Source organism: Indicator indicator, chromosome 24 (assembly GCF_027791375.1).
Source record: "Indicator indicator isolate 239-I01 chromosome 24, UM_Iind_1.1, whole genome shotgun sequence".
In the NCBI taxonomy this organism is placed as follows: domain Eukaryota; kingdom Metazoa; phylum Chordata; class Aves; order Piciformes; family Indicatoridae; genus Indicator; species Indicator indicator.
Window position 1 is genome coordinate 11,985,395 of NC_072033.1, and position 284,295 is coordinate 12,269,689.

Genomic DNA, 284,295 nt, shown 5'->3' on the forward strand with positions numbered 1-284,295 from the left:
AATAACAGTGTAGTGCTAGTCCTGTAACACTGCCTTTTTTTTTTTCCTGGTGCTTTGTACAATCACAACTTCCAGACAATCACGTCTGTCTTATTTGCACTTGTGGCTTCAAAGTGCTTCACCAGATGTGTGCAGACAAGCACAGAAACACACAGCTAACTTGCTGAAGAGATGCCCAGTTCAGTGTGTTGCATCCACCCTCCCCAGAATCCCCCAGTAGCCATCTTACCCCCTTTGTGGTGCTGCAGCCTGGCTCAGCATCCAGGAGCCAACTCACTCCTCTCCTAATTTTCTGAAGGCACTTAGGAGTTGGTTGTTTTTTTCCCCACAGTAAATAAAACTTGATTTGTAGATGTGTAACAAATTGCCATGTGAAACATGTACAGTTTATTAACTGGTGCTGCTAATTAAGGTAAACTATCACTAATTATGTGTGCTAAAGATAGTGGGTTTATTTTTTTTATGCTTATTAAAGTAGCTTATGAAACTGATCAGCACAGAACGGCCCTAGAGTTGTGTATTAAGACTAAATTAAGTTAGTGCTGCAGAAATTAATGTCCTAATGTATTTAGTCTGGAACAAACCAAATAATGCATTTAATTAACCAGGTCTCTGGACGAGTGAGTGCCCAGCTGAAAAGTTGCTTTTAGTGAATATTCAAGCTGAAAAATAGCTGTAGTCCCATTGGCAGGCTAGGAAAGCCTGAGTGCTTATATATTGATGGAGGAAATAATTACAAATGGTCACAAATGTAACTGAATAAAGAAGGAACTTTTTCAGATTTTCTCAGAAAATCTTTTATGCTTATTCCTGGCGTTAACAGTTAGTGCATCTTTTTCTGAGGCACTTTGGTAGATCCTGTCAGCACACAAATAACTTTTCAGAGGTCACTGTACAAGTGGCATTTAGGCTAAAATCTGTGGTTTGTTTCGCTTTGCTTTGTGGAGGAGGCGATTCTTCTGCTGTATTACCTGCTGATTGGATAACTTGTTGTGCCTGCTTGTGAGGGATTGATATTGATTAGAAATTGTTCTATCCAAACAGTGATTGAAGGGCACTCTGCTGAAGTGGTGCATAGTGGTGGGACTCAGTGAATTAATTGCTGAGGTGAAAACATAGCTATTGAGACGAGTTTCTCAGGAATTTCAGCTCTATCTTTCTGAAATAGATGAACTGTTCTCCATGCTTCAGTCTGCACAAATTCTTCCCAGTGAGAAATTCAGAAGAGACTTTTTGGGCATTTTGGTGCTCTGCTGAGGTTCTAATTGAACTTATAGCTGTATACTTGCAGTGACAGTCACCCATGCATGATGGACTTCAGTCTTCCCCTTACTTCAGAATTAGCCATATGTCAGCATTCTTCTGTCTACAGAGTTCTGTAAAGTATTTTGTGGCCTTCGGTTCCACTAGAATTATTAGCAGCAGCAACAACAAAAGATCTGGCTTCTTGCTTTCATGAAAGCTCTTGAATCGAGCAACAGCTTAATTCCTAGCTCTCAGTGCTTAACATAGACTTCATGCAAGTTTTGTACTATTTTACCCCTCTATGTTTTGAATACAAGCTGTAACAGAGATATTAAACAGTGCTTTAGCTGTAACTGTCTATTACATTTGTGCTTCTTAGAGTATAAATTATTTTCCTAATGGAGGGTAATTGCTTTGCTTTGTCGATCCATCATCAGTTCATGAACACTGCAGGGTGTACATGCAACCTCCTGTTCAAGGAATTATATATGCGGCTCCCATTATTGTTTGTTGTTCAATAAACAGCTTCTAATGACTAAAGCTGTGTGTCAGCTGTTACTTAACAGCTAAAAACTTTGCCAGAACTGTCATTGCCCTTCTAGCAGTGAGCTTGTTGTTTGTGAATGCACAGAGAGATCTTGAATGAGATTATTAACTACTGTACGATCAGCTTTTCTTCAGTGTTAGTTGTGCTGCTGAATCCTGGGATATTGTGTGAAAAAAACATTCAAAAGCCAGTGCCACATCACAGATGTGTTTTTGTGCTTGTAAGAAGAGTTGCCTGAGTTGTGGGCTGTCTGCCTATAAAAACCGTTTGCTGTGAAATGTGCATTTACATGCCCAGGAGGGATATTTGTGATGTTTGCACACACCCCCACCACACCTACCTACCTTCATACTCTTTCTTTGCCATCTCTACTATATAATCAGTGTATGTTGTGACAGGGGGTCCAAGGAATTATTAATAGGTATTTGATGTAAAAGAAAAGCCCTTACAGCATAACAAAGAGTCCTGCTTGGTGCAGCTGAGTCATTTGAAAATGTTTCAGGTTATAGAAGTTTGCAAATGGAAGATTGATAGCTTCATACTTCCTCCACAAATGTGCATGCCTAGCTCTACCTGTAGTGTCTGGAAATGGGATTAAATTCTAGTTCTCTTTTGTCCCCAGACTGTGCAAGCAGCTCAAAAATTATGGAGTAAAACCATGGGGTTTGTAAATACCTAGTAATAAGTAACGCTTATGCATCTGGGACTATAGCAGTAAAACCAGTGTTGATTTACTGAATCATCATTAAAAGAAGAGATTTAGGAACAGAGGTGGATTTTCTTGCCTTTGAGGTATGTGTACACGAGGCTTTCTCTCCCAGGTAGTGATGGGTTTAAGTGAATGCTAATGGTAGTTTTGTACCTCAATAGAATGATGATAAAGGTTAGAGATAACACCTTTTGCCCTGCAGAATTCCCAACTGCTCTTCTAAACCCTAGAATTCTTTATCCCTGCAAATACAATACTAGCAGAAGAGCATGTTGTGCAGTGATAAGGAAGGAGGAAAGGAGATTTCAGTCAAGCTTAAGGGAATACAGAAATGCTGTGTGTTTCCTGCTGCCCACAAGCACATCTCTGAAGTCTTGCCTGAAAGGATGGCTTTGTGGTGTTGGAACTCAAGAGAGCTTTTCCCTTTTGTGGCACTCATCCTGGACAGCTAGCAAAGTGGTTTTATTCTTGTCTGCAATTTCCACATCAGAAGTAAAGACACTGCTTGTTGTCTCCCATCTATTTGCAGAAGGAGTTATGTGGAGTGGAGAAGGTCTCTCTCTCAAGACCAGCTTTATACTGCAAAGTTGTGCTGGTGCCACTGCATGGGAACTGGGGTTATGAAAAATTAATCCTCCCTGACAGAAATTGTTAAACTTCTTTCATGCAAGGATACAAATCTTCTGTCTGTCCATCCTAGTTCTCCTGTGTGAATGAGTGTTCACTTACAAACATGGGAGGAAAACCACGAGCGTTCTTTCAGGTCAAAATAGAATCACATCTTCCTGATTCCAAAGCCTGACTCTCGCAGCCAGTCTCATTAATTATCCCAGACAGGTGTTTTTCAACAAAAGCTCCTTCTTGATTCTCTCTTCTCTAGCCTCCTACTCGAGCTAATGAAGCTTCAGTGATGTCTCTGGAACAATGGAGCAATTAGTATAACTACAGGTTGGAGAGAACAAATAAGGAATCGTAATTGAGGAAGGGCACTGAAGAGAGGCTGTGGGAGCAAAGTTTCCTTCTCTGTTTAAAGAGATCTTTCATTACAGATGATTAGGGAGGAAGCATTACAGAGCCCAAAAGAAAGAAGCTGTGCTGAAAAATGTTCTTTGACAGCTTATTAATATGCAGAAGCTGCTCTGTGGAAGGACCACAGTCCTCGTTACAGTGGCCTTCACATCCTTGAGTTAATGGAGTGTAGGCTTGTACTAGGAAGGGAACTGGCATGGCCCCCTCACAGGTCTTGTGGGAAGACACTTGCTCTGTTTCTTTACCAAGTTTCTGGGTACAATATACAGCTGCATGAACCTTGTTTACCAACACTGTGCAGAAACTGGAAGTAGCTGGGTTTCTTTTTGCTGTGGAAGCCTGTCTGCTTCCACAGATATCTGATTGCATATTCAGAATTCCAGCAACTCTTCTCTCACAAGTTTTGAAACAGGTCCTGCCTGCTTGCTTTATTTCTAGACAATAGGAATGAGGCTTTTCTTGTAGCAATATGGTAACAAAAAATACATGTAAGTCTGCCTGTCTTGTCTAATGGTAATGCCTTTCATCAGTTCGTGTTTTATATCCAGAAGCTCCCTAGCCCCTGCTTCTTCCAAATGCATAAAGATTTTTATATTCTGAACACCAAAACCCAGCAGAACTTAAATACTCTTTTAAGCGTATTTGAATTAGTCATTGGCTACTCTGAAACTTCAGCGCATAAAATTTTCAGTATGAAACCCAGGCTCAGGTGTGACCTCACATCCAGAGTGGTAGTTTTTCTGTTTTATTTGGCAAGGCAAGAGCTCTTTTTTTCCAGGAAGGAATATAAGTGTCTTCCCTGCAAAATCCAACAATGAATAAAATTATTTTCAGCCAAGTGTAGGTAATTCTGTACATATGGAGGTCAGAGACCATAAAAATACTGTGCAAAAGGCTGGTAGTGCAATGTGTCCATTTCTTCCCTCTTCAGGAGAGGATTTTAAGGCCAAAAGCACGTTCTGGAAGCTCAGAAAAGAACCATTAGGACTTTAAATTACACAGAAATATGTTACTGTCATTACTGGGACTATAGGAAAGTGTGGTGTTTGTACAGATGGCATCTGCTCTTCAGTGCAGGTACACCATCACCCAAGCTGCAGCTGACACACAAGAGGAAATGGCCTCAAGTTACATCAGGGGAGGCTTAGGCTGGACATTAGGAAAAGTTTCTTCACCAAAAGGCATGCCAAACCCTGGAACAGGCTGCTCAGGGAAGTGGTGCAGTCCCCATCCCTGGAGGGATTTAAAAGACGTAGATGTGGTGCTGAGGGACTTTGTAGTGGTGCATTAATGGCTGGGCTTGATGATCTTAAAGGTCCTTTTCCTCCTAAATGATTTTATGATCAATGGTTGTTATGGACCACTGAAAGCAAAGCCAGTCTCCAACTCCCTGTAAGTATTCTGAATGTTATGAGTCTCTTAAAACTGGGTATTTCACTTACAGCTTTAGCAGTTTAACTGTGTGAACAGGTGAAAGGAAGGAATTCCCAGCTTGCAAAATCACCTTGAAATTTAACTCCTGAACAAAGTTACTGCCAGTGGATGTTAGGGAAAACAAGCTGCTTGCTTTCAATATGTAAATACTTATAAGCTAAGAATTTGAGATCAGAGGCTCAGACTATCTGGAAAAAAAGTCATGGAGTGAATTTAAACAGTTGGAAACCCCTTTTTAAATGGCTACTTGTTCAGCTCATGTGCAGGAAAAACAGGCTCTGGAGCTAGGAGTGTTAACATGTTGGGTTTGGGGGGTTGTTTTGGTTTAGTTTTTGTTTGATTGATTGTTTTTAAATTTTATTCAGTAAATTCACGCTCTAAGAAGGGGAAATTTATAGAAAGGGGGGAAAGAAGTATCCTGTACATTGGTGAAGTGTACAGGCTTTAGTTGTCTCCTCAGGAACATCCACAGATGTTTGGCTTTCAGATGGATTGTATAATTTCCAGCAACACCCTGTTTATCATAAAACATTTGGCAAGCTTCCTATAAAAATACTTTATTGAGGTTTTCCAAAGGTAACAGACAGAAGAAAGGTACAATCAGGCTCAACAGTACATACGTCAGTTCTTACCACATTTACTTGAAAGGATATATTTTAAGCCATATATAATGGTCTGACTGAACATATCACAAGCCTGATAGATCACAGACACAAACCAAGACATCATTTAAAACCTGGCTTCAGATGACAACACTGATTTACACAACAAATATCACTGAAATAAAGTTGGAGAGCATTTTCTTTTACTGCTAGCAGCAGCCAAAGAACAGTTTGCTTAAAATAATGAAATGTAATTGGCAATCACAACATCATAAGCTTTTGGGTGCTACTTTACAGCATTCGAGTTTCTATTTTAAATGTAGTTTTCAGACTTACAATCTTGAGCTTCTTTGTACAATAGTGTTAAATATGAGCATTTGCCATGGCAACCAATTACGTATTTCTATTACTATATCACAGTGCCAGCAGTGATGGGTGGTTGAAATCTTTTCTTTTATGGTCCTACTACCTCTGTTCCCAAAGGGGTTGGGTTACAGGATGAATCTTCAATGGTGAAGAGCACAAGATGGGAAGCAGAGAGAAAACGACCAAGATTGTATGTTAATACTGAGTCTAGAGCTCTGAATCTGGTGCTCTATCTGTGGAATTAATTGACTGGTTTAAGAAAAAAAATTAAAACATTTTGATGCTTCTGTTGCCTGGATCAGCTCAAGGTAGGTCTCCATTCAAAGATGTGTTTTAAAAGGAAGCATACAACAGTTCTGCAACTTGCTGAAATTAAGAGGTCTCAGTCTAGGGTGGTTGTCTCTCCATCCAGGGAAATGCTTAAAAGAGGCAGAGATGTGATGCATTGGGACATAGTTAAGCCCCAGACATGGTTGAGTTAAATACTGGTTGGATTTTATGATCTTAAAGGTCTTTTCCAAGCAAAACAATTCTGTGATTCTGATTCTATCAGCTTAAGGGGGGGGAAAAAAGAAACACAGGAATCACTTCTTTCAGTGCTTGTCATTCTCTAACACATTGCCAAAAGAGAATTTTTAATGCAGAAGGGATTTTAAAATGTCTTTGGGTCATCATGAGGAAGCCCATGGAGAAGGTGATACACTGCTGGGACCTTTCATGTAGGCGCAGAAGCCTCTTCAGGTCAGCCAGAGCCAGGGCCTGGGCTTGCTCCAGCTGCACAGCTCCGTGCCGGAGGGAAGTGCTCCTGCGTGCTGTACGAGCACTGGTTGGTGTGGGGCCGGGCACAAAGGGAATCAGATGAGGTTTGAAGCAGCGCATGCCAACAGGACTTTGGGATGCTCAGCGCCTCCCAGTCTGGCTGTAAACTCCTTAGGGCAGAGATTTGTCCCTTCTTGGTGAATGGAAGAGACATCTATTGCACCATGTGCAACAGGGATCTAGATTATTACTGCAGCTACTGTAGCAATAACAAGTGAGGTGTTTTCCTTCTGAGGTTTGTTCTTTTCTTTCCATGTCATCACATATATGTGACATCTTAAGGGGAAAGGGAAAAATGCTCCCATTTACAGGAAAAATCAGGCCTGCAAGCAGGTAAATCGTAGTTTAGTCCAGTAGTTTTAAATGAGATATTTGTTTTTGTTAGCTTTAATGTTTGGGTTTTTATTTCAGCAAAATGCTGGTGCTGCTCTGGCTGACTAGGTGGCAGCAGAGCTCTTCTGTGGCACCTGCAAGTGGAGGACTCAGATTTCATTGCCTGTGGTTCATGTCAAACCCCTTTACCCTTCTCTTCTGTGGGATTTTGTAGTTGATGGATTAGAATAAATAGTGGTCTCATTGCTGCCTTCCCCACATGTTCCAGATCAGTGCTCCCAGCTTCTTCCAAGGAAGCAAGGTACAGTACTTTTCCAAAACTTTTCCTTATATCCAGTAGTTTTCCTCATGTTAAAACAAAGCTCTTGTCATCCACACTCTTCACTTCTGGCACTTCTGCAGGGGATCATGGGGTTCAACCTTTAGCTTCTTGGGACAGAGGAGTTTAATAAAAGCTCTTCTGAAGCTGTTGTGGCAGAGAGGATACAGGACAGGATTGACAGCTGAGTTGATCCACAGCAGCCAAAAGGAGGTCTCATACCACAAGTCAGAGATGCAGTGGCCGTGGCAGCCAGCACGGATGATCATCAGGAGAGTGTATGGTGCCCAACAAATCCCAAAAATACCTACAATGACTGCCAGGGATTTAGCCACTTTCTTGTCTCTAGAGAGCCTGAAGCGTTGAGTCATGCTCTGGGATGCTATCTTCACCCTCTTCTCTAAGGACAGAGTGGATGCTGAATTCTTACAGCTCTTTTTGTTGCAACATTTGGATTTCCCAGAGCTCTCAGAGTTTGTTGACAGCAGGTCTTTGGCATCCAGACTGGCCGTGGAGACTGCTGCTTGAGCTTTGCTCTTGGAGGGGTCGAGGGTTTCAGCTGGCTCCTTCTGCTCCCACTTACAGCATTTCAAAGAGAGCTTTGCTTCTGGACTTGTTTCCATCTCTTCAGTGAAGGACTGGTTGTGCACTTCGTGCAAGATATCCAGGCGCATTTTGGTGCGCTTCTGTATGTTCAGGTAAATGCTCAGGTTGAAAAACATCACGCTGATGAAAGGGGTGAAAAACTCCAGTGTGGAGGCTGTCATGAGGAAATACCAGTTGTAGAAAAATTCAACATAGCATTCCCCAGCAGGTATGATGCTCTGGCCTGATATGTACTCCCAGCTGATAATGGCAGGCCCGTAGAGTAGGAACGCCAGGACCCACACCATCACCATCTTCAGCACTGCTCGCCTGGTGTTGCCTTGCTGGGCTCTGTAGGCGACCTGCAATGGGTAAATCGTCTCTTTAAGTACGGTCACACACCCCAGCTGGTGGAGGTTTTGCAGAAACGAACTGTTAGTGTTCCTGGTAAAGTTGCTAGGCAATATCCCGGCAGCCTGACAAATTCATGTGCTATAGGCAACAGGAGCAATCAATCACTAGATAGATCACACTCCTGCAGGGAAGACTTAGAAGCCTCATCTTTCAGCTCCAAAACCAGACATGGCTTCTACTTAGGTGAAATGTACTGATTTGATTGTAGCCCAGTGCTTGCCTGAGTTGTCCCCAACTACCTTCTGTAACTGCCAGCAAGAGGCACACATCTCCTGGGCTAGGTGGGCATCTACCTTTGGTTCTCTATGAGCCTTGTGGCTAATCCATGTTGTATTTGGGGCTGGGGAACAAGCAGACAACAATGGATCTGCCTGGGAATTGCCTCCTGCAAGAGGCTGAGCATTTTCACCCTATGAGACCTCAGAGCTATGCCTGGCTGAAGCTGGCACTGCGGTCTGCTGCCTCAGTAGCCAGGGAGAAGTTGGGAGTCCAAATGCAATCAGCTTCTTTGTTCTGGAGATAATAAAGCCTCTGCAAGTTAGGTACAGGTCTGCTTATCTCATGGACTATCTCGTGCACTACTGTCCTGTCATCTGGGAAGGGAACACCTGCACAGTGGGGTCTGAACCTTCAATCATTTAGTTATGCCAGAAAAACTAATCTGAAGCCACAGCTAACTCATGTTTTTATGGATAATTACTGCTTTCTGTCACCAGCCGGAAAGATTCATAATTTCTGGAGGATTTAAAGAGCTTTTAATTATTGCAGAGAATTTGGAGAATAAGCAGGAGGAGTGTTGTTGTTGTTCCCCTCTCGGCTGTCATGACAGCACTCACCGCTCTTGTCACTGAGAGGAATCTGTCATAGCTAATCAATACAATGTTGAAGACTGAAGAGGTGCAGAGCAGGTAATCAACTACCAGCCAGAGTTTGCAGAGGCTTCTCCCGAAGATCCATCTCCCCGTCAGCACATATGGCACATACAAGGGAATGCAGAAGGCACCTGCAAACAGAGGAGTCTGTTTCCATCGACAAGAGGGAGGTCGCATGCTGGCTGCCCAGGCGGGGAGCCTCGGGCGCCGAGCGGGATCCTTTCCCCGCTCCCCGCATGGAGGGAGCAGCCGCGGGGTGTTGGGAGGGAACCCCGGGTGTGCGGGAGGGCGTCGGGGGACGGGAGCAGGGCACCGCCGGACCCTGGGGGTGCGGGAGGGCGTGAGGAGCAAGAGCGGAACATCCCTGGAGCGGACCCCGAGAGTACCAGTGTGGGGACCACAGGGCAACAAGGCAGACGGCAGCCCGAGAAGTTGTTGCTGGAGCGGGCAGCGGCGGGGCGGGCGCGGAGCCCTGGGGGACGGCACTTTACCTACTAGGAAATCCGAGATGGCCAGGTTGAGGAGGAAGAAGTTGTTCTGGGTGCGCAGGCTGGAGTCCGCTACGAAGGCAAGCATCACCAGCGCGTTACCGGCGACGGTGACGGCGATCAGCAGGGCCATCAGCGCGGCCAGAGCAGCTGTGCCGCCGGCGGCGAAGCGCCCGGTGGTGGTGGTAGCGGCGGAGCCGTTCAGCCCCCCGCCGCTCTCCATGGCCCCGCCGCTCCGCGCCGCAACCGCAGCTGCGGAGCTATCGCCCCTCCCTGGCCCGGCCCCCTCCCCGCCCCGCTGGCACTCCAGCCCTCAGCATCCCCGCGCCCCCCGGAGCACCTCTGCATCCCTCCAGAGCAAAACCAAATCCCCCAGAGCATCCCCGAATCCGCCCTAGAGCATCCCTGCATCCTTCCAGAGCAACCCTGAATCTTTCCTGAACATCCCTACATCCCTCACTGCCCTCTCAAATCAGGAGCATCCCTGCACCCCTCTAGAACTTCCTTACACTTCTCCTTCCCCCTCAACCCAGGAGCATCCTTGAATTTTCCCAGAGTATCCTTGCATTCCCCACAGGAACGTTTCTGCATCTCCCCAAAGAATCCCCCAGAAGTCAGAGGAGAGTGCTTCTGGTTCTTGACTTGGGGTCTCTGCCTCGATGGAGAGGAGCAGAGGTCAAGGCTTAACTTGTCTTTAAATCAGCAGTGCTCTCCAGGCAGTTGGAGTGAGGAGGGTAATACTTTCGCCCACGCTCCTTACTGGCAACAGGAGGAAGAGGTAAAGCTTCCTGGGAGCACCAGATTCTTGACCAAGTCACTTGATCTTAAAACCAGAGTCCCTGCCCACAGTCACAGCTCCTGAGAGGTGATTCATGCTCCCTCTTCCTTCCACCTGTTTAGTTTTTCACAGCTAAAGGAAATAGCTTTTGTTTGAATGCTTTCTGCAGTTGATGATGCTCCAGGATGAAGTTACCACTCCAGTAAAACCCCTGCACCCAGCACCTGCTCCAGACTGCAGGACTGGAAACTTCTTCACCAGTGTCATGTCACAGGCAGGATGGGCTCACTACAATCCCCCCTTTGGAGAATTCCATGAGGATGTGCTGGACAGCAGCATTGGAAACTGGAGAAGGATACTGACTAGAGACCCTGGCCAAGCACCTTTCTTTCTGGGGAAGTCTGATAAGTTGTGTATGTCTTTGAAGAACAGAGATCAAAAAAGCAAAACAAGAAAATTGTGCAAACCCAGAAACATGCATGAAGATAATGCCCAGGGGGTTTGCCACCTTCTGATGACTCCAAAAGCTATTTTCACATCAGGAACTGTTACAGCCTCACAGAATTTCTCTTCAAGCACACCACCACTAGGAGGCTGAAAGGGCTCTTTCAAATCATGGTAAGTCATTTGCAACCAGCAGAGCTGGGAAGCGAGAGCATCTCTCAGTGTAGTCCAGGCAGGCAGCCTGCCAAGAACTCCTGCAAGAGTGACCTGTGGTGGCACCCACCTAAGAGTGGCCTCCAGCAAAAATCAGCCTCATCCTGTCCGTTAACTTGCCCAGCAAGAAACAACTTTCCGACTCCACATTCAGATCCAGGCTTTCTTCTTTCAGGAGCTGTGCAGGGGCAGTGCAGGCAGGCAGACCTGTAGCTGCTGGATATGGTGTGACTACTTCCTCAGGTGGCCAAGTGTCCCCAAGCCACTCTACGAAGCAGAGGACTAAGTCCCTGCTGCTGCCATGTCCTGACGGAGGATGTCACTGTGGGCTTGTGGGAGAGCAGAGGGTGCTGCATGTGCAAGCAAATGCTGGTCAGTGGGATAAGGGCTTGAGGAACTCCTGGTTGCTGAGACAATGGCTGGATGGTGCAGTGTGCCCTTGGGAGGCTCTGAGGAACTTCATGCATGGTTTCCTTGCTGCTTTGAGGAAGATCAGCTTTAACAACACACCCGAGTGAATTGCCAGCAAGGTGGTGAGCAGCCAGGCTGTGCAGCTGCAGCATGGCCACAACAGAGAGGACCTGAATTTTGTGCATCTCATCTCAGATGTGATGGACAAAGGGCTTTTTTTACTTCATGATGTTTAATGAACCTGCAGACCACTTTCATTCTGTGACTGCCATCTGGTGTTATTTGCAATCTTTAGCTATCCAGTTATCAGTATTCACACAGATGTTTTTAAATTCCAAATTATTGTGTGCACGCTGCAGCACTACCCCTAGGAGCTGTTTGCTGTTTGTTAGCTGTCATTCATTAGTCAGAATTTTCAGCATCCAGATAGAAAGTGGAAAGCCTACTTCGTGCCTCAGGTAATTGATGAAGTGATTTGCAAAATGTGAGATGGGCAAATCTCACTTGTTGTTTATCCAGAGTAATTTGCCAGGAGTGTTAGACAGACAAGAGATGACAGAGCTTAGCAGAATATAGTTTTCTTGGCTGTGACGTTTCTCTCTTGCTTCAGCAGAAGAGTAAATTTATTTCTAATAAGTTTCAGGAAATATTCTATCATGGTAATAACACAAAGGAAATCACTCAGCCCGGAAGGGGTGACATACGTGCAAGCAGATGGTATGATAGCTTACACTTTGACCTGGCTTAAGCAGTACATATGTCACATGTAGATACCCCATGTGTGCTTATATATGTTCATACAGGGTGTATTGGTCACCTTACAGTCAGGCCATGGGGTCCTCCTCTGGGCTAGGATGCCTCCAGAGCCTCAGAACCTGAATACTGCTAATCCTTGTGTAGATGGAGGGACCAAAATGGGATCTTTTTGGGTCACCAGAGCTATAGCTCAGCTATAAGCTTTCCTGATTCTGGGTTCTGTTTATTTTGAGGTTGTGACAGAAGGAACCAGAGACAGTGGATGCAGAGATCCCAAACCAGATCTCCCTTGTGAACCTGCTCTTAAGCACTTCTGACCTGCTGCCAGGACATCCCAACTGGCTGCAGTGGGACAATGGGAGAGCCACAGCTCCCAGTCTGGATGCTGAGGTAATTCAGTGTTTCCTGAATGCACACTTATGGCTCAGCTACACAAGCCCTAGAAGATCCCAGGAAGGGTGAAGACCTCTAGCCAGCCCTGCTGCTGCAAAGCAGTTCTTTTCCTGGGAAATTCGTGAGCAAATTGCTGGGAGCTGTCCTCCCTTCTCTGCTTCCTTCCCTACGTTATTTTTGAGATGCATTTAGTTTGAATTCAGGTTCTGCAGAACTTCTATGTCATCCAAAAGAGGCAAGGATAATACATGGATTATTTTTAAGGCAGCCTTGTAGTGGAAGAGAAGTCTGCACTTGAAGGTTGTTTCACATTCAAGCAGACAATGTGTAAGAAATGAAGAACCCTCTTGGTAAGATGGCTGTTCTCTGCAGCATCTCTGTGATGTGAAGCCTTCAGAGTGAGACAAAAAGCTTCTGCAGCCTCCTGGTACTTAGGGAACTTGAGCTTTGGATACAAGTTAGCAGTTAGCCCTGTCCTCGATTTTGGGCACTGAAAAATCTGTGTTGCCACATTGCAGAGCCTGAGGGCCATCAACTGCTGCTGGTTTTGCTAAGCCTTGCTGATCACCATTGCCTTTCTGCTTGGTACTGGTGACTGTGGATAACCACAACATCAGTCTGACTCCTGGAGTGTTTTGCACATGCTTTGTGTGCATGTGGCTCAGTGCCACTGCTTCTGTGACTGCTGTTTATCATTCTAGTTTGGAGATCCTGTGGAGACCAGTTTGGAGTTTCTTTTGCACAGATATATTTCCTCTGTTCAGCATCTCAGTTATGTTTTCTCCTGTGACTTGCAGAATTACACATAGATTTACAAGCTGGACAGAGGAGATATGGACAAGTTCTGCCTTCTCCAAGAACTTGTGTCCCAATAAGTTTGATTATACTGGCCACCAAAGACACAGTGCTGGGCTCTGCTCTTCCTAGTGGGGCACCTTCTTCAACAGGCCAGGTTTAATTTTCTCCTTTCTAAAATTTAGCATCCTTAGTTTTAACAAAATGCCCATCATTCCCAGACTGTAAAAACACTACAGATTTATTAAACACCCAGTCCAAGATGTTTTCACTCAAGGGATTCTTTGAGCTACAAGGTATGTGCTATAGTCCATGTCAAATCAGAGCCTATTACCCATGCAGTTCTTTTGTCTTGGACCACTGTCACTGGTTACCTCAGGCATTTATTTGCAATTCATGAAAATCTCGAGATACATATGCCAAAACACTGGATGTGGAGAACCATGCTCCAAAACCTGTTTTCAGCTTCTGAGTAGTGATGTAGAGACGCTAAGAATTTGTTAGAAGCTTGTTCAAGTTCTTAGCATCTGTTAGACCCTCCTTATCACAGAATCACAGAATATTAGAGGTTGGAAGGGACTTCCAGAGATCATTGAGTCCAACCCCCCTGCCAAAAGCAGAATCACCTGGAGTAGCCCACACAGGAATGCATCCAGGTGGGTTTTGACAAGTTTCCAGAGAAGGTGGCTACATAACCATTCTGGGCAGCCTGCTCCAGGGCTCCAGCACCCTCACTGTAAAGAAGTTCCTCTTCAGCCCAACCTATGAGTCTGACCACACTTTGCCACCTAGATATCTAGATATTACCTTTCTAATGAACCAAAAAATCTACCAGCAAGGAGCTGGATTGCTCCCCACTCTAGGAGGTATGTCCTGACACCAATTTCATAGACATCCTATTCCATAGACATCCTATTCCAAACCAACTGGCACTCAGATTCTGTGTGCAAATAGCCCTGACTCCAGGAGGCAGCAGATGGCTGAAAAGGTCTAAAAACCTACTCCAGTCCCTCTACTCCAGGCACATCTATAATTGTGTGCTTGCACTGATGTGCTTGACTGCAGCTCAAGAATCCTATGTTGCTTTGATATCAGCAGTGCCTCTGTTGTGGGGCACAGATGAGTGGGCAAAGCATCCCATCCATGGATGAGCTCAGCTGTGCTGGCACACATGTGTGTGCCCATCCATTGCTCTCACCTGTTTCTTCATGAGGAGGAGAGATAGAAACTCCTGTTTCTCCTGGAATAAATCAAATAAAGGTAGTAAATGAAGTGCTAATGAAGAGGGGTTATTCATAACCAGTACGGACAGAAGTAAAAGTCCCTGGACGTTGATCAGCCTCCTCCCACCTGACAATGGAGAATTTGCACTTTGGTACAGGTTTTGATACACATCACTGCAATCACACAGTGAGGGCAGCTGTGTCCCAAATCCAGAGTTGTGGACATGAGGGGACACATTAGCATCAGTAACATTAAATAGGGAAACGAGAGCTTTCTTGACACCTTCTCTTTGATCTGTTTGTCTTTGTTTTTCCATGGAGGCAGAGTTTCCACACCAGGAGTTTGCTTATCCGGAACACAACGAGGCTGTGCAAGGCTGGAGGCAATGTGAGCTCCAAATCTCCAGGAGAGATGCTCTTACTGCTGTGCATGAATTGTAGTTTTTCCTTTGCTTATTTATGTCCCAGGAAATTACTTTCTCTGTGAAACAAACTTTAAAGAGAGAGATGATTAAAAAACCTCTTTGTGTTCATGTCTTTATGATGAGCGTTGAAAGTGCTCTGGCATTCACACAAGTATCTGTCACTATGAAACCCATCCCTTTGTTTTATTTCCCTTTCTTCTGCCTTTCATCATGGGAGATGTTTATTCAGTTTGGAAAATTCCCTTTTTTGAGATCTCCTTGCAAGCTGGCAGCACGCATGGGTGAGGGTAAGGGCAGTGTGACAGAGAAAAGAGATCCCAGAGTGGCTGAGGATGAAATCTCTGGAGGAGCTCCTGCTTTGCCAGACCACCAAGCTACCACACAAACAGGGAAGCCAACCCCTGATATAAATTTTTTAAATGTAGCATAAGAGGATAGGACACAGAAAACACCAAAGGAGCATTTCACATTCTACAGATGCCTTTTCAGTGAAATGCTACTCTTTGATATATCTTTCTCTTTTAAGACCAAACCAAACAGCAACTTGTCTGTCAAACTTGGAGAGCTATTAGGACAGTAAAGCAGCATAGCAATCCAAACCTGGATGGGACATCACAAAATCAGTTGCTAGGTGTTCTTCACCTTGCTGCTCAACCAGATGTCAAAACGGCTTCTGCTGGTGAGACCAGGTCTTTTCCTACCATACTACAAAGGACTTAATTAAGTAAGGCTATGTTGGAAAAAGATGATAATGACAGGAATAGTCTTCAGAAATGCTAATGCCCTGTGAATCAGCTTTCAGAAAGTTAGGAAGAGCAGGAACATCTCTATTCTCAAAGCAGGATGTGCTGAGAGCTGTATTGCACAGTACCACCAGCAGTTTCAAGAATCAAGAATCAAGAATCAAGAAGGTTGGAAGAGACCTCAAGGATCATCGAGTCCAACCTGTCACCCTACACCTCACGACTATCTAAACCATGGCACCAAGTGCCACGTCCAATCCCCTCTTGAACACCTCCAGGGATGGTGACTCCACCACCTCCCTGGGCCTGAGAAGGACCACAAATGCTGGAAGGAAACTGCCCTCAGCCTGGACATGGTATGTGTCCATCTCTGTTCAGAATAAGCCCAGCACCTTTTCAGTATTTCCTTTCTTCAAACTTTTCTCTCCTTCCTTCCCTCTCTGTTCCCAGATGTAGCTGTACCACTCAAATCCATGCTCCTAAAGTATCCAAAATGTCCTTTTGTGCAGCAAAACTGTTTGTAGCTGGACTTATCCCAAACTGCTGTGACTGGTTTTGGCTTCTTGGGTACTAACTCCTTGCAGTTACAAATCACATTGTCATCAAAGAAAAATCACATTTCTGGTCTTCTGCAAATCCACCACAATTTGTGAGCATGAAAATGCTGAGTTTAGCTGCTCCGGGGGAGGAAACCCAGCAGAGCAGGCTGAGTAACACCATTAGTAATGAAGTCACTGTCTGATCAGAATGAACACCTGGTTCTTGTCAAGGCCAATTCAATATTGCTTTTTTGAAATGAAAATTTCAGAGCACAAGGGGAATGAAAACAAAAGTCATCCTGCATCTGTCAGCTTGGACCAAGTTGGTGGCAGCTGTTGAGACCACTGGATGTTTTCAGAGAGAGACAGCCATTAGGGTGTGAGTAACACAACATCATATCCATGCACGGCAGCTACCACCCAGGCTGGAAGCATTCTGTCACACGGCGGAGTAAATGTTAAAGCTCTGCTGAAGATCTGTCTGTTAAATTTGGTACTCCATCAGGGGATGGTTTAAGAAGCAGGACTGGGCTTCATTCCTAATACTCTTGATGGCACTAAGTGGTATGGGTTAGGAGTGATGTAAGGACATTTGAGAAGGACTCAATAATTTCTAATTGAAGCCAGAGCTGCTCCCAGGCAGATGGAAAACCAGAGCAGCTGTAGAGAAATGAGCTGGGTTTCTCTGGGCTTTGGCTCAGGCTGCAGCCCTGTGTGGTCCTGAATGTTCATCAAACTTCATACAACTTTGTGACACCAAGCAATTAGAGAGGTAGAGTTCAAGCCCACTTATGGAGTCCATGGTTTGCTTCAGAGCTACCACGAGGTTCTCATGGGAGAAGACCTACAAATGTCAGCTCCCTTGCTTCCCGCTGGCCCACGGGGGCCTGGAGGCAAGGAACCCATTGGTAACCTCATGTAATATTCAACAGACTTCCTGGGCTAATTAAGAATATTACTTTATATAGTAACTAACATATCTCTAATATGTATCAAAATTTAATTCAGTGTAATTCATTACTGCTGCTCAACGTGGGCCCCATTCTCTCTCCCTTACAAAGATGCAGCTGCATTAATTTATGGTGTGCATCAGAGAGGACAATGTAGCCCTCATTCTGCCAGGTCACCTCCAAGCAGAAGCAAAGAGTACTTTGCTGTTGTCTCTGCACAACTTGACTGCAGCAAGAGTTGCTTCAGGACCATGCCAATGTAGCTGACAGAGAACCTGTTCCCAAATATTCCCATCAAGTGCTCATTATCTCACAAGCTGGAGGGTCCTTCTGGCACAGTATTTGAGGGATTTTTCTGTAAGTCAGAAAATTCTGACTTAAAGAACTCTGGATTCACTGTCTGGTACATCTTTCCCAAACATAGGAGGTTGTAAAAGCAGCCCAGCAGAGGGGGAAAGGTATTTCTCTGAAGAGCAGAAGGCAAGCAAGATCTTTGTTGCTGAGATGAGGAAAATCAGCAGTCTAGCTATCTTTAACTTGTTTATTTGACTGTGTGACTTCTGCAAAGCCCCTGATAATGAAGCCTGATATCTCCAGGCTGCTGGACAGTGTCTAGCCAAGAGAGACTGAAGACTGTTGTTATTCTCTCCCTCTGCAGTGGCTCCCATGGAATGATGCAGCAGCAGCATTTCTCCAGGTCCTGTGGACAGAACTCCCATTCACCAAGACACCTGCTTCAGGAGAAGTCCCTCTGCCATGCAGGCAAGGCAATCTCTGCTGTTCCAGGCTGGACTGCACTTCTTCAGAGTAGGGCATGCTTTACCTGAGCCAGCCATGAGAAACAGAAGAGTCTCCTGTTCACATGCAGCCCCTGAGAATGACCTGACCCTGCACTCCTAGAGTCATGGGATGGGTACTTGGCTTCTCAACAGTGACCTCTATGCTGACTGGAGATCTCATCTGAGGTGTGTGGGTTGTTCTAGAGAAGTGAGGACAGGAGAGCTCTGCTCTGCTGCACAAGAGGGCAAGGAGGAGATGCTGGGGAGGTACAAGTGAAGAAAAAGGCAGAGCTGGCTTGGATGGACTAAAGCTGTCTGTCCAAAAAATTGCTGTACAATTATGGGCTGTGACCAGCACCTTCATCAGACAGGCATCCTGAGCTGACCCTTCTCCTGAGGGATCTCAGGGGGGAAGGTCAGGCAGAAATTACTGGAGGTGCTGCTATTGCCTCTCTTAGCAGGAATTTCAAGCGGCTGAGCCTCCAAAGCACTTTCAAGGGCACTCTGGGAAAGGTTGCAAGGTCTAACAGCTTCACAGTAAGATATCAAGTGCTTTTTCTCTGAGGGAAGGTACCCTGGGGAGAGGGGACCAAGTATTCCTGTCCTTCCAGCCCTCAGCAGCTCTGCCAAGTTCCTTGTCCCACTCCCTGAGATCCACCATGACCCTTTTTTCCTGTGTTTGAAGAGGCCAGATTCTGCTCCACCCCCCAGCTACAAGTTTGCTGGCAGAGGGATACTGCTCCCCCCCACACCTCCCCGTTTCTTTCCAAAGCCCCAGCCACCTGCAGTGTCCAGATCAGAATAATTTAGAAAGACCTTCATCTGGACAAGGATTTTCCCCGACTTCTGGATTTTCTTATAACAAGCTCGGTCTCAACCCCGTCTCTGGCTGCCTGTGACAGCACTGAGCCTGCCCTTACATCTAACAAAGGAGACAGAAAACGTATCTCTTGTTGAGCCTCGGCGTGTCTAATGTATTCTCTTCTGTTAGCTATTGCTCTAGGTCCTGATCTCTGATTCCTCATCTCTTCAGGCTTCCTTTTGATATTTGTTAGAAGGCAGCAGAGACTAATAGAGAGTTTGTCAGGCATCTGACTACAAAAGCATGGGAAAGAGGGATTAAAAGGGACACAGTGACAGGAGGAAAACAAAGCATTTAGGAAGCATCAGCTCACTGCAGGAAAAGCTGCAACAATGCTCAGGATGATTTTGCCTGTGCTGTTGTCTGCTGCCCTCCCCTTCCAAGCCCAAATCTACTTTTCTGGAGGTGCTTTGGCCTCCAGACAAGCCAGTTTGGAGTCAGATTTGTTCAGAGAGCAACAGTACAGGGCAAAGGAACCAGAACCCTCCAGGGTCTGGAGAGGAGCTGAACTGCAGCAGGTTTGTTTATTGGGCTGGCTTCCAGCAAACAGTGTTGTAGCAACAAAATCCACCTGACCACCCAGCCCAGTGTTTGCTGAGGTTTCTGAGCTGCTCCTCTGTAAAGAGGGATTTGATGCTTCTGTAAGTAACAGGAGTCTCATCTTCCTGGCTGTGTTTATGATCCTTCTTTTGAAACCCCTCCAATAAGCCAAATGCTGCAGAGCTTCCACTTAACGTAACAGTCACTGTAATCTTAGCAGAGTTCAGAACATCTTGGAACAAATAATGGGAAAGAAAGGGAAACTGAGAGTCCTCCCCTCTGCAGTTAGTGTGTTCTGGCAGCCTCACCTCTGCTTAACCAGGGTGCAGCTGTATGGGAGGTGGGAGAAGCTGAGAACAAGGAAGAGCGTTAGTTGTGTCTGCTGTGAATTGAGGCACTGAATCACACAAGAGCTGTGGAAAAACAAGATGCGCAGGAGCTGCATCTTCCCTCTGAAGGATGTTTTCTGTCTTCCCCCTGGTTGTTGGCTGGTAATGCACAAGGTCACTGATTGGATCCTGCACCTCCAGGAGAAGACAGTCAGTCAGTGGTTTTCCTGTGTTCTGTAGCGCAAGAGCGCACAGGAGCAAGAACTTGGGGGATATCAGGAGCCAGGTCTTCTTTTCGCCTGCTAAAGCTTGCCTGTTTATCCCACAAGCAGTGCCCACTCCTCTTACCCTGCCACTTCCCACACCTGTGTGCTGCTTGGCGGCTGTAAAACATCGCCTGTTGGCAGGGCAGTGAAGCGAGGAAGAATTCCCCACCTGTCTCTTTTGTTCTTCTTTCCTTTCTTTCACACTGCCTACAAGACCCAGGGAAGCTTGAAAATGAATGTCAACCAGACACAAAACTCTGTTGTGCAGTTTTGTGGGTGGCATTAACTGATGAAGGTTGGGTTGGTACTGGGTGGGTGAAGGATTCCTCAATAATTTGCTTGGAAAATGGAATAGTGAGCAGTAAAAACAGGAATGAGATTAAGACCTGCACCTGGGGTGAGGCTGGTGAGGTTTTCTCTGGTTACAGCTCCCACGGTTCCCAGGGAGTATCTCTGTGGTCACAGAGGTGATTTTCTTATTTGCCAATCAGACAGTGAGGGAGAGAAAAAGCAGCAATTCCCTGTGGGCAGAGGGGTGCTCCCTGGAGCTAGGTCAGGGCAAGCTTCATTATCAGTACAGGCTGGGGCATGATGAGGTTGAGAGCAGCCCTGCAGAAAAGGACTTGGGGGTGCTGGTGGATGAGAAGCTGAATGTGATTCAGCAATGGGCACTTGAGTCCAGAAGGCAAATCACATCCTGGCCTGCATCAAAAGAAGTGTGGCCAGCAGGTCAAGAGAGGTGATTCTGCTTTTTCGCTCTGCTCTTCCTCACCTGGAGTACTGTGTCCAGCATCGGAGTCCTCAACACAGGAAGGTCATGGACCTGCTGGAGTGGGTCCAGAAGGGAGGGCCACAAAGATGTTCAGAGGGCTGGAGCACCTCTCCTGTGAAGACAGGCTCAGACCAGCTGAAGTCCACCTCCCCTCCCTACCCTTGCCATGCAGCCCTGCAGAAGTATGCCTTGGAGAGATGATCAGGATTGATGGAGCTTCAAGGGATGTGCTTCAAAGAGCTTTTCTGTTGCTCTGCTCATCATCTTCACAGCTCCAGTTGCTGTATCAGGCTCATGGCAAGTGTGGAGTAGTGGAAAGAGCAGTGTGAGGACAAGGAGGGAGGGCTGTGCCTGTAATTTCTTGCCTGTAATTATCTCCCTTACACATCCTGTTAGCTCTTCCTGCTTCTCTTCAGCAGAGTGAGGAAAATATTTAATTGCAATACAGCTCTCTCTGTGGCATTATCTGTGAGCAGAGCAGATCAAATCAGCCTGCCTTGTGGGGACAAGGGAGCCATTAGCTCCTCCAGGGCAGCAGGGTACAGCTGATGAAGATCAAGAGGCAGAATACAAATTGCAGGCTGATGCACACCAGTTTGCAGTTACACAAGTGCTGCCTTGAGCAGCCTCTTCTCTTCTCTTCTTTCTGCTGATCACTTGGTGGAGGCAGAGTCCCACATCCCAGCCAGGATCCCAGAACATTTAGCAGTGTGAGGGTGATTTTCCAAAGTGTCCAAGTCAGCTTTGACAGCTTCTGCAGGACATGTCTGACAGTGGGGACCAGGATTTGCAGTGTGGTGGTTGCTGCAAAGCTGGGTTTGAGGTGGCACACACTTTGCTATGCCTCAGCACTGTGTCCTGTGCTAAGTCATTGTACACTGGCATAAAAAAATACAGTCCTGGGGTTGCACAACCACAGCAACTGGGTGGACAGGAGAGGAACAGACCTCTCCTCCCAGGAGGCTGTGAGAGTAGAAGTGAGGTTGAGGAATGCACCAGAATAAAATTGCATTTTGCGGAGAGACTCCGTAACAGTGAAATGCAGCTGGCCAGGCTCAAATATTACCAATATGTTTGTGATACAGTGTGAATCTGAGCTGCTGCATGCAGAGCACCCACAAGTGGAGGCAAAACTACCCAGACTTGACCTGTAGTCTGGTTTCCAGTGCAGTGAGAGATACCAAACCTGTGCTTTCCTCAGTCCCTGCTCATTTCACCCAGGTTGGAAGCTCAGCTCAGCCCCACTTCAGCTGGGCATGGACCAGTGGTAGCCCCTGATGTGTGGGTTGCCCCTGAAGTGCTGGGTTTCAAACCAATGCTCTCTGCTCCAGCCACCCTCTTCTTTGCAGGCAAAGGAGTTTTATCATGCCCTGGCTGGATCAGTGCTCACCAGCTGATCTACTCAGTGAGGGTGACAATATTGACACTCTTACTCTGGCATATGAGCCCAAATGCCTAAGCCATCACACAGTTCCTCAGCACCCTATCTACTGCACTGATTCCCACAGCCTGGGTGCTGCCCTGAAGTGCTGCCACCAGCACTAGACATAGTAGCAGACTTAATTAAAGGGTGGCTGCGTGCCAGCATCCAAGAGGCAGAGCTGAGCTGGCTGTGATGCCTTCAAAGGGGTAGTTTTAAAAAAAGCACTAGGAAATAGCAGGGCAAGCCCTGCCCTGCCAGTGTCAGTGTGGGTCAAGCATCTGTTTTGCTTCTAGTCTATCCCCTGGGAAGAAATATTGCGTGGGGTCTCAGCCAGCTCCCGATCCTGTGGCTGACCCTGCTCCAGGGATGCTCATGGGGACTCTTCCTGGGGTGTATGGTGTGATGCTGAGCCTAATCTCCATCCTGCCTGGCTGAAGAGGATGATAGAAAAGTAGAATGCCTCTGTTTCTTCAGGCTGGGGTGGAAATCAGGAGAGCTCTGGACTTTTCCTCTGTGTTGCTCCATGTGTGCCAAGCAGTTGCAAGAACTGGGCCACAGCCTCCACAGCCACATGGATGTTGGTGAAGAGCTGAGCACAGAGACCTGCTTCCCAGACCAGCTCACCTGTGTCAGCCCCAAGGCAGCCTCGCTAATTCCTCACTTTTTGAAGCCTCAAGTTTATTCACTTCTGTGACAAAAGGAGAGGAAGTGACATATTTCCATGGCTATCAGGGATCTGAACATCTCCTCCCCAGAGACCCCAGTAGGAGCAAAGGATGATGATCACCTGACTTAGGTTCCAACCCTGCAATGGAGTTGTCATGGTGTCTGCCTCTGTGGCCATAGGCTGCTTGATAGCATCAGTGCAATCCTGAAGCTGGAAGATCCCCATGGATGGAGACTTGTTGCCCCTTCTTGGAGGACAAAAAGCATTTTTGCAACTAGACAGAGAAGGAACAGCTTCAGAAAAGCAGAACAGGGATGAACCAACTGCAGGAGGAGAAAGGTAAAATCCTAGGGTGCCACACTGAAGCCAGCAGATCTGCATGACACATGTGCTTGGGAGAGAACAGACAATACCCTGATTAGGGAATTCATTTGGCATTGTGCATCAAATCATGTCAGCAGCTTGGTTAAAGACTAGCTATTCTAACAGGGAATATAAGAGGGCCAGAGAAAAAGAAATCAGCCTCTGGTTTCTGAGTCATTGCTTCATATCACACTCAGGATTTGGTCCATTGTGTGTCCAGAATAATTATTACGCAAGTTCTGATAGAAGAATTTTATTTACCCAGCCTCAGAAAAGAATCCTTAATAGTTGATGAGATCAAAAAAGCATAGTTTATTTTTCAGTAAGTGCTTTAGATGTAAGATCAATGGCCTGAGGTTGATTGATAGGAACTGTTTGCAAATACCTCAGATCTAACTGTGCTCAGGCAATCACAAGGACTCTCTCTAGATACCATTCCTCTTCTGCAGCTGGGGAAGGTACCAGAAGATAGCAAATACTTTGCATTGGAGAGTTGCTCAGCAACTGCCCCATATTATTTTGGAGTTGTCCCTGAGTGCAGTCTCTTTCCTCTTTGATCTTCACATAATGTTTGTGCTGCTACTTCTCAAAAGAGACAGCATTTGAAAAGAATTGCATCTCCATTTGCCACAATCTTTTTCTTCTTCATTTTCTTTTATTTTTTTCTTTTTAACCCAAGCACAACCAAAACCTGATGGCATCAGGGAAAGCAGTGCATTTCTTTGCACAGGGGAGGAAATGCAGGTCCCTTTGTGGGCTATTGGGGAACCTGGGCTCCTACAGGTCCATACGATATTTAGAGACAGAATAATGGTGGCTTTTGCTATTGAGCAGCCACACAGCTGGGTTTGGGCAGATGAGCTGGTACTAACATTCCCATTTGGGCAGTGTTTGATTAAGAAATGGTGATGGGGTGATTTGTCTGGAGAAGAGAGTGCTAGGTGTGGGTTTTCTCACCCTGCTGTAATCCTAGACAGAGCTTGGCATGGAAGGTGTTACTCTACAGTCCTGATTTGGAAGGAGCATCACATCTCACCAAGTGGTTATTATCAGCCTTGCTGGTAAATGCCTTCATGTGATTCAAAACCTGATCCACTCCTGAGCTGCTCATCTTGACCCAGTGTTTCCTCTGTGCTCTAGATGACACAGACCTCTCATGGGTCCCAGCAGAAAGCAGCTTCTGGTTATTGTAGTACATCTGATCTTTTTCTCTGTCTCATTTATTTTCTGCTATTGCCACCTACAACTGGATAACAAGAGATTTGCACTGTGGTTTGGTCTCTCCTGGGTACCACACATCGAAGAAGAGCAACAAGCAAAACACTAAGTCCCTGCAATGTGAAAACAAACAAACGAATGAAACCCAAACAGAACGAACCAGAGAAGAAAATAAGCAACAAATTTAAATGGCATTTGCAAATATGAGTCAAGAGCATCCTCTGTGAAATCTCTAGGCAGCAACATTACACAACTGCTGCCAGCTACAGAGACTGAAAATGGAATGATTCAGCCAGGGCTAGCACGGCTCCTGTTTGAGGAAGGGCACACACAACTCCTGAGCCAGGTTACATCTCAGCTGGAGGATGTCCTCAAAACACCAGTTCCTCTGTGGTCCCAGAGTAACCCCATGAATCAATCAATCAACCAATCAATCAATCACCCTGCTGAGCTGCAGAGCCACATAGAGAGGTTCCTTCCAGCACCCTTTCCCCGGCGGTGGGTGGGTGGCAGAAAGTAGCTGTTTTGTTTTGACAGGGTTTGACCAGGCCCCACCCAAGAGTCTGAAAAACAGAACCCTGAAACTTTTAATGCAAATTAACCCCCGAGGCAGCAGAAAGAAGCAAATTCCTACATCTAGTAAAAAATTCAGCCTTGCAAGGTCTAAAAATAGCTTTTTCCCGCTTCGGGAATTCTAGCCTTGCCTGGTAACGTGTGGTGCTGCAGATTATTGCATTCATAATTCAAATGTTGGGTGGGTATAAAATTACTGGCGTGGGAGTTATTCAATTTCTGGTAAGTGCATTTACATTAAATAGCGACTGCACACACAAAAGAGAGGAAAAATCTCTTCCACTTCTGACTGTCTGGAAAGGTGGGGACATGTGCAGTCTCACAAGGCTGCTCTTGTGAGCAGATCACCCTCTTTTTCCTGCTGAAAACCTGATAAAGTTCACCACAGCTGTAAGGCCACTTGTGTCTCCTCTCTGACACTTGGCACAGGGCAGCTCTGGGCTAGAAAAACACCCAGCACTGATCTGAGCCCTGCCAGTGATGGCTGTGTCTGGTTTTCAACCACTACATTTGGTCACCTCAGTGTCTGCTGATCTGGAAATCCCAGTTTCACAATGCTCCTCTCCCAGCAGTGTATCTTTTCCCCTCTGCAACTGGATAGAGCATTGAGCTTGCTGGGCATCATCAGGTGGACCCCCTATAGAATCACAGGAACATTTTGATTGGAAAAGACCTTTCAGATCATCAAGTCCAGCCATTACCTAGCTCTGCCAAATCTAGTGCTAAATCTCAGCACTAGACCTCTGTGTCTGGTGGCACAACCCAAGTTAGGGATGGGTGGCTGCTCCTGTGCTCACATTTGGTGGAGTGAAATTTCTTCCCTGGCTGTCCCCATCACTTGCTTGGCTTTCCAGTTGCCTCTGCATTGGTTTTGTCTGTGCTCATGCAGATGTGTGCTGCCTGGAGAAACAGTGGGATATCCATGGGGTCATGGGGCTTGTTCTGAATAGATAGGAAGAAGAATGAGCTGGGACAGCAATCTGCCTCACAGCAGGCCATGGATGATCAAAGGGTTTTGCCAAGGCAAAGATGATGGTAAGTCACAACAAGCACCACTCCAGCCTTTAATTTGGAGGCAGAAGTTGGTTTCCCTTTGAGGGTCATCCTTGCTCCCTGAGATCCTTCCAGATCTCTGCTCTGTGCTTCTGGAATGGGTGTTCTGTGTTTCTGGCAACTGAGCGTTAGGACTGCTCAGCCTGGAGAAGGCTCTGAGAAGATCTTATTGTGGCCTTTCAGTATTTAATGGGGCTTGGTAAGAAAGATGGGGATAATCTTTTATCAGGGCCTCTTGTGACAGGACAAGGGATGATGGTTTTAAACTAAAAGAAGGGATATTTAGACTAGATATAAGGAAGAAATTTCTTGCACTGAAGGTGGTGAATCACTGGCCCAGGTTGCCCAGAAAGGTAGTAGATGCTCCATCCCTGGAATCATTCAATGTCAGGTTGGACAGGGCTCTGAGCAATCCTTATCTAGTTTCAGATGTCCCTATTCACTGTAATGGAGTTGGACTAGATGACCTTTAAAGGTCCCTTCCAACCTAAACCACTCTATATTCTATGATTAATTAGAGGGAATTTGAGCCTCATTGATGAATGTTCCTTCCTCATTTTACTCCTTCCTGCCTTAGTCTTCATTCCCTTTGCTTCCATGATCTCAGAGAAGGGCTCTTTCTGGTCTGTGCAAACCCGCAGCCAAAACACAAGTGGCAGCATCTGGAGCAAGAAGTTCTGACCATCTCTTACCTGTGTATCAGGGTCACTGGAGCACTTGCTTGCCAGACAGCCTGGGGTTTCAGTGATGTTTTTGGTAATGCTGTTTTAATTCAGAGTGCAAACCTCCTAATGAATCAATCACATCTTGGTCAATTAGAAGTTTCCTGTGAGCTGTGTTATCTTGGACATTATTCACACCAGGATAAATGCCACATTTGGAAACAAAATTGAGTTCCACCAGCCAAGGAAAAACACTCCCTATGTGTAAGTGAGGAGGAAATCTTCTTCCCAATGACAGGGCTTGAAAAATACAAGTGTGCTTCAGATCCAGAGCTGCTGAGCTCAGGTAGAGCAGCTTCTCCTCCTCCCCTCCCAGCCAAGTTCTCAGCCCTGGTGATGAGGAATCAATCAAAATGCGACAGGGGCCCTGGGCAGCAATGCAGGCAGAGTGGTTTCTCACTGCTGGAAAGCCTTAGCAGGCAGCCAGCTGGCATTGCTCCTTCCTGCCTGCCCAGCCGTGGGGCCGGATGGATGGGGTGAGGGTGTTTGTGCTCAGGGCTTGGGAAATGCCAACACCAGCCCAGCTAGGCAGACACCCGGGGATGGTTTCTCTCTTTACAAAGCTCAGTGGCTGTGTTTTCATTCATGGTGAGCTCCTACACCCAGCACAGCACCTTGGGCTGGAGCAGAGTGTGCTTTACGTTCAAGACATCATTTCTTTTGTGTGGAAATGAGGACAAGGAGGAATTCTACCTCTTCTCACCATCAGGGTGAGAGAACTGTTTCTTGCCAGCTGCAATTTGAACCAGCCTGCCTTCATCATTAGAGATGTCTCACTTGGCACTTAGCTTACCTAAGGTAGAAACCTGTTTTCTCTTTACCTCTCCCCCTGCCAGTACCCAAACTGAGTCCACCTCCCTTTTCTGTTACCAGATATACACAGAGCAATCAAAATGATTCATGGCACTTTAACAGACAGAGAAATACAGCCCCTTCCTTCACAACAGGGTCCTTTCTTCACTCCTGATGGCCATTCTTCCACCTAATCACTCGTTTTTTCCCATTTTCTGAAAGAGCTCTCTTGGACAAAAACAATGCTGGCCATGTAAGACATCATTGTGAATATCAATGAAGGTGTTTTTTTTTTCCCCTTCTGCTCCCAGTTCCTCCTCTGGGCAAAAAGTAAATAGAGTCAGCTGTGGCTGACACAGAATCTGATGAGGGAGGCACATTAGTTTGTCTGCCTGTTGGGGACTGCTTGTATAGCAGACCTCAGATCCAGAGCCAACCTTCCCAGCTCTGTCTGGGACAGGATCTGGGTCAGGATCTGATTTTTTTTTTTTTTTATTCTTCTGGTGTTCATGCTGGAATATCCTACCTTTTTTTTTTTTTAAATAGAATTTCATGATGAGACTCTTCTCAAACTTCTTTTTAAAACCAATCTTTAAATTAGTATCATTTTTTTCAGGGAAGCTTAAATACAAGTTTTCAAGCATAGAAGTTACTGAAGCAACCTTACATTAAGATGGATCTTATTTTGATGGATATGTGTGAATTTGTAGCTACTAATTAGTTTGTTCTAAGTGGTTGCCTAGGGACCAGTGAACAGGATTTTGTTGCATGCAGTAGAGGAGACTGTCCCAGCAAGTAATATGTGCATATTGCTGGGTAATAGGTACTAATATTAAAAAGCTAAAGAAAATTACAGTCTGAATTGATTTGGAACAGTCTATAGTGTGTCAGTACAAAAAGCTTACAGTCTGCTATACACAGTGCTTTGGGATTCTTTTTTTTGGTTGGTTGGTTGTTCTTTCTTCTTTTTGCATGCCTTCCTGGCAACCACCAGTGGTAGGGTTAAAATCAAGGGATTTTTCACAAAATTTCAGGGCTGAATTGGCCTGAGCCCATTCTTGGGGTCAGTAGGTGCCTGGGCTCTATGCTACAGCATGAGAAGGGAGTACCTTGAATGTGAGGACAGATGTCCTCTGCCAGACCCAGTAGCTCTTTCCCATGTTGTGGTGCACAGTGTAAATGTGTGGTCCAGAACACTTGGAAGATGTGCTGGCACAAGAAACATTCCTCTGCTGCCTGTTCATCCACAAGGCCAGAAAAATAAGGAAGCTGGAGCCCTGGAGCAGCCTTCCCAGAGAGGTTGTGGAGGCTTCTTCTTTGGAGAGATTCCAAACCCACCTAGATATTGTTATCCTGGGCAACCTGCTTCAGTAGAAGGGTTGGACTAAATGATCCCTAGAGGTCCCTTCCAACCCCCACCATGCTGGGATTCTGTGAAAATGCAGAGGGTGCATGGTGTTGCCCCAGGTGTTGTCCCGGGGCAACACCATGCTACTGAATTAATTGTATCTAGTTAGGTAAATAACATCATGAAATTAATTTCCTTGACATCAGCAAACACTGCCATGTTACCTGGACAGTAGGAATCTGTTTGACTTTCTGACTTGGCATGGGGAGTATGCAAAGAAAAATAGCTCTTATGCTGTGGGCTGTGAGGAGCATCCCTTTGCCCTGCATTGTGCCCACCCATCCTGCTCAGCTGCTTGTGACAGGTGAGATGGAGGAGACAGAGATAAGTTACCAAGGAAGTACTCAGATGGGCTGGATTTTATTCACACATCTCTTCTAATCTTGCATCAATAAGGATAATTAACTTCTATTGATCTGAATTTTCAGGAAGAAAGCATCATGCAAGTTGCTGAATTAATCTCTGAGGGAACTACTGCCATCCATAGACAGAAATTTGGTCCAAAGAGTACAAGGTTAACTTGCCATGCTGCTCTACATGGAGCTAAACCCAGACACTGGAATTAATTCTAAATAAGACACTCCTGTGGCCATGTTTGACAAATGAATGTCTTAGGATATAAAGCATTATTGATTGTAGGCAGTTCTGTTGGAGGCAGCATGATGACACATGGGCACTGGGAAAACAGTGTCTTCAGATATGCTCCTGAAACAGACACAAAGCTTGGAAGTACCCAGTGGGTGTCTGAAAGTCAGGCTCCATGGGCGCTCTGGTATCCCCCAATGGTGCCTCTCAAACCCTGGAGAAGTGTGTGTGGGTTGAAGCTGTGAGTCAGAGCTGATCCATCCCTGCTATGGAGATGCAAGAAAACTATGGACTTTCATCCCAGGAAAGATCAGATGGGATAAGGAAGCGACCTAGTTTTGTCTGACTATTTTTATCCTGAGTACAACCTCCTGCTCATCCCTACTTGACTCCAGCAGTGGGAATTTCCAGTGCCAGAAGTCATATCTGGAATTAGAAGAATTCAGGATGCAGCAGAGGGTAACATCTAGACTTTTGGAGAAAACATGTGTTTTAAGGAGCTTTCTGCCTTACTGTGGAAAGCCCCTTGTCCACTCAGCACTCAGCTTGTAAACTTTCATGACTCTGACCACAGAGATTTTCAAAACTTTATTTAATAGTGAAGAGAAGTGGCTCAGCCCCTGAGCTGCCCTTAGCTGAATGGCTGCAGCTCCCAGGGCAATTATCACTGGAGCGGAGGACACAGGCTGTTGTGTCTTTTCCTTTCCATGCCCTCACAAAGAACATGCTTATTCAGCCTTTTAACAGAATGGCTATTTCTACTTATTCAGCTTTTGCCATGTTCCTCATTATTTATGGATTTTTTTTTTCCCTCTTGAATTGCTTTTCTTTGAGATTCTGGTTAAAATTCATGTGGTTCCAGCATTACCATCTTTTTCACTAAAGCCTTATCTGTTACCAATGTCTGCTTTTTTTAATGTCTTTTTTTTATATATTAGATTTATGTGACACCAGGTCTTTCACAATACCTTCTCCTTTTTAGTGCCAGCAGCTCAAAATACACTATGATTATTATCAAGATAATTCAAATTATCTGTCTTTTGAGATGAGGCAGCCTATAGCAGGAAATCTTTATTCTTCAGACTGTGGAAGATTTGGGTGTTTCCCACTTTGAAAGTGGTATCTGAATGCAGCCTGCTGTCACTTGGGAAGAAGGAGACTCTGCCACTGCAAGCTCTTCAGGGCCAAAAGTGTCTTTCCATTCCATGTTTGCACAGCCTCTGGCGTAGCGCGCCACGGATGTGCCACGGATGTGCCACCTTATAATGGTCAGAATTAATATTTAACAAGAAAGCTGCAGAGAACAGGATGTGAAAAGCACCATCTCCACGTGGGCACAGCGTGGTTGTCCAGGCTGGTACCTGTCCTGGGCTGGTGAGCTTCTGCTCCAACAGCCAGTACCAAACACTGAGCAGTAACCAGGCATGGACTGTGGTCCTGGCTGCAGTCTTAGTTATCCTCTCAGGAGGATTACTTCTTCCCTACGTCCTGCTTCCATTTTTACATCTCCTTGTGGCTGAGGAAAACCCAAACCTGTCCCCAGTGATACCAGGATACTTGACCTTCTTCTTGAGCACTCTTATATCCCTTCTCAACTGATTTTGCAATTAGTGATGACATGTTTAATCAATGGTTTTGATACTTTGGGGTTTATTGGCCCAGAGATACTTTGGGATTGCGCCTGTGTTTTTAATTCACAATCTGCCTTAATCCAAAACAGCTTTCAATGGTGGACAAGCCTTGTGCTCCTCTGAGGTGAAGCTGTTTGTAAACTGGAGCAGGACATAAGGACAACACATTCCAAACACATTCCATACACAAGGACAACACTGCCTTTGAAACTCCCTCTGACAGCACTTGGGAGATGCTGAGACACAGTGTGCCTGTGTCAGCCAGCCTGTTCCTCAGCCTTGTGTCAGATAAGCAGGGCACAAAGAAGAGACCTGTGCAACGTCAGGCAGAAGATGCTTGAGTGCTAACCAAACGAATGAGTTTGGTTTTGAAGCTCCCTGGCACGGAGAGAGACATTGCTGAGCAGAGCTTCCCCTGGAAGAGGCAAGCACTTGCCCACACGTGTTGGGACTGAAGTGGCTGTCCTTGGCGTCCAGCTTATCTGGAGGGGAAGACAAGAGGTATTTATCTCTGCCTACATACAACTGCAGACAATCAGCATTTTCGTTGTGATGTGCCACATTTCTTTGCATTACTTCTGGATCAGCGTGTTTTGTTGTTCTATTGTGCCCTTATTCTGTCGCAATTTACCTTTTGTAAATCTGCTGCAGTACCAAGGCTTGTGTGGATCAGTTTTCCAAGCAGGCTGCATTGCTCCATAGGAGAAGAACAGTTGGGTTTATTATAGGTGGAGCTGATGGTTACACCTATGCCTGAGACAGTTGCTCAATACTTTCCACTGTAAACCCCCATTTTGGTTACTTATAATGCTGCAAAACTTTTCCCAGCACAGGAGGGAGACAAGTATAGAGCTAGATTCTTCTCTCTGTTCAGTTTTGGGGGTTTGTGATTTAAGATTGCTAGAGAGAAGCCCCTGATTTTGTAATTAAAAAATTACCCTAGGTTTTGCTAAGCATGGGCTTTTTGTTCAATTTCCCACCAAATACCTGGGCAAAAGATTTATGTTTCAGGCTCAGAAGGCACATGCAAAAGCCACATACATTCATTATTCTTTGGTCCTCTCATCAGTGAATTTCTCTTCTCATTATCCTCCCAGAGAACTCTCCCAGATCAGCCACTTACTTATGACAATGACCTGTTTAAATAATTGAAACTGATGCTTTCTTTCTGTTTGCGAGCCTTTGCTCTAAATGCTGCAGTAGGAACATTTCTGTGCTTACTGTTGAGCCTGTGACATTGAGCAATCCAGCAATGGGCTGCTGACTCAGGGCTTACTGGTCAAAAAAAAAAAAAAAAAAATCAAACCAGAATTACCTTCCTGGGAAAACCAGAAAAATCTTCCAACCAGATTTGATACACATTACCCTATTCTCCCAAAGATTTGTTTCCTCTAAAGATGAGTCCAACAACAGCTGCCTTGTGACTTCACCTGGGGTGAATGCAGGGGTGAAACAATATGTAGATAGAGCAGGACTGGGTCCAGAGTGACTGACAGACATCCTTGATGATCTTGAAGCCATAGTGATTCCATGTGGGTGTGATCCTCAGAGCCAGCTGTGCCCACCCCAAACCACTCCTCAGTCCCAATGTGTGTGAGAAATTCTCAGTGGAGAATTCATTTAAAATCTCATATTCATGCCAAGAGCAAGGAGCATTATCACTGTTAACTTGTGTCTTGTGTATTGTCAGCATATGGCTGGGGGCCAGGAGCTGTCAGCTCATTTAGGGGTGAGTAATACTCCACAATCAACAGCCAGTGTGCCAGGTGATGTGCTCGAGGAGGGCAGGAGGGAGGTGTGCAGCAAAAGCGTGATTCCTATTTTCACTGCTGCATCTCTGAGGGCATGTTACACAAGGGCAGGTGGAGGAATGAATTCCAGCATGGTGTGGGTCTCTGTTGCCATTCCTACCTTCTTCTACCACCCTTCCTTGCAAGGTGCCTACAGGTGATTATGTCTGTGGCTTGCCTCTGCTCTGCAGCAGGAGCCCTTGCGTGGTGCCCAAATACTGGCTACCTCCTGGAGATGCAGCCACCTCACCAGATAGGTCCACTACTGCCTTGCCGGTCTCCTCTCCCTGTTACCCCTACAGCTGAGGTGTTCTGGTGGCAGAGGTCTGGTGTAGCAACAATTTCCCCCATCAGCCTTGAAGCCATTTGTATCCACCTCTGATGAACAAGTTATAGAATCATAGAATGGTTTAGGTTGCAAAGGACCTCCAAAGGTCATCTAGTCCAATCCCCCTGCAGTGAGTAGGGACATTCTCCACTACATCAGGTTTCTCAGAGCCTTGTTGAGCCTGACTTTGAATATCTCCAGGGATGCGGTCTCAACTCCCTCATTGGGCAATCTGTTTGAGTGTTCTGCCACCCCAGTGGTGCAGAACTTCTTCCTAGCATCGAATCTGAATCTCCTCTTCTGTAATTTCAAACCATTGTCCCTCATCCTATCACTACAAGCCTTTGTAAAGAGTCCCTCTGCAGCCTTTTTGTAGACTCCCTTCAGGTAGTGGAAGGCTGCTATTAGGTCTCCCCAGCTCCTTCTCTTCTCCAGGCTAACAACCCCAGCTCCCTCAGCCTTTGCCGCAGCCCCCTGATCATCTTCATGGCTGTCCTCTGCACCTGCTCCATCAGGTCCATGTCCTTCATGTGTTAAGGGCTCCAAAACTGGACACAGTACTCCAGGTGAGGTCCCACCTCAGGTGAGGGGGTTGCTGTTCTCACCACGTGTAGCCCGGCTTTGGAAAACAAAAGACCCTGTCCACTGATCGCTGCTGCTCTGCCGAACTGCCGAGGGATGGTTTGGCTCCAGAGACTGAGCTCGGAGGCTGGTCTCTGCTATCTGTGCTACAAAATTAATGTGCTAATTCCTGTATTTGGTTTGCACTGAGAAGGGTGTCAGTGGTAGAAGCCCACTTTGAAGATAAGTATTTCTGTGAATCATCTCCTTCCTTCACTCCCTACCATTCATTCCTCAGGCTCCAGCTTGCTCCAGCTTGTCATTCCCAAGTGTTTTTTGCTCACTCTGGTGCCAGATCCTCTTGACATCTGTATGATTTCCTGCTTAGGAGGACAAAAAGGTCTCCTTCAGCAATGTCTTAGTGATATGAGACAATTCAACCAGACTGACATGTTTCTAGCTCTTCAGGATGGATGCTTGTTATCCCTGTGGTTGATCTCCTGAAGCACCTCAGTCCATGCATGTCTGTTTGTTTTGGGATATAACTTTTTAATGTATTTGTTTGGGTTTTGGTGGTGGTGGTGTTTTTCCCCTTCTAAAGTCCTGGTTGATGAGTCCAATGAGATTTCATTTGATTCTTATTTTTCAGGTACAGAAGAAGAGAGGAGACATTTTGGTGGAAAAGAGTTTCAACTCTGATTACAGATGAAGTCCAAGTGTATGTAAAGGAGAACATCCTGCAGACTCCAATATGAGACTAAGGTAAAAAATAAGAGCAGAACAGGTGTTATCCCAGAGAAATGAATCAGTTTAAACTCATGACTCACAGTTTTGATCCTTGCATCAGCCTCTACAAACAGTCCCAATTGCTCTAGCATGCTAGCAATTACTCTGAAGGGAATTGTTATGAACTTGCCTCCAGTTACCCATTGTGCATGAACAAGTGCAAGTTAAGAACATGAGAAACAAAGGCACCTGCAAGCATCTCTTCTGGTAGGGAACAACTCTAATCTGTGAACCACCAGCCCGTTGCTTTGTTGACCATTTCTTTGGGATTTCTAGGTGTCCATTAACCTGCTGAGAGCAGCTGGACAGGCAGATGTGCAGGGATTTAGGCTGCTCAGATGACACAAGCTGGCTGGCAGGGCATGGACCATATTGGAGCTCACTGGGATGAAAGAATACCCTGAAAATCTGGGCATGGAACAGGTTGGAGTACACTGGGATGAAGGAATGCTCTGAAAATCTGGGCATGGGACATGCTGGAGTACACTGCGATGAAACAATGCCCTGAAAACCTAAGTGTCAGCCTGTGGGTAACATGTGCCATGCCTCAGAGACCTAGAATGTTAGGAAAATTACAAAATTGGTTAACGTCTTCTCCATGAAAAGTAAACTATGACATACACAAGCCTTCAGATCGCCCAGGAGAGGTGTAAGAAACTCTGTGAGAACCCACCAGTTGATTTGCACCCCCCGAAAGTGCAAATCAACAAGTTGAAAGCCTCCCACGCCTCAGTCAGGAGGACACTGTTTTACGGAGCTGATGGTGAGCCGAGCTCATGCTCCGCAGCCGGCTGACGGTACACGCATCCTACAAAGCCACGCCGGTGCAGCAGGACCGTACCCGTTCGCGCAGCTTCGGCCGGACCCCGAACCACCCCTCCCGGCTGCGCCAGGTGAGACCGCCCCACAGCAAGCCACAGCGGGGCCGCGCTCATCTGCATAGCCCCGCCCCACCGCATCGCCATTGGCCAGCCACCTCCCCAGCGGTGGTGCGGCCCGGGCCGCTGAGGCTCGGCATCTCATTAACATTCGCCCCGCCTCCGGGAGAGTAGCTGGGGAAGCTGATTCGTCCCTTCGACGACATCGAGGCAAGGTTTTGTTCTACGATTGGTGGACCGACGCGTCACTCCGTCACTGCGAGGGCCGCACTTCCGCCTCGGTGTCAGCCGCGCCGGGTGGGGGGGGTGTTGCCGTGGGGCCGTCGTGGGAGCGTGGTGTCAGGTAATGCTGCCCGGCCGGGTCGGGCCGGCCCTGGGGTGCGCCACCCAGTTCTGCCCTCCCTCTGTTCCCTTCCGCGCTGGACCGTTCTCTTCTTGGGGCTTGGCTCGGCTCCCCCCCACCTGCCGCCGGGGTGCCCCCACTGAGGGGCGGGCGGCAGCGCCTCCCCCAGCCCCGCCCGGGCCTGGCGCGGCCCAGCCCGGTGCGAGGGTCCCCTCCCTGGCGGGCCGCTGTCGGATTTTCTCAGCGCCGCGGGGCGCCCTGTCAGCCTGGTCGAGGGAGGGGATACGGGCGTCTCGGCCGAGCGCTGGCGGTCACCGGGCGGGGGGAGCGCGGTTACCCCTGTGCTGCGCTCCCTTCCCCGGCGGACGCGGGATCCTTGACCCGCTCGCTTGTTTTCTCAGGGTGCAGCAAGCCGTGGGCCTGTGCGGCTGAGTCAGTGGCGTGCTGGTTTGAAATGGTGTTTACCTGCCACGTACCAGCGGACCTCGGTGGTCCTGAGCTACGGGCGGGGAGGCAGAACCACATTCTCAACCGTGGGACTCTGCTCCGCAGGCAGGGAGGTAGCGGGGGGCTGAAGGACATCGCTGTGCAGAGCGCGGGTTGCAGATCGGTGGAGCTCTTGTCAGTCCTAGCGCAGGGATGTTCCTAGTTTTATTTTGTTTCCTGACAGCTTTTGGAGCTGGATAGTTTAGCAAAGGAGTCTACAACACCCAGTTCCCAAGATGAATGCATTGAGCTTGGCTTCAGCATGGAGCCCCAAGGCGCCTTTCAGGCCACAGCTGAAGCAGAATGAGCCGTTTGGATTTATTTGGGGGTTTGGCATAATTTTCTTTTTCTTTTTGTTCTTCAGTTACCTACTCAATGTTTCTCTTACAGAGCTCCTGAAAGGGAGACAAGCAAGATGGGAAAAATAGCAGGAAAAAAGTCTTTTTTTTAAGTAACATATCACCAGAACTTCTGCATGGTAACAAAGGTATAAGTTCTGTTGCCATTTATTTAATTTGGATATTAACTGTTTGTGCTATCTGTGTGTTTGGATTCAGGGCTCCTTTAGGAAGCAGTTTGTTGCTCTGCAACACTTCTACGCTAGAATTTCAGCTGTGGGTTTGAAATTGTCTTGGGTTTTATGTCTGCCTTAACCTTGTGTTTCTCCTAAGAAGTATCTGCCAGAGCATGTTGAATGGAAGCAGATACTGCTTCAGTTTATTGTGAATTTTCTCAATTAAAATACACAACCTTTGTTTAAGGTTTTAAAAGGAAAAGTATAGAGGAGAGGCAGATCTGCAATGTGGATTAGTGTTTCTGTCACACTCCTCTCATAGTGTTTCCTTTTTTAAAGCTTATGCATGCAAGAGAAATTTGTTTCATTCCAACTTAACCTACCAAAGTTCAGTAACTCCATGTTCCACTGGGGGCAGCCACACATGTCACCTTAACAAACTTTTTACCAGTATGCTCTGGGACTTCTAAAGACTCAGGGCAATTTCTGGAAGCAGTGACTTGGGTAACTTCCAAACATAAAGCACTGTGCTGTGGGATGGAAGTAGGAGAACTGGCTAAACTAGCATAGAAGCAAGAAATTCCAAGCAGTGAATTTCCCCTGGGCTTTCAGTTGCTGTAAACATGGCTTTTCTTGGAATAGTTGTCAAGTCATACAGATGTTTGACCACATGACAGAAAGTCAGGATCTAGGATAAGATCAAGAATGATTTTTAATGTTGCTTTCCTGAACCCACAGCACCTCATGATGAACTTGTAACTCCAGGGAGTGGTGCTTGAAAGGAAACATTGAGACACCTGATCTCCAGGAATAAATATGCAATTTTCCTCCAAAGCCAGCTCTCCATCCAGATCAACATAAGCTTAGAAACACAAGAGAGAGGTTCAAGATAGAAAATACTGATTAGACAACAAACTTGATGCTCGAAGACAAGATAGGTTAAAGGTTTTGGGTGATGCAGTACTGAAAAGCAGTGCTTTGCTGTTGTTTCTTTATTGCTAACACCCACACAAATTGATTTGGTAATTGGTGATAGGAGAGTGATTTTCACTCCTGCATGGTTTCTTTAAATCAGTTTTCAAACAGTTCCTGCTTTCTATGATATGTGCTTGCTTAAGCTGACAGGTCTTACGATTGAAACTGGTGTTTCTCTCTGTCTTTCTTGTTGTGAATTGTACTGTGTGAACTTCACACATGCTGACCTAGAACAAAGGTGGACAGCTCAACTTTCTGTTAGTGTTGGCTGGAAAATGTCGGGCTGTTGTGCTTTGATAAGGTTATATTTTTAAATCAATGTTTGTAGTGCCAGTCAGATGAGTTTTGCTGCTGCTTGAAAGCAAGACTCTCATGCAAGTACACTGAATTTTTAAGCAGGTAATTCATTAGCTTTGGTGTTTGAAGTAACTTGTCCTTGAACAAGGCAGTGTTGCATCATGATACTTGATTACTCGAACTCCCCTTTGCAAGGTGGTGTTTTTTCTTGTCTTTCACTCAGCATCAGTTTTGTCTTCTGAGTCACAAAGATAGAATTGTCTGCATTTGACACTAATATGGTATTTTAAAAGTGCTTAGTGTCTCTTCTCTCTGAAATAACAGAAAATTTTTGTTTCTCTTTTTTTTTTTTTTCCAAGAAAGGTGAGCAAAGGAATATGCTTTAAATATGGAGAGCTCAAGATTTGGAATATTTTTGCTGAGTTTGAATATGTGACTGATCACAGGGGTATCTTCACCTTGCTGAATGATTTGGGAAGTGAGAGCAGTGAGCATGTTGGTTACCATGTATCTGCAGCTTTGGAAGATATGGGACTTTTATATGTTTCCTGTTGCAAAAAGATAGAGGTTATGTGCTGTATCAATTCTCCTATGTTTTGTACTATTTTATGGAATAGACCACTATAGAACTGGGAACTAAAGAATACAGTATCTCAGTCCTCGAAATCTGAATAATTACCATGCAGAAGAATGTATGATGATGTCATTATTTACTTTGTCTTCTTGAAGGCTTGTAATAGCAAGATGCATGAGAGCAGTAAGCAATTAGAATGTGTCAAATGTGGCTTACCATTGCTTTCAGTTGTGCTCTTCAAAAGTTTATTGTTGATTCAGTGCACAAAGATAATGTCTTCATTTTCAGGATCAATAAGTTACAAGAATAGACTAAGCTTACTTAAACTTGTTTTTTTTTTTTTTTTTTAAATACCGTTAACAGTTGGTAATTAATTTCCTGGTCTAGACAGATCCTTTAGATTATTTCAGTATATTTTATTATGCACATAATTTAATAAGACAGATATTTAGTAAATTATAGCAGCCTCTGTTCAGAAAATGCAGGAGGATGGTCAGCCTCCTGTGATTATTCATAAATCTGGCAAGAGCGTGCACAAAAGGTGAATTGTGCCTGCAGCTGCTGCAATAACATCTGGACCTTTTAACCTTGGCCCTCATGGTTTTATAGGCCAAAATTTCAACTGTGTATTGCTCTGCTTGGACACATAACGTCTGTGCTTAGCACTAGGTTGAGTGGAAGCCTTAATCTGTGGCATTCTTATCTGAGTTCAGTTCCTTTGCTGAGCTGTTTAGGGCTTTAGATGAGAGAAGAGTTGTGGCTGTTGGGATGCTGTGAACCTCTGAGGTGTTACAAAGAAGTTTGCATGCTTAGGAGCTTTGCCAAGCGCTGTGTTTTTATGAATGGATAATTTCATTACATTTTTACTAGCATTGTTTTACTCTTCTGAGTCAACTTGGTTTAAGGCTCCCAAAAATATCTGTTAATGTGTCTCATTGGGTTTTGATTCCAGTGATAATTCAAGAGTAATGAAGACATGGAAGGCTTGAAGATGTGTTTAAATTCTGAGATGCCTGTCGTTCAAGCCAGTCACTTCAGACCTAACCAGATCTGGCCAGTGAGGTGGCAGAGTTCAGTGCAGACTATTTTCTACAATGTGTCTGTGATCAAATGAGAACAAGAATCCTTTTAATAACACTCAATTATAAAACTTGTGTGTTTTGAGGCTATGAAGAACTGAGCTCACAAGCCTGTTTGTAATGGTCCATTTAGCAGTGTTTTTTGTTCACTGGACAGAGTGAAAACTTCATTAGAAGAGCAGAGCTTCTCCCCCATGTGTGTTCTTGCTGGGTTTTGCACAGTGTCAACCAAACTATCAAATGACTGTCTAATAATGAAACAAAAATGCTGCCTATCTTTGGAGATGCAAATAACTTCATTTACATGGTGTTACTTTGTCTTAGAGGTAGTTCTGAGTACTGTGCAACTGTTTTCTTCATGTTACCAAGCAGGTAGTTAGGTGGATTCTTTATTGAAACAGAGGTACTTTTTGAGAAGTCAAAGTTTATCTTTGTTTTAATCTCTTGACAACACAAATGTAGGAACATCCTCATACTGGTATCTATTAGGGTTCTACTATAAATGTAGCTTTGAAAGAAATTCAACTAGAGCAGTAGCTGCTTAAAACTGTTCAACAAATAGTCTGCTAGCTGTGTGCATGAGCTCCTGCTGCAGAGTTTGTATGTGAGAGGCATTGTTGGTAGGCAGAAAAATGTGGGGGTTTATGCTGTAGGGCTTTGCACACAGTTGGCTGTTGTCTTGCTTTATTTACAATATGATTGCTGTCAGAATTTAGAGTCTCCAGGAAAATAATTTGTAAGATAGCTTGTACAGAATAAATGTATAATTACACCTGCCTGGAGAGAATGGGTACACAGGCACAGCTTAAAAACTGCCTTTGAGTAGGAAGATCTATAAACTTACACCTGTTGTTATTTGTACTGTTCTAGGGGTTTTCTTCATGGTATATGCTGTAGTTGTCTTCACATTCATAAACTTCAGTGATCAGTTTGTAGGTGTGGTTACATTATGATGAGGAATATTCAAACATACTTAATTTTGCCTTCAAAGTAAGCTTTGGTTCAAAGAGAAGCGTTCATAAATGATTAAATACATCTCTGCTGTTGCTTGGAGTTATTGATTATTTCCCACCTTGTGTCTTACAAATAAGATAAAACAAATCCTCAGGAAACTTCTAAGAAATAATAAATTTTACAATACAGTATTGAATTACTGATTTTTTTTTTTTCCCTAACAGCATGGCTGGAAACAAGCTGGTTTATCAGTCATGATGAAACCTGACATTATACATCCCGGGTAGAGAAGGCAGCGAAACAGAATTTTGTGATCTTTTACAGTTGGGGGAAACAAAAGAGTTTCCAAGGGAAGGCTACAAAGTCCAAGGAATGCTGTACCAGATGCTCTCAGGTGGAAAAATGTCTCAGATATTGATGTAGAGTTAAAAAAGAACATTTACAGAATTCTGTGAGCATTTCAGTGAAGTTTCATGTATGAGAAAATAATAATCTGCTGGAATCAAATTTCCTTGGTCATTTTGGTTGTTTGCTAGGTTTGGTAGTTCTGTGAGCCAGAATCCTTGGCTGTAGAATAGAATTTTTGGCTGATATGAAACTGGGGATAACTATTGGTTCTGTAGATATTTTCTATCCAATTTCATCTGATAGTGTTGTGCTGGGGCAATACTTAGTGTGTGGGACAATTATTGTGGTTGGTTTGATGCCCAAATTTTATAGCCTGAACTGAGTTGCAAACCAGATTTGTAGCATTTCAGCTGGCTCAAATTCTTGTGAACTGTCACCAAAAAATCTATATTCCTGAGAGAACAGAATGGGATTCTCTCTGCCTTAAATCTGATTGGCTCATGTTCAAAGCTAAATGTTCAGGTGTTCAATTTGCTACCACTGTTGTTTTAAGTGCTTTAAAAGTAAGTTCAGCTAAACTGCCAGCTTAGGATGCTTTGCTGCCTTGGCTCTGTTGTGGCTGAGCCTAGCAGGCAGCTGATCCCCATACAGCTCCCTTCTCTCTCAGATGTGGGAGAGAATTGGAAAGGCAAAAGTGACCAAACTTGGGGACAGAAGCAGAGACACTTTAATAAGTCAAGGCAGGGGAAAAAGCCAGATAGAAAGAAACCCAAGCAAGACAAAAAAGCCATTGCTCATCATGAGCTAACTATCAGCCAGTCTTCAAGCAATGGCAGCCCCTGCTTAAACTCCCCTCCAGTGTTATTGCCAACAGTGATGATATGGGGCAGGAAATGTTGCTGGGGTCAGCTGTCCCAGCTGTGTTGCCTCCAAGCACCTTGTGCACCCCCAGCCTGTTCAACCGTGGGCAAGAGTGAGAAAGGGAGAAAGCACCATACAGGCTGCTAGAAAGGAAATTAACTCCACTCCTTGGATAATTTTTATGGATGTTTTAGATCCAGTGGTGTCGGTAACCTAATTTCGTGAGTCAATTAAGATTCATCCTTGCTGAAGCTTTCATTCAGAGATGAAACACTGCAGTTTGATGCTTTCAGGAGACGTGTATGAAGCAAAAATACATGAATATTTATCCTCTAGTTGAAGCTATTTATTTCTATCCCTTGAAGTACTACAGCTATGTTTTATTTTGGCTGGCAGCTCCACAGAGAAGGTTTGGGCTGGCTTTGTGGGGCTTTTATTCCACCAGTCATGCTGCAGACGGTTGGGTTTTCTTGTGCTCTTTTTTTTCTATTTATTATTTTTAGTGTTAATATGAAGGGTGTGTATATTTGATCTCTGCTGGCTCTTTTGGAGTCTTTCTGGAAAGAAGGTGCATCCTGAACCCCGGGTATCAACCTAATGAAAATGAAATGTTGCTCTTTATTAATATGTGCGGTTAAGTGGATTAAACAGGGCATGGAATGATTTTTTTGTTGATGCTATTTATGTTAAATCGAGCCCTTCTGACTTATTAAAGTAAAGCAAAGCCCTGAAAATGGAGAGTCTCTTCAGAGTTTGTGGCATTTTCTCCTTCTTTTCCTCCCCCTGCAATATTTGTGCAGTATTTTTATCATGTGAGATTTGACAGAAAGTTTTCTTTCTTTTTTTATTCTTTTTGAGGAAAGCCTCTACTGACTTTCTTTCCTTTTTAATTTTTTTTTCCTTGCTTGCAATTATTCTCCTTTCAAGTTAACAAACTTAATTTGTTTTAAAATGTGCTGTGGAAGTACACATCCCAACAAACCCTTGTTAGGTATGTGAAAAAGCTGATGAATGTGCTAGTTCAGTCATTCTTTGGTGGCACTGTAATTCCAGTGTGTGTGGAATTCCTAATGCTCTACCTGCTCACACTGTGTTTATTTGCATAGAATCATAGAAGCGTTTCAATTGGAAAAAAACTTAATATCATCGAGTCCAAGCATTCTCTAACTCTATCAAGTCAGGTGATAAACCATGTCCCTCAGCACCTCATCTTTGCATCTTTTAAACACCTCCAGGGATGGGGATTCAACCACCTCCCTGGGGAGCCTGTTCCAGGGTTTGAGAACCCTTTCAGTGAAGAATTTTCTTCTAATGTCCAACTTAAACCTCCCCTGGTGCAACTTCAGGCCATTTCCTCTTGTCTATCCCTTGTTACATGGGAGAAGAGACCAACATCCACTTTGCCATAACCTCTTTTCAGGAAGTTGTAGACAGTGAGAAGATCTCCCCTCATCCTTCCTTTTCTCCAGACTGAACAACCCCAGTTCCCTCACCTGCTCCTCAAAACATGCTCTCCAGACCCTTAACCAGCTTCACTGCCCAGCTCTGGAGCCACTCCAGCACCTCAATGGCTTTTTTATACTGAGTGTCCCAAAACTAAACGCAGTACTCAAGGGGTGACTGCTGACTGTTTCCTTGATCTCACAAGCAGATCCAGTGTTTGTGTTATGAACATGGCCAAGCGTTTGATAGAGTCAGTCTCATGGAGCTAGAACATGTGCTTTAGGAGTGAAAACATGAGGATTTGTAGAGGTAGAAGAATGGTGTCAGTCAAGTGGTGGCTTTCCAGAATTGCTGCATGATACAAAATTTTGACTTCAGATCTGAACTAAGACACTGCAGCAGTGTCAGCAAGGCTTCAGAACTGATCTTGCTGAACTGCATTCCAGTCGAATGAGCCAGGCCAGCTGTAAATGCTTTCCTTTAGCTGTAAAGGCTTTCCTTTCTGTAGAAATGTAAATGTTTCTTTAAGGAGGAGCAGCTTTTGGTTAACCAGCTGGGTATTTGTCAGGAATTGACACACAAGTTAGTGTGGAGTGACTAGTTCTGTTGAATTGACTAAGTCGTTGCAATTACATGTTCAAACTCTTGCAGGTTGTTTTGAACAGGTACTAATGTTTGGGGTTCTTTAACTGGTGTGTAAGTTCTGAAGATCCAGGATCTTATGACAGACACAAGCTGTTCTTTTAGGTTTTTTTGTGTGGAGGAAGAGAACTTGAAGAGCAAGCAGATGTTGTGACAGATTTGAGGGGTTACTAACCTGTCCAGATAAATGGCATGGGAAATGTCACCTTTGGTTATTGATAGAGCTGTAAGCAAATCAAATGATATCATGGACAGCCATTACAGGTCATCTACAGCCTCAGCTGGTGTGTAGATGTGGAGAGTGCAGGTGCCAGGGAGCAGCCCAGCAGACAGCAGGTCTCCATGCCTTTGGGTTCAGAAAGAAGCAGTGGAGGCTGAGCCTCTCTTTGCAAGGATTACATGTGTCTCTTCTCATATAGATGCTCACACCTGTCACAGGATGTGTCAAGTAAATTTAGATAGCTTATAAAGTGATTTGTGAAGTCTTGCACTTTTGTTTCTCTGGTGTAAAAATCAGCTGGGAGGAAATGGTTTAAAATTGTTGGGAACTGTGCAAAGTTTGGGCTGGATCTTAATGATCTGAAGGCCTGGAGAACCCCTGCTGTTAAGAAAGGATAAGAGAGTTAGAGTTGTTCAGCCTGGAGAAGAGAAGGTTCCAGGGAGACCTTCTTGTGGCCTTTGAGTATTTGAAGGGGTCTATGAGAAAGATGGGAACAGACTGATGTTTTAGCAGGACCTCTTGTAACAGGACAAGGGGTGATGGGTTTAAATTAAAAGAGGGAGATCTAGACTGGAGAGAAGGAAGAGAATTTTTTTTTTTTTACCCTGTGGATGGTGAAACAATCCAAGTTGGCCAGACATGTGGTAGATGCCCCACCCCTGGAACCATTCCAGGTCAGGTTGTCTGGGGCTCTGAGCAACCTGCTTGTAGTTGGAGATGTCCCTGCTGACTGCAGGGAGGGTTGGACTAGATGACCTTGAAAGGTCCCTTCCAAGCTCTGTTGTACTGAACCCTCTGATCTGCACGGAATTAAGCTTTGGAAAGCAAAGCCTGTTAGAGGAGGCAAGCTCACCTGGTAGATGTCACTATCAAGTTGCAGGTTCAGCACAGGGCTTGACAGAACGCTTTGACGTTGTTCATAACCAGCTGATGCACAGGTACAGTGCGACTTTGCTCTTCCTCTCTCACGGGGCTGTCGCTGTCACTGAGGTGTGGGTGGCATGAACAGTTAGATTGGCTGTGTCAGGGCTGCCAGTGTCACCCAGAGAAGCAGTTTTCTCCTGAGAGTGAGCCTCTGGGGATCTGTCTCAGTACGCATTGTGACCATTGGTGTGCTGTGTGTGGTTAGGAACAGCCCTTTCTGTTCTCTCTGTCTGTGACAGATGCGCTTTTGGAAAGCAGGATGTCACTTCTAGTCATTCCCTCCTCTCTGTAGGATCTATGTCAGGGTGTGCTATGGACATAGTGCAGATATTTCTTTGTTTTTCTGCAAGCTTCAATCCATTCCCTCTTGTCCTATCACTACAAGCCCTTGTAAGAAGTCCCTCCCCAGCTTTCTTGTAGTCCCCTTCAGATACTGGAAGGCCACTCTAAGGTCTTCCTGGAGCCTTTTCTTCTCTAGTCTGCACAGTCCCAAATCTTGCAGCCTGTCCCCATAGGGGAGGTGCTTCAGCCCTCTGGTCATCCTCGTGACTTCCTCTGGACCCACTCCAGCAGTTTGAGCATCTTGTTTAATGGCTTTACAACATCACCATGGTGCAAAGCTTGTTTCAGAGGGACCAAAAAGCCAGTCCTTTGATTAGATGGTGCCAGAAACTCTTACAAGTTTTTGATTTCACATGCTATGCTTAAGTTAACTCTTGCTAGTCTGAGTTTGTATATTGTAGGCATTGGCAGGCAAATAACAACATGAACAAGTTATTTGGGCTGATTCTAGTTTTTCCAGTCAAGACTTGCATCAGTAAAATAAAATGGTATTGTGAGTATTCTAGACAACCTAGTATAGAGAATTTCTTGCAGCAAAATATAAGATAATACAGCTTGCAGTACAGATTTACCAACCAGTTATGAAGTTGGACTGTTGTGATAGGTTTTATCCCTTTTCTGAATTCTTTTGTCTGTTTTCTTTCAGTCTAAGCTTCAAAAATAGCATCTCTCCTGTAGCAAAATGAATTTATTACAAAAAATCAAAAGAAATGTGGCAGTTTTTATTTATGCACACAAATCCCATAATAATTCCAATTACTCAAAACCTGAGGTATGTTGTCATTATTAAATGATGAATTTCCAGTTCTCTTAGGATGTTTCTGTTTTCAGTTTCCCCCTATTATTTATAAAATGATCTATAAACAGTCTTTGGTCACTGATGTGGCAGTGCAGGGGGGCTGCCACCCCAGGCAAAAGCACCTTTCTAAGTGTCTGTGGCTTGGAGTACCCAGGCCCAGCCCATTAGCACTGCCTCTGAAAGTGAAGCCCATCAAGAGAACTTTAACCTGTACACCAGCAAACCCTGGCTGCTGAAGCTGTGTTTTCCACACCAAAAATGAGTGAAGGCCAGTACAGAAACTATTTGGTGGATTCCTAAGGATTACTCTGTATGGAAGAAAAAAAAATCTAAATGTACTTTATTTCTTCCATACTGTAGGACTAAAATATGTGACCATGATATGGTGGTTATGCTTTAGGAAAGATTTTCCAGGATAGCAGGTGGTCTCAAGCTCCTGAAGAACCTGACAAAGGAGTATTGCATCCTTCCTTGAATGACAGGGTTAACTGCAGTTGCTGGTGGGTAAGTGAATTCTTTTGGGCTCTTCATGGACATGGAGGAGGAAATAGAGATATTACAAATACTGAATATGAAGCAAACAGGATGTTTTTGTCTTCTGGTGTTTCAGCCCAGTTGAAATCAACTTTTTGCTGTGGCTTTTAGGAGGACAAAAGGACTTAATCCTTACTGTTTGGCTCATGAAAGCTAAACGCTGTTACCATTCTGTGTTCTGTAGCTGCAAATTCACACTGTTCTCTGCTAAATAAAATAATTGAGTGTGAAAAGTGGTAGTAGCACTGTTAGTATAACTCTGATGCTAAATACAGCACTTCGGCCTTTCAGAAATGCTCCTAGCATCATAGAAAAATTTACCACTTACTTAAAGTGACTTCAGTGAATATTTTGTTCAAGTAATAGTTACAAAGCTTGTATATAACTTATAGGGATCTGATTTTCAGGTAGCAATGAGCTTAAGGTGTGGTGTAAAGTGTGTATCAGCAGAACACAGAGTAACTTGCTTTCAGTTCAGTCTTTAGTTGTAATTACTTAATTAGTACTCGATGTTTTATAGGAGACCTTCATTGCCTTTGTACTGAAGCTGCCTGCAGTGTGATGTAGTTCTACTTCACAGGTCCTTCGGTAATGCAGTTACTGTGTAGGAGAGGGGGAGAGGACAAACAGGCATTCGGTTGTGTGAATTTGTTTAAGGCTCTTAATGGTGAAATAAAGTACTGCTTTTAAAATTGTCAGTTTTGTTTCTTAGTGTCTTCTATACATGACTGTAGCACACTGGATAGCTGTTATGAAACATCATCGCTGGAACTTTCCAGCTGGTGTGGAAGAATGTGGCTGTGTTTGGACCCTGAGGTTTTCTTTCTTTTTCATGTGTTGCAGATCCAAGGCTGTTTCAGAGCAGAATCCCACCACATGAGCTGTGTGCAACAATGGGATAGTTCTGCTGCAGAATCTTAAAGAATAAAATAGAGACCAAATAAACTTAAAAAAGGGAAGATGCAAGAAAACATGGAGAAAATGAGGGAATTGCAGTGCTGATCACAAGAGGGATGCATCTTGTGTAGGGAAAAGGTTCTTTCTGGAAATACTGGTTGCTGTTTTTGCTAGAGAGATGCAATGCTTGGGAACAGAAACTATAAATGTCTTGCCATCTTCAAGGATATAGGAGCTCAGAGAGTTAAAGAGGTCCTCTAATGTAACTTCTTTTTGGCAAACTCGTGGAGTCATTCCAGTGTGGTGATAATAGCTTCTGGGGTGAACAGTTGTGCTGAGATGTGAGTTCCTGTTTTCTGTACCAATAGTTTACTTTGGATTCCCTTCTTTAAAGGTTTACATAGTTGCATCCTCAAGGACAGATTTTCCACAAAGATATGACATAGTTTGAGACCTCGGAAGAGATACTTCCAGATACACTGGAAAGTTTGAAGATGCTCTGACAGCAGCTTTGGTATGAGGAAGGATTGGCTCCTTCTAGGTGAGATAACACAGGGCTAGGTATGCTGACTTGTACTTACAGTGCAGGTTTAGAACAATGTTATCAGTTCTTGTGGTTGCCCAGAGAGGTGTTGAAGTTTCCATCTTTGGAGACATTCAAAACTTGCCTGGACATGTTCCTGTGTGACCTTTTCTAGGTGAACCTCCCTTGGCCAAGGGGGTTGGGCTTGATGATCTCCAGAGGTCCCTTCCAACCCCTACCATTCTGTGATTCTGTGGTTAGTTCACCCAGAAATCCGAACTAGCTGCTGCTCTTGAGCCAGTTGTTAGTTAAGAGGTTGTCTCCCTTTCTTTGATTCTGAGACAGCGTGGTTGTTGGTGTCCCAAACCACCTGTATCTTTTGAAGAGAAACTTCTGCTCCTTTTCCTTGTGCAAGCAAAGCACTTGCTGATGGCTTTGCACTGAAGCCTGCAGAGAAACGTGTATCCAACCTGTTAATGTTTGGAGCTGTTGCATTATTGCTTAGGAGAATGTAGCAGTTGGACAAAAGTAAGTCAGAAACTTGTTGCTGAGGAGCAAGTTGAAGGAGGTTAAAGGTCTATGACCGGAGAACAGCAGAGGAAAAAGGGAAGGAAACGATGTCCAGCTGAGAGCAATTGCCACAGCAGTGTAGCAACGCTCAAGAGAAACAGCTGAATGAAGTTTTAGCTTTTTGGAGGTGAGGACTTGTAAATATGAAATTGCTGAAGGTTATGTGGAAGGTTAGACTCACCAGAATGCAGAGATTGATATAAAATCCTATAGTGGCAAGTAAATGGGGAGATGCTAAAGGAAAAGTGACAAACTGAAATACTTGCCCTGCACAGACAGAACACTTCCAAGGCGAGCTCTACATTCATTAACTCAGATGAGTTCCAAAGAGGCTGTTTTAGCTCCTCCTCCTGAATGGAGAATTGTAGGGACTGACTGTGTGTGAGGCATTCAAATACCTTTCGCTCTGGGCAAGGAGTTAAAAAGACTTGAAACACAGGAATTGTGTAGTTTCATTTGTTGCAGAGAGGAGGAAGAGATTGGCTTCAAACATGGCAAGCTCTTCTAGCAGGAGCAGAATGTGCTCCTGGCTTTGTTTCTCTTAATTGGAATGGAATTGTGCAAGTTATAATTACTCTGGAAAAAGTACTGTCACAAAAGCAGTGGGATCTTCAAGGGTCACAAAAAATTGAGACTGACAGATTGAGGTTGTTTTGGAGGAGATATTGATAGCACTGCCATGCAGTTTGTCACTGTGTACTTGGCTCCTCACTGCTACCTGCTGAACATATGAAAGAGTGGAAGCTACGTTTTCTCATTACTCTCCTTAGAGTAAAATTGGGTGAAGTAAAAAATGTTTGTTACAGTATTGCCAACCATCTGGAAAAAATCTAATTTAGTCTATCCATAAAGCAGAGCTGGAATGCTTCATAAATCTGTAAGTTATTTGCAGTATGCTTGGTTCTATTGAGAAAAAGGTTGTTGTTTCTTTACACTCTCCCTCCAGGGGGGAAAAATGTTCAGTTTTCTCTTTGAGTTCATAGCAGAAGCCTGACAAACCTTCACTAAAGGTCACTAGATGCTGATTGCAGGATGTACAGTGAGGCCTTACATTTTTATGTACAGAGAGATTTTGAGATGCAAGGTTCACTTTCTTGTTCCCAGCTTTCTTGGTTAAGGATGTGGTAAGCCTTATCCTTTTGCTGGAAAGGAGAGTATTTTTTTTGCCAGCTGTCTTTTTCTTCCCTCGGTTCTCTCCTCCTTCCAACTGTACTTGCCTGAAATTTAACTTGCAATAAACAGGATATGTTTTACAGTAATGTATAAGATGGATTTCTATAGAGAGGTGTGTGACATGCAGCAGCACCAGCTGTTCTTGTGGTAGGTGGTATTCGTCTGCATATGACTTTGGTATCAAAGAAAGCTGTTTACTCAGAAATGCAAAAATCCATCTCCTACCATGGGAAGAAATAGGGAAATTAGTATTTGCCAAGTGTGCATATAGGAAATGTGGAAGTTGCTAATTCTGTTTCCCTCTCTTCTCAAACAGATCATTTAAAGCAGTTGGGTATTTGCAAAAGACTTCAGCAGCTCACAGATATTTAATCTCCAAATCAAGTTCAACAATGCATTAGAGGAAGCTGGCCTGGCTGTACAGATTCCACACTGAAGGATGAATAGTGAAGAAGAGTTTTATGATGCCGTTACGGGTGAGTGATGGGCACAGTGCCAAGGGAAAAAAAAAAACCAACACAACAACAAAAAAACCCAAGAAGCTGTAACCTGCACTATGTGTGTGGTGAAGGACTAGTAATATATTGCTGTCAATAAAAAGTAAGCCACTGTTGGTAAAACTGGTAGTGCTGTCTTCTGAAAAGAAGAAAGGAAGAATTACTCATCAGGTTCAGACTTGGAAATGAGGTTTTGCTACAGCTTAATGTTTTCTATCATTTTAGCACTATAAGAGTCCTTCAGTGGCCAAATCTGGCTTCATTTTCTGTAAAAAAAAAGGTAATTGAATAGCAGCTTGAGAAGTAATAGAAGCTTTTAAGACTCTTCGAAAGGTGGAATGTCTTCTGTGGGTCATTTTTACTGTTATTATGTTAACTTACTTATTTTAATGGAAAAACTTATCTTGAAGAATTGAAGTAGCAAATGTTTTTCCTGGGCAGAATCAAATGACTGTAAAAGTATGCTTTCACGGTAGAGAGCCAAAAGTCTTTGCAATCCAATGGTGTGTTTTTTTTTCTGTAAAAACAAGCATGGATCACTTCACACTTGAGCAGTCTGTCAAAGAGTACTTTTCTTTGAACTAATAAGGATGAATGGTTATTTAGAGGAGCCTTACATGGGTTTAGGGTGAAGTAAAATACTTTAAGTATTTTAATAAAAAAAAATCCTTTCAAAGATCTCAAGCAGTTTTAAAGTCTTCCACTTAAATGTTTCCTCAGAAATCCTATAATAGAGGTGAAATGAGAAGTGCTGGCAGTGGTGAGTGTAGAGTGCTTAATGTAGAATCATGGGAAGGAAAAAAAAAAAGAGGAGCATGAAAGCAGAAGGAATGGAAGTAGCATGGTAGATACAATTGGATAAGGTACACATGGTTGGTTGGAAATTCAGATGAGGAGCAAACTGAGGGGGGCAGGATGAAGCAATGTGACTGACAGCAGGCTGTATAGAACTTGCTGCAATTATGTCATGGAGAAAAGAAGGAAATGTGGATTGCATTCATGCTAGCTAGGAGCAGTAGGGGGTAGTACTCCAAATTCATCTGTAAAATCAAACTGTTGTACCATACAAATCTTGAAACCACAATGGATTGTTCCTGTTTGTCATAAGTAACCTTTAATTCCAAGAGCTCAAGACACCGTGGTCATAAATGAACTAGATTTTTTTTTCCATTGAAAAAGGTGAACAGAAATGTGCCTCTGAGGTCTGCACTGTACAGCTTTGTCTCTTGCTGCAGAAATACACAGCCCTCACTGTTTGAACACTCTGGTTTTGTCTGCTTTCTACTTCTTTTTTTCCCTCTCCTGAGTCTCAAAAGGTTTATTCTCCCTGCAAGCACTCAGGGTGGTAATGACTTCTGAGCTATTGTGTGTGAGATACTCTTACACCTTGCAGTCTAGTCTGGCTTTGCTCAGAAGTGGGATGTTGTGCATCAGTTCTGTGAGCACTCTTTGTCCTGTCCTAATGTTATGCTTCCACAGGGAGGATTATGATGGCAGGAGAGAGGTTTCTAAGCAAAAGAAGATTTGGGGTCTTCACAGGCTCTCAGCACAGGACTCTTCTAACGGAGGGTGTTTGGTCTGCAGCTGCCACTCCAGGAATTAAATGAGGTTGAGCTTTTTTCCTTTATATGTGCCCCATAGGTACTTGGTTTAAGAGGAGTGTTAAGTTTGGAGTAGTGTATTTCAGCTTGTTTCTCCCTTGGAACTGTTTTTAATGACAGGTGCTCAGTCTCTTTCTCCAGCTAGCTGCTTTAGAAGATGCTGACAGTTTGATGCATTAGTTGCACAAACCTAGTAAAGTCTAGACCTGTCTCTTACACAAATATGATGCTAAGAACAACTGTAAATAGGTCTCTCTGCATTCATGTTCCTCAGCTGCTGATGGTTGCAGCAAGTCTTTGCTCCTGTTAGCACCATGGGTTCTGTATCTTTCGGGTGGTGCTTTGCTGAAATTTTTAGGTTCTAATGAATCCTGAGCATGCCTTCTTAGTTTTACGATGACTTACAGAGGTTAGGTGCAGATACAGTACTCCCAGGAGATCAAATTCAGGATCAAGGTCCTCTCTGAGCCAAGGAGGTGAGCTTTCAGATTCCACAATGAAAACCTCATGATCTGGTGTTCTAAATTTTGAATAAAAATAAAAATGTCCTTGGCACACCCCTCACTCTGTTCTTTCTGAGGATACTTGTTCCTTTAGATCAGATGAGTAGATGGGCAGAAGCCACCTTTAGACACATGCTTGTTCTGCTCTAAGTCCAGGACTGGGACATGGCTACCAGAAACAAACACATTCTCCAGATGTCTTAACTCCAAGTTGAGATGAAAAGTCCTGGGCACTTGCTTCCCCAGAAGGAGCTGCAGTGTGTTCCCACAACTTCACTAATTTTAGTACTTGGGTACTGTTTTGTGTCCTCTGAGCAGCAAACCAGGCTTAGGGGAGCTTGTGCTTTACAATTTTGTACAGTCTCAGCAGCAGCCCAGGTAGTATGTTGCCTCCTTTAAAATACTATCAGCTGATTCCTTGAGGAAGCCATAACTTTTCTGTAGTTATTAGTTGATGATGTCCACTTCTAGAACATGAATCTATCCTAAGGAGACCTCTGCTTTTTGTTGCAGTGAATTTTCTGCTTCTGACACGGTCCCCATCCTATCCAAAAGGCATGCTACTGTGATGGAATTTGGAATCATCCTCCAAGCAGATGGTTTGACCCTGACTGGATGATGATTTCATGTGTAAGGCTGCAGGATGGAAGGTGTAGTACAGGTGATGAATCAAGCTTGTGACTGGTAAAGAGTTTCTATGGAGAGAAATTTCTTCACATTCAGAGGTTATTAGGATTGCTGATTAGTTGGACACTTGATACTCTTAATTCATGATTGAGTACCCCCCTTGGGAATCTCTTAGGAATGTTGCCTGTGGTCTCAGTTAATTCTTGACAGCACAGCATCTGCTTTTTCTCAGATAGAGGAAGTGGTCTTTCTGAAACTGGATCAGGGGAGGTGGTCAGTCCTTTGAGGAATTTCAGATTCTTTGAAAGGAGGCAAGATAGCTTTGATCCCTTGCCTCAAGCCTGTCACCTTGGGTTTATTAATCTTACCACAGACTTGCTGAAGACTCTGCCATCAAGTTCTGCTCTGTCAGAACTGTATCCTTCATTACTTCTGCCAGGTATCTCTTTGCCAAAGTGTTTTGTGAAAGGCTTTCCATAGAACAGGAAAATGCTTGGTTAGTTACCAGGATAATTTGATTTTGACAACCACGAGTAGTTTAGTTTTGCTTTTTTAAACATTAAGCTGCAGTTTGATGGGAATCTGCTCTGTGCCCATGAGGTGAGTCCATCCAGCCTGGTGTATGTGTCAGGCTGTTGCCCTCCTGTTTCCTGTCACTTGGCTCTTGTTCATGGTAAGCTATTTCTTTCTCTTGGGCAGGAGGAAGCGAGGTGTCTGCTGCCAAATTTATATATTTTCATAATGCCCGGATCAAACCGAAGCAGTAGATTCTGCTTGTAACATTTAAGCATTGCTGGCTGTGTGAAAGGCCAGCCTGGCTGCTGTTGGAGCAGCACTGTGCAGCTCCAGCATGGTTTGAAAAGGGAAGAATTGGAATTGCTGGCAAAGGAAAAACTACCTCTTGCTTCAGTTGCTATCTACACTTCCTGCGTATCTATCCTATTCCTTATGCCCTTTCTAAACTTGAAGGTTCTCAGTATTATGCTCTTTTGGATCCCTTTTCTGTCTCAAGTGACAAGGCTTAATTAGTATTTAAGGAAGTTGCTGACTGTAGGAAGGGGCGGTCTGGTGTCTGGGTACATGACTCACAGAGCAGTGCCTCTGCTCCCTTGTAGGTGGATGTATAGCATAGTCTGAGGGGACGTGTTTCATTTGCAGGATGTGGAAGAAGAAGGCTAAGAAAACTAGAGTTACTGGCAAGTCACTTTTCTTTAAGCTCTTGAAATAGATTTATGGCACTCAAGAATTTGACTTTGAAAATGTAAGACTTTTGAAAAGCTTTTGTTTTGCCTTTAACACACAGAAGTTGGCGCTCTGCTTAAGCTAATTTTTTGACATTTTATTTCTGTGTGGTCTCCTATCTCCCTTTTAAATCCCCACTTTCATCCTCACTCACAGTGACTTTTCCCTATTACAACTGTCCTGTAAGTAAACCCTATCCAGATTTTCAAGTTCAAAGCTTTAGTGGCAGGTAGAGAAGGGCTCTTTGTGTAACTTAGGAAAACTACCAGAAATCATTTTAGTAAACTATTTTTAATTCCAGATCAGTACTTCCTCTGTGAAGAACATTCTCTGGATAGTTCACAGAACTAGAGTACTTAGAACTTCATTGAGAAACAGCTTTTAAAACTTCCTCCCTGAGCTTGTAGCAGATGAACTAGCTGATGCTCTATGTTGAAAGTATAGTTGAAAGTCTATGATTATCTGGCTGTGTACCCTAGTGGGTTGGGTTTTTTCTTGGTTGGTTGTTGTTTCGGGTTTGGGGTTTTATTTGGTGTTTTGTTTTGGTTTTTTTTCAAAGTAATTAGGTGGAGGTACAATCTAACAAACCAGACTTTACACTACCAATATAATTTTTTTCTGGAGCAGGTGTTTAATTTTTGTTTGTATGCAAGCCTCTTGTTTGAATTACCATTTATTTACTTACCAATGACGTAGTGGTGTCCATAAATAATATCTATACCTGAAACTGAATTCCCATTATGCTGTACGGGAACAGGGCAAACCAGTTCTGAATCACGGAGAAACAAAGACTAGTGTGGATAAAAACAAGAACATCTGATAGGATTTGCAAGGTTTCAGGTGCAATGTAATCCTAGTAACATTTTTCATAGCTATTCCTTTATAAGCCAGTTGACTATTCCTGTTCTGAAGCTTTAATTTTACACTTGGGTGTGTTTATCTTGTTGAAGTCTTCATTAAAATGTGAGGCTGTTCCTTAAATTGTGTGCATTTGGTCAGCTTTCTGGGCAGATGTACCAGAAAGCTCATCTGTTTTTTTCCAACTTCATCTGTCAAACTAATGAAAGTTATTTTGTTAAGCCCTACAGAACTTGCCTTTTCCATCTCCTTGTACTGGAACGGGTTCCATAACAAACCAATATGTGGTTGGAAATGTCATTTCAAAATTACAAATGTTTTGGTTTGGGTTGACTAGGTGTTGTTTGTTTGGGTTTTTTCAAGACAAGTGTTTCAGGGTAGTCTTCATTTTAATGACCTAAATATATATATATCTATGGCTATCATACTTTCCAATTAAGTGCTAAGACTGCTAAGGTGTGGTTATTGCTGTATAATTACATGCTTGTGACATCAAAATATAGAAGACAGTTTAATGCATGACATCACCCATTGCACCTGCTGTTTACCAAATAAGATCACATTGCTGGTACTTCCTTGTGCAGTTTTGAATGTCATTGTCATGGTCCTGCCCCCTGAAAAACACTGCAGTTTTTTGTTTCTGAATTTGTGGCATGCAGGAATTGCTTTAATGAAGTAAAAACATCCTGGTGGAGATATTAACAAAGAGAAGAGTTGAGTATTCCTCTGGGATAGTCATTCTCTGATTTTAAAAAGTTAACAAAAGAGGATCTCAACATTTTACTCCATTGAAACCTGAAACAATCTTTGTCAAAACTGCCTTTTTAAAAACTCCCTTGAAGTGTTAACATCCTTTTTAATATTTCAGAATCTTTCTGTACCCACAGCTGGACTTTGAGATCGGCTGGAGCTGAGTGACGGTGACTGTCAGCATATAAACAAGTGGTTGCCCAGGTTGTGTTAGGTGGAGTGGAAGGAATACAAAAATGATATTAGTGTGTTCTTTAAAACTGTGGCAAGAGTTGTATGGCAGCAAAGATGCAAGTTTTTGTGTTGCTTTTGGATTCTGACTCTTGAACTGGAAGCTGGAAACTAAAGTCTTGTGCTTCTTGATGTTGAATGTGGCACTCAGAAAGGACTTGATGCTCTTTGAATTGTTTTCACCAAAAAAATGTTCCTTTATGCCACTGAATGATCAGGCGAGCTGTGACAGTTGTGAAGGGGGATAGTATTAATGCATCTTTTCAGGATGCTCTGTATTGATGCTGCAGCTGATTCCTATTTGTGGCTAACAATTGTGTGGTTTCCGCAATCAATCCGTGCAGCAGCAGTGACCAGAGGTCTGTTGCTGCTGATAGTGACCAAGTGTGTGTGTATCAACATAAAAGGTTTTTTACAGTTTTCTTATTTAAAGGCATATACCAGGATAAACTGTTGTGATTCAGAGTGTGTGTGGAAGTAGCATGGCTTAAGACAATAAAATCATTAGACAAAAATCTGGGGTGGTTGGTTTAGTCCAACATGTACTTAGGGCTGCTTGATTACAGAAGGTTGTGTTCCCGTACATTCTTGATGTAAAAAAAAGGTTTAACCTTTTTTTTTTTTTGTTATGGTTAAAGCTGTTCAAAGCATGTTGTTATTGGTGGTGCTGGTGTTTTCCATGTTTCCACTAGCTGTCTACCCAAGTAGGTGAAATTGGGTCATAGGAAGTGGAGCTACCTGCTGCAAGTTGTGCTTTGGGTCCCTTGTAGAGCTCAAGGAATGATTCATCTTGGTGTCCACAGGTTCATGCTGTAACCACTAGGGCAGTGCTATATGGTTTTCACCCATGGATGGCAAAAAGAAGTTGGATGTCCTACATTTCTGTTGCTCTAGCAACAGCTCTCGAGGTTTGCTGCTAGGTTGTAAATTGCTCCTTACCTGTTAGCAGTGGAAGTTGATTAATCTTTTTAAAGATCTTTCAGGAAAACCCTATGTAACAGAACAAAATTGTTGTAATCATGCTGGGGCTCTGAAGAAAAGACAATGCAGTTAATCTGATTAGGAGCTGCTGAAGAGCTTGTAAGATTCTAAATCACTGTTGTATTCAGCAGTGTGAAAAATCAGTTGAGAATAGTTGATTGGTTCTAAACGCTCTTGGAAATGAGGTCACTTAATAAAGAGCTTTCACTCTGATATTCTCAAAAATAAAATAACAGTATAAGTGCACATGTGCTGTGAGAATTACAAATTGTGAGTGGCACTCTGGTATAATAAAGCTCCTAAGAAAAGTGTTGCCTTGTGGTTTTTATATAGGCTTTGATTCTGACAATTCTTCGGGAGACTTTTCAGAAGCAAACCATAAAGTTGCAGAAATGCTTGATTTAGAGCCACACCAAAGCAACAGGAGTGGAAAGCACAATGGAGAGACAGAGATACAAGAGAATGGAATTAAGAGACACAGGTAAGGACACGGAGCTGCACAGTCAGTGAGGAATGAGTGTGTGCTGGCTCATCACAGCTGTCACTGGAAGAGGTTAACTCTGAAACTGAAAAGACACTTTGTCTGCTTCTTCTGTCAGCTCTAAGTTAATATTTTGCTTCCTTTATAAATGACTTTAATACCCACAAGTGCAAATGTCTTGTTGTTTAAGAAGCTGATAATGACAGTTGTTTTTTGTTTGTTTTTTCCACAATTACAGGACATCATTACCTGCCCCAATGTTTTCCAGAAGTGATTTTAGTGTGTGGAGCATATTAAAAAAATGCATTGGACTGGTAAGTTAACTTGATAAAACATGGTGATGTTAGATCTGCTAACTTCAACTGGTTAATTTTATTGCTTAAACTTTAAGACACAGAATAATGCTTGGTGCATTTTGCATTTTTTTTCCCTGTAAGGAAACTTAAACATATTAAACTTCCTTTCCACTAAGTTTTAAGCATTCACATGATGCTTTACTGTTCAGTCCTGAGTGCAGTTTGTTAATTAAACAGCTGAATTTACCTGGGTATACTAAAAGAGCTGGGAAGTTGGAAATCTCTGCGTGAACTTCATGTCTGTCTTGTATCCACATGCGAAATGAGAAACATTCTGATGCAAATAACAGGCTGCTTAAATAAAGCTACTAAAATTTGTTAGAGCAATTAAAATCCTTGTTCTTTATGTAACTGTTCCTTTCAAAAAATAATTTGTGGTTACAGCAGTAAAATAGTTAGATTTTATGCAAATAGCTATGTGAAGATTTCAAAGGAATGCGTGGTACTTAAATATCAATAATGAGCTGGCTAGCACTTTATTGCTGCTTCTTTGGAAACTGTCACCTCTCTGGTTTATGCAGACCACAGTTTATGCAGACCACAGAATAGAAGGTAATGTTCATCTTGAATTTACTAGGTTAGCTGGGTCAACTTCTGAAGTTGTTTATTCTTTGAGATTGCTAGTAGAGTTCTGTGGTGCTTCTGGCCCCTTTCAGCTGTAGCACCTAGAGATCTGCTATAAGTTTGCCAAATGTCTTGTGAAGAATGCTATGAATAAACAAGCCCATAACTTACGTTAGAAAGGACTCTTCTTGTCAGTTGTTAACTTTGTGTTGTGTCTTAACTTTTTGTTACCCAGGAGCTGTCTAAGATTACAATGCCTATTGTCTTCAATGAGCCATTGAGTTTCCTTCAACGGATAACAGAATATATGGAACATATATACCTCATTAATAAGGCTTGTAGTCAGACAGACCCCTTGGAAAGAATGCAGGTAAGAAACAACTACCACCTTCTGCTTAGTTCAGAACAAGTTTGGGTTTTTTCTCTTGAGTCTTTCATTTTAAGATAATTTCTCACTTGAGTTATTTCTTTCTGGAGTTATCCTAAGAATGCCCATATTTATGTGTCTAGACAAGCTCCGTGTTCCATAGTTGCCGTATCAGGTACTTGTGATACTTTCACACTTCATGCTCTGCACAGAGTTTGAGCCAAAAATCTAGTGCAGGAGAGTGCCACAACTGATGATGCTCAAGGACCTCACCCCTTTTTAGGACTGCTTTAACTGTGACTCTTCTTACAGGTTTAGGTGTTGTGAAGGTGAAATCTTGGTTTTAAGTCGCCCTAAGCTGATTTGTTGAATGGCTCCATTATTTTTAAGTTACTGGATGAAAAGCTGTTATGAAAGAGACAAACTTTGCCATTCTTTTTCTTCTCCAAATCTGGTGGTTGTTGTGAGCAGAATATAGTGCATGGCTGGTCCCTCAACAAGGAGTTGAATATGGTGAAACCAAGCTGGTGTACGTTAGGTTACACTGGTATTACTCAGAGCTCTCAAGTGAAACTAGATTGTCTATCTTGTGTTCTGTGTTTGTGCAGTGCATACCCTTACTTACCAGCCTGCAGGAACTTTGAACTGTCATTTGGTATGATCAAGAAATCTGATCTGTGTTAGGAATGATGCTTGCCTGGCACTAGGAAAAGCAAAACTCTGTTCTCAGTGACCGGAGTGTGGGGATCAGTCAAAGACAGGGGAAAAGCAGATTTAAAAATGCAGGCTGTCCTCTTGGAGATAGAGAAGCATGGTACACAATATAACCTGGCAGAATTTACTACACAAAAGAATTCCTTTTGGGAATGAGATTCTTATTGACTGTTTGTATTTCCTTACTTCTTTGTCGCTTATCCTGTGGCTTACAAATATTTTGGCCTCAAGCAATATAGAGCACTTAAAAAAAATAAATAAAATACTGTGATGTGCATCAAACACTAATGTATTAAACTTAGAGTTTTAATGTTCTGTTCTCATAACAATGTGTCCTTAATTTGCTTATAGGCTGTAGCTGCTTTTGCAGTTTCTGCTGTAGCTTCTCAGTGGGAGAGAACTGGCAAACCGTTTAACCCGCTGTTAGGAGAAACCTATGAATTAACCAGGTGATAATTACTTGAAATTGGGAGCTGGGGTTATTTGTGTTCTTGAGGTAGCAAAAACACTCCTGCTAGTTTGTTTATTCAGGGAAATAAATATCTACTAAAACGTATTCCTGGGTGTAGCTCAAATTCTTTTTCCCCAAACAACCTCAGTATCTTTGTGAAGTTGTTACAAAAGCTGATAATTGTATTTCTAAGTTTAGGCAGAGTATTTTTTTAATTGCTCAGAGAAAAACTGGTCCATGTTTTTCCACCAAAGATATTCCCTAACCAGGGACTGTTAATTAATTTCAGTAGTGTTTTGCTGAGCATGTTGGACAGAGGAATCGGTCTGAAGGTCTTCAGCTTGCTGAAATAAATGGGTGCAGTGGAGAAAAGAATCTTCATTCAGACCTTCTACTGCTGCCTAAAGAGTTTCAATATTTTCAGGAGTGATTGCAGTGAAACTTCTATAAATGCCTTTCTGGGTAGAAAGTAATTTAAGTGTATGAATGTGGGTTGGTTTCTGTTATAAAAAAATAATAGAATTTTGTCGACTGGAAAAGCCCAAGATCCATCATTATCGAGTCCAACTGCTGACCTAACACATGGCCATGAGGCCATTAAACCATGGCTGTTAAACTATGTCCTGAAGTGCCATGTCTGCACGTTTTTACAGCACTTCCAGGGATGGTGAGGAAGTGTTCAGAGTATAAATTACTTAATTTCATTAACTGTAGATAATAGGACTAGAAAAGTCTCATTTATAGTTAAATATGAAGCCTTCATTTTTAAATTTTTTTTTTTAAGTATCAAGTAACCCTTTTGTATTGTAACATTGAAAAAAGATTACTGTTTAATGCTCTTTCTTGTTATTGCTAGGGAGGATTTAGGATTCAGGTTTATATCTGAGCAAGTCAGCCACCACCCACCCATTAGTGCATTTTATTCGGAAGGCCTCAATAAGGACTTTATTTTTCATGGCTCAATCTATCCCAAACTAAAGTTCTGGGGAAAGAGTATAGAAGCAGAGCCTCGGGGGACAATTACCTTGGAGCTTCTGAAGTGAGTATGAGAAGCAAATACCTTTCTTTTTTTTTTTTTTTTTTTTATTCTCTCTCTCCTTTTTAATATTGATCTCCTTAGCATTTACTTGAATAAGAAGATAGGTGATAACCCTTCTATTGGTTCTTCAGATGTGATTTCTAAAAAGCTCTTGCTGAAGAGGTTGTAAGAGTTTATTTAGAAGGTAATTCTCACTGCTTAATTTCAGGACTCCTTTCTTTTAAGTTATGCCATACTTGCCTAGCTGTAGCAAAATGACCCATGTTTTTCACTATGAAAAGAAACATTTCTTAAAACTTCAATGCTGCTGGAAGTTCTGTGAAGGAATGTAAAATGGAGAGATAAAATTCTATTACCAGGGTATTCAAGCTACCAGGGTTTGATTGTTTGTGTGCCTATGCATAAGAAATGCATCTTCAGAATAGCTGATGTTATGAGGGAAGGTGAGAAACTTGTCAGGATTGCTTTGCCAGCTGTTTAACACTTCCTGTGTATGATCACCTTCCTGTTAAAATTAGGATTAGTCCCTCTTCCAGATTACTCCAGGCTTGTCTCTAATTGCATATCTCCCATAAATTGCACAACTTCCTATCAATTGGTTTGTGCCCTGGTGGCACAACGACTTTTCATCTTTCCCAAGCAGGACATAAGGATGCACTAAGTAATAGTTGCAGAAAATGTCTTCTGCACCTGAACCCTTAAAGGTGCTTTTAAAAAAGTTTTCTTCAGACCTAACTCTGAGGTTGCTTGAAATGTCAGCTGATGAAATTTCTAGACATTTTGTTTCAATAGTGTCAGCTTTCCTGTCATAGCAAGCACTGACTTTTCCTGTAGTTTCCTTTGAAAGTATAGTTTATTTATCAAACTGCTGGCATTTAATCTTCCAAAGGTTATAAAAGTATGAGCTGGTCTTATATGTAAATGGTGATGGAAACAGACGAAATGTCTTCTCAATGTAGAAGGAACTATGAATGTCAGTGTAGAATGCAGGTATGACAAGAATAAAGCTTGTGGTTTGTGAGAGAGCCTTTAGAAGACTCTTAAAACTCTTGCTCTGCCTAATCAAATTACATTGTACAAATTTATACTGGAATGTAAACAAAGGATTTATTTGAAGTAATTGCTTCAAGTTAGCAGGAGAAGTTGAACTCAAATCTTGAGCCTCTTGGTGCTGTGATTGATACCATTCTGCTGGATTGAGTAGTCTTGAGAACTGCTCAGGACCTGAGTGGACAAATAACTGTTTAGGAAGCAAAATGTCAAGTCAATGTTAAGTACTGGGTTTGTGTCACCCATGGCTGTGGTTTCAAGATGTGTTAGAAAACACATCTCCAGCACACACAAGTGCTTGAATTTATCAGCACTGCCGTGAGTGTCTTGTTTTGTGTTATGCTTCTGGTGTCAAGTAGTTCATGAATAAAACTGTGTGCTTAGGCTGATGAAATGAATTTGGGAGGTCCTGGTATTTTTTCCCCACTTGAGAAGTAGTTATTGTTCTAAAGTATGCTTGAAGACAATTTCCTGGAGAAAATAGATTTCAGTGATCTGTTTTTTCTCTGTACTGGAAAGTGACAGACAGTTTGGAAACATTACATAGGAGTATTCTCTCCATACTTAGTAGAAGTAGAAGGCATTTGTTAGAAAGAGGAGACACTGTTTCTGTATTAATTTTTTTTACTACAATCAAGTTTGCAAGCTTTCCTAAGATGGATTGATTGCCAGCCAGGTAACTTCAGCATTTCTTTTGCCAGCATTAGAAAGATAAGTGCGAACAGATGGCTTTGACTCTGATGAGCTAATGATAGTAGGATTCCTGTTCTTTAACATTCTGGCCATTTTTAGAATGATGCCTTTTAAGGATTAGAATCTGTTAATTCATCTTTGTAAAGCTCTTCACTAAACATTAAATCCAAAAAGAGAAACTTAAGTGGAAAATTCTTCAGTTCTGGGACAGCCTTCCTTGGGGAAAGGATGGAATTGACTAATAAATTGGGTTTTAAAATGTTATATTTATGAAGCTTGAATAGAGTGCTACTGTCCCACAGGTGTTAACCAACAAAAAAAACCCCAACCCCCAAACAACACCCCAACTCTCCAAAATTTCCTTCAGTGTCACTGGAGCAGCCCTGAAGGAAACGTGTGGCATGTTTGTGGAGGCCACTGACACAGTTTGCTGACTCATATCGCTCTCTTCAGGTTCCAAAGCCTTTACCACTCTACACCTTGGTAAAAAGGAAAAACTGCTGAAGTAGGTTAGTCTGGCCAGCCCCTCCTGCAGTGTCTTCTTATTGGACCTTTGTCAGAGCTGGTGGTGACTAATGCCTCTGCTAGAAAACTCAAATATTTATGTTCAGTGAGACTTTAGTCACAAAAAGATACTCTCTAGATCGAGACAGAGGTGTACAAGAAAGAGCTTTAGGAAGATGTTTACAAGAGCTTTAGGAAGATGTTTGCAGTGCTGCTGCAGTAGTTGAATAGAAGATTCTTAGGTGTTAGCTTGCCAATCCTGTTCTCCTGTGAGTGTTGTTTTGTAACATACAGCTTGAAAAGTGCAAATGGAGGAGATGAATTCCTGCATTGCTGTTTGTGTTGGAATGGACTTTGTAATCAAAAGCACAGCAACTGCAAAACTTACTGTTTCAAAATAAAGGGTATTTCACTTTATTAACTTGCACTACAACACATTGTTGGCTCATAAAGAAGAGTCTGTTTCTCTTCTGTTTGAAGTTAACTGCTAGCTGTTCATAGGAGTGCTAAATATTTTCCCCTGCCATGAACAGAATTGAAACCAGGCTTACATTCCAGCTCAGGTTCCAGAAAATGATTTATTTATCTCTCTCTCTTTACAGACATAATGAAGCTTACACATGGACAAATCCAACCTGTTGTGTACATAATGTAATTATTGGTAAACTGTGGTTAGAGCAATATGGAACAGTAGAAATTGTAAATCACAGGTAATGGTAATCATGATACTGAGGGTTGGCTTTAGGCACTGCTGGGTGGTCACTCTTGTTACAAAGCAGATTTTTTGCCAGATGCATAGGAAGCTTTGTTTTGTGGGTCCCAAGTCTTGGGGTCTTAGTCTCTTTGCCTTTTTATTTTTTTCTCCCTGACAAATGTGAACTATTCATTAGCCTGGGCTTGGTGGTATAACAATATTAATGAAAAGGCAGAGGGCTTGTGGGATACAAAAATTTGACATTTATGAGTTACCCATTCAAATTCAGTCCTATTGACAGAGAACAGAAATTAAATTTTACTCCATAACCATTAAATGGAATAATTGTTGGAGGTCTGCAGTGGACCTCCATCGACTGTGATTTGACATGCTTTTTAGTTTTGATAATAGAGAATGCCTTAAATTAAGGGTACAGCACAGAAAAATGACTGCAGAATAGGATAATGTGAACTTAGGTGCATGTCAGTTGCACCTGCTATAAGTTACATAAAAGCTTTTTGTCTACCCTGAAATAAATTGCCTGCTATAATGCTGAGGGAGAGAATTTTCTGAACACTATTACTTCTGCAAATGTTTTCCTGTCAGTAAACGGGAGCTTTAATCCAGCAGAGCTGCTGTTTTGATACTTCTCACAGCATCAGATCTACAATCCTGTCTTCTCTATTGGCACAAAAAGACTCAGGATGGTCTCTGTATGCTTTGTGCTTGACATAGACCCTTGGCTTGATACCTCACTGGCAGAGATTATTTACATGTGTGTATGTATCTCACAAGGAAGATGCTGAAAAATAATGTTGCTCTGTGTTTGTAGAATGTTTAGTTCTAAATTGCATATCAAAAATTCTGAGGTAAGACTTGAAAGCACTTGCCTAGATTTTGCTGTGTAGGTCCTTTGTAACACTTATTTCAGAAGAGTGGTTGTGTTTTGAGTTGGCTTTCACAAGCTGCTATCTTCCTGTGCATGTTGAGGGTTTTTTTTAGATCTTTTTGTGGAATTTTGAAACTTGTGTTCCTTTTTTAAGGCAGTAAACCATAATTAAAGAAAAATAATGATATAAATAACTACCCCTTAGCTAACTGTAGCTATATTGAAAAAGCTAAATAAGGTTAAAAAGTAAACTGAATTTAAATTTATTTAGGGCTTTGCTGCTTTAAGCATGTATTTCTTTCCTCTACAGTACTGGAGATAAATGTGTTCTTAATTTTAAACCATGTGGACTGTTTGGAAAAGAGCTTCACAGAGTAGAGGGCCACATTCAGGACAAAAAGTAAGTGATAAAAGCCTCTTTGCCTCTCTGTTTCTTAGCACTGTGGCATTGCTTTAGAGCTGGCATAATGACCAAAACTGATGTGACTGCAAAGTTGCTAGCAATACAGACTGCTAGCAACAGAACCCACTGTTCTCTGTGTTAGTATTCCTGGTTCTGGGATAACCATTTTAAGCATTATTAGAAAAAAACCTCTCTCTAGTCTTTGGAAATAAAGGTATCCAGGGAGAATGCAGAATAACCACAACTGATTCCACTGCTGCAATTTTGCAGCTTCAGTTTAAGATAACGAGAGTATAATTATTAGAGCTTTTTAAAATCAAACCTAAACCTGTTTTGTGACTCTGAGCCTCTTTCTTGTGAATAAACTGTTGGCTTTATTGGACCCACACTCATTTCAACAGTGGCCAAAACATGTGACTGAGTCATGAGGATTTGTTCTGCAGGACTGAATGCCAGAAAAGCTGAATCCTTTTCTTTGCATTATTGGTTATCTGACTTTTAAGAAATCTGCAAAGAAACATAAAATACAGCCAAGTAGGAAGCTGGGTGTTTAATATAGATCAGAATCTGCATGATGTGGCTTAGAAAGCATTGCATAGAAGCAACAGCTAAGTCTCTTTTGCTTTTTCTGCAGCAGGAAGAAGCTGTGTGTGATCTATGGCAAATGGACAGAATGTTTGTGGTGCACTGATCCCACCACATATGAGACTTACAAAAAGAATGAAAGGAGAGGTGGTGAGCAAAAGAAATCAAAGCAGGTAAGGTGAATGATTCTTTAGGGAGGAAAGAGACTGAAAAGTGAGAAATAGTGACAACAAAAGGGTCTGGAAGCATGCAGGGTTTTTTCATCACTTGTGAGCAGTGTTGTGTAAGCTGCTGCCAAAGTTTCAGTGTTGTATGCAGAATGCAAAATGTTGTGTGGTGCAGCAGATGGTTGTTGAGTCTCTTGATATCAAAAGAGTCTTGCAGACATGGTTTGCTCAATGAAAATTAAAAGTTACATTAATCATTCTTAACTTTAAGAGGCTCAAACTTTTTTTTAAAGAAGTATTCACATCAGAAAGATCTAGAGCCAGCAGCAGGCCTTGCTTTTGGCTCTGGATTCTGTCATGCTACAGCCTTGTAGTTTGGCTTCTTTTTTTTTAAATAATAAGGTTCTGTTCATCTTAGGAAAATCAACTCTTTCTTTCCTTCCTTCCTGTTGAATCTATATTTAGACGGGGAACTGTCTAACAGTAAACCAGATGTTGACATGGAAAGTAGCCTAAAAGAGTCCTTAAAAAAAAAAAAGAACACTCAAATCAAGTGACTCTTAACCACATGGAGCTGTTTTCTAGTGTATAAAACAGGCCCTGTTCAACTTAACAGGGTATGTTTGAGTACAATCAGTGAGTCATGTCACAGGGGACAGAAAGGAAATAGAAAAGGGATAGTAATGAGGGGAGTGAGGAAAACTGTGTTACTATCACCCTAGGGTGTCATTGCCTCAAACTTCCCTTCTGGTTGTTGTGGTTTTAAATGGTTTCTCGTGGTGAAATCATCTGAAATTCCACCATGTAGATGTCTCGTGTCCTGCAACAGCCAGATTCTGAGAGCAGCCTGTTGAAGAATACTGAGTTTAATTTTATGTGTGTTAGAGCAGTGCATCTGGTAACAAAAGAGCTTGGAAGGAAAGGCTGTGTTTAGAAACTTGAGTACAGAGGCTCTGTAGTGAGAAAATTGGCAGTGATAATAGTTACTAGAATCTAGGTTCAGGAAATCAGACTGAAACAAGGCTGTATCTGTCTTTTAATCTTGCATCCAAATCTTTTGCAGGTGATGAAGCAGTGCCCCAAAGCAGGCATGCTCTGTTAATCTTTCTTAGGCCAGTATGGGAACTGGTTTAAATTGAAATCTTGGCTCATTTCAACTTGAAGAGATAGGAGTCATGTTAGGTGAAATTAAACTACAGGGTGGGATAGAAGGGAAGCTAGAGACAAGAATTCTTGAAAGATGTTAATTTACTACTACGTTTTTTTAAACGGACATTCAAGCTGTACATAGGTGGGGGGGAAACTATTCAGAGATATCAGGAGCAAGACATTCAGGTGACAACTAGAGGAACAGTGTACAAAGTGAGGTAAAAGAAACATGAGGATGAGGTAGGAGTACAGGAGAGTGTGTAGAGTCTCTAATTTGATCAGATTTGTCAACAGTCAGTGTAGAACTCTAGATGAAACTGTCCAGTTCCCCTTTGTTCCCCTTCCAAATGCTATCTCTGTTTCAGAGTGAAGATGTTATTAAATCTGAAAATGAAGAAGCTGATGATATGCCAGAGGTTCAAGACACAGTGCAGTTCATACCAGGCAGTAAATTGCTTTGGAGAATAAATTGTAGGCCACCAAACTCATCACAGGTAACTGTTTCAATCAGTCTGTGTGTTGCTATTGGTGGTGACATCTTCAGGAACAGGAGTAATGCTTGAGGGAAACCCTGCTGAAGTGTCTGTCCTTAGGATGCCTGTTGACAGGTGCTGGCAGTTCTTGCTGCAGCAGTAAAATTAGACTACAGCAAGCTGCCTCCTTTGTTTCTATGCTGAAAGCATCACTGCTGTGTTGGTAGAAAGGTTGAATGCTCTGACATCAGCTGTTTCAGTATGAGTCTGATATCTTAGGTTAAACTGTCTGTAAGACCTTTACACTTATAAATTATGGATACACCTTCCCTTCTGCTGAGCCTGCTGTTAGAGACAGGCTTCCAAAAAATACAGTCACTAGGCAGCTGGATATCGACTTCAATAGTTTCAACAAGAGGTTGTTTTGGTCTTGTAGGTGTGGGTGGTTTTGTTTGGTTGGCTGGTTTTGGGTGGTTTTGTTTTCATAAAAATAATGATGCTAAACATCAGATGTGGGGGAAAAATCTGTCTTGATCCTCTGAAGCAAAGACTGCTTAATAAAGTGAAAGCTGTAATTTTCATTCCCTTCTGCCCTTCTTTACCTCTCCTCTCCAGCAAAAATAACTAGTTTTGTATGAACCTAGCCTTGCTTTCAGAGTAGTCAGTGGGAGAAGGTTTGACTCAGTAATTTCTTTTGGAAGTTCTGTTGTATCCATTCAGTGTAGGGAACCCAAAATAACTCATATGTTATCTTTAACTTGCTTTTAAGATGTACAATTTCACCAGCTTTGCTGTGAGTCTGAACGAGCTAGAAAAGGGCATGGAAGCAATATTAGCTCCCACTGACTGTCGGCTACGTCCAGATATCAGAAATATGGAGAATGGAAACATGGGTATGTGTTTGCTGGTGGAAATACTTTTCCCCATGATTGAGTTTTGAGAGGGATGGCTGAAGGAGGTTGGTTGATACTGACACATTGTCTTTGGTTTCTCATTCCCAGAGCAGCATTCTTTTTCATCCTGTGTTAATGAACATGCTTTTGAACACTGTGCAATGTCTGTTTTCTCCCAGAAAAGTCTGGGAAAGCAGATGTGTCCAAGGTGGATCCCAAGACTCCCCTTGCCCTGTTATGGTATATTTGCATGTTTGTTATCTGGGGGAGCTGGCAGACACACTCTTGCTCTGGAGTTTGTCTGGAAAGAATGTGGGGAACAGACATGCTGTGTTGCTCTGGCATTTGTCAGAAAAAACACATGGCTAGCTAGTGAAAAGAAATCACTCTCTGTGTTATGCCTAATCAAAGTTCTTCCCTACTGTCCTGGTGCAGTGTTTCTGTCAGATAAAACAGCAACATTTCTTTTCTGACTCGGTGTTTGTTAGGACCATCTCTTCTGAAATGATGGGCAACAAAAAAACTAAACCTGAGATTTTCACTCTTCAGTGAGATTGTCTACAGCAAGTGTTTTCTTCTGCTTAAATGAACTGTATTTCATGTCTCTGCAGATCTGTCTGTGTTTTTGGTGTTTCTATTTTGCCAAGTAACCAGTTTCTCTTGAATTGCTTGCTAGATGTGGCTAGCAAAGAAAAGGAGAGACTAGAAGAGAAACAGAGAGCGGCTCGCAAGGAGCGTGCAAGAGACGAAGTGGAGTGGCACACACGGTAAGGAGGAAGGAAGTTGGGTATTTGTTTAATGCTTGGTTTGGTCTATTGCCTGAAAGGTTTTACTTCAAGACAGCCTGTTTGATTTCCTGCATGACAGCACAATCTCTAGTGTCTCTTAAAGCTCTGGCTGGGTCAACACTTAAATAATTTAGCTGGAAGCCAAAATTGCTGATAACTTTTTGTCCTGCAGAAATTATCTTATAATAAACGCTGAAAGCGCTCAGAATTGACTCTGGTGGTAATGCTGGATATTTGGGGATTTGTTTTTTAAAATCTACAGAGATGATAATTGTGTTAATACGAATAACATGTTAAATCTCAACTCTCCTTTAACCAGTTTCTGTCCAGCTTTTGGCAGTTCAGTAGGACATTGTTGCCCTTTAGGGCCCTTTATTTTCATACTGAGGACACCTTGGCTTGGATATCAGAAATGGCTTTTGTGGTTGTATATTGAAGTGACTTACCGGTCACAGATTGCACCATGGAGTAATCTGTGATTTGGCTCCTGCTCCCACTAGTTCCTTTTCACAGATGTCAGTGCTCTGCTGTCAAGTGAGCTCACAGCTAGTTACTGCAGGTGCTTCCTTGAAAGGCAAGAACTTTGGGATGCTCCCATGACTTCAGGAAATCCAGAAGAGAAAGCATTCTCTTCCTAAAGCCTGGAGGAGCAGCTGCAGACTAATTCCAGTTAAAACTTTTGAAAACAATTTCCATGGATCATCAAATTGTTTTCAGTCAACGTGGCTAAAAAGACAGCATCTGTTAATGTTCTGTGCAGAGTTCAGCTTCACAGAACAAAACTGTCCCCTGTTTGGACAGGTTACAGAGAGGATTGTGTAACTGACTTGGCATTCTTTTGAAGTAAAAACGAATATATATAATCTAAAGTAGCAGGGCTATTTTTATTTGGAACAGGACAGCACTTTTAAAATCCTTTACATGCTCCTTGATTTTATGTAAAAAAAAGAATTAAGAAAGCAAAAAGATGCTTGAGAAGGTGGTGATAATTATGGGGGAAGTGCAATGCTTTGTTTTTCATGCTCAGAATATTTCCTGAAGATCCTATTTTCTAACAAAAATATACTGTGCTTTTACAATGTTTTGTGAAAGAAGTTGGTTCCCCCCCATATTAATAACTACTCTATTTTGCTTTTTCTTGTTTCATTCTTTTTTATTTTCTCTTATTTTTCTTTTTTCTTATTTTTCCTCCTTTTATCTTATTTTTTTTTCCTTTTTTTTCCTTTTCAGATGGTTTCATCAAGGCACTAACCCCTACACTGGGACTTCAGATTGGCTGTACTCAGGTGGCTATTTTGATAGAGATTTCTCAGACTGTCCTGACATATACTGAATTTATTCTACCAATTCTCATCTCACCTGGACATCTAGTTACTAGATTTCATTCCAAGCCAGTTACTCTGGTTTTGTTGATAGCAAAAAACAGCTTTTTCTAAGTAAATTTTAACAAAAAAAATGCTATTGGTCAACAATCAAGGATTTAATTATCACTAACGTTGGATTGCCAAATACTTAAATGCTGTTGCATTCTTTCCATCAAATGCACCTGAAATCATCATATTTTCACTAATTTTTCAAAGGGGCCTTTGTTTTTTCAGGTTTTTTTTCCCTAGTTTCTTTGTCAGGAAGATTCGCTGTATCTGGTAGAGCACATAACATCCTTGAAAACTACGTAACTTAAGTAAAATAGAGATAATATCCTTGTTGCTTAGTACAATAGTGAAGAAGCTGAAGTCTTTGGAACTTGGAGCAGGGATGAAAAACTAGTATGGTACCAACAGGATCCAGTCTAGTATTGCTGATACTGCCCATGAAGAGATGCATGTGAACTTCCGTATGGTATGTAGCACTACCTAGGGGCTGCTGCTCCTGTCCCCCCTCTCTGAATATGATTGAATAACTGGGAGACTCAGGGGAACAAAGCCCAACCTGAGCTTCTCAAACTGTAGTTGTCTGTTACAGAGTCTTCACAACTTTTGGACACTGTGAGCATTAAACTATGTACCTGTGATAAAATTACATAAGGCATATGATAGGACAAGGGAAGAGTGCTTTAAAAAGTGCTTTTTTTCTGAAGTCAAATGCTGTTCTTAAAACAGGAGAAGGTTCAGAAGCGTTTGCAGGAATCTAGAGGTGGTTACAATGTAAAATATATTGCTTGCTACCACTCAGAGGCTTAAATCTTCTGCGCTACCTTTGGCAGCTTTGGCACTGTGTATGCTTCTAGACTAACTTTTGATTTGGAAGCACTTTGGTGTGTGTATCCACACAGGTTCATATTTTGGGGAAGTTTTGGTTTGCATGTTTTTCATTATTAGGTCATGTCTGTTTTGTATGTTGTGAAAAAGCAGAATCAATTTAAAGCTTTGGCAGAGTTATACCTATTAGAAGTTTTCTGTGAGCACGTGATGCTAAAAAGTGGGAATTTTAGGATTTTTTTGTTCCTTATCAAACCATCAGAGCCATGTAATCCTGGAAATAACCAGTTAGTGAACTGATGTGTTCATTTGTTTTCAAGTGGAACACTTCAGAGGGGTAAAGGGGGAGAGAGACTTGAAAAACCAGGCTCAGTAGTTTAAACTTAATCCTACTGTTGATTCTTCTTTTATAAAAGTTTTTAATTGCATCACCAGGCAAAAATGGAGAGCAGCTGCACTGCTGTGAAGTTTAGAGTAATTCAGGAATTGCTGGAAATAAGCACCAGCACCTTGAGGAGTTCATGGAAGAACTAATTGATATCCCAAACGATCTCTGGTTTCATCCAGGGAACAGATTTTTATTTTTTAAAAGTGCTTCTCTCCCAGCCACAGGGTTAAAAAGCAAAAGAAAATTAACATACTCATTGAGAAATATTTTTATATCAAATCATGCACCTAATGATTGGATGAACTTTAAATTTTGGGGAAATTCAGTTGTCATCATTGGAAGGCTAAGAGAAGCTGTAAAACTTCAAGGCAGTAAGTAAGGGCCTAATCTAAACGTGCCTGTGGCAACTCCACTCTGTTGTTAGAAATGGTACTTTGTGTTGATTGCAAGTCTTGAGTCCTCACAAGCCAGATGTGGTACCACGGCACAGGCAGTAGGGTTGTGTTTATTCCTAGTAAGTGCCTGGACACTTGGCTTTTAAAAAGACAATGCTGATCCATGTGGGATAGCATAAAGATGGTTTTTATAAAGAACTGGACTTTAATGACCATGCCAGGCACTTTAATCCCCTTTTCAAACTCACTTGCAAGCAGAGTAGAGCCCCCTTTGTTAGGTGAGGATTGACAGGATTCATGTGTTAAACCAGTGTAACATCTCGTGGGAATTTTAAACTCTCCTAGACTAAATTGTCTCTTCAGTGCTGGAGCAGTGTTTTAAAATGATACAAACTCCCTGAACGGAAAGCCTGTAGAGTTGTTGCTAAAGAGATACTCTGCTTCTTAGAAGTGCAGAGGTTAGCATCCCTCTCTCTAAGTTATGATTTACATTCAAAGACCTAAACCTTGTCATTGTATGAAGGCATAAAAACAATGTGACATCTTTAATCCAAACTTCAGTATAGAACATTCATGGAATTTAAAAAGAAACTGGGAAGATTCCTAAAGCAAGAACACTTCATTAGTTGTCCTTACCTGCTTCTCCTCTTCCTTCAGTGTAAAATTTTTAGTAAAGGTTCAGATTAGTTCCAAATTCATCCATCTAATTTATTGTTCTTCATTGACAACACTCACAAAACCCTTACCCCTCACTGCTGCCATGTCTCTGCTTGGCTCGCCGTGGGACTCCTGATGCTCTGAATGCAAAGAAGTTTTTATTTTCCATGCAGATCTTGCCTCGGTAGTTTGTGTCAAAACATTAATAACTTTGCACCTTTTGAAAGAATGTCACTTTTATAACTTGATTAAACACTGTATATAACTGTGTTAGTATATGTTAATAGAGCTATGTAGAAAAACCATCTAGAAAAAATTATAATAAATACTTAAATACCCTGTGGGCCTCTAGATGGTGACAGAGTTTTTTGTGAGACTTGAGTATCAGGGCAGCTGTCAGGTAGGGCAAGAGGAGGGCTGAGGAGGGCTGGAGATGACTGAGTCTATTTTCATGATGATGCTTATTAGATGAAGATGATTTATATCAGAGCTTTGATCACCTCCTGTTCTGCCATCAAAGGTTTTTACCCAGATGTGGGTGGACTTGATTCCTGTTGCTCTCTGGTACATTTGGTCTAAGAAGCCTGGGGTGATAGCAGCCCCCACACCAGGAGCAGTAGTGGTGAGGGATGTGGTGTGGAGGTCGGACTGGGAACCTGTGAGGTGACAGGGAAGAGAAATGGCTGCAGGTGCTGGGAGTGCTCTGGAGGTGGGGGCTTACACTGGCATGATGGTCAGGTGGCAGCTGGAGCAGAGGAGTGAGGGGACTTTTAATAAAAAACAGAGTGAAAGTAAAAGAATTATAGTTGCTGTATAGTGTCTGCATTTGTGTCTTTGAGGCAATGTCATGTAAATTCTGAGCAGCTTGTTCAGACATCCGGCATTTATGTAATTATTAGTACCCTCATTAATGAGGATGGAAAATGTGTGCCCTAAATGACCCAGAAAAAACAGAACTTGATTCCTGTTTAATATTGGAAAAAAAAAATCTCAGTGTTTTTTGTGCTGAAAAATGTTTTAAATCCCAATACCAAGACTCTTCCCCAGCAAAGCAGGGAGGTAGCAGCTCTGCACCCTCCTTTGGGAAGGAAGGTGCTTGAGGGCTGGGCCCCGGGCCGAGCACCCTGGCAGCTGGTGACACGCTGCAGCTCCTGCACTCGAGATTTGGGTTATCTGCACCTCAAAGCAATACTGAAATTCTGTAACGGTAACCTGCCTGCCTGACGCCTGGGTGGGATTTCACACCTGCCCCCTCCATCCTGCTCGGCGAAGCTCCATCTTGCCCTGCACCAGAGAGAGTCGCTTCACTGAAATGGGTTTATTTTTGTAATATTTAATAACTGTCGCTCCGCCTCTGTTGACGACCCTCCTCTGTACAGGTCTGTGGACGCAACTGTTACACTGTAAAGTTGTAAATGAGAATAAAGGTGGTTTTGGAGAAGAGCCGGGCTGCGGCCTCTGCTTGGCGGGCGGGGCGGGGACGCCGCCATCTTACGCCGTGGTGACACAGCAGGGCGCTGCGCCCCACAGGCCCTGATTGACAGCTGCGTCGTCCACCCGTGAGCGGCTGCGGGGGTGCCTGACCCGCCTCTTTGTGGGCGGGCTTCCGGTGCGCGGGGCAGGAAGAGCCGGGCGGCGCAGGGCCTGCGGGCGGCGGTGGCAGCAGGTACCGGCACGGGGGGCGGTGGAGCGGGCCTCATTCGGCCCGGCCAAGTTCCGCCTCAGGCCCCGAGCGGTCCCGTTCGACCCTGTCAATCGATTGCCTCGGCGATTTCGCTGAGGCCCGGCCTGCGGGTTGGCTGCGCCTAGCGCTGGGGACCGGGATCTGCCGCCGGCGAGGGTCTGGGGGGCAGCGGCCCGGCGGCCTCGGGGGTCTGGCTGGAGATCACGGCCTCTTGAATGGCGAGAAGCGTTGGAGGCGGCTGTGGCCGGGCAGACAGCCTGGGCTGTGCTTGGTTGTGCGGCTGGCCTGCACCCAAGGCCCTGTGTGCCGGCAGCACCGCTCCCGGCTTTGCGTGAGGGGCTCGGGCCGCGCTCTGCTGCAGCGGTGCCCTCCGATCGTCAGTGCTGGGAGGGTGGGTTAAGCGGTACTGCGAGCTTAAAAACAGCTGCTAAGTCATGCAGGCCGACCGGTCTCCGGCATTAACTCCTCGACCTGCGAGGTCGATAAATGCATCCCTTGGGAGACACTAAGCAGCTGCAGCTGAGATGACCCGTAGACAGTGGCTCTGTCACAGGCAGCTAGAGGTTCTCTGCCTGGAATGCTGAAGCAGGAGCTTGAAGATCAGTATTCTAGCAGGACTTCTTGCAGTTAAAACGTCCCCGATCATGTGAAGCATCCGGGGCGGTGGTGATTTTCAAGTACTTTAGCAGATAGGCTACGTTTTATCAGTGGAGGTCTGTGGAGTGTCCTGGGTTCCACTTTAGTTCTTCTGGATCATCTTGAAATTCTGCAGGCAATAAGAAAGATTCCTTTTGGCAGAGCTTGTTTGATAAAGGCACTGAGAAAAGAGAATATGGTTCCTCATCGCATCTGCAGCTCTCTCTGTTTCCAGGATGTCTTCAGGTGCATTATTTCCAAGCCTGGTGCCAGGCTCCCGTGGCTCTTCAAGCAAATACCTGGTGGAATTTCGAGCAGGGAAGATGTCCCTGAAAGGTAGCACTGTAACTCCAGACAAGAGAAAAGGTCTTGTGTACATCCAGCAGACTGATGATTCCCTCATTCACTTCTGCTGGAAGGACAGGACTTCGGGCAATGTTGAGGATGTGAGTATGGGTTTGTGTTTCAGTGCTGAGGCATTAAGTTGTGGTCTGTCTTGTTCTATTTGTGCTGAAAAAGGTTCTCTAAGGCAAATTAGGATGAGTGTGCCACTGTGGCTTTGCAGAATGGCACTTCCAAATCCCCTCTTGCTCCTCAGAGTAGAGGAGGGAAGGCTTGGGGAGGAGGGCAGAGGTCTTTGGGAGGCTAAGTAATATTCATGTATTTTCTCAAACATGTTCCCACTGCCACATTTTGCAGGATTTGATTATTTTTCCTGATGACTGTGAATTCAAGAGGGTACCTCAGTGCACTACGGGACGTGTGTATGTATTGAAGTTCAAGGCAGGATCAAAACGACTCTTCTTCTGGATGCAGGTTGGTGGGAACACAGCAATAAAGGTTTTAGAACAAAGTGCTTCCAGTTTGACTCCTACCAAGAGCAACTTTCTTGCAGGAGCCAAAGACAGACAAGGATGAGGAACATTGCCGTAAAGTCAATGAGTATCTCAACAACCCACCAATGCCTGGTGCCTTGGGGGGAAATGCAAGTGGAGGCCACGAGCTCTCAGCATTGGGAGGTACAGTTCATTCTCTGCTCCTTCATGTGACAGCCTTGTTTTTTCTAGGTTTATTTTTAGAATAAGTAACTTGTAGTTCCTTAGGAAGAAATTCCTGATGGCTCTGGAGGGTGAGTTGGGGACAATATAATACTAGAAGTATAAATGTGCTTTTAGCAAAATAAACTGTGCTGTTTTAATAGGTGCAGGCTGAAAGTTAAGACTGCCAGGAGAAATCTCTCTTTGTTTCCAGCAGATTCTCTGGAGTCTTACTTCTTTCTGAAGCCAAGTTACATTTATCTTTTATGAACATCATGAATCAGTAAACACTTGAAACTGTTTTTTCCATACAGAATGTGATGCCAATTAATCTCCTGCTGCTTGAGCCGGAGTGCTGTGAAAAAAAAAAAAACAAACCTCTGTGAATATGTTGTGTTTCAGAATGTTTTTGTTTTTAGGTGAGGGTGGCTTGCAAAGCCTTCTTGGAAACATGAGCCATAACCAGCTCATGCAGCTGATCGGACCAACGGGCTTAGGAGGACTTGGTAAAATGCTTTAATATCTTTATGCCAAAATGGTGTTTTCTCCTGCCAGGTTAAATCTTACCTGACAATATTTCCCAGTAGTGCTGTTGATTTGAATAGCTCTGCTTTCATGGCAGAAAGCAAAGCCCTGCCTCAAAGATAGGCTGAGGGGCAAAAAAAAGAATGCAGGAAGTGAAGGGCTCCAGATTCTGCACAGCACTTGTTTAGGGCTTGATCTGCAAGGAATATCAGTTCTGCTCCTTGCTCTGCTCAATCTTCTGCTTTTTTTCTTTTCCTCCTGTTTTTCTACCCTTTCTCCTCTTCCTAAATATTCACTGGAACAGCAACTGAGAACCTGGGGCTCATCCCTAGTGAATGTCCCAGTTACCAGGCTGAGGAGTTGCTCATCTTGTCTCTCTGATTCAGTGAATATTTGTGTGCAGAGTTCAGAGGAAGGCTGGAGCATGCTCATCCCACAGTACTCTGGTCAGAGGAGTGAGACTCATCTTAGGATTTTCTCTCCTGGGACTCTCTGGGAGAGCTTGAATCACTGCTTTGTTTTTTTTCTGGAGGGGATGAGAGGTGTGTTGGAGTCCCTGCTGTGGTCTGGTATTAGCCCTATCCACACTTCAAGCCCAAAAGCATTTCCTGAGAGACAGACTCTCAACTGGAAGTAGGCAAAGTCAGTGACTAAGGTTCTGTGCTTGAGCTCTAAAGTCCATATTTATAGCTCTAGCACATCTTCTTAGCCTGAGATGCAAATCTCTGTTAGTGCTGGAATATTCTGACTTTTTAGATTGTGTTTGGAAAAGATCTTCCTTCTTGAAACTTCATGTGATTCCTGAGACTGTCTTCCTCTTCTCAACACTTTCTTGGCAGCTCTTCTTTGCCTTTCCATCAGACAGCTTGACATGAAGCTCACTGCAGTAATGCAAGGAAAGCCATCTGCTTGCCTTGGCAAATGGTGGTTGTGGTGAATCTGTCTGGATCTTTTCCCCCAGTAGCATCTTGTCCTTTTGCATCAGGCTTGCATCTTTCTTAGGACTCTGCTTTTATTGCAGAGCTCCTGCCACGAAGCAGCTTTCTTGCTTCTGGGTAAACTTTCCTAGCAAGGACAGACTGAGGAGTGTGTGGTACAGCCTGGGCAGCTGCACTCTACTGTTCCTGAGGCTGTGGAAGCTCTGGGTTGGTGAAAAAAAAGTCCTAGGCACATGGTTCCTTAGAGTGGGTTCTGTACAAAGGAGCTAGTGGCTGGCACTCACTCTGACCTCCAGTCTGTTAATCATGTTTGCTAGTGGAGTGTCATTGTTCTGTCCTCATGCAGGTCTGGTGTAGGGAGGTGTGTCCAGTTCTGTGTGGTACAAGAAAGCACAAGAAAGCAAGTGTATGGACAATGGAGTGTTTGGCTGATGTGGCTCAGAGGAATTGTAGAAGGACAATCAGTCACTGACAGCTCCAGTGGACTGAGAAGCTGTGATAAGTCCTTGGTAGCTGGCATGTGTGGGTGAAGGAGGCTGATACTCGTTTGTTTTGCACATGGCAGTTGGCTCAAGGGCTGAGTGTTGGTTTCCTGCTGTCTCCTGATTGCTGCTCTGCTGGGAGCAGTTTGTGTGGGGGGCTGTCCTCACTTTGTGTATGAGGTGTTTAAGATCTCTGCTGAGTCTGCTGCTGCACCTCTGTTAGGTCTGAAGCTGCAAACCCCAGCTGTATGGGGGGGACAGCAGCAGTGACTCAAAGGCTCTTCCTCTATCTTCTGCTGAGGGCCTTGGCTTAGAATTTAGAGAAAAATTGGATTTTTGGGAATGAGTAGATAGGAGGAAAGGGCTGTGCTACAATGATTCTGTATGTGTGGCACAAACTAAAGTAATCTCATCCTTGTATTTACCTAGAAACGGAGTCATTTCTGAAACGTGCAGCTCTCTCTGGGGCAGTTTTCTGATGGGGAAGTAAGATCAGAATGAGATCTGTTAAGGAAAGAGTGTGGGGGTTGGTCTGGGCTCTTTCACCCCCTCCTCTATTGTAGCAGACAAAACCTTTCAGGTACAAGAGTGACCTCTCCAGAGCAGAGAGGTGCAAAAAACCTGAAGAAATAAATTCCTAAACCTGTTCTTCTTTTATGTTTACGGAAGGTGGGCTGGGTGCGCTGACAGGTCCTGGGCTGGCCAGTCTCCTTGGAAGTGGGGGACCCCCAACCAGCAGCTCATCATCAAGGTAGGGTCCCTGTCTGGTCTGGGTTTGTATTGGCCTTGTAATGTCAAGTTTTCACTGCTGTGGGAGGAACTGTGGCCTCCTGAGCAGGAGATATGATGGGAATTGAATCTGCTTATTACCTCTGAAATGAGGTAGGAGCTCTTCATGTTGTAGAGCTAGGAAAAGAAGCTTTTTAAAATACCAGAGGCAAAGCTCTTTTTTCAGGGGATTCCTGCACTAAGTATCTCTTCCAGCTCTCGCAGCCAGTCAGCTGCTGTGACACCATCTTCCACAACTTCTTCTACACGTGTCACACCTGCCCCGTCCGTTCCTGCGGCTGCCTCCGTGACCAGTCCCAGCCCCGTACCAAGTTCGGGTAATGGAACCAGCTCAGCCACGAGCCCAACCCAGCCCATTCAACTGAGTGACCTTCAGAACATCTTGGCTACTATGAATGTGCCAGCTGGAGCAGGAGGACAGCAAGGTAACAGTGTTCTGACCAGGCAGCTCTTGGATCCATAAGTCCTTTGGAGCTGTTTTACTGTCCTGTTCCGAATTAGTTTGAAAGGTTCCTGATTTGTTTTTAATTTTTTTTCCCAACATGCCGTTCCTGCTGCTGTAAGTCTTCTCCAAATCTGAGGGAGGAAGGATGCTAGCAGCATGCTAGGTCTCAGTACTCCTGGTTTCCATGATATAAAGGTGGGGTTTCGTGCACAGTCTAACAGCCAACCCTTTATTTCCATCCTAGTTGACCTGGCAACTGTTCTGACTCCCGAGATAATGGCTCCCATCCTGGCCAATGCTGAAGTTCAGGAACGGTTGATGCCTTACCTCCCCTCGGGAGAGTCTCTGCCACAGACTGCAGAGGAGATTCAGAATACCCTGACATCACCTCAGTTTCAGCAGGTGGGTGCCTTGATGTCACAGGAGCTGCTGTTCTCCTCCCCCGTGGCTCCTTTGCCCTGCTTTTTCAGGTTCCTCTTGATGTTCAGCGTAGGAAGTTGCTCAGTAGAAGCAAAGAGGAGGAGGGACAGGGTTTAATGGAGCACAAGTTCTTCTGCCTGCACACCCAAGGGCAGCATCAGAATGATTTTTACTTTTTTCTTTTTGGAATTGAGCTTTACCCTTCTCTTTATTTTATTTGTCTCTGGCAAGTGACAGGACTAGTAGCAAATTCATGATTCCTTGTCAAGAGTGACTTGTCAGCAGTCTCCTTAAAGGTCATTTCAAGTGACTGAAGGGAAGAGATGCTCATGGTTACAGCTCTGTCTTGTGCCTCTTGAAACACTGATACTTAATTCCAGTGCTGCCTGTGTGTGACTAAAGCTGATGTGTTACAGGGCAGATTGAACTGGTTACACTGAGTGATTGAAATCTATTAATTTGGAAAATTCCAGTGGCTAAGGCAGCTGGTTTAACTAGAGCAGCTCTTCTGTGGAGACAAGACTGGGAACTGAGGGCTGTTTTAATTGGTGGTTTGATAGAGTGTCTGCATCTAAGTAAGGATTCCAGTTGTCCATCACTTTGAGAGTGATAGAGCACTGGAACAGGCTGTCCAGAGAAGTTGTGGAGCCTTTGTATCTGGAGGCTTTCAAAGCCTGGCTGGATGTGTTCTTGGGTGATTTACTCTGGGTGATCCTGCTGTAGCAGGGGATTGGACTAGATGATCTTCAGAGGTCCCTTCCATCCCCCACCTTGTGATTCTTGTGAACCAAGTGGCAGTCATATTACTGTGGTTTGATGTGCTGCTTAGTTTGTGCTTACTGACATCCAGCTGGTGACAAGCAGACGTTCCAGCTTGCAGACTCCACAGGGCCTGTGGGTGCAGCAGCATTTTGGAGCCTGCCCACAGTGGGGGAGTTGATGGAGTGGCTGCTCCAGATCAGCCAGTCTCCAAGTTGTGACAGGGCTGCTCTCCTCCCCTGGGTGTTGCACAGTAGCTGCCTGGTGCTGGAGTAACACGATGCAAACATTTGGGTTTTTGACACTTTTGACTCTGATTCACAGGCATTGAGCATGTTCAGTGCTGCCTTAGCTTCAGGACAGCTTGGCCCATTAATGAGTCAGTTTGGCTTACCCGCAGAGGCAGTAGATGCAGCAAATAAAGGAGGTAAGTGTTGGTGCTGTCGGGTGATGAGGGGGTTTGGGGTTTGCTGTTTGCCACTGCACACAGCCACTGAATGTGGAATGTAGTCATTAGATGCTGAGTAGCTGCTGGGAGCCAGCCCTTGCATTGTTGTTTTCACAATGCAAAGGAGAGTGGCTCAGTAGTTCTCCAGCAGACACTGTGATGTCAGACCTGCCTTTAGAGAAGTTCTGCAGAGCTGTGCTGAGCAGCCTTGCATTATTTTTTTCTGATAGCGGTGTAAGGCTCACAGTCACTTTGTCACATCTCTTGTGGGAGTCTCAATGATTCCCCTGAAACCTGTGAATACAGGTGGGGCCTGTAGCTCTTGGGGGAGGGGGTGTGTGTCAGCTTTCCCTGATGAGATTTTAGCATCCATTCCATGGCTGCAGCAATTCTGGTCTTGGGCTGCCTGTGCAGTGAAAGGTGCATGGAACACTGGCTGTGTCAGATCCAAACGTCTGTTATGTATCCAGTGCTAAAATTTTCTTCCCTGCTAGTAGATTCTTACTAAAGCAACTGTTTATTTTCCAAGTAGTGAAGTTTAACCACATGTTGGCTATAAATTGCATCCCAGAAAGTGCAAAGTGAAATAACTACTGTGTTTAACTTCTAGATGTAGAAGCATTTGCCAAAGCAATGCAGAACAGTGTCAAGTCAGACCAAAAGGAAGGAGACGCTAAGGACAAGAAAGACGAAGAGGAAGATATGAGTTTAGATTAAGTTATTTGCTCTTCCTTACAGATATTCCTAGATACTAACTTAAGCAACTGCAGTAGGATTACTAACTTCATATTGTGCTTATATAAATCTACAAATAAAGGAATTTTCTTTATCTGCCATGCTGTTCTTGCTCAACTCTATGGAAACTTGCTCTTTGTTTCAGTGGAGTTTCCCCCCTTGTTGGGATGCTCTGATCTTGAGCTTGGAAGAAGTGGTCCTTGAATGTTAACCAAGTGCCTTGGGCCCCTTTACCTTCTCATTCCCTGTCCTATGGGATTTCCCCTGGCAATTGCTTGAAGGCTACACTCAACCTTCACTGCTTCAACCAGACCCTCCTTGTTAGTGAGTATAAGAGTTGGGTTGATGGTTGGACTTGAGGATCTTAAAAGCCTTTTCCAAACAAAATTATTCTGACTGGTCGTCCTCTTACAGTTCTACATTAGCCTCACACTTGTTCTTCACCACCAAAGTGAAAAGAGAGTAACATAAAACTTTATTCAACTCCAAAGTATGTACCAGTGATTTACAAAGACCATCTTTAATACTAAAACTTAAAACCAGGTCATAATTACATTTTTTTTTTTAAAAGATGGACAACTTAAAAACCCATTTTACAATATTTACCCCTCATAAAAAAAAACCACAATATACTGATATAAGTTATAAGTCCATTTCAGAAGCAAGACTTTGTCCCCAGGTGGCTAGAGATATATATATACACACACACACAAATATATATATGACGTGTAAGTGCACGAGTGAGCTAGGTGTTTGGGGAGAAAAAAGGTGGTTTCAAGTGAGAACTGCACTAGAAAAGCTGTGAGTGAGGCTGGGCAGGAGAAGGCAGCTGCTGGCATGGTGGATGAGGGCCAAGTGGCATTTCACCCCCAGCCAGACTCAGAGGTAACCTTTCCTTATTTCTTCCCTTTCAAAGGTTCTTGCTTCAGGCAATGGAACCTTTTGTCAGTGTATCTACCAGTGCTGAATGCAACTGCAGAGTCAGAGAGGGGTATTTGGGTCTGGCTGCTTCCCTCAGCAGCTCTCCCAGCCTAATTTGTTCCTTTTTTTTTTTAAAGATGCTTATAAATTAATCTGTTCCAATGATGCTAATTCTGCAAACAGAATTTTGTCCAAGTTTCCCCTCGCAGGGCTCTATTTAGCAGTGGTAGGTGAATTGAGACTGCCCTTGGGGGAGCTTAAATGTGTCCTTGCTTATAAAAACACAAAAGTGACTGAATTAATCCAGTTTGTCCTAATTGCATTTGTTATAAAACAGAAACTGCCTCCAGCTTTTAGCAGGAGACAGTCTGTGACCGTTATTAATAGCCTCAAGTGTTCTGTGAAGTAAATCTATGTGCGTTGTAAGTGTGGGGTGAAGGGAGCAGGATTTAGGACATGCTGCACAGCTGCTGTGCTCCAGCCCACGCTCTGCAGGACAGGAGCTCTTGCCGTGAGCCACGTGGCAGCATGAGTCCTGCCACACTTGACCACAGCCTGCAGACACGTCACCGCCATGGAAGGACCCAGTCCTGTCTCCACATCCTGCTCCAGCTGTTTGCTTTTTGTGAAAGATGTCCCCAAAGTGCCCCCCTTCTCCCCACCCTCCTACCCTGCTTTCCGTCCCCTTGGATTCAGGGCCCCTCTCTGGTTTTGGCCCCAGACTTGTGCCTGAAGTCACTGGAGATGAAGTGTGGCTGACCACAGTGAGTGCTATGGAGTGGTGAGGTCTGGGGCCCAGGGAGAAGCGCTGTCAGCTGGGCTGTACTCGGAGGTGCAGGCACTTACAACACAGGGCAACCCTTAAGACCAACGGAGCCCCTGACAGTCCTGGCTCGTAGCAAGTCCACATGGCTCCGGTTGATCACCAGGTTCCTTATGCAGCCCACGTAATGAGGCAGGGGAGGTAACGGTGACAGGGTGCTGGTGCTGTCTGTCTCTGCAGAAGGAACAAATGAAACCAAACCTTAGTCTGGCTGGTGAGAGGGCAGGGGGTTAAGCACCTCTAGCTTGTGTGTGGAACAGGATCTCTCTTGGCTTTGGGGTATGTTCTGCAGCCTGTCTTTCCCAACTCACCTGGCAGCCCCCCAACGTGGAAGGTTGCCCTTGTGCTGGGTGCAGGAGGCTGGCTGGGTCCCACTGTGTAGTTGCCTTCTGTGTCCACATCAACCTGGATGACGTTTTTCCATTTGGTAACTTCAGAAGAAAACAACAGTTAGTGCTGCTTGCTGGAGAGCAAGGTCACCTCCAACCTCTGGCCCAGACCAGTGATGCAGCACAGCAAAACTACTGGGAGGGTCAGAGGACCTTGCCCAGCTCTTGGGAAACATCCCAGGCTGGACAGCCTCCTCAAAGACCTGTCCTTTGGCAACAGCAGCCATCCATAAAGCACTGTGTCTTGCTCTGGTGAAGAGCCCTCTCCCAGGGGGGTGGGACAGCACTAATAAGATCAGGGAGGACTCTTGATTAGGAAATTACTCAATTTGGGAGATTGCAGCTGCCATTAAGTGCATACAGGTGGGACCCAGGGCTTAAATACCTGAGGAAGAGGCCCAGGCTCCCTCCAGGAGCTGTGGGCTGAGCAGCAGGAGTGGAGCAGCATCCTGGCGGCCACCTACCTGCAATGGTGTGCCACTGCCCATCACAGAGAGCTGGACTTGTCACTGATGAGGAGAACTCCTCACCCCCAATGTTCACTCTCACTGTGACCTGGAGTGTGAGAGAGGGCAATTGGAGCCCAGTGAGTTGAGTGGGATAGGCAGGAGATGGCAGTTGTCTCTGAAAACCTGTGGGGAAGCCACCCTCCCACTACCTTTGTCTCGTCCATGTACAGCAGCATATGGTGGCTTCTCCTTGTGCTGAGGTGGAAGATGAGGCCAGAGGCACTGCGGGGACGGACTTCCAGCGTCACTTCCAAGTCCTGCTCAGTCACCAGTGCATCAGCTGGAAGAGAAACTCCACTGGTGAGGAGAGGGACAAGGGCCCTCCCAGTTCCAGGGCTGTGGGAGCCAGCCCAGGCTGCTGTGAGGTACCTAGGATGATGGACCCGCCATCCGCAGAGAAGAAGACCCCGCTCTCCAGTGCACCCTCATAGCATGGTGTCACTCCAAAGGTGCGTGAGGGGGGACCCAAGGGCCTCCTATCCAGCTGCAGGTTCCTCAGGCAGCCGTCAAAGCTGGAGACTGAAGCAACCTGCAGAGAGGCCACGGAGGTGAGCACAGAGGGGCCAAAACCTGGCAGGCACAGGGTGATGGCTTGGGATGGGGAACTGGTAAAGACAGGGTGATGCCATGGGACCACCACGCCCTTACCGGTATGTGAGCCTTGGCTTTGCCAGCCGGGATGCCCCCCACATACAAGGGAGTCTGGGCCACAAAGAGCTCTGTCGTGGGCACAGCAGCATCTTGGGCTCGCAGCCCGTTGATGACCAGCTGGACTTGGCTCCGGTCTCTGCTGAAGAAGACCTGCAAAGACCAAATGACAGTGCCAAGACTGGGGGCTTTCTGGGCTGGGAGCAGTCCCAGAGCTGTGGCCTGGGAAGGGAGACCTCAGCTGAGTGCAGCCAGCCCTGGCTGTGATTTTGCTGTCTCCTTTACTCCCATGGGACCATAGATGTTCCATGTACACTTAAGAAGAGATGCCCAGAGCAGGGCTGCACAGAGCTAACCCCTGAAGAGGCACCTGGTGCCAGGAGGTGGCTCGGGGAGGTCCTGCCAAGCCCTGCCCTTGCACTCACCGTGTGCCAGCGCCGGTCCCGGTACTTGTCTTTGCTGCGGATGCGCAGCCGGCGCCTGCCGGTGCCCACCAGGAAGACAAAGTGCCCGTTGGAAACAAAGAGAGCCATGAAGGTGCCCTGCTCGCCCGCCACGTAGAACAGCAGCCCACTGGAAGAGTTCAGCTTCACCTCCAGGGAGAAATGGGACCTGCAGACAGGCAGTGATGGGAGCACCCTGCTCTCCCACAACAGACAGCTGCTCTCCAAGCGATGGTCCCTGGGGCTGGGCATGGGGGAGCCTCACCTCTGCCCAAAGGAGGCTGGGATCTCCTCAAATTCCCACCGGCTGCTGGGGGCACCCCCAAAGCGGAAGGCACCCACGGCTGCGCGGGGCTGTGGGTGCAGCTGGCAGAGTCCATCCCGATCATGGCGGCGGTCCTTTGAGACAGGCCTGCTGGGCACCTACACAAGATGCACCAAGGAATGGAGTGAGGGAAGAGCCTCTGGGGGTGTCACAGGGCAGAGGTGCTCAGTAAGGGGACAGTGGGGGCATCTGAGGAGGATGAGGAGGATGTGGGGAGTTTTGGCAGCAGCTGGTACCTTGGATTTCCTCCTTTCTTTCTTAGGAGTGACTCTGAGCTGCTGTGGCTGCTCACCCCAGGGACAGCTCATGGTGACGTTGATGTTCTCCACATTCTGCTGCAGGTCTACCACCATCTGTGGCTCTGACACTCTACAAGCAGGGAGAAGAGGTTTCTGTCACAGGGGCAGCTGGGAAATGGGAAGAGGCTGAGCAGCCCTGCTCTCTGGCCAGTAGCAAAGAGATGCCCACCGTTTGACGAAGACGTTCGCAATGCAGCCGGTGAGATTGCTGGGGGCAGCTGGATCCGGGGAGCCCCCGAGCTGGAAGAGCTGCTGCCCATCTTGCTGCTGCTGCCGCTGGCCAGGCCCAGCACCTGCCACTGAGTCCTGCAGCTCGTCATCCACGTACAGCCGCAGCCTGTGGGGACGAGCAGTGTGGGCTGAGCAGGTCCCTGTGCCCAATGGCATCTGGTGGCACCCCATCCTCACGTGCTACTGGGACACATACCCACGGGTGTCACTGTAGAAGGCCACATAGTGTGTCCTGCCATCTGCATAGACATTTTGAGTGGTGACTTCGGTTGCCAGCAGCTTCAAGGCCAGTTGGCCTCTCTGGAGGGACACCTGGCACATCCCCTCCTGCAGAAAGCATCACCCCATGAATCCTCAGGAGCTGAACCTCGAGGAAGAGCCCATTTCCCCACCACCCTCCAAGAATTTAGGGTGCAGATCTCGCCACAGATTCACCCTCTGGTCCCATCAAAATCCTCCCGCTTTCCCAGGAGGTCCCAGCACTATCCCCAGAGCAGCAGCAGCCGGCATAGCTGGGGAGAGTGCGGGTGCCCACCTGGGTGGTGTGGTGGTAGAGCAGACCCTCGTGCTGGCTCGTCTGGAAGCTGAAGCCGCTGTAGAAATCCTGCAGCCCTGACACATCCTTCAGGGCCAGGGTCAGGTAGCCGTGGCCATGGACACTGACTGATCGAGCAATCTGTGAGGGACACCATGGAGGAGAGGTGAGAGCCTGGCCATGGGAGGGGTGCTGGGAGGATGATCGAGGTGCTCAGGTGTTCTCTAGGTCTGGCTGGTGCTATTGCCAGTCATGTAGAGCACCTCACCACGAACTCCCTGCTCTGAGGACCTAGGGATATTCTATGCTTGTTTCTGTGCCACCAAGGGGAGACTGGGCCTGTCCTGGGTTCCCTTGCCCTGACAGACCCTTTTCCCAGCATGCTGGCAGGGCTACCAGGGCTTTGGCCTTACCAGGAGGTCTGAGGTGCACCCATAGCTCACGCCAACGGTACTCATGCGCTTCAGGTCGACGTATTTGCCGAGAGCCTTCAAGCCCTTCATGCAGCCCCGGATGGGCCCACCCGTGGGGAAGAGTGCTTTCAAGCTGCAGGGGAAGCAGGTGGTGTTACCAGAGCAGCCCCACGCAGGATCCAGCCCTGAGCAGGATCTGGCCTTGCAGCCCTTCAGAGTGCCTGAGAAGGCCACGATGATAGCTACGGGTATCTCAAGTGCCTCAGGCACAAGGCTGCTCCAAGGCACCCAGCATGACAAAGGATTCAGTGACACCTATCAGCACCCTCATCCCTCACCAGAGATGGAGCCTACAGTGATGGGTAGTAAGAGAAAAATCTCCCCTCACATCTCCAGCAGGGTCCCAAGATCCCTGGATGTGGCTGGGAAAGGGCCAGGGCCACCCCCATGGACTCTGGAGACTGTCCCACCCCATTGCAAGCTCTACCTACCTGGGGGGCAGCACAGCTGGGGGCACACCACCCAGGTAGTAGGAGACAGCATTCTCCAGGGAGTTCTCCTGCTCCACCATGAAGATGGTGAGACGCTCCAGCCGCACCAGGATACGCTTTTTGTTATTCATTTTGAGGAGGAAAATCTGGATCTGGGGACGAGAAGAGAAAAATGATCCATCGGCCAGCCCGGGGCAATCAGGTCCATCACAGAGGGCAGCACAAAGTGTCCAGCTCACGGCTCTAGTCAAAGAACTTCTTGCAGCTCACCCTCCCCAAACCAAGGGTCTGGGTGTTCTGCATCCTCTGGATGAGCAGCCCCCAGACAAGCTGAGGAGGTGGCTGCTGCCCCTTACCGCTTTGTTTGTGGTGCTGCTGATGGTGAGGGAGGAGTTGCTGCTGGGTTTCGCCATCTCCAGGCCAGCACTGAAGTCATAGTAAAGCACCAGCTTCCCATCCCGGATGGCCAGACACAGGAACTGACCCTGAGGGAAGCAGGATGGACACTCAGACCCATGTCCTGGTGTCCAGCACTCAGCTGTGGTGCCAAGTCTGATCTGTAGTGGTGGGAGCAGGTCCTGCAGTGGGTGCTCCAACACAATCATCGGGGATTTATCTGTGAGCAGCAGCCCAGTGCTGGGGGGTGCTACAGGGAGAACACTGCAGCAGGAAATGCTCCTTGCAGTACCACCTGCCCCAGTGAACCCTGGCTTGGCTGATGGGGTCTGTGTGTGGGTGCTCTTGGAGTTCAGAGAGATCCTCCAGCACCAGACAAGCAATTGCTCTGCTGTGAGGTCTGGGTCCAGCCCTCTTGTGGCTCTAAACAACACTGCAGAATCACTGTGATTGGAAAAGACCTTTACAGTCCCTTCCAACCCCTAACATTCTGTGATTTATTATCTAAATCTACCAGGACCTACAGCATATCCTTGAGCACCATACGTGGATGGCTTTTAGACACATCCAGGCATGACGATTCAACCACTTCCCTGGGCAGCCTGTTCCAGTCTTTGATAACCCAAGAGAAAAGCTGCTCCAAGTAGAACTGCCATCTCCCAAGCCCCTCTTCTCCTCAGTGCCCTAAACTGGGAATGCCTGCAAGTGGGGTTGAGATCGTTCTGGCCCACTGAGGGGCGAAGGGTCCCCCAGGGAAGCAAGCACTTACCTGATTCTCCAGGAAGAAGATGATGCCATTGTAGGAGACCACCCGGATCTCCTGCTCGAAACGCTTTGTGGAGCCAAATTGGCTCTCAAACTTGATCTCTGCGTAACCAGTGCCATCAAAGTAGGAGCCATCAGTCAGCCAGGGGTCTCCTGTGGACTTGGACCTGAGCCACACAAGAAGAGACCCAAGGCATCACTCTAAAGCCAGCTGCCATGACCTGGGTTTGCCAAGGGTCAAAATGTATGCCACGGAGCAGAGCTGCCCCCAGGCTGGGCAGGGTGCCCTACCTTGCACAGGGCTTGTCAGCAGTGGTGTCCAGCTGGAAGGTGTGTTGGAAGTTGTAGAGGCTCACCACCTCCTCATTCAGCGTGTCCAGCTCCAGGCACCCACGGTAGTTGGGGTAGCGCAACGTGGGAGGAGGCTGGGAATGAAACCAAACAATTAGGCCGAGTTTGATCCTGGTTTTCCCATGAAATCCAGAGGTTTGCCCTTCAAGAAGCTCCAAAGGTATCGCTGATACCTCTTAGAAAGCTGAGCCTCCCTCCCTGGTGCCTGTCTCACCGTGAAGCTGGAAGGGTAGCCACCCACGTAGAAGACCACGTTGTGTGGGTCAAGGTTGAGCAGCCCCTGCTCCCCCTTGGCCACGCTCTCTCCCTTGGTCTCGTGCACCGTCTGCCTCTCCACGATCACCGACATATGCCCATACTGCAGGATCCTGCAGCAGGGAGGGGTGGTCAAGACGAGGGGAGACCCTCCAAGGAGAAGCAAACCCTGCCCCCCCCGAGCAAAGGGCCTCCCCACACAGGCCTACCGAAAATGGGTGCATCTCCCGCTGGGGAGCCCCACAGCAGCAGTGCATTGAGAGGACTCAGCACTCATGTGGCCAGCACTGCCACAGGGCTGAATGGCTCCTCCATGATGAGCTTCATCTTCCCTCTCCTGTAGGCAACCTCAGACCCACCATGACCTGGTAAGATACCATCTCCCTCCTAGGTTTTTTTTGAGGTATCTCAGCGTTGGTCACATAGGGATGACTGGATCACAGCACCTCTGTGAGCCCAGGGCCTGACTGGGCTTGGGCACAGCACTACTTGCATCCACTGCAGGGACAGTCCCCTGCTGAACTTCCTTGGATTGCATCTCCTCTCCATCTCCTACCTGTTGATACTGACAGTGGCAAACTGCTCTCCAATATCCTCATCAACAGTTAGGGAGGCTGGCTCCTCATCACCCAGCTTGTAGATCCAGTGCACCCTGTGGTCCTTGAGCACAATGCCCAGGTAGTCTCCAGTGGCCTGAAAGCAGGGAGAGACAGGACCACATGCTAGCATTTGGGACAGGCAGGAGTAGCAAGCAATTCTCTCCCTGATGCTCCTAGGGCTGCCCAGGCCAGGCAGCCCCATTGGCACAGCTCTCCCTGTACACCTCCAGCCAGGCTGATGGCTGTACCCAGGGCCTGTTCGCCACTAAGGCACCCAGGGGGTGGGTGAAGGGTGAGGGGCTGATGTCCTTCATTGGTCCTGCCATGATCCCCCACTGATGCTACCATTGATGCATGGCCCTGGCTCACCTCCCGGCTGCCCAGGTACAAGACGAAGCGCCCCTCCTCTGTCCCGTCCTGTCGGCGCTGCCGGCTCCTGGGCTCAGGGTTTTGGATGTAGAACTTGAGGGACGTATAGGCTGCCAAATCCTGCAGGTCACTGGGCATCCGGACCTGCACACCTGAGCTGCCGTTGAACTTCATGGGGACTTTCACCTGGAATGAGAGAAATCCAAACCCACTGCTGCTGCCTCTTGTCACTGCCAGCTCTACCAAATCAAAGCATTCTGGAGCCTTCCCATGAGAAAGTGGCCCTCTTTGGCAGCCCCAGTGCTTTTCTGGATACCCCTCCCCTTTGCATGCTCCCCTCAGGTAAGCCCTCATTGACCCCAAGCCCCTGGCACCCTCTGTGCCCCCTGCCAGGAGCCCACCTTGCTGGCAGCGTTCCTCGCCTGCGTGATGAGCTGCCGGATCCGCACGATGTTCTCTGACACGGTGGCATTCTTGTTCCTCCTGTTCTCCAGGCTGCTCAGTTTCTCCAGCAGCAATGGGATGGTGCTTTCCAGACTGGACACTAGGGTTGGAAAGGAGAAAAGAGGTTTGATGGTTAGTGAAGAAGAAGGGATGCAAAGATCTAGCAGTTTTGAGACAGCCCAGCAGGCTCAGCACTCACCAGATTTCCTGGCATCCTGGACTGCCTGGTTCAGGTCTTCATTTCGAAGGCCTCCATATTGGTCTTTCCACTCATCCAGATTCTTCTTCATGCTGCTCAGGGTATCTTCCACTTTTGCAGCTGTTTCGTTGGCCTCAGCAGCTGCTTCTTTGGCATTCTGGATCATCTCTTTTGTGTCCTCTAGAAAGAAAGGAAAAAAAAGTCTCTAGGATTGCCAGGAACCAGAGCGAAGCATCCTGTGACTTGGGTGTCATAGGGCATGAGGAAGGGAGCAGAGAAAACCAGTCTAGATGTTCCAGGACAAACCTTGGTCTCTGCTCAGCATGTCCTGCACAGACTGGAGCTGGCTCAGAAGCTGCTCCTTCTTCACACGGAGGTCAGCCAGCTTGTCCTTTGCTGTCTGCAGAGTGCCTTTAATAACTTCAATTAAAGAAAGGCATATGTTGGGTGTTGGATGACCTCAGTCCAGACCAGAGGACATCACACCCTGCAAGGAGCCTTGCTTACCTCCGCTGAGTTTTCTCTGCTCTCTCCTCACAGCCTCCTCCAGGTTGCTGCTGTTCCTCTTCAGCTCTTTAGAGATGGCCCCAAGATTTTCTGATATGACACTCTGTAAAACAACCATGCACTGCCTGGGAGTCTGAAGAGGAATCCCAGTGTCCAGCCCGGACTGCACACACAAATGCATGGTGTGAGCTGCTAGGGTGAGATGGGGACAACGGGCAGACCCAGACTCCTAGAGAGCCTGGCCCAAGCTGTAGCAGGACATCTGCCCTCTGGCACAGACCAAAGTGCTCAAGCCTCAGAGAAAAGGGGCAGCAGAGCCCTACATGTGGGTGTGAAAAGCTGGAGATCTGTTGAGAGAGTTTGGCTTTTGCACCTCCCCCCAGCACACACCATCAGAGCCTTGCTGGCTGCCTCATCAGCATCGTGGGCTGCTCGCTCTGCTTTCTTCACAGCTTCAATGATGCTGGCATAGGCGTTGGAGGCATCGATCGCCCGCTGGATAAAACCATCCTGGTTTGTGTCCTGGATAATGCTGCATTGGAAGATGAAGCCATTAAGTCCATGGAGACTGCTCAAGCTGAGCTCTTGCCCATGCCCCTACAGACAAACCCCTTTGGGTTCCTCATCAAAACATGTTCTCCAGGATAAATCTCTGGAGATGGCTGCCCACTGCTTCCCTGCCATGCCATGGGGTTGCACCTCTGCTAGAAGATAGCTTGATAACTGAGAGTCAGGACTCTTGCCTCACCTGGACAGGTTCCTTGCGAGCTCATCCAGGAGCCGGGCATGCTCCTCTGCCTGCTCCACAATGGGGATCTTGCTGCTGGCTGGGGAGAACTTCTTGACCCGTTCAGTGAGGGGCAGCTTTGCCCCATCCAGCAGAGCCGCCAGCTTCTCGTATGCCTAGAAGGACACACGGCACTGCTGAAGGCTGCCACCCCCTCACGCTCTGCCCACGGCAAAGCACCTCCATCACTCACCTCCTTTGCACTCTCCATCTTCTGCAGGAAGTCAGAGATCTGGGCCAGGGAGTCTCTGGCCATCTTCAGGGTCTCCTGCACCAGCGTGTGCTGCTTTTGGAGTTCACGGCTCTTTTGCTAAACACACAGATGCAGGGTTAGGCACCAGCAGGGCTGGGATAAACCCCCCCTGCATCTCTGCATGCCAGAACAGGACCATCTGGTGAAGCTCTACCTGACTCTCCTCCAGGTTGTTGAGGTTCAGGCTGTTCAAGTCCTCTGTCTGCCTGGTTTTGTTCACAGCCTCGTTGAGGGCGTCACGGAGATCCATCAGCTGGGAGCTGTGCTGTGCCAGCCGGTCCCGGATGCTGCCCACCAGGTCCTGGTTGGACTGCCAGCGGGCATGCAGCTCGCTCTTCACCCGGTGCAGCACTGAGGATGGGGAAGATGAGAACTGTTGTGAGAGGGCTCTTCCTGTGCTTGGCTGTGGACAAGCCTGGTTCTGGTCTCTCTTGGCAGGTACCCAAGCCAGACGAGATCATTTTGCCCCCCTCTTTCTGCTTGGACATCATAGAATCTCATCCAAAATTAGCATTAACTCCCAGTACTGGTGAGAGAGGATGACCAGGCATGCTTGAAAGGCTCCAGATGATGGAGAAACCCCACCTGAGACCTGTTCCAGTGCCTGATTACTGCCATTGTGAAAAATTACTTATTTCTACTCAGGGCCAGGGTATAATTGCAGCCTTCAGCTGTTGAACTATGTTCTGCCACTGGCTGTTCAGCAGAAGCACTTGCTCTCCACACTGCCATTATGCCTGGTTATGCATTCAGGCTATGCCCTAGGAGCACAATCCAAGCCCTTGGTTCCTGCAAGGGTTGCCCTCAGGATGGCAGAGCTGCTGAGGGAGGTGGGTTGTTGGTTGTTACTCTGGATCCCTTTTCTGGGACAAAGAACACAAAAAAAAAAAAGGGGTGATTCACTCACATCCACATGTGGTGCATCATGGTACCAGTCACGGTACCTCCTGGTTCTAAGGCTTGTCATTTTTCATCACACAGAACTACCCAGCTAGTAAAATTTGCTCTGAAATTCACTAAAAATGAGGTGACAGAGGGGACCCTAAAACTACTGTAAAACTTGTTGAGGGTCCTGTTCTCTGCACTCCTCAGCAATGACCATGATGTGTAGTGTTCACATGGGCTTCAAGACAGGCTTTGAGGAATGGCTAGACCCAGCAGAATCCATGCAGCCCTGTCCCACACCACTGAGCCAGACTCACATTTCTGAGCCTCCTCACGCTCATGCCTTGCCAGCTCCTCCTGGCTGCCCAGATTCCGCTCCTTCATCTCCCTCAGCATTCTTTCCACCTCAGCCATCTTCTGACGAAACTCCTCAGCGGAGGTGGTGCTGGCATTGGCTGCCCCCAGCCTGGCCATCTGCCGCACCAAGTCTGCAGAGAAATCCAGATCTTGTTAGCACTGACCAACTCAGGTCCTTCACAATGCCCCTAGGGTTCTTCCAGTCTTGCATCACCCTCAACAACAGCCTCCAAGCAGTACTCAGGACCCGACCTGCTTGAGATCACCCAGAGGTATTGCCCCGTTTGTCCCCTTGGCTGTTATGGTATCAGATGCTACATCCTAGATCCAGTCATTTTCTGATTTACTAAATCTTTCCTGAAGCACTAGTCCAGAGTGTCCTGGATTTATGCATTTTAATAACCTTTGTGTAAGTTTAATGTGTTTTTTTTCCAAAGGCCATGCTTAGTCAAACAGCTGGGACCCACAAGCCTGCTCTACCCCAGCAGCCAGAGCTCTGCAGGGATCTCAATTTCATTTGTATGTCCCCTTGTCTTCTCCACAAACTGGTGCTTTTTGAAAGCAAGAGTCTGACATTCCAGCAGGAAAAAATCCTAAAGCACAGACCCTTCTGCACCCACCTGCAATGCCTCTCTGAATGCTCTGGAGATTCAGCAGGAGCTGCTCCCCACTCTGGTGTGTCTCTCTTGTGTGCTGCTCAATCCGGGCTGCTTCTCTTTGAGTCATTGTCATCTACAACAAACAGCACTGGCTTAGCTGAAGCATGAGATTATGGTTTATGTGACCTGTCAGCAGAAAACGTCTTCCCAAAAGGCAAATAAGGTTTGGGAACATGCTGCTTTTGAGGTCCTTGGACCATGTCTCCTCCAACAGCCTGCTGCTGCTCACCTACAATGCATTTAGTGACGATTTATTTAGCACCTTCAGAGAAGGACAAGTAATAAATGCAGCTCCCATGCAGCTGGCTCTGGATCCTGCAACAGTCTTAAGACCAGAGAGGACACCATTGTCCCATGCTCCCAATGAAGGAAAAAAAAAACCCTAGAGCCTGGAGCCAGGCCCACCCGGGTTCTGACCTGGACACAAGCTGAGATGGAGAGCTGCAGTTTGGCTGCCAAGAGCATAGCCACGTGTAGGTGCATGTACACACCATGGCTGTATGTCCATGCAGCTGCCCTGGTACATACAGCAAAGAGAGACTTTTCCCTCCCTCACTGATTAGAAGCAGGCAGATTTTCAATCAAATCAAATCAAATCTTGCTCAGTTTGTAAGTTCTCTGAAGACACAGCTGATGTTTCTTAGACTGTGTCTTGCAAAAGGTGTTGCTGTTTGAGGCCTCCAAGGATTATTACAACAAAAAGGGTTGACTCTTTTGTTGATGGGACCCAGGCTCTCCCTGCCTGTGGTGGGTTTAAAACCATCACACTGCCACAGCATGGACACATCGAGCACAGACGTGGATGTGTGAGTACGTTCCTTCTATGCTGCTTCTAGAAATGACATTTCATTGAATTTATTTTACTGGTTGAAGGTGGAGCTGCCTCATGAGCAAGTAATAAATCAAGAAACAACCATCAAGATCACGAGATGTTTAAGAGCCCTTCAAGTGAGGAATGTAGGTAGTCTAGCTCGAGTGTCTAAGTAAGGGGCTCCAATCCCCAATCCTGGTGCTGGCTGGGCAGGAGATCCATCCTGCCCGAACTAGGCTCCTCACAGCCTTCAAAGCCCTTATTTTAGATAACAGGAGGGACTTGTAGTCTGCTGAAGGAAGATGGAGAAATACTCTACTTTGTGCTGCAGCGCATTCAGGTCCTGTGTGAGGTCCACGTTCTCATCCTCCAGCTCATCAGCCCTTTGCCTGACCTTGTCCATGGCTCTCTTGGACTCACGCAGTTGGTTCTGGAAGAAAAGAGCTGAAATCAGGCCAACAGGCCAGGAAATGCAGGCAGGAAGCGATGCCAAACCTTCCACCTACAGCGATAGTCGCCATGGTGCTGTTGAGACTGTGGAGCCGAGCCCAAGCGATGGAGCTGGCGTTGAGGCTGACCAGCTGGCTGCGGATGGAGGGGAAGGACATCTCGACACCCTGCAGGTCCTCCAGCAGGAGCAGGACACAGCTGTCACACACTGCCAGGGGAACAGAGCGGTCAGCACAGGGCCCTGTGCTGTGACTTCCCTCAGCTCCTTCCCCAGCCTGCAGGACACAGACCTTCACACCTGACGCTGTCTGGGCCGCTGGCCACCGGGATCTCGTTCTGGTGCATGCAGACGTCGCACTGCTTCCCTGTCAGCCCGTTGGAGCAGGTGCACTCCCCAGTGCGGGGGTCACAGGAGCCCCCTCTGCACTCACACTCTGCCGAGTTTAATAACAGGGAAAATGCCTTGTTTTGTGCTGCTGCCACCCCAGGGACAGGGCAAGAGGGCAAGGAGAGGCTTTATTCCAGCTGTGCAACTGCATTTCAGTAACTGAAGGGTGCCTATGAGAAAGCTGGGGAGGGACATTTTACAAGGGCTTGTAGTGATAGGATGAGAGGGAATGGATTGCAGCTTGAGGAGGGTAGATTTAGGCTGGAGACTATAAAGAAATTCTTACAGTGAGGGTGGTGAGACACTGGAACAGGTTGTCCAGGGAGGTTGTGCATGCCCCCTCCCTGGAGGAATTCAAGGCCAGGTTGGACAAGGCCCTGGGCAACCTGGTCTAGTGGAAGATGTCCCTGCCTATAGTGGGGAGGGGTTAGAACTAGATGATCTTTAAGGTCCCTTCCAACCCAAACCATTCTCTGATCCTACGATCTCTTCTTATTTACATTCCACTGCAGGGAGTTTCCCTGTGCAACCCAGCAACAGCACAGGACCAGCGGTTCCCAGCCTTTAATAATTCAGCAAGCAGATGTGCCACCCATGCCCTGTCCCACTGCTCCCCGTGCAGGACCCATCCCCTGGGAAGCAGGACTCACTCCTACAGCCGCTCTGGCTGAAGCCCCAGTAGCCCGGGGCACACTGCTGGCAGCGCGAGCCGCTGACGCCGGGCAGGCAGCTGCACTGCCCTGTCTGTATGTGGCAGCTGCTCCCCACAGCACCGATGTCACAGTCACACCTCCGGCAGCCAGCGCATCCCTCGAAGCCATAGTATCCTTCCTAGAGAAAAGCAGGACAGAAGGTGCCCTGTTCAGTGAGGGGACATGTGTGTCTCGCTCCTGGGGCAGTTTGAGGTGATGTGGGACCCCAGCGTTTTGACCACCACAGAATTCCTATCAACATGGCAAGGAACAAAACTCCTATCAACATGGGGCTGCAACACCTCTCCTATGAGGACAGGCTGAGAGAGTTGGGGTTGTTCAGTCTGGAGAAGAAAAGGTTCTTGGGAGATCTTAGAGCAAGCTTCCAGTACTTAAAGGGGGTCTACAGGAAAGATGGGGAGGGACCCTTATGAGGGAGTGTAGTGATAGGACAAAGGATATTGGTTTTAAACTGAAAGAGGGAAGATTTAGGCTAGATATTAGGGAGAATTTTTCACTGTAAGGATAGTGAAACACTAGCATAGGTTGCTCAGAGATGTTGTGGATGCCCTCTTCTTGGAAGTATTCACAAAAGGCCAGGCTGGATGAGGCTTTGAGCAACCTGGTGCGTGGAGGTGTTCCCACTCATGGCAGGAAGGTTGGAACTAGATAATCTTTAAGGTCCCTTCCAATCTAAACCATTCTATGATTTTACCATGTACGGGCAGATCATGCAAATACAGCCTTAACCACCTGAATGCCAGCACTGCTCTGCTCAAAGGTCTGGGGACAACACACCAAGGCTGACCCTTGTTCCTTCTATCAAGGATGCTGGTGGCCCTCACCTCACAGCGGTCGCAGTGCTGCCCTGTCACTCCAGCCTTGCAGAAGCACTGGCCAGTGCGCGGATGGCACGAGTCAGTCCCACAAGGCGAACAGTTGCACTCTGCCAGGGAAAAATGCACCCAGTTAGAGACTTAAGAGACTCACAAACCTTATTCTCACCAGGGAATCCTATTTCCTCCTATCTATCACAATCAGAGCAAAGACAGAGTCTCTCCCCTCTTGGACTTGCTCCTTATTCTCATGACACCCACCCAGGGCGGACTCTCTTTTGTGAGCAGCTCTTTGGCTGCTGTTCCTCACTGGGAGATGAATGGTGCTGGGAGTGGGCTATGCAAACCCTTGCTCCACGGGGAGCACCAGCACTGCTACTGCAGGAGCTGCTGGGGATGAGACCGTTCCTGCCCAGGTGTGGTTTGGTAGCTCACATTTGGGGGTGAGTTGGAGGCTATGGAGCTGTGATGCTGGAGGGCGTATTTCTGGAGTTGTTTCTTTCCTTGTTACCACCTTCGATGCCTGCAATATGTGTGACTCACTGGGGAAACGCACAGCCTGGCTAAGGCACTAAATCTGTCCCCTGTCAGTCTGTCTATCCTCCTTATGGCCAGGCCTTGCTGCCTGCCCCACTCACGTGTGCAGTTCTTGGCTGTCACCGCGTCCCCGTAGTAGCCAGGGGCGCAGAGCTCGCAGCGGGTGCCGGCCGTGTGATGCATGCAGCCTGTACAGGCGCCTGTCAGGGAGTCACAGCTGCTGAACAGCATGTTGGGATCCGTGTTCCCACTGCAGTCACAGGGCTGGCAGGAGCTGCCAATCACCATGGGGTTGCCATAGTATCCCGGGGCACACCTGGAGAAAGCCAGCAAGTCAAAACAGTCAGTGCATCAGGGGCTCACGTCTGCACTGTGCTTGGGTTGTGCAATTGTAACAGTGAGAGCATCCAGCGCTTGTAACTGCTGCAGCCCTCAGGGATCTCAAAATGCTTTGTGTTTTTGCCTCATGGCACCTCAGAAAGGTGCCTTCAGCACCAATGGCAAGTTAAGGCAGAGCACAGCTAAGGAATCCACCCTCAGTGACACAATTTGTCAGCAGCAGAGACAGCAATGGGCCATCCACAGGCTGAAAAGGACTGAGGGACCTGCCGGAGCTAAGCACACTGGGAGCAAAACCAACCATTTCCTCTGCAGTCTTTACCAGGACAGCTTCTCTTCTGCCACAGCAATGGCTGCATGGGAGTAGTGTGTGTGAGGCCCATGAAGCATGGGTGCCACCAGCCTTACCGCTCACAGTGGGGTCCAGCGTAGCCAGGCTTGCAGAGGCACTGCATGTTGGAGCCCTTGTGGACACAGCCAATGGCAAAACTGAAACGAGAAGGGGTGAACAAGAAGGTGCAGATACTCCTGACATGGTGCCACAGGAGCTCATCTCTTGGTGTGGGCTGTTGGGGCCTTGGGTAAAAGGCCATGGCCGTGGTTTGGGCTGATGGATAACGCTGGAACTGGGACATCTGCCAGGGCCAAGCCAGTGTCCCAGCGTGGCACAGAATGGTTTGCAGTGGTGGCCAAACATGCAATCCCATCCAAGGGTGCTTACTTGTTGGAGGCAACTGAAAGAGGGCAGGGACACCCAACACACTGCAGGGGTTCTTCAGCAGAGGGGTTGCCCACGTAGCCATCCTTGCATCGCTCACAGTGGTCTCCTTCTGTGTTGTGCTGGCAGTTCTGCAAGGAAGAGGCAGGCTGTGGACTCAGCACTGACAGCAAAGTTGTGCTGCACAAGAAATTCCCCACCAGATACATGGATGCTTCAGTTCTTCCTCTTTCCCAGAACTGTCTTGCATTCTAAGCTGACCTGAGTGGGACCACCCCTGGAATGGCACATGCAGCTAATGCTCCAGTTCAGGCATGGTCCTGCCTCAATTAGTGGGTAAGGAGCTTCTGGATCACATGCTGAAGATCCTACAGCTTCAAATTATCCTGCTGCTTCATTGTTCACTTACAAGGCATATCCCAGAGCCTGGCAGGCACTGGTCTGAGTGGCCATTGCAATGACATGGAATGCATTTTCCCAGGAAGAGCCCCTTCGTGTCCCTGTAGTAACCTGGAGCACATTCCTGAGGAGAGAGAATAAGAGAGATCTGAAAACCATCCCAACATTTGGGCAAAGCAAAGAGCCTTATTTAGGTTGCATGACAGAATTCCCACAGGGTTGTACTGATGGAGGAGATTAAAAGCAACAACAAAGATTTTTCAGTGCAGTTTCTTCCTGCTCCTGGTCAATAGGAGGTAACTGGCCAGACCTATTCTTCCAAAGTACCACATGCATTTAATTTAGGTCTGCAACACCTCAGTGATATCCCCATTGTGCCTCTTCCAAGAGAGCAGATGCAGCCAGTGCACATCTCCCAGGTGCACTGTGTTGTAGAGGGAGGGGGAGCTAGGGACAGGCTGGTGTGGGGATTCAGGGAGATGATTTTCCTTCTTCCAGCACAACCTGAGCTTTCATCTGAAGCTCTCAAGGGCCAGCCTAGAAGCTTGTACTCTGACACCACTGCTTTGCATAAACATCTAAACCCCACAGCTACCACCTGCACCAAGCACGGGAGGTGGCCAAGTCCCTAAATGGCAGCTGTTTGACTCCCCTTTTCCTGAAGCAGAACATCCCCTTTCAGCCCTACCTGGCAGGAGTCCCCCTGGTAGTTAGCTGGGCAGAAGCACAGCTCCACGTTGCTGGCACGGATGCCTGTAGCTGTGTTTGTTGCTGTCTCCATGACCACGCGGCGCAGGGACACGGATGAAGAGAGCTGGGAGAAGAGTGCCCGGATCTGCAGCTGTTCCAGGTTTGCCAGCACCATCATGAGCTCCTCTCGAGACACAGGGTTGTGTGTCTCTGTGTGCCTGAAGTTACCCTAGTGAGAGAAGACTGATGTGTTACTGGCAGCAAGCACAGGCACCTGAACATCCAGTCCAGCCATCACTTCCCTGCTATTGGGATGTCTCCCCTTTACACAGGCAGAAGAGCCCCTGCATCTTCACAGCCAGTTCTGCTGCAACAGGCAGCACCTTAAAGACTGAGCTCAAAGCAACAGTCCTTTCTGTCTACAAGCCAGTGTTGTCCCTGGTACACACTTGTGTGTAGAAACTCACCTCCACCAGCTGCAGCTGGCCTTCATGAACCTCCCCTGGGGATGGGTAAGTGCCTTCCAGAAACATGATGCTCATTTGATTTCCCTGGGAAAAGCAAGCAAGGTGTCAGTCTCCACCTCATCCTGATGCTGCATTAGCAGGGGATGACAGGGAATTTCTTGGGATGCACCTTCAGGATCACATCTGGGCGAGACTCCATGGGAATGAAGACATCGCCCCTCCGTGGGTTGGAGTGCAGCTCATAGCGCAGGTGTCCACCATAGGAGGAAACCTAAGGGAGAGACAAACTGCACATGTTGCTGCAGGTCCTCAGCACTGAGATGAGTCAGAACTGTCCATGATCAACTGCAGCATGCATGAGCAATGCCTGCATGTCGGTGGGCATGCTGCTGGCACACATGCTGAGGAGGGGTGGTAAAGGATGGGCAATCATGCGCATCCTGATCCAGCTGCCATGGTGCTCTTACCTGGTCCCCAAGGTAGGAGCTAGGTGCAACCCAGTAGAGCTCCTGGTAGGCATCTGGGAGGTTCTTGAGATCAGCGTGGATGAGCTGCTCCCGCAGGTTCAGGGTTGTTGGCACTTCCTGGCGGTCACTGCTCAACAGGAGCCACCCACTCATGTAACTGAACTGTGAGGGAAGAGGAACCACAGATCTGCTGCTGGAGCTACAGAATGTATTTCGTTGCTGGTGCTCCAGAAGAGCAAGTCCCAGAGCAACAGAAAGGATGACAGGAGGCTCACAACATTACATTGAAAAAAAAAAGCTGAGCACCCCATCTGTCAGGGTGCCCCCACACTCTTGATTTTCCACCCTACAAGACCCAAGAGACCAGGAAAAGGAGCTGAAACTAGGAGATGGGCACAGGAAGATCACATTCCTTACAGCATGTCTTCCAGTGGGGTAGGAGTAATGGAGGACAGGTGGACAGGAACACAACTGAACTGCAGGGTCTGGTGCTCCTTGGCCCCTCTCACCTCAGCTCGGTGCTTCTCAGAACTGCGGCAGCGGTCGGTCGCACCAAAGCAGAAACACTTGGTGCAGCCCTTGGGGTTGCTGGCATCCAGAGAAAATGTCCCCAGGCGGCACTGGTCACACCTCGGGCCCTCCACATTTTCCTGGAAGACAAGCAAAGCTCAGTAGGGTCAGCAAAACTCAACAGGGTCAGCAGCTTCTCAGAAGGCTTTAAGTGGAGCGTGTGAGTGATCAAAGCACAATAATGTGATGCAGGAAGATGATTAAGCAGTCCCTGAACAGGTTTGTCTGCACAGCACCCTTCAAACATTAAATTCACCTGCAGAAAGCACTTTTGGGCCCTGCAATGGGGCTGCAGCAGGCATCTCAGCAGCAGTTTGAGTTACTTTGCTGTCACGCAGGAGTCAACAAGGCTGACAGCTGTACCTGTAACAGGCTCTGATATGGGGCTGGACCCAGACTGCTCTCATCTTCCCAGTGACAGCACAAAGAGTAAGCTTTCACGGCTGGGAAAGATGGGAAGTAGGAATCTTTCAGGTCGTTCTGGACCCACCACCATGTAGGGGAGGCTGGCTGCAGCTCAGGCACAGAATCACACAGAATCCCAGCATGGTGGGATTGGAAGAGACCTCTGGAGATTATCTAATCTAAGCCTGCTGCTAAAGCAGGGTCATCCAGAGCAGGTTGCCCAGGATCACAATGTCTAGGTGAGTCTGGAATCTCTCCAGAGAAGGAGACCCTCTGGGCAGCCTGCTCCAGGGCTCCAGCACCCTCACACCAAAGAAGTCTTCCCTTTAGGCCCTTACACAGGCACTGTCCCTCTCCAGCCCTGCTCCCTCCCCAGCACACCAGCCCCCCACACTCACAGCCAGAGAAGGAGAGTGAAGCCAAGGAGAAAGGCACCACATGAAGACATTGCAGGACTGACCTTGCAGTGACACTGCCCTGTGACAGGGTCACACACGCTCGCCTCAGTGCCAGCCTGGTGGCAGTCACACCGCCGGCAGTTGGGGTAGTGATAGTAGCCAGGGGCACAGAGGTCACACTGTCGCCCAATGATATTGGGCTTGCACCTGGATGGGAGACACCAGAGCCCCAGCATTAGGAACCTTCTGCCTTGTGCTGCTGTGTGAGGAGCAGCTGGGCTGTCAGAGCTTCACCCACGCTGGCACTGACACAATGCTGATGAGGATTTCCCCACCCTGCATCCTTTCCCCCTGCAGCCTGCCCACATGTCCCATCACTCCAGCAGGGAGCAGGATGGTGCCAGGACAGGGCTCACCTGCACTGCCCACTGTCCACGTCACAGCCTGGCTCAGTCAGCTCCTGCACGCCAGGCCGGGAGCAGTTGCAGTCCTCGCAGCCGATGAGGGGGTGGCAGCCGAAGGTCTGGGGCTCACAGATGACACACTCTGGCTTCAGGGTGTGTGGAGGGCAGATGCACTGCCCTGTCACCTCGTCACACAGACGTGTCCCACAGTCACAGGCTGCAAGAGGCAGAAAGGGGCTGTGTTTGGGAGAGTGAGAACCAGGCAGGCCAAGGCAAGCACGAGAGAACAGATGCAGAGCTCAACTTGCATGTGTTCATGTAAGTGGAGCCATTACAGGGCTGGGACATGCAGCCACGTCCCCAGTGAGCTGCAGCCCTGTGAGAGGCAAACCAGCAAGTGCTGGGAAAGCAGAGCAGGAGACAGCACAACTCACGCCTACAGTTGGGGAAGCCCCAGTAGCCGGTGGCACAGCGGGAGCACTCCCGCCCGATGACGTTGGACTTGCAGGGGCACTGCCCACCGAAGGGCTCACACTGGCTGCCCCGTGCCCCTGCCTCGTGGCACCGGCAGGGCTGTGCCCCGTTGTTGTAGAAGAGGGAGAGTGAGATGGCAGAGTCGCGGCAGAACCTCGACGATGTGCTGGGGCTGCAGGAGAAGGCAGGAGGAGTCACTGTGCTGCACACCCCCACTGCTTCCCCACCACCCCAAAACCCAGCAGGATCTCCTGCAGCAAAGAGTACTGACTTAGTGGGAGGGAGAGCCCCAAGACACTGAGATTCCCCAAATATCCACAAGTTTGGACACTAGATAAGGAAAGCCTTAACCAGATCCCTCCCCTACCACACGAGGGGAATGGGGTTTTGCTCTCTGAGGAATGTGCACCCTGCCGACAGCAGAGCAGCCACCCAAAGCTAAGGGCCTCACTTGATGTAGAAGCTGTTGATGCCACAGCTGCTGATGAAATCATAGGACTTATCCAGGGCCTCCTCCTGCAGGTACTGAGAGCTATAGCTGTCCTCAGGCACCACAAGGATGTAATCCTGCAAAGTAAGGACAAGATGGGTGAGCCGTGGTCCTTAGCTGAGCCAGACATGCACAGTCCAAAATGAGCTCACTCAAAAGTCCAAATGCACCCTCAGGTCCTCAACAACTCATCCCTTACAGAACATAGTCCTATCCCAGTACTGCTCAAGTACTGGAAAGACATGGGGCCACCTCTCCACGGGGGTCTGTCCATCAGGGCCCATCTAAATCTAATGCTCCATGTGGGCATTCTTCATATGAGTATTTACTCCGAATTCACTGGAGTAAGAATAGGCAGAATCCCCCAAAAGGGCACCACTACCTGTGCCTCAGCAGAGCAGCAGACAGTCACTGTCATCTTAAACTTCTAGACTTGAAGGTACACAGCTTCCAGTTCTGTCTTTTAGCCATTTATCCAAATTTTGGTTAATCTAGTCCTGTTGCCTGAGGATAACAAGGGCTAACTGCTTCCATGACAAGACCTGCCTGGACAAATAATGCTATGCAGGTGCAAAATATTGCTGGGGTAGGAGCAAGGCTTATTCTGGAATATCACAAGTTATGTGTGCAAAGCAAGAGCTTCAATTTCTGCCTTGTTCTGGTATCAAAACTACATAGTGCGGGGTATCTATCAGACACAGATGCTGTCTTTGAAAAGTCTGTCCTCAATTCTTCACCACGAAGGTTGGAGACTGCAGCTTTCTAGGGTCGTTCAGAAACTGAGTGCTGCCAGGAAACATTCCCGTGGTCACACAGTGAGAAAAATCCAAAGACAAACTCCAGCCCTGCTGGAGCCTGGTCCAGCATGACCTGGGAGCTTCCCAGAGAGAGGCTCACCAGCCACAGCTGCTTGCCCTCTGGCACTCGAACAACCACAGTCAGATCATTATCTGTAACATCCAGGACGATCTGGTCCTCAGAAACCACCAGGCTCCGGCACCCATAGCCATGTGGGCAGAACTTAGCATTGGTCTGACCTGAAAAGACAACAAATGTGTTGGTCCCACACTTCCCCTGCAGTCCCCATCACAGCCTCCCAGTTTGGAAGAGACGAGGCAGTCTCACTTCCATCTTTATGATCCTCGAAGGACCCACACTTATCCTCTAGCACAGAAAACTTCACAGGGCTTCTGCCTAGCAGCAGCTTCCCCAGATTTCCGTTCTCCTCACCTTGCCAGATGCGCCCACCGTTGATTAACACCTCCACGGGGAAGGTGGGGTGCTGGGGCTGGTAGTAGTGTAGGATGAAAGCATAGCGTCCCAGGGTCTGCACCCGGCTGTTAAACACCACAGCAGCCTGACCCAACACAAGAGAACAAAGGCACAAACCCCCATGTCAGATCTCTGCACTCACAGCCAGGATAGTTTCTCATTGCTGCACAAATTTCTGCTCTTGTTGCACAACTGTCAGCTCTTGAGGCTTTCGGTGAATCAAGGCCCTATATCCCCATGCTCCCTCCCCAGATGGTGTCACCTACAAAGCTTTTCCTGAGATCCCAGAGAACCAAGCAGGGTTGGATGGAGCTAAGACAGGGGAGTCCATGGGAAACTACAGGTTCAGGAACAAGTTTAAAGTCCCGATTCAATTCTGAAAACACTAATTGCTAATGTTAGTCAACACAGGAAGAAAAGCCCCTGCCCCAGGAGTCCAGTGTCACAGCACAAGCAAACCAGCCCAACAGACACCTGTGCCACTACCTGTGGTGGTTGCAGGAGGATGAGCTCTGCAGTGGGGTCCATTGCTGTGGGAGGTCGAGGTGCAGGCTCCAATGGGATCCCAGAAGGAGCCACATGAACAGCCTGAGCCAGGGGGACGTCAGGGGTGATGGGTAGGGCCTGCCCCCCCTCCAAAACAATGGACTGAGAAAGCTTCAGGAATCTTGAGGGAACACAGGAGCTGCTGCAGAACAAGGAGAAAACAGGATGTAAAGATCTCTGACGAGGAACAAGAGAGGCCACGAGGTCCTGACAGGAGAAACGTGCCCTGTAACATCTGGCAGGTTATGAAGTTGAAATATGCCTGCTGAGGGAGAGCTTCCTACCAGGACCGCTGGGGCACTGGGACATGGCTCAGCAGGAAGAACAGAAGCCTTGCACAGGCTGATTACTGGGCAAATATTTATTCAAAATAGTGTCAAAAATTTAGATACAGCAAGTGCCTCTTGCTATATGTCAGCAAGCATAGGAAAGCCTGTTCAGGATGACACTTGAGTGTTTGCCATAGGAGACGGCAGGGTGTTCAGATAAAGGACCAGCAGCCCTACTTCCAGTCCTTACTGGTCCCACTGCTGCCTGCTCAGTGGACATGGCCAAGGTGCTCTACCTCAGCCAGGGATTTCTTTCTACTGTCTCAACAACTGAAAAGGCTTCACAGCTGAGGGAAGTGGGGAAAGCAATTGCTTTTGGAAACAGCCACATTCATGCTAAAACCCCAAGGGACCTGAGACTTCTTACCCATTGGATGAGAATGTCCCATGGACACTGATGCAATGCACCTTTGGCTCGATGAACTCCATGGTGAACTGTGCAGCAGGTATGAGGTACACTTTGTGCTGCCAGATGGGAAAGAGACACCTGGTTACATCACAGCATCTGCCACTGGGAGCCTGCCAGTCCTTTTATTGTGCGCACCAGCCATCAGGGTGACACCTCCTTATCAGATGCTTCAGCTAATGCATGGTAGGTTACACCTCTGTTCACTGCCATTTTCCTCCTTGGCACTAGCTCAAAGTCATTTAGGAGCTCCATATATTTTTGTGATTCTTCTGTGTTGGCTAAGTAACTGTGAAAGCCTTCAAGATTAAGTGCCATGCTAGGGAAGGGCTCCCTCTGTAAAGAGCAGCTTCTTCACTCAATCTCCTCCCAAATCCCAGTCCCACAATCAGCTTCAAAACACACCACTGGCCATGTTCTCCTCCTTGGACCACTCACGGCAGACTAAGATCTAGTATCCACTCCAGGGTCTAGAAAACCCTTTTACAGGCTAGGCACCACTCCTGCCTCTCCTTGCAACCCACCAACAGAGCTGCCTTTGCAGGGAGTCTTACCAGGAGGAAGTCAGCCAGATCAGAGGTGAAGCGAATGGTGGCCTCTGAGTTGAGCTCAAAAGTCGCCATGCGGCTCTGGGAATCCACAGCAATCCCTCGACAAAGGAAGCTGTAGGAGAAACACAGATCTTGAAGCCAGCCTTGAGCTGGGTCATGACCCATTTCTTGTCCTGCCAGCTAAATGTCCTGAAGGTATTTATACAAAGTCCCTGAAAATCTTTTGATTCCTTTTCTGGCAAGTCATAAGAGTGAAGCTTCCCAAGGACACCTCAGACATTTGTTTCCTATTGTGAAGGTTGCAGTCTGAAGTCTAGATGTGTCTACAGCAAGGACAGGGTTTGACCTGCACCAACAGCTTCAATCAATCTGCCAATCTGCCCCTAAGCCATTCCCTAAATCAAGGCCCTTACCAATATGCCCTGCTGTAAATGGAAGCAAAGATGATCTCCTGGCAGAGGCGTTAGAGGGCACGTTGGCACAGGTACACATTTCCTACTGAAAGTCCTGTCCAGCTAGAACAAGTTTGGACACACATAGCTTCCATGTACAACACCGAGGCACTTCTTTGTTAATGTGATAAAGAAGAAAGAACTCAGATGGTGAGGCCTGTCTGTGCCATGTTAGAAGACGACCAAACTCCTTCTCCATCTCAGAGATGACCCTACCTGTAGACACATGGGTAGAAGACGAATGTGGCCTGCTGCAGGGCTAAGTGTGGTGAGCTCACAGCAATGCCCACTGTCTGCAAAGCATTGGTGTTGGCATACTCCACCACTAGCATGTATTTTCCAGGCTGGGCAACAGGCAGGGACAGTTGGACTTCCACCTAGAGAACAAAGAGATGACCGAGTAAGGGTTTCCTGTCCCAGTCCCCAAGGTGAGTGTGTGCAGGATGCCTGTGCTATAAGCCAGCCTCCTCCAGAGCTGAGGGGACAACAGGATGAGTCTTATCATGTCCCTGCAAGCCCTTAGCATGTGAGACACTGCTCTGGATGCCTTCAACAACAGGGCACACAAGTACAGAGCTGCAAGACTGATGGGGCAGCAGTGGGGTAGGTGCACATGGGTGCAAAGCCCTCTGGGAACCTGCTTGGCGTATGTAAAGCTCCAGACCCCAGCAGAGGGATGAGTAGTACCACAGTCCCCATGTGAGGGGGTGAAATCCAAGTTCCACTCACATCACTGCCACTGCAAGTCGCCATCCAGGGGTGGGAGGGGGTGAGCTGCTCCGTGGGACACATTCTGGGTAACCGGTTGTCCAGCCTGCACACGGCGTCCACCCCTGATGCAGCAGGGAAGCCATCTACAGACAGGTACTTGTACAAGAGGCAGCTACAAACAGCAAGAAAGAAATGGCAAAGCATGGTTGTTACATGATCATTGTCAAGAGCACCCAATGCAGTCTGATCCCAGCAAGACCTGCAAAAGGCTTTAGTCCAACAAGAAGGCTTCACTGCCCACGGAGCATCTCTGCGTAATACAGAGCAAGAGACTCTGCATTACAGGGCCCACAATGGCACTAACAACAAAAAGCTTCTCCCCTTGCAAAGTGATTTATCCATTGCTAGGCAATGAGGGCTTAAGTAGGTCTCACACAGTGCAAAGACATGGAGATCCTTACTTCTGGGTGGCTTGTTCTGGGGCTGGTTGGTAGGTACATGGCTCTGTGACCTTTAGCTGCAGTATTGGAGCTTCATAGTATGAGCTGGGTAGCAAAACCAGATAGTCCTAGGAGGAGAGATGGGAGAGTTGGTTACATTTGGGATACTTGTCCCCAGGGAGCTGCTGAAGTTCCCTGTGATGGATGGAGCACAAGGGCTGGTCCTTACCAGCAGCACACCCTCTGCTTCAACAACCAGAGACCAGGTGTTGGGGTTGAGTACGAAGGGCTCCCCAAAGCTGTTCTGAGGGACGGTGACAAAGGCTGGCTCCGTGCTGGGAGCAAAGACAATCTGCTTGGTCTGCTCTGTACCTGGAGTGGGAGGGATGAGAGGCTGTGAAGGGACTGAGATAGAAAACCTAGGGCTGCAAACAAGAAGCTATGTGGCACAGCGAGAGTCCCAGGCTCCTGCTTTCGTGGTGTTGCTGTGGCAGGTGCACCACAATTCCACACTGTCTTGTAGCAGAGACGTCCACTCTAAGTCTGCTTAGTAACTTAATGGGAGAAAAAAACACCATAAATCACTGCAATCCTTAATGCTGGTCCACAGCTCTCAGTGTGCTCTGCATCCCCAGGCTGCAAAGCACAGAGTATTCCATGCCAAGGAGCGTTTTTCCAGCTAGAGAAGGAAGGAATTAATCAATGAAGAATTATTCTGAGACAGACAAAAAGAATTGCCAAAATTCATTCTTCCTCAGGGATATTGACCCCAGCTCTACAGGTGAGACACCCGCCTTCTGGCAAACTCTCAGACCCCCAAGCTGTGCTCCTGTCTTTCCTGCCAGCCACAGACTCTGCACCCAAGACTTGGACATTAATTTTAACTGACAGGTCAGGATGGGTTTAAGGCTGCTGTTGAACAGTTCCTTGGCTCAGCTGACAGTCCCATAACCTTTTGAATTCGTTAGCTTTGGCTGCAGTAATGACACAGCACCTAGGAGCAGACTGTCTGCCTGTCCAGCAGTCTCAGGAGCATTGTGAAGAGCACAGGTGACAGGGATTCACTGAGTACAGCTGCACGGCGAGCAGATGAGATGCAGAAGGAAGTGGGGAATGTGGCACACTGACACATCTTGGTGTGGACATTGAGACACAATGCAAAGGGCCAGAAGCTAAAGCAAAGGGCTTTGCTACTGCTGGGATGGGTCAGTCCCTTCCCACGTGTGCAAGCTCTGCGACATGCCTGGCAACAGCTGAGGCCAAGCCCTTGCCTTCTCAGATGAGAAGCAGAGGTGAGGATGCAAGGAATGAAGAGATTTCCCTCAGCAGGCAGCAGAGTAGTTTTCTTGACAAGCTGAAGTTTCGCATCCTTTTGAGACAATGCACAACTCAGATGGCTTCTGGAGGTGGGGTGGGAGAAACTGGTTGGCAAATCATATACTTGGAAAAGGCTTCCCTTTTTGCAAGCCACATCTTCCAACTTATCTTCTTTCCAGGCTGCTGCTTCTGTACCATGTGAAGCCCATTCCACCCAGGCAGAAGGTGACTCAAAATTTCTGGAGCAGATCTGGCCTGCCAAAGAAGCTGCTCTCCCAGATCCCACTGCTGGTGCATCAGTCTGGCAGCTTGTCTGCAGCACTAGAAATATCAAATGTTGTTTCTGTGCCAGGAGGGAAGCACACTGTAAGGCAAATAAGCTCTGCTGCTGGACTGGACAGATTAAATACTTCTGACCTGTTTTTCCATAATATGACAGGCTATAGAAACAACCAGGTATTTTTTCACCTCAGAAAAAGAAAATTAGAAAAACAGTATCTTGGGATTTCAAACCCTGTAGATCACATCAAAGACAAAACACCTTCTATGTCAATTTGAGACAGAGAAGGGAACATTGCACAGTGATTCGGTAGCTGGTGTCAATGGCCTTGTGCTGGAGGAAGAACTTCAACAGGACAATGTGGCTGTAGCATCAGAGGGGGTAAAATCAATCAGCCAACCATGCCCTGGAGCACTTGCAGGCCTGTCTGAATGCAGTCTTGCTCATACTAATCCCCAGAATATTTACTGTTCAGGTCTCCAGGCTTGCTCAGTCATCTTTCAGTGGCTCTTCTTCTTCTCCAGCAGCTCATGACTTGATGAGAAGAAATCACACCAGAGCGCAGTGTCTGTTAACACCTGCAAGTCCACACCACTTCCAAACCCCACACTCCAAGTGAAGGCAGCAGCCTGTTTTAGGAGCAGCACAAGGCAAGGCTAAGACTGCCAAAATCAAACCATGTTCAGCTGCCAAAGTCTGGATCCAATTCCCAGCACATGGCCTGCTCTGGTTTTTACAGAAACAGCTCATTTCTGCCTGGAGCACCGGGGTGATCTTGTTCCATGTTGGAAAGGCTGTATTGGATCATACAGCAGCCTTGTCTCACACCAGCCTGGCTGGTAACAGTCCTCAGTGTGCAGCCCCAGGACAGGCAAACTTGCTGCTGCTTTGTTAAGTACAGGGGCGCTGCAAACTCAAACCAGCCTTTCAATTGGAAGGGCAGGACTAACAGATAATAGCCATATGGAATTGTCTTCTGGAAAGGATGATGCAGAAGGTTGCCTGGGATGGGGAGGAGGTGGCGATGGTGCAGGGGAGCAGAGCAGGCTGGGATCCTTACCTCTCCTTCGTGGCTGATAAGCTGTAATTTTGCCATACACAGTGGCCCCTCCTGAATTAATATACCTCAGGATGACATGGAACAGATAGAGCTCTGCCTCCTTCACGTCTACAGTGACTCTGATTTTATTCTGCAAAAAGCAAAAGAGCACACGGGGCACACGTCACTGGGGCCAGCTCCTGGCCCCTCGCCCGCTCTGCGGGACAGCCTTACCCTCCTGCCTGCCTGCCTGCCTGCCTACCTTCCCCCTCCCTTGCCAGCCCCTGGCATGGCGCTGGTCAGCCACCTGAGATGGACACACTTGGATGGGCACACTGGGATGGGCACACCTGGGGTGTGAGAAGGCCCAGAGGAGCAGTGCTGCAGTGTGGGATGCTCTGAGTTAGTCCAGAAGTGAAAAATGCACTTACAGTTGCCACAAACATTAAACTTTCCTTCCTCAACGACCGAGACCCTCCCTTCCACACTGGCAGGCCCCCGGCTGACGTAGCGGAAGACGAGGCGGAAGAGGTCGGGGGAGGTCACATTGAGAGTCACCACTACCTTGGGCTGGTGGGAGAGAGAAAGGGGAGAGAAGCAGAGCACACCTTCAATTACCTCCACCGCCCACAGCTAGCAGCCCAAGCGCAGCCGCTCGGCTCACTGCTCCCAAAGCAACATGCCGCAGAGCAAGGAGGAGACAAGCACAGCCATGGCACGGGCACCCTGTGACACCGTCCCTTCTGGGGACAGCCACTGAGGGAGCAACCTGCCTGAGGGAAGGGAGTGGAAAGGCTCTGCCCACATCTGGGAGATGCCCTGGCATATCAGGGTGGTTGGGCTATCCCTGGGGTACATGCCATGCAAAGCTATTAGGAAGCTCTCACTTTTGTTACTGGCATGTTGCCTTTGGGCTTTGTGCTGTTACCAGCCAACAGGTACCAAAAGACCTGCTCTTGTGTTTCTGGGGCTCTGCCCAGATGCCTACAGAGGAGCCTGCAAACTGAGCTGGTGCCTCATCCTCGCTAACCTGCAATACTAAGGACTAGTGGTACTAAGGAAGAGTGCCACTGATGGCTGCCTCAGTGCTCTACCTGCCTGGAAGATGGTCAGGAAGACTCCAGTTAAGCAGATGTTTAAGTCCATTTCAAAGAGATCTAAACATCTGCTTAATCACCCTCCTGCCTACAGGGCAAAGCTGGAGTCTAGAGAGACTAGAGAGACTCCTAAAGAGGGCTCTGTGTCCCTCAAAGCTCCAGTGACACACCATCTTCCCACTGGAATACAAACTAGAAGGATCTTGCAAAGAGCAAACCACGGGTGAGACCTGCCAGCAGTAAGCCATGTGCTAAGCTTGTCTAACAAGGACTATTCCTATTTCAAAGCCAACACTGGATGAAACCAAAAGCCATAAGCTTGAGCATGACCTCCACCCTATAGTTTTAAGGCTGGGGTCCTCTCAAGACAGCCCACACAAGTTCTTTGCTTAGCTACTATGTAAAAAGGCCATGGGAAAAGACTGAAACATTAGGCCCCTCTGTTACTTCACCTAAGCATGAAAAAAGTGAAGAAAATTGAAAATACACACACCAGGATAAGGAACATCTTACAGGGGACAAGACTGTCAGAGAATCGCTGCCCTCACCCCATCCCCAAACACACACACAACACTTCTGCTGGGGCCATGCAGAGGAAGCATCTACCAAGGAGAAAAAAGGCTCAACACATGAAACAGCTTCACTTCTAGGGCTTAGACAACTGCAGCTTAGTGTCAACCACGGTTACAGCAAACCATCTAACAGCAAGAGCAGAGAAGGTCCAAGCTGAACATGGCAGCTGAGGAAAAGGGAGGGAAGGTTACGCAGAGAGTTGCAGGAAAGAGCAGAGTCAGATGGAAAGAGCCACAAGGAAACCCAGAGACAGTGTTTATAGACACCCCTGTAAGTAATCACAAATCTTTGTCTAACCGGATCAGGATGTCAGGAGATTCTCAATTACGATCTTTCCCCTCATCAGCCTATGCTGTCCCCAGCACTACAGGAAGTATCTGTGCAAACAGGCTATATATACACCCTGTGCTGTTTATGTTTGCCTTCATGTGACTTGGGGGCTTTGAGATGCACTTGGGGCCAAAGATGTGTGCCAAAGGCACGTCAGTCCTCCACCGGCCTCATGCTCCCCATGGGGAGCTGGGCTGGGACGGAGGCACCAGGCGTACCTGGATGGAGGACATCTGCGCATATCCTCTCCAGCTGAAGCCCTCAAACTCCAGGGGGTTGTAGCCGAAGCGCACAGCCCGCCCGGCTGGCGTGGTGCCTTCTTCCAGCTCGAATTTCAGGTGGTGAAGGTCAGGGAAGTAATGGTCCCGCAGGGGCCTAGGGAAGAGAGGAAACACTGTTACCCGCTGGGTATCTGGAGGGAGAGGTAAGAGGACACTTCCACCAGGCATGTGGCTGATGTGGCAGCAGCCCAGACAATAAGGTCCCCATCCTTGTGGTGGCCAAGGAATCACAGAATCATCAAACAGTTCAGGTAGGAAGGGACCTTTAAAAGTCATCTAGTCCAACAGAATCACAGAAGAGTTTAGGATGGCAGCGACCTTTAAAGGTCATTTAGTTCAATTCCCCTGCAGTAAGCAGGGACATCTTCAACTAGAGCAGGTTGCTCAGAGCCTCAACCAACCTGACCTGGAATGGGATGGGGCTTCTACCACCTCTCTGGGCAACCTGTTAGCAAGGCTGGAGCATTAGGAAGAAGACAGAGACCAAACCATTCAATCCCCACCCCTTCCCAAGGGATCGAACAGGAGGCAGAGCACCCCAAGGTGCATCTGGCACTGGCAGCTTACTGGGTGCAGGTGGGGCCACGTGTGTTCTGCCGGCAGCGACAGGCTCCACTCCGCTCCTCGCAGGACGGCCCCAGGGCCCCGCCGACGTCACAGCGGCAGCCTGCGGGCAGGAAGCTCCTGTTTACATTCCCGCCGCGTTAACGAGCTCCTGGTCACTAATCAAAGGCGCGCCCCGACTGCTATTTTTATTCCATTGTATCTGTTTTCATATTGGCCCTGGCCCCAACTGGATCAGCTCCTCTCCACCTCAGCGCCCAGCTATTTCCAGACGGATGACGGAGAAACAAGGTCTGCAAACCCTCACGGCCAGGCGCCGCAGCCCTGCTGCCAGCAGCAGCCTTGCTCCCTTCTTTCCATGCCTGCCAGGAACGCATGGGCCAGCTGAGAGCGGCCAGATCTTCTCCTTTACCTCTTTCCATGGGCATGATGGAGAGCAGCCAACCCTATGTGTCCATGCCCTACCTGCTCCCAACAGGAGGAAGAGGACATGCAAGGACCTGGCCAGTGGTTAAACCACACCGGTTTCTGGCACCCTGGCCAGTTTCCCAGACCATTTCCTGGTCTTTCATCCCCCAGCTTGACCAACCTGTGTCCAACGTTGGCAACACAATGAACTCAGGGCTTCAGATCCACAGCAAGACCCAGCCCCTGATTTGGTATGATGGTTCCACAAGAGGTGGGACATCTCCTGTCCCTTCCCTCCAAGGCCAACAGCCATTTGGTACCTGCAGAGCCACATACTCCAGGGTCAGCTCTTGTGGAACCCTCTTTCACCTAACACGCCATGAAGAGGGCTCACCTTGGCAGCCAAAGTAGTTTGCATTCTCCATATTGAAGTAGCCATCCTTGCACATCGAGCAGACCTGGCCACAGACGTTTGGCTTGCAGTAACACTGCCCATCCCCCTAGGAGAGAAGCAGGCATGGAAGATCATTCCCTACCATTGCTCATCATGGCCAAGCTGTTTTTCAGTTATTTGGGTCCTAATCGGAGATACTGGAGAAGCATTTTGAGTTTCATGCTCTACACGGCTTCCTGCGTGTGGGTGGGCCAGATAAGTTGACTGTCCAACAATGCAGGCAAACAAAAATCCAGGCGTCTTGGGCCAGACCCAGAAATATTTAGGTGCCTAATTTATGACAGGCCTTAAACCTATGCTCTCATGCAAGCCCAGACTGTGGTGCAACCTTGAGAGCTCAGTGCCTCTTCAGCAGCTGTGGGGAGAGACAGATCTGAAACACTCCCAACACAGCAGACACTTGGAGGCGCCTGGAAGTAGAGAGGAGCAAACCTACCTGCTGGCACTCTGCAATTCCGCTGATGGTGGCCTTGGTATCACATTTGCAGCCTGGAGAAAGCGAGATGAATAAGAAAGCCAGAAGGTTAATCAGCTCCTGAGAAGAAGCCTCATGGGAGACACTACCAGCCACACCAGAAGACACCAGCTGGGCTAAGAGAAGCTGGGAACTGGTCAACTGGAGAGTGGCACTGCACAAGGGCTCACTTTCATTTTGGACAGGTACTGTTGAGGACACACCTGCCAAACATGCTTGCCTTTTCTACACATTTGGCCATGAAAAATTAAGTGTCCAAAGCCCGTGTGGAGGGCTAAGAATGGCACAACTCATTGCATGATCCCTGTGTTACATCCCAAGCCAAAAGCTTGGCTCCAGCTTTTCCCCTCTCCATGCTGGGGCTACCCAAACCTCTCCAGCTTTGACATGTCACTTCAGGGTGAAGATGGAAGGAAGGACATCACTTCTACCCAGCAATGAATGTGCCCACTGGCTTGGGTTTGAGTCTTGCACCATTACATCACAGAGCAGACTTTCTGGGGCTGTGTAAATGTCATTTCCTTACTCAGGCAGCCGTAGGGGTTCTCTGGAGTCAGGTTCCAATATAAGGGCTTGCATCTGTCACAAGCTGGGCCTTCAACGTGTGCCCGGCATGCACAGGAGCCCTGGGGAAAGGAGGGGAGAAAAAAGCAGGTGAGAATTTGCAGCAAACGTGGTGTCTGCTACTTCAGTGTGGGTAATGGCTGCTTTCAGACTGGGCTTAAGGAAGGACTCTGTCCAAAGTGAAGAAAAAGGGGATCACACATGATGATTGGCAGAGATTGCTGGGTTCATTTGATACTCACCTGGGCTAGAAAGGGGTCTGCAGTCACCAGCCCTGCTGGGTTACAGGAGCCCACTAGAAAAGAGAGGCAAAGGATAGCTCACACCTTGGCTCCTGTCCTCCTACAAGGGGTTATTTCTTCCATTACTAAGCTCTTGGGAGATGATGAGCCCATTTACCAGCATTCCATCACTACATCCCAAGACATGAGGATTCCCCCCATCCAGGAGAAGGAGGTTACCTTCACAGTGTGGGAATCCATAGGCCCCTGGCACGCAGGTGTCACAGCGCAGCCCTGTCACCCCGGGGCGGCAGCTGCACTGCCCTGTCTCCTGGTCACAGGTGCTGTGCAGAGAGCCCTCTCGTGAGCACTGGCAAGCTGCAAAAGAGGGGAGAGCAACTACTTGAGCTGCAGGGCACAGGGACTCTGAGGGTGGTGGAGTACTGGAACAGGCTGCCCAGAGAGGTGGTGGAGTCTCCATCTCTGAAGTCATTCAAAACCTGCCTGAATGCCATCCTGTGCAACCTGCTCTGGGTGAACCTGCTCTGGCAAGGGGTTTGGTCAAGATGGTCTCCAGAGGTCCCTTTCAACCCCCACCATTCTGAGATTCTGTGACTCCTGCATTTAAGGCTTCCCACCAGCAACCTCTTTTGTCTGCCTGACCTTCACCACCATCAAAGCAGCTAGAAACATGGGTTATAAATAACATCCACACTCATTCTTTGCTTTTGGTTAAAAACACCCCATCTTTTAAGGAAAACAATAGCAGCTGCAATGTTTATCACACCAGTTCACATGCACACCACAGCCTCTGATTACAAGAAGGACATTTTGGTGCTGGCCCATGTCCAAAGGGCTGGTGAAGGGTCTAGAGCACAAGTCTTGTGAGGAGCAGTTGAGGGAACTGGGGTTGTTTAGCCTGCAAAGAGAGGATACTCAGGGGAGACCTTCTTGCTGTCTACAACTACCTGAAAGGGGATTGAAGCAAGGTGGTTTGTTCTCCCAAAGAACAAGCAATGAGACAAGAGGAAACAGCCTCAAGTTGTGCCAGGGGAGGTTTATGTTGCACATGAGGTAAAATATCTTCTCTAAAGTTGTCAAGCCCTGGAACATGCTGCCCAGTCCCTGTCTGTGGAGGGATTTAAAAGCCATGTAGATGTAGCACTGAGGGACACGGTTTTAGTGGTGACCTGGCAGTGCTGGGTTAATGGTTGGACTTGATGATCTTAAAGGTCTCTTCCAACCAACACAATTCCATGATTCTATGATTTACATGTATTTCAGGAAAGAGGGAGAAGTTTCAGTTAAGGAAAAGGGGAACATGTGACCTCACAAGGTTAGCAAACAGTGACATACCAGACCCTTCAAAAGCCCATTTGCACCCAAACACCCAAGAGCAGTGTTTGGCCATTCTTGTCTTGTGGACATTGTGCATGGACAGCAGACCAACAATAGAGCCACGGCACTGCCAGCAGTTGAGGGCAAGGACAGAGCAATGGCTCTGCAGCTTCCTGCCTGACCTGCATGTAGAGATCCTGCTGCCCTATCACATAAAAGGTCAGCAAGCTGCCAGGGAGCTGCCCATGCCCTCCTTGCCCAGCCAGTGCTCCTCAAATCCCTGCCAGAGTGAATGTTTTAGGCTGACAATCTCAGCAAAACATCACTCATACAACAATGGATTAAAAAAATACAATCAAATCAGGTTCTGTTCTTCTTTCCCTGCTGTGACTCCTCTACAGTTCTGCGATTTGGACTCTGTTTCATGAGACAAAAAAAAAAAAAAAAAGAAAAGAAAAGAAGTGTCTGCTGAGCTCCTGTGAGACCATTTCATCCCTGCCTCAGCCTCTTCAAAGGCATTCTGCCGGCATCAGCATTTGCCAGCAGCGATCTGCCAGCTGGCCATGGCTCAGGCATCTACATTTCATATGGTGCAAGAGGGTGATGATGGTCTTTTGTTGCTTCAGGGAAACTGTATCACAGATGATTTTTTAATGAGCAGCAAATTCCTGCTGGAAGACATAAGAGTACATCTGGCTTCCAGTTGGACTGCTGGCAGAGGGAGATGGGGACACAATGCCCAAAGCTGTGGAGGACTGTTCAAAGTATCTGGGGTCACAGGCACCTGCCACAGGCCCTGGCATTGGCAGCTCTGCTCCAGGAGCGATGCAGTGCCCAGGAAAGTGGTGGCAAAGCTTTCATTATGTCAGTAGAAACCTTGAATTTGGGGCTGACAGGAAACCCCAAACACTGATCCTCATTGTTCACCCTATTGTGCAACCTACCGGTTTCAGAACAGTTACTTCTCCTGCGCATTGGCATGAACCAAGGTGGAGTAAGCCCTGAAGACCCTGCATGTGTATCATGTGAGTTACCTGTGAGCAATCATGGCACCAGGGTATAACCTGAACATGTGGTTTGAGCCTTTCCTTACCCCACTCAGAGCCCTGCTCCCTCTGGCCACAGGCACACAGGCAGATGCAATACAGCACGTGTTTTATGTGCAACTGCATCAATGCTGTCGGAGAGGGGTCTGAGCCACAGCTGCACCACAAGTCATGCTCTGTAGGTCTGTTTCTTAATAGGTCTCTGGATCAGAAGCCAAACTTTCAGCCTGGGTTTTATTTCCTAACCAAGCAGGCGGACACAAGCTCCTGCTGCTAGTGACAGTGAATGAACTGCAGGAGACAAACCCTGTGGCCTGGGGAAAGGATTTCTTCAGGCTGCTTATTCACTGCAGAGCCTGTCAGATGAGGCAGCCAGGTGAGCTGCCCATGGAAACGTGATTCCTGCTGCAGGAGCCAACTACATTCATATACAACCCTGGGAGATGAGTTATGGAAAGCAAAACCATCACAAAGCCAGTAGCAGCAGCTATTCCCTTCCCTCCCCTGAGCCCCAACAGTGGTTACTCACGTGTGCAGCTGGGGTACCCATAGAAGCCCAGGGCACACTGGCTGCAGGTGTGGCCTGCGAAATTCACGTGGCATCGGCACTGGCCAGCTGGGCTGCAGTTGTTGTCCACAGCACCCCGGGAATCGCAGGAGCAAGCTGTAAGAGCAGAACTCTCACTAGTCTGATGAAACCTGTGATCTGTGGCCAACCACTGCTGGTCTGAATTGTCATCCAGCCCCACAGGAATTAGCCATTTCTATCAGAACTAAATTAATTTCTTAATCCTTTGGAAGGACAGGCAGTATTGCCAGCTAGAGTCCTGGCCCCACCAGGAAAATGTCACTTTTTACAGCCCATTCAACATTCCCCAAGCAGTTTAGTGGGTCAATGCACTAAAAAGAAAGGCAAAAAAAGGCGTAAGCTGAGACATCAGGTCACAGCAGGGTTGTGATAAGGAAGTGTGACTGATAAAAACTGCTTTGTCTTCCAGCCGTTGGCAGAACAAGCTGGCCAAATTCACAGCACAAACTACATGAGCTTTGATTTTGAGAAACACCAAAGTCTTGCAAAAAGAGACATGTTTTTTCAGGAGATGACAGACCAGCAAGAACTGTAGCCTTACCATAGCAGTGGGGGTAGGAGTGGTGCCCAGGACTGCACTGCTCGCACCGTGGTCCGGCAAACTCAGGTCTGCAGAAACATCTCCCAGTGGAGTCGCAGCCTCCCGGCAAGGTCCCAACCGCACTGCAGCCACACACTGCACAAAGAGAAACCTTGAGCTCTGTGCTGGCAGCATGGCACAAAGCTCGTGGTCATATGGCTTTTATCCTGATTTCAGATGGACATTTAGCTGCTGCTCTGAGCATTCAAACAGTCCTTCACTGCCCACTGCATACACAGAATCACGGAATAGTTCTGGTTGGAAAAGACCTCTAGGATCATTGAGTCCAACCATCACCCAACACCACCATGGCCATTAAACCATGTCCCAAAGTTTCTTGAACACCTCCAGGGGTAGTGACTCCACCAACCCCCTGGGCAGCCTGTTCCAATGCCTGACCACTCTTTCAGTACAGAAATTTTTCCTAATATCTAAAACAATCACATCCCAATCTTCCTTGAAAACCCTGCCAGAATACTCTTGCTCTGTGTGTACCCCCCGAGGCCCAGGGGAGGGCAGATACGTACGCTGGCACAGAGGGTAGTTGAAGTAGCCAGGAGCACACTGGTTGCACAAGTGCCCTTCAAATCCTGTCCGACACAGACACTGCCCTGTCTCACTGTCACAGGTGCCATCATACTGACCAGGGCCGGAGCACTGGCAGGCTAGAAAGCAACAAGGGCACTAGTAAATAAATAGCTTCTTCATCTTTCCTCTTCCCAGGAAAGGAACCAGAGCTCCTGTTCCTCTGGGGCAAAATATAGTCTCTAGAGAAAACATGCCCCAGCTGACAGCAAGCATGCCTGGCCCATAGCTCACATTCATAGGGAATTTCTCAAGAGCCCCCCACAAGCTGGGAGGATGCTGAAGGGTCAAGGCTGGGTGGAAAGTATCAGCAAAAGTCATGGGAATTTGCCACTTGGAAGTGGGGCTGGGGAATTCCAGGGTGGGGAGAGGCACGCTCCTCCCCAGCACGGGGGAGAACAGGGCAGTGTGGGGCCGCTGACCCTGTGTCACTCACGCTGGCAGCTGGGTCCGTAGTGGCCTGGGGCACACTGGTCACACTGTGTTCCCTGGTAGTTGGGCTTGCACACACACATCCCCACCCGGGGGTCTTTGCGGCAGGCGTTGCCTTCTGTCCCACCGGCGTAGCAGTCGCAGTCTGCAGTGGGGACACACAATAAGCAACACCACACACAGCTGTCAGTCCACCTCTGCTGCTGAGCGGGGGTCCCACAAGGACAGGGAAGGAGCTGTCCTGAGAGGCAACAGCTCAAGCATTTGCCTCCTAATAACCCTTCCTATCGGATGCAAATGTTTTAACCAAACCCTGTTCCAGGCTCAAGTGACCAGCGTGCCTGGCTCATGGGGTCACGGGGTGGCTGGGAGACCCCTCATTACCCTGTGCATGGGCACAGGGCAGACAAATGCTCTTTGCACAAGCCCAGACAGGGCTGATTTGGTGCTGCACTGCCCCAGAGCTGTGTGACAATAACCACAGCCTTCAGGGTGGGGCTTTCTCACTGGTCACTCCATGCTCAACTGCATCCAAGACCTTCCTGCTGCCAGGGCAGGGAGATGCTCTGGGCCAGCAGCACTGAGGCCCTCAGCCAGCCCTGCCTTCACTGACAGCAGTGGGGTCCTAGGATGGGAGAGGGAAGGGTAAAAATCATCCAAGAATCAGAGGGAAATGAGAAGGGAAGTGTGAAATTCCATCCCAGGAAAGAAAAAACCTGTCTGGAAGTTTAAAATATCAGAAGGAAGGAAAAGGTTATCTGGAGTGTGCTGGGGAGCATGAGACAGGGGAGAACTCAGTGGGAAAAGAAACAAAAAAAAGCACAAGGGAGGAGATGAATCAAGAGGAGTGAGCGTGAGAGAGGAGGGAGCAGGGATGAAGGCACAGATGAGCTTTCCAAGCAACAGAGGAAGCGACACAGAGCAAGCAGCTGCCTGTGCATGCTTCATAATCACCCACAGTGCTGCTGCCTACAGCTCCACACAGAGGGGCCATGAGCATGGACTCTCTATGCCACCCACCAGATGGAAAACACTGGGCATGCAGCTGTGGCTGAAGGACAGGTTTGTATCTGAACCCAAAGGCAGAGATCTGGGAGAACCCAGGTTGGATTCCAGCTCAGTCACAGCCCCTCTGTGATCACAGTGGGGGGTTCTTTACAGGGAGGCCAGAAGGGACATTTGTATGCCAAGCAAAAGACCTGATCTTGAGGCAGAGCAGAAATGACAGCACAGTCACTGCCAATGCATGAAGGGAAATTGCCCTGCTTACTTATTATCTGTCCTGCAGGAAGCACTTGCTCTCCAGTATTGTTGTGAGTGAAAGCTGGAACAGCTGAAAGAGACATTGCACAGGTCAAAAAAATCCTGCTGGGGTATCAAAGGGTTGACAGGAAAACAAGAAACACAGAACCAAGTGCAGACAATCCCACTAAACATAGATCCATTACAGCCATTACTTCCCAACAGGGAAGCTCCCATTGACTCTGGAGGTCTGGGTTCAGCTTCCACTCAAGCCAAGTGGACTTGTCCCCAGCTTCACAAACTCCTCCTGGGACAGAAGTGCCATATGGCATGAGGAAAAGGCAGCTAGAGAGCAGTGCCAACTGGAGCTGCTGGCCCTTTTTGCACCTGCTGAGTCTGTGGGGTCCCAGGCCTGACCGCTCCCCAGTCCCACCGCCCCCACTTACGGTAGCAGTGGGGGAAGTTGAGGTACCCCTCGGCACAGGCGTCGCAGTGCTCCCCGGTGTAATTAGGCTTGCAGTAACAGCGGCCGGTGAGGTCCTCGCAGGTGCCATCGGTGAAGTCAGACTCACAGTTACAGCCTGCAGAGAGAGCCAAGCCAGCAGTGGTTGTCACTGACTGCAACCCTCACTAGCCAGGAGCACCACAGAAGCATCACTATGATACAGAGCCTCTGTAAAAGCCCCTGCTGTCTGCTGCAAGCACTCTCCAAAAGTAAGTGAGATTTCACCTCCTCAGAAGGGATCCAGCTTAGAGGAAATGCTGCCAGGGTGCTTGTCCCGCTGTGGGGGTTCAAGAAAAGAAGCACAGCCTTAACTGGCTTCTCCAGCAGACCCCAGTTGCCCCATAGAGGTGGCAGTGCACACTGCTGTGAGGATGCAGTGCAGAACAGCTGGTACCTCACAGCTCCCAGAGTGAGCTGGGCTCCCCAGAAAAACAGACACAACCCACTGCTGCCTCCAAAGCCCTGTTTTAGGGCATGGAGACCAACGGTCTGCAGTTGCCAGCATAAAGAACTCTGAGATGACAGCTAAGACTGGATTTCCCTGCAGGCACAGCAGCAGGGACAATATGTTTTTAGTTCATTCCAGCCTGGGAACATGCCACTCCTTCTGATTTCACAGATGCTGCAGACACACACGCTGTCTGCACACACACATACATTGCCATAGGCAATACCAGCTGCAGTAGGAACCACCCATGTGGCCACGTCTCTCATGGTGCTGGACTCCCTATACCAGAAAAATGTCTCAACCCATTCTCCAAAGCATCACCAAGTCCAGGAGGGCATCTGCAACTCTCAGAGGAGATCACACTCACGATAGCAAATGTAGGGAGAGTCGATGGGGTGGTCAGGGGAGCGGTAGTACCCTGGGATGCACCTCTCGCAGTTAATGCCGGTGGTGTGATGCTGAAAGACAGGGGTAGAGAGCCATCAGTTCCTCTGCCTTCAGGATTCACGTTCACCTGCTGGCTTGACTATCAGCTTCAGGGCCTGAAGGAAGCAACTCAGGAGTGTCAACACAGAGAAGACCTAAATCTGCTCAAAATTCCACATACACCAACATGAAAAGAAATCACTTCCTGCAAACTGTACCCTCTCATAAACACAGTACAGGTTTCAGGTTTATAACCCACCTTGAGCCCATTTCACTTGCTATGTCCTGACCACTTTGGGCTAGGAGGATGTCAGAAATCTGTTTCCTCTCAGAAAGAAAGCACAGCCAGAAGTATGATGCCACTGCATGAATTAACCAGCTCACAGTCACCTTGAAAGTGGAAGAGCTCTTTTCTCTGCTTCACTGGGATCTTCAGAGACTGAGGGGATAGGCATTTTGGTGGTCAGAGAGAGAGCTAGATAGATGGCAGCACCTGAGCACTGCAAGCTAGGCAGGGATTTCCCCATATACTCAGCACCACCCTGTCTCTCCCAATGCACAGTGCCTCAGCAGACCTAACCCTAAAGCATCAGAAAGGCAATGGTACTACCCAGGGAACAGCTGGGAACCCAAGTGCTGTTTTCATTGCTGGTGCACACTCCATTAATATATGACAAAGAGACTAAACTTCAACGGAGAGACCTAACTGAGATAACAGAGGATGCATGAGGGGGTTGGTGGAGATGCCAGCAAAGCTGAACTCTAGGCTGATGAAACAAACACAAAAATCCACAAGAGACTTTTCCACAGGAGCTCTTCAGGCCTACCTGACAGTCAATGCAAACACCTCCCCCTTCAAACTTGTCCTCGTGGCTTTTGCTGGCTTTGTGGTGATCCACCTCTGGGTCATAGTAGCAGTCATGGGCATGGCCATTGCAATTGCAAGCTGCAAATACAAAGAGATCTTAGGTAAGCACTAGTCTATGGAGGTCCTTCAGCCCCCAGCTGGATCTCCAGATAGGAACTCTCCCAAACGGGTTTCAGTCTGGATGGGTTATTTTTTAAAGAGGAAAGGTTTTTGAATGCATCTAAGGGATTACACGATCACCCAAGCTCCCAGAAGTCTTCCAGCTCAAAAGCATAGAAGCATCAACCCTCTCACAGTCTAGTCTGCAACTGCAGCAAGCAAAAAATCAGAGGTAAAATATGTGCAGGCATGTATGGACGAGAAGGAGAAATTACCCAACTTTGGGGCCTCAGGTAGTCTGGTTTAGAGGGCAACATTCTTGTCTTTTTTATCCCACCCAGGACAGAGGTGAGCTGTAAAGTTCAACTCCTAGTGAGGGTGCTCTTTAAAAACACACAGGGCTTGGACCCAACTGTCCTTTGCTGTACTGCATTTGTAAGAGATGGTGTGAGCTGTGCTCTGCATTCCCACTGCTGCAGGAACTCCAGTCGGCATCTACCAAAGGTTTCTCTAACAAGTAGAGACGTCCTGTGTGTAAACACAGCCAAGCATAATTCATCTCCAAGACAGCATTGAGCAATGAGACTTGCCTGCACGAACCCTTGGACATGGAGGAGGAGCTGGAACATAAGCAAAGTCCCATGCAGACCTGGTGGGCCTCCCTGTGTGAGCCTTGACTGAACTCAGTTAATCACAGTGCAAACTGTCCTCTCTGCAGTGCCGGTGATCTTCTCTTCCCCCAGTGCCACACACCACAAGCCCACCATATTTCAGTGAAGGACTTCTCTGCACTGCCATGTTAAGGGGCTGGTGACATGTGGTCACTCTCTGCTTTGCAAAGCTGCTGGAAAGAAGAAGCCAACTCCAACTTACGCTGGCACTCGTTGGCGCTGTCAGCAGTGGCAGGCTTCCAGGGGAACTGGTTGAAGCCAGGGCAGCAGCGATCGCAGGACCCACCACAGGTGTTGTGCTGGCAGTCACACTGCAGCCTGCAAGGGACAGGGTACAGCCAAGCCTGTGGTGATGACAGGGCTGTGTGGGATGGGCAACCATCACATAACCCTGCTGTGCATAACTAGCACAGGGCAGATACACAAACAAGGGAGATTTGTTAATCAAAATATCCTGGACAGACTGCTAAGATTGATTGATTGATTGTTTTTGTTTTTGTTTTTTTTTTAATCAAGCACCAAACTTTGCTCTTCAGAGCCACTCTCTTCTTTCCTTCTGCTCCACCATCACTCCTCTTTTCTTTATAGGGAGGCAAAGATTAGGGAAAAATCAGTGTGCCACTGCCTATCCAGCCCTACAGACAATACAACGTGAGATAGTTAGAGGTGGCAGTGGTAGAAACCTGAATAGAAGCAAATTACCTGAGAGGAAAGACATGAAGATGTCCCCAACACTGTGAAAGGGCAGCATGAAAAGAATAAATGATTAGCATCTCCATGGAGAAGGACCATGGAGTCCGGGTGGACAATAAGTTAACTGTGGGACAGATGTGCCGTTATGGCCAAGGAAGGTTCTCCTCCCCCTGTACTCTTCCCTAGTCAGACCACATCTGCAGTATTGTATCCAGTTCCGTGCTCCCTGCTTCAAGAGGGACAAGGCTACACTAGAGAGTGTCCAACAGAGACTATGAGGATGATTAAGGGACTGGAACATCTGTCTGATGAGGAAAGGCTGTTTAGTCTGGAAAAGAGAAGACTGAGAGGAGAACTCGTTGATGTTTACAAATATCTAAAGGGTGGGTGTCCTGTGATAGAATGAGGGACAACAGATACAAACTGGAACACAACATGAGGAAGAACTTCTTTACTGTAAAGATGACAGAGCACTGGAACAAGCTGACCAGAGAGTTTGTGGAGGCTCCTTCCCTAGAGACTTTCAAGACCCATCTGGATGCGTTCTTGTATGACCTGCCCTAGGTGATCCTGCTTTGGAAGGGGGGTTGGACTCAATGATCACCAGAGGTCCCTTCCAACACCTATGATTCTATGATTCCTCCAGACCTGGAGAGGGATGGGGCCACACAGGTCCTCCGCCAGGCATACCTGTGCTGACAGAGAGGAAAGCCACGAAATTTGAATTGAATCACAGAATGTTGTGGGCTGGAAAGGACCTTCAGAGATCATCTAGTCCAACCCCGCTGCCAGAGCAGGATCACCTATACCAGATCACACAGGAACTCATCCAGGTGGGTCTTGAACATCTCCAGAAAGGGAGACTCTACAGCCCCCCTGGGCAGCCTGTTCCAGTGTTCTGTCACCCTCACAGTGAAATAATTGTTCCTCCTGTTTCCATGGAACTTCCTATGCCTCAGCTTCCACCATTGCCCCTTGTGCTGTCACTGGGCATCGCCGAGCAGAGCCTGGCTCCACCCTTTTGGTGCTCACCCTTTACGTACTTACAAACATGAACAAGTCACCCCTTAGTCTCCTCTTCTCCAAGCTGAAGAGCCCTGGCTCTTTGAGCAGGTGCTAGCCCCACACTGCCCAGGAAGGCAGGTCCTGCACTTCTCAGGCAGGGCTGTGCAGGGCAAACAGGCGGCTCCGGAGGCGCCAGGCAGGCAACCTCCACAGCGGACTAAAGGATCCCGACCGCAACGGTGATTCATTAACGTCACTGACATCACCCCCAAAACTTCCACTTAGCAGAAGGCGATTCCCATCCAACACAAATGCTTTCTGTTGTATTTGACTTACGGATAATACAGCCTGTTCCAGCTTTTATCTCAGCAATTACTCATTTCCCCTCCGGGCTGGTCTGCCACTCCCATCTCTCCCTCCTCCAATGCTTTCCCATTCAAAAGCAATGTTTAAAAATAAATGTAATTATTTTAAAGGATTAGAAACAAATGGAGCAGTCATTCTGGGCGCAGTGCAGGAGTGCAGACACAGTATTTCATGGCTGCAATGAGCTGAGGGCCATGGTTCCCACCTATATGTGTTTCTAAGATGTAAGACCTGCAAGTGTATGTACAGTGAGTAGCCAGAGGCAGCAGCATGGGACAAGGGAACTCATTTTAATGAAATTTGGGGTGATCTGAATGTTCAAGGGAGTGTAAGCAAGTTCCACAAGACCTCTGCTTCAGCCAGAGGGGTTAAGAGGCAGAAGGCCCCCACCCTGCTCCTGCTGTTGGTCATCTCCTGGAACACTTGGCTTTAGGCAGCTCTTTGAGCACTCATGATGTCCCATTCCTACCCACATTCATAGGCTGGGCTCTGTCTGATAGAGTCAAGCCACCAAGTTGAGGTCCTGAGAAGCTGTCTGGAGCCTAAGTGGCAGAAATGAGCCCTGAAACATTCGCCAAGAACTTTTTCTCCCTATGTCTTGCAGTCCCAAGGGGAAGACTCAACAAAAGGGCCAACCTTGGCCATGCCTCTATGCTGAAACCAGCCACAGCGACTGAAACCACTCACCTGGCTGACTACCACTCAGCACTTCCAAGGAAACAAAATTGTATGGTTTTTTTTCCTCCCATGGCAGCAGCTGGACATCAAATAAACAACCACATCCATACATGTGGAGAAAGATGCTCACCAAGTCAGGAACTTATAAACCTGCTGAGCAGTCTTAATGTCCCTGGCTGGAGGACATGGCTCCAGCCATACACCCCAGCTCTTTAACGTTTGAGATGTTTGAAAAGCACTGTTTCAGTTCCCAGAATGCAACAAGATGGCACTCAGTGAGTCAAGATGCACATTTCAGATGGAGAAGGAGTTATTTATTTAGTCTCTGCTGTCCAGGATTAGCAACGACCTCTCAGAGAGCTCATCTATCACAGCAGCTTTACTGCACCTTATGCTGAGTCTGTGTTGCTAATGAATTATGGACAAATGTGCATCAGCTACAATATTTACATGTTTCATTGACTGAATATATACAAGGAAGAAGAGAGAGCGGCTGTGTTCCCATAGCACATATTTCCTGGTCATCCTGCTGTAAAAAAATAAAACCTCAGCCTTCCCACTGGAACTGATGCTCAATAACACAGACTATAAACAGTCTCCAGCAAGCAGTTGTGTCAGAGCTGAGGAGCACACAAGCACTACAGCATTTGGATTTGGCTGGGACATCTGAGTAGCACAATCAAGGAGAAAAAAGCCTCTTCCTCTAACTGTTTTTGACTGGGGGAAAATCACTTGCAAAAGGACCCACAGATAGCACGAACCTACCAGAACACACGGTGCTTTCCCTTTCCAAATGGGAAAGAGCAAGTTAGCATTTGGGGTCTACCAGTGGGAAAGCATCCTTGATCTCTTCCTGCAGATCTGCTTCTGACCAGCTAGGCTGCTGTTATCTTGATGGTTATCTCCAGTACCAGGCACAGAAGCAGCAGATGGACTCTTCAGTCATCTCCTCTTTTGTTTGTGGCATCCCTGATGGGGCAGTGGTCCCATGGAAACAGCTGCACTCATCAAACATGAAGAGCACTTGCATGGTTCTCCTGAGCTTGCATCAACAGCAGCCACATGTCAACACACGATTCCTGCCCAGGCTCTGTCTGCAACATGCCAGGTCTTTGCTGATGCATCTCTCACTGCTCACAAGCAGGGTTTGCCTGATCCTGCTGGTGTTCATCTCTATCTAGGAGAATTTTCCTTCTTTAGCTTTAACTCAGCCCATTTGATCTTGGGGCAAAGACAGACAGTTATGAAAAGTGCTGAGGACCCTTGAGGAGGCTCTATCTGCCTACATGCTGTGTAGCCCTCACACATAACATACTCAGAGGTGCTGCCAGCTTCACACAGTTGGTGAACTGTGCACAGAGGTGCAGCCTCTGTAACTTGGCACTTCAGAGATGCTTTCCAAAGCTGGATAAACATTATCATTTATGGCCAGGAAGTCAGCTCACGAACATGCTCCATCACGTCCTGAAGGCTTTGCCAAGATTTCTAGCTCACCTCACCTCTCTCAAAGTGCTCATCCTGCCTTTCTGGGCAACAGGCACAAGAAACACAGGCATGTGCAGAAAGGAGAAGTTAAAACAAGAAGCAGAGACCTCCCAGACAGGCTGAGACATAACTGAGGTTTCTAACAAGGCCAGGCCAACTCCCATTCCTTATCTCCCTCTATTTGCATTTCCTTGCCCTGTTGCTGTCACACATCAGTGTCTGAAGAGGCAGGACATGTGCAGAGGGACACACCACACCTCCTACCCAGACTTTCTAAAGATTGACATGTTTCTGGCAGCTGGGGCCCATGACAGGAAGGGACAGTGTGTCTGAGCTCCAGCTGCCTCATGCTTCTTCTCATGCAGCATTATGTCAGGTATCACGGTGCTGGCTCCGTGCACCGTCAGGGGAGGAGGGGTGGGATGACTGCCCAGCAGTGCCCATTCCAGCAGGAAGGCTGGACACAGCTGCTGCTGGAGCCTTGGAACATGGCAGTGTTCACCAGTTACTCATTTTTTCAGCTGAAAGTATCACTTTTCTGCTGACTTCTCTGTGCTCCTGGGCTTGCTAACAGGGTACAGCAGTGCCATGGGAAGTTCTTCTATTCACTCAGCATCTTTGTCCTGACATATCCCAAAGGGCTTTACAGATGTTATGTGCTGACTGTTTAAAACACCCATGCAGAAAATGTTTTCTCCTCCAGGCAAGTGTGATCTGTTCTGGTGAAACACAACAGCTGCTTACCAACATGTGCTGTGATATTAGAGCGCATTTTGGGGGCCAAGAGTGAAGATGCCAAATGAGAGTGAAGGAGGGGAATTCTGGCAGGGCAGGAACAGTTGTCAGCAAAAGTGGCATCGAACAAGGATTCCCAAAACATCTCTCTTCCTTCCTCCCTTGCTGGAGACCCCTGAGCCACTGATACATCCAAGAAACGCCATGACATTTCTATGATAGAGAATCACTTTGCCCCATGAAGCTCTTTTGCCCCCATACGCAGGTGCACTGTGCATCCAGCAACACCAACGTCTAAAAGAAGGAACTGAACGTTCAAATATTTATGAACTTCCCTTTGTCAGGGAGTTTGGCACAGCAAGGCAGACTTGCTTACCAATACATCTTTGTTTTAACACTTAGCAGCTTTAACCTTGGCTGGGACTCACTGGAATTTTATTTTAGGAGGTCCAAAAGCTCTACATGATCCTGATGAGAAAGAAATATAAGCTTCCCTTGTCCAGCTGAATCTACCCCATCCCTTTCATAAAGGCAACATACAGGCTGCAAACAGATGGCTAAGAAGCAACACTTCCATGGTTTGAAGCAGCTCTTTGGCATCTGACGTTGCCAAGGCGGATGGGAAGAGTCCCATGAGCCAAAACATAACTGCTCTGCAGGCTCCTGTTATTCTGCAAAGAGCAGTTGTTTCACTATGTACAGAACCAGTCTGTGGTTCTCATAAGTAGAAATGGGCAGCAGAGTCTCTGGTTTCTTGGGAGAACACATTTACCAGAGCATCACCTCAGTTCTTAAGAAGCCATGTGGGAAGTAAAAGACATCCCTGAACAATTTCAGAAACTAGCCCTGGGCTCTGCTAAGAAATCTCCCTGCTCAACAATGGTATTGGCTTTGAGCACTCACCTTCCCATTCTAGCACTCTGCTCCCATGGGGATGGCAAAGTTGTGGAAATGAGACCAGGGAGCTGATCTGGCTGAAAAACAGCCTAGAAAAACATTTAATTTTTGCTGCTTTGGCCAGACCAGTTTCTGATTTGTTCTCAGGGCAGAGACACAACCAACAGCACACAATTACAAGCTCAGGACAGGACAGAACTCACACTGGTATCTTTCATTTTTAGCCCAACAATTCAAACACTTTTACACACATCTAGGACTTTGACATGTACCTGTAAGGGTCATTAGGGTCTTTGGCATCACAGACGTCAGCATGGCCATGGCAGACACAGCGTCCTCCAATGCTGATATCTTTGATGCTGTAGTAATACTGGAGAGCACACAAGAAGTTGGGTGTTAGGATCATTATGACTAAGCTTCAGAACCGCCCTACTCAGGATTCAGCAGGACTTTATCCAGTAAAATGCTCACCCACAGTAAGGGTATTTCCTTTACGGTGGCAAGCTGACCTTGTAGGCTGCAATATCTGCCTATGGCAAGACCTACCCCCACACAACAGAGATCATTAGCTACAAGCTGAATCTCCCATTACAGCCAGAAAGCCACGTGTGACACCAAGAGCTGTCTCCTGTTGTTGGTGCTAAGCAAAGTTCTCCCCAAGCAGCCTCCAGCCACAGCAGCAGTGGCATTTGCTGCAGCTGTCTTCAGCTTGGGAAGCACAAGCACAGAGAGAGAGAATCCCCACAGGTAACATGTAGGGATGTCTTCTCCCCAGAGGTGGCATACAGCCCTCAAACACTTCCACCTCGTTAACAAGAGGTATGGAGGCCTGCCTTACCCTCCTGGTCACCGTAGGGTCTCTGAGAGCTTTGCCCATCAGGTGCCCAAGCAGAGTGTTTGTCTGCAGGAAGCGCAGTCTGATGTTGGTGGCTTTGGTGAAATTCCGCAGCAGAGGAGAGTAGGAGAAGTTCATGGCTCCTGGGCGCCCGTTTACCAGAGAGACAACAATCTGTGAATGCAAGCAGGGAAAACAAACCTGAGCAATCCTGTTTGATGGGAGGAAACTAAACTCCTTCCCTCAGCTGAACCCAATCTTTACCTCCCCTCAAGATGACTGCCAGCTCATTTGGTTAAGTTTAAGTGGCATCCAAAAGTCAAGAGGGAAGCAATTAATGAGAGCATGGAGAAGACCTGCAACCTGCAGGGGATGGGAAGGTGCAGCTGCTCACCTCCCCATTTTCCAAAGGCACGATCCGGGAGTACTCAGTAGTGCAGATGGCGTGGTCGTCCTTGGTGATACGGTCCACAGTGTGCAGCCCAAACTTCTCAATGCAGTCCCTCTTGGAAGCTTTTCACCAGCCAGAGGTGAGAGCAGTAAGAGAAACGGAACAGTTCAGAGCCCTGTATGGATTTTCCCACACTGGCCAAGAGGAGAGAAGGGTGCATGCTCTTTGTTAAGTATTCACGGTGTACAGGCTGCTTTGTGTCATTAACTCTGTCACTGCTGACACATAAACTCCACTAAGGGAGGGAGTCACTGTGAGAGTAACAGGCATGGGCAGAAACCTCCCCACATCACCTGATTGCAGCAAACCAGGAAAGTGAGAATATCCATTGCACCTACTGCAATCACCTGTAGGGAACTTATTCCTTGATTCTACCATTAAGCTCGCAGTTTAACCACCCTGAGCTCTAAGCCTGGTCTGAACTGGTTGCCTTGCTGGCACTGGATTGACTGGAAGGGCTGTTTGCTGCTAGAGCTCTGCTCCTGATGTAGGAGCTTGCACTATCACCTTCACATGGCCCCTTAATTACTTGGTTAAGTTCTGAAGAACAAGCCAGCACAGAACCACACAATGGGAGCAACCACCACCCAGAGCCACCACTGTGACATCTAACACCAGGCAGGGTGGATGAGGGGAAAGGACCTGCAGTGTTTGGGAGAGGCAGAGCAGGATGTCTCCTTCTCCCACCTTACTCTGAACTCTGCAGTCACTCTTAAACCGGTGCTACAAAAGAGAAATGCCAAAGCCACCCAGAACCACCTCTTGGGGACAGCAATCAAAGGTTCCTGCCACTAAGTGGCAATGCAAGGCTGGCTAAAGCCAGGGGACAGGCACCACCAGGCAGTCACACTGCTGGTCCTGCAACCTACTTTGGGGACACTGCATGCCAAGACTCTCCTTGCAGTGGTAGGAATGTCCTGGCTTCCTTGCATGGCTGCTCCAGCAAGTGCAGCATTCTGGTCCCCAGGATGTCTGATACTCTGGTGCTAGCAGAGCCAACAGAACCACAGTGAATGCGCTGGGGCAGTTCAGGACCTCACTGTGCAGGGTGATGAGCACCCACATTTACCCATGCAAAAACTCACACAGTGCCCCTCTCAGGTCACTTTCTGGGGTTGCTCCCCAGGGAAGAGCTTGGGACAAAGGCTGCTGCTCCTTCCCTCTCCCATTTCACCTGTGCCAGGAGCTCTCAAGCAGTGTGTGCCAAAGTACATGTTGCTCCTGAAGGTGTTTCCACGGGGAGAAGAAAGAAACAAAAACAGCAGCCAACGCAACCTGCTGCTCCTGCCAGCACTGCTCAGCTCACACAGGGAGCTGATGGGGAAACGTTAACCTAATTTATGGGATTAATCCTCCAAAATCTGTTGCAATGTGCTGCACTGGGAGGCTAAGCTGGCAAGAGGAACAGGAAGGGGGAATCACAGAGAGCCTCTGCCTCCCTTGCCTTCACCTCTGGCTCGCACCCACCCGCACCTCATCTCCAGCAACGTGGCCTCGCTCCACGAAACACTGTTTTGGCAACAGCAGGAGCTCAGATGCATCCACAGGAAGATGGTGTGGAAACATTTAACATCAGGTCTCTGGCTGCCAAGCTTTGTTTCACCAGGTGCTTTTTTAAAGGCAATTTATTCTGAAGCCCCAGGCGAGGAGCCTGTCACCACTGGCTCAAGATGATTGATTTCCAGAGCACTGCCACGGCTGGGCATGGAGACAGGATGCTCAGCAAGAGCAGCCACTCAGGAAAACCAAAAAACTCCTCCACTTATTGCAAATCTACACAACTGTGTGAGCCAAAAGCCAGGAACTCTGAGCTAAAACAGAGTAACCCATCAGCCTTTAACCACAGCAATGCTTAGAGGAAACAGCAGACTGGAAAAGCTGACCCTAAGAGGAGAAAAGGACAGAGCCTTGCTCTGTGCTGTGGCTGCCTTCCCCTCTGGGGTGGCACTGCCCAGCAAAGTGAGGCAAAATGAGCTAAATGCTAACACAATGAGCTCTGTGGGCCTGGGTGGACAGCTGGGACTGGGCATCTTTCACATCCCCTTTGGAAATGCTATGTGGGGGAACCCTTCTCATGGATAAACACCACCATAAATACCTCCTCGGGGCTCTTGGTGGCTGAGGACAGCACAGTGCCACCCTGCCATGATGCATACAGGATTCTCATTGCCACAGCCCCTCCAACCCTCTTCCCAAAAAAGCCACCAGCTGCATCAACATATGCTTTCCAGATTCCTTCCCCCTTCCTGCAGAACTAAGGCCAAAACCACTTCAGCAGCATGGCAGGGTGGCAGGGGGCAGCCTGAGGAACTGCACACCCTCCATGATGAGTGGGGCTCAAAGGGCAGTGCTGAGCTGGTGGGGACAGGGTCATCCATGGCAAGGCTCACTGGCATCCCTGGAGAATATTTCTGCTGGCTGCTTTTAACCTTGTTTCTGAACTGACCCGTGGTTTTATCAGACCACCTATGGAATTCTCCATGCCAAAAATAAAGCTCCGCAAGGGACTTCTTGTGCTAGTGAATCTGGCAGGTTTTGGAGCAGCCACCTCTTTATTTCCATGGGAACTTTCCACTGGGCTGCGTCACTGCATGTCACTTCTTGAGGGGGTTGGTAACAGAGCCTTAATGTTGTGGGTGGGAAGAGCACTCCAGACATTGAAGTGTTGCCACTTAAATTACGAACGAGCGAGAGGGGCAAGAGCCCCCTGCTCAGCCCCAGATCATGCAAACAACATGACCATAACAAGCCCCAGGAGAGGCTTCAGAGATGGAAGGGAAATTCTCACAGAAGACAGAAAAAAGCAAATCAGCCAATTTGACAGCAGAAATTCCCCAGCAGCCCCCAGCAGAGAGGAGAGGGGCTACCATGCTAAGGCAACACACAGTGGGTAAAATGCCTGCAGCACTTTCCTGCAGAAGAAAAGCCCAGCTGGTGTAAAGCACAGGCTGACAGGTAGGTCAGAAATATGAGCCTTTAGGGGCAGCCCAGGGCAAAGCCCCTGAGCACTCCAAGGTCCTTCCTTGTCAGGTTTTAAGCTCTGGCTGTAGATCTTAATTGACATCTTCTCCCAATTACTGCTGCTGCTTCTGGGAGGGGCTGGTGGTTAACAAGTTTCTCAGCATCCAACTACCTCTTAGAGCATTTGAGAGAAGAGCTTTGCAGAACCAGCTGTTTGTAAAAGGATCAGGTTTTAATCAGAGAATGGGGAAGTCAAACACAGACTGGCTCTCCACAGCCACCCTTTCCAGCTGTCTCTGATCCCACCTTGCACAGTGGCAGGACAGTGGTTCCCTGCCCTGCACAGGCTGTATCCCATCTGTGGATAAGAGTGAGATAAGAGCTTTGATAAGAGCAAGAGGACTGTTTACTGCATCCAGACTTTTCTGTTACAGCAGCCACTTGGAAGCAAGCCATTGGTTTGCTTCTGGAGGAGCTGAAATATGTCAGTCTGGATCCAGTACAGGGCAGGCAGACAGACAAAGAGAGGACAGCAGGGAGGAGATTATGAGAAATCTCATGTTCCAGACATAGATCAGCAATGTCCAACTACTGACACTGGTGCCAACTTTGGCATCCACAGAGATTTGGGTAGGCAGTGAAAATACTTTAAAAAATACAGTTAGACTAAGAGAGGAAAAATGTTCTCCTGGCCTGAGGAGTACCATAACTTCACTCAGATGCTCTGGTCTAAGATTCAACTCTTGCAGAAGAAACAGAAGACACGTACTCCATTGCAGCAATGGCAAAGACACAACTCCAAACCCAGCCTTACACTTGCACAAAGAGTTGTCTTTGCTGTGGCCTCACTACCTGGCAGTAAGTTGCAGCTCTCTTGTAACACTGAGGTACTTACAGGCAAAATACTGCCAGGGCTCATAGGTGAGGCCGAAGTCAGTCGATCGCTCCAGCACCCAGAGGTCAGGACGAGGGGAATTGGCAAATTTGATCAGGACATACGCAACGTGGAAGAGCTGAAAGAAAGGAACACAGAGTTAGTTGGCTACTTGAGGCATCAGGGAAACCAAGGAGAGCTTAGTGGGATCCAAGCCAAATAAATGAGCTGGCACTTTGCAGATCCTGCTGCTCCAAAGCAGCCTGTGGAGCAAAATCCTCCATATCTAAAAGGATGGTGATACGACACGGCTGCTGGAGAGAGCCAGATTAGGGCTCAGAGCCAGCTTACGGAGCTCAGCTCCCACCAGTCACAATGCAAACAAAACACAGACTCTGTGGCTATGGGCTGTACCCAGAAGGGTATGCTGGGCAACACTTTACACATAGCCTTGACATAGCCTGGTCAGGCAGTACTGTAATCCACCTATGAAACTCTTCTGGGGGACTTGGCTGTTGAGCTGTTCTAGGGGTAGAAAATGACACCCCAGGAATATCTGACTGCACCTTGCATTCAATATCACAAAACCCTTCTCTCTTATTTTTGTAAGGCTCTCAACACAGCAGGCCTGCTTCAAGCATGTTGAAGAAAAGTTAATTGAAGAAAAGCTCCATCAGAGCTTCTTTTCCCCAGGTGCCACAGGGAGGGGAGAATAGGAGACCCACTTGGCTTCAGCACAGCTCCAACACGGGGCTGCTCCCATTTGTCTGGACACTGACATGTGCACACACACCCCTGCCAAGAGTAAACTAAATGTACTCTTTAAAGAGCTGAAATGTCAGTGCTAGAGAGAAACAAAAGCCCCAGCAGAATTTCCCTTCCCCGGCTGGCACAGGCTCGCTCCAAGAATCCCCACTCCATCATCCTGTCACAAAGTGATATTTAAAGGCAAATAAAGTTCTCTTATCAGAGAAAATTCCTAACGTCAAAAACAACCCAAAAGGGAGTTTAATGCTTGAAAAGCAGAGATTTATAGCTGAGGAGTCCCTCCTCATACAAAGCTGGAGCTGTATGAGCACATGTCCCCCCAAGATTAACAGACATCCAGAGAAGCACTTGGACAAGGGCAGGAAAAGAACAGCTCCATGCCCATCTCAACTGTACCCAGCCGCAGGAGAGCCAGAACAGCAGCCTGCACCTCACTGTGCCCTGACCACACACATTGCTGAGCCAGAGAACAAGTATTAATAATAACATGCCTCCAAAATAACCCTGACAGTCCAAAGGGAAAAAGAGACATGGAAGAGGCATTTAAATCTACCAAGTCAACCACAAAGCATGAGTCTTGTTACGGTCCTTCAGACGAAGGGGTCTGAGCACTGTGGTGTGGGTATGGAGTAAGGATGGGTGCAGCCCTGCAGACTGATGACAGCTCAGTGTCTTCCTCAGCAGGACCCACAGATAAAAACTTCTTCAGGCTTCTGCTGCATGTTTCTCTGGCTCCAGGGCAGTTCCTCCTTACCAAGGATTGCTTTGGTTCCCACCATAGGCTGCAAACACCTGAACTTACACCTGGGTATAGGCTAAGGAGGCTTGCGAGGGATGCTTGGGCAGCAGTGTACAAGACTGAGCGGGGAAATCTCTGTGATCCTGAAGCACAGCAGGCCAGAGGCCATTCTCCAGTTGGGAATAGGCAGGAGGGTAGGCTTTGTCTCACTCAGGATTTGCACTGGTAAGGACTGCTGCCATCCAGATTGAGGAAATCATAGTGGTCACCCAAGAGAGTTCCTTGCCAAAAGACTTGCAAACCCTTTCACAGGGGAGACAAACATCCTTTCAAGCTGCTAAAAACAGGCAACCCAGACTTAAACACTGCTGTAATTCTCCCCCTGCAACATATGTGTTGTCAAGGCATATGAGACTGAGGATTGTTTTTTTTTTGGAGGAGCAGCATTTTCTGTTCACTGGTCCTCTCAGCAGGGCTGTTACTTGTTAGTAAAGCACAAGAGGCTTCAGCTCAGGCAGCTGCTTTCTCAGCAGGACTAGTTCTCACAGTTTAACATCTGTCTCTTTGAATGGGAACAGAGCTGAGCACCAGCCAGTGAAGTTACACCTTCCTTCCACTGTAAATCCTCCTACATGGAAGAAATTCATGATCCTGCTGGAACCTGCCTTTAGCTGGACAAAATTCACTCTGGCTCCAGTGTACCTGCACATGTTCTGGTCTCAGGCACTGGGAGAGCCTCTGCTTGGAATGAAGAGCAACAACAAACAAAATAAAATGTGAGGCACTTCCCTGTCTCCTGGTCTTTTTGCATGGGCAGCTACAAGTCTATAGTCAGTGACTCCCATAGATTTGGGGGTGCATGCATGTGGATGTGGACTGTCCTCCTCTGAAACTCCTCACTGTCCAGTTTCATACTGGAAATAAATGTTCCTCATTAAATGTCCTTGAGTCCCAACTGCTTGCACTCTCCCAGCTCTCAGAAGCGCCCTGCCTCTGGAGAGGATGGGTTATGATCCAGTCAGACTGGTGACTGGTGACAATCAGTTTTTGCACAAACACTGAAACTCACTGCAAACCCAAACCCAGGGCTCAGGGCTTTGCAAAATGAAAACAGACAAAAAAAGAACTGGTGCTGCTGGTTGCAAGCCCTGGGACTGGGGAGTGGCAGGGTCAGGCAGCACACAGGCTCATGACCCATATGAACCCTTTCTAGCTGAAAGATGATGATGGAGCTGGTTTTAGTACATTGAAGTCATGGGAGATGTGGGTTTGTGCATGTACACACATTGGGCACTGGGGAGAATTGTGGCCATGCTTGCTGAGAACTCCCTGAAAGACTGGTTCCACCCTCACTGCCAGGATCAAAATACCCAAGACAGGGCTAGCATGTTGACTTTCTATCTTTTATTGCTGCTTTTCACAGGAAAGAGCAAGAACCTTCCGCCTCTTACTGGGTACTGCTGGATCAGCTGCAGTATCTCAGCTGAAGCTCAGTTTGGACATTGCTGTCCTGCTCTCAAAGCCAGACACGATTCCTCTGCTCCATACCCAAGCCTGCTGTCAGCACTGCAGCACGCAGTTCGGCTGCTGCTGAATTTCATTCCAGTCGTGACCGTGGGTTTGGGACACAGAGCAGGCAGCCAACGCTGCACACACGCTCCTCTCCAGCACAGAAGGGTTAGGGGCACTCCTACACAGAGCACAGCAAATATTCAGGAGTCTGTGACCACACTGAACCCAGTCCTGGAACAGGACCTGCAATCCTGCTGTTCAGAGGGATTTTTGTCAATTCTGGCAAGTCCCCTGCCCTTCCATCCAACACTCTTATCTAGCAGAATATCAGAGCCTGCCGGAAAAAATAAAGGCAGATTGCCTGCCTCAAGTGCATATGCTGAGAAAATTCAGAGAGATACAAAGATGGAGCAGTAGCTCTAAAAATAGAGTTGGCAGAAAAGCCAGACTTTTCATTCCATGTTTAGTTCCAGTACAGTTCTGCCCAACCAACACTGCAAGAGAAATGCTCGGGTTTTTTTCCAAAGCCTTTATTTAGCTCCCATTATCAGTCAGATGAATCAAAACCTCTATGCTCCCAGCCTCTTTGGCACTTCCCTCCCTCCCCCTTCTTCATGGAAGAAGGAGGTGAAGCACCAGCTCTGATGAATAGTTGATCCATTGCTCTCAGCACCTCTGAAAACATGCCAGGTACAACTCAACCTTTGCCCAGGGCCTGGGATTTCATGAAATGAGTTTTCAGCCAGGAAATTCTGACAGAGGTAATTTAATTAGCAACCAACTTTCTTTGAAAACAGTAACATCCCTACCTCTAGCTAGTGTTGCTGATAGTAGTTTTGAATGTTCCCTTAGTAACAATCACTTACAGCTGCCTCACTGTCTGGAAAGACAGAGCAAGTCCCAGAGCCAGGGGAGGATGCTGAAGATGAGAGTATTTCCTCCACCTCCCACCCGCTCCATCCCTTTGTGTGTTTGGATGGTGGGCATCTTTATCCAGCAGCAAAACTCCAGGAAAATATCATTTCATAATTGATTGCTGCCTAGTGTGACAGTGGAAGGATTTGAAGAGTAAATCCAGAGAAGCAAGAGAAACTCAGCTGCTTTTGGAGCAGCACATTCTCTGTCCATCTATCCTCCTGAGCAAGCAGCCTGTGATGACAAACTTGCACATTCCTCCTCTGTTCTCTGCCTCCAGACACCAGTTTTAGTTTTCCAGCTCACATGGAGGCATGTCTGAAAAGGAGAAGGTGTTTCCAGGAGGCACATATGGAAACAAGCCTGCAAGCTGGATGCATCCACATCCCAGGTTTCCTTGATGAGGGGTTTTTGATGAAGCCTCACTGATATTCCTCCAAGGTGCCACAAAGCCATACTGTAACCTTTAAAAAGGAAAACAAATCTTCACATTGTTGTCATGTTGGCAACTTGATTTTGACAACCAGCATGAGAGGCCCTTTTTTGGTCCTCTGACAACAAGGTAGGAGCAGGCTATGTTGGCTGGGAGCTATGCACAGCTCTGCTCCTGGCCCCAGTGTGTGCAGGAGAAGTTTATATAGTGAACCACTAATTCTCTGCAGGACAGATTTATTACCATTGGTGCTGACTTATTAAAATAGCACCACATGAAAACAAAGCAGCTCATCTCTTCCTAACTGCTGCTGCTTCTCCCCATGGAGCGTGTGTGGATAGCATTACCAGCACTGCTGTATTCCTGCTTGGGATTTCCTGGAAGGATCAGCTGGAGCAGGCGAGCAGGTGCGGCTCACCAGCATGGAGCACAGGCAATAAATCCCACTCTCTGGGGGCACATGAGGCCTCTTGGATACGTGGCCAGCCCAAAGGACACATGCACAGCAGGTACCTATCATAGAACCATCAAGCTTGGAAGAGACCTTTGAGATTATCAAATCCAACTATTTGCCTGGAGCTCAATCTCAGCACTAGTGCTAAACCACTACCACTGAACCTCAGCACTGCATCAATATGGCTTTTAAACACCTCCAGGGTTGGTGACTCCACCACCTCCCTGGGCAGCCTGCTGCAATGCCTACTAGCCCCTCCCGTGAAGAAATTTTTCCTAATATCCAACCTGAACTTCCCTTGGCACAACTCGAGCCTGTTTCATCTCATCCTGTCACTTGATGCATGTGAGAAGAAACTGATCCCCAGCTTGCTCTAACCTCCTTTGAGGCAGCTGTAGAGGGCAGTGAGGTCTCCCCTCAACCCCCTCTTCTGAAGAACCACCACCCTGCTTCCCTCAGCTGTTCCTCATAAGACTTGTATCCAAAGCCCTTCATCCTGATGAACTATTTCTGAACCACTACAGAAAGTGGCTTGGGTTTTTTTGTTGGTGGTGGGTTTTTGGTGGCTTTTGTTTGTTTGTTAGTTTGGTTTGTGCCCCCCCCCCCCTTCATTTTTCTCTCAGCTTTCAGAAGCAATCAATGCTTTTGCTTCCTTCCAACCTCATCCCCACCACAGGCACCACCTTGGTCCAACACTACAGCTACAAGATGAGCCCACCTGGAACGTGTGGTAGATGCCAGAGCCTGGATGTAGTCATTGGTCCACAGCCCCTGGGAAATGCAGCTCCCTGGGAGCACAGTCCAGCATTCAGGCAAGAGGCTGCCCAGCTGCCATGGACACAGCAAATGCTCCTCAGGTTTGGCACTGCCCATCAGTGCTGGCACCACATCTGCTCCTCCCAGCAGTGGCAGAGGCTAAAGCTTATAAAACTTCCTCGTGGACCTTTTATCCCCACAAGTACATGAAAGGTGAAAGAGCCTTGGAAGGGCAGAGAGCTTCTGACTCGCTTTGAGTTTCTCTAGGTCATTGATCTGCCCCTTTTGCCTGTAATCATTTATCCTCATTGAATCAGTGGATTTACTCATTAACAGCCCAACTGTCCCCTGCTGAGCCTCTGCTGTCCTACAGCCCATTTATTTCTTCCCAGCCCATACATCAGAATCCTCTATTAAACCCTCTCACATATAGCTGCTGGTAAGCAGGTGCCTGCCTTTTATTTCCAACCACACAAGAACTAATTCAGCCCTTCCAGGCAACAAGGAAAAAAAGAAATTAAAAGGTGCTTCCCTTCCAAGCAGGCATGCCTCTCTATCCAGTCATTTTTACACAATACTCAAGTCCCTGAGACCAAACCAACCCCACACTACAGAATAAAAGCACAGAAGTCAGAAGGATGGGAATGTACCAAAACACACTGCCCACATTTCCCTCTTTGGCTCACAGCACCTCCTGTCTCACTAGCACAGAATCATTTTGGTTGGAAGAGACCTTTAAGATCGAGTCCAACTTTTGTTCATTCAGCACAGCCAAGCCCACTGCTAAATCATGTCCCTCAGCACCACATCTACACAGCTCTGAAATTCCTCTAGGGATGGGGACTCCACCACTGCCCTCCTTCCAGGGCTTGATAACCCTTTTGGGGAAGAAGTTTTTCCTAATATTATGTCTGTGCATCAAGTCCTCCCTCCATAAAACATTCGTCCAAAATATTGATGCAGGGCTACAAGGCTCCAAATGAGAAAGTTCCCTGTGCCTGTATCCCAAGATTTTGATAGCCATGTTTTAGAAACAACCACCCATTCTCTTTCCCATCTGCAGAGTCTGGTGTTCAGAAACCCTCCCAGGTGCCCCACTCCTCTCAGAGAGAAACCAGAGGTGCCTGCCCCAGTAGGTAGGTCAGCAGTCATCTTCCCTCAAAAAAATCTGGGATAAGGCAGAGGAATAGGGACAGCAGTGCCCTGACTGTCCTGAGCCCACAGCTGTTCCAGGAGGTGACAAGCAGCCTCTACCTGGCCCAGGACATGCACCAGAGACTCACAGCCCTGCTTAGACCCAAGCCCAACAGAGCTGCAAAGCTGTAACAACTCAAACATCTCTGCAGAGCAGAGGAGAGAGACAAGCACTGAGCCTGGGGAAACAGAAAAGAGACTGAGTTTTGCACCAACCTGTTCTCAGATTTTTCTCTCAAGAGAGACAAATGGAAATGCTTTCCTGGAAACCACAGATTTGGAACTACCAGCATGCAGCCTGCTCAGTGTCATGACAAACAGCAAGAGCAACGCAACGTTTCATGATGTTATTTTCTAAGCAGTGCCTGTTCCCTTTCTAAGTGGCTTGGCTTAGGTGAACAGCTGATTGAGCATTTTCCACGAAGGTTTTTTTTTTTTTTGCTTTAAAAACCACTTCTGAGAAGGATTTGGCTCATTCACCAATTCCACACACAGCACTGCTTTATCTTCATAGCATCCTCCTGTGTGAGCTGTCCCTCTCCAGCCAATGCCATACAGTCTACCTGCCAAAAAATCCTTGGGGGGACCAAAACTGTGGCATTTGGCACAAGGTAGGACAAGAGTGGTGCCATCATTTGTAGCTCGAGAAGCCTGCATGTGCTGAAGATTTAGCAAGCCAAGTGTTAGACACGACCACCAACAGGGTAGCAGCAAGAGCCTGACACCAAGCACATTCAGCCAGCTGACACTGAGGACAGAGGCACAGAAGAGTCTGGGGAGGAGCTGGGGTTTGGGGAACATCCCATTAAATCTGTGTCTGCCTGGAGCTGCAAACAGCAAGTGGTACACAGCTACATGTGCAGTGGTCAGGGGATGCTGGCACACTGACCTGTACATGCTCAAACACGAGCTGGGGCTTCAATCCCAGCACGGGGGGTCCCTTCTGATCCTGCATCAGCCCTTTCTGTGTCTGCCCAACAGCCACCTGAGCATCACTTACCAGAGCCAGATGCACCCAGTTTGAACATAGGTAACCATAGCTATCTGAGTGGAGCAAAAAGCAGTCAGGACAGAGGGAATGGCTGGAATTCCTCAGGATGAGGCTTCAGTCACTTACAGATAAGGACTTCACTCACACTAGACTTTCACTGCACATTAGGAGATACCCTGCACTTGGCTGAGACAACCTTTGCACTTTCTAGGTTGTTGGGAGAAGTGTAAAGCAATCCCTTAGAGACAAGGCTTAAATATTTGGGTTTTAGCCCAAACTTGAACTAGTACACCCTCAGAGAAGGGCTAAGGGGACTCTCTTGCCACCAAAATGCAGACAGCTTTGGGAATCCCATAAAGTGGGACAGACACTGGCCCATAGAATGCGAGCAGGCTGAAGCCACAGAACGTGGAGAGGAGCAAGTGCCCCAGGCATGAGGACTGCAACCAGCTGCTGTAATCCTCTAGCAAACACCAGTGGAAACCCAGCACAGTGGTGGCTGTAAAGATACCACATACAGGATTTCAGGTCCTCAGACTGTTTACCCTGAGGTGTCAATTGTCTTTGTTAAACGCTTCTAGGAAGCCTCAGGGAATGTTTTTGGGGAGTCAGGCATTCTGGGAAAATATCTGCATCATATTTAGTCACTGGCAGGATTAGCAACAGTTCATACCAAGGTCTTCCTCCCAGCAAAATATGGTATTACTTGCAAGGAGGAGTGAGGAAAACAGTGGCTCAAAGAAGAAAACCAGTAAATGACCATCCATCTCTGGGCTCATGGAGGCAGAAGCTGCACTAAGGGGCAGCCATCAGTGGCCCCCACTGAACTAACATGTGCTTGTGGCACACTGTCTGAGGTACAGAAGCAAAGAAGTCAGCTGCCTGCAAGCAGCTTCAGGTAGGCAGGTTGAGCAATGCACAGATGTCCCAGAAAGAGGTGGCATTGTAGGGGAATTTAACTGGAAGTCACTCAAATCCAGACAGCTACATAAATCCAGGGACCAACATGATGATGGTTTTGAGCAGGAAAAAAAATATCACATTGTTCTTGGGGCTGATTTTTCAAAGACCTTTGCTCCAGTGCCTTGATTCTCTTCCCCTGACCTTAAATTTGCTGCTTGTTTTAGCAAAATGAAAATTATACCAGCAAAACCTCTAGTCATGCCAAAACAGAGAGGAAAAAAAAAAAAGTGTGCTTTTTTATAAACAGAAAAACTGGGCAGCTCCTGTTTGCTAATATTAACTGGTGTGCTTGCATCCTAAATCTGAAATTGCTAAGAAAAAGCATGACTTGAGGGACATCATCTGACAATAGCTATGAGACAGCAAGCAGCAGCAGGCTCTTCAGGGAGCTGTCAGTTCACACACAGGGAGAGTAATAATTTTGGTAACAAATGGGAGAGATTTGACTCAGGTTTTAATGCCTGAAAGATTTTAAGAGGCTAATGGAAAAACAAAAGTCCTTGTCACGTCCCACCATGGCAAGTTTTAGACATCAAGCACACCTCTGCCCTGGAAAGGCATGGCCAGTGCCCAGGATGAAAGGCTCAGCACCTCACAGGGAGCTCCAGCATGCCACTGCTCTGCAGATAAACCTTTAAAGTCTATTCTGCTCTGCACACATCTGGTTCCAATGCTCCTGTTCACACGGATGACCTCCCTCAAGAGTATCTCACCCAACACCGCCCTGGTTCAAGGAACAATCTTACACTGAGATTTCAAGAACATCAACTGGTTACTTTATGAAGGAAGACTTGAACAATGGACAATACACATGTATGAAGAAGAGGATATCAGTTTATTGACACCACCACTCCCCACATGAATACAAGCACCACCTATCTGTTACTTACTGCTGAGCAGAGGGGAGAAGGTCCAACTCTAGAGAAAAATCTATCCCACTTTCACCCCAGCAACTGACCAGCAAGCACTATCATGGCTGGAAGGAGAGCCCAGCCCAGCCCCTACCTACTGCCAAACTGCCCCATCAGCAGTAGATACAGTCTCTAAAACCTCTGTGGGCACCCACTCCTGAGACAGAGAGAGATTGGGCTTGAAATCAGGAGCTGTAATGCTTTGAGTAACGATGTCCCTGCCCGGTACGCCCTGTTTATCAACAGTCTAACAGGCTAGAAACTACAACCTTGAGCACAAGGAAAGAAAGAATCCCATTAAGAGACCACATTCATCCCTCTGCCAGCCAAGGCCAACGTCACCAGAAGAGCATTCCACCAGGAGTCTGCCAGTCAGAACTCAGTGTTGCTCCCCACCATTCTTGTTTCCTCCCAGTGCAATTTAACAGCTCTGGGTTAATTTGGTTAACAGTTCACCCAGCTGCATGTGCTGAGACATAGAGGATGAAGCCTCCACAGTCATGGATTGTTTGCTTTTAAAACATATAGAAGGAATCCGTGACTCTGGCAGCAACCACAACGAAAGCAAGTCATCAAAACATGGCACATTCCAGACCCTGATGTATGGGCACAGCTGTGAGAAAGAGCAGCTCCACCAGCTCAATGCAGAGCTCTGGTGTACTTGGGTCCTCCTGGCTCTGCCCATGCTGCTGCTCCTTCTCCATGAGGCTTCCTGGGAGGAAGCTGGGAAGAGTAGAGAGGCTCTCCTGCACAGGAATCCTCCAATTCCTGCTCTTGCAAACCACCAGCATTTTGGCACAATACAGCCTGCAAGATGCAAAGTGTTTGTGTCCTTATAAATAAAGTCAAGACGAAACCTTAATGGATTTGTGAGCGGAGCTGCCTCCCCTGAGCCAAGGGCTCCCACACAACCATGCAGGAATTTCAGCACAGACAGGGCCAAAATTCCTCCACTTCCTCCAAACAGCCCCTCACTAAGAAATAAGCTCTGACCTTTCATACCACTTCATTTCTTCTGCTTCACAATCAAAAAGCAGCAGCAGCACAGCACAGCCATCAGTTTTCACAGGAGCTTTGGGTGGAAACAACGTGGGCCACTGCTGGTGAGCTTGGGGGTGCTGAAGTAAATCACTGTGTGTCATAGTATGGGGCACCTACATCATACTGCTGATGTCCAAGTTCAGCAAATGCCTTCTGTGATTCAATAACACCACAACTAAGATGAAGTGCCTACAAACATGGAACCCTCCAAGGCAGCATTTCAAACCAAGCAGAGAAACTGGTCCTGTCAGAAAGCAGAGTCTGATGGCTCCCAGTTTGGGTCCCAACTGAGCAGACAATAGATAGCCCAAGCTCTCTCTCAAGCTTCTATGAGATGTAGTGCTTGGATATTTCCACAGCCATCCTTTAAGAAAGGATTTTGATTTGAAAGTGTCTTAAACCCCTTGGAGCCAGTGTGACTCTGAAACCAGCTCCCATAGGTCATTGTATCTCCTTGTCATCACCCTGCCTTCAACACCTCCCAGTCCAGGCAGAGAAAGAAGCCTGTAATGCAGACAGGCAGGAAACCTCTCCTTGGGTTAACAAATCCCTAATGACAGAATACCAATTTCCCAACAAGTTGGGATGGGAGGGTGAAAAATCAAGGCTAAACACAGTGTGAATTTCTCTTCTCTGTAGAGCTGTCAGACATCACAAGATAGATTTGTGGAACAAGAATGAAGGGGAGAAAAAGCTGAGGAGGGTATCTGAGGGATCTTGTGATTTAGGCTAGGTATAACAGGAAAAAAAAACCAAATGGACTATGACTTAAAAAAAACAACCAAACAACAATTAAATGAAGTAACCTATATGATGTCATAGAGCTCTGAACACACACTTGTATCTAGCAGGTAGCCCAGGTTAAACCAGAAGCTGTTTCAGGTACACCACAAGCCAAGGTAGCCTTGCAGAGCAGTTGGTGAGAAAACCAAGACTCCTGACTGGCAAGAAGTTTAGATTTCCTTGAACTTTCTAGTCTGCCAGTTCAGTTGTATTCTCTGAAGTGCATTATCTCTGTTTGCAGGGTTCACTACAGCCTTTTATTGTTACCTTATCTCCAGTCTCTTCCTGCTTCCAGCTTCAAAAAGAACATTTAACATGATAGAACAATATCAATGAGCTAAAAGGAAAAAAAGTGTATATATATATATATATATACACAGCAGCCCAAACTCTGTCAACCTGGCTACCCAGCACACATACAGAAGCAGGGTGGGGTTCTGCATGCAGAGGAGAAGCAATCTCCCCTCACTGATGATGAGACTATCTCATCCTGTAATAAAATTCCCCAAGTGCCTTGAGTGCAGCTTGGCAAAGCACTGGTCAAGCCAGACAGATCTATCTCCAGCCCATCACCAGTCTCAAGCTAGGCAGCAGCCACTGGGTTCACAGGAGGAGGAGAAAAGGCAAACTCAGCTACAGACCATAAAACACAGTCTGCTCTTCAGTAGGATGGAGCAATTAAGCAGGCCATCTGCAGTCCATGGTGGAATCCTTTTAGGACAACAACCATGTAGCAGTTGACTCCTGCAGTGGTATTTGTGAGTGCACTGAAAAAAATGTTTCCAAGGAACTGAACTAAAAAATCCACTTCTCTGTCTGGCTGAGGATGCAGTGTCCCAGAGAAGACCTTTTCTGTGGACAGCACATGTTCATGACTACTGGGAGAAATCTCCACTCCTGTCAGACCAGGAGGATGGATCCCAGGCAGCCCTCTCCCTTGGTAGCACAGCAGGATGCACACGTCTGGAGGGGCGAGGGGGCACAGACCCACAGCAGCAATTAGGCACCGATGAGAATCACAGAAACACTCCGGAAGTCTCCAAAAGCACCTGAGCTGCCCCGCTCGACGTGAACGACAAGAAGCCCAGCAGCTCTTTTCCTCTGCCAGGTTAAAAACCAAAACGCAACCCCAAAAGCCCCAAACTCCGTGGGAGGTGCAGAGCAGGGCTCACCGGTCACAGCCACAAGCAGAGCCCAGCCTGTGCTGCGGCAGTTTTGCGCAAGCCTCTATCTGCCCAGGAAGAGCACGGTTATGACACCAGAGGCTCCATCCGAGACAGACGTAATCTCCCAAGATAAGGCTTGTCTGTGGCGAAAGGAAATTGGCTGCTTTGTTCCAAAGCAGACCCCCGCTGTAAGTACCTTTTTGCATACGCTTGCATCTCCTCTGCTGAGCTGCTCGGCCCCGCGGGTCAGCGGTGGGGCTCGCACGGCGGCAGAGCCCCGGAATCAATCACTGCAGTGGGCTCCCTGCCAGCACAGCTCCTCTGAAACAGCCTCCCTGGGACAGACTTAATTGGAGCCTTTAGACTCGCTTCACGTTTCCAAAAGGGGCCACTGTCCCCCATCGCTATTTGCTCATTGCAGAAGCAAACTCAGGAGCCCTATCCATCAAAGCCTGATGCTAACGAAGCCCAGTAACCAATTAGCAATCCCCCAACTGCCTCATCAGGGATTTCCAAAACCAAGATGTGCTGCAGGGTGTTCACCTACTCAGCTACACTGCAAATCTCTTACAAAGCAGCTTCGAGGTCGTCCAGGCTATTTGAGTTTTATGTTATTTTTAGGTCTCCAAATTATGTAGGGATATCCGGGAAGACTTCACAGATCTAGCACAATTCCCACAGAGTTCAAGACCACGTTGCTCACAAACTCATTTCATCCTCAAGGGCTTTTTCTTAATGTTTGGCTTATACCCTCCTGCTTCTGTTGGTATTTTAATTCTCCTTAAAAAAATATTCTTATTAAACATTATTTTAAAGGGAAAAAATATGCTTCAGTCTTTGTGGGCAAAACAGATTTTAAAGCACTTCCTACGTGGGGAATGAAGGTCTAGAATGTCCATTCACATCCTGCCTTTCCCTACCATGGAAAACACAAAAGCAGCAAAAAGGATGGAGACATTTTTAAAGGTACATAGATAGGAGAGAATGTGATGGGTGATTTAAGCTTCAGTTTAACCCTTAGAGGGGAGCAGCTGTAACAGACATTCAAGAAGTTGCCCAGCACACAGGCAGCATTCACACCCATTCCCTTGTGAGTGTCTGCGACCTCTACATCACCTAACCCACACAAGCTGCATGAGAGCCATCCATCCCAGCTGCAGAACATGAGACACCTCAGTTCTGTGTCTCAAACACTTTCCCACTTGCTAGGAGACTTTTTCCTTCCCTGAGAAATGCTTTCATTCCATGTTCCAGCCCTATTCTCTGTCATCTCCCAGTTCAGGCTTACACTGCCTCATATTCTTTTGAATTTCAATCAGCCTTCCCCCTCCCCCCCAATTAACATGTAAACCATCAGCCACTGCTGTTCTGCTCCAAGGGCTTATTCAAGGATGCACCCTGATTACACCACCCAATTTAGACCCTGGGTTGCTGCTAACCGTCAATGACAGCCCTCTCTCTCCATCTTGTCTTTCCAAGAAGATCCCCCTCTAGACACTTCTATTGCAGTCCCCAGGAGCATCACCACCTATGTGAAAGCCCCAGCTGGATGCAGTGACTACACACAGCAACTCCTGCAAATGCCTGAATTTATTTCCTCTAACTCCATGTACTTTGGCAATTTAAAAAATACCTAAGATTAGCTGGAATAAGTGCAAGGTGGTGTTGTGATGTGCTGAAGCCCTCCTATTTGTGGAAGTGCCCTGGCCACGCTGGTCTGGCCAAGCTCACTGGAAGCATGCAGGCTGGAGCATCCTTCCTATGAGCAAAGCCAGCACTGGCAGAGGAGGGAATAACCCATGAAGCTGGTATTCACCTCTCCTCCTCCTAATCCAAAATAGCCCCATTGCTAGCTCATTGGGCTCACTCCAGAACTCATCTGCTCTGGGGTCAGACAAGGAGAAAGGAGTCATGGGCTGGAGATGTGCTGTGGAGGCAGCACTGTGTTTGCTGAAAGTGGTAGTGCTGGAGAGATAACGCAAAGTGCCTGCTAAGGATTGCTGCCTTACTTTGACTTTTAATTAAAGCAAAGCTGCCTGAAGGCAGAACCAGACACTTGGTTGTTGAACATATACCCAAAATAAGTGACTGTGCAGAGCCTGGGGACAGCTGATACATTAAGGCAAGAGCACAGCAACTCCCCAGGCCATGGTTGGCTCCCTGGTGCAGCCAGCCCAGCCTGCTGCACAGACAAACGATACACTCACTTGTCTGCAGCTTATTATGCTCTGAAATATTTATTGCCACCCCAATCGGAAGAAAGAGACATTTCTCTTTTGGACATAATGAAGAACACATTTCCAGTACTTAACAGCTGGAAGCTGGAAAGGTAGCCAAAGAAAATCCCTAACTTTCCTCCCCCCTCCACCCTTTAAAGTAAGCATCTGCAAAACTCGTTTGCTGGGGAAGAGGAACTCTCTCCCTAAGCAACCTGGGGAAAGAGTCAATTAAACTTGGTCACAACTCACAAGCAGGAGCTGATAAGATCATATCATGAGTGTGATATCAACAACGTGTTTGCTGTCTGTCCCTGGCAGCTTAACTCCAGTAGGATGAAGAGAAGCTGCTTTTATTTAATGAAATGCAGCAACTCCCCCAGGCAGAGATTTTCAGTATGGTTTCCATCAGCCACTGAAATATCAGGGAATTCTTTAATCTCTACCCCACAGCTCTTCAGTTGATACACTCTGGGTGATGCTAACATGTTCCTCCACCTTTGGGATGGCCAATGAGCCTCCCTACATCCCATCAGGTGTACCCACAAGATTCAGGATGTCCCTGAGACCAGCTGCTCCAGCCCAACTCAGCATGAACACAGCAGAGGGAATGCCAGCCAGCATGGACACCTGGAAAATCCTGCTCTGTCCCATCCAGATGCTTACACTAACAAAGAATCTCAATTCTTCCTGTTACACCACCTCTCTTTACACCCCAAGTATGCCCCAAATCAGAGCCAGCTGCCAATTATACATCATGGAGCAGAGATGCTGAGCTGCAGTAGGAGAAAGCAGGACCACACATTATTTGCTAACACAGAACCATGTTCTTCATGTCTGAAACAACTTCAAGTTGGTGCCAGGCTGTCCAAGCCTTCCTCCACTCCTGGTACCTCTGCCAGGAGGTCCTGATGGATAGGTGCTCCCCAGGACAGCACTTCTTGCCCCCACACCCCCAAGAAAGCCCTGCTGTTGGATGCACCAACTGCTTTTCTGAGAAGTGTGAGCAGCTGATGAGAACAAAAATGCTGCCTTGGATGGGCTGCCTGGGAAAACGTTTCTCCTCTAAATTTCATGACAGGTTCGAATTCTTTCGGAGGGAGGACTCATGTGGGGTTGTTTTTAAACACACACTGTGTTATTGTAACTAATAACAGGAAATTAATGGCTTGCTATGTGGTGGGACAGAGGGCAGTCCCTCTGGGGCAAGCTGCTGACCATCCCCACCATGGCCGTATCCTGCATGCTGGCTGTGGAGCACAGACCGATGAAAGCGCCAGACAGCCTCAAAGGACCTGCAGGGGAAGGGAAGGCATCATCCTGAGCCAAAGCCTTCCTGTGCACCCCATCCAACACTGTCTCATAGCTGAGGGGCAACTGAAACCTAAAGCCTTTGTCTGGGTTTGGTCCATGTATCTCAGACACCAAAGGCACTTCCAAAATGAAGTGTGTCACCTCCCATGCCCTGGAGACAGCCAAAGAGATTCCTCCCTCCCTTACTGGATCCCTGGCCGCCTTGTACCAGCCTCTGGGAGAAAAGCTGCTTCTGGCAAACACAAGACACTTCTTACTGAGAAAGACTCAGCTCATGCTGTTTTCCAGCATTCAGCTCTCCATCTCAGCAGGCCATCAGGCTGTGCCAGAACAAACAGGACATCAAATAAACAGCGCATTAAGACGAAGCACGCTGCGGACACGTGCGGTCACCCTGCTCTCGAGCCCTAGCAGCTCAGACATCTGCAGCTGCTTTGCTCTGCTTGCCACAGAGCTCTGCTTTTCTCCAACCTGCCCCAGGGCTGCCTTGGAGGTACACTTTGCTGCAAAATGCAGGGCTTGCTGCTGACAGACAAACCCAGCTCAAATGTACCAGCTTTGCTTAGCTGAGGATTGAGACTTTCAACACACCTGCAGCTATCCTGCTCAGAAAGCTATGAGCACACAGAGAGGAGGCCAACTGCAAAGAAGGTTACTCCTGTAAGCACTTCCGCTCAGACAGCACCAAGCCAGAAGCAGCACTAATCCACCTGGATCAGCTTTAACAGCAGATTTCTGGCTGATGAGGCTGGCACAGTCCCCAGCAGCCAAGGACTGAAGGAAGAGCAACCCAGAATGTCTCAAGCCCAGCAGTGTTTCAGGTCATGCTTCTGACCCAGATTCAGATCCGGGTGGTTGCTATTCGAGGGGAGCTGTGCTGCAGCACCCAGCTCTGCTGCCGTCCATGCACCTGTCAGCTCCTCTCTCTTTCAGCAACCTGACCCAGGGCATTGATGCCACCAATACACTTGCATCCTGTCCCAGCTCCAGGGACATCGAGGCACGCAGAGCAGGAACACTGAACCGCACCAGGTCTCACTGCTGGCATGAGATGCGGATGCTGGGATGTGGAGAAAATGAACCCCAAAGGCTTCCCAACTCCAGGTATCAAAGACAGAGGCCTAGTCTGCAGGGCAGCCATCTCATGTTCCCTCCTTCCTGGTGGTGTAGGTACTTCCTGATCAGTCCCACCACTGCAGAACAATAGAATGGTTTGGGTTGGAAGACACCTTAAAGATTATCTAGTTCAAATCCCCCTGTCAGGGGCAGGGACACCTCCCACTAAAAGCAGGTTGCTCAAGGCACTTTTCAACCTGCCTGGGGAGAGGATATCCACAACCTCCCTGGGCTACCTGGAGGGTCCTCATCCCCACTTCCTGCCCGGAAAACAGCATCACTGTGGGGATTTACTACCCTATAATGCAAAGATAAAAAGGAGCACAAATTAAGCACTAGTTATGGATACAGCATAAGCACAGGACTACAAATTCAAGGAGCTTTGAACACCCAGCGTGTCCTCACTGGAGCAGCATGGAACCACCAGCACCACAGGTAGCTCATCTCCATCAGGCTCCAGGACTTGCTCTGCCACTGGAACTGAGACAGTGCAAAAAAAGGCAGCACACAACCCTGCACTGCTCCTCTCAGCCACCGATTAGATACAAAGGACACAGGCTATTATTCTGGAAGCAGCAGTGTTGCTGTAGCGTGCCATGCTACTATGAGAATAACAAGAAGCTTTTAATGACCTGGTATGAATATCCCAAAACGCCTTTAGAACAGTTGCAGAGAGTAGCCATTTAATTTCTAACCTTTGCTGAACACCCACAGTTCTTCTGGAGGCAGGGACCTCTTGAGTGCCAAGTCAGCATTAGCTACAGCACCATGTAGCCAGTGATATAAACACCATAGGACTGATACTAAGTGGCTGATGGGAAGATGCTAACCTGAGTTAGTTTGGCTCACAAGCTGTTAGCTGTATTTCACAGTCCAAGGGAGGCCACTGCTCCCATGGGGAGGTTTACAAATATTTTCCAGGACAAACATTTGTAAATAGTGTATTTCAACTTGTCTGAGAGCAGCTTCTTGATCTCCTGCTTTCAAAGGGAGTCATCATCTTCAAAGGAGGGGAGGCAAAGCCATTCATGCAAGCAGGGTAGCTACAAGCAATCCACACAGTTTGGCACTCATCTCCAAAGCTGCTGTGGTGGGTGTTTATACTAGATGATGTGTCTACCAGGAGCAGCCAAAGCCTCCCCTGCAATGCCTCCCAGCAGTGTTCCCAGGCACAGGGTACATCGTCCTGACAGCCTCCAGAAATCAGATCTGCCCAGGGAAACGTGATCCCTCCCATACCTCTGCTGCTGAGGGACAGGGGTCACATTCTGCTAAGATCACAGCAAAGTAGGCTGGCATCCAACTCAGAGCCTCACAGTTCTTGAAATCAATATACAGGGCACAGTAATAATTTCACCTCTTCTCTTTGAAGAGGTCCCTCCCTTCCCCCTCTGCTGGCCATGAAACCAGGCTCTGGGTGGTCCCTTCCAAGACTGTAAATTGGCTTGTTGAAAGCCTTAGCAAAAGAAAGGCCAGGCCTTAATAAACTGAGCAAAGCAGAGTGCTGGGCAACTATTTGCACATTATTCAAAGGATATGCACAACCACACAGCTGCCTGCACCACAGCAGGTATCCCTCCTCATCCAGATATGCCCACACTGCACTGGTTTCCCCCTACAACAGCATCTGAAGATGCATCTCTTAGTGCCATGCTCCAAACCTGCAGCTCTGGCTACAGAATGGGGCAGAGGTGGTGTGGGTTGTGGAACTGCTGCCCTTCAGCACACACTTTAAACCCCCAGACAGTAACCAAAACCGTTGGGAAGCAGAGCTCAGACTGGGTGCTTTCCAACTCAAAGGGCCAAAGAGCAAGCAAGATGTCCTTGCATGGAGCAGCCATAAAAGGCAGAGTCTTCTGCAGGCTCAGCCACAAGAGGGCAACAGCATATGCACTCACAGGGAAACACCTGTGGACTCACCTGCACACACATACAAAGTTGAGCCAGAGTCTGGGGGCTAGCTACCAGGAGATGATGCCATGCTGTGAAGCATCACTGCTGAATGCTTGCTGTATGAAAGCAGAAGTAAGCATGGAAGCAACCACAACCATCAGAAACAGTGATTTCATGAGCTGGGCAGGACACCAGCTCCACTGCCTTTGTAGACAAGGTTCCATGCAACCAAAAAGCACAGCAGAGTGCATGTGGTTGTCCAGCCCTGGCTTGGTTGGACAGAGAGCAGAGCCCTGCCCCAGTACCCAGAGCACACAAGGTAACAGAAGTGCATATGCTCACTGGTCCCACAGTCTGCCTGCAATCAGCAGAAAGCACTTCCCAGAACTTCACAGTATCCTTATTCTGATGGATGTAAATGACAAGGTAGAAACAAGGGGACAGACAGTCAAGACAAGACCATAAAGGCACTTGACAGTGACCTTCATGGCAGTTTTCATCCCTTTCATTGAGCTGATATCCACAGAAGAAATTGCAACAAAAATTGCTGCAAAACCACTCTCAGACTTTAACAAAGAGAGCTGCCTTGTAGAAACCCCAACTGTCCAGCAATCTGGAACAGCCCAACTATCCTACAGGTGCTCCCCTTGCTCTCAGTCTCCCCTGCTGCTGTAACCAGCCAGCATCACTGCAGGGCAAACATCCATTTACAGCCTGCTCAGTCCCTCCTGCTTCCCTGCTCCCACTGCCCAGCCCTGGGAAGGAATAAAGATAAGGGGAGTGCTACAGAAAACACAAGGGCTTAAGAAAGCTGTGATTTAGTGAAGATAAAAGGTCTGGGTGTGTAAGCACACACCACTAAAAGACCACTGCTGAAAGAAGGGCAGGCTTGTGCAGTGGCATGTGTCCAGGGTGGGGGCACTGCACAGGGATGTCATTTACCTGGGAGGTTAAAATAAAACCCCAGGGTTTTAAGCAATAGCTGCATTGTTATTCTCATGGCACCAGAGTCTGGTGAAATATGTCCAAGTGACCTGCCATGGAAGTGGCTCTCTGCAGATGTGTGTGCAGGGAAGGTCCCCACAGCTCTAAAGAGTGTCCTTCTCTCTGCCCCACAGCCTGGGGTACCCACTCATGCATTTCAAGCAAAAAGTAGCAAAGAACAAAGCAAAGCCACATGGGTCCTGCATGCAGCACCCATCCACCCTCCCTGGAAGCAGGTCTGCTTCTCTGCTGGGCAGGCTACAGGACCTACCCTCACCCTCGTTTGGGTGAGCAACATGTGCTGGAAAAGGTTGGATTTCCATCTGCAAGTGTCTGTGCAGGAGACCCAGATGTGCCCATTACAGGTAACAACTGACTCATGATTTTTGTGCACTCTGGTCACCTCAGGGGACAGTCTCCAGTCCTTGTGCTCGTGGTGTGAATTTAAGCTGCGCTTTGGATCACAAAGGCAGGGGTAAAGATTGGATGCTGGATTAGGGGAATGGGAGCACTGGTGTAAAACAGAGGGTGTATGACAGCAGCATCCTCTGACTTGGGCCAGTGGTGTTATGAACCCAGCCTCACCAAAAGCTCCCAGGACACTGTTCTAATAGCTGCACAGAGCTGCCTCCAAAATTGGTGGTGATAGCTTGGCTCATTGGCTGAAGAGGGCTAATAACAGTGGTGGGGGAAGAAAATAAGGAATTATCTGGGAAAATAAGGAATTAACACATCTCCAAACAACACAGAACCTGTTGCATCAACAGCTAATCTTATCTCTGCACCAAGCTCAGAAAGCTGGAGGGAGCCTATGAAACCACAAAACTACAACCATTGGAACTCTGCAGAGCCCAAAGCAGCTCTAATCTCCTACCCAGTAAATCTGAAGCAAGCTTTTCAGCTGCCAGCCAGGAATAACATTTTGGTGTAGCCCTTACTCTGAGGGCACCATTCATTCCCCAGGCTCCCTCATAAGACACATTAATTTTTCACACTGCTAAGGACAAAGCAAACAGCTTAGACATTTCTGTTCCAACATTAAGCTCTCAAGCACATTTGCTGCATATCTTATCAGCACAGCTTTAGCAGCCTTTTTAAGCTGTTTCAAGACTTTGGCCTTCAGAAACCTGGAGAGGGGGATGGGAAAACCCTCTGTTCATACTTACCACACCACAGCATGCTTTCAAGGGGACATTCCTACTATCCAGAGCAAACAAATGTTCCCAACTGTACATTCTATAAGTTAGAGTAAGTAATACCCATCCAGATTCACCACACAGGACAATTTACTCTTAGGAGTTTCTGGGCCAGTTTATAAGTTGAAATGGGGAAGTCAGACAAAAGAACACTTGTCTCTGCTTTAGACAGCTTGCAGGGTGGTTTATAACCAGAGTTTTACAAGTGCAGCTACATCAGCAGGACCACAAACTTGGAATGGGCTCTCTGAAGTGTGCTAAGATCTGTGCAAATCTGGGACCTGCTCCATGACCAGACATTGCAGGCTCTGCAGTACAAAAAAGAAAAAAAACCACAACCCAAACATGAAAGAGCTACAGCAAGACCCTTTTCAATACTGATAAAGCCTTGCTGATTTGCTAAGTTCATTCAGAAAACGCTTGGCTAAATCAAGGGCTGAAAAAAAGCAGCACTCAAGTCCCCTTCCATAGGATACAAATAGGATTTTGTGCTTTAGACACTGGATGAGACTTGAAACAGCTCCTGCTCTTCCTGGAGGCAACAGTGAATTAGAGGTCTGAAGTTCCCAGAGCTTTCTGGGAGGCCCAGAGCAGGGATGTAATGATCCCACCACTACACAGCATGTACACCAATAAATCACAGAGTGGTAAGGAGTGGAAGGGTCCTCTGGAGATGGTCTACTATGAAAAACAGAAATCAAATCTGTCTTGCAGGGCACACTGGGGACAGCAAGGTGTTACACCATCAGCCCCAATCCATCTGCTTCACCAAGCCACCTCACCCCCTCTATAGAGCTCACAACCCATCACCCCAAAGCCCTGGATGTTATTGTTTTGGTCATACCACAGAGTTAAACCCCAGACACTACAATTCACTACTTGTCACCATCGTTACAGCTCAAAATTTATCACAAAAAGTTCTGCAATCAGTCATGGAAGGGCTTGGGTGTTATGAAGAAGAGCCTCCAACCCCAACATGCTGACTAGTGCAGGGGCAGCCATCACCTTAACCACGATTGGATTCTCCTACAAAATAAAAAGGGTTGTGGCAAGCTCAGCTTTTAATTCACCCAAAAGAATCAAACCAAAAATCAGTTTTAACCTTGACAAGGCACAACTTGTATGTCTGTGACACAGCCATTTCCCATCACAGAAAGGCTGGGTCTGAAATCCTATCTGTAGCCCACCCAAGGTTTTCTTTTTCCTTGCGTTTATGGGACTTAAATCCCCAAAATTCCCATGTCATGCATTTCACTTCCAGAGCTGCAGGAAGTCCACTCCAAGGCACATGCCAGCTTCAGCTCCCAGGGTTTCCTTGGGCTGTCCTTTCAGTGACAAGGAGAACAAAGCAACCTTGGCAACTGGCCACACTACAAGCAACTATTTCCCCCATTCCCTTGACTGGAGTGGATATCCTGTCACAAACCTGCGCGCAGGGGAAGGGTGAGGAGGGGAAGGAAACGGAAGAGGATGAATTAGCTAAAAATTGGCACAAAGCGAGAGGTCTCAGCTCACCACCACAGCCACTGAAAGGCTTTTCGTTTGAAATGGCCAAATGCCAAAGATGAGTGACTCACATAAACCTTAAAGGAGTCCCAAGTCCTCTGGCACCCAAGAGCAGTACACTTGAACCCTTCTTCTGTTGGATGTGGAAGAGGGGATGGATTTTCCAGCTCTGACATCTTATTTCTGACTGTTTCTGAACCCAGTTCTAGGAGCTGGCAACTACCATTTCCTTCCTGCTCCCACTTCCAGGTATTTCTTACTTCCCCATTGTTCATTCCCAAGGCTAAGTGGTTTCAGAATGTCCCTTACTGAACCAACACCAGGCAGCAGCTCCAGGTTCCACACATACAGAGAAGACCCAGCTCCAAGAGGAAAAAGATCCTCCCTTGCACCATGTGTTAACTCCCTTCACCAAACCCACATGAACCAAGCTTCCAGATACTTCAGCAACATCAGGGTACTGGGCCATCTAATTTAAACTACATTATTACCTAGAAAGGTTACACCAGATGATCCTTGAGGTCCCTTCCAACCTGGCATTCTAGGATTCTATGATCACTTTTCTGCAGTTCTTTGGCACAGGTCCTGCAAGCCTTGACAACACCAGGTTTGAAGCTCCAGTTGTTAGCATATTTTAACAAAGCAGGTTTATTCTTCTAAAAAACAAAGCAAAACAAAAAAACCCAAATACCAAGAAAACCACCTCTGTGTTCCATCCACACACCATGTTAGCATTTGTCAGCAAGTTTCCCCACCATGACACTGCCATTCAGAGCTGGGTTAGCTGACCCAACAGCAGCACATACCGGGGCCACAGCAGGATTAACATTCCCAATGCTGCTGCTAACACCAGCAGAGATCCACAGCTATAGCATTTGTGCAGCAGTTCTTGCTGCTGTTTGCACAAGGCTCACAAGTCCACAGGTTTTTGTACTCATGGCCCCCTCCAAGACCCCCCTTGTAGTTAAAGTCCCATTTGCAGAGGCTTGAAGCAAACCTACTCAAGGCAGAAAGCAATGACTGGTAAAGAAAGAAGAAAGCAAAACCCATCCTGGAGTCCAGCCAAAATCTTTGTGCCCACTAAGTCTGCGTGGATGCAGACTTTGTAAAAGCCTGGAAAGGATTAAGGAACAGCTTTAGCAAACAGCCAGGACAACAACAGTGAAGTCATGATGAAGCCAGCAATACAGATTTCTGTTTGCAGTCATGAGTCTGTGTTTACAGTTTGCAACTCTGTGCAAATACCAGAAAGCCATTCTCTTCCCCTTCCCATCGGGGCTTGGCACCACACACATTTAACTAGATCCAAGAGATGCCTACAGCAGCATGCCAGCTGGGTTTTGGTCACAGGGCACGCTCCAATCACAGTGACAGGAACTTGCAGGAACCCAGAAATAGAGCTCAGCTGAGTGCGTGTGAGGGAAAGCTCTGTATCAAAGCAGGGAAAGAAAGGAATGGGAAGGAGCAACTACACACATGAAAAAAGCTGTGGCAACTCTCAGAGTCTGGCTCTTTGCTTGTCACCCCACAGGTTATGCAAGCGATCACTAAAGAGATTCAGGATGCCAAGCAGAAGATGCAAAATGATTCCCAGAGCACCCCAACTAAGAGCTGAGTTACACACAGGCTTTGGCAGTAAATCTACTCCATCAAAGCTGTGGTTTTCAGCACACAGAGGTACAATGGTGAAAGCCATCAGTGATATGCAAATCTCCTAGGATAAAGGCAACTCATTCTAACAGGAACTGTTCTAACTTCCAGATAACCATGCAAACATGCAACAGACAAATGTATCCCTGCAAGAGCAGCTCAGCTAATTTAACCCTGCTGGCAGAGTCACAGCTTCTCAGGTAGATGTGGCTGGGAACAACAGGTATGATGCTTCTTGCCACATCCAGGAGGCTCACATCTCCCCTGAACATTTTGCTGTTTGACAGAGGGAAGGACAAGACAAGCTACCATCCTAACACTGTCCTCCAGTAGCTCTGACCAACAAGCCCCAGCAAGTCTCATTGCTGGCCCCCATCCTCTGCTCAACCTCTCTGCCAGAGGCTGTCACTTCTGAGCAGAGCTGCAAAGCCACCTGGCTGCACCATGCTGGCAGTCTGTGACACAGCCTTGTTGCCATCAAGTAGGTGACATTCAGTGACATTAATGGACCACCTCAGAAGAGGTGAGAAGTGGTGCTGAGTCCCTAAATCACACCAACAGCCCCACCTCTCTCTCCCTGTTCTGCCTTTCCAAAGCAGTGCTCATGGGGCCGAGCTGGAGTGTTTAGAGGAAATGGGCACTGTTGCTTCCTGTGCTGCACAAACAGGAGCTGGCACCATCCAGACCCACCTTCCATTATCAGTGACGTGTCAACAAAGGCCTTTCCAATACTCATGCTTGGCAAGTCCTTCTGTGGAGCACAAAGTAACATCATTCTTCCCATCCCTGTCAAAGTCTCTGGTGACCAAAGCAGTCCTGAACTACTGCACTGCTCCCACCTCATGCAGAGTCATCCACATGCTACTCCCAAGGCGTTGCCCTCCTTCCTGGATCTCCCAGTATGTCAAATCCCTGTTCCAATCCTTCCTCTCTAACCAGCATATCTCCAGAAGCAAAAGCTCAGTTAGCAGCTGTGAACAGACCACGCTTCCCTGATGAGCTGCTGCTGATCTTGAGTCTGCTCAGCAGTCATTTAAAGACTCCTCATCCCACTGCACCAGACATGTGCCTCTTCATGTGTCTTTCTCCTGGACCCCTTTCTATTTTCTATCAATTGGGAAACTATGTACTATTTATTGCACTGCTTGGCATCACATGCAGGAGGGGAGGTCTGGAATTTGAAGAGCACTGAATCCAGAAAACAGGAAACAGCTGAGGATCAAGGCTGGGCACAGCCTGCAGGCCCACATTTATGGCTACAATAAAAGAATAAGGCAGAGATGAAAGTAGGGCTGAGCCAGGCTTGGTAAAGCATCAAAAGAAAGGTGCAGGGGGCTAGAACAGGCTTGAAAGAGCAAAGAAGCTGACTAGGCAGATGATCAGAAGTGTATTTAGCAACCTCCCTACAAGCCCTGTGGATCTGAGCCAGGACTTTGCTATGCTGAAGCTGTGGAGGGCAAGGACAACCCCTGGAAACCTGCCTCAGGAAGCAGGAATAGCCCACTAGAGGAGCTTCCCATCGTAATCAGGATAAGCATCAAGAACTGAACAGACTGTGCAATGTCACAGGATGAGCATGTCTCCCAGCCCATGCCTGGGTCACACAGAGCAGGGCTGGCAGCACCTCCAGGCTCACCTCCCTTGGCTTGGCTCAAGAAATCATTCCTTCCTGCACGTGACTGTGCTTGTTAGCCTGGTGCTGTGCAGGCTCCAGGTGGAGATGGGTGCAGTAATCCCATTTTGGAGACAGGACAAGTCAAAGTGCAAAAGATACTAACCCCCCTACTTACATGCCACCACATCCCATGTCAGAGCTGTGAACTGCAGTTCCACTGACCTTCACCAGATGCTCCCAGTGACATCTGTCAGAAGCAGAAAACACAACTCTCCAGCAAACAGAGCCTGACCTAGACAGCTCTGGTCAGTGTTAACTTGCCTGGTACAACCACAAACAAGCTGGACAAAGCTGACCCCTGGAGCACGTGTATCTGCTCACATTCACACCTGAACCAAGGCATGCTCTTGTTTACCACTCCAGCCACGCAGGAGAACAGCAAGAAGAAATGACAAGGCTTGCTGCCTCCTGGCTATTCATTGCAAACTAAAGCCTCCCATAGTCAGCCAGCAGCTCATCTGACCTCTCCCCAGCTCATGCCTGCCCCCAGGCTTTCTCCTAATCTTTGAAGAATCCCAGGGAGTTGAGTAGGAACAGACAGCCTGAAGGGAAGGGAGAGTTCCACAGCAGGAGACCTCACCATCAGCCTCCTCCTTTCTCATCATGCCAAAATTAAATATAGTCAACAATATCCAGGGAGAAATTAGAGTGGAAATCTTGCACACATTTTAGAAAGAGTAATTATCCTTTCATCAGTTGTTACCTGGAGCTTTTCTGCAGGGGGAAGTTGAGGCTTATTTTAACACCTGAATTCTCCCAAGCTGGTTCAGGTCTAGGCAAAGCAAGTGTAGCCTCTGGGAAGATTAAGCTGTGGAAGCACAAGGGTCATTTGTACAAGATGCAAAGGACGAGCAGAAAGATCCTCCTCAGAGGCCACAAAAGGTGCCACAGTGCTGAGTGATCTGCCCTGAGTGTCCTGCTGCTCTGCGAGCATTCTCGGTGCTCACAGCCTAGCAGACATGAGGCATGGCAGGTCTTTTGGGAATCAGATGTTATAAGTGAAGTACCACCTACTCATTCCAGCCCTGGAAAACAGATTTTAAACAGTACTGCTTCATGACATAAATGTAGCACAATTAAAATTCACATGTCATCCATGATTTACCTAAAGTGATGCTCTGCACATCGTTTTTCCTTACAGCAACCACAATCACTACTAACAATGAGGGGGTAAAAGAATCTCAGGCTGTTCTCTATCCCAGAGAGGGGAACTTGGCACCCAACTTGGCAAGGCTGTTTGAAAAGGAGAGGATGGTCTGCTCTTGCTGCCAGAGGAGACAAATTCCCGCTTGATTAACAGTCAGGCACTCCCTTCCCGCTCACCTGAGCGGCTCCCTGCAGCTGCTGGAGCCAGGAATCCAGTGGGAGCTGGCAGAAAGCACTCAAAAGATTGAGAGGGGCTAAATGAAGGCAAAAACCTCCCCTTTATCAGCACACACACACAAGCTGCTGGGGCTGGGGGAACTGCGACTCTGAAGGAAACAGAACAGCCTTCACAAGTGAAGTTATTTCAAACAATAAAGGAGAAAATATACTGGGAGAGAAGATCCATACACATGGGCTCAGTGCCAGCTCCCAGCACTGTGCTCTCACAGTCACACCTTTTCTGCTTCTCCCAGAGAGGCATTACAAATATGCACCCTGCTTCCAACTCACAGTCACGTTAAATAGAGCAGCACTGAACAGGCTCCACAGTCAAGGGGGCCAACCAGCCATATCCATGGGCAAACTAGGGTTCTGAAGCCTATAAATGGACAAACAGAGGTCTTGAGCTACTTCTGAAGGACTTTGTGGCAATTGCAGAGGATCCTACACAGGAGAAGAGCCTGCAGGCTCAGCTGTTGAAAGCAAGATTTCTACTCAGCCTGCTTAACAAGCTTTATTTTTAATGCTGCTTTTGCTCCAAGAGCCAGAGAACAATTTGGAGAAAGAATGCCTTTGTTAGAGATTTTACGCCCCGGCCTTTTACTGAAGGTGCAAAAAGCTCACAATAAATGTCACTAAGCCCTCCTACCCCTTTCCCATAGTGGTGCTCAAGCACAGTGAAGACCAAGTAGTCCTTACAGCAAGGGAAATTAAGAAAACTAAAAGCTACATGTAGAAAAAAAAAATACACCTGATTTTCACCCATTCTTGCAATGCTCCAGGAAAAACACACACCAGCAGCCTGTGGCTCCCCCCAGAATGGAAGCTGTGCATTCCCCAGTGATGTGTGCTGGGGAAGACATCCCCACCAAGAGAAAGGAAAGGAAGAGAATGGTTTCGAGTTTTCCCCTGTGTATAGGAAGAATGACCAAGGATGTCTCAGAGGGAAGTGCAGGCAGTAGCTCCATCACCCAGCAGCAGCAAGACCTATCACAAGAACTGAAACAAAGGTCCAAAAGGAAAAAAGGTGAAAAGAGAGTGAAATTAACCTGTTTTTTCAGCTAAAAATTCTTCCTGGATGGCCATCAGCTTTATCCCACACTAAGTCCAGGGAAAGCAGCTAGGACAACAGCTCAAGAACAACCATGAGCTTTCTCCTGGGATTCAATGAGTTTACTCCTCAAGAAGGGTTATTCAACTAATTAAGCCAGGGAATAAACATCAGATTCATGCTGGAGACGTGGAGATAAGCCTTAGCCCATCAGCTTGCAAGGCTTTCCTTCCAGTCGCCCTTCAAAATGGCTCTTGAAGATCATAGAATCATTTCAATTGGAAAAGACCCCTAAGATCATGGAGTTCAACCACTGACCATGGCCACTAAAACATGTCCCCAGGTGTCAAAACTGAACCCAGTATTGTTGATGTGGCTTCACCTGTGCTGAACACAGGGGCATGATCACTTCCCTGCTCCTGCTGGCCATGCTATTCCTGATACAGGCCAGGATGCTGTTAGCCTTTTTGGCCACCTGGGCACACACTGGCTCACGTTCAGGCAGCTGTCAAATCAACACCCAAGTCCTTTTCCACTGGGCAGTTTCCAGCCACTCTGCCCCAAGCCTGTAGTGCTGCATGGGGTTGTTGTGACCCCGGTGCAGGGCTTGGCATGGAACCTTGTTAAACCTCATGCAGCTGACCTCAGCCCATCAATCCAGCCTGTCCAGATCAAGATCTCCACCAGCAGCTTCCATTACTATTGCAATGAAAATAAATGGGAGGCTGGAAATTGAGATGAAAGAAAAACTCAGAGCACTGTGACACACCAGCTACTATGCTGTGGTTCAGTGGTGTTCTTTTAGCATTAGGCCAGGTGACATTTTAACCTACAGAATTCCCCCCAGATCTACCAAGGACGAGTAGGAATTTAATATCCATTAACAGGAAATTGATTTGCACCAAGAGGATTGACTCGTTCGTGTCAGTCAGGCATTCAGCCTCATTCACAGAGCCTGCAAGTGTCCTCCACACCTAACCACTGTGCAAAGCCAGTCCCAAGGGGCCACGTTTGCAGTGCAAAAAGGAAACTTGGTTTCTGCCCTGGAAATCCACCCCAGGAGAAGCACCCACCTCCTTTTGAGGGGAATTCTGCTTAAGGAACAGCAGCCTGTTGGCCAAGTGTCTAGTGTGTATTGTGCCAGTGAACCCCTTTCACTCTGCAGCCAGAAGAGCCTGGCAAACAAGTTAATCAGTTCAACAGAGGCCAGAGAAATTGGTAACTTTGGCAGGTCCCATAGTGATCACTGGAAAATTCAAGAGGTACTTCTTGAGGCACCTGGGAAGCTACTGATCTACTCCCTTGCCTAGACACAGTGACTGCAGAACACCTTCACACTGGCCCAGAAGCCCAGCTCACAGACCTTTTTCTTTCCTATCTTTGCAATAAATCAATCCAATTTCACCCCCCCTTCTTTTTAACCCTAAAGGGAGGTGCATTTTAAGCAGTAGCAGCCTGGAGCTCTCCTAAGGAGGTTTCTTTTCTCTCCCCAGTGGCAGAGGTGAATGGATGTAGGTGTTCCTTGCCATGGACTGGTGTGTAGGGGAAGCTGTATGCCCTCCGTGCAGCACCGCTGAATTAAATACCTTTGGGGAGTAAGCTGAAAGTCCCTGCAAAGCTTCAGGCTGAAATTCTGCTTTTCTCTAGTGTCACCAGGGCCAGCAGACTCTGGAGATAGGGAGATATGGGGGATGCTATCCAGCCACCACCTCACTGCAGTAATTAACCTCAAGCAAGCACTGGCACGAAGCTCCAGCTCTTGCATGACTGCAAGCATTCCTCTCCACCAAGTTTATCATAAAGCACCAACTATCCATAAACATCTCTGGGAAGGGTTGGCCTGGGTTCACCTTCACACAAGGAAGATGTCAGGCCCTGGCAAGAAGCCAACCATTCATGTTTCTTTAAAGCTCTTGATTTTTGTCAGCTCTGACTTAAACGACCTTCTTAAAACCCCCCACAAGACTCTTCCATCACACCCTTTCCTCCCCTCCACCCACTGTGGCACTTAATCACAGCAGGATCAGAGGGGACAGTTCCCATGGGGGTAGTGAGTCATGGTCTCCTGTCCCTCAGCTGCCTGCACAGCCCCTCTGCAGCAGAGACATTTCCCCCACTTCCAGCTGGTTTGGAAGCTCTGAGCAGAAAAGAGTTTGGAGCTAAGCAGCAGTGGAACAGGCTCAGGAGCCTCCATCACAACACATGCCTTTGCCCTCCAAGCCAGGCAAGGTGGCCAATGTTGGGGACAAGCCTAGCCTGTGCCACAACACAGTAACATCCTCCCAGCACTTAGCACTCTTCAATTTTTCCATTCTGTAAAACCTGACCTGTGCTTCATCATGGTGCCAGGACGTTGTATTTTGCAAAGTCACTCAGGCCCAACCATTCATCCTAAGTGTACTAAAGCTTGAAGCACAAGGTCAATAAAAGCAAGAAAATAAATAATTCCCTCTTCATACCTCCCACCAGCTCCTGAGATCCACTTAGTTTTCCTCCTTGTTTGCCGTATTTTTGGTGCTGAGACTCAGGTCTGACAGGGAAACTCTCAAGTGACTTTTCCTTCTCTTCCAGCTTTTCCTCCCATCAATTTCTAAATGAAAAACTACTCCTGCCCAAGGAGGCAGGGACAGACAAGGCACCAGCAGAAGCAGTTCAGATCTGACCCCCAGCAGATCATCAGCCATAATCTCTCCCCACACTGAGATGAGAGCTCTGATCTGCAGTGCTGATGCTGTTAAGATTACGCCACTGACAAGATGTGGATGGTTAAGGTTCTCACAACATCTGGGTGGTCAGCCTGAGCCACCCTTTAACTGATTTCTGGCTGTGAATATTCCTCCCTCTCTCCTTCCCATAGGATTTTATCATCCCTGTGAGAAGAACAAGCACCCAACCAGCAAAAGCAAAGACCAACAGGTAGCTTAATTAAGTGTCCCTCTCCCGGTTGCCACAGCCTTGCCAAATGCTGGAGAAACCTGATTGTAGCTGGTAATTAAGCACTTACAGCTTGAGAGGGATGAAGACAGCAGGGAAGCACCACAGCAAAGGGAGGGGGCTGTCACCATAACCAGCCCCCAACAAAGCACCATGCCATCAGCACTGGCACTACAGGCACTCACCACCCCCCAAGGGGACAACAGCTTTCAGTGGCTAGCAGTCCCTTAAACTAAATCTTAATTGGTCCAATACCTTCCTAGAAGGTTACACAGAGCAAGGAGAGGGCTTGTTTGCCAGCTTAACAAAGCCCTGTTCTCAACCATGCCTTTGAGGGTGTTGCCTGCACTGCTCCACAGGTATCTAAAGAATTTGCAAAGCCTGGCTGCCAGGTACACCAGACTGATCCAGTGCTCACTCTGCAGACCCTGCTGGATCCCAAGATTCCATCCTTTCAACCAGCCTCAACTTCAAAAGGAGGAAATTAGCGATTTTGTAACATTTCATCTTGTTTCTGTTGCCTAACCTGCCAGAACAAAGGAGGGAAAAGCAAAGAACTGGCTCTCACCAGGAACATAAAGAGGTTATTACAGCAATTATATACAATAAGGGCATGTAGAAAGAGGAAGCCACTAAAAATGAGCTGAAGCCTCAGATTTCTGCTCCAGTTGAGATCAGCTGGGCAACCTCTTAGTTTGCAAAGGTGGCAGGGAAGAAAATTTAGCCCAGAGAAACTCCCCTTCAGGTGAGGCAACTGCAAGTTCTGCTACCAACTTCTGAAGTGATTGTGCAATCCCACCCCACAGGGTACCAAAAGTAAAGACAGAGGACTGGGAGAAGAGGATAGGAGAGAGAAGGTAAACTTAGACCACTTCAGCTTCAGCAGTACTGCAGCCCCCCAAAATTATTCTGGGCTCTGGCTCCCAGCTTTGTAGCTTAAAAAGGTGGAGATTCACAGATGAGCCAAACACAGCAGCTTGCAAGCACACAGGGCAGCTGGGTTAGCTCTGGCCTAATGCCAGAAAGTTGCCACAGAGAATGACTAAGAGGAAAAGCAACTCTCCAGGAAAGGTGGCCTTTGAAAATCCCTTTCCAGAGAAGCTGTGAGCAATCAAAAGCCACATTGCAAGCTGGCCCTTGGTCAGAGGAAGGAGTGCAAGCAATCCACCCACCCAGCACGCCCCTGCCAGCTGGGACATTTCTAAGGGACACAGCAGATGCCACCTACGTTGGCTAAGGGGATCAGCACACCCTGTGCTGCCCTGGGAGGCTTTGCCCACACAGCTATTATGTGATACATGATGTGCCCCAGGCGTTAGGAGGCATTTTGTTGGTGCTGTGTATAGCTCAGCTTTAAGGAACAGGCACTCATGGGAGAGAAAAAAAATCATGGAGGGTGTTTGAGAGGCTCTAAGCAAATGCTATAGCAGGGCAGGGATTTGATCAAAGACAAGCCTGGGGACTAAAGTATGGGCTTGAGGTATCTAACAGAAGGGTATCATCATCAACACATCCATGGCTGTAAATTTGGAGTCAGATACCATAAACAGCAGTGACAAACAAGCCTTTACTCCACAAGAGGGTGAAAAAGCCATCTGCAAGGTCAGTGCAAAGCTTTGATGCCCACCAAGACTTGAAATCACTGCAATCAGTGTATACTCTAACAAAAGGTCAGAGCACTCAGCAATCACAGCAGCCAGGTTTCCCATGCAAGAGGTGAGCTGTCCACAAGTGCACAACTGTTTCATCTCACAGACCTTCCAGTCAAGGGGGACCCAAGCTTGGCCTTTGGTGCTACAAGGCTGGTAGCAGAGTTTGGGGAAGCACAGCAGAGGTGGTGAAAGTCCATCCCCTACCTGCTCATGAGGGCACTTCATTACTTAAGTGCTGTACCATCCTAGACTACAGAGCAAATGCCCCAAATCCTGAATTACCAGAGCTAATGGCTGCCAGTGAGCAGCAGGGGCTGCTCCCAGAGATGAGGCTGCAGGGACTGCAGAGAAAGGGGTGTCTCAAAGGCTAAGGAGCTCCCTCATCCACCAGCCAGAGAGCTGTCCCCATACCAGAAAGCAGACCCACAGCCCATCAGGTCTCCATCTTGTGATACCTTCCTGCCTCTACAGCTACAGCCAGGACGTCTTTTTTGCTCCTTTTCTTTAAGTTGAAAGCCTGAAAGCCTACTCTATTTCCAGAGGGATAGCTTAGTGGATGAATAGAAGCAGCAGAGGTGCCTGGGGGCTGGGCAGCCATGCTATTACAACGGTAATTCCTTTTGACTTGCCAGCATTAGAGACCAAACATCCATTGCCACCCTTTGTCTTTTACAGGAAGATCTTCAGCATGGACTTACTGTTTCTAAAGAGTTTATTTGCAGCTCTAAATTCTTCAGGGCTGTATTTTAGTGTTGTGAGGTGAAGCCTTGCCAACCACCTTCCCTCTTCAGGACCCAGGTACTCTATTTAGGAGAATGACATCTACATAGTGTGGTAGGTTTCCATAAATGACTCAACTTTCAGCAAGAACCTAAACCAGCAAATAGCAGGGACTGCAGTGAATGCTCCACCCACCCATTACACATTTTCACCAGAGCCTCCTGCCCTGCCACTAAATGAGTGGGGTTTGTCCCACCTTTCCAGCAAGGACCACTGAAGGGTTTTAGAAGCAGACAGGCAGGTCCTTGCCATCATGGTCTATAACATAATCAAGAAAGGACTTGAATTACCTGTCCAAGATCCAACGTGACATTGACCTGGTTGAACTCCAGCCCCCGGGAGAGTGGGGGGCTCTGCCACCAGCGCTCTGTCCCATCGATGGCATTCGTTATGGGGTGGGCCTTGTTGCTGTTTGCAGAGGAGCAGATGTCACAGTACTGGCCCTGTTGGAAAGAACAAAAATAACATTTAACCAGAGTCAAAGAAATGTGGCACAAAGCAGGCAGTTATCACAGCAAGTCAGAAAATTCAGGGTATTCGTCTGTTAATGCCAATCAATACAGAAACTCTGCACTGATTTAGAGCTTGAATAGAAAAAGAACAAAGTGGGGCAGCAGGGGAGTAGGGAAGGTAAAAATCAAAACCCCACAACAACCACCCAGCATAGAATTTGGGCATCCTTTCTGTGCTGAGCATTGGCAAAGGGACCCAACACAAAGAACTGTTTGCCAGATGCAGAGGGAGAAGCCACATTGCAATGGAGAGCAGTAGCTCAAGCTCCACAGCCAGCAGCTCTCTGCTGAGGCTGCCACTCACATCCCTGCTGACACCCAGAGAGCCTGACCTGAACCATTCAGTCATTCCTATGGACTCAGACTGGCAGTTCTTCTGCCCAACTCCCTACAGTCTGTTTCTTGTCAGCCTATTCATTTCACAAGTACAGCCCTTTCAGCTACACTTTCAAGCTTTATAGTCTAGCAGCCAAGCTCCCTTTGCTGGTGATGCTGCAATGCAAGGCCAGAAAAGGACAGCCTCTGCTGTCAGCTGGCCAGGGATCTAGCTGCAATCTCTTTTCTGTCTTGCTTTTGTGGTGAGGGTGGCTTTGTCAGCTCCATGGACACGCTGCCAGAGAAAACAGCTCTGCAACTTTAACAGCACCTCCTGAGCAGGATCAGACAAAGACCTGAGCTGTTAGGGGCAATTCTTTCTTTCCCATTTAATGCACAAATGAATCCGACCCACTCTTAAGGAAACCTGCAAATAGCCCTGAAAATTGGCAAGTTGTTTTGTGGAGCCACTGTTCTGTCACTTGAATTGCTGCTACAAACAGTCTAGAAAGGAACTCTGTTACAGGCAATTCTCCTTTTAAAGGCACAGTTACCCTCAGGCAAGCAAGCTGCTCTCGCCTGGACCAGCTGCAGCCAGCTTTAATATTATACCAGGTACAGGATCAACTCAGGCAACCTCCTTCCTGCTTACTCCACATCTGCATCCCTACAAGGGCTGAGGCAAGACAGAGCCACTGCAGAGCTGTGATTTTCCAGATGCCCCAAACTCTGGAGGAATCTCAGAGCAAAAGAAAGATTTCACAGCATTCTTCCCCACAGCCATGTGCTATGTTATTTGCAGGCAATTATCCAACACAAATTGTTCTGAGCAAGAACACCTTTTCATTAACTCCTCTAGAGATATGAACACAGAAGACAGGCAAGCACAAGGCCAAAGAAAAGGGCAGCTGAAACCATCCAGGTAACACCAGCAGCCACGCAGGGAGCTCTCACTGTACAGAGAGGTCAGGACAAGGCTCGTTTCAACATGCACTGAGCCAGGAAGGAGAGCAGACCAGATAAAACTGACCCAACTCTTCGGCTCAAACCCTTAACAGGAACCGGTGCAACAGGTTGTGTGGAAATTTCTGCCGCACAATACACAACACTGAGGTTGGGGCTGAGGGGGGGGGGAAGAAGTGAGGCAAGATTACAAAATGGGAATAAATAACAAAAAAAAAAAAAAAGAAAAGTTCTCATACTTCAAATTCTTGCCACAGATGTGAACAGCCATTTTGAACCCAAAGTTCACACCCACAGGCAACAGTTAATTCAAGTTCAGTAAGACTGAAAATTAGGATCAGCAGCTCTGCATTTGTACTGCTGCTGCTATTCCTCCTCTCCACTGCTGTTAGCCACACCATTAGTTAGCTGCCATCGGGCTGGTAACACATCAACAGCTGAAGCAAATTTGCTGGTAAAAACTGGGATTAGCCCTGCTGATGCACCACTTGCTCATTAGTAGTTTCAATAGGGCCAGACCTAAACCTTGGGAGAAACCTTTCCAGCTATTTGTATTTCAGACCAGCTCAGGTCCTGCACAGTGCATCAGGTCTCTACAGGGAAGAGGAAAGTTCTGACATCAGCAGAGGATTTTAATTAAAAAGCAATTGTGTGCTGCAGGCTTAGCAGACACAGCGGGTTGCCAGAGCAGGAGAGGCATGGACATCACTAAGGTACACCAAAGAAAGAACTTTAGCAATGCAAGAAGAGGGAAGACAGCTTAGAGAACGTAAAACTGCCACTATCAGAGCATACTGCAATGGGAGAGAGATAAGGAGGAGGTTTGAATGGAGGACAGTTTCCAGAGACCTGCAAGACCTGATCCTGTTCCTGCTCAAGTCAGAGGGAACTTTGAAGTTTCCCCTGAGCATAAAGCCTATCCTGGCTTCCCGCTGGCACCACTTGCCTCAGGGAAAGCAGATGGCTTTGTCCTGGTTTATCTGGCCCTGCTATGACCCAGCCTCAGCTCTCCTCACCTAATTTATTGGAAAACCACAGGGAGTGTGACCCAGCCTGGGCCACTACAGAGGAGGTAAGAACGGCAGGAAATGGGGGTGGAAAAAAAAAAAAATTCGGACAAGGAAAGTCCACTGGGGCTGTAGATTAACTGCTCACACAGAGTTAAGCAGGTGCTATCTGACCAGGCAATGGCAACTTGTTCTAAAAACCTACATGTCTTCACCTGCAGTTAAACCACTGAAATCCAATGTTGTCACATAGGCAATCACAGAAGAAACTCATATAGAGAGGTAGAACTATCTCTCTAGTGATCAACTATCACCCAGCCCACAGAGAACCCTGCACTGAGCTAGCTCCCTGCCATGCAGCACCACATGAGAGACAAGACAGGATGATCACCAGGTCTGATGGTCACTGACTACTGCAGGATATCCAAGGAGAACACCACTCGATTCAGAGACATGCAGGTATGAAACAGCTTCAGACCCCATCTGTTAACACCTGGAAGAGCTTAAAGACAAGACCTCCAACTCTGCTCTGGCAAGAGCAGCTCAGCAATGTGCAAAACACAGGAAGCACCAATTTGAAATCGGTTGCATGTTTTTAAATTCTAAGGTCTGTAATTGCTTCAATTAATGCTAGTAGCTTCCCTTATTGTTATACAACTAATCTCCTGAAATAATCATCTACAACCCTGCCTCACTCCAACAGCACTGGATAATCCCTGCCAGCTTTGGCAGGTTCCTGGAACAGCCCCCAGGCAGCTGGTTGGGATGGGGCACACGAGCACATGGCTGTGCCTTTACAGAACTGTCTCTGTCTTGGAAGACAGAGAACTACAAAAACCTTCAGAAGCTTGGTCAGAAAAATACATCTCTTTTGCCTCATCTTCAGTAGGATTAAAGTAAGATTTCCCATGCTGATTAGGAAGTGGCACAAGGTAGCCAAGCCTCCATGGCAAGTCCTTTCCAGCACACCTCAGCATTGCTGTGTATCACGTTCTTGCAGACTGGAAAGCCCCCCACAGTCAGAAATGCTGTCTTCTGCCAAAGAGGCCTGAATAAAGCGAAGCAAACTCCTTGAAAAGGTTTAGAGCCTTCCCACAATCTGTGCCAAAATCACTGCAAGTGTCTTTAAAGCAACATAATTTCAGAAAGCATAGTAATTATCAGCATTTTAAGACTGTAATATTTTTAGGCAAATGAACTCCCTTTCTTGAAAGTCTTCGATAATGCTGAATGAAAACTAGTGGAAAACCCAACTGACTGAATTCATTGACTAGGTGATTGTTTTATGTTTATACTGGGTCTTTAGTGAAGGAAACATCCCTTCACCACCACCACAGCATGTGGAAACCTCTTGGAAGACCCCAAGAGACATTCTTCCAGCATTCCTGACCAAACCCCCTTTGCACCACAACTGCACTGAGCAGGTGAACAGAGAAGGGAAGGAACTCAGTGTGGTGGGACACCAGGCACTGAGAACATGCATTATTGTTGTTTCAGTCTGCTCAAATTGAACACTTCCCTCCCACCTCCCTCATTGCTTTAGTCACCAGGTGGTGCCGAAACCCCTAAAGGGGATGAATTGGGAACTCTGACCTCTGCTCTGACACCTCCTGTTTCTTCCCCTCCCTTTTAGGTGCTGCCTGTGGTCATGGAAAGGAGCCACTACAAAAGGAATGTTTTCTAAAGCTTTCAGACTGGCCGAAGCCCACTGGCTTGGGAAGTGGTGCTCAGATCAAAGTGACCCTGTGCCAGGGCTGCAGAGGGGATGGGAGGTGGGGAAAACCACGGCTGTGGAGCCCTGCTCAACAGTAAGGGACACACACAGAGGGAGGGGATGTGCACACCCTGCATGCCTAGAAAGGTCTGTGCTGGAAGGATGAGTTACAAGTGACCCCAGAGCCTAATGGGTTTATTTTAGTCACCAGCACCTCCAGTGCTGTCGTCACACTAAGCCAGCAGCATGGCAAGAGCACAGGTGGACAGATGTAGAGCAACAGATAAATGCAGACCCATATTTGGCAGCTTTTCTAAGCAGTCTACCCTCCCAGTTCTGCTCAGCAGATCATTGTGCAAGTGCACATGGTAGCAGTTACTTCTTTACCTTTCCTTCCTACCTTCACCTCATCACAGGCACAATGATTACATCGAGGTCTCCATAACCTCCTACTGCTAGTCCTTAAAGCAAAGCTTCTCCAAGTTACATTATTTCATGGTGCAAAGTGAAATAGATCATTTTAGATAGTGGCAAAACTTAAGAGGAGAATATGTCAGTTTCTTGCCATTCAGTAACATCCTCAACAATTTCTACTATGTACAAAACAAAATTCCATGTCCTAACCACACAATAGCCAGAAAATTCCTAGTGCAGCACTAACTCAGGAGAATGTGGCCAGAATGAGAAAAATGCTTTAAAGATCATTTTATAAGCAAGCCAGCTCAAGCAGAAGACCAAGAGAGGCTCAATCACAGAAACTGACTGTTAGATATAGCACAGACATCCCTACAGCTCCATTGCAACAGGTGAACTGGCACTGTGAACCTCACAAGCAAAGCAAGCCAGTAAGCATCAGCTGGCAGACCTTGGGCTGAAAGCCTTTCACATCAGAGCTGCTCTGCCCAGCTTGGGCTGTTGTGAGCAGGGGGGTAGCAGGTCTGGAGATCTTGCAACTACAACTCATGTTTTACAAGCCTATTTACAACTGTTCTTTGCTCTTTTCAAGAGAGCCATAGCTGAGCCACTGCACAGCAGTTTTTACCATCTACATTCCTGTCTGCAGGCTCCCTCTGGTCCGCTTAAAATGGGATCCCCGAGATGAGTCACCTGACGTTCACTTGTAAAACTCATCCTCTTCACTTTCTTCTCTGCTCATCCTAATACTTGCTGAGCACAGGGGGAATGGTGGTCTGAAGACCCATAAAGACCATTTAGGAGCAAGTTTACCCAGGATTTTGTCAACATAAGAACTAACAATTTTTTAAATAATGCCGGGGAAACCCAGCATGCTGCGTTTCACATGTGCCACTTCGAGCAAGGCTGGGAGAGAAAGAGCACGTGTGTCTCATGGTCCCAATGCTCCGGGGGGGCTTCAGATGAGGTCCCAGCTCCTGCATACAGGCCTGGGCCAGAGAGGATGCCCAGGGGCCCACCCCTGCCTGCCCTCTGCCCCCTCCCAGAGCACCCCACCGCTTACCCACCAGCTATCTCGTGGACCAGCTCTGCACATGGTCCAGCTGTGGTGGCCAGGCGAGTGGGGATGCGTGGGAAAACGTCAGCAGCAGCGGGGGCCCTGCCGCTTGCTCCCCCATCTCCAAGCTGTCCCACTCCTTGCTGCAGCCTCTGACCTTCTCAGACACAGCTACACCGCCTCTCGCCCCGACGGCGGAAAAAACAGGGATGGGACAAGAGAGCGACGACTGGAGGCGCACAAAACGGGGAGACCGACTTAGATCTTTTCGCACCCTCCAACCGGGAGATGGCTTTGCCACCCCAGCGAGGCTCCGCAAGCTGCCCGGGTACCCCCCCGCGCCTCACGCCAGCCGTACCTGGATAGTCTGGTTGGGGTCCCCCCCCGCCACCGGCCCCCCGACCAGCTTGCAGTAGAGATCCTCCACGGCGCGGCGGCTGCCGCCTCCCGCCGCCTCCTCGCCGCAGGTGGCGGTGGCGGAGATGCGGGTGCCCTCAGCCAGGTTAAAGTAGGGCGGGTGGAGGCTGTGGCCGTTTACATCGCTGGGGAACGAGGCGGGAGGGCGGGCGGCGGTGGACAACACCGGCACCAGCCACAGCAGCAACCCCGGCCACGCACCGCCCCGCTCCGCCGCCCTCGCCATCTTCACCGCGGCTGCCCGAGCGGCGGGGGCGGGCAGCGGCACCGGCCTCCCCCCAGTCCCGCCTGAGCTCTGCGCGCTGCCGCCGCAGCGCTACTTCAGCCCCGGCGGCGGGGAGGGGCCACCCACCCCATGCGTGGCCCCGCCGCCCTTTTAACCCTTTCGATCAGCGCCGGGGTCCTCTGCGCATCCCAACCTCTCGGCTCCCAGCGCAGGGACTCACACGCACCCCAGCCCCGGCCCTGCGGGCAGGCGCAACTTTAGGGGAAGAGAGGCCAAACGGGGTGAAGGGATTCCCCCTCCCAAAGAAAAGGGGGATCGGATCCGCAGGGAACAAAGTACCCATTGTATCTGCGGGGCTGTCGCCGCGCTCCCGGGGCTTTGGTACGTTAAACTCCATTAACCGACAGATCGCGTTATCTGCAGGAAAAACTCTATTACTAATTAACAAAACATTAAAAGGCTTCCACAAAATCCAGTTTGCTTCCCTCGGGATATGCTGGTAGGTCTCCGTGAATTTGGACAGGGAAAATTTGCCTCCATTTTTCCCCAGAAAAGGCTGGTTTCGGGGGAAAACCTTTCCCTTCTCACCTAAGGGGGAAATAAACAGCTCAGAGATAATCCAACCTTGCCCCCAACGCTCTGTGCACACAGAAAGTCCCTTCCTGGCAGAGACACACACTGTCAGGTCTTTATATACTACCTGGAGGAAAACACTTTGTGGATAAGAATCACAGAATCACAGCATGGTAGGAGTTGGAAGGGACCTCGGAAGATCATCTATTCCAACCCCCCTACTAAAGCAGGGTCACCTAGAGTAAATCACCCAGAAATGCTTCCAGATGGGTTTTGAATGCCTGCAGAGATGGAAACTCTACATTCTGGGCACTCTGGGCAACCTGTGCCAGTGTTCAACCACCCTCAAAGAAACTGAAGACGTTACAAGAAGTTCTATGTAACAATACATAAATGAACTCATCAAAACACTACTTTGGTTTTCTAGCACAGGCAGACTTTTTTTTTTTTTTTTTTTAATCCAAGAATTGAAAGATAGACACAAAATGTTGTGCCTGAACCAGCCAATGCTGTTTCTTCAAACTACGAAGACACAGAATAGACCAGTAGAGATCAGCTCTGGACTCCATACAGTTGGATTGTGACGGTATTAGAGCACTGCAGGAAGCAAAACAAGCTCTTCACAGGCTGCTACTGGGCATTTGCTCCAGTCCTCACATCATCCTCTTTGTTTCTCTTCTGTGGACAGCCTGGCAGGACCCAGCCCTCCTGGAACAGTCATTGTCTTAAATATGAAAAGCTCTTTTAAAAAAGCCATTGTGGTGGGTGTAGTTCAAATAAGTATTTCCAGGATTGCAGTGGCATATGGCATGTACCTGGCAGGCTACACACCCACACTCCTTTCAGAGCTTCCAGGGGCCTCTGAAAGATCCCTTTCGCTGTAGGTAAAGCATGGGATGTGGCTATCATATATACTGTAAGAGTACTGTAGGGTGAGAGTGGAGCCCTGGCCACCATAGTGCTCTGTCCACAGGCAGTCAGACACTCGCAGCCCCCCCGCCAGGTGCTGCTTGGGAAAGCTAGTCATTCACAACCTCAGGATGTGGAGGACTGCAGATCCACATGCCATCAGGAACCAGGGAGCCATCCATTGCCAGCTGTTCCTCTCCTGGCACTGTGCACTGCAGTGATCACATTAGCATGACATCAGGACTTGTGAACGCAGGGTGGTGAGAGGTGCCTGGTTCCACATGGCGAGGAAGCACTGGAGCACAGCCGCCAAGCCCATTCAGTAAGAAAGACTTCCTAAAGGGCTCTCAGACTTCTATTAACCCCTTCCTGTTTGTTTGTCTCTTGGGAGATCTTTCCCCTGGTTTCCCCACTTAACACAAGATCAGCAGATGAGCGTATCCTTCAAAAGCTAAATAGAACCTTTGAAAACAAAACCTTGTAAAGAGAATCAGCCCTTTAAACTGTGCTTGAAAATCGGTGTTTGCTGTGGGGAAAGTGGAGCAGCCACCTTTGGAAATACCTGTGCTCTGCAGTAATCGTTAACTAACATTTTTATGTATGGGAGAGCAGCACTCCACAGGACAGGAATTAAAACTCCCTTAAACTTCATCAAGTGTCATGTTTAAATCAGCTACGTACACCCCATGGCACCTGGGAATATGTAAAAGGAGTTAACAAGGAAAGCAGGGCACGGATTAGGAAAATAACTTTCTACCACCACCACAAGAGAGTTATGAGATAAAACCCCTGGGCCAGTCTAATATCCCTAATCCCTCTAGTGGTAACGTGGTGGCACGTAATTAATCGCCCCTCCAAAATGCAATTAAGAGAAGTGAAATCGCAGTTAGCATGTGGGGGTTGTGGCACAGACTCAGGAGAGCCATGCAGGGAAAAAATGATCCTTCTCCAGTCTGACCTGGCTTCTAGCAAACGGCAGAGCTACTTCACAAAGACAGTCTGAAGAGTCAACATGTACTGAGGAGATCTGAGGTATTCCAAGAAGCAATTGAAGTGGTTTAAAAAAAAGGATTCTGAGGGGTTTTGACCAGTACAGAAAGAAAGGGACAGAGGGTTTATAACTGTGATGGGTTGAGTTGAATCTGATGCTGATATTCAATACCATGCTGCTGTCATGCCAGCATCAAAATCAAAGCGCTGGCTGAAGCAAAGTATCCCGGGGCTTGAAGTTCAAATTGTAGCAGGAGAGGCTTCCAATCCCAGTTGCTGCTTCCAGTTTCTGGGTTTGGGGTGTTGGGCTTTTCCACTGGGTGGCCTGCAGGTTGGGAGTGGGGAGAGGTCACTGACATCTGCTGTTGCTTCTGCATTTTGCTGTGCTTTTCTGCAAACAGGCTAAGGAAATTGTGTATTGTATCATTTCCAGTAAAACTCTTTATCTCAACTCTTTATCTCAACTCTTTATCTCAACCCGGAGGGGTTTTTTTGAGTTACTTTCCCTCCCATCTGTGTGGGGAGAGAAGGGGGTGGGCTTGTGAGAGCAGGCTGTGTTAACCCAGGACAATAACATAGCTAAACATCTGATTTAGAAGTTAACCAAAAAGTTGAGATACTCAGGAAACCAAGACACATTTGCTAATCCAGACCAGACACAAGCCTGACGCCTCATCAGAGAGTCACCAGCAGCAAGTATTTCAGGTGCAACCCCTGTGGGTGGGCAAGCAATACTCTGCTCCCAGAAAAGATGTCCCCTAATCTAACATCTAGAATTTAGCTTGAATACTGAAGCCTTTCTTCTATTTAAGAAGCTTTTTAAAGATTTTAACTTGAACAACCCTGGACACTTACCACTCATGTTGTATCTGCTCTGATTCCTCCTTGAATTGTACTAGTTACTCCAGCTTAGCAATGGTGCTTCTTGGCTCTATTTTACAAACCTACTGGTCATGGTGACACTGTCTCAAATAAGAGGTGTTGAAGCAGAAAACCAGTCCATTTAAAACCAGTCCACTACCAGTGAGTGCAGAAAGAACTGAAAAAAAATGCAGCCTGTAGCAATCTTACTTCAGTCTTCTCTGAAACTACATGTAGCAACATGATTTAAGTCATGCTGCTATCCATATACAACTGTTACAGGTATCTGAGGTCTGCTGAAGTTTTCACTTTTGCCTCTCTAAAATCTGCAGGACTATGAGGAGCTTGCCAGAAGCTGTCATCAGAAATGACAAGCTCTGGCTTCAAGCAAGCTGTAGAATGACAGCAGGATTTGGGGAGTGTGAAGGGACAGGAAGAGTTTAAAAGAGATCTGAAAACAGATGTTTGGGCTGCCAAGAGCTTACCTTGATGAAGGAACCTGGTTCCTAAATCTGAACAAAGATTCAGCAAATTACAGGCCAGAGTTTTCCCATTTACACAGAACTTTTCCACCTCTTGCAGAAGAGCAGGGAAGTGTCCCACAGAGAAAAACAAGTCCTGTCAAGGGATTCAGTGGCAGTGCAGACACATTCTGCTCACTGTGAATAAATTCTCTGGTTTTGTACTGTCTGTTACATAGAGAAATGAAAGAACTGCTTCTCACTATGGGAAAACCACCATATGGCCAATGGAAAATAGAACGGCTGCCTTCACGTGCAGTATTTCCTAGCAAGGTACCACCCCAGCCAGAGCCGTCAGTAAAAGCAGTGCCTGAGCCAAGAGAAATAAGTCAGCATATGGTTCTTGTACCCTGGATTGCATAGGGTCAGAAACATGTTATCTTACAGAAGATTTAATTACTTTTCTGGTAGCCTGCTTCAAGCAGTGTGAAGGAACATGTTTCCTGAGCTTTGCTCTGTGGTGACCTAGGAACATTATACCAAGATCACCATTTTCATAAGCATGGCATGCCTTGACACAAGTGTGTCAGGAACAGCTACTTGAAGCTAAGAACTAATTGCACAAGCTGGAATTGAACCAACACAAGCCTAAAGAGCCATCGGTATCCTTCAAGCACATCTCCAGCTTCCTTATTTTACAATCTTCACAGGCTGTACCTGAAAAGAATAAAACAAAATTAAAAGAAGACATAAGCAGGTTTCAAGTGACGCTTGCACTGAGTTTGCTGAGCTCCCAGAGGCAAAAAAGGAGTTCCCTTCCTGTTCACACAGCCCCCTGCCCCAGCACATACAGACAGTTCTGCAAACAGCAACAGAGACCCAAAGGACATTTCCCATGTTTGTTCTTCAAACTGACAGCTCAATTACAGCTTTTTAAACCCTTTTGCACAGGGGAAGCTGGGGCACAGTTTGGATCTACAGTGGGAAATGACTGGAGAGTTTTGCTGAAGGCATGAGGAATTTGACCAGGATCTGCCTTGCTTTCTCAGACTGATTCTGACCAACACCTAAAGCCCAAGAGCAGAAGGGATGATGAGACTCATCACACTGTCTCATCTGCTATCTACTACAGTGTTATACCCAGCACAGCTCTGCTCTTATTAAAATATTCCTGATGCTGGTTTTGTAATGTTAACAGAAATAGTTAAAACTGGACAAACCAGAGCAGACTGATAAAGTGATGCAGAGGAAGCATCTCTAGGAAAGACAAAATCCTTTATATACTTTCATGACTGACTTAGCTTCTGTGCAAATACAAACCCCTAAAACCAACAAGTGTCGAATGACCATGAGCAAAAACTGGATTAAGACACATCTGGAATTAACTGTTATTTCCCCCTCTCTCTGTGTAATTACTTTAATGTGTCTTATCTTTGTTTCCTTTAGAGCGTTCCTCCTTTAACATTTATTCTGATTTGTAAGACTGTTTTGCTACACAACTGGTCAATTTGCCATGCCCTGGAAACACTTTTTAGTTTAAAACAAGAGAAGACATGCATCTGTGTTTTGTCTGCTGTGGACATTTTCACTAGGAGATCAAGAAGTTTCATAATGTAGCAGGACATGTTACTCTACACCAGAGAATTCAATTCACTTTAAGGTCAGCATGTACCTTCCCTGTAATCAAGTGGTTCCAAAACCCTCCCAAAGCCAGAACAGGTGTTTCATTCATGCTGTCTGTCTACCTGGCAAGGACCCAAATACTTTCTTTTAAAGCCTAAACTCTGTATTATTCTGGGGCACACTGAAAACCTACATATGTGCTGTCTCTTAAGCATGCTTCAGGCTTGGTCATCATTAGCTACGTGTTTTTCTTTGCACAGCTCCCAAGAGGAGCACAGCTGCTTTTATGTTAATAAAACTAAACCATGCTTTCAACCTATGCCACTCAGCTCCCTTCAGCCGGGAGGGCCCTGCAGATTTAACAAGCTGACATGTCAACAGAGATCAGCTCACCCACCAGAAAAGTGCAGCTCCTTCTAGGGTGAGACACGGTAGCTGGATAACACTGCAGGAGAACCAAGACTGTTGCGTCAAGTTGAGGCCATGGTAGAAGCAGGGGGCTGAGCAAAGGGGCTCAGGATGAGACCCAGTGCAGCGATGGGAGCTAACGCAGCCGCTCGGGTGTGAAAGGGCAGTGGGGGCAAGCAAGAGACACAGGGACAGAGCATACTTTCACTTCTTGTCTGAAACGTGGGACATATCCAGCACTGCAAATGGGAGGCTGACTCAAGCCTGACTCAGAGAAGAGGATTTTTTCCTGCTATGTCATTATAATGTCTCTGAATTCCGGGAAGTTCATTCTCCCACATCTTACCTCACCCCGGCTTTGTTTCTGCACCCTTTGGCTATGTGCATAAATATTCTTCAGGCACGGGGTCATGACAGAGCCTTGGTGCCTTCTAGAAGCATCACATCCCGTCCAATTTTTCAAGTTCTAGGTGGAAAGTATTAGGGGTAAAGCACTTCAGGGATTTCAGAAAAGGCAGTTAGCACTTCTTATGCAAACACACACCTTTCTTTGAAGGAGAGGAGGAAAGATTCATGCCAGTAAGGGTGAATTAGGTTAAACCAGCCACTGTTCAAGGCATTTCTTTCCTTCTTGCCATTCTTGAGAGCTGATGCTAGTGTCAGAAATAACCCCGAAAACAATAGCTCCTGGAAAAAAGTTAGTAGCTCACATGGTGAAAGGAAAATCCCATCCAGATCAGAAAGGCAGGACACCAGGTGACCACGGCACAGTCTGCCTCTGCCTGCCCTGCCCCTGTGACCACCCATCTATTCAGCTGGAGAGCTTTGGGTTTGCTTAGCTCAGGGAAATGCTCTGGTTTCATTAGCGCTGCTAAACCAGCACAAAAGGGAGCTGGTGTGCTGTGTTTTGAGGGTAAGAGGCTGTCTTCAGGGAACACAGGCTGATACAGATACACCTGCCCCCAGGCAAGCACAGAGCTCCTGCTATGAAAACAACTCCAACCTCTAAACTGAGCTTTTGTCAGTACCTTTTGTCACTTACACTTAGGGACTTTAAGGTCAGGCTTCTCCTTTCCTATAATCAGATGGATTCAAATCTGCTGTTCTGGGCCAGCATGCGAAATCTTTCCAGTTAAATCTACATTTAACTAGAGTCAGGAGTCTCACTCAAATACCCAGCACAAATGTAAATAGCTCCTGTTGGGACTAATTAGACCATTATATCATATAGAGCCAATTCCCCAGGGCTGATGAGACATCAGTCATGCCTTAAACTCCCTACACTCTCAATTTCTACTACATGGACTTCATGGTGAGGCTATCTTCTCTGCCACACAGGATAGTAGCATTGGCATTTTCCTAGTCAGTCCTGTTTCTTTTGGGAGTTGGACTAGATAACTTTTAAAGGTGTTTTCCCACCTAAACCATTCTATGATTCTTTAATGAGAAATAATATATAGATAATAACTAATATATAGTTAATTAGAAGCAAGCAACAGACCCCAACAACATTGCAAGTGCCATGCTGGCACCAGGGGATGGATCATCTCAGCAAATATCCCACACCAGCAGATGTCCTTTGACTTTCATGTGTGTTTTGCCAGCTGAAGGGGATGCCCAGTCCAACACACAATGGCTGTGGCTCCCCAAACGAATCACCAACAGGGTGTACAGACCTCAGCAACCCAATGGATTTGTTTGATTTAGCAGAACAAACATCTAAATTTGGAATCTCCCTCCAATTTGAAATTTACCTTTGTATTTTAAAATGCACAAAACTGAATCAGGCAGCAGAGACACGTCCCAGCCTTAAAGCTCCAGTTTTTGCTGCTCTGCAGAAGCTGTTCTAATTGTGCAGCATGTGTTTTCCCAGATGAAATGAGAACTGTGGGTCTTACAAAGAGTGTCAACTGGTAAAGAGGTTAGATACAAGTTTGTTTGGTTTGTTTTTTTTTTTTTTTAAGTGTTAAAAATGAAGGGTTTCTTCCCTCAACCCTTTCAAAGCATTTTTTGAACGTGGGAAATAACCTCATTCCCCATGTCCAGGAAGTTGAATGGTCAATACCAGCAGCACTGGTATAAAGAGTATGTGGGGGATCTGCCAGAAGGTTTCTGCCACACAGACAGGCTGTGCTGGGGTCACTAGGCAGCCACAGGGCTTCAGCTGCAAGACAGGAAGCAAAGCCCAGCCATCCACCACCCTGCCTTCTGCGCTACTGCAGAGTTACTGATTAAGGCCATTGCTGGAACCTTATGCATCAGGCTGTCAAGGCAAAAGCCAGCCTCACCACACAGGTTTTGTGTTTTCTTCTTACTTTAGACAGAACAAAGACAACAAAAGGTGAGGGAGAGGATAACTTCTCTGGAGTTACAAAGATCAGCATGGACAAAGAGAAGGAACTGGTATCCTGGGTAAGCACCATTGACATTAAACACTCTCCTGTTTGCACTATTTGATTTAAACACATTAGGAGACTTAAAGGTGATACCACAAACTGTGCTCAGGAGTCTCCATCCATTATTAGGGCAGAAGCTGCAACATAAAGGAAAAAAAAGTAACAGACATTCATAAAATCATAGAAGCATCAAATCATTTTGGTTGGAAAAGACCTTTAAGACCATGGAGTCCATCCATTGGTGTTCAATGCCTCAGCTCACACAACTGGGGAAGGTCAAATAGCCTCTGTTTGCTGTATCCCTCAATGCTGGCACTGGGGACACAATTACAGCAAGCCATGATCACAGCCACAGCAGTTCAGGGTGAAAGCTGGCCCACCTGAAGCACACCTCTGAGAGCACCAGCTTGTACTGGTGCAAGCTGTGCTGCAGCCACTCTGAAGGAAACCTGGCCCAGCACTGCTGCAGGGCCTCTCAGCATCATCGCCACACAGATCAGGATGAATTCATACATGCATTTTCTACTTATTTCAGAGCTGGGAAGAGGGAATTTAGTAAATACCCAAGACTTTCTTCTGGGCACAAGGCAGTGCTGGATGACAGACAGAATTTAGCTCCTGCTGGGCATTGTGGGCTCTGCCTATGGGGAATGCTTTGCCTTTTTTTTTTTCTTTTTTTTCTCTGGGATACACTCAATCCAAGCACAATATTGACAATAAACTCTTCTTTCTGAGATTCCCAGTCCTAATCCATGGGACCTGCAGAGGGAGAAAGCATTGTAATGAAATATTAGCAAGTGTTGCCTTGGTAACTGCCCAGATGAAGCCCTCTTATATTCACTGAAGTTTTCCCAGCGTGACTAATACCTCCTGGGCTGTACACCACTCTGAGTGTCCTGAATGCATGACCAAGTCAGCAGAGCAAACACACTCAAGCCCCATTTATACAGTTATGGCTTAATCTGATTATTTTCTAGTTTGACTGAGTGCAAGAGAAATTTGTGGAGCTTCGCTCTGCAAGCATTAGCTCCTCACTTTCATCTTGCCCTTCTCTCACTAATTCAAGCTAGGATTTCCCATTCTGCATTTCCTAAGACAGAAAAAAACCAGCAGCCTAACAGCTGAGTGCAAATTGCAGTCATCTGTTAAAATGCATTTGGTAACATTTTCTTTATCCTGTTAACCTTATCAGGGAGCGTAACAGGTGGGGAATGTGGAGGGCCTTCATGCAATGCAAAGCAGGAAACACTCCATGCCCTGGCCTCACCAGCCCCTCTGCCACAAAATCCAGTTCACAATTTTCAGCAGCTTAAAACTGTTAGAATGAGAGAAAACCAGCAGAACCATTGCACACGGGGAAAGGCACTGACAGAGATTCCCACCTGACCCGAACCAGCCTTCTCCCCTTAGCACTTCCCTTCCCAGAAGCTCCCTGGCACCACATGCACAAAATTCCACTTCTGCTGGGTGGAGTCCAAACTGCTCAGGTACGTGCCCTTCAACATGTACACCTCAAGGCTTGCACGGAGGAGAGATTTCTCTCCTGCTTGAGCAGGAGCCTTCAAAGAAAGGCCTAGACTCCAGCCCTGCTATCCACAGGAAGGCTGGCACCATCCCACCCCCAGAACAGTGACAACAGACAACATTTCAGCGGTTCCTTTGTGAGCTGCAGCTGACAGCAGCAGAGTACTATCATTACTCCAAACTTGGGCTCATGCCTTATGCTGGCTCCCTCCATCCCAGCTGTCCACCCAACTCTTCATTTTCCTTTTGCAAAGCTCTTTTCACTGCCAGGACTGAGGATTTATAGGTCCCAGAGAGAACGACTCAGTTCCCTGATCCTTCTTACTTCTCACTCTTGCTTTTATTTCCAAGAGTACAATTCATTTCCCTGAGTGAGATCAGGAGCACAGAAGAATTGCAAGCTCAAGAGTTCTTATCTGTTTAAAACCTTTTGGAAACGCACAAAAACATTTCCTTTGACAAGTTAATTTTAGAATTCAGACCTCCCTATTTCAGCCCAACACACCAAGCCCCCAAGACTCCTGCTTTAGATGTGAGAGAAGGCAATTGCAGCATCAGAGAAGGTTAGGGTGACAATATGCACTGTGACATTTTCTCTTCAGTTAAATGAGAGGTGATGCTAGTAGCAGGCTACTGCTCTGTTCCACGCAGCAGTGGCTCAGGGGTTCATGATGGGTAGGGTGTGTAGCACAAGTGGGTTCTGACACCTGTGTCCACCACAGATAAGAGCTAACCATGATTTGGGATCCATATCAGGAAAAGACTTTTCATATTTCCATTGTCACAGCCATTAATCTGAAATCTAAATTGCTTCCTATTTGGGAAAACATCTGTTTTTTTTTTTTTCCCCATGCAGGTTATTCCTACAGTAGCTTAATAGGATGAGCTAGTTATTTTGTGCTTAAAAATAATTCCCTGTAGTAGGAAGAGATAGCAAATAGGAAAATAGGTGCTTGCTCCAAAACAGAAGAGCTGTGAGCTTCTTTTGAACATCAGACAGAAAGATGGTGCCATAGTCAAGAACCTAGAGGCTCAAATCCTTTCTCTATTAGTTTCCTGCATGACTTTGGACACCACTTAACTTTCTCTTTGCCTCTGTTACTGAACTCAGAACCTAAAGAAGTGGCACTCATGGGGTGCAATGAAAATAAAAGCTATGGGATGCTCAACCATAAAATGTAGGTGCACCTTTAAGCTTGTAAATAATGGTTTTAACAGCTCAGCCTTGCTTGGTTTTGTAGGTCAGATAAACTTCAGTGGAAATAGCATACATCCTCCACAGCCTCCCCAGTTTGCCTTCCAGGAAATTGATCAGTAAGCACAAAAACTGACAGATTGGTCAGGATTTACATAATTCAGAATCACAACTGTCTCTGAACTAAGCTCCAAGGACTGGTGAATGGAAAAGTCACCACAGAGGGCAGCCTGAGAGCCTCTTAGGCTATGAGCTCAGGAGGCTGTGGCAGGAGACTAAGCAGCCTCTCTACAAACTGCATGCTGGGCTGGAGAATTTTGGGTCACCCCAGAGCACAAGCTGGTGTGTGGAATGGCTGCATCCCTGGAAGTCAGAAAGCCTTGTTTATAAAACCAGGGAAGCACTCTGGGACCGTTCAGTGCAACATTTTGAGTGTGGTTTTCCAGCCATAACACTTCAAATTGTGTAGCTGTAAACATAACAGGGAGGAGTCCTGGGTTCGCTCTTTGACGTTCTTTGGTTTTCAGCATGAGCTCTTCCCCTCTTGCAATAACCTCCAATTTCCTCAGCGTTTGAAGGAAGGTTTGTGTTGTGCATGACCTTTGTGCAGTCATCCAGGTAACCAAAAAAACCTTCTTAGACTCTGAACAGATGGATGCTGGGATAGATCCTGTTACTGCTTTTAAATACTTTGCACTAATATCAAGGATAATACTTTAAATGAAGAGGAAAAAAAAAAGAAACCTCATAACCACAGCTGGGCTATTTGTGGGAGGTTTCTCCTCAGTTTTCAAAGATCCTTGAAAAACTGGCAAGGAAACCAAAAGCAATTTTACTTTCTTTAGGAACACTAAAGGGAAAAAGGTACTTTGTGGATTAGGAGATTAAAATTACAAATACACTCTCTGGTAATTTTATAGTAATTAAAGTAATTAACTTGATTGTATACACCCATTTCAACTAGTTTGGGCTTCTAGAATTTTATTTAAAGGAGCCACATTATTAAAGAGCTTCAGATGTGGAATTACTGCTGAAGGGTATCCACTCTGGGTTGATCCAGAGCTCTGAACTTTTAAGGACTCCCAAGATGAAAGTCATTTGGAAACTCCTTATGTGATTTATGAATATAGTGTCTGACATCCTCATCTTCATGCTAGGGGATTTATTCCTTCCCTAATGAGGTGAAGGTCAGGCATGCCACACTCTTTCTGGAAACAGAGAGGGTATGGGCGTGTGCCCGTTGGCATTCTTGCCTTCAGCTCTGCACTTCGAGCATGAGGTATGAATAAAGGAATTTAATTAGTTCTTGCCTGCTTCTATTAAACTGCTCTAGAGGGAGGGATGCAGAGACAGTGTAATAAAGAGGGTACGTGATTTGCATGCTAATAAAGGCACATACACTTTCTGTGGACAAGTTTTGACTTGATGCTAAACCCAACTCTGCTCCAGAGCAAGCCTGCCACACGCAGCAGTGCAAGCTTCACAGGGTTTTAAAGTTAATGACAATCTATTCTGCTTTTGCTGTTTAATGTCTCTCTGGCTGTTCCCTGGCCTGCAGCTTACTGAAAAAACAAATTATGTGCTTTGGGGTGTTTATCAAATCCTTATTATTACAGGCACTCGTGGCTCTGGGAGAGGAAGCGTCAGATTCTCTTTTGCGATTTGTTGATCGTGTTTAGGGCTGGAGAGAACATTGGAGATCTGCTACCCACACAGGAGGGAGTGAAGCCATGGTTGGACAACATGTTGTCTTTGGCAGCACTGTTGACCTAATCTCTTTTTGCCCTCTTTCCCTTTCTGTTTGTGCCAACAGAACCATTTGTGGAACAAGGCTGTGAACCCAAGGAGGAGGGAACTGACCCCCAAAAGGGTGTAAACAATATTTGTTCCATTTTCTTTTTAACTATCTTAAGCCATTTAAGAAGTAGCCCTCCCTGTGACACTGCACAGGGCAGACAGCTGGAAGTGCAGCTCTTTCTGTACAAGGTTGTTAACACAGGTAAGCACTAGAAGTTGTTGAAAGGGACATACAGGCCTTGCTGATTTAAGTTAATTATTCCTAATATTAAGAGCAATGATGTATAGTTAAGTGGAGCATCTCTAGGCCAGATCCATCTATTTTGTAGGAGAGGTGGACAGGTCAATGCACTTACAGCAGAGCTTTTGGAGCCTGTGTAAGCTTGTGCTGTTTCAGCTAGCCCTACAGATCTTGTTAGGGCAAAATCCCAGATGTTTTGCTGAAGTAGTCTCCAGCCAAATCCAGATTTGCAGAAGGGATAGCAGAGTTACTCAGGAAAGATAAATCAGCTGCTGCAATCATCAGCAAAAGAGGAAAAAAAAAAAAAACAAAAATATTTTAATTGCCTTTCTGGGTACCGGCCTGAGTGCTTGATTCTCAGGAGTTTTCCTACATGGTTTTGGAAGAATTGGTTGCCTGCACCCCAGTTTCTCAGCTGTAAGACAGATACAATGGCACTGCAGACACAACAGAGACACTGAAGTGTCTCCTAGGATAGCTCAAAAAAAATTAAATACTTACATAAGAGTACATCACAGACACAGCAGAGGACAGGCAACTTGCATCCACCACAGGGAGAAGATGGCAATGGGATCTCCTGATAGGAGTTTCAAAGCACAGCCATGCTCTCAGTGAGAGATCTGGGTGGTCTCCTATGCAGCTTGCATTGGTAATCTGCAATAAAACACCATCTTGGCAACATACCACAAACACCTTCTCACTAAATGAAAGCCCAACTTTGTCCCTGGAGCATACTGTTCAACCTGACACAGCTGCTCTGAACACAGGCCAAAGGCCCTGCAGAAGGTGGGGAGGTGCATGGGAAAACCCTGCAGAAGTGTAGGTGAAACCACCTCCTCATTTCCCCCAAACCCCTCAGCTTGCAGCCCAGGCATAGCTTCTGCACTGCTGGTTTAACCATGCTACAATTGCTCGGTGAATTCATCCCTAGCAGATCTTCCTTGCCCCACTGAACCCCCTACAGCAGCTGGACTTGGAACTATCACCTCCTCACCCCATCTCATCCCAGAAGGATGGGAACATGTCTCTTGTTGAGCTGCATCCAAAGCAGAGCTCTGTGAAATGACAAGCTTGAGGAACTGCTGCTGGCAACTCGCCCAGGACCCCCACGGAGCTCTGGTTTACACCCAGGGTTTAGCTCTTCTGTTTTACTGTCTGCTGTGCATTAGCACTCAATCACCAACCTCCTCCAATCCATCACCAACCTTCCAATACATTATTGCAGATGGATCACAAGACCAACAATATTCTGACTCAGAGGTGTGGTTAAAGCTTACTTGGAATGCATTTCCCTTTTCTCCAAACCATGTTACCATCAGTAGTCTGCAGAAACATACTTCAAATACAGCAAATCCCCCATATGTGCAATGCTTTGGATTCTTCAAAGGCTGCAGCTGTCATAGCCCACTTCCCAACTATTCAGTTTTTTGAAAGATCCATCTTCACTTTTTAAGCCCAGAGTATTGCACAAGGTGTACTAAAGGACCGTGATTTTTTTTTTTTTTTTTTAATTAAGAAAGAGGTAGGACTTGCAATCCAGCTTTGTACAGTGGGAAATGAATCACAGAAGGCCAGGTTGGAAGGGACCCCAAGGATCATCTGATCCAAGCTTTCTAGGCAATTGTGTAGTTGAAAGGAACTGGCCCAGCACCCTGACAAGCTGAGTCTTAAAACTGTCCAATGTAGGGGAATCCACTGCTTCCCCTGGGAGACGATTCCAATGTCTGACTGTTCTCATGATGAAAAATCTTCTTTTGGAGTCTAATTGGAACCCATTACCCCCTGTCTTTTCCATGTGACTCCTGGTAAAGAGGGAGTCTCCATCCTTCTGGTAGCCACCCTTTGTGTACTGGTCCACGGTAATAAGGTCTCACCTAAACCTTCTCTTCCCAAGGCTGAACACCCCCAGTTCTCTCAGCCTTTCTTGATAGGACTTTGTAGTATCTTGGTTCCATGTTGAGGTAAACCAGGAACTTCTGAAGACCAGATGTGCTACACCATGCACTCATGATCAATAGCTGTGCTCAGCAGTTCTGCCCTGCATGCAAAAGATTAGAAGGACCCCACCTGAATATGTTACATGTATAGAGTGACAGGGGGTTGCTATTCTGCCACCTAACAGTGATGCTCATGCTCAGAACTCCTTCCCTGAGAACACCACAGCACCATCCCAGCCAGCAGTAAATCCTTGAAGTCTTTGACAAGTACATACATCCTTCACAACTGCAGAAATTAAGGCAAACAATTCCTGTCATTTACACAAGGTTGCAGTCAATCCATGGCAGATTCCTTTATAAATAGTTGAAAATCCTCCACAAACATCTCCACTGTCTCCAGACAGCAAGCTGGAAAGGAGGTGAGCTGGGGAATAGCAGAAACTCCACCAAAGGAAAGGAATCCCTGCAGAATTCCTCAGGAATGCAGAAAAACCTTACAACTCTTCTCAATATTTTTTCTACTCTCTCAGTGATTACTAATCTTTATGGAGTTTACATTCCATCTATCATTTTTATAACCAGAGATCAGAAAGGGATTACAACCAGGGGCTGCAAGCTATTCACACAGGGACCCTGTTTATCTAAGCAAAGAGAGCAGCTCTTCTACTTTAACCATTTCTGTGGAGGCAGAAACATTGCCATGTGGGGCATGTGCAAAGCTAATTTGCTGTCCTACACCAGTAATTCAGGTGGTGCTGTTTATATGAGTAGAAGCATCTCTAAATACACAGCAATCACAAAAAAAACAGTGCACACCCCAAGCAGATTGTCATTTTTTACACCCAGTTTCCATCCAGCTTGTCTTAAAATGCATATCCATAATGACATCCCTTCTCCCACACTGCCAGCAGTGTGCTGGGAGCTAGAAGAGCTCTGACGAAAGCACATTGTGACTCCAGGACCTCTGGCAGGCATCCTTTAGAAAAGTCCCAGCGCTGATCCAGATTCATACTAAAGGTCAAATCAGCCCCTGGGGACTTGCTGGGACCAAAGCTCAGCTACAAGAAGTGCCCAAAGCGACCAGAAAGTAACTGGAATCCAGCCCACAGTGCTGGATCACCAGTGGCTACTCCCTGGGATGAAAAGGTTATTGGAGATGTGGCTGCTGCCTCTTAACGGTAACAAACAATGATGTTTGAAAAGGTTCCTTTGATCCTCAGCAAACATCACAGCCCTGATATCAGAAATACTGTAGCTTTTGTTTTGAGGCAATGAGTGGTATCACCCTGCTTCCACTTCCCTTTGAGTTGGAGGGTTAAGAGAATAAAATTAAAACAGTAAGAAGGAGGAATATAAAAAAAAAAAAAACACAACCCACAACAACACGACAATAAAATATCTGTAAATATTCAGTGGCTGAGAAATGAAATTGATTCCGTGATACATGACATCTTCTTAAATATCAGGAAGAACAACATCTGCTCTAATCTAGAAACTTATAATGAGACCAAAGCAATTTATGAAAGGAAGGGGAAGGAACCTCAGGAGAAGTTTTGGAGCAAGAGGGGGTTCATAGGTACAGCAAAAGGGCTAGTCAGGGATTTAATGCTTGTAAGGTCACATTGCAGACTTTCTGGGGAGTGGAGTCTCCCCTAGTATTTGCTCACAGTACTTTGAAGTATTATATAAATTATACAATAACCAAGAGTGGGACTTACTGGTGTGAGAGGCCTTTCCCCTGGTTTAAAGACCACTCCCTCTATACAGATACTTGCAAGCTACTTCAGATCAAGCTGGCATCCAGTCATTTTTCCCTACCAGGTGTGTTTTTCATCTCCTGCCTAGCTCTTGTCTCTGCTAGCATATTGCAGCTCACATCCTCAGCAAACACAGAGCCTGCACAACCCATCACTTATCTGACAGGCTGGATTGCAGCTGTCCTGCCTGTGCAGAGACAGGGGACGGGCATGGGACTCCTCGTTTGTGCTCTGCTGTAGGATAAGCCACACAGACTAAGCTGCTGCAACATCTGGAAACTAGAATTCAAAAGAAAATCTGAATATGCACACCCAGGTCTTTAGTTAAATGGGAGAGGAAGAGTTATTTCAAAATAAAACCTGACAGCCCCAGGCTTTAGACAGGAGCTGTCTGCTTGCAGTGAGGTCTGGAAGATGCTCTGCATCCCAGAAAGACAACTAGCAACCTTCTGAAGCTATTCTCAGCGTGAGCAAGCACTAGAGATGCCCCCCCCTAAATTAATCTTCTGTGGGTTTGGGTTCAGCTAATGACAGCACTCCTGGAGCAGAGATGGGCTGTGCTGGTGCTGGCTGTAACAGGAGCGTCCCTCGGCTACAACACACCCTGCAGCAGAGGAGCTGAGGCAGCAGGGCACTCTTGGCACACTCCTGGCTCCCACCTCTGCAGATATGAGCACCCATTGAGATCCACAGCCCCTCCCCACCTCCCCCACAGCCTCTCCTTGCGTTTGCAGTCGAAAGCAAGCCTTGGGGACAACTGCAGACAGCTCTGGGAGGCAAAGGTTACAGGTGTGCCCCACACTCCCTCCTGGGTGAACCAACTTTGGCCCTGGGGTGACAGCTTGACGAATGACATGCCACATCAAGGCTGGCAGCTTCTTTGCCTGGGAGGAGCAAAAAGGTTCATGAGCATTTTTCTCCTCTGAAATCATTCCCCTCCCTGACTGCCATTTCTAACCCATGTAACTATCTTTTTTACCCCCTTTCTTTCTTTTTCTTTTGTTTCTTTTTTTTTTTTTTCCCTAATAAACATTTTTAAAGATAAGATGCATTGGGAAAAGATCCCCTCCTTGAGATGAAAACAGGAGGAGGTCCCCAAGGACCTCCATGCTTTGTGAATGGTGGTTTTCCCAATCACCTTCTGGCATGACAAGGCAGCTGTGGCAACTGCCACAGGGCACCTGGCACCACCTTCTCAACCTTTGCACAGCTGTACAACGTGGAGATATAGGACAGATCCTCATCCCATGGGTCACTCCTGTCTCTTCAGAGCTGTGTATTTAGTGGGCATCTGCTTTGTTTTCTTCCCAGCTTGGACACTGCATCTTTTTAGCTCTGAAAGAAAAAGCCTCAGAAGCTTTTCTGGAGGATAGTGAGCACCCTTCACTTGCAGAAGTGGTAGGAATAGAAATCATGAAAACATGAGCTGGTAACTCCAGTCATTCTCTTACTTCAAAGCAGATCAGTGCTGCCTTATTAAAATATAACCCTTCAGTGTCTCTTTCTGCTCTAGACAAAGGCTCTCTAATGTCAGCAGGAGAGTCCCCAACGACATCAGCAGCTATGGAGCAAACCCAGAGATCTGTACTTCAGCCCACACTGCAGCTCTATCAGTGTCCTGAATGCAGTGCAGTGCCATCACAAAACAACTAGTTCAGAGCACCACCATGCAGCATCACAGTTCTCCACCTCACCTCCCCTGCTCAATAAAAAATCGGCAGAGAAAGCCAAGTCTGTGTGAAAGAAAATCTTATTCTTGTCATAAATGGGATATGTAAAACAAGCAAGACTGCCAAATTCTTCTTTACTAAAGGAAAGTAGGCAAGGCAAGAAACGCCAAGGAAGAGCCTGGACACCTGAAGCTCCAGGCATCACTCAGCTGGCTGTATTGTAACCTGGACACCAAACGGCTGGGAAAGTACCGCCTGCAGCTCTCTACCACGTCCAGGAAGGGCCAAGGCCCACCCCCCATGTTTGGCAGTTTCAAGTGACATGTCTGACCATGGCTCATAAATCTCAGCTAAGCAGGGCATTTCCTTAGGCCCCCGTATCTTTGTTTAATCACTTTCTCTAGACCCTGCTGACTTTCCAGATCTCGCATGCAATAGCTCAGCAGTTCCAGCAAGTGAGAGGAACAAACGCTCCGTCCCCATTTACCACCCCCACAGCTCGGGCTGCTGCTGCTGCTGCTGCCGTTGCTCTTGGGCAGCAAGAGGCATCTGCACCCATCCTGAGAGCTTTGGCAGGGCTGGCTCACAGTAATGCCCACATCAAGAGCTGGCCTGGACAAAGGTTTACTGTTAGCCACGTCCGCCTGTGTGGTTTAACATGCACCATCTACCACGCTGACAGAGATTAAATGAGTCATCCTTTAGCAAGCCTTCAGCTGGCCAGGCTCAATCTCGTGGGGATCTCTGACTGTAACTCAAGCTACTTAAATCTGTTCTACATTAGACTCCCGTTGGCCGAAATGGCTTAATTTAAAACGTATGTGGGGGTGTAATCACAGCTTTCAAAGCAGGTCTGACAAAACCCAAAGGTGCTTGGAAAGCTAACGTGGTACAAATGGCTTTTCATGAAAGGCTCTGACATACGTAAGCCAAGCAGCCTGCTCTGCTGAGAGAGCAGCAATCTGACTCAAAACACACCTCGGTTAGATCATGTCTCTGTCTGATACTGCATCCATGGGAAAAAGTTGGGTTTTAGTACAAGCCACAGTAGCAAAGAGTTTAAATTGCCCATGTCTGGGGTTGGTTCTTGAAGTTTTTGTTGACCGCCTGCTATTAAAATCCTTGTGCTGCAAATAGGCCAAAATCAACTATAATTTTAGCCTGTGACTCAAGCAGAATGTATAAAAATACTCTGAAAGCAAAACAAATAGATGCTCCACTTTCGTTTCTGAGTTACAAACCAGCTGAGTCTGGGTTGGGGGAAGGGACACCAGTTCACCTGCAGAAATAAGGGGTGAGACAGTGGGGTGTATGTCATGGAGTTTTAAAGATGTTGGCCACTAAGCTCCATAGATATAATGTCCTATGCATCCTGTCATTTTAAGACTCCAGCCTAACATTTAGGGTATTTGCACAGGACAATAGTTTAATCTTTTTTACAATGGAGCTGCCTGGCTGGCAGGGGTGGTGAGGATTAGGTATTAAGATGCATTTTTATAAATGGGGACAATTAGTCAGAGCTGTCAGGATGGCTCTCGTTAGGATTACCCAGAAGTGAAGGTGTTTGTTAGAAAACCAGATGCCAGATGCAGCAATTAGCAAACAGGTGATGACTCATTACCAAAGAGCTTCACCATGTGCCTGTGGACACTCATATATTTGCAAGCAGAAAAAGCCTCATGAAATACATTGTCCTTAATGACACTTTCAGAAAGCATCCAGTACAGATCTCACACTTGTCCTAATCCCACTGGCTCCTCTAAACCCATGTTGAATAGTTACACCAACTTAAGCCCATTAAAAATGTCATAGAATAGTATTAATGAACAACACAATATCATGTGTGATGTTCATTAACACCCAATCTACCTATTTCTATTTTTTATGGAGCAAAAATAGAATTCCAATCCATTCAGACTGGATGTTAGGAAGAAGTTCTTCACCGTGAGGGTGGTGAGACACTGGAACAGGTTGCCCAGGGAGGTGGTAGAAGCCCCATCCCTGGAGGTTTTTAAGGCCAGGCTGAATGGGGTTCTGAGCAACCTGATCTAGGGCGAAGTGTCCCTGTCCATGACAGGGGGGTTGAAACTTGATAATCCTTGAGGTCCCTTCCAACCCTGACAATTCTATAATTCTACGTGATGAGCTACTTCTACATGCAAAGGACTCGTATTCAGGCAATAAACAACCATGTTTGCCTCCACGTTTACTCCTCCCTTGAGTTAATGTGCTTGGAAGGGGTTGTCCTGTGAGCAGTCCTCTTGGCCGAGACACAGCTATACCAGGATGAGGTGGAGAAGTTTTTGGACTCTACTGTTTCTGAACAGTGTCCCCTAGACCAGTTTCTGAATCCCAAAATGGTGTGGGTTGGAAGGGACCTCCAGAGATCATCTAGTCCAACCCCACTGCTAAAGCAGGGTCACCCAGAGCAGATTGCCCATGAACATGTCCAGGTGAGTTTTGAAAGAGAAAGAAACTCCACATTTTTTTCTGGGCAGCCTGGTCCAGGGCTCTCTCACCTTCAAAGTAAAGAAGTTTTTCCTTGTGTTTAAGTGAAACTTCCTGTGCTCTGCTTTGTACCTCTTGCCCCTTGCCCTATCATTTGGCACCACTGAAAAGAGTCTAGTCTCATCCTCTTGATCTCCACCCTTTAGTTATTTTTATGCATTGATAAGATCCCCTCTTAGTTGCCTCTTTTCCAGGCTAAAGATCCCCAGGTCTCTCAGCCTCTCCTTGTAAGAGAGATGCTCCACACCCTTCATCGTCATCATGATGGCCTCTGAAGCTGGCACGAATTCCTGTGGGCATCATTCCACTCAGCTCAAAGACATCCCACTTGTCTGAGCACGAGCTAAACTTCCAGAACTTTTGGGTTAAAAACCCACCAGAGATGGTGCAAAAGGGATATTCTCACTTTGCCTCCTTCCCAAACTCTGCAGCAAAAGCAGAGAAACACACGAAAGGAGTGAAGTCAGCGCACGCAGGCTGTCACTGTCTGTCAGCAGCAGAGCAAATGGCCCCAACAATTAAGAGCACAGGCTCTGGCTGGTTTTGGCATCATTCATTTCTAATGGCTGCTGCCACATAATACACAGATGCTGTAGGTGACATGAAACCTGGAACACCACCACAATATATCACTTTTATCCCAGTATCTGAAGTGAAAGGTATGCTTCTGCTGGAATGTGACAATTTAAGTGCTGTTCCTGTCAATCTTCAAAAGCATTTGCAGGCAAATGGAACTGCCCAAGCTACTTTACTGCATTTGAAAAATTATGAGCAATAAAAATAGTGTTAGGTGATGGGCAGAGGAGACAGGTGATACTGAAACAAATTAGCATGTAAAGTCCTGGGGACTTCCCTGTATCTTCTCAGCCCACAAGAAGCTGGTTTTTGTAATATTTTCATGTATGTGGGTTTAGTTCAGGAAAAGAGAGGCAGGTAAAAATAGTAGGGGGAAAAAAAAAAGTGGTGTCTGAGCATTTCTATGTCTAAACGGTGGGAAAAGAACAATTTTTACACAGGAGAATCTGATCCCTGGGGGGCTTCCCTGGTGGATGATGTGCAGAGCTTCTCCTCCCCGCCTGTGCTGTGGTAGCAGGTGAGTGACTTTTCCTTCTCTCACCATCACCCCAGCCAGCCTGGTCGATGCAGGAAGCAGGGAGCACACTGTGTCCACAACCATGTACACTCCCATCCACACACACCCTTTTTCCATGTGGGAAGCCCAAGGGAGGCCAAACAAAGGGATTTTTCAGATTTCATGTACTGTAAGTATCACAGCTAAAAACAGGATCAAACCAAGAGCCAGCCTCTCTCTTCACTCCAACACCACTACTACAGAGGCACTGCCTGTGCCAGGGCAGTTGCATGTCTTTTATCTCTGCAAACAGTGCCCTCAGCTCCCCATTCAGCCTGTTACATCCAGCACAGGATTTAGTTAATCATACAGAGGCAGAACACAGCTCTCTTTGTCACAGCCCTGCGAGTCTAGGAGACTATTCAGGCAACGGGTGGGCATCAGTCGACATGATGACACTAACGAGGGTCAAACACTCCTTGTTTCCTTTCCATTAGTCACATCAAGCCTGTGTAACACAGCAGAAAGCCTGTGTCTGCCCATGGCCATGCACTGAACATAAAGTGCCCAAAGTGGGGTCCCTCATGAAGATGGGGCTGGTTTCCAGACATGGCCATAGTGGCATGTGGATGAGCACATGGTAGATACAGGTTTCTGCCCCAGTGAGGGACACCCATACATGGCACCAGGAGACTGGGAGAAGGCTACTGGCCCATCAGTCACTCCCAGTACATTTGTCTGGGGTGGTAACTTAATGTCATTGTCTATCACCAGTGCTGCAAGACTGGTTGGCACTAAAGCTGGTGCTTTGGGCATACAAACGTCTATATGCCTGTGCCTAGCAGTAACCCTCTAACAGAGAGGAGACAGAACAGCTTGGATTCCTACCACCAGCTGTCATGCACATGGCTCTGTTGTTTCATCCCTCACCTTCCCATTGTATGCATGGCCTCCTTGCTTTTGGGATGGGGCTTGAACACTTCAATAACCAAAAAATGGGGTTTGATGTAAACTCCACCAACCTCCTCTCGACCAACATTGTCACATCTCAACTATTTATCTCAGTCTCTGCTTGAAGACTTAATGACTTGGTCTGCTAGCAAGGTAGCAACTCAAGCAGCAGTTTCTAGAAGTCCTTTTGTTGGGACTGAACCTCAAACCAGTCAAAAATGCTGCACAGATGCACCTCACACCCACTCGTGTTCTACCACAAAGCTTACAGGGGAAGGCAAACTCCTGATTGTCTGAGGTAAGCCCAAAGTGGACACGCTGACCTTAAAGTTGTGTTCCCTACAGTCCCAAAATGGTGTTTTCAAAATCAAAAATTATGAATGACCCTGTTGGTATTGGCTGGTAAGTGGCCACAAGCTGCCCTGTGTGGGCCGACCTACTGTCATCCCAGGACCTACAACAGCCAGAAGAAATGTGCGTGGGCAGAATTCCTGAATCCACCACTGGCCTCAGAAATCAGATAATATCATGGGAAAACACAGGGATGACCCCCAGGGGAAGCAATCCTGTATCCCCAGCAGCCTTCTTGAGAGCAAATCTGCCATTACTTTCTGTAACTGCACTAAGTGCCTACTTGTTTGAGAAGCTGCCGACCAAAACCACCGCCTAGATCTGAGCAATTAAAAACCAAACAAGTATATTCTACCAACAGCCAACTGTTTAATTGTCAAGGGTATTAAGCACAGCATGCAACTAATAGAAAAGCTTTAGATTTTTCAGAACAAGCTATTCTCTCTGGTTGTTTATTGGAAAGAATCAGAGAACACAACAGGACCTGAGGGTGATTCATTCCCCTCGGTGCCACCCGCGCTGCGGGCTGCCATGGAAATGCCACAGGGCTGGGGACATGCTCCTTCCTGGGCCTCCAAGGGAAAAAGTGGACTGACCTCCTTTTAGGAACCAAGCAAGGTTCCCATTACAGAGAATTCCCTTGGTAGGTTTGTCCTAGCCTGTTATCATATCTGGCTTCATGTCGTATCTTTGACCCCACTGCTTGGTGGAGAGGAGTTTTTGGTGGTTGGAAGAGGGCAGTGCTGAGCACCACTGTTTCTGGAGGATCTCAGGCTCCTCTGGCACTGGATGCTCTCCAGGGAGATAATGCTGTCACTGAGTGATGAGCCCAGGAGGAGGGCTGACACAGCATTTCTTTTCAAATGTAAACATTTGTTCATGGTCCAAGAAAGTATTTCACACTGCCTCTCCAATCTCTCCTCTCCCTGAGTCTTGCTTAAGAATCTCAATTTAATTTTCATGAAGCTAATGAAGTCTGGTGGGGTTTATCTGCCTTGGGGTGCACTTCAAGTTTTCCCCTACAGTCTTCACGAGTAGCAATGTGTTTTGTCTTTTTCTTTTTTTCTTTCCTTTTTTTTTTTTTTTGTGTTTCTTTTTTTCCCCAAAAAATGCCAGCAGCAAAGGAAGCTGGAAGGAAAACATCTGATATTGCAAGACATGATAAAATCACAGGAGCTGGCAGAACTGGCAGGCTGCCCTCTCCTCCTCCATCCCTGGCCTGTGTTCCTTTGTGAATTGGCCTTTGTTTGCTACAGATTCACTCTAGCGGTTTCTCACACCAGAAATTAAGCCCCATTTTATCCAAACCTGGCCCAGAGGGCCTTTGGCTCCTAGCCAGAACATACAGAGCCTTTCTTTTTATTTGTTCTTCCTTTCTCTGTCTCTCTCCCTCCAGGGTCCTGTTATTATTTAAAAAAAAAACCAAACCCAAAAACCTTGGGTTTTACTGAGTAAAGCATTTACTTGCATGTTGATACATTTGTTTTGTAGTGCCTTTGGGGTCATAAGGAAGTACAAATTATTTTGGATATAAAAGGAGCTGGGAGAAAGCTGAGGAGAAAAGGGGATATTGCTGAGCATTCCATTGGTACTGACACACAAGCCCTGATATTAACCTGGTGATGATTCAGGACTGGGGAGGGAGATAGGATAAAATGAGATGACCTGTGATGTGGGTGAGGGATGAGATGGCTGAGGGAACACTCTGTTATCAGCAGGGCCATGCCAAAGGACGTGCTGTGAGTGTTGTGGGACATGGGGTCGTGTCCCAGCTGCTGCTGGGCTGCACGCAGGCAGCAGGCCTGGGAACAGGCACCCAGGACAGGCTGGGCTGTGTTCCCTGAGCCACCACAACATGCTGCCATTGCAGGGGCAGGGCTTTGAAATTAGAGTGCAAATAGCACCCAACAAGCTGGCCTCAGCACAAGCCTTGCATTCCAGAAAGGAGACAGATGCCTGACATTGGGGACAGTCACTCCAGACCACCTGTGTCACATGTAGTTGCCTGCCTCTGGCACACATCTGCAGCCATCCTGGACCAGATTTCTTGTCCTACCTAGATATGTTCATGCTGCAAGCTGCTCCCCACAGGGCTGCTCCTCTTGTGCTGCACAACCTTGACCTTGCTCCTTCTAGGCTGCTGCTGCACATCATCACCTTCCCAGAAGCAGGCATGGAGTCCTTTGCTGGCTTGCTGCTGCCCTGAAAGTTAAAAAAAAAAAAATACACTGAGAAATTTCTAAATGGAGACTGTCTGAGCAAAGCCAAACCTGCCCTCTCAGCTAGGTATAAATTTAAGTGGCTTCACAGCAAGATGGAGAACCACAAATTCTGCTCCAAGTGTGGAGGTCTGAGATCAAAGACCTATCTGATATACATCTCACAGATGCTGCCACCTTCCTAAATCCCAAGGTTTGGGGCACACAGTGCCAGTGAAGGCATGGGACATGAGTCATGAGAAGTCTCTTACTGCCCACTGCACACTCACCCCAAGCAAGCATTTCTGCTCCTCAGGGATGCCAGCACCCTACTCTGATTCCAGGTAATATTTTGGCTTTGGATGCTCTCAGAGACTCCAAGACATAGTGTGAAGTGTCTGAGGGGGAGAATGACCAGAATTAAATGGGAAAATATCAGAGGGTTGTAGGACAAGAAAGCTTTTCTTGAAGACATAAAGGTCTTCCTTCCCATTCTCTTATCTGCTCAGTTTCTTCTTCATATCTTGTTACCTTTTCCACCCTCAAGTTCTCTTTCCTGGTCCTAGAGATCTGACTGTGTGCAGGCTGCTTCCAACAGATAACTAGCTCCTACCTAACCCTAACCTAGCCCATTTCCTTCCTTCTCTCCTGCCTGTGAGATGAGATCTTATGCAATTGTCTGGTTGCTCTCCCCTAGGGGCTGCCTGTATCATCTTGTCTTCATCTGATAAGACCTGGACCCCATAAACCTTTGCTAAAAAGCATGGAAAAAATAGATCCACCTACAAAGACCTCGAGAAGATTAGTGAACAGTATCTCTACCCAAATCTGGAGTCAACTGTCTTTTTAAATCAATTTAAACTGAAATAAGACTCATTTCTCCCTTGTTCCCTCTCCAAAAATCAGCTGTAAGCCCAGGGCACACTCGGTCTTGCAAAGGCTGGAGACCAGAATGCACCTCTGACACACACTGGGCAATTTATCAGAGGAGATTACACCCAGGGAGAGTGCTCATGTGATTAGGATTTAACAGGCAATTAAATAACACCATTTCTAACAAAGAAGCTGGGATTAAGGAAGGGGTCCGAAAGGATTCCTTTTCCTTCCCGACTCTGATGCCAGCCATGGGAATCTCGCTGTTATTGACCCAGATGTTCAGTTAAAGCCAACAGGAACAAACAAATTTGCTTCTGAAATGTCACTGCAGTGGGAATCAGAGGGTCAGGTCTGCCCTCCAGGAAGGCAAGACCTTAGGGAAGTGTGTGTAGGAAGCTGTCCTGTGTCTTGGACTGCACCAAAAGGATTCCAGCCATGTGTGCAGTGCAAGTGAGTCCATTGTTGCTGCTCAGGTAATTTCTAACAAGCAGGTAGGGAAACCCTTTTCAGTTTGAGCCATTAGCAGACAGTGCAGATGAATGGCTAGAAAAGGCACACACTGAGCTGTGGCTTCCCACACATTTACAAAGAACATGTGGCAGCACAGTGCTCACAGAGTGATCTGAATGCCTCATCACTGCCCCACATCATGTTTAAACACACAAAAGCTCTTCCTTCCCAAACTCTTCATCAGGCAGCAGTACCTCCAGCCACATTTCGTTGTGGCTTTTCTTCAGATTTCTCCCCCAAGACATGATCACTGAGCATCTCTCACTCCTGTCAGCTGCTCACTTCTTCCTCACCCACTCCTTCTGCCTGAACATGTCCATTGCTCCTGCATTTATCCTGCTTTATCCCTCTTCACGAGCATGGCAGCCAGACATGGAGAATCAACAGATCACTCCAGAATCAACTGATCACATCCAGATGCCACTGGTGGCATCAGATCCAGCCTTGTGGCTTCCCTGCCCTTCATCTAACTACCAAGCCACTTTATCTCTCTTCCCATTTCATATCTTGCTTTCTCTTATGGTCCATTTTGTTCTTGGCCATGAGAGGAGAGGGTTGCATCCAGCTGTAAAACATCTCATCCCCTGATGCAATGCATTTCAAACTAGTGCAGGAGGAAATGCAGATCACTGCATGTTTCTTCCATACTTTGTGATGGTGTATGGGGGTAATTTTACAAGCAAGAGGACAGGCTCAAATCACAATAGAATGTATTATTTTTTTCATATAGCAGGAAGGAGTTGTTTTTCCAAACAGTAAACATAAATCTCCCAAAGGTCTGCCTTGTTTTTGTTAAGCTAGAGTATCTCAAAACAAATGCCTGAGGCAAAACCAGACTTAACATTACCATGGTGTGGTCTCCCGTCCTCCTCAAGTAATCTTCATCTGCCAAGGCACAGGGCAGCTCTGCAACTGCAGTGATGACACCAAAAGGGTGAGAGTGACACAGTGAAGGTGAATCTATCTGTGCCTTCATGCCTCAAGGAGCATGGAGGTGTGAGGTGCATAATCACAAGTCCCAGAAGAGACACTGGCTCTGCGTCTTAGTGGAGACTTTCTGTATTGCAATAGACACTTTGGGGCAGAAAATCAGATCCCAAAGTCAACATTTCCAAATGCTCCACACCTCTGGCATGTTGTTTGTGCCAGCAGACTTTGTTTTACTTGTTAGGGCATTTCCCAGTCCCCCAGGTGACAGCCAAGCAGTAGTTTGGGTCTGTCAAGGAGCAGTAACATATTCTGCTCCTTCTCCCTAAGGCCACACAGACACTCAGAACTAGCACCCCCTCTCCCCAAACATTTTCCAGGAAGTAGTGGCTTTGGGAACCTGAGAGATAGAATGGAAGTTGTTGATCAGGGCAAGCAGCTGTAGATCCCTTGAGGGGACACACAATGCAGACCGGGATGCTGCCTGACACACTGTTTAAATTGGGTGGATTTATGAGCTCCTCTGATAACAACTGTTATCTGGAGCTAAAATCAGTTGCCACCCCCCTTGCTGGAATTTCTCTTAGGTTGTTCTGTTCCCAGCTCTGAGCACTTCTGGAGAGTGTTTGGTGTAGCTTTGCCTTCTGCACATTCATGAAGATGGGAATCAAAGTCTCGTGGTATCCTGTGAACTTGCATTGAAGTCTCCATTGACCTCAGAGATCCAAGAAGCCTTTAGACTAGGCTAAAGTAGTAGGAGCAAACGTGGCAGCTACACCATGTGCCTTGGAGCAGCAGTGGACTGTACAATGGTCAGTCCTTTGTGCCATCTGTGACTCCTGGGTCCCCCCTACTGCCACAAGAAATGAGTGACTGACAACAGGCTCCCCAGGAGCATTGCTTTTTGAATTTTAGAGTCTCCAAATACCAGAGAGGCATTATCTCAAGCTGCAGAGCATTGTAAATCAGAGTCACTCTTGCCAGTAAGTCAACTTTGATGTGATCCTCCCTCTCATTACCTACCCCCAAAGGAAGATAATCACTCAGACAATCCTACCCCCCATATATGGTACTGGATTCCAAGAGAGAAAGAAGATATCCAGATAATTTAATTTGAATGCCCAGAAAATTGGTGGTGTAAAATTTCCCTGCTGAGTAGAGGATAAAGCCAAGGGCTAAACCAGCACATTAAGATATCTGCCTCTGCCTTGACTCTGCTGAGGCTTACACCATCACAGAATATATCTGGTTGGAAGAGACCTCAGACCTTCTTCAAAGTATATATTCCTTGTGTAACTATTATTTAAAGAACTCTGTCATCTCATATTGCATTTTATGAGCACTCTTCAAATTGATTCAAAACTTCCTGCATTTCTCAATCACATTCATTTTGGAGATGGGTAAATTCTAGTCTAGGATGTAACAGTTGACAGGTCTTGCTCAAAACAAACATCACTATCAGAAGTAGAAAGTACATCTCCTGAGCCTTGGCCCCAGTGCTCTAGTTTTGTTGAATGCCTGTGATGCACACTTCACATGAGAGCATGCCAGGAGCAGCTCTCTATTCAGCACAAACAGCGTTTTTCTTTCCCTTCCTTTTTCTTTCTTCTTTCTTCCTCCCTTTTTTTCCCCCTTTCTCTTCCTTTTTCTTTCTTCTTTCTTCCTCCCTTTTTTCCCCCCTTTCTCTTCCTTTTTCTTTCTTCTTTCTTCCTCCCTTTTTTCCCCCTTTCTCTTCCTTTTTCTTTCTTCTTTCTTTCTCCCTTTTTTTCCCCTTTCTCTTCCTTTTTCTTTCTTCTTTCTTTCTCCCTTTTTTTCCCCCTTTCTCTTCCTTTTTCTTTCTTCTTTCTTTCTCCCTTTTTTTCCCCCTTTCTCTTCCTTTTTCTTTCTTCTTTCTTTCTCCCTTTTTTTCCCCCTTTCTCTTCCTTTTTCTTTCTTCTTTCTTTCTCCCTTTTTTTCCCCCTTTCTCTTCCTTTTTCTTTCTTCTTTCTTTCTCCCTTTTTTCCCCTTTCTCTTCCTTTTTCTTTCTTCTTTCTTTCTCCCTTTTTTCCCCCTTTCTCTTCCTTTTTCTTTCTTCTTTCTTTCTCCCTTTTTTTCCCCTTTCTTCTTTCTTTCTCTTTTTTCCCTTTTTCTTTCTCTTCTTTCTTTCTCCCTTTTTTTCCCCCTTTCTCTTCCTTTTTCTTTCTTCTTTCTTTCTCCCTTTTTTCCCCCTTTCTCTTCCTTTTTCTTTCTTCTTTCTTTCTCCCTTTTTTTCCCCCTTTCTCTTCCTTTTTCTTTCTTCTTTCTTTCTCCCTTTTTTTCCCCTTTCTCTTCCTTTTTCTTTCTTCTTTCTTTCTCCCTTTTTTTCCCCCTTTCTCTTCCTTTTTCTTTCTTCTTTCTTTCTCCCTTTTTTCCCCCTTTCTCTTCCTTTTTCTTTCTTCTTTCTTCCTCCCTTTTTTTCCCCTTTCTCTTCCTTTTTCTTTCTTCTTTCTTTCTCCCTTTTTTTCCCCCTTTCTCTTCCTTTTTCTTTCTTCTTTCTTTCTCCCTTTTTTTCCCCTTTCTCTTCCTTTTTCTTTCTTCTTTCTTTCTCCCTTTTTTTCCCCCTTTCTCTTCCTTTTTCTTTCTTCTTTCTTTCTCCCTTTTTTCCCCCTTTCTCTTCCTTTTTCTTTCTTCTTTCTTTCTCCCTTTTTTCCCCCTTTCTCTTCCTTTTTCTTTCTTCTTTCTTTCTCCCTTTTTTCCCCTTTCTCTTCCTTTTTCTTTCTTCTTTCTTTCTCCCTTTTTTCCCCCTTTCTCTTCCTTTTTCTTTCTTCTTTCTTTCTCCCTTTTTTCCCCCTTTCTCTTCCTTTTTCTTTCTTCTTTCTTTCTCCCTTTTTTTCCCCTTTCTCTTCCTTTTTCTTTCTTCTTTCTTTCTCCCTTTTTTTCCCCTTTCTCTTCCTTTTTCTTTCTTCTTTCTTTCTCCCTTTTTTTCCCCTTTCTCTTCCTTTTTCTTTCTTCTTTCTTTCTCCCTTTTTTCCCCCTTTCTCTTCCTTTTTCTTTCTTCTTTCTTTCTCCCTTTTTTCCCCTTTCTCTTCCTTTTTCTTTCTTCTTTCTTTCTCCCTTTTTTCCCCTTTCTCTTCCTTTTTCTTTCTTCTTTCTTTCTCCCTTTTTTCCCCTTTCTCTTCCTTTTTCTTTCTTCTTTCTTTCTCCCTTTTTTCCCCTTTCTCTTCCTTTTTCTTTCTTCTTTCTTTCTCCCTTTTTTTCCCCTTTCTCTTCCTTTTTCTTTCTTCTTTCTTTCTCCCTTTTTTCCCTTTCTCTTCCTTTTTCTTTCTTCTTTCTTTCTCCCTTTTTTCCCCTTTCTCTTCCTTTTTCTTTCTTCTTTCTTTCTCCCTTTTTTCCCTTTCTCTTCCTTTTTCTTTCTTCTTTCTTTCTCCCTTTTTTCCCCTTTCTCTTCCTTTTTCTTTCTTCTTTCTTTCTCCCTTTTTTCCCTTTCTCTTCCTTTTTCTTTCTTCTTTCTTTCTCCCTTTTTTCTTTCTCTTCCTTTTCTTTCTTCTTTCTTTCTCCCTTTTTCCTTTCTCTTCCTTTTTCTTTCTTCTTTCTTTCTCCCTTTTTTTCCCCCTTTCTCTTCCTTTTTCTTTCTTCTTTCTTTCTCCCTTTTTTCCCCCTTTCTCTTCCTTTTTCTTTCTTCTTTCTTTCTCCCTTTTTTCCCTTTCTCTTCCTTTTTCTTTCTTCTTTCTTTCTCCCTTTTTTCCTTTCTCTTCCTTTTCTTTCTTCTTTCTTTCTCCCTTTTTCTTTCTCTTCCTTTTGCTTTCTTCTTTCTTTCTCCCTTTTTCTTTCTCTTCCTTTTTCTTTCTTCTTTCTTTCTCCCTTTTTTCCCTTTCTCTTCCTTTTGCTTTCTTCTTTCTTTCTCCCTTTTTTCCCGTTCTCTTCCTTTTTCTTTCTTCTTTCTTTCTCCCTTTTTCTTTCTCTTCCTTTTTCTTTCTTCTTTCTTTCTCCCTTTTTCTTTCTCTTCCTTTTTCTTTCTTCTTTCTTTCTCCCTTTTTCTTTCTCTTCCTTTTTCTTTCTTCTTTCTTTCTCCCTTTTTTTCCCTTTCTCTTCCTTTTGCTTTCTTCTTTCTTTCTCCCTTTTTTCTTTCTCTTCCTTTTGCTTTCTTCTTTCTTTCTCCCTTTTTTTCCCTTTCTCTTCCTTTTTCTTTCTTCTTTCTTTCTCCCTTTTTTTCCCTTTCTCTTCCTTTTGCTTTCTTCTTTCTTTCTCCCTTTTTCTTTCTCTTCCTTTTGCTTTCTTCTTTCTTTCTCCCTTTTTCTTTCTCTTCCTTTTGCTTTCTTCTTTCTTTCTCCCTTTTTCTTTCTCTTCCTTTTGCTTTCTTCTTTCTTTCTCCCTTTTTCTTTCTCTTCCTTTTGCTTTCTTCTTTCTTTCTCCCTTTTTCTTTCTCTTCCTTTTGCTTTCTTCTTTCTTTCTCCCTTTTTCTTTCTCTTCCTTTTGCTTTCTTCTTTCTTTCTCCCTTTTTCTTTCTCTTCCTTTTTCTTTCTCTTTCATAATTTTTTATTTTTCTATTTTTTCTTTTTTTCTCTTTCTTCCTTTTTCTTTCTTTCTCTTTATGTCTTCCCTTTTCTTTCTTTTTTCCTTCTTGCTTTTTCTCTCTTCCTTTTCTTTCTTTTTTTCCTCTTTTTTTCCTTTTTCTTCCTGTCTTTCTTTTTTTTTTTTTAAAGCACTGAAAGCAGTGAGAGTTGAGTAACAGAACAGATGTGAGCCACAAGATATATCTTGAATTGACACAGTTTGAGATTTTTACATAACTGCATGGAAAGCTGCTGTACAAATATGTGTATGAGATTTTCCTGACTTAGGTTTTCAGTCAGCACTGGCTCCAGCTGAGGCAAGGATTCACTCTGTTGTCAGGATAGTCTCAAACCAGCTTGGAAAAGAAACCCCAGAGAGACATGTGCAAACAATACTTTTTGAAACTAAAGAGATCTGCGTCTGGGGCCTCAAAACCCAAACCAGGTCTGATACCAATCATTCAGTGGCCAAGATCAGAAATGAAAGCTGGTGGCAGTGCCACTGACTGGCAGGTACAGGGCTACCTGTCCCATACCTGCAAAGCCTCCTGTTCCCTAGACAAGCACAGCATTTGGGAGAAGGTCAGAAAAGCCTGATAAAATTGCCTCCCTTCACCCTGAAAGTGTTTATGCCTAACATGGTCTGAGCACTTAGCACAAGGGTGACTGCTGAGACATCAGTGCCCTCTGTGATCAAAAGACCCAAAGCTGGGTGCTGTTATCTTCTGCAGGAGGATGCAGACTCTCCAAAGGCAGTGGTGCATCAAGATGTGCACTGCAATGATCAAGCTCTCTCTCAGGTAATACACACTTTGTGGCCTGAAAGCTGCTTCCTTAATGTGCCTTTTGTAGTTCATGTTTTAATCATCACCATCTGGGGTTAGCTTCCATTTTTTTAAATTAAATTTTTATGGGTACAGGCAGTTTTAGATCCTCAGATTCTGGTCAGCCTGCCTGGAAACTCTTCCTTCCAAGTTTGAGGTGACCAGCTAATGTACTGAACTCTGGGGAGGCTGGTTCCAGGCAGTTGGGAGCAGACACGAGACAGCAGCAAAAGTGACCCTTCAGCAGGCACTGAACTTAACTGCAGTGTCAACTCTTTAAGGTCATTATTTCCTCAGCACAGCTGGCTTGTGGGCTGTAGTCACCCATCTAGCCCCTGCCCTTGGCTGAGTGCTGCAGCACAAATGACTCCATTTTCCCAGGAATGCAGAGGGCATTTGCTGTGAGCATGGCTCCACTGGCCAGAACAGAAATCAGCCATGTAAATCCCTTTCTTTCAGCCTCTAACTAGTCAAAGGGAGAATTAAACCCCCAGCCTTTCTAGCCCCTGTAGAAGGAAGAACTGAATGGACCAAGGACAAGCTGCAAGTAATGATCTCTGCCACCTCCCCAGTGCACTGCCCAATTTATTTTGAAGTGCTATTTTTATTCAGCCTCAGACATTTGAAGCACTTTGCCTAGAGCATGAACTATCAAATTGCCTAGCTCAATGAGCAACCCAAACAGTGTTGTGCCAAACACTTTAAGAAAATGTTGTTCTGTGAAGTAAAACATGTAGCAACTTAGCATTTCTGCTGAACCTTACTTACCAGGCAGGCACTGCAGCTCTTGAGTGGGTGACAGTCTGAGTAACTTTACATCAGTGCATTGCATCTTTCTGTGCATCAATAGATGGATCAGGATGCTTCTCAGGACTCTGCTGTCTTCTGAAAGCAGCGAGGCAGTTAACCAGCAGTTTAATTTTGATGTGTGTGGCATGTCCTAGTGCACAGATTACAATCACAGGATTGCCTAGATTGGAAAACACTTTTAAGATCATTGAGTCCAATCACAAACCTAACATTGGCAAGCCCTTGACTAAGCCATATCCCTAAGCACCACAACTCTTAAATACCTCAAAGGATGGTGACTCCATCACTGCCCTAGGCAGCTTCTTCCAATGCCTGATAACCCTTTCAGTAAAGAAAGTCTTCCTAATATCCAAGCTAAACTTCCCTTGGCACAACTTTAGGCCATTTCTTTTTGCCCTATCACTTGTTACTTGGTTGAATCAGGGCAAACCCACCTTCACTCCTGAGCTTTTCCATTTTATTTTCTGTCCTATTAAGGGGGGACAAGCAAGCAGCTGGGTGACCACCTGGTCAGCCTGACATAAGGCTGCAAAAATCAGCTGTTGCTCTGCCCCTAAACTGAGAGGCTCAAATCCTCAGCAAAAGAGGATCTATCTGCTGTTCTTCACAGTCCCAGGCCAGTAGAAAGAAACCACAGGACATGATTCATTAACAGACTAAAGCTCTGGTGTATATGCTGCAGAATTATATGCCTGTTTCAGCCTGGCCATGCTTATTTTACTTGTTATCAGCTACCTGAGAAAAGATCACAGAATCACAGAATGGTGGGGGGTTGGAAGGGACCTCTGAAGATCATCTAGTCCAACCCCTTGCTAGAGCAGGATCACCTGGAGTAAATCACATAGAAACACAACCAGGTAGGTTTTGAATGCCTCCAGAGAATGAGACTCCACAATCTCTCTGGGCAGATGTTAAAATAATACCTTTCTCATCATAATATAAGAAAAAAACCCCAAACCCAACAAACTCCACATTGACCTTATTAATTGTTCTTAATTTTAAAATCTCAGTACATGCAGTTCCTACTGAGGGTTTAGTCAAGGAGAACTTCTGCCTGATGTCAAACAATAGTGTATTTCCTTTCCCAGCAGGGAAAAAAAATGCCTAATTAGTTTTCTCTGATTTTCCATGGTTGATTAGCCTGACATCCATATGGGGAAGCTGTCTCCCCTGGGATGACTCAACACAAAGAGTCATCAATGAATTCACTAAAATCAAACCCTCCCTTAACCTGTTCAAAGCAGCATTTGCAGCAGAGGTGTTTATATCTCTGCCTAGCGCTGTAAGTGACAGCACTTCAACAGATCAGGAGATGGAAATAGACAGCTCTCCCTAACATCCAGCTGATAAAACTGCTGCCAGACCTGGTGTAATAGCTTAGCTCAGCCCTCTAGGTAAGCTTTCTGCAGCCAGCAGCTCCACTGCCTGCTTAAGGGAAATAAACCCTATCACTGACAAGCTGTCCCAGCTTCCTTTCTGCAGGGAGCACTAGTGAGACAGCCTCTGCTCCACACTCTCCTTGGGAACTTGAGCTGGGAGGCAGAGAGCAGCAGCCATGGATACACATGAAGATGAAATCCATTCTTGGTCTTTTGTATCCTCTTCTGAGTCCCAGTGCTCCTTTCTGCAGTGAAGCACAAGTGATGTCAGGGGAGCACGTCGCTTCGCCTTCTCCCAGTCTTGGCAATGTTTTGCCTGTTTGGCACCTTGCAAGCTGCTAATTTTGTGTCCCCAGCAACAGAAGATGCAGTGACCTCCTAACCCTGGACCTCTGAGCACAACACACTTACAGCTGAGATTGACTGAAGAAGCTTTTCAACACCATGCAGTTCATTAAAAGAATGCTTGAGGCTTAAAAGAAAAATTGGTCTTAAGAGACATCTCTAAGCTCCTACCAAAACCCCCAAGTGCTTTAAGGAGCAGATAGGCTTTGTCCAAACAGCAAAATTTTGGCTGAAGACACTAAAATAGCCCCAGTTAAATCAGATGCTTTTAGGATGTCACTGCCAAGTCCTCGTAAGTAACAGAAAAGAATTTCACGACTTGGTGCAATGTAACCATGTAAGGACAACTCTGTCCATCTTGTACAGTACAAGTACAGTTCATTCCCTTTCATGGCTCTAGTAGGTCTGAACTATTCCTGTCTCAGGAAAACAAAGAACATTTTACATCACAATATTAGAAAATGCAACTCAGAATTGTTTTTTAAGGGGACATGTGTCCTCCCTTGTTAGGATTTTTTATCAGTTCTATGCAGCCTAGTTAGTGCAGATGATGTGAATCTCCAGCAAGCCTTCAGCACAGCACATTTCCAGTTGAACCCCAGGTTTCAGAATATCTTACTGTAACATTTCATAGGCTTTGACAAGAAATTAATTAAAAAAATTGATTGGGTTCCACTTTTTAACGTTCTGAAAAGGACAAACAGCAACAAACAGCATTGCAAAGCAAAGAAAGCTTTCAATCACAGCATAATTCTTCAATACTTAAATCAAGAAGTGTGAACCTGGAAGAGCTGTATGCTAATGGAGTTTTAATAGTTAAAAAGAAATGGAAAAAAAAACAAACAACCTTCCATGCTTTTCCCAGGTGTTATAATGTAAGGAATTGAGATAAAATAGAATAAGGAGGGGCTGTTAGGAGCAGAAGCAGCAGTTTGGTTGTGACCTGCAAGCTTCAGCAGTAACAGACTTGCATTAATTTGTATTTTTCACTCCTGCTGTAGAACAGTTGTGTGCAGGGCATTCCTTATGAGAAAAAACACACAACAGCAGAGCCTATGCTCAGTCACTTCAGAAACCTTGTGTGCAAAGAAATCCTCTTTATTTTCAGGTGAACACCTCTCACACAGCTCCCTCAGTCCCTATAACACAGGTACCAATGCTCTGCCCAGGATTCAGCCTCCTGGATTTACCCTTTTCCTGCCAGAGCAGGATTATTTCATATTCCAAGAACAAGGTTTCATATCCCAATCCCTGCCCCTTGGCAGTTATTATTCCTTATCTATGGCCAGAGCTGGAAGGATCCTGTTTTTAAATGCAACCCTTAAGCACTTTTCTGTCTTTTACTCCACTTTACCATCACAGACTTCAGTTGAACTAAACAAGGTTCAATTTGATCAGTTTCCTAGGGTGTACAGAAAACTTTGATGCTTTATTATTGCATTCCACCATAGTCCAACCTCCTCAAGATGAACCTGCTCTGGCAAGGGGGGATGGACTAGGTGATCTGCAGAGGTCCCTTCCAACCCCTGTAGTACTGTGATTCTATGATCTGAGAGATCTCAAGCTTATTTTAAGCTTTTAAGCAGACAGTTCACTTTGCCCTTAAGGAGGAATTCCACTGAAATCCACATTGATGAAGAGAGTCCCAGGGGGATTAGAAGCAAGTCAACAATATCTAAACCCTTTGGTAAACTAGGCATTTATCAGCAGTAAACAGTAACTGGTTTTATTTAAAGTCTTACCCTAATGCCAAGGCAGAAGCAGCTAATTTAAGATATGTCAGAAAGAAACATCATGTCCAATTAAAACTTATCTCCTTTTACTGTGTACAAAGGAAAAGTAATGAGGATTGGATGTAAGCCAAGTTAAAATCTCTCCAATCTGGGGACTCTATTTGTCTTTCCACAAATTGTTTTCAGAGATTTATCTGCTGGAAAAAAAATGAATTATTTCCAGGGGAATCACAACAGTTCCCCTTCCTCATTTTTTTTTTTAATGCCTCTTACATGGTTGGCTGTCTGAAAAAAATGGCTCAAAAATGAAGTGTGGGGTCATTTCTCTTTTTCTGCCTTCAGTATTTAAAAGGTGTATCTCTCATGTTTTCTGTATTATTAACTTCAACCTGAAGCCTTTTTTAAGGGGTCTTTTAAACAGTTCCCCCTTCCTTGAAACATCCAGAAGTTTATCTTTTACAAGTTCTATCAGCTTGGAGGAGGAACAGTAAATTCAAGCCTTATCAGTGAGAAGACAGAATGTGCAACCAAAGATGTTTTAGTTCATAGCTATGCTAACAAAGGCTAACAGCCTGCCAGTTTTGGTTTTCTCTGCTGAATTGCTTCTAAAACAAAGGTTTAGTTATGTATCCCTGCAGTGGCTTACACTTGAAATCCTAATTCACTTGATGACTTGAAAAAAAAACTGATTCAAATTTTAAAACCCCACACCTTGCTGCAACATTACCAAAGCCTGATTTGCTAAGTTTGGGCTCGAAAGCATCAACAGGATCTTCCAAATTAAGTATGCTGCATTTTGACATGCCTGAAAAGTCAGCAATACACAGATACAGACAAAGGTGCTACACTTGAGTAGTTCAGCCCTCCTCCTGCTTAGCTGAGAGGCAATAGTATCCCTATTTCAGCCTCTCCTGAGAGAAAGCTAAGCCTTGTTTCCCACACCCACAGCAACTTGCAAGGAGGTCAGGAATAAGCCATACAGTAACCAGCTTTGCATGGAGACAGTTTACAGCATCAACAGGAAAGCATCACCAAACCAGCTTCTGTCACTTCAGAATGCCTTGAGAGGGCTCATGCAGAGATCTGAGTGAGGTCGACTGCAAACCTTGTCCTAGAGATGATCCCCCCAGGAGTGAACATGGTACAAACTGAGTATAACCTCTCAGTAATTCTTGAGAATGTATAGATCAGAACACATGACCTAAGGACAAGCTTGTGAATACTGTAATTATAAGAAACTGGTAAAACGTGGCTGACAAGGGAAATTTTCCACACTAGTCATACCACGCTAGAATATATTGTAACTACCAAACCCACCTATGACACCCACACTATGTGATAAACACCACATGACAGATAACCCTGTCTGTGCCAACAAAACCTACCAACCAAAAGCAGAACCTGGAAGACAGGATACAGCCTTTTCTTGTATCCCTCCTGCAAAACAAAACCAGAGACATGACATCACCAGAAAAGATGCCATGATTTGTCTTTGGGGAATTACAGCCAAAGTAAATTGCAAATCTCTTTTCACAATAGATGTGCCCATGTTTTTAACCAGACTCAAGACATAAATGCCTGCTCTTCTCTGAACATCCTTCTCCTTTCTCATACCCATATCTCAGTGCCACCAGCAGATGCTTCTTGCTTAGCACTTACTTGAACTCAGTTTCTGCACAAGAAAATGAAGGTTGTGAAGAGCTTCTGCACTTTAATGCAGTCGTAATACTGCCAGAAGCACCACGGCCCACTGAAGTGACAATAAAAGATCCCAAAGGTTCTTTAGCACAGCTACAGCATCTGGAGGTTGTGAAGTCTCCTTCTCTGGAGACATTCAAACCTCGCCTGGATGTGTTGCTCCTGTGTGACCTGCTCCAGGTGATCTTGCTCTGGCCGAGGGGCTGGACTGGATAATCTTTCAAGGTCCCTTTCCAACCCTTAATCTTCAGTGACTCATTGCAAAACTTAGTAAAACTGGAAAAGGATGACAGAGAACCAGAGAGTGAAGTGGAAATTCTACATTCTCAGCCCTGGCCCTGTTTTACAAGCTGATTTAAGAATTCATAAAAAGAATCTGTGTATTATTTGAAGACACACATTTCCAAGTCTTTAAAGATGAGCTGTAATAAATCCAATGATGTTTATGACTTCAACAAAAGACACAACATAACATAGGTTCAAACTGTTTATTTTACATCAGATGTTCCACACTGAAGTCTCTTCAGTTAAAAGTTCCTAGAAGAAAATCAAACAAACACTGTTACAAACTAGTTTTGCTTCAACCAGCTCCACTAAATGTTTCTAACCAACTGTGTAGCCCCTCCTATAAATATAGGGTGCACATTTTCATCTCAAAAAAAGCAGGATTTGGCTATGGAAGTCACCCCTCTAACTGTCAGAGGATAAGATAAACATACTTACTTGGAAACAATTCCATCATTTTTTGCCAGACGCAGAATGGAGTCGTCTGATTCCCCCTTTTAAAAAACCAAACATGATTCTGAAGTGAGCAAGGACTTGCTGAGACATTAAAAAGAGGCAGCTGCAGTGTTTAGTGCTCACAATGAAATGCACAACCTCTTAACGCAGATTTCTATGTCCAGATTAGAGTTTTCAAAACAAGCTGTTAAATGATTTCTTAGCCTAAAGAATGACAAAAGAGTTTGAACTTGGTAAAACACATCTTTGAATTAACAAGATGTGCTTCTTGGGTGAGCAGACCTCTGATAGACTCTAGGAACCTTCAGATCATGTTTGACAAATTGAAGACATGGTAGCAGCATCTTTAATTATAAATGTCAGATTATTTATAAACAACAAAGGCAGATATCAATAGCTTGTGCTGTCTTAAAAAACATCCACTTGCATCCTTCAGTGTTTAAAACCCAACAGAACATAGATCATTCTACAAGCCCAAGGACTGAGGATAAAACCAGGAAAAAACTCATTCTTTCAAGTGTTTGGTTCACAGTTGGACTAGATGACCTTAAAGTCCTTTTCCAACTGAAACAAATTTATGATTCTGTAAGTGAATTTGTTCAGGTCTTCACTCTGCCTTCACTATCTCCACAAAGGCTCTTCCACCAGAATGAGCTGAAGGCTCATTGTGTTTTCATGGCCAAATACAAATCTGAAAATCGATTAACTGGTATTAAAAGAAGCACAATTGTTTTGAGGGTGAAGAAATTAACTCACCATTCTACGAATTGGTCCACAAATGGCATATGTTTTGAACTGGCCATTTACTCTGCCTGTTACCTTGTCAACCTGTAATTACAAACAAGTTACTCCATAGAGATTCTTACAAAGTTTTACACTCCTGCCATGCTTGCCAAGCACCTAAGGGCAAAAATTATTTGTCAAAATGCTGCAGATATGAATTATCTTTTCGAATTTACAGTTAGTTACATAGTGCAGCTAGAAAATTTAATGGATCACACAATATAATGAGAACACAAGAAAAAATGGTAGCCAGAAGAAGAAAATTGAGTTCTGAAAAAATGGTAAAGTTCAATGTAAAGTTTCCATGTTGATTTCACTGCCTTTGTTAGTTTTTTCTTGTTTCTTTTCATTAGGGTATTAGGGATAATTGAATTGAAAGGGGGAAGGAGAAAGTATTGTTATAAAGATAGAAACAAGCTGAGGAACACACATTGTCTCATCTCCATAGCTGCTGAGAAGTTTAACATAAAAAAGATCATAAAGACATAATATAAATAATGAAATCAAATAGTGTAGTGAACCCTGCAATACTTTGTGAGTTGGAGTTCTATTTATCTTTGATCCTTTGCAAACAAGCTACAAGGATCACTGAAGGAATTAAACACAATGAACAAGGAAAGTATCTGTCTTAGTATTTGCAGGAAATTTGAAACAGAGCATTTAAAATTATTTCTTTAGGCAGATAACACAAGAGACTCAAGTTATTTAAAAACACTGGAATTTAGCCTTGTGTCTCCCACTCAAAAGAAATCAATCAGGCTACATGGCTCATAAACTATAGGAACATTGTGTACCACATGGGGTAAACAAAGGCATGCTGAAAGGAGTTTAAATTAACTGGAGCCCACTGGATTAACTGGGATCCTGCAGGAGTCAAGGTCTGCTGTGGTTTTCTCAGCGTGTATGTTAAGCTTGGAGGGATTCACAGTAACACTGCCTTGAGAAGATGAAATTAAACAAGAATGAATTCCCTATGCTACAGAAATAAAACTAGATGTACATCACCAGTCAGTACAGATAAACAGCATGCCTTGGGAAAAATTCCAAGCACATAATACCCCAAGCACTGAGTCAATAAAGTGATAAAGCTGCTCACAGAACACAAAAGCAGCACTTCTATGTATTAACACAAATGATTCATGATTCAAGCAAAGCACAGACATTTCAGTGAAGCAAAGTAGACCCAGGAATAGAGTTCTGCTCTGGAAACTGGATTTTGCTTGAAGTTTAGACATACTAGAACAAACACTGAGAATATCCACGAGAAAATTTAAACCCAGGGTGCAGAGAGACGGACTGAGGAACTGTGCTTTCTTACAGACAGGTGAAGGTAGAAGCGGTGAGACTCTCCTAGAATCAAGCACCACTTCTCCTCCTTTTCTATAGAAAAGAAATTTCCTAATTTCTAATTCTAAACATCTAGAGTCAGGAAGTTGTATTTAGTGAAACACTTAAGAGACAGAACAGCATACAAAGATTTATGAAGTTCTGTCTAATGAGTATTTTCCATGTGCAGAAAAATAACCAGAGATAACATCACAACATATTTCTATGTTTGGAAACCCTCAAGTTCTAAACTTCTATGGCCTTTAATGAATTATGTGGAGACATGTCATAAGCTGTTAGACTTCTTAACTTCCATCAAAGGGTAGAAGCTCTCTTATCATGTCTGTTACAAAACTTACCTCAGAAATATTTATCTGAATTGAAGCATGATCCTTAGCACCAATAATTCGGTTGCTGGCAGAGCTAAGGAATAAAATAACAAAACATAGTGAAAACAAAAGGAAATGGACAGACAAATCTACATGCATTAAAGCCTGACCAGAAGTTTAGACAGTAAGAGTTTAAGCTTTCAGTGCTCAGAAAATTAAAATGCACTTTCAAGCACATTTAAAGGAGACTCTGCCCAAAGAAAAGGAAGCTGAGGAAGTGCTTCTTGCTCTCTAAAACTCGCTGAAAGGAAGCTGGAGAAGGTGGGGGTTGGTCTCTTCTCCTGGGCAACAACTGACAGAATGAGATGTCCTCCAGATGTACCAGGGGAAGTTTAGGTTGGACACGAGGAGAAAATTCTCCCCCAAAAGAACTGTCAGTCCTGGAACTGGGTGCCCAGAGTAGTGTGGAGTCATCATCCCTGGAGGGATTGAAAAGCTGTGTAGATATGGTGCTGAGTGATGCAGTTTAGTGGTTAATCTGGCAGTGCAGGATTAACAGTTGGACTCAACGATTTTAAAGGTCTCTTCCAACTTAAGTAACTATCAATCTACGATCTACCACTCTAAGGCTAACAGTCGTACAACAAAAGACACATACACTTTATATAAAACATTTTAAAATACAAAACCAGAAAGAAAATTTAGTAATTTTGTCTTCAGATACTCATTACTCCAACACAACCTGCCAACTGAATCGGCCTCTGGTCAGTTCACTGCCAACCGTCCCAAGCATCACAGACCCACCATCCCCACTGGCTCCCCCTGCCGCTGAAGGGACCCGCTTACCATTTCCGAGGGACGTAGAGGTCCACGAACTCCCCAGCGTCGTTCTGCATCGCGTTCGGTTTGCCGCTGAAGCACAGGCACCAAGCAGTAATACCTGGAAGAATCACAGCAGGACTCGCCAGGCCCGGCCTACGAAGACCGTCCCCACCGCCACCCTCCCCGTGAGCTGCGAGCCCGGGGCACGCCCGTCCCTCCCCCGGCCTCACAGCAGCCTGGATATGGTGGGAAGAGCCTCCCCAGGACCCCGCCCGGGCCGCTCGCTCCGGAGCAGCGCCGAAACCCACTCCTACCTCGCGTGCGCCGCGGCGGAAAGGACGGGACGGGAGCGGAAGCGGAAAGACGTCGAGGGGAGCGGAGCAGCTTCCGGCGGCGGGACGGCGTGACGTCAGCAGCGCGGGCGGGCCGGGGGGGTGTCCGTTAAACGCCGGCGATAAGAGAAGTGTCTCCCGCAGCTGAGGCGGGCCTAGGGGAAGGGCAGCGGCGCTAGCGTGCCGCCGCTGAGCTTGGGGGATCCCCGGGGCGAGGGCCTGTCCCCTCAGCGGGTCCCACCACCCCCAACTCGGGCCGCTGCTCGTCGAAGGAGGGGATGGCTCCATGGCCCTGAGGGAATCATTTCGGTTGGAAAAGACCTTTAAATATCAACAAGCCCAACCCTTATTTAGCTCTACCAAGTCTGCCGCTAAACTGTGTCCCTCAGCACCGCATCTCTGTCTCATCTCCAGGGATGAGTATTCAACCCAGTCCCTGGGAGCTTAGTCCAGAGTTTGAGAACCTCTTTGGTAAAGAAATTTCTCCTAATAGCCATCCTCAATGTTCTCCAGTGCAACTCGAGGCCATTTCCTCTCCTTCTATCACTTATTAGGGAGAGGAGACTGGTTCCAGCCTTGTTTCAGGGAGTTGTAGGGAGGTAGAAAGTCTCCCTTCCCCTTCCTTTTCTCCAGGCTGAACAACCCCAGGTCCCTCAGCTGCTCCTCATAGGACTTCTTCTCCAAGCCCTTCCCCACTTTCATTGCTCCTCTCTTGCCACACCTCAGCACCTCAATCTCCTCAAACCAAACGCAGTAATTCAAGGGGAATAGATGCAGTACATAGAAACCAGCCACCCCAGGAGCAACCCTGAGGGAAAGCAAAAGATCATTCCCAAGCAAGACATTTGGTTACAAAACATGTAATAAAACAGTTTTTATTTCACAGCATCTTAATTTCACAAGTTCACGGGTGGAAAAAAATAATAAAGGAACAGGCTACAACTCAGAACTTTTAAATAATGGATAAGACAAAACGATAACAGTATTGTTTACATAAAAATGTACAGCCTCTTATCAAGAGAGTTCTCCCTGCTGGGACAGCCCAGCAGCATCTTTACACAAACACAGCACTAGACCCCTCGGTGTAAACCGGCATTTCTCTCCAAAGCAAGAGGAGCTGGGCTGTGAGGATGTAAAGCCGGCAGATCGCTGGATTCTTTTGGGTCCCCCTTTCAGTTTATTAACGGACTACGCAGTAGTAGTCCTTTGCCACATGGTGGCAGCTTTTAGGTGAGAAGATGAATATTCCCAGGCAGGACTGGAAGCTACAGTCCAGAAACAGAAAGGAAATCAACACACGCAACATACAAGTGACTGCATCTCTGCAGAAGGGCTGTTCCTGCACAGATAACACCACAAAGTACTGATGTACAAGCCTCTGGACAGCATCAGCCCCAAGCCCATTCTCTACCAGAGACATCAGCACAGTGATGGCTTCACCATGTCATTTTTGGCCTGTGCTCCAAACAGCTTTTGAGCTCAAGAACACTGTGTGCACCCAGGCCAATGCTTCAAAGCAGCCTTTAGACCACATTCAGCATTCTGTAATTTCATGCTCCTTATCCTAATTTGTCCATCTGAAACGAAACAAAAGCTTGCCGGCTTATGACGTCAAACCGTAGGTTCTGGGAGTGTAACTAGAGCCCAAATGCCCACTGCAACTAGATAAACTTCCACTGAAGAGAGACTGAAAAGTGTTGCAAACCAAAGTGCATTTTTTTCCCATAGATGATGATAAAAGAAAGTTAAGCTTTGTTACAGAAAGCGCTTTATACACTAAACAAAGAAGTTCCAGAAAAAGACATTTTCTGATTGCATTCAAACTAAGCAAAGTGTTTTAATGGTTCTGGAGATACTGCATGAGAAATTTTATTTGCTCAGTTCTACTCCTGTCCTCTCCCTTGACTTTAGGCAGTGGTGGACTACCTCACAAGTCTTCACCACTGTGTGCTAATTTGAAGGCTCATTACACACTAGATGTTGAGTACCTCAATATTTCTTGCATGCAAGGACAGTAATATTCAGTAGAAAGTTTAACTAGTAGGCAATTTTTAAAAGACCTTTTGGAAGGTAACTGGCAAGCTTATTGTCTAACTTATGAGTTCCACCTCACTTATGGAGAGTGGAAAATCCTTCTGTGTTAGAGAGAAATCACAAGCATATTAAAATTTTACACAAATAACCTGAAGCTACATACATCTGAACACAGTTACAAAAGATTTGTTAGTAATTGTAATTATTATCTAGGAAAAAAAAAACCAAAAAAACCAAAACCACATTTTGAGCCTCACTTGAAGAAGGGGCTCCAGTAAAGTCTGCTGCAATTCTAATGAAGCCAAACTAGCTTCAGACAAAACACAGCTGAAAAGCAAAAGATTCAGCTTTGGTTTTGGCTACAACCAACATTCAATACAAAGAACAGAAATTTACATTACTTTACATATGGGAGAGCAGATCCCTTACCTCAGTACAAGGTATAGCATCTCACTTAGGACTCAAACTTAAATGCCAAATGTCTCAGTCCTACTAGCCAAGCATCAGTTCCTTGCAAATGGACACAGTTACTTGTATCATAATATTGCTTCAGAAAATAAAACCAAGAGCCAGTATCACAGAAGGTTCCACATATAACTGAGAGTTCATTCCCATCTTGGATATTTGGGAAAAACAAAACAAAACAAGGCCCAAACCAAATGAAGGAATAGCCAAAGGTCAGAAGTTATTTAACCTCTGAGCATGCATCAGAGCACTGCTGGGCACCAGCCCTTTGGTGGCTGTTCAGATGTGCAAAGCCAGTTGTATGAGGACCATCACAGTGATGCAATGCTTGGAAGAACAGAGTAAAAAGGTAGCATTTTACATATTGGTCATGCTTTCATTGGCTTAGTTTGGCAGCAGGAGCTCTACTGGCTGAACTATTTGCTCAGAGCACGTAGGACCATATATAATACAGTCATACTGAAGGTGCTTGTTTCAGACTACAGAACACTGGAAACAAAATGAAGTCATAAATGATACATTTGACAGCAAATTGCTTTTAGTCATGTGCTCATCTTCCACTGAAGTGTGAATGAGGACAGCAATCCCTTTGCTGCAGCCACCTCGTTCAACACGTGGTACTTCATGAGAGATTTTCAAACACTCCTCCATAAATAAAATGTATATTTTGTAAGGTATTAATAGTTAACTGAACCGGAACAGAGTAATTTCAAACTTGCTACTTCTAGATCTAGAGTATAGGAGAGAGTAGATGCCCTGTGTATCATTAGTGCAGATATACTGGAATTGTTCTCCTTTTTTTATGCAAGGCCAATGCAGGTAAAGAATAAATGGCTATACAAATTCAGGTTTCCCTACCAAATAACAGAACTAACTTAAAAAACACTGGTACCAGACCAGCCAGTTTTAGGCACATCTTTAAAAAAATAAAGTATGCATTTCAGTAATGTAAAAATGTGAGAAGATTCTTAAAAACATCTGAACTTTATGGTGCACTGGAATGGAAGTGATGCTTCCTTTAGTCTCAAGGAATATAATAAAGGCTTTAAAACAAAAGAAACAATACCATAGTATTCTTCATAGGGAAGAACAGTTTTAAGAAAACCAAAAAAGATAAATAAGGAATAATAAGCAGCCATGACAGCTGACTGGTGAATATTTGTGCTTTAAATGTCCAAAAGAAAATAAAGTCCAACAACTCTTCTCGTACCATCCTCCAGACTTAGCACACATGTCCATAACATGCCTCAACAGTTTAACACCACACCAGAACTCGCTGTAGCCATGGCAGGGCACACAGCAGCACAGGGAGGCCAGTGGCAACTCCACCAGCAGCCATCAGTGATGCGATCTCCAGTGCCACTGGCTGTCAGCTGGAGCACAGCTTTGGTTAAGACTGTTGTGTGAGTCGTCTGTAATGAGGTAAAACTTGGTTTTCAGGAAGGTAAAGAGCCAGTTCCAAAGCTACAAGGACGGTGAATTCAAACCCAATGAGATCTCTTCTGTTGAATCTGAATCTCTCTTCTAGTTTCTATTACAACAATAAAAAAAAAGGGGGGGGGAGAAAAAAGCCAAACAGTTAATCCACAAGATAACACACTGAGTTAAAGTCAGCATAAAGCAGGAACCAGCAATGCATGGCCAGAGCTGTACCTATACAGAATCAAAACTGTTTCCAGGGATCATACAAGTAAACCAACTTATCAGCTCAGCTGAGACACCCACACAAGAGTTCCATATGCTTGCCTGAGAAACCAAGTGCAAAAATAACCTCACTGTAGGATCAGTAGGACATTAGACTGCACCAGTCAAGTAGTTTTAATTAATTATAACTAAAAATAAAAATTAAATAATCAAGGAAGAGGCCCTAATGAGACATAAAGCAGACTGAAAGAGCTGACCTTAAATGCAAGCACACACCACTGAAAATCTTGGCTTTAATCTTTGTCTTATTCTGTGAGCTAGAGAGAAAAAGTTTTGACAACATCTGAAACGAGTCTGAGAGTACTTACATCAATAAGGTGTTTGACTTCATGTTTCCTGAGATCACTGCTGATCTTGGCTGCAAGCAGAACGCAAGCACCAGCACACAGTTTGCGGTTCTGTTTGTTGAGTTTGCCTTGGAGGACGAGCTTCTCAAAGTAAACATAAGCCATGGAGACAGTAACGGGCTCCAGATTGCACTCTTCACTCAGGTTCCGCATCTCTCTCTTCAGACTGGGAACAGGAAAGAAGGCAACCTCTCAAACATGACAGCTTTTGTGACATGCTCTCAGAAACACTGCAGCCTGGGAACTCACAAGAGCATATGGGCAAGACTCCTGTTTGGAAAACCACAACAAGTATTACCCTAGACTGGAGAAGTCCAGCTGGCAGCAAGCTGGAGCTGATGCACAAGCTGATTTGACCTGGCTGTCAGCATCTGCTGTGGAAGAACAGTTCCTCATCTGCTCCTAATCTGTCAAAGGCTTTGCTGCCTCACAAACAAGCTACAGCTGTATGATTCCCTCTGGGTGTGCTGGTTTTAGGCTATGCCTTTAAAATTTTTCACAGATCTTGAGCAGAAAGTAGTAAAAATGTAAAGAAATCACTATTGGGTGTAAAAAGGAAAAAATAATGATTATTCTGAACGATTCCATTGGAGGGATAGCTCAACACAATGTTGGGCAGTGTGGTGCACTGTCTGCTCTCTTCTTGCTTCTTTCGCTGGGAGGATTTCTAACACATCTCTGCTGACCTTGACTGCTTGGTCTGGTATTAACCATATCTGCTTCTCTCTCTCTTTCCTTTTTGGCCAGGGGGGTCAGGAGGAGGCAGGGAAGGGGAGGCAGGGCAGGCAGCTTTCCTGGTCTCTTTTGGCCAGGGCGGGATTGTGCTGTTTTGTTAATTGTAAATATCTGTAAATATTGTAAATACTGTGTATTTGTATATATTCATTGAATTCCATTGCAGACTGCAGTTTTGCATGTAAATATAGCTCCATTTGCTTCCAAACTGAGCTAGTCTGGTAAATTTAATATTGGGGGGAGTTTCCAACCCACCACACTGGGCTCGCAAATTGGTTCATGATTCGTATCATACTGAACCTTTCTGACCTACCCAACACCACATCAAAGCCACGCAGATCACAGCAGCTGCTGTGCAGAGACCTGTCTGTGACACACCTCGTGGAAGAATCAGGTCTGAGGAGGGAGGCAGATGGGTTTACACACCTCCCTTTATAACAGCTAGCCCTTCACCATGAGATGCTACCTCTCATGGCTGCCACCCATCCTGCAAAAGCATCTTTGTGTGAACACACTACTTAAAACAGCTGCAAAGAGGAGTATGGAAGACAGTGGCAGAACACAGATTGTGCCTGAGCAAGCCTCACACTTGGAGCTGAGTTACACAGCCCTGGTGAGTCAGCAGAATCGTGTTTAAGCTAGCTACTTCAGAAGGCCCTGATTGCATTAATCACTGTAATACCAGCAGGATTACAGCTCTCTGAAGGCACAACAGCACATCTCACTGATGAGCAGCCACATGCACTTCATGGAAGATAAGAAAATCTGTGTGGCACAGTCCTGCCTTTATAAAATGCTTATCTTCACCAAGACTCCCCAGACCTAACACTCTTCTTTACCCTAGAGTCCATGGTCATCAGGGAGTCTAGTAATTGAAAGGCAAAAAAAGCCAGAGGGTCCAGAAAGGCAATCCAGCCAGAGCATGACTGCACTGCAGCCAAACAATCAGGTTACAAGTATCTGTTTCAAGGCTAATGCTGCCTCACTGTTAATTGCCTGCGAGTGTTAGAACTCCACAGTTGGCAGAACAAAACCCTTTTAGGTGGACCTATGAAAACCAACTGTTATCCCTTCTCAGCACCCTAAACATTCCCATACAGGGTTGTCATCCTACACATGGCAACAAGAGATTAGTGTTTAATCATTTATACTATTAATAGATCAAATATTTGCTCCATACAAGTGGAAGATGAAAGCAGACTTTTACAGCGTGGATGTTCTTGTTATTCAGTGCTTGTTTCTTACCTCCTAATTTTGCTCAGTGTCAACTTGATATGAGGAAACTTCTCTCTAAAGGTTTCATTCATATCCTTTTTAAGGTCTGAGGGTTTCACATATTCTATGACTGTAGTCTGAAACACAAGAGGCAGAGTTTATCATTTCTCTTGTGACCAGCACTGAGAGAGAAACAAATCTTCCAATAATGCAGAAGCAAACCTGAGTGTTGTTATTCACCATTTAATAGTTGTCTAATGTCCTGAGTAATAGACTATGTTAAATCTCAACTAAAAGTCTTAAATTAGTAACTTTTTGCTTACAAGAATCAAATGACAACATGGAGAGACATGTCAGGTTGATCCCCAACCAGCTGAGTGCAAAAACCCTGCTGAATCCTTGGCCATGAGGCTGGCAGAGAACTCACCATGTAAGAGGCAAAGATGAGAACACGTTTATGTTTTCCACAGGGCCACTGAGGATCATCCAGAAGATTTGGATCATACTCTGAAGCTTCCCCAACTTCACTTCCTAATGGAATAAGGAAAGCACATTGGGTCACAAGACAGAGCTTTAGATTTTCTGTTTTGTCTGAAGTGTTCAAACAGCAAAAGTAAAACATTTTGGCAGATCCCATAGCACAGGTAAAGTGCACCTCCAGTCACATAATGTCCTGGTCAGGTGTTAGAATTACTTAAAAAACCCACAAAAGCTTTCACCAGCATGTTCCTGATGCACCATTTTAGACTAAACTGAGTGCAAACTCAATTTGTGATCCACAAATACGCACAGAAAACAACTGCGCAAGAGTTGTCTACACACTAACAGACAGCAGAGTTGTCAGGTTTGCTCTTTTACACAAGAAAAGGAATTGTTGTCACAAACTCTTTGGCTTTTGCATTGTTCCTGTGCTAGAAGGTGAAGACCACCACCTGTTATCTACAGATGTCTATGTACATCAGATATTTCTTGTGGAGACCTCACTGCTCTCTACAACTACCTGAAATGAGATCATAGTGAGGTGAGGGTCAGTTTCTTCTCTCTAGTATCAGAGGAAATGGCCTAAAATTGTGCCAGGGGAGGTTTAAATTGGATCTCCAGAAAAATTTCTTTACTGAAGGAGTGGTCAGACATTGGAATAGGCTGCCCAGGGAAGTGGAGTCACCTTCCCTAGAGGTGTTCAAGAAATGCGTGGACATGGCTTAATGGCCATGGTGGTGTTAGGTTGGACTTGATGACCTTAGAGATCTTTTTCAAACCAATTCTGTGATTCTGTGTTTAAAAGCCATGTAGATGTGGTGATTTGGGATATGGCTTAGTAGTGGACTTGGTAGAGCAGGGTTAAAGGTTAGACTCTATGATCTTGAAGGTCTTTTTCAACCTTAATGATTCAATGCTTTGTGCTCCCTGAGTTGCATAAAGGAATGTCTGCAAGTCTCAGTCGTCAGGCTCCTCATTTATACTTCCTTAATGAGGCTTCTCTAGCAGGCTGTGCTAAACCCAGTCTCCTTCCACTGCAGCACATCCTTCCTAACAATGCACTTCACCACTTGTAGTAGTTTCAGATAATACATTCCTTTTATGCTTTTTTGCTGTGTGCAGAAGTAACAACAAAGTTGGCAGCTGTCCTTACCAAGGTCTGTTCCTGCTGGTAAGGTTTTTGCTGTCACAGGTTTGTATCTTGCTGCAGGAAGACTCCGTGAAGCACTGGCTCGACACAAGGGCACAGCACTGTGGCTGTCAGCCTTGCGAACAACCAGGGCATTGGTGGGATACAAGAACTTTGCATAAGACACAACCTGAAAGAGAAAGTTGTAGTACTTAGAGGGACATTTACTGAAAAGCCCATTTGAGGACACCAAGGATTTTCCAACTCATGAATTCCCTGGAGTTTGTTTTTGGGAGTAGGGACTTTGAAATTGTGAGACAGGAGGAATGGGAAAAATTAGATTAGGAATACCCTTTGCTTCCACAACTTCAACATGGAAATGTTGTGGAAGATTTGGTGGGGTGGCAAAAAACGGGGGAAGAATCCTATCAGTAAAATTCTGGCACTATATAAATCTGAGCTATAAATCTCACCTGTATTTCTATCAAAACATCACTCGTGTTGCCTGAGCTACCAGTGTCAAATCAATTCTTCAGAAACAGAAGTGGTCACAGGCTTCAACAGCCTCCTCAGAAGAAGCTTTATCACAAGTCAGACATTTCAAACTAAAGATCTAAACCAGATTCCATTGCTCTGAAAAGTCAGGGCTTTCACTTTATGGGTGGAAAACCACTGCATAAATTAAGAGATTTGTCTCAGCATAAAAAGGTCCTGGAGTGAAGGCAGCCATCTTATCCATCTGCTGGCCCCTGCTCCAGTCAGTGGTTTGGTCACTGGCATTACGAAAGAAAAAAAGAAACAACCCACCCAAAACCAAATAAAATACTTCCTTACCTTGCCATCAGCACCTAACTCTACGCCTTCCATTCCAAGCACCATCTCAGTGGAGACTGAAACTCCCCCAGAAGGATGTCGCTGCTTCTGTCCTTCCATTTTTAGATCACTAAATGCAGTTAAGAAAGCGAACTATTAAAAAGTGCAGCCCAAGCCCAGCTTCCTCTATGGTATTGATCAGATCCATCCAATAGCTACAGCCACCACCACCAGGTCAGAGGTCTCATATTGAGGGCAGTGACTCAATCCCACTTCCAAGAAAGCATTCATTTATAACTACTCTTTTCAAAACATGGTGTTCAGCAACTAAAGAATCAGATTTCATCTCCTTTTAACTCAAATCCCTACCAATATACCTATCAAAATTAAATTGGGGCTTTGAAAATGGTCTCTCTGCTAAGACCATTCCATGTTAGCAATAATGCCCAAACATTTAACAGCAAACAAGATTTATATTGCTAGCCTTCCAGGACTAGAAACTCTCCTTTCAGTTGCAATTTTTCCAACCACTGTGCACAGAAGCTCAAATTAAGAAGGAAGGCTGCCAGCAGAACTCTGCGTCAGCAATGGCAGCACACAGCTTTTGTCACCTATATTCCGATGTCAAAAAGTAGCTTCCAGTTGGAGACCTGCCCTGCCAGCTTACAGAACCACACAGTGCTCAGAACTGCTCTAAAATAGCTCCACTGACCTTGCTGATTTCTATGAAGTGAGAATTTTCCCATGGACTCTTTTTTTGGCAAGTGTATTTGCATACAATACAGTTCCCAGCACTAAACATCCGTTTCCTTTGTCCATAAGTTAAGTACAGGACAGAATTGACACCACCATTGTTTTGCCACAAGTGGATTAGAATAAAACCAGTATTTCCTATGGTGTGTGTTTGTAGGTCACAAACCATCACAGAAATCAGCTTGGATTTCACATGGGACTGAGCAAAGCTGGGGGGAAACTCAGTGAGCAGGTTTTGTTCCTCATAAGCGATCATATTGACAGTTCTGTATATAAAGTAGTACAAACACCAAAAGCAGTTTCAGTCAGTCTAAAGAGTTTCTGTTTTTCTTAAGACTGCAAATAGTCTCATTCATGGCTTAAAACTGAAATACAGAAGAACATCTTAAAGTGTAACTTCACTACAAAACCTTGAAGCTTTGCTTTGTACAGGCAGCAGCATCCTTCCCTGATGCTCTATTTTTGCTGACATCATTGTTGCACTAAAGATAGTTGCTTTTTGACCACTTCAATTGTGCAGGAAATCTCCACAGCAAAGCACATCTCTGTTCTAAGTTGGTTTCAGGGATTGTCACAGGACTGGTGTGCTTGAAAATGGGAATAAACACTTGAAAAGTCTCTTTTCCACTTATTTTTTACCTCCTGGAATTTGAATGAATACTTGGACACTGTGGTGTCTGATATTACTGCTGTGATAGCAAGCTTTTGTCCTTCCAAACATCAGAGCTACATCAACCATACTCACTTAAAAGGATCTTTTGCAAGCAACAGAGCAGAGATTTCAAAGCAGACAAAAATGACTCACCTGATCCGTAAACTCTCCCCGTAAGGTAGGATAGAAAAAGCCACACACAGTGTTCTTTTAGCACAGATTAAGACTATCCTGTAAGCAGATATGAAAAGATCAGGATAAGAAGATTCAGAAGCTACCAAACAGCTTTTTATGCAACATGAACACAGAACTCCTTTTAAATTGCTCTGTAAGTCATAAAGACACTGCTTTGGATTGCCTGCTTTCCGACAGCAGCACAAAAGCAGGTGTTTCATTCTCACACTGTCGGTCCTTAGAGCCAAGCTCGGCATCAAAACCCAATGTTCAGTAACTGCCATCACCTTGGGAGCTCTTCAAGGAGATCTCAGTCTTTAAATACACATCTGTATTTAGGTAATTTTTACATAAACCTTGTGAAAATATGATGTGAAAACATTTAGATGAAATCTCACACCTCTATTAATACTAAATATGACTACAACCTCCCCTTTCTCTTCTACCCAGCAACTGTGAGCCAAGAATTTGGCTTAACTGAGCCATTTTCCTTAAATCCTCCTCAGCTCTGACCTCTATGTGTGCTAGATAACGAAGATGTTAGAAGAGAATGATTTAACCTCCTCAAATCAGGATAGCTGAGCCGTCAGAACCTTGCTCCAGATGTATCAGCTAAGCACCTTCTGCTTTCCAGAGATGTATACAGCTAACAAAGACCCCTATGGTCTCAGCTGTGCTGGGTTAATGGTTGGCCTCCATGATCTTAAAGGTCTTTTCCAAGCTGAATTATTTTATGATTCTATTCCCACTGATCTTAAATAGCTAATTGCATCAAACAAGAGCCTACAACCGAGCACATCCTACTTCCCCCAAGCATACAGGAGGCAACTTGACCTCCAGAAGTTACCTGCTGTTCTTGGTGTCATATTGCCTCATGTTCTTGATGAAGTGCATCTTCTTCAAACTTTTGTGTCTTGGAGACCCAGATATATGCTTGGTTCTGCAATTATATTAAAAAAGAAAAAAAAAAAAAAAGAAAACCGCTTGTTAAGTGCTCTGAAAAACAAGCCGTGCCGGTTGTATGATCAGATGGCAGCACTAGCATGCAGGACCTCAGATATTGGCGTGGAAGAGGGTGGAGGGAGGAGAAGACTGCATGCAACGAGCTGAGGTTAATGCTGCTTTTGAAAAAAAGTACCTTTGTACACTGGCATATTCCACTATGTCTTCTAAAAAGTCTAGAGAGCAGCGCTGGGAGATAAAACGCCTTCTGCAAAATGTACAACACCAACGAAGAGTGAACAATATTAGTTCATGGCCTCTGAGTTTATGAACTGCAACAGATCTAAGGACAAATAGTAGGGTTGTTTTGGTTTTTTTTTTTAAATGAAAGAGTGCTTAACTAAGAGTTCGAAGTTCCTAAAGAGGCCAAGAACTTGTCTCCTCCTCTAGGACCTTTGAAATAGGTATTTATACCGACTTTACTAACAAGAACACAAAAACATCTATCTAGAACTTAAAACATCTGAAAAACTTCCAGATATCCATTTAAAAATCACAAGGAGCCCCCCTCCCTTCCAAGGCACGGGAATAAGTCACTTTATTTCAATCTGTGGTCAGATACAGGTATGAATATCTGTGTGTGTTCTCCATTCAGAACGCAGCTCTCTGCAGCTGCAGGAGTCAGCAGACTGAGAGTCTGCTCAATAAAATTGACAGATCTCTCCAGAAAACAATAGAGAGGGTTATTAGAGGAAGCAAAGAGCATTTGGTACCCATCTGAAATCCCAGAATGGACGACTCAAGGAGAATAATAGTAGGAATCATGTGATGTAGTGTTAACAGTAATAGGATATTACATTTAAGTAAAAAAAATAGACTCTGCCCAAGTAAGACACATTACTATTGTCAAAGTCAAGACATTTGTTGGTAGAGATTTACAAATGAATTGTGAAACTCTGAATGCAATTTCCATAGGAACAATGCACTCAGATCCAACTGCCACCAGCCAAATGCTGACATTCCAGCTACCAGATTCCATATTTTCTGCTTTTGTTTAAGCCCATATTGTGCTACATTTTTAGCACAAGCCACCTGCCTTCAAGGCCAAGGTTTTCTTCCAAAGTAGCATAGTAACTCAACCAATGGACAATGGCACCACAGAAATCAATGTGGCAGCAGAAGATGAGGGAAAAAAGTTGCAGGACTCTGCTTTGATAAGTTCTGCCTTTTGGGGAAAAAAAAAAAACAAAAAACCAAACACCACCACCACCACAACCAACCAAAACCACAATCAAACCTTAAGCTGCATCAGAGCTCTGACACCCATGAGCAGCCAAGCAGCTGAGGTAGACCAAAGTTACGCTCTCATGCCTGGAAGTTAATATCCAACACCAAAGTAAAAGCATGGCACCTTGGGTTGAAGCAGGGTGAAAACCCAACAACCAACCAAACCCAAACCACCAAGAGGTTAAAAAAAGTGGGATTAATGTCTTGGCAGCCATGGAAGATTTTTCACACAGCAAAGCCATTTATAGCTTCAATTGATTCAAGTTAAAGATCAAGAAAAGCCTTCTGCAATTAAGTCTGGTCTTGCAGCCTGGTACTTCAGGATTTTGAAAGAACTGGACAATCTGCTAGTTCCACTGACTTTATCTTCTCTAGCCTGAGCTAGGTAAGAAATCAAATCACACTTTTTTTTTTTGTTACAGAAGTGATACATCAGAGTTTCAGACATGAACATCCAGCTGCTTTTTCTTAAGCATGGAGTCTAGAAATGAAAAATACCTGAGTGACAAACAGGTGCTTTTACCTCTTTTCCCTCATCTGCCAAGTTTTCTTCTCTTCTGAGCTACCTGGAGCTAATGCCAGAGCTGCCTGCCAAAAACCATGCCAGCAAGATGTGGCAGTTTCCCTCCACATGGCACATCACCACTAAGGACAGCGCCACCAGGGCACAGGACTTGCTGTACCATTATGGATTTCTACCACAAACATGGTTAGCAAGAGAGGGATTTGCCCCTCTTGCTTCAAGCTATAACAGGAATATATACACTCTTTTACTTTCTGCTCAAACTCTGTGAAAAGAAAGTAAAGGCATAGCCTTAAAACCACAATGCTAAACCCAGCACTTGGACAAGATGGTGTTCTGCTGTTCTTCCCTCTACACTGACATATCACTTCAGCCTGAGTAGTCCTGAAACCAGACTAGTTCCTCTTTCCTCACCACAAGTTCAAGAGAAACCATTTAGCATTTTCTCTTTGTCTTCCAGTACATAAAAGAGAACGAGCACCAAAGTCTGCTTACAATCTCCTTAATGAAATATAATTAACACCCTTTCCCAGTGAACTTGTAGTAATTTATACCCCATATAAAACTTTATTGTTTTCCCCTAAAAGGAAATTGTCCTCAAATCCTCAGCAGTGCTCTTCAGGCATTCTTAAAAGAACAAAACACCACAATTCAAGTATGTAGGAGAACGAAAAATCAGCATCCCTTTCTGCAAACACAGGAGAGGTAAATCCTCCCACAGGCTCAACACCTTCAGCACTGCTAGAGACTGCCTCCTACAAACTAACAGTTATTGAAGAATGTTCCTGGCACAGCTCAATGCCCTTCACCAGCACTTAAGTTATGAACACTTCTTCCAGTGCTTTTCAATGAGACCTACACAGGAACAACTGTAATGCTGGTTCTCCAGTCTGCCTTGGCATCTAACTTGCAATAAAAACCCCTTCATGAAATGTGGGGGTCAGTCTCAAACCTTCTGACATGAAGGCAGCTGATAACATTCACAGTCTTCCTCACCTCCTTTGGGACATCTGGCTTTAGGAGGGCCTGTTGCAACAGGACAAGGGGTGATGGGTTTAAACTAAAAGAAGGAGATTTAGACTAGAGAGGAGGAAGAATTTTTAAATTGAGGATGGTAAAACACTGGCCCAGGTTAGCCAGAGAGTTGGTAGATGCCCCATCCCTGGAAATATTCCAGGCCAGGTTGGATAGGGCTCTGAGCAACCACCTCTAGTTGCAGATATCCCTGCTGACTGCAGGGGGGAGTTGGACTAGCTGACCTTTAAGGGTCCCTTCCAACCCAAACCATTCCATCGTTCTGTGGATACAAAGACACAGGGTGGGGTGAGCAAAGGGGAAACACAGCTAATGCCAAAGACAACAGGCATTGGGACAAGAAAAAAAAAATGCACTGGGGTAAGCAACTGGATGTATTGGGAGAGCCACAGCTAGACCCTCACTACTAACTCCACAGTGCTGTAGCTGCAACTGCCTGCTAGGTCAGTGAAGGTGTGCTCACAACACAGACACCTATCCATTGTGTTACACCACCTGAACACCAGCTGGTGGTCTCAGTAACAAATACCTGAACCTGCTGCTCTAAGACCGTATCTGGAAGTAAAAACCTGCAGTGAAGGAAAGGTCCTACCCCTTGACTGCAAACCACAATGACTCATCCCCACTCTGTCAACAGGAAGCTTCATTTTTAGCTACGCCTATTTTCCGTCCTTAAGTGAAGATGTCACTTTGGAGGAATCCCTGATGCTCAGCAAGACGCTCTCCCTCAAATCTGAAAACAAGGTCTACATAAAGAGGTCTCACTACACCAGCCAGAGTACTCAGAACAGTCTGAGTCTTCATGCCAATGTTCTACAGCAACACAGCTGCAGCCCACCAGACACTTGCTAGATTCCTCAGTATCACTGACATACAGAACTTCTTTATTAGGTAGTGCAGTATGTGGAGTATGCTGCAAAATGGAACACTTTGAGCAGTCTGCATGTAATTGTTATAGATACACACAAACACATATGTTTGCTTTAGTTTGAGTGCCCTTCTCGTGCAGCTATTCCACACCTCAACAACAGGCTGCGCAGGATCACTTGGGCAGCTGCTAGCTTCAATGAAAAAAATGTCAAGTCACAGATCCCCTGCTAAGCAGCTTCACCTAGGATAACACTTCCTGCTTGTGCTCTGATCTACTGGAATTCAAAGGATTTGAAGTAGTTGACACAGAACATTTGTTGCCAAGTACAACTATAACAGAATACTAACCCCCATACCCTCACTAAGTTCCCTTACACACACCCTGACTGACACGAGACATGACGCGTAGAAATCCAAGTATCCAATATTGAAGTGCTAATGATTCCTGTGGAGCAGGATGTAATTTGAATAGGATGCTAAAAACGTCCAGCCATGCCTGTTAACCAATACCAGCTATTTCCTTGACAAGCTATTGAGGGTTTGCTTGCTTGTATGCCCTTGGTCAGGAGCTCACTTTCAGGTGCTTCCCCACACTAACTTAGGAGCCAGTAAAGCAGGACCATCCCAGAAACTCAACATTAAACCCAGCAACTGTTTACCCAGCCAGCACCCCTGAGAGGACCCACCAAGAGAGAAAACACACAGCACATGTCCAGAGATAAGGGGCTATCAAGCAGAGGAATTCTGGATTACGCCTTCGCTTATCTCCATGTCACACATGGACACACACAGTCCAACACCACTGCTGAGTCCCTGATGAGCTAAACATGCAATTAAATAAAACAACCCCAAACACAACCCCCCTTTTGTTCAGATAAAACCCCATCAAATCAACTTCAGAGATGCATTCCGACTCCCAAACTGGGAAGCAGAAACCAGCCCACAGGTTTATCCTTTATGATGGATTTCCCAATGAGGAAACCCAACTTCTGAGTGCTTCCAGCTTCACTGTTGTGCTCTTCTAGTCCTACCAATGCCCCCACCAAGTGCTGGCAGAGAAACACCGTGCAGATGGCAAACAACAATGGACAAGCAGCATGCAGGGTCCCCAGCTCAGAGGTTGACACAGCTCTTAAGTGTTCCCAGCAGAAGAGGGCACAGCCAAGAGCAAGCTATGTATAGCACTGGTAATCCCCACATGGCTGTCTCACCAATTGAAAGCAAAAAGCTGGTTAAGTCACAGCTCCAGATTAAAGAAGAGTGCCCTTTCCCCGTGGCTTTCCAAGGGTATTTTCACCCTTCCCACCCACAGGCTGGGCTACCTGCAAACACCCAAGAAGACAATGGCAAAGTTTCAGGATGCTGCTATAGTTGAAAGTGTCCAAATTGACCATTCATCAGCAGATTAACTATCTGAATGCAAAAGAGATACTAACTGTGCTATCAGCCATGGGTTCAGGCACAGGCAAACCTCTTCCATGCCTCCTTCTGGGCCACTGGGTCCTCTGAGGGACATTAAGGCAGCCCTTTGGGCATCCATGCACCAGTTCAGCACTCCTAGGCTCTGCTTGCAGGCTTGGAAAAAAAAAAATAGCCCTCATGAATCTCATTTTAACCCCCAATATTGGGCTTTACAGCAGCCAGTGATCTGACCCAACCTCCTGCATGCAGCTGCTATTTGGTCATTTTGAAGCTTCTCTGTTCTGCCCCTTTGGTTCCTACATCTCTGCCACAGTAGGTGAACAGACCAGCTGGTCTCTCTTTCCTGAAGGCTAAATCAGAAGTTCCTCAATCTTACAGGGATTCTCCCATCCCAGTTGACCCCCACATTTCACACAGACAGCTCTGCACTCTCAGGCAACTACGCAGCCAGAGTTCAACCACCATTCAGCTATTTTATGGGGCTTAAAAGAAAGACGGGGAGTCATTTTAGCAGGGCTTGTTGTGACAGGACAAGGGCTGATGGGTTTAAACTAAAAGAGGGAAATTCAGACTAGAGAGAAGGAAAAAATGTTTTTATGCTGAAGGTGGCAAGACACTGTCTCAGGTTGCCCAGAGAGGCAGTAGATGCCCCATCCCAGGTCAGGCTGGATGGGGCTCTTAGCAAGCTGATCTAGTTGAAGATGCCCCTGATTAAATGACCTTTAAAAGTCCTTCACAACGTAAAACAATCTGTGCTTCTGTTTTCACCCATGCAGCACTTGGAGTCCTCCTTACATTGTGACTTCTTACCCTCACCACTTCTAGCACCACCAAGCCCTGTGACACGAGCTTCCAAAGATGTTGCAAAAGCCACACACTAACATGACTTGAGACCTCCTCCAGCCTAAGGGACTGGCAGTATGGATTTGTTTCAGATGGAATCACATCCCTCGCCCCAGTGCTGGAAAGGGATGCCATGCTGCATGATGCCATGTGGGCACACACACCCCAGGCAATGGGCTAAAATTAGCAGTAAGCCTTGTTATCTGCTGTGCTTTAGCCACATGTACTGCTGTTAGAGGAACGGAATGGGGGAGGTCAAGGATTTTTTAATTACTGTGTAAAATTAGGAGGCAATAGAATTTGGTTTCCTATTTCTCACTTGAAAGAGTTTTATTTTAATATGGATGTCCCTTTGTAAGGTCCTTTGCAGGCCTCGGTTTAATCACAACTGTCAAGAGACTGAGTTGTTAACATAACAAGGACAAAAATAATTTATTGGTTTTTGGAAGCACTAGCTTAGAAACAACTGTCAAAGGTAATTTGCACAAAGAACCAAGATCCCAAATCCTGTTTACAATAGGAAGACATACCTGTCAGATTTGTTTTGCCAAGACATATTTTAGAGATTAAGTTGTGTTGCTTTCCTTCCTTGCGGGTGAGCCCAAAGCCAGCTGACCTGTGCCTCACTTCAACTAGGTAAAATACTGGCATCAAGGGACTAAGAAATCCACTTTCACTTTGAAACTTCCCTCCCCCCCCTTTTATTTTCTTAAACTGCTGTTACTTACATGGCTCAGGAGACATTTGCTGTTTTCAGGCTCAGTGTTTGAGTGTGAGCATCCCTCTTCCACATCAATCCCTGTCCCTTACCACCCTCAAAGCTCACATTAATGAGTTTCCTGCTCCAAAGCAGATTGAATACAGCTCACACTGAATAGCAACAAGTTCGGTAATTAATGCCAAAAGAAGTCAGAGACTACATTCATTCTGAATCACCAAAACCCACATATTTGGTGCAACAAATGACTTCAATGAAGAATCTACATCAGCCCCAAGCACCAACCATTTTCATGGCTAGAGGGTTGCAGCTCTGATGTTCAGTGAGAGGCAGCAGCAGAGATCATCCCCTGTGTAACCAACAGTAAGTGAACAGCGAAGTGCTCCTCCTTCACAAGGGCACCTACTCACTGTGGCACTACAGTTGTGCCACTTGGATTGCAGGCCACCATCCCAGGAGCTCATTGTGCCATTTGTTTAAATCTCAGACTGCCAGAGAATAAAGACAAGTCTCACAGCAGAACTAGTTTATGTTATTCCTCCATTTTAAAGGGTAAACCCAAATTAGCCACATAAGCATGAAAAGTACTTTTATGCTTCAGAGCAAGTCCCTCTGTGAGACTCTCAGGATGACCAAATTCCTTTATCTTTTTGTTCTTAGTCAAGGTTTGTCTGCAAAACTCACAGGGCACCAGGGGTGTGTGTGTGCGTGTTTCTGCTGGTCCCAAACAGCCAGGAGAACACCTTGCACTCCTCCAACTCCAGCAAAGCCACATGCAAGGAAAATGTGTCACACAGCCTACAGGACAGATGAGAGGGAACAGAAAGGAAGGATAATTTGAATGAAGGTGGAGGCAGAGTAAGTAGGAAGCTCACTAAGCCTGGGGAGTTTTAAATACTAACAAGAAAGAAATTAGGTACTCTTCACAGCAGCTGCTACTTCATTGCTGATTCACAGCCACCTATGATTAAGACCTACAGCTACTAGGAAATGAGCTTTGTATTCATTGTGTTTCATAAATGACATTGTTTTGGTGCTAAGAGTGTTTAGACAATCCAGGGATAAAATAATGCCTTACAGTAATTATGAAAGCCATCTGTTGCAACAGAACCACCAAACCAGATGTAAGGTTTGCTGTGCCTACAGCCTTCTTCTGAAGTCCACTCCTAAAATCCCTGCTTCATCTCACAAAGCAAACTAGATGTGCTGGCCAGGAACTATTTCTCCAAATTCCTACCTTCTGGAGTTGTTCCTAGCTCACCAGCCTGGTTCCCTCTCTTCTTTGTGCTCTGCTCACTAAACTGCTGACCAAAACAGCCAAATCAAGTGCAAAGTGTGTCCTTGATAACACTCAGTAACACTCTGGACATTATGCTAGCAATATTCATGCACTTTCCTGAGAGATGATGCTGTCATTTCATCATGTGCCTTGTTAAAAATAAAGCCCTTCAGGACAAAACTCCCAAATTAACAAACAAAACAAAACAGGAGAGGGGGAAAGAAAAAGAGAGAGAAGCTTTTAAGTAGGAAAAAGAAGAAAATTCAAAACAGATGACTGGAGGAAACCTAGTCAAGGAGAGTTTAGAGAGCTCTCCCTGTGTTTTTATGAGCACTTGGTTCTTCCCATTGCATCAGTCATCCCCTCCAAGCCCCAGTCACGAGGCTCTAGCCTCACTGGGACAAAATTTTAGGCTTAAATTGCAGTGACCATGACAGAGCAAGCACAAATCTGTCCATGCTCTTAAGCAAGCTGCTTTGACCAGCAGTTGTTCAGCCCTGGCTAGCAAATGAAACAGGTGCCCAGTTCCAAAGCAGGTCTGCAGTTAAGTTGAACCCAAGTACCACCACAAGAGCTGGCACAAGAGCAGTGCTCCCTGCAGAAGGTGGCTGCAGAGGGCCAGGGTGTTCAGAGGTCCCAGAGAAGGGCTGTGGGATCACCACCTCAGGCAGCAGGGTCAACCCACAGCAATCTTTTGAAGACTCAATACAGCTTAAATCAGAGGATTATCTTGTGAACAATTTTGCTTTGCTAGCACTTATGAGACCAGTTAAAGGCTCTTCATTAATTGTTGGACTTGATGATCTTAAAGGTTTTTTCCAACCAAAGTGATTCTATGGTTTAATATATTTTTCAGATGCTAGACTACAATAATTTATAGTAAATCACATACACGACAGCTCTAACCAAAGGTTAGAGATTTAAAGTGTGACAGAGTAGCTTTAGCTGAGCATTCTCCATCTGCAGTCACCTGCTTTATCAACAATATATCCATGCTCATTAAAAAAAAAGTCCAGATTTCATTGTTTGGGTGCATGTCACATTGTGCATTTTAAAAGTCAAACTACAGAGCCAGAGACTTCAGAACAATCTTCAAAAGAAAGCTCAAAAACATCTTCAAGCTCTCTCAGCCTGACAAGCCTCACAGCTCTAACTGGTTGACAGATGGGAAAAAGAGGAACACAGGCCAGCTGAAACTAAGTCTTGAGGATTTAATGTAACTAAAACATAATGCAGGAAACAGAAAAAAATATTTAGTAGAGAATTTTTGCACAAGTCACTTCCCTTCCCTCCACCCTCTCCCCCCCTCTCCTTTCTAAACTAAACAAACCAGATCCAACCTCAGAGCTGCTACTGAAAGCAAAGACCTTTCCCTCCCTGCCTCATTCCACAGTTTATAGGAGCTTGCAAAAGAAGATCAGCACTGCCAATAACTCTCCTGAACTGGTTCACTTGTGGTGCCAAGAGCACACAACAGGCCCAAAGAAGCTGGGTGAGATAGGTGTCTGGTCAGTCATGCAAGTTAGGGCAGTCCATGGCTCTGCAATTATCAAGGAGGGCTTTGGGGCTCAAAGTTATAGTAGGGAGCCCTGAATCTCCTCAATGGCTCTAATACTCCTACAGGACTTGCTTACTGGAGGTCTGAAAGAGGGCCACACTGATTCCTTCCCAGAGTTAAGCTTTTGGCTTTTTCCATTTCATTTGGTAGCATTTTCTCCTCTCAGCTGATGACTCACAGCTTTCAAGAAGCAAGACAATGTCATGTGGACCACTCTCACTGACTCCTGCAGAGAGGGACTGCAAGCTGGCATCAAGGGAAGGGAAAGGTGGAAATGGTGCTTCCAGAACATCCCCTTACCCACAGCATCCCAAAACCTGCTGCCAGAGCTTCTGCACAATCACTTTGAAAAGCTGGTGAGGTCAGCTGCAAGTACAATTAATTCTGTGCAGAATCATTCTGCCTGGACATCAAAGTCACTTGAAAAGCCTCTGGATTCTTAAACGAAGAGGTCAAATAACCTTGGTGTTAGCAGCATCTAGGACTGTCTGACCCAGACCTGCTCACAGAGGTGTGCAGAATACAAGGACGTGGATTTACTGATCTCTAAGTTCCCTACTAGGCATACAACTAACTTCTGATTAATATACCTGGCTGGGAATGTCCTACAGACAGCTACAGATTACAAATGTTTAATACTGGGCACACTGAGTTCATCTCCAGCTGCAAATAAGACAGAAAGCTGTCAAAGCAAACTGTACTTGCTGAGGAGGAGACTGCAGCTTTCACACGTCAGCTGACTTTTAAACAAAGTTCAGATTTGGAATATATTTGTGTTCAGCCCTGAGCAGTACATCCCAGTTCATACCTGAAAGGTCAAGGCTTGCCAGCTCTGACAGCTCTTGCTAGTTCCTGAAAAGCACCATGTGTGCTCAGGTTATTCCAAATAAGGCTCAAAATTAAGACTTCTAAACACTGCATTTCATCCATCTCAACAAAATCTGTTTATTAGCAGAGGGTTGATTGTATTATTATTTTTTTAAAAATTTATTTATATTATTTGAAGTGAAATCAGCAGCTAAGCTGACAGCAGGACAAAACAACACATTAACCATCATAAGCATAAAAGGCTGACCAAGCATTTCTGCCATTCCACCCAAAGAACTAATATGATCACACCTATGTCAGCAATCCAGCAGCCAATTAAGACTTAAAAGCAGAGTTGGTCCAAAGCGCTGCTGTTAACTACTGTTTATCCTCCCACTTGTAAAATGACCTAAATTAGCTCAGTCATTTCTGATTTATCAGCAAGCACGAGCATTCAGCTCAGCTCCCTCACCACTGAGCATCAAGGACATGAATGCATCAGTTGCAAAGAATTTAGCCTCTGTATTTATTCTTAGGCCAGGCAAAAAGCAGCAAATATATGGCAAAACCAGCTGCTCTACAAGGCACTATACTGAAATCTCAGAAACACAACAAGCATTGACATTCAGGGCTGCTCCCATCCTTTGTGCTTTCATAACCTGACAATTTTCAGGGCTCTCTATTATCTGTTTCCCCAGAAAGCTCTGCCAGTTTCAGACCCAGCTGCAGAAATTCAATTCTCAATCAGTGAATGCTGGTTTGTTCCCTGCTTGCTGCCTCCCTCCGCTGCTTTCTGTGAGGCTTGTTCTTTGAAAGAACAAAAGAACAGAGCAAGCTGGAAAAGGAGAAGGGAGGAGGGTTGGGGAGCAGATTAAGCAAACTGGTGTAACACAGCATTGTAAATTAAGACCCTGTAAACAAAAGATTCCTTAGGAAAACAAAAGTAGAAGGTTAAAGTCGTTAAGTTTGTAATGCTCAGCCTGCAGCATGATGAAACCAAGCATCCAGATGCTCCAAGGGAGTGTGCACCACTGAAGTTTCCATCCTAAGGGACCCATCAGTTACCAAGGAACTCCAAGAAACTTCACATTGCATCAGCTGAGCAGATCAGTTCCTTGGGCTGTAGTGAAGATCCTGCCTGTCTCTAACAACTAAGCAGTGAATCTAGCAGAGTCCACAGCCTGATCCATTGGCTGGGCTCATCAGCTTCTTGCAACTTCTCAATCAAGTCAGACAAGATCAAGTTTTGTAATAAAACTCTGCCCAACAAAACTGCCAGTTCTAGATTAAGTGATCTCCACGGACTGGGACAAGCCCCAGCACGATGAAATCCCCAAGCATGGCACAGGACTGCAGTAGCTCTGCTCATTGAACATGAGCAAACCTAGAGACCCTTCAGCCCATGCTCCTGATGTGCTTAAGGGAGGCTCCAATTCTAAGCAGCTCTTGACAGTGACTAAAAAAAGGACTCTGAGGAGAGCAGCTGTCTTAAGCAGGCACCAAAGATTAGGTGTCCACAGTCACAGTGCAGATTCCCCTTCCCTCTGATGACTTCATACCCCTGTACATTTGCACAATGCAGGCAGTTAACCTATCTAGAGTAGCAACCTTACTGTACAGTAAAATGATACCCAGCTTCCTGAGCTCCAGTAAAAACAAACACATTTTGTAATTGTTTGTTGATTTCTGAACCTTATTTTGCAAACAGCTCACCTAACACAGAAGGGAAAGCAGCAGGAAATTCCTCAACCCCCTTGTCATGTATTTGTGACAAGAGGAGGATGTTCTGCAGGGATGAAGGGATGTTCCATGGCAGAGCGCATATGGAACCAGCAGAAAAGTAGTGTTAAATAATCCCTCACTATGCAAGCTGCAGGTGAAGTTGGAATTACAGAGGGATGGCTCATCTCACACACTCCTGTGCCCAGCATAACTGGGAGGAGATATATTTGGTCTAACATGTCCCCACAGGCAGCATAAAACTATCCTGTCAGATGTGTGTATCTCCATATAAAGATATGGATCTTCTGCCTGATAGCCTCAGCAGATGTTCTCACGCTCTTTTCTCCTTTAAAGACACAAAAATAGATAAACACACTCAGTCCACATCACCCTTGTAAGTAGTCTACAAAAATGACTGACTCAATACAACATGCCCTTTCAGCCATCTCTTCCAAGCTCGGAAACCATGGGCTGTTTTGTCATTACTCAGACAGAAGCCCCTTTCATTTCTCTCAATTACCCCCTCACACTTCTCTACCTTTTCTTTCTGATTTATCATTCTTTTCAGATGGATTGATTAGAACTATCATAGCAGAACACAGTACGTAAAATCAGATGCCAAGGAAAGAGACAGAAAAGACATCAAATGAGAAGTTCCTAGGAGCATTTTCTTAGTGTCTCATTGACTTGGACTGGGAAGAAGGAGGATTGAATCAACTGCATGAACTCCATCAGTTCAGAACTCAACAGGCACAAGAAGTATCACACCCACAGAGATACCTGTGCTTGTGAAGCTCTTGATGCAAAACTTGCCCTCAAGAGCTTTACCTGTAACAGTAAAGCAATGAAATGAAGTCACATAGCACCTGGTACATTGGCTTTTGTGGACCAGGAATAGTGCTAGGAAGCTGTGCTACAGCAACACCCTCACCTCAGGCTTTCCTGCTCAACAAGCAGTACCTGACAGTGCAAAGTGTGTACAGGACATCCATCTAGCAGGGCCAGCTTCACCTTCTGCAGGAAGTAAGGAAAGAAAGGTCTCTTCAATTAAAAGGAGAAAAGGACTAGGTGGTAAGTGACAGCTGAAGAAGGCAAAAAACCCAGGAGGGACAACACACAAGAGGACCCCTACACCTCACCGACCAACAGCTACTGCTCTCTAAAGCCACTTCAGCCTCTAGACAATTGTTTTCTGAGTAATTACAGGATACCTCCAGTACATGATATACGCTGCAAGGGAACACACATCACTGCCTTAGCAAAGCTCCCCAGCTTTAAAGCACAGACAACTTCTCTATTTCAGCTCACTAACAAAGCTCTGGAAGCTGCTATAAAGACCACAGAGACTTAAAGCCTTTGATACTCTTCGCTATCTTCGGGCTCAGAGACCAGCTCACTTTACAAAGCTGTTTATGCAAGAAACAGCCTGAAAAAGAGTTCCTTCAGAGCTCAAATCCCCAAGATCTGAGCAAGAGTCCGCCTTGCAGTCGATTAGAAAACCAACACTTTCAGGCTGATAGAAGTCCCTGGGAAAGGCAGCGGTAATCCTGCACTGAAGGCCAGAACATCCTCCCCTAGGGCTGACTCCAGGGTCCCAGCGCACAAGCGTTTATGAATATACAGTTACTGCACAGGCAAGCAGCAGAGATTAGGAGAAGGCTCTACATCAGCAGCGTGACTGTTGCAAGGAGGAAGGGTCTTGCCCAGCAATCACCGTCAGCTTCATCTGGAAACCGCAAAAACAGCAAACAACCGAGCTAGGGCAAAGCAGGAGGCAGGGCTCAGGGTACCGCAGATCCGCAGCCAGAGTGTGAAACGCTCCGCAAATGCCCCTCACCAGACGCTCCCGCAGGCTGGGGCATCCTCCGCAGCGGTAGCCGCACATCCCCGGGGCTTCCAGAGCCAGCGGGCAGCGCTCCCCAGCTGCTTGCGACGTGAACTCCCCGCTTCCCCACGGCACACCTCCGGCACGGCTGCGCCGGGGCAGGGGCTCCCTCCGGGGGTCAGGCGACAGCGGTGTCGGCACCGCCTCCCTCGGCCGCTCTTCCCTGAGGGCACCCATTTCCCATGCTCCATTCCCCATGCCCCCGGAGCCACCGGCCGGCCGAGGGCCCTGGGAAAGTCCGGCTCTTCCCAGGGCCCCGGGGGGTCCCGCCGCTTCCCACGCCCCGCGGGGTCAGGGCGGCGGGGGTGTGCGTATGGGGGGCGGTAGGGGCTGTCCCTGCGTGCCCCGCTCCCCGCACTCACCTCTGTCGCTGCGCCTCCAGCGCGAAGCCGCCGCCCGCCGCGTTCTGTGTGGGGCTCAGCAGCCCCGGTGCGCCCGGTTTGGCGGCCGCCAGCATCCCCGGCAGGGCGGGCGGCGCCGGGGGCGGCGGACAGAGCGGGCCGCCCAGGAGCAGCTGCGGCAGGAACATGCCCCCGCGGGTGGGGTCCGCCTCCCCCTTGGCTCCGGTGGTGGCGACGAGAGGGGAGACACCGGTCAGCAGCAAAGCGGGCGGCGGTTGACAGGCGGGCGGTGGGGACAACAAGCGAGGGGGGGCTCCGGTCGGCGCCGCCACCGCCGCCTCCTCCCTTTCACCCTGGCCGGCGGGCGGCAGCGGTTTGTCGGTGGGCGGACAGGGAGGCCGTCCGTCCAGGGAGATGTTGTTGAGGAAGAAGAGGGCGGCCTGCCGCCGCCGCGAGTCACCCCGCTTCCGCGGCGGCGGCGCCTGCTCGCGGGGCGGGCGGGAAGGCGGGGAGCCGCACGCCGTGGCCGCGGCCATTCTCCGAATGAGCCGCGACCGCCTCAACCGCCCGGGCTGGACCGGCGGGGGGGCGCAGCGAAACCTACAACTCACACCCTCATTGGATGCGTCGCGCCGGGATGTAAATAAGCCCGGCCGCTGCCCCCTGCTGATTGGCTCGGCTAGCTCATCACGGCTATCCCCGCCCTCCCGCGCCGGCCGGCAGGGCTCTGCCGGGTCCTAGCACCGGTGAGCAATGGTTCCCCTGGCACAAGGGGCTCGGTGCTGCCCCCGCCCGGTGGGCTGCGGCTGCCCAGGTAGCCGCGCCCTGACAAACCCTACGGCGTCCTCTCCCCACAGGCAGCCCATTCCTCCTTCAGGTGCTTCCCTAAAACATCCACAAGCCCATCGTGTCCCCATCCAATCATCCACCACAGTCCCGCACAAACACCACATCCCCATGCAAACACCTGCCATGTCCCTTTGTATGATTTAAAAAAACCTCTTCTTGCTCTCATCTCCCCACCCAAACCCTCAAGTGACTCTGGTGGTTACTCAGTCCAAAGGTCTCCTGGCCTTGTTGCAGGCAGGGGGGACACATCTAAAATCATCAGCTAGTGGCTATGTGCATCAGACTGCTTCTACAAGAGGTAGTGGTTGCTCCTCTTTTTCCTGTCCAACAGCCTGGGGTGGACCCCAACCTGCCAGCCCTGAGGGTCTTTGTGTGGATCCCCATGCACAACCTTAAGACTCACCAGCAGCCCCAGAAACCCATGTAGAAGGATGAATCCTTACTCCTCCCAGCCTGTGAAGCAAAACTGAGGCAGTGCTTATCACGGGACGTATATGGACAAGGCAGACACAGATTTGGGAGGGCGTAAACTTAATATTTACGTCCACCAAGTGACTCAAGGCATTTCTGCACAGCATGACACTTCCCGGACTGGTGTGTTTATAGTGCACAGAATAAACACACCCCTCAGGCACTTGAGCTGCTGTCTGCCACATCCCGGGATGATGCTCTGACTGCTTGCCAAGTGAGAGAGCTCTGCCCTTCCTGCTGTCCTCGGAGGACATTGATGTTCACTGACGATGTCCATGCAATTAGGCCTGGCAGAAGAAGCTTAGGAGCTTTGCTGGGTGCTGTGAGCATCAGGGTGTGGGTGCTGGCAGCCTCTGTGCTTCCCACCTCACATTCTCCAAAGCAGCTTATGTTTCCAAAAGGGATTTTGCCAGTGGACAAATTGCCCAAATTTACCACTAATGAGGAACTACTGAGATGTTACAATTAAGCAGGTATTTGTGTATTTGGGCCCTTGGAGTGGTAAATGCTTGTGCCAAACACATTTAAAGAAGCTGCGTGACGACACTTAATATTTTTTGCAGTTCACACCAGCAATCAAACTGATGTCTGATGATGTGACCTGAAATATGGGCGCTGAATAAAAGGTAGATTTTGAAGCTGTCCTATCAAACACACACAGGTTCTATGTCTTTTCATATGGCTGTTTCATAAGATCCTCTTTTGCATACCATTGCAAGTGGGACATCAGCACTTATAGCATTAACAGCATTTAATAAAAATAGTAATAGGATTAGGATAGGAAATATAAGACAATGTTTTCTTGTAGGCTTCTATTAAAAAAAGCATACAGTGAAATATAAACTCTCCACTTTAAAATCCCAAGAACGTCCCTCAGTATCTTTTGCTATTCGATCTAGGTCAGATTTTGAGCCTAAATTATTTGGCAGTATCATCTCATATCACAGCTGAGGAAAAAAAAAATTTTGGGCTAAAAGGGAACGAAAATCCTTCCTGCTGGCAAGCTCATCAAATAAGCCAAGGGATAAATGGGCATGGAAACCTAGCTAGGCTTGCTGCAAACAATTCTCTAGAACCCATGATTGGATTGTAACTTACAAATGTGGTTTGGTTTTGATTTTTTTTTTTTTCATTCTCTTCTTGTTAAAACCTCTGTAGGATGTAAATTTTCCCACTGAGTCAATGCAGGATGAAGAAGGAGGGAGCCAGCCTCCATAGCTTAGTGGGTTGCTGACTTCAAAGCTGAATTTAGCGGTCTGAATGTTGCTGCTGTTACTGCTGGGGAGCTTTCAACTGCATCTGACAGGCAAACTGCCTCACAGTGTGTGAGTTCAGTGGGCATGTTGCTGTGTTTCAAGAAATCTGCTGCTAAAACTGACAGGTGGCACATCAGCATCAGTTCCACAAATGGCAGCAACTGGGTACAACCTCAAGCAACCTTTTCTCCCTGTTTCTTGCAATGAGGGAATCCCTGCAGCAGAGCCCGAGCTCTGTTTTGACTGGAGGTGTTCCTAGTTCATACACAGGGATGAAAGTGAGAAAGGCTGGACTCATCATGGTGCTGCTGCACAGCAGATTCAAGGTCTGGGCTGAAGCACACTCCAACCTTAACCACTGCAAAAGCCCTGGACAGACTGGAAGGCAGGTGGGTTTGTATTTACAGCAGTGTCATTCCCCAAATGTAAAGCATAACTCTGAAATCTCCAATACTCCACTCATCCTGCTTCTGGAGCTCCTGCTCTGCCTTAAAGGAATCTCTGGGTGGTGTGGACATGTCTGAGCAGTCAGGGCTTGTAGGAATAAGGAGCTGGTGTGGAGCAGGCCAAGCCTACAAGTCTTTATTCCAATATTATATGGGCAGTAGAGCCACCAAAGTCACCAAGAATTTTCTATGTGCAAGAACTGCAGGATTTGGTCTAAGCACCTGATACGAGACAGCATTTTTAAGTACATATGTGGGCTGGGTGTTACTTTTTTTGCAAAATCATGGCCCAAAACCAAGTAAAGATAAACAGGTCATGAATATATTTAGGCTGGGAACCAGAAGAACAGCCTTCTCGTTGGAGGAACTCCGAGTATTAAGATAAGGCACCAGAAATTTCTGTACAGACTTTTACAGCCTATGTAGAGAGTGGATGGGGATCCAACAAGGCTCACAGGGGATCAGGGTGGTCTTCAGAAGTGAGGGAGGATGATGAGTAAGTGCAATGTTCATCCAGAGCCTCTCCTGAACAGGCTCTAATCCAAGGACCTTGTCCCAAGGATGCTATCACAGTTCACCTCTTTTAAATCCTCTCCTTCAATCAACACACCCAGGGGGAACCAACACTCTTTGGAGTTAAGCCTCACACTCACCACATCAATCTAAAGACCACATCAATCTAAAGACCTCAAAGCCCAGTGGTTTTGAGGACTATGCAGTCTTCTGAGCTCACTCTCCCCCTCCTATTTAGTATATTTGAGAACATTCTTGGAGGTACCATTCGCTACATGTGTTGTGTATGTAAGGAATGATGAAATCCTGCCTCGCTGCATTCACACGTTGGACCACTCCTGCTCCCTGCTGGCACATCCGCCTCCATGGCTCCTCTCCTGCATTGGCTCAAGTTGTTGGCCCCACCACTACATTAACCATGCAATCTGCAACAGTTTTAATCTGCCTCCAGTCAGTTCCAGTTGGGAGTCCTGGTTTCTCCTGGCCGTTGCTGGAGCGAGGTGACCGTGTCCTCTGGATTCCTGGGTGCTCACCCGTGGTGGGTGATGCAATCCTCTGCTCTTGCTGCACATTTCATGTTGCAGCAAAATGGCATGCTGTGCCCCGGGAGGCAAACACTGCCAACAGACCTCTGTGCTGAAAACTGTGCCTTGGAAAGTGACTCAGGCTCTCCTGTGTGACACCAAGGGTTTAAAGCCCGTGGAGCTGATGGGTTTAATCATGGAGCTCTGCACTCAGTGGGGGCTGTGTGCTTGGGTCATGAAAAATGTATGTGGTGGTTACATGAGGGTTTGATTCATTCATTCATAAATCCTCTCCCTGCTCTACATGCAGTTGCTAATAGATCAATACTCTTCAGGGGAGGATCTTGCAAAATGTGTTTTCTTGAGAGGTCCCACGGGAGAGCAGCACATTGGGCAGCAAGTTTGGTAAGAGCAGGGAGTATGGAACTGGGGAACTCCCCAAGGGTTGGCAAAAATATTTGAGGCAGAGCAAAAAAGCTGTGATGCCCAAGGGATGCAGAAGGAACATGCACTTCAGTTCAAAATTCCTATAATAAATTTTGCTTAAGATAAAAGAGCAAAGGAACTCCCCAAATCTTTGCCTTCCAAGAACCACTGCATGCTGGGCTTGCTAAGCCTATCCACAACTTTACAGCCTCCTTTCAAAGGTGTAAAGCCTTGTCCCTGTGTGTTCTGAACACTTAAGTTATCCCTGCCTCCTCCAAGATGCCAGCTGTGCCCTGCAGAGCTGCACGTGAGGCTGCCTTGGCGTATCTGACCTTGGGAAGGACCTGCAAGAAATGCACAACCCAGTTAAATTCCCAAAAGAGGACTTAAGCAAGACTTCAGTAATGCCTGGAATGAGGTTTCATGTGGTGAACTGAGGAGTGAAGCCGTGTTTCCAAAGCCAGCACTATAAATGGGCATTACTGACTGATCAGATCTTGGTTTACAGGATTTCACTGCAGAGAAGGTGGTGCCCAGTCTCATGAGAAGGGCATGAATTAAGCCACCTTCAAAGTATTTATTGTCATAGAGGCAATTTCACCATGGAATACTGTAAGGGGACAGAATCTGATGTGCATTTCTCTATTTTTGGTGCTTTCTGTTCCTGCCTTGCAGTCAGCTGAGCCCCCAGCGCAGTTCCCTTTTGCTTTGAGCTCATCAGACTTCCCTCTTTCCTGCACGACATCATCTTTGTCACACATGCAACAGAGGAACCTTTGTGTGATGGCAAGAGGATTTTTCTGAGATGGAAATTCATATTCATGGCTAGACTTGCACAAACTTATTTCTTAGGAAATTTACAAATGAAGAGTCACTGAAAATGTCACTTTACTGCTAAATGAAGAGTCACTGAAAATGTCACTTCACTGCTAAATGAATATTCACTGAAAATGTCACTTTACTGCTGGGCTTCATGGGAGGCTGATGCACAGGGAGGACCAGGGCAGGTCTGCCAGCTGAGAGCAGTGTTCAGTACTGGGAGAACGATTCAACAGGTACAGATGCTGAGGATCAGGAAGCAGAAGAGTTGTGATAGTCTGTTATCAGAACTGCTTTGCATGATGGGCATTAACAGAATCACTTGTTGCAGGTCTGGATGGACTGAAAGTGAGCAGAGATGCTTGCACCATGTCTCTTCCAGATTCATGTGCAATTTCAAATAGTTCCTGACCTGAGCAAACCCAAGCTGTGCTCTGAACCCATCCCTCTGGGAAACCAGTTCACTGGCCCAACGGTCTGACCTGCATTGTGTCACTGATGACATCAGAGCTATAATTTGTCTAAACAAACCAAATGGGAGCTGCCAGTCTCCTAGAAGGACTGATCTGTTTCATGGGACAACTTCTCTTCTGCTTTATTGCTCTGTGGGTGGTAATTCATGCACTCTAAGGGCAATGCCAGTGGCTTTTGGGAGATCATTGTGTAAAATACCCTTCTTGTGATGAATAGAAATGGGGCAACCAAAGCAGTTTAACCCTGCAAAAAGCAAGGACTGCTCTTGGAGTCATTACCAAAATCCAGTGAAGTTATGAAAAGGTTGCTGTGCTTTCAGGGAAGTCAGCATCAGCACATGGAGCTGGACACTTCCCAGTCTGGGAGGACTTGTCAGTGCTAGGCTTATAATTGGACTTGATGATCTTGAAGGTCTTTTCCAGTCTAGGCAATTCTGTGATTCTGTGTGCTTCTGCAAACACCTCACCTTGAGCAGAACTGAACCTGCGCAGGAAAATCTCTGTGAAGCTCCAGATCCCTTTGCAGGTCTCAGATTTCTTCCTTTCAGCTGAACAGCTCAAGTCTGAGGCTGCCTGTGTATCGCCAAATCAATACATATATTTATCTGTCAAGAATGACATGGACAAAAGGCTGACAAGCATAATTACAAGAATTAAGGGCCTTCAGCAATTATCCATGTTTCTAGAACATGGGAGGGGCAGGTGACATCAAGTCAGGGACTGGGTGTGAGCAGTTTCCAAGGCTGGAGGAAATGCAGCGTACAAAGTTTATTTCTCTTAAGCACTTTGCTCAGAGCTGACAAAACTTTTTTTAGTTTATTTTTGTTTTTATAGTTTTGGGATGTCCCTACCTCTGAAATATGTGTCCCTGCCAGCCCCTCACACACATCCTGCATGGAGATATGAGGCATCAGCTGAAAATGCCTGCTGGAAAAAGGCAAGGAGCAACATATAAGTCTGTTAAATGAAGGTGAATTCTGTGGTCCAAGAAAAGAAAATCTCTGTGGAAAAATCAGAAATTGAGGAGTTCATTATTTTTGGCAGGGCTTTTGCACATTTTGCTTATCAAGTGTTCGTCATAGGGAGGGGATTATTTTATAGTCACATAAAGTCCCCTCCCTTCTTCAGGTCTCCTGATCCCAGGCTGCCTCCCTGCAGTCTGAGTGGCCTCTTCATGGGATTCCAAGATTTCAATTTTTTTTTTCCCCTTGGGTGGGGTGTTATTACAAGGCAGATTTATCCAACTTTCCATGTGTGGTCAGAGCTGCTCTGGGAATTGCTGCCCCCTGCAAGTCAGGCTGAGCAAGGGACAGACGCAGTGCTGGCTGCTTGGGACTGAAAAGGGAGGGTGGCAGTCATGGTCTTGATTCACTTTTTGTAGCCATGAACTGAACAGTTTGAGTTGGGACAAATCAACAACCTTGCACCCCTTAAGTGCCCATCCCCATCTTGTGCCAGCTCTTGTGCTCCATGTCCACATTGCAGCACTGAGGTGCAAAATGAGAGATGGACATTACGTGAGCTGAGGTGGTCCCCAGGAGAATCACAGGATGGTTTGGGTGGGAAGGGTCATTTTAAAGCTCATCTAGTCTGACCCTCCTGCACTGAACAGGAACACCTGCAACTAGGGCAGGTTGCTCAGACCCCCAAACACCCTGGAATGGGGCAGCTGGTGCTGGAGGGGCTGTTTTCTCTGTTAGACCCGGTAGCACTTCACAGCCTGCATGTCCCGAGCATTTCTGAGTGCAGACCACCAGGACGTTGATTCCCAGAATATCTACTGCTGCTGGGTAACTCACAAGCTGGTGTTTGCTCAAGTTTGTTCCTGCCACTGCAGGGGGGTTGGACTACCTGACCTTTAAAGGTCACTTGCAACCCAAACTATTTTATGATTCTATGACTTTGCTCCTCAGCACAGAGCATGAGGGAGAAGCTGCACCCACTATCCACAGCACATCTGTCTCAGAAAACCCCCAGCTCCTCAACCCTGCTTCCTTGCAGCTTTTTGGGGTAGGATTTTTTTTTTTTTTTTTTTTTTTTTTTTTTTTTTTGCTGAGGAGGTGGCAGCATGCTGTGAGGTGTGCAGAAATGGATGCTGTTGACAGGTTGGCCACTTGGCTTGCTGCACTTAGCCTTCCAGTCCTGTGAACAGGCGAACAAAACCACATCAAAATAGAAATAACTGCAGGTAAAGGCAGTCGTGGTACATCAGAGAGGGCAAGAACCCTCTCTGGCACTTCTCCTCTGGTCTCCCTCCATTTTGACACTGTTCCCCACATGTGTTCTAGGAACAACCCAGACTGGTTCGCGGTACAAGGTCGTGGCTTCAGGGTGCTCACTGCAGCCCTTTTCATCCCATCTCCAGCTAGAGAGTCTTGATGCTCTCACTTGATGCTGCAGGAAGACTTGCCCATGCTTAATGCACCAGAAAAAATGTTTAAGAACAGTTTATCCACATGAAAAGAAGCTGCAGGCAGTCCTGCCAAGGTCAGTGTGGAATGCTGCACTGGTGCTCTGCTGTGAGCCACAGCTGGGTCTCACACACCTGCCTTTTCCAGGCATGCAGGACACCTTGGGGAGAGGGGTACTCTAGCCCTCCCTTCCCATGCTCTTCTCCCCACCTTCTCCAGTGACATGTGCCACCTGTTCACCCATCTCTTTGCTCCTCACTTCACTAGAAAGGAAAACAGCAGAGTTTCTCTGGGTTATCCACACATGTATGAAACCTGGGTAGGGATTTAATCACTGGAGGTTTGTTCAGCTTGGTCACCCCCCTCCAGCCAGCCACCAGGAGCATCCTACATGAGGAGAGGGTCTGGGAAGTCTGTTCTCCTTGCATGAAATCCCAGGAAAGAACATGACCCAGAGTGAGTGATGCAAAGAGAATGTCTCCTCTTCCAACACCAGTCAGAGGGTCTGCTCCAGCACAGGGCTGGGGCCATTAAGTGTGCTGCTCCACCAGCAGTGACCTGACTGCTCCAGGTATCAGTCTGCATGGCTCTTGCCCAGCCTCTCCCAGGGCACCACGTGAGGATTTTCAGGTTGCTCTACTGATTAATGAGTCCTTATGGATTGCCCTCTGTCTGGCCCAGCACAGCAGGAGGAGTTGCTCTCCCAGCAGGGGTGGGATGCTGAGGTCTCTGAGCCCTCTCCTCTGGTCTGCAGCATCTGTGTCCCTTCTCATTCTGCTCTGCTGCTAGCTCTCCTCAGAGGTGGTGTTGTGAGAAGTGGAGCAGTTCTCTGGTTCCTTCATGACCCCTGCTGAGCACTGCTCCACTTTGACTTTCTTTTTTCCTCTCATGGACTTCCTAGCTCCTGTGAACAGCAAGATGAGCAAGGGAGTTAACCACAGAGCAATGGATTTACAGGTAATGAGGTCAGTATGGCTTCATCCCAATGTAGGGACGGCACAGGAAGAAGCAAAGCTCAGCAAAGGAGGGATGAAGAAAAAACACTCTCACACCAGATATACACAGGTGCCTGGAGGAGGCTTCTGTGACCCTGGAAACATGTGAAGCAGACAGAAATGGGCAGAGAACTGACCTGGTGCAGGAGTGTTCCCAAGAGGGTCCCCCTTCCAGTGTGGTACATGGCACACACCACATGCTGAGAGAGGTTATGCCTCTCCTTCACCCCACTCCTGCCACAACTGCATCCTCCCTCACCTGGGATATGCCCATCTAGTTCTGGATGGTGCCCACCGTGGGCTCCTGGAGAAGAGAAGGCTCTGGGGGGACCTTTTTGTGGCCTTTCAGTGCTTAAAGGAGCCAATAAGAAAGATAGGGACGTGCTTTTCATCAGGGCTTGCTGCGACAGGGGTCATAAGTTTAAACAAAAAGAAGGAGATTCAGACTAGAGAGAAGGAAGAAATTTTTTACACTGTGGGTGGTGAAACCCCAGCCCAGGTTGGACAGAGAGGTGGTAGATGCTCCATCCCTGAAACCTGGTTGTCTGGGGCTCTGAGCACCCTCCCTGCAGGGAGGTTGGACTAGATGACCTTTAAAGGTCTCTTCAACCCAAACCCTTCTATGGTTCATGCTTAAACAGCAGCTCTCTCTACATTTACAGTTGGGTCAACCCTTTCCTGTCTTTACAGATGGTACAAAGGTTTGGTTTTGTGGGTTTTTTTTTTGCAGCAGGGGTTTCTGACAGAACACTTTTTAAGGCCTGACAGACACACTGTCATGTCCTTGCCCTTATCAGGAACAGTTTTCAGCTTATTCACCTGTAGGAGACAGGGGTACAATACATTCCTGTGTCAGCAAGGAAACCTCTACAGCCATGCTGGAAGATCAACAGAGCTGTCAGAAACCTTTCTCTGAACATCAATAACTCACCCCTGGGAATTTGGCCTTCTCCAGTCACCACCTCCCTGACCTGCTAAGCAAACAGGAGGGTCGTAGCCCTGTTAGCTTAGGTGTGGGGAGTGTTCTCCTTAGGCTCCCCTGGCTAACCATTAGCAGGGGCTCCTCTGGCTGGAGGTACAACCCTTGCCAAAGCACAGTGCAGTGTGTCTTACTGCAGGGAAATGAAAGACTCCACTCAGTCACCTTGGGCAAACATCTATTTGCAGCTTGGTGTGCACTTGTTGGGGGAGGACCCTCCTCTCTGCTGCAGGGAAAGCAGCTGGTGCCCTTGGGCATTTCTCACAGGAGCCCCTCAAGAAGCAGCAGAAGTTATAGCCCTGAGCTGATACCCCAAGGAACTCCTCCTCCCTACCTTTTGTCCAGGTATCCTGTCCCCTTTTTCTCTTCTTCTGCAGCACATGAGCTTTGTCTTTGGTGCAAAAATACTTCCCATCAGTCTGGGCTTCTTGCAGGATATCATCTTCATATGGGGCAGCCACCTACATCAATGAGAAGAGAAGTCAGTCTGCAAACCACCCTGACTTTCTCAGGGTCCAGCAGTATCTCTGGGCACCTTTGTGACCATTGGCTACCAAGTGGTGACAGAGGCTGTTATGTTGACTAGACAGGAAGAGTGATATCTCTGTCCCTCAGCACCAAGTTGGGTAACTCTGGAATAGGGTTTGACACCTTGTGCAGGAAGAGTCATCCCCTCCTGGAGTAAGCTTAGGCAGGGACAACCTATCTTACACCTCTTGAACACGACAGCCCAAGATAATGGACCCAGGAGAGCAAACAAACCTCACTATCCGTCGTGTCTGGCTCATCAGATTCCTGCTTCCCAGACTCAGTGTCCTCATCATCTAAGGAAACACAAAAGGAAGGGGTTCTGGTTGGCAGGTGGCCCAACAAGCTCATGAGCAGATGCAGAGCCACTAGCCCAGGCTCTGAGGGCCATCGAGGCAGAAAACAGCTTCAGTGATAAACTGTGCTGCAGAGCAGAGACACTGTGAGCTGTGTGGCTTGAAATGAATGTTTGTGGGAGATCCAGCAGGACTTTGTCGGGAACCAGCTCCCAGTAAAGCTGTATCCATAGGAGTCTGGTACCCCAAGGTCACAAGCACTGCTTCAAGCCCGTGCAGGTTGGGAAGCTGAGGGGTGTTTAAAAGCCCAGGCTGTACCTTCCTGTTTGAGACCCAGGTGAGAAGCTTGTCTGGGTCAAGGGCCATAATGAACCATCCTGAAGTTTGCTGCTGGGGCTGGCCTATGGCTCTTGGCAGTGCTGAGGAGCAGAAGAAGGGAAGGCTGAGGAGCTGCTTCTCAGTCCAGCAAAAGGGGTTTGCTACACACAGATCCCAAGGCTGCACAAGCACAGCCACATACCTGGACATGCCAAGCAGGCACCAGACCTCTGCCCAGTGCTGCCCAACAAGGGGCTGAGCCCTGCTGGTGGTGGCATCACCCTGTCTGCACCCACAGTGGCACACCCGTGCCGGCCACCAGAAGGGCTGGGGACAGAGCTGTGCCATCTTCCAAGGGCATTCCAGGACATCAACACTTCTTGCTCCTGACACCCAGGTCTAGCCAGGGTGGGACTGTGGACAGGGTAGCCTCCCTTGCTGCCCCTGCCTGGGTGGGAGAGCAGATGCTGCTGCTTTTGGGCAGAGCCCCTGTAATCCCTGTCCTGTCCTGATGTTATCCTTCCATGGGTTAAGTTCACTAGGAAGTGCAGAAGAATTTGTGCATTGTTTCCTGGGCTTTGTGTCAACCTTAAGGTGAGAACTGAAGAAAGTCCTGAATTCCCACACCCAGAATGTAATCAGCTGAAATTCTTCTGCTATGATGCTATCTCCTTAGCATGTAAATCACAGAAGACCAACCTCCCTCCTCCCCCCACCACTCCTCCTCCCCACCACTCCCCCTCCCCTTTATTTTTGCTTTTTCCACTGTGCAAAATCCTGCTCTGGAGAGTGTTCCCAAACCGCTCTGACACGCCCAGACCAACTAATCCAGGAGAGCTCAACTTTCTGGCCGAGCCGGTAAGGCTGGCAGGGAGCAGCTCCCAGCAGACGTGCTTTCTGCTCTGCTACCCATGGCTGCTCCCTCCCACCCACCCCAGCAAACCCAGCACCCACATCCTGTGGCATTTGGGCAGGGAGAAAGCACCAAGTGTCCCCAGACTAAGGGCACTGCTGGAATGGTGCAGGGGAAGGGAGGAGAGCATCCTGTCCTATTTGCTGCAGGTAGCAGCATCCCTCCGTGCTCAGCCCTACAAGCTGTGCTGGCAGAGGGCACTGGAGCCAGGGGGCATAGAGGAGGATGAGTTTTCTAGTGATAATCCTGGAAAACTCTTGGATTGTACCCACCTGTGCTGGGTGACTTCTGAGCTTCTGCTTCCCTGAGAGGCGTGGGTAATGCTGGAGCAGCAAGGTTGCCTTGTCATGGCTCACCATGGAGTGGGGTTTGCCAGTGGGTTGGTGCTAAACCAACCTCTTTAGCTCCTGGAGAGCACTGTGCCACACAGCACAGTGCAGAATACTCTGCAGGGTGTGTAAGGGCACCCCATGAGTGGCTCCTGGTCTGTGCTGGGCAGAGATACTATGCTCTTCTCCAGAGCAGCTGGGGTTATTTTCTCCCTATAGATAGTGAGTGTGAAATTTGGGCATCTCTGGGGATGCAAATGGAGTCCTTAATGACACAAATGTGAAACTCAAAGTTCCCTCAGTGGTCCAAAAGAGCTGGTATCCAGGAGCACCTTGGGTCCATGGAAGGGTGTCCTGCACTGGTTCACTATTTATGTGGTCGCTGTGGATTGCAGGTGCTGCAGAGCCCATCACAGAAGAGCTCCTGCCTTAAGGTACCTTCAGCAGAATGCACCTTTTGCCTTCTCAAACATCACATTTGCCTGGGGCTTTTTACCTGCTTCTCCCTTCTGTACAGTGACAGCCAGCCTCACCCCAGTCTCTGGAAGAGCCTCAGGGTCACTCGGTGTGGAGCTGTTCGTTGGATGTGCCTGTGAGAGCCTGAGCTGTAGGATACAAAGAACACAAATGCTGCCTTCACTGGGCAGGAGGGAAGAACCAGCCCAGCCCCTGCATGATGACTGTGAGACCCGTGGGAACAAACATCACAAAAGTGTTTCAATGTGCTCATGGCATGTTTTAGGAGAGCCCAGCACCCCTCCTGCACCAACCTGTGGGATGGGGCACAGGTGCTGCCTGATCTTGAACCCATCTAGAAACCCCAGCTGGGCAGTGGAGAGGAGGGGATGTGAGGAACGAGGGTCGGGGCTGAATGGCTGTGGCTTCTCCATGTGCAAATATGTTCCTATACCCTTCCCATGCAGCAAAGCCATCCTTCCACAGCACATTAATAGTGGTCATAATGGTGCCAGCACCAGTGCCAGGCACCCTGGGGAGAAGGGGCCACAGTTGCCAACAAGAGCTGTACTCACCACAGTTCCATCCTCCTCCTCCTCTTCTTCTTTCTCCACAGTACCAGGCAGTGTCCGTGTGGCTTTGGACAAGCGGTGGTGGAAGCAGAAGTCATCTTGCTCTGCCCCATGCCTCCTGCAGGGGCCATGGGCTGCTGGCACAGCAGGGCTCTGCCGTGGGCTGCCAGCTCCCTGCAGCTCCCGCCGGTTGTGCCAGCCTGACTCCCTGCCACGGCTGGAGTCTGACAGATCCAGTGGTGCATCTGCACCATCATCCCTTGCCACCTTCACCTTTTCTCGGAGCTCAGAGCTGTCCTGGCTCAGCCAAAGCTCCTTCTCTTCCTTCCCATCTGCAGTGTCCTCCAGGAAGGACTTTTCCTCCTTGCATGCCAGCACGATGCTTGGCCATGGGGAGAGAGTCCTCTCCTCAGATGTGGGCTTTGGGTCTCCAGCTGCCCGCTGGCTTTCCTGGCACTGCTGCATGAGGAACTGCTGCAGCCTCTCCCTCTGCTTGAGGAGGTGCAGCTTCTCCTCCAGGTGCTGGTCCCTTACGTACACCATGGCAGCAGGGAGCTTCAGCAAGGCTGCACGATCTTCCCAGGCACCGCGCGACTGCGTCCGGCCCTCGGCGTCTTTGGCCCTGAGCAAGTGGCTGGAGAAACTGCTGCCATCCCTGTCTGCTGAGGCACGACTGCTTGCCAGCCCCAGCTGGTGCAGGGAAAGGTGCTTGTGGAGGAGGCAGAGCTGCTCCCTCCGGGTGCTCAGCTTGAGGTGTTCGTAGGACGGAGCGACCTTGGGAGAGTCTGGTTTGCTGGCTGGTAAATACCTATGAAAGGCAGGAAAAAAATAATCAGAGAATGGTTTGGGTTGGAAGTGACCTTTAAAGGTCACCTAGTCCAACCCCCCTGCAGTCAGCAGGGACATCTGCAACTAGAGCAGGTTACTCAGAACCCCCAAACCTGACCTGGAATGTTTCCAGGGATGGGGCGTCTCCCACCTCTCTGGGCAACCTGGGCCAGGGTTTCATCAGCCTCATTGTAAAAAAGTTTCTTCCTTCTCTCCAGTCTGAATCTTCCTCTTTTAGCATCACCCCTTACTCTGTCCCAAGAGGCCCTGCTAAAAAGTCTGTCCCCATCTTTCTTACAGGTCCTCTTTAAGTACTGAAAGGCCACAAGAAGGTCTTCCCAATCATGTTAATTAGTGAATTTTCCTGTTCTTTCCCAGCTCCTGCAGGTGATGTCCAGGGTCTCTCCTGCTCTTTGTTGCTCTTGGCATCATGCTTGCCTTTGGGTTGTGTGCTGGGGAGGAGGATCCTGGTAGCTGTGGTGGTCAGGCAGCCAGCAGTGGTCTCCACGCTGCACCCAGTGCAGGAAGCCATCACCATCTCACCACCCAACAGGGCTCTCCTGTTCCTGGGCCAAGAAGCTCCAGGCAGGGGGTCGAGGGAGGGGGATGCAGGGACTGCTCACATCAGCACTGCTGCTGAGAAGTCACTTGTCAAACCGTGTTCTACAATCAGAGGCATCCTAACTCCCCCTCACTGGGCTTTCTTAGTGCCTTGATGGCCTGAAGACCTCCAGAACAGCAGAGCAGCCCAGTCTGTCCTATTCTTACTCAATGGGAGATATTGACAGCTGTGCTAAGGTCAATGTAGTTCATGAACCTGTCCTGCAAACAGTTTCCATGTGTGCAAGCTATTCCCAGGAATGCTCAGGAGATCTACTCCCACTCTGGGCAACTCTGTCTCTACAGGTGAACTCACTGGCTTTACTCAGCCCTTTGAGCTTCTGGAAGTGGTGGGGAGGATAAGCTGGGGAAGTGCTGAGCCCTGCAGAAAAGCCCATGAGGAAAGATAAGGAGGAGCTGGGATTGTTGCCTCCTGTGAGGCAAGTCCTCCTGCAGGCTGGAGCTGAGGGCACCCAGTTCACTTCATGGGTCTGTCTGATGAAGCTGATCTCGTTGGGCTGGATTCCAGACATTTTTTTGCTGGTGTAAAATGGGAAAATCTGTTCCCATTTCTCCCCCCACAACCTCCCCCCCAGCTTCAAGGCTGTGGGAGAAGTCTGAAGATAAAAGTGGGCAGGTATAGTGAATACTGGCCACCACCTCACTACAGTCTGCCCACACCATGACCCATGACTCACGCCTCAAGTCTGGGGCTGTGCTCCCGCTCTGCAGGAAGAGGAGTCCTCCTTGCTGGTGGGGACACTGCTGACCCTGGAGGACTTTTCTCCAGGAGGCCAGGTTTGGAACCTGGTCTCACCAGGGCAATGGTTCCATGCAGCTGGTTGGAGATCCTCTGGGATGCCTGCAACAGAAAGTCCAGGTGAGGTGTGTTATGCACCCCAGGCTAAGGGGAGCCTCACCAAGCACAGATGCAGCTCTTCCTCAGTATGAACAAGACAGCTCCTAACTGCTCTGATACAATTCTGGTCCACACTTCAGCTACATTTTTATTGCTTTTCCCAGGAGATTTCCCCTTCACATTTTTGAGTGGGATCAGCTACACTTTATATGCTAGCTGAAGTGATTTGTAGCCCAGGAGGACTTGTACCTCCTTTTGAGCCAAGCCATGACTCAGTGGCTTAACCAAGATAAGACCCTGCAAATTCCCTGACCCTTAGTCAGGCCACTAGACTTCATTCATGCAATCTGCTGGCATGCACTGATTTGGTGTATTTCCAGTGGAGTACATGGCTGCAAGGCCAGGACATCATCATCTCCATCATGAAAGACTCACCACATGTTCCGACTTGATTTTCCCCTGCCCACCCAGAGATGTCACCAACCCTTCCTGCCACCCCTATTAATTATCCTCACAGCTGCCTGCAGTCTTACCAAAATCCCTTTTCACCTGCTCATTCAAGTTTTCTGTGGAGTCCAGGTAAGCACAGCCTGTGCCAAAACAGAAGCACCTATGTGGGTGTGGACACGAGCTTGAGTTCCCACGACCAGGAACAGAACTCCAGATCCTGCTCTCTCATCTCCCAGTGCCCAGTATCACCATATCAGTCAGCATCCCTCAGCTGACACCGTGCTGTCTGTGTTTTAAAGGCATGACAGGCTTGCATCAACACACAAAATGGCAACCACCAAATGCCAGGCCCTCGGAAAAGACCAATATTCATTATGCTGCAGATGGAGAGACATCTGTGATGCTCTTGGGCAGGGCTGCTGTGGTGTGTTTGTTCTCAGTACCCACAACACCCACAGTTTACATCTCCCCAGGCTTTTCCAACATAAACAATGCTCCAGCTCCTTGCTTGCTCAGATCATGGAGAGCTGACTCTGTAACTTGGGATAAGCTCCACTGAAATGTGGCTCAGCACCATCTATCTCCCCACATCCTTTGCTCCTCAGAACTTTCCTCGGCAAGACATCTGAGAGAGGAACCAGAGTTATGGGCAGAGGAGTCAAGGATGCTAGAGGTGTTGTCATGGAGGATAAACACAGGAGCAAACAAAGATGTGCACACTCACAGCAGGGACAGGAGCCTGTGCCAAACTCCAGATGCTTCTCTTTCAGCAAGTGGCAATTTCTGCAGAGAGGATGCCTCTGGCATTTGGTAGGTGCCCTCCTGGGCTCTGGCAATGGCAAACTGCTCAATTCTGAATAATTGTTTCACCCACTAAGTGTCTTCTATTCATTCCCTCTCCCAGTCTACCTCTCTTTATCCAGTTCAGATGTCCACAGTGGTGGGGAGCAGGCCTGAGGATATCAGGCTGCCTCAAACAACTCACCATTTCTGCGAGGCTGACTTCTTGGAAGACAGTGCCTGGAGACATCCTACTGCTTGGAGAGCTTCTCTGTCCTGCTGGCTTGTCTGCAAAAAAGACACACACAGCCCCCACGATGGTCCCACACAGATGGTACAGGCTGCCCTGCCCTGTGACATGCTGGATTCTCACAGCCCTCCAAAGAATGCCACTGGCTGGCACCAGCTACCTCCAACTGAAGATTTTGTGCCAAAATTTCCATCTGGCTTAAACCAGCACCTGATTAAATGTGCCCTCCACTGCATGTGTGGGTGGCAGCTAGGCAATGAGATGGTCTCTGCATGACATGGCTGGTGGATCCACAGCACTCATCTTACAGTGAAAGCAGCTAGAAGCTCTCTTGCTCTAACACTGAGCAGTGTTTTTCTCCCTTGAAATTAATTTCCACCCCCAGCAGTTATTCTGCTCATGGCAATATTGGTCCACCTGAGCTGCCAAGAGCTTGGTCTTTGCCTTCCAGACCCTTTCCAAAAGCAGCTACCCTTCCCCAAAGCAGCTGAGTCACTCTTTCCACACCCATGTCCCTCATGGGTGGCAGGAGCCAGCAGCACTCACCTTCTTCCAGCTCAAGGCCTGGCACGTCCTGGTGAGTTTCATCTGCCCCTTTGTGAACTACTTTCTCAGTGCTGGCATTCCTGCTCGATGGGGACAGTAAAGCCAAGGGGGAGCTGGGAGTGGAGCTGCTTTCTTTGGAAGTGACACCTGGGTGCTTTGTTGTATCCCTGTTGAAAGAAGGACACAAATGAATGAGAGGGGCAGGAGAAAGGTTTGAGAGCTGCTGGATGAGCTCTGGGTTATGGAGCCTGATACGTAAATATCCATGTTTATATCTATCTGTATGTGGATATACTGGATCCTCAGACTCACCTCCTTCCACTGCAGCTTATCTCTAGCTCAGCTGCACTCTGAGGCATGGGACAGGGCCAGCAGGACAGCTCCAGCTCTGATTTCCCCACTTGGCCGTGGGTAACGTCAGAGGAAGCCACAGTGTTGGGTAAGCCAAAAGCCAACTGTGGCTATTGCAAAAGCTCTGTGAGAACCTGTAGGTCCCTGGCTGGGTTTTCAGCCTGATGTAGGGCTGGATTCAGCACAGGGATGTGGTGACTGCCTCCCTTTACCAGACCTATTGGGGCTGATGCTCTTGGTCACTATTGAGGGAGTCACTGAGTTCTGGAGATCCACCCTTATGCCACAGACAAAGCCCTGGCTGGACCCTGGTGCCTAGATGGGTGTTTGGCTGGAAATCTTCCTACCCAGCAGCTCAGGGAAGAGCAGAGCAAAGCAGGAGCACTCAGTGCTCAGCAAACCCAACCCTCCCTACAGCTCTGAAAGTCCTCAGGCCTTGGGAAGCACCAGGGAGTATAAGCGTAAGTTTCTCTTTAAGCAGATGGTGATTCTGTGCTCCAAAGAAAACACATTTCTGAACTAATCCCTCCATGCTAATTCCCCTGAACTTTAAACCCTTGAGGAATGAGCTGATTTGTATGTATTGGCCAGCCTGGCAGGTTACTTGGCTTTCAGCACAGTGCTCTGCTGGGGTATGAACCTGTTGGTGCAGATTTCTTCTCCTTCTTAACCCTGTCTCAGTCCCTTTTGTGTCACTCTCCTTCCTCCCAAACACAACCTTCTTTCTGCAGAACCTCTCTGGATACTGAAGGAGGGGAACTGGTGCCATGGAAAAGATATGGAAGCCCAGGCTGGAGTGCATGGCCAAGGTGAGCAGCCCAGGGCTTTGTTTTTCCCATGCAGTCCCCCATAGAGGGGTGTTGAATACCTTTGTTCCTCAAAAAAAGGATCCTTGGATGCAGATGAACAGAGGCATAAGTAAAGGTCAGCAAGGACTTAGAGATCATTTTGGGTCTTTTTGTGTCCAACAATTACAGGAATCATGGAATGGTTTGGATTGGAAGAGATGTTTAAAAGTCATCTAATACAACCCCCATGCAGTCAGGAGGGACATCTTCAACCTCAACAAGTTGCTCAGAGCTCCAAACAACCTGACCTGGAATGTGTTCAGTTTTGGGGCATCTGTCACCTCTCTGGCTGGCCTGGGCCAGGGTCTCACCATTCTCACTATAAGAAATTTCTTCCTTCTCTCTAGTCTGAATCTCCCTCTCTCCCTCTTTTAGTTTAAAACCATTATCCCTTGTCCTGTCCCAATAGGCCCTGTTAAAAGGTCTGTCCTCATCTTTCTTACAGGTCCCCTTTAAGTACTGAAAGGCCACAAGAAGATCTTCCTGGAGCCTTCTCTTCTCTGTAGAATCTGTAGGAGTTAGGTGCTGAAATCCTCAATTTAGACACAGCCCTGTGGGGATCATAGAACTGCCAGGTTGGAAGAGACCTTAAGGTCATTGAGTCCAACCATAACCTAACATCTCCTTGTCTCTGTCCTTACCCAACACCCTCATGATGAATGAAACCCAGGAGAAGACTTACTCTGGGCTCCGGAGCCTCTTCAGTTCATCCTTGAGAGTTTTGTTCTCTTCCCTCAGACGATTTGTCTCGTTAGCTGTGGGGACACAAGTTGTGCTCAGGATTCAGCACTGCAAGGAGAGGGCTGCTGCTCCTCACAGCATGCTGGGGAGCAGGGGGGAGGAAGGAAAGGAACCAGGATTTGGAGGGATGCTGAATTTCCTTTCTCCTCTGAAAACACACTGGGACCAAGGGATAAAAGAGATAACTTTCCAACTTAGGTTTGGTCTGGACTAGGGGCTGCTTGCAGCCTGTCTGGCTTGGGCAGAGAGAACAATGGGGTGGTGGTTGTGGCACAATTGGGTGGATGTAGCTGGCATCCTGCCCATGAGCACCAGGATCACCTCTTATGAACAGGTGTTGTGTTAGGGGCAGAGCTGGAGGCTTTAGGAGGTTGGATGAAGGTCAGAGGGGTTGTGAGCAGCTGGGCACTGCAGCAAGTGAGAGCAGGCAGGCTCCTGTGCAGGGTGGGCTGCTGCCTTGGCTTGCTCCTGCTCAAAAGCAGCACTCAGAGGGCAATGGCATGACAGAGAAGATAAAGCAAGGGCTGCTGGCACCTCTGTGTCCCTTCTAAGGCCTTATCTCCTTTGCCCCCATGACCCTTCCTGGGCCAGCCGGGTCCCCAGGGAAAAACACTTGGAGCCTGAGTGGTGCTGGGAGCTCTGCCAAGGCTCAGGAGAAGATCCATCACATGTGTTGCTTGATTTCCATTTACCCGTGCTGAGCTGCTGCTGTGACTTCCCTGTCTTTACAAGAGTGTTGCTCCTGCCCTGCCAAATGGATCTTTTTCCTGGCAGCTCTCATGGCTTGGCCAGCTCCAGGCTGCTCTCAGTGTGAGTCTCTCTCATTTTTTTTTGGAGATACAGAGAGCTGCAAGCTTCCAGCTCTGCTGCTTCATGTGGGCAGCTACCTCTGCTTGGGGGGGATGTGGGCTGCCATCCACAGTCTCAGTTAGGTCTGATTTTTCCAGGCCCCCACACTCACATTGGCTCCATCCCTTCTCCCTGTCCCCAAACCCTTCTGGGTACACAGACACTGGAGAGGCTCAAACACAAACATCTGGGAGAGGCATTAACTGAGCAAAGACCCAGCCAGGCAAAGCCGAGCTTACAGCCAGTGGTGGTACCTACTGAGGATGAAGATGTGCTGCAGGCTCTGGAAATGGGAGGTCTCATACTCATTCTGCTTCTTTTTTGCCAGCTCCTGGGTGACCATGCATCTGTCACAGAGTCCTGCTCGCAGCCTGGAGGAACACCCATGGCCAGCAGGTTGTTACCACACAGTTCCCGTGGGGGCAATAAGCTCCTGCCTTCCCCATGGAGAAGTGACAACACCCAGAATTGGTGAAAGGGGTTATCATCCATAAAACCCCACATTCCCACCCCTTTAGAGCCAATCCCACCACCATCCCAAGCTCCCCCAGCATCCAAGTATGAGCACAAAGGAGGTTCTTGTGCTACGTCCCCATTTTGGGAAGGAAGCAACCCCCAAACTCTCTCTATTGAGATGAACTCTCTGCCACCAAACAGCATCCTATTGAGAAATCAGTCTTACCTGTTTTCTAACACTTTTATATTCTCTTTAAGGACCTTCTGTTGTTCCCTTAATTGGTGGTTTTTAGCAAAGAGCTCTTCAATTCTCTGGGTATCACTAATTGAAGAACCAGAACAAAGACAAGAGGGTTATTAGATTTCTCCCCCACATTTGTGCCTTTCTCCACAGTGCCCTGTCAAGGGGAAGGATTTCTGCCCTGAGCATGCCACGCTGTGCACACCAGGGTGGCTGGATTGCTTTTTCTTGTGTAGCAGGAGGAGAAACAAATGTGTTAGAGCCCAGAAGTTGCCATTCAACACCCACCCTCGGAGTGAGCAGCTTGCTTTGTCCCAGTTTATTGCTTCCCAAGACAGTAAGTGTCTATCAGCATAAGCATCACTTGGTGGTGGAAGGCAGACTGAAGATGGACTGGGATCATAGACTCACAAAATTGTTTTGGGTGGAAAGGGGCCTCTAAAGGTCATCTAGTCCAGCTCCCTGTGGTCAGCAGGGACATCTGCAACTAGAGCAGGTTGCTCAGAGCCCCAGACAACCTGACCTGGAATATTTCCAGGAATGGGGAGTCTACCACCTCTCTGGGCAACCTGGGCCAGTGATTCACCACCTTCAGCATAAACCCTTGTTTCTTTACATCTAGGCTAAATCTCCCTCTTTTAGTTTAAGCCCATCACTCCTTGTCCTGTCACAACAGGCCCTACTAAAAAGTCTGTCCCTATCTCTCTTATTGTCACCTTTAAGTACTGAAAGGGCACAATAAGGTCTCCCTGGAGCCTTCTGTTCTCCAGAGTGAACAACCCCAACTCTCTCAGCCTTTCTTCATTGCCCCAAGCTCTGCCTGTGCTGGGGACTTGAACAGCTAAAGTCATCAGAAAGTTTGAATTTAACCAAGCCATGAGGATAAATGGTGATCTGGAAACCAGACAGCCTCAGAGGGGTGCCCAAGAGGTGTGAAATGAGCTGGTGTGCCCTCCCCTCCACCTCACATCCCACCATGGCATGGGCAGAGCAGATGTGGCATTGCTCACCGGCACTTCTCTGTCGTCAGCTCTGTCAGCTTGCTCTGCAGACCTGGAACAATTAACAGAGAAGGAGAGAGGCTATTCATTGCCAGATCCCTGGCACTTTGGAGACAAAATGCAATGATGGAACTTCAGGAGGGTGCCTGGCTGTGCAGAAACCTCATCAATTTACAAGCCTCATTTCTGAGGAGGAATAAGCAGCAAGCAGTATCACCGTTTAATAGAGGTGGAGAAGTTGTACAAAATGTGAGCACATTTTGTATTTTCCACCATTTAATGAAGCTGCATTTCCCTCCCACCCCCAAAAGGTCTGTTTTGGTTTTATTTCTACTTATTTCTCATTTCAATATGCATTTCCCAGGTGGGCCATATTTTATAGCTCTCAGTGCTGCAAAGCATCTTGGAGGATATTTACAGCTGAAGGAGAGCAGCTTTCCTTGATGGATCTGCAGATGTTTCATCTTGTCAAATCCATTTTATGCAAAGTAGATGTAAACATGTGGTTTAAATTGCTCAACAGTTTCCTCTAAGTCTCACATGGCTTGAAATTACTCAAGAGAAGAATGAATTCATAAGCCAGAATCCTCCCAAAATGCTGTTGTTTTGTTCATAATATTGATATTGGGAATTATTCTAATAGGAAAACAATTGGATCTGGCATTCAGTTGCTTAACCTAATGGTTCTTACTTAAATAATGCATGACCTGAGGAATAATTTATTTCCTGTAGGAACAAACTATCCAGCCTGACTCTAAGGTTGCTTTAACAGAGCTTCATACTCTGCTGCTTCTGTCCTATAGATTATTGGATCTTTTTATTTTCCCTTTGATCTCTCAGTATTCAAATATAATCCAAGCCACGCTGCTTGGAGAAGATGCCCAGCAGTGTGTGCAACCTGCAAACCTCACTGTTCACCTCTATCACCAATCATGGCAGTGAGAGCAGGAAAGGAGTCAAATCCCTCATTAATGCTTGGAGCAAATGGGATTTGTGCAGGGACTGAGCATCTCTGCTATCCAGGAACATCAGATGCAGAAATGTCCTCTCTCTTCTGTCACTCCTCATCATCCAAAAAGTTACTGATTTTCTCAGTGAACCTCCTTCTCCACTAAGGTGGAGATACAAAGGTGCCATCAGAGGGTGTGCTCCCCTGAGGGCCAGGCTTGGAGCCTGTACCCCCCATCCATCCCTGTGGGTGATGCTTGTTGAGCCCTAATTCCCAGTGTTCCCTAATCTGCACCAGCTCCTGCTCCCTTCAGGCCATTGGAAACCAAAGAGATCAAGAAGACATTACAAAGACATGGACCTTGGTCAGTTTTTCATGAGACTTCTCATGGCTCCTTACCTTGGACCTCTTTCTCGTGGATTTCCTTGAGTTTATTCAGGAATTCTGCAAAACTCTCTGTAGTCATGTTCAGGGCTGTGCCACACGCTGGGTTGCTTCCAGCACAAAGATGTCTTCTCCTTTCAAATTATTCAGGTTTCAGTCTAAAAGAGAAACCAAAAGTCCAATAAAAGAGAAGTATCTTATGTATATGATGTTCTGTGGAGATATAGAAACAGGATGAAGCCCTGAAAGTCAAATAATTTGCTAAGCCACACACATGCCTAAAGCAACAGGCTCACCCTGGGGGGCACATGTCCAAACCTACCCAGCCTGCCTCAGCCCTGGGCTGAAGACAGGAGCAAAGTGGAAGAGCACTGAGAGCCCAGCTGAAAAATCAAGCCTTTCCTCTACTTTTTGAGCTGTTTAAATCACATTTCTCTGGGATGAGGCAGGGCAGGGCACCTTCTTGAGGAAGGGGCCACAGGACCCTTGTCAGAACCACATTTCTGGGGACTAATGATGGGAAAACTCATGGCAGTTTTGGTGATTGAACCTGATGGATCCATCAGGTTCAAGCACCAAGTCCTGAGATGCTCCCATGTATCCTTCCTCCCTCTGGCAGCAGACTTACTTCTACAGAGGCAATACATTCCTCTTGGCCACCCCACTGGCACCACCCAAACTTCCTGTGTGGCTGCAGCTACTTTGAACCCTTGGGAGACACCAAACTGAGTGGTATTCACCTCATTTTACAGAGAAACCTGGAGAAATGATGTGCAGAGCTGAGCCCCACAGGAAGCCTGGTGGGTGCAGAGCTGATGTGGGCACAGCACACATGAGGGTAGATGTAAGCTGGGGCACCCTGGGGTCTCTGCTCTTCCTTCCCCTGCCTCAGTTTCCCCACTGATGTTATGGGGTTTTAATGTTCCATCAATCTGATCACCATCATTTAGAGCATCAGTTATCAGATAAAGTGCTCTGCTTTTTAAAGCCATCTTGTTTTTCTCTCTCATTTTTTTTTTTTGGTTGAAAACATCCTCAAACAACAGAAGTGAAGAGCAACTCATTACAGCTCAGCTCAGTAAAGCTGGGAAAGGCAGTAAACAAACAGCCTAAAAGGAAAGTGATAGTTTTAAAAGAATACTGCCTTAATTTGAGGAATGTTTAAAAACTTCTGCCCTAATTTGAAGAATATTTAAGAATTTCTGCACTAATTTTAAGAATTCTTCAGATTTTCTGTCCTAATTTTAATCATTCTTAAGATTTTTTGTCCTAATTTTATGAATCCTTAAGATTTTCTGCCCCAATTTTAAGATTTTTAAAGAATTTTTGCCCTAATTCTAAGAATTTTTTAAAGATTTTCTGACCTAATTTTAAGAATTTCTGTCCTAATTTTAAGAATTTTTAAGACTTTCTGACCTAATTTTAAGGATTTTGCCCTAATCCCATAAATCTGGTGATTACTAGCAGGGATGGAAAGCAGAAGCTTTGGAGATGAGAAAGCTCATCATATCTATGATAACCTTATTCCTTCCCAGGATGCTGATTTGGGGATAAACTCTTTCCTTTCCATCAGCCAAAACCTTGAGGAGTCTCTGCTTCCCTGAAATAGCTGTGGACCCAGGTCCCCCTTGGACCATGATAGTACTGGGGAGGAGTGTGTGTGTCTGAGCATCCCCACAGAGCATTGTGGAGGCTCCCCTGGGGTTTGAGCAGAAGGTCTGTGCAACCTCTCTACACCTCTGAACAAGCCAGCAAAGCCCTGCCCACCTTAGGGTGTCCTCTGGGACCACCAAAATCACATTGGGAGACAAGGGACTTCTACAAGGGCCTGGAGTGACAGGGCAAGGGGCAATGGCTTCAAACTAGAGAAGGGCAGATTTAGATTGGATATCAGGAAGAAGTTCTACACTATGAGGGTGATGGAACACTGGAACAGGTTGCCCAGGGAGGTGGTTGAGGTCCCTTCTCTGCAGATATTCAAAGTAAGGCTCAATAAGGCCCTGAGCAACCTGATCTAGTTGGGGATGTCCCTGCTGACTGTGGGGAGGTCAGACTGGGTGACCTTTGGAGGTCCCTTCTGGCCTGGACCATTCCCTGATTCTGTGATTTCAGGATCACACCCAGCCCGGCTCTGTGCCGGCAGCCTGCCTGTGCCTTTATCTGCATGCAGAGCAGAGGTGTGCCGGCTTGGCTGCATATGCAAGATGTGGGCAGGCAGAGCTGGGAGAAGAAACTTTCCCCTAAAGCATCTGATTTTCAAAAGAAATGAGGCACGCGCCAGCGAGCAGGAGCAGGGAGCTGGGGTTGGGAGCTCAGGGTGCTAGGATCAGTGCAGCAACTGCCAGCACACAGCCATCTCCCAGTCACTTCATTCGACTTTGGAGCAGAGATTTCACTCTCTGGCAAAACAATTTATTTGTTCCCACTTCCCTGGGCAGAACCCACCCTTCCCCAGAGCTGGCTGATCTCTCCCAGCCAGTATCCACAGCATGGCACAGCTTGTTGGGACTTGTGCAGCTTGGGATTGGTCACTAAGAAATGGGACTGGGAACAGATCTCTGCTGATCAGCCCCAAAAGCTGTAGCTGAAAAATGAGCCAGGGGAAATGATACCAAACTCTGCTCTGAAGAAGGAAAAATAAACCCCCTGATGTTAATGGGAAGCACTTCCCAGCACTGTTGACTCCTAAAATGAGCGGGGCAAAGCACCTCCCTGAGACTGAAGGGAGGTTGTGAGACCCACTCTGCTGTCATGGGGTTGAACCCTCTGAGTGATGGCTGGAAAGGCTTTGAAGTGCTCAGGCAGTAATTCTCATTCCATTCCATTCCCCACTGCTATAAACTGGGAACAGATTGCAACTGGGAGCAGAGTGGGCGCCGGCCATGTGGGCTCCCTAAGGTGCTCATTGGTGCCAGATCAGCTCCTGCCCACCTTGGTGCTGCCCTCTCCCCGAGGCTGTTGTCTGGGAAGGCTAAATAGCTCCCAGCTTTTGGTGCCATCGGGATTCAGCTGGGACACCCTGGGAAGGTGACATCCAGGCTGGGGCTGGTGCCAGCCCATGGTTTGGGAAGGGAGGGCTGGGCTTGGATGTGGCTGGAGGCAGAGGGTGCGGGGGCAGACCAGGTGCTTAGTGCCGGATCCAGATCCCTGCTGTGGTGACTCAGCGCTGCGGGCAGAGCCCGGCAGATCAGGATTTGGGGCTGGGGTGTGGGTAGAAGCTTTGCCTTCCATGCATGGCTGTGGTGACACCAGGGTTGGGGCTCACTCCGGATTTCCTTAGAGCCCCGAAGTCAGTAGGGATCTGTCCAATGTGGAGCGGGGCAGGGGGGGAAAGGTGTTGCCACTGTTGGTGCTTCTTTGAGATCCCAGCGTCCATCCCTGCCTGCAGACAGGGCTGCCACTCTGTGACAAACCTGGCGAGGATTTGAGGTCTCTGATCTGCACACACCCATGGTTACAGAGATGCTTCATGAGCATCCCCTGCCAGGTGTCTATGCTCAGGACTCAACCCTGCAGACAGCCCAGGTTCTACAAGGGGTTCGACTTTGCTCCTTCCTCACCCTGGCCGAGGCGTGAAGCCACAGCCCCACACTTCCCTGCGCTGCTCGAGAGGATTTATTGAGGGAGATTTACTGATGAAGACCAGACCACAGAGTCCCTCAGTGTGGAGCTCTCTCCCTGAGACAGGGATTTCATTTACAGCCCTGAGCCCTTTCCAGAGCTGTCACAATAATATACAGCCGGCGGTGCCGGATGCAGCCCGTGGCGGGGCTGGGAGCAGCCCTTTGGTGTGCTGGCAGGGCTGGGTGTATTTCAAAGTGACAGGTGCCCTCTGTAAACAGAGCCCCACTGTCAGGGAACCAAAGGCAAACTCCTCAGCCAGGCCCTAAATTTGGTGGGTTTGGAATGCCCAGGTGCCGGGGCAGGGTGGTTGCTGACAGCAGTGGCTTAGCTCACCTGCTCTCTGTGTTCCCAGATGCTCAGCTCAGGTTGGACACAGGGTCTGGGTTGGGGCATAGGGTCCCCAGCACACTGGATCTCATGCATGGGGCTGGGGCAGCTCCTGGCATCTCCTCAGTACTGGTGGCATCGTTCCTTGGGGTAGGATGCTCCTGCCTGCAGGTGAGGAAAGGAAGAGCAGCAGGGAGGTTATTTCCCAGCCTTTCCCTTTCCTTGGGAAAGGATGGACTTGGACAGCCAGCTCTGATAGCACAACTGTCCTCCACTGCCTGATCTCTGAGGGGTTTCTGGCCTCTCGTTACCATCCCCAGTGCTGCTGGCCACACTTGCATTGAGCCATGACACCATCCTCACCCTCAGCACTACTTCATTTCAGGAGAATAAAGCAGCTCATTAGCTAAATGAGCTTAAAACATTAAAAACCAAAATAACCAAAACCAAAAAAGGCAGAAAGAAAGAAAAGGCAGGACTCTGAAGTTCTGACACTGTTGGATCAGTGAAGCTTAATGGATTTACAACCGCATATTTCCCCATCAGCAGTAGTGGAGTTGTTCAGCATCAGGCTGGATTTAAGTAATATACCTTTCACCAGGCGATTGCCAGGCAGGGCTGCTTCCACCAGCCAAACTTTCTTTTCTTGGCAACCCTACTATGTTCCTGGTCTAATTTTAGAATTATAAATTGAATTTATACTCAGAAAAGCTGCCTGATCACTCATGGAAAATCTGCAGTGCCAGGAGTATTTTAGAGGCCAGCATGAAGCTGATTCACTTTCCTAATGTACTGGGTGCTTGGCAGATTGGAGAGAACTTTTTGTATGTGCTGGGTTGTGGGTTTTTTTGCTGGACATTTATTTATTTGTATGACTTAACATGGTACAGGCTGCCCTAAAATGGAGCCCAGCACTTGGTCTCCCACTCTGGTGTTGAACAGGGGCTGGCAGATGGCAAAACTACCCCCTGACAAGTGAGACAGGAGGAGCAGCTTTGGCTCTCGCCTCACCAGGGAGGAGGAGAAGATGCCTTCCTTCACCTTGTACAACTTGAAAATCCTCCTCAAAGCAGGGCAGCTGCTCTGGGCTGCTCCACCAGCCTAGGGGCTGCTTTGCAGTGAGCCCTTGCTGCAGACACCCTGCCTGAGGGTCACCTTCACTGAATAAGAATAGGGATCCCAGCTGGATGGTGAGGAGCTACAGTGGGACTATGAGCAGTCCTGATGGCCCTTTGGGATTGTTGGGGGCTGGTGCTGGCCAGAGCCTTCTAAACAAGTTAGACAGGACCAGCAGCACCAGGGAGATGCTGGCCCTGCTCACGTGTGTGCAGACGTGTCCCACTGCAGGGAGAGGAGAACAAGAGCAAATCCTCCAAGATGAAGCTTCAGCCTCAAGTCCCAACCTGCACATCTATTGACTTCAACCCTATATAGCATATTGCCATAATATAGCACAGCTCTGGCTATCACAAAACCAGCAGCTCAGTTTCTTTCCCACCACCCTGGCCCCTTTCAGGCAGGATTCTTTAAGCACTGTGGCAATCATCAGAGCAAGAAGGATTTTCTTCCATTTCCGTCTTTCTGCTTCAGAACCCCCTGCTGGTGAGTATCCCTGAGTGCCCTGAGCACAGGGACATCCCTCCTCCTGGCACAGTCCTTGCTGCCCTGCTGTTAGAGGATAACTAAAGGAGCAGAAGCTGCTCCTCTGCAATTCCAGAATATATCCAGGAACTGAAATTTGGCTTTTATGTAGCAGGGTGAGCAGTTAAGTGGTCTACTCTGAGCTGGAATGGAGGCTTTGTCCTCCCCAGTTCCTTCAACAAATGGCTCCTTGCTGCTTTCCTGAGGTTTAGAAGTAAATATTTGTCCTTCTCCCCACTCAGCTTGGGGGGGACACTGGCATTATGACCCTCTGGCCATGCTGTAGTGATCCCTGGAGCACGGTGGGCTTTGACTGGATCCACAGGTAGGTCTGTGTGCCCATGTGGGGATTCAGAAGATGACTAAAAGTAGCCTTTTATCTGCCTGTGCATCTCAGGATAACCACAGCTTCTATGAACATTACTTAATGACCACCTCAAAATGCTCTGGGAAGTGGGTAATGAAACATTATCACATTTTTGGGGTGTTTTAATTGAGAAGTGGTGAGGATCAGGGAATAGCTCAAGGCCCTATGGGGAGCAAAGACGCACAGTTGCTGCCTCCTCCCAGCCCAGCCAACACACTCCCAATGCCTCCCTCATCCCCAGAGACCTTGGCTGGGCAAAGCAGGTGGTAAATCCCCAGGGAAGCTGTGATAGATGGTTGTATCAACCCACACTTTGATTGTGATCCCGTTATGCTGCACATGGCACCTGCAGAGCATCTTGGTCTCACTCTCTCTTCCTCTGTGGTAGAGGACCTCAACAGTGTCTCAGAGCCCACACTGCTCCTGGCAGATGGAGAACACATAATTCCTGTTCCTGCAAGGGCAGTTGGGTCTTGCCTGGGTAAGGGGCTTGAAGATCCATTGTAACCATGCTCACATAAACTGGCATCTCTGCTCCTGATCTCTTAGGGTGTGCTTGGGCATCCTCAGTCAAGCTAATTATGATCTTAAAGGTCTTTTCCAACCTAAATGATTGTATGATTCCAACATTCTGCTGGCCATGCAAACGACAGGAATAAATCTCTCTCCCCCCTGGATACAGCATGGGTAATGAAGTCTTCAACTGAATCACTTTTTACCTTGAACACTGTTCAGGAAAGGGTCTATGTGCCAGGAACATTCAGTCCTGTAAAACCATCTTGGATGCTTGGGTCCTGCTGGTGGAACCAGGTCAGCTGGATGTGGATGGGGCAGCCTGCAGCACTCCTCCTCCATGGAAGCTCACAGGACTTCAGGGTGCTGGGTCTGGATGTCTGTCCATTACTAGGGCAGCTTACAGCTGCTGGTGGTGCAGCTCCAAAAGCTGAACTGCATTGCTGGGACCCGCTGCTGGTGGAGATGTCCTAATGGGGATGCCTGGGAACCCCCTTCTGATGAGGATGCCCCACATTTCAGGGGGGCTAGGAGACGACATCAGGCTTACCACTCAGGTAAGGTTGAAGCCCCAGTGGTCAGTAAATATGTTGTCCCTGCATCTTCCTCACAGGCAGACATTGCTCTGGACAACTGGGACATGTGCACCCTCTCACCACTCCTGAGCAGACCAAGGACAAAGCTCTGTGGGAGATGCTGGATTTGGTTGAAGGCTTGCATGGGATCTTGCTTCCTCAACTTACTGAGAACGTTTCTGCCAGCTTCATCCTGCATCTGATCCAGATCAGTGGTGACTTGATCCTCCTCTTCAGGGCATCTCTGCTCCACCTGGGCTTTAGCCCTGCTGCAGCATCATGGACAGGTCCTCTCTTACCAGCTCAGCCTTACGCTGTCCTGTCCAACAAGTACAACAGCCACAGACAAGCATTTTTATGGGCTGAGGCATCTCTGCTTGTCCCAAATGCCTGGTGACACATTGGTGTGGAGGACACTTCGTTGCTGGGCTGGGTCTTAAATCAATATTGTGTGCATCAGTGTCCCGTGTCTTCCACTGACCTGTGGTCACCTCCTTTCAGAGGACTCTACTTTCAGAGCATTCCCCATCATGAGGCCATCTCAACAGAGGGGAAAAGGAGCTGTGGGACAGTCCAACCCACAGCAACAAAGGAGGAAGGCAGCAAGTGTGGACACAGCCTCACTGCCACAGAAATCCCACTATTGCTTCCTTCCATGAGGATTTAAGGTAGATGACAGAAGGGAAGGGGACGACAGCCCCCCATCAGCATCCCACCTCACATGTGGGACTCCTGGGAGCTCCAGCAAGCTCAAGCCTTGCTCAACATGCACTGCCCACAGAAGAGTATCTGCTTGCCCTGGGAGGGCACCAGCATGTTGTCTTGTGAGGAACGCAAAGGGAAGAGAGGGTCTGAAGGTGCAGAGACAAGAGGGTCACTTCACCCACCCAGCAGAGGTTGCTGCAACCCAGCCCCCCAGAGTTCTTCTTAGGCCTGTCAATGGAGATGCTGCCTGTTTAGGGTGGGCAATCAGGAGAGGAGCAGGTGAGAAAGGGGGCGATGCCCCCAGTGCCAGGCACTAACTCCCAGGTGAGCAGTGGTGTGTGCTGGGGCTGGGCACTGCTGCCAGCCCACAAGGTGCATCCCACCATGGCTGCAGCCCTGGCTCTGCCTACCCTGCAGCTGTCGCACTGCTCGGATGTTTGTTCAGGGAAAGCTTTGATGTTTGCTGCCCTGGTCCCTGCTCTCTCAATGCAAACGTGCACAGACTCCCTTGTCCTCACATAAACCCTGACTCCCACAAACTGCTCTGCCCCTAGCACAGCGATTTCACTTCAGCCAGCCTAGAGCTGGGTGCTGATTCTTTGCATTTCAGTCCCCAGCCATATCTTGTTACCTTCCGTGCCCAAGTGGAAAACACCGGAGGAGAAGAGTTTGTCAGGAGACAGCCCCGGGGTTCCAGCTGGCCAGTGGCTACACAGCCTGGACTGGCTCAGCCCTGCTCTGCTCCCTGCTGACCCCACACGCCACAGGATCAGTGCCACCATTTTACAACAAGCCACCAACTCCCCAGCTGCTACAAAGACCCAAATTTCCTCCTTAGCCTCTGAGAGGAGCCAGAAAAGCAAGCAAACCCATGACACAACAACCTCTGCCCTCCAGACAGCAGCTGGAGCAGGCTCTGGCCACCAGCACCAAGTGACAGCACTCCCCAGCGTGCTGCTGCGTGGATTTGGGGCAATTCTCTACACACAACTCACAGCAGCTCCCTTCCCAGCTACACAACACTGCCCAGGATGCTGGGGACAGATAAAAATCAGCGCAGGCAATACTCACTCTGGGGGACTGTCTGTGTCTCTCCTTCGACTCCACAGGCTCAGCTAGGTTGTGTTCAAGAGACGGTCATCTGGGACATGAGAGACAGGAGTGAGCAGTGTGGGTGAACTTGCACAGACAATAAGCCATAATTTTTCTTTGCTGTCTGACTGGCTCTACTGGTTTGCGTTTCTTTGCCCCAGCAGCAGAAAGGAGGCTCAGCTTAACTAAAGCTGCCCAACAGGTTCTACTATAACACAAAAAAAAAGCTGCAAGACCAGTATGGTGTGAACCCAGATAGAGATTTGATTGTTTTCCCATAATTACAGCTCAACCTGTGCTGTTGGTTGAAGTCAATCACATTAGCAAACAGGCCCATTTAAATAATTCATCCACCATTAGATGGGAATTTCTTTGGTTTATATAACTTGGCTTTTTCTGCGAGGAAGAGAAAAAAGAAGAATCAAGCGTGAGAGCAACAGCATCCTACTAAGCCAGAGTGCATGGCCCAGGGCACACAACAACACTCAGCCCAAACAGCTCAGAGGAGGGAAAGGAATGTGCCCAAACTGACCACTTTCCAGTGCAGGATTAAAGCCCATGGTCCTGGATTATCTCTTGGCTGGGGATGCACTGGGGACCAGCGGGGAAATTCTGGGTTAGTTGGGTGCTGATCCTAGCCAGCAACCCTAGCTCAGCCCAGGCTGCCTCCCAGCTCCAGATGCTGACACAAGCAGCTTCCACCCCGAATCGTGGGCTGGCAGAGCCCAAGGCAATGTGGACACATCTTGAGCCTTTGAAGTGCAGGTCTTTCAGCAACCCCCAGGAAAATGCTGGCACAGATTCCCTTGCCCAGGCTGGGCAGGGACAAGCTTCCCCCACATGCCTGCAGACAGCAGCAACACACAGGGGCTGGTGGGAGCAAGAGATGAATTTGCTCACCATCAGCATCACAACAATGGCAAAAAAGGGGATAAAAAGTTTCCTGCATATCTGAGACCCAGATGGCTTGTCCTGCTTGGGCAGGAGCTGCCTGGTGAGCACAGAGCCCTGCTGTGCTGGCACAACCACTTCTGAGCCTGGCTCTGTGCTTGGGAGGGATGCGTCCCTGTTGCTTAACAGGACGCGTAAGCTGGGGAGGGTGGTTTCCCTGTGATATTTCCAGGGATGGAGGACAGGGAGAGATCCTGCAGAAGTGTAATTGGAGCATCCAGGTTCAATTCCTCCTCTGAGTCACTCTGTGTGAGGAAGGCAGCTCTGCCATGCTGTACATCCCCAGAGCTCTCTCCCCAGCCATCAGCTCAGACCTTCAGCTGGTGTGAAGTCGCAACCATCACCTGCTGATTTACACCCCAGCTGCTGAGCTGGCTCCTCCAGTAAGCCCAGCAAGTGATGAGCATCCTTGGCAGCATTTCCCTGCTGCAATCACATCACCCATCTGCAGCCCTGCTGCCAAACGGTGGCTCTGAGCTGTGCTACCTGAGCTCGGACAGGTCGAGCAGGTGGGGAGCAGTTGGGGCTCCCAGGAATGTGGCTGCACACCCACGCTATGGAAATGGGTGGCAGGTAAACAAGCAATGGTTGGTGAGACGTGGTCCCTGGCAGACCTGTAGGGACTGTTTGGTGGTTGTTTTATGTGCAAGGAATTCCTGGCTCATTCCTCTACAAGAAGGACATAACAGAGGGCTAAGGGGTGGGGGGTTGTTTGCCATCCAACACAAGCCATCCACAATAGGCAGAGGGAAGGTCTTGGCTTCTTTATTCTCCTTCTCTTCCTCTTTGGGTTTTGTTTTACTGAGGGATGTGACAATTAAAAGATTGATTGTTTGATATGGTCTGGTACTTCAGACTGGTGTTTGTGGTGGTGGAATTAATAGCAACCACCTGGAAGAGAGCTCCTTGTCTAGACCAGTCTGGTGATACCATAGGAGTGGCAAAGCCTGGGGAAATAACCCACAGCAGACAGTCCTCTGAGAAGCAATGGTGGCACATGTGGCATGGAGCATGGGGGCATCATCACCATCTTGTTCTTGAACCTGACAGCTCAATGACTGCTCTATCTGCAGCATCTTCCACAGGGGCATGGGGAAGGGAAACACCAAAAGGAGAGCTTAATGGTAGCGGTTGCTTGTGAGGAGTGAGAATACTTGAAGCAGAATCAGCTGCCTGGAAGTGTCATGCTGGTGCATGAGAAGGTAGAATGGGCATTTCTGGGAAACAAAAAGTGATGCACTTTGGAATAATCTTTACCTTGTCTTGCAGGTATCTATTGGAGATGACATGACCTGCTCACAGGAGCCATGATTACAACAAAAACTACTCTGCTTCCAGGCTGAAGAGCCAGATGATCTGGACAGGACATCAGTTTCTTTACAGCTGGGAACATAAAACAAACAAACAAAAAAACCCCAAAAACCAGTTTGAAGCTCTTTTTCTAGAAGGAAAAAAAATGATATCTTCCAAGCAAAGAAACACAAAACCACTCATACTACCTGGAGGTATGTGATCAAGACAGATGGCTGCAACTGGAAAACCAGTAGGATGTCAGAGCATTGGTGCATGGGAAGGCAGGGAGGCTGCAGTGCAGGCTCAGATAATTGCACCTGGGGAAAAGCAATCCAGCTCAGATCCGAGCTGTCAGAGCCTGCTGCCAAAATGTATCAGCCATTGAAAGGGATGATCACAAGCTGGACTTAGAGTAGAAGCCTCTCCATAGTCACTCTGGGCATGTGCTGCCAGGAAAGTGCCATGAACTTATAAGAAACCTGGGGAGGGTATTTTCCAGGGTGGGTGGCCAGAGCAGACTAGGCTGAATGGATGTTTTAAACAAAATAATATAAGTCCTCCCCTGAATGGATTCTTTCTGTGTGCTCAAGCAGTGTTTTCCCTTTGCAAACGCACTTCTCACCCTGCCAAACTCCAGTCACTACCTTTGCTACACAAGACAAGAAGGACCTTCAGTAGGGTCAGTCTGTTCATTGGATTGAAGGGAGGTAACTGGAATCACAGAGATTTCAAGACAGGCAGCTCAGCTGCAGATCTGGGAGGTATGAGCTGGACAGCTGCCTGCTCTGGGGGAACCATCTCCATCCTTTGCCACCACCCACCCGAGCCAGGTCCCAAGAAGCCATTAGTCCCAAAGTGGTTGTTCTTTGCTCATAGCTTTGAAGTCTGCCTAAAGAGGTCCCAAAGGAGGGAAACCTCCTTCCTCTCTTGCTAGTGCAAAAAGCAACATTCATTGTTTCCCCACCACCTTTTTGTACCAGAGTGCTGGATAACATGTGAGAGAAGGACAATTTAATTGGTTTGAGAACATCAGCTTAATATGTTCTGATGGTGAGAAACTTCATTCCCCAAGTCAGTTCATACTGAACCCCACCCAAAGTCAGAGGGTGAGAGAGACTTAGGCTTGCAGGGAAAGCGTATCACCAAAATAACAGCTCTTATGGATGTAAGCTATCCTCCACAGAAAATTTCCTATTTCATGGAAGAAAGCAGAGTTGTTCCACTGAAGGGGCCAGCACAGAGTACTAAAGACAACCAGGGAGGATCCTCCTCGTGGATTGGGCTGTAGTACCTGAGTAAGCAGCAGAGCAGAGATGAAGACCACAAGCAAGTTCATCCAAGAGCCCAAGCCACCAGTTGACTGCACAGTGATGTGGCCAGAGATGGAGAACAGCATTCTGCAGCCCCATACTGGGTTGAAATGGGTTCCTGTGTCATGGGTGCGGGTGGAAGCCCCAGCTGGTGCCTCTCAGGGCTGTTAAAGCCCAGCAGGACCCTGACAAAAGCAGCCCTACTTCATCAGCAATCACTTACAGCCAACAGTGAGCAGAGCCCAATGCCTAGTTTTAGGATATATCCATAGTGCCAACTGCCAGCCAGTGCCCATAGCTCCTAGCAGCAAAAACAAGCAGCAGGGATCAGAGTCGTTGCTCAGAAACCTGTGTAAAGTGGACCTATACAAACCAAACCAGATAGGGGCTGCAGTGAGATAGTGAACATTTCCCTGCTTAAAATCACCCCCACAACCCAGACAGCCCTGCTGACCCCTCAGAGGGCAGCAGGTAGAGCAGGCAGCACCTAGAGAGGACAGCACACATAGAGCAGGCAGGACGGACAGCACCAAGAGAGGACAGCACACAGAGCAGGCAGGACAGGTAGCAGACAGCACCACAGCAAACCGCATATAGCAGGCAGCATCCACCAGAGGCTGCTCGCCGGCTTCGGAATCGCTGCTGCCCGCAGCTGCGGGCACAGAGCAGGGCTTCGGGGCTTGCCTGGGGCAGAGTCCGTGTGCCCATGGGCCTGGATAGGTTCTCGGCAGACTGGGCAGCTCTGGGTGCTGGAACGGAGGGAGGGATGTCCTACCGCCTGGGAAGCTGGGGCGAGCAGGTTGCTGATTGCTTTTTATGCCTTGCAAAGGTGGAAAAATCCTGTAAAAGTGGGATAAGGAGAGGCCAAGCTAAAGCAGTAGGTTGGTTTGGGTTTTTTTGGTGCTATAAGGATGGAAATAACCCTAAAAAAGTGAGGCATCCTGCCTGTGTGAGCTGTCATTGCACCTCTTCACCCTAGGTTTGCATGGGGTGACACAGGGCTCAAGTGAGCAGGAGCTGCTTTGATTAATCCTGGAGGACACCCACAGATTTGTTGGGAAATCTGCTTGGAAAATCTTGGTATTAAGGTATTGCCTACCTTAGATTTCCATTATTAAAAGAGCTAAACCCAGATCAGCTGGAAGAAGGGTGGCCACTGCAAGAGGACTGGTGACATGGACAAAGTAAATGCAATTTTTGCACTGCTTTTCTTCTTGCCATCTGCTCCTGGAAAGTGCAACTCAGCTTCTCTGAGTCACCTCATTGATTCCAAAGCCAGGAGCTACCTGCTTGCAAGCCTCCTGTTATAATTAGCAAAGTGGAGCAAAATGCATATCAAGACAGAGGATGAATTTTGGGAAAACTCTAAACATTCAGACAGCAAAGGGTGTCATCACTGCCCAGACCTAAGACCTTGTCACTGACACAGCATCAGTGCCAGCAGAGAAAGGCTATTTCTGGCTGTTAGGTGTAAGGATGTCAGTGCTTTTTGTGCAGATCTTTCCTGAATTAAAGGACCCACCTGCAAAAGATGTGGCCATGGAGATTCCAGGTAAATGGTGAGAGCAGACAAAGGATCCACTCTGCAGATCACCCATCTCTTTGCTCTCAAGTAGGTAAATATCATTATACCCCCTTGCAGATGCAGAAGATGCCA

General features: G+C 46.9%; 7 protein-coding genes across 12 annotated transcripts; 2 read left to right on the top strand and 5 right to left on the bottom strand.

Annotated features, from left to right (window-relative positions):
• Positions 1–7,465: 7,465 nt before the first annotated feature.
• HRH3 (histamine receptor H3) lies at positions 7,466–10,042 on the bottom strand. Its single transcript, XM_054391937.1, has 3 exons — positions 9,766–10,042; positions 9,239–9,405; positions 7,466–8,350 (listed from the first exon to the last, which is right to left on the bottom strand). The coding sequence occupies exons 1-3, from the start codon at positions 9,983–9,985 to the stop codon at positions 7,466–7,468; spliced, it is 1,272 nt and encodes a 423-aa protein (XP_054247912.1). The 5' UTR covers positions 9,986–10,042.
• Positions 10,043–50,695: 40,653 nt separating this feature from the next.
• Positions 50,696–71,191, top strand: OSBPL2 (oxysterol binding protein like 2). 3 transcript variants are annotated; one of them, XM_054391923.1, is made up of 13 exons: positions 50,696–50,732; positions 57,880–58,027; positions 58,266–58,341; positions 59,183–59,317; positions 60,380–60,477; positions 61,336–61,518; positions 64,368–64,475; positions 65,659–65,748; positions 66,386–66,509; positions 68,018–68,146; positions 68,895–69,018; positions 69,695–69,785; positions 71,037–71,191. In XM_054391923.1, exons 1-13 carry the CDS (start codon positions 50,696–50,698, stop codon positions 71,137–71,139), a joined length of 1,446 nt encoding a protein of 481 aa, XP_054247898.1. In that variant the 3' UTR covers positions 71,140–71,191. The 3 variants fall into 3 exon arrangements, with proteins under 3 accessions (XP_054247898.1, XP_054247899.1, XP_054247900.1); XM_054391924.1 differs by having other exon boundaries at positions 57,916–58,027; XM_054391925.1 differs by lacking the exons at positions 50,696–50,732; positions 57,880–58,027; positions 58,266–58,341 and having other exon boundaries at positions 59,186–59,317; positions 66,386–66,514; positions 68,020–68,146.
• Positions 71,192–75,079: 3,888 nt separating this feature from the next.
• ADRM1 (ADRM1 26S proteasome ubiquitin receptor) lies at positions 75,080–82,404 on the top strand. The gene is made up of 10 exons (XM_054391784.1): positions 75,080–75,110; positions 76,000–76,210; positions 76,464–76,580; positions 76,660–76,783; positions 77,221–77,307; positions 79,416–79,497; positions 79,731–79,960; positions 80,225–80,382; positions 81,484–81,586; positions 82,218–82,404. The coding sequence occupies exons 2-10, from the start codon at positions 76,001–76,003 to the stop codon at positions 82,322–82,324; spliced, it is 1,218 nt and encodes a 405-aa protein (XP_054247759.1). The 5' UTR covers positions 75,080–75,110; position 76,000; the 3' UTR covers positions 82,325–82,404.
• Positions 82,405–84,105: 1,701 nt separating this feature from the next.
• Positions 84,106–177,432, bottom strand: LAMA5 (laminin subunit alpha 5). Its single transcript, XM_054392069.1, has 80 exons — positions 177,148–177,432; positions 171,098–171,250; positions 136,871–136,988; positions 132,958–133,076; positions 132,567–132,737; positions 132,001–132,098; positions 126,072–126,187; positions 125,059–125,177; positions 124,173–124,263; positions 123,299–123,433; positions 122,881–122,943; positions 121,615–121,755; positions 121,121–121,258; positions 120,555–120,689; positions 119,954–120,088; positions 117,281–117,418; positions 117,062–117,114; positions 116,782–116,881; positions 116,217–116,269; positions 115,721–115,826; positions 114,922–115,021; positions 114,292–114,448; positions 112,505–112,643; positions 109,667–109,809; positions 109,459–109,565; positions 109,016–109,169; positions 108,503–108,663; positions 107,838–107,946; positions 107,245–107,342; positions 106,489–106,690; positions 105,961–106,087; positions 105,628–105,767; positions 104,692–104,807; positions 104,201–104,412; positions 103,779–103,983; positions 103,425–103,569; positions 102,499–102,639; positions 101,990–102,151; positions 101,692–101,793; positions 101,523–101,606; positions 101,054–101,284; positions 100,376–100,489; positions 99,970–100,097; positions 99,657–99,737; positions 99,011–99,225; positions 98,382–98,482; positions 97,495–97,675; positions 96,747–96,890; positions 96,513–96,664; positions 96,326–96,436; positions 95,157–95,268; positions 94,497–94,667; positions 93,449–93,645; positions 93,235–93,351; positions 93,003–93,157; positions 92,645–92,786; positions 92,255–92,357; positions 92,054–92,167; positions 91,748–91,927; positions 91,506–91,648; positions 91,105–91,290; positions 90,693–90,829; positions 90,096–90,249; positions 89,822–89,955; positions 89,535–89,697; positions 88,726–88,854; positions 88,370–88,521; positions 87,879–88,011; positions 87,466–87,606; positions 87,127–87,257; positions 86,869–87,036; positions 86,637–86,769; positions 86,341–86,498; positions 86,058–86,244; positions 85,633–85,785; positions 85,354–85,513; positions 85,134–85,264; positions 84,940–85,030; positions 84,398–84,517; positions 84,106–84,260 (listed from the first exon to the last, which is right to left on the bottom strand). Exons 1-80 carry the CDS (start codon positions 177,430–177,432, stop codon positions 84,106–84,108), a joined length of 11,079 nt encoding a protein of 3,692 aa, XP_054248044.1.
• A 39,532-nt stretch (positions 177,433–216,964) lies between these two features.
• On the bottom strand, positions 216,965–220,812 carry RPS21 (ribosomal protein S21). The gene is made up of 6 exons (XM_054392032.1): positions 220,783–220,812; positions 220,493–220,586; positions 219,677–219,740; positions 217,965–218,036; positions 217,191–217,246; positions 216,965–217,004 (listed from the first exon to the last, which is right to left on the bottom strand). The coding sequence occupies exons 2-6, from the start codon at positions 220,540–220,542 to the stop codon at positions 216,995–216,997; spliced, it is 252 nt and encodes an 83-aa protein (XP_054248007.1). The 5' UTR covers positions 220,543–220,586; positions 220,783–220,812; the 3' UTR covers positions 216,965–216,994.
• Positions 220,813–223,080: 2,268 nt separating this feature from the next.
• On the bottom strand, positions 223,081–247,069 carry CABLES2 (Cdk5 and Abl enzyme substrate 2). 4 transcript variants are annotated; one of them, XM_054391812.1, is made up of 11 exons: positions 246,865–247,069; positions 246,555–246,681; positions 232,440–232,511; positions 232,149–232,241; positions 231,281–231,358; positions 229,744–229,852; positions 228,934–229,099; positions 227,728–227,831; positions 227,331–227,437; positions 225,312–225,516; positions 223,081–224,830 (listed from the first exon to the last, which is right to left on the bottom strand). In XM_054391812.1, exons 1-11 carry the CDS (start codon positions 247,067–247,069, stop codon positions 224,690–224,692), a joined length of 1,407 nt encoding a protein of 468 aa, XP_054247787.1. In that variant the 3' UTR covers positions 223,081–224,689. The 4 variants fall into 4 exon arrangements, with proteins under 4 accessions (XP_054247787.1, XP_054247785.1, XP_054247786.1 ...); XM_054391810.1 differs by having other exon boundaries at positions 246,555–247,069; XM_054391811.1 differs by lacking the exon at positions 232,440–232,511 and having other exon boundaries at positions 246,555–247,069.
• An 8,437-nt stretch (positions 247,070–255,506) lies between these two features.
• Positions 255,507–270,322, bottom strand: RBBP8NL (RBBP8 N-terminal like). Its single transcript, XM_054392070.1, has 13 exons — positions 270,256–270,322; positions 268,917–268,959; positions 267,892–267,987; positions 267,468–267,580; positions 266,302–266,374; positions 264,421–264,587; positions 263,830–263,912; positions 262,234–262,397; positions 260,111–260,915; positions 259,576–259,684; positions 257,458–257,519; positions 257,030–257,156; positions 255,507–255,625 (listed from the first exon to the last, which is right to left on the bottom strand). The coding sequence occupies exons 1-13, from the start codon at positions 270,320–270,322 to the stop codon at positions 255,507–255,509; spliced, it is 2,028 nt and encodes a 675-aa protein (XP_054248045.1).
• Positions 270,323–284,295: the final 13,973 nt, after the last annotated feature.

Bases quoted from the DNA above. Each gene is read 5' to 3' on its own strand.
- RPS21 (XM_054392032.1), bottom strand. From the start codon at position 220,542: ATGCAGAACGACGCTGGGGAGTTCGTGGACCTCTACGTCCCTCGGAAA. The intron at 219,741-220,492 runs GTAAGCGGGTCC...TTTATTCCTTAG, and splicing joins CTCTACGTCCCTCGGAAATG to CTCTGCCAGCAACCGAATTA. The intron at 217,247-217,964 runs GTGAGTTAATTT...GTTTTTTAAAAG, and splicing joins GTGGACCAATTCGTAGAATG to GGGGAATCAGACGACTCCAT.
- HRH3 (XM_054391937.1), bottom strand. From the start codon at position 9,985: ATGGAGAGCGGCGGGGGGCTGAACGGCTCCGCCGCTACCACCACCACC. The intron at 9,406-9,765 runs GTAAAGTGCCGT...CTCTGTTTGCAG, and splicing joins CATCTCGGATTTCCTAGTAG to GTGCCTTCTGCATTCCCTTG. The intron at 8,351-9,238 runs GTGAGTGCTGTC...TACCCATTGCAG, and splicing joins TCCTCTCAGTGACAAGAGCG to GTCGCCTACAGAGCCCAGCA.
- ADRM1 (XM_054391784.1), top strand. From the start codon at position 76,001: ATGTCTTCAGGTGCATTATTTCCAAGCCTGGTGCCAGGCTCCCGTGGC. The intron at 76,211-76,463 runs GTGAGTATGGGT...CACATTTTGCAG, and splicing joins CTTCGGGCAATGTTGAGGAT to GATTTGATTATTTTTCCTGA. The intron at 81,587-82,217 runs GTAAGTGTTGGT...TTTAACTTCTAG, and splicing joins AGATGCAGCAAATAAAGGAG to ATGTAGAAGCATTTGCCAAA.
- OSBPL2 (XM_054391923.1), top strand. From the start codon at position 50,696: ATGAATAGTGAAGAAGAGTTTTATGATGCCGTTACGG. The intron at 68,147-68,894 runs GTAACTGTTTCA...CTTGCTTTTAAG, and splicing joins GGCCACCAAACTCATCACAG to ATGTACAATTTCACCAGCTT. The intron at 69,786-71,036 runs GTAAGGAGGAAG...TTTCCTTTTCAG, and splicing joins GAAGTGGAGTGGCACACACG to ATGGTTTCATCAAGGCACTA.
- CABLES2 (XM_054391810.1), bottom strand. From the start codon at position 247,069: ATGGCCGCGGCCACGGCGTGCGGCTCCCCGCCTTCCCGCCCGCCCCGC. The intron at 229,853-231,280 runs GTGAGTCATTTT...AACTGCATTTAG, and splicing joins GGGGAGAGTTTACGGATCAG to TGATCTAAAAATGGAAGGAC. The intron at 229,100-229,743 runs GTAAGGAAGTAT...TTTCTCTTTCAG, and splicing joins AGTTAGGTGCTGATGGCAAG to GTTGTGTCTTATGCAAAGTT.
- LAMA5 (XM_054392069.1), bottom strand. From the start codon at position 177,432: ATGGCGAGGGCGGCGGAGCGGGGCGGTGCGTGGCCGGGGTTGCTGCTG. The intron at 89,698-89,821 runs GTAGGGCACCCT...TGTGTGGCTCAG, and splicing joins GCTGACAAGCCCTGTGCAAG to GTCCAAGTCCACAGGAGACC. The intron at 87,258-87,465 runs GTGGGCACCCGC...TGCTTTCTGCAG, and splicing joins TCTACCACCACACCACCCAG to GAGGGGATGTGCCAGGTGTC.
- RBBP8NL (XM_054392070.1), bottom strand. From the start codon at position 270,322: ATGACTACAGAGAGTTTTGCAGAATTCCTGAATAAACTCAAGGAAATC. The intron at 268,960-270,255 runs GTAAGGAGCCAT...TAATTGTTCCAG, and splicing joins CCACGAGAAAGAGGTCCAAG to GTCTGCAGAGCAAGCTGACA. The intron at 262,398-263,829 runs GTGAGTTGTTTG...TTTCTGTTGCAG, and splicing joins AAGTCAGCCTCGCAGAAATG to GCATCCCAGAGGATCTCCAA.